Here is a 288,358-nt window from a genome sequence, read left to right on the forward strand (position 1 = left end):
CACTGTATCTAATGCCTTAATGAAACATCAATTTTAAACCTCAAATGAAAAAGACACATTCACAGCAAGACAGACAGAACCCAATAATCTTTCAGATAACCATGCAAATGAGCTACAATGGTCTGCCACAAATTTCCTGTTTGTCCATGGGATTATTCCTGTGCCAGAGGATCCTTATAGCTAAGCCTACAACTGATGAAATCACTTTGCGATGGAAATTACCTCCTAAATCACACTCAGGAACACACCTGGATAACCTGGGATAGACTCTACATTTTAGAATGCAGTCAAGAGTTAAGTTTCCTGTGTCTGGCCTTGCAGTCTTTGCCATTCTTATTTGCTTTTGCAATGTCATCTTACATTTGATATCAGAGAGCCAGGACTGCAATCCTTATGTACTGACAGGCAGCCCAGTATCACATACCACAAGAGTAAAGCATTCACAGCCCCTGCCCTGCCAGGAGTTAGATCTTTTAACATGGCGGTCTCCAGCTTTTCCATACCCTTATTTTGGCCCTTCTGGTGGCACACCGTGGGTGCTGTCAGGTACGCACCCTGGCCGGGTGCAGACCAGCAGCATCCCTCCTGGCATGGAAGCAAAAAGGGAGGCGGGACCCCTGGTTGACAGACATGGCCCTCAGCCAACCAAATGCCTCAGTCAAGAGAAATTTCTAGAACGCTGACCGTGTATGACCACAGTTCAAATCCAAGTGGGCTATAAAATGGGGTCTCACTGGAGGCCTCCTTTGAGCAGGTCTACTCACAGCAGCAGGTTTGTGACTGGAAGCCCTCCCCTTAGGACTGGGACACCGTCCAAGGGAACTTCCCAGCATTGAGTGCTGTCACCTCTCCCTTGGTGAGAGAATACTTCTGGATATCCTTGAGTGAGCCCTTGCCCCCGTGAGTGAGTGATTGTATCCTCTGGGTGCCCCTGAGTGAGAGGTTTCCCCTCCAGTGAATGATGTGTGCACACTTGGGAGTCATCATTCTTATGTCCCTCTGTGTTGCTGTGTAGTAATAACTTCCCCAACAGTACACTGAACCTATAGTTTGTTGAATGTTATCAGAGCATTGTTTTTGTTACCCCCTTCATCTCATTGGTTTCAGCTGTTTGGATCTGGTTACAAATTAAAGTTTGTTCAAGTTTATTATCTGTGTGAAGCTGCTTTGGTATACCTCCATAACAATGGGTAAGTAGCTTGAGCTCAAACTAAATTCAGGGTGATTGTGAAACAATATGAATGCAAGAAATTGCATAAGAGCTATTTCAGGTTAAATGCTTGCTTGTAATCAGTTGTTCCAAACGAGATCATGCTAATCTTTCTCACTTATTGCATGATTTTTAGTCTCATAAAACTTCAAAACCATCAGAAGTGTATCACAGAGTGCTTCATCCTAATCTGTATTAGTCTTGTGCTCCACATATATGGTGAGGGTATTAGGAACAAATCTATTACCAAATTTTGGTATCAATCTGGTTTGAGTGACCTATGAAAAGTGAACAGATGAAGATTACATTGTACAAAAGGGAGCTGGGCAGTAATTGTGTTGCTACAGACTTCAGAATATTCCCACTATATATTGCAATAAACTAAAGCACTCAAAGATTTTCTTGACCAAGGAAAAAGGGAAGAGGAAAGAAAAAGATCAAAACTACATCTGTACTTACTATTAGGATGTTCACTTGGGCTGTAGAGAACCTGCACTGTGGTTTTCAGTCTGCTAGATTGAAAACAGCAACTTTGAAGACAGTTTTTGTTTCATAGGAACTACAATGGCTGTGGGTAGGGAAATCCTTTGTTTTGCTCAGAATCAGTCTCTTGGCTAATCACAAATTATCTTCAGGACAAGAAAAGGGTTCTTTGCAAAGAAATGTTGTATTCTAGTAGAAATTGTCAGGTTTTGTAAACTTACTTTTCTTAATGAAAAAAATATATAATCAGAAAATTCCTACTCACAGGAAAAAACATCTTTCTTCATTCTTTTGTTTCAGTTGCAAGCTTTTTCACTATAATTAAATGATTAGTTTCACGAGATAAAGCTCTTCTAGAAACTAGTATACTATTTGCATTTCTATTAATTATTCTGATTGCATGTTATCTTGAAAACACAGTTCTTAAATTACAGCATTTACTTTTTTTTTCTACAGTTTATTTTGAAGAGATAAGATTTTCTCTGTACAGATAAGTATGGAATTTTTAGTAATTCAAATGTTTGGTTATTAAATTAAATTCAATCTAGAATTCAGCATTTTCTCATTTCTCTGAAATCTATTTGCTCTATCCTTACATATTTATCTTAAGGCTCATCCTGACAAAAGAGGTTTCTGCAACTTTTTCTTTAAGTACATGTGAAACAAAAGTTCTACAAATGTAACCTGTATTTTAAGGTTTGCTTTTTTCTGACCATGAATTAAAAATTCAGAATTCTCAGAATCAAACACAAGTAATCAAGGTGGCAAGGTATGATACATCTTACTTATGTTACCACTCACATCAAGTTGGAATAGCAACAGATGTAAAAACATGGACTAGTGAGCATATACATCTCCGAACATTATGAGTTGTTAACTTTGCAAGAATCAATTGCACCAAAGGTATTGACTGGAACTTTAATGAGAGTAACTATCATGGGTTTGGGTGGTCCAGACTCAGTGATGTTCACTGTATCCCTCTGCTGTAGAGGATGTCCTGTCCCTGCAAAGTGAGGACAGAGCATGTGCTCACCCCTTAGCATTGAATTTAAACCCACATTTACCTGCAGGTGTAGTTAAAGGTCCAGAATTTGGCTTGAAATGTATGAAACATTGTTGAATTTTACTGACCCTGTTAAGACAGCAGTCGCTTACATAATGAGCAATAATAAAGAATATAGGGACTTTTTGTTTTTATTTTATGTATTTGTCTGTGCTCATGAAAGGCAAAGCTAAATTTTTAAAACCTTCATGTTATTCTATGAACAGTAGTGTATTTCACAAAGCAATATTTACATCAAACTCTGAGCAGGGAACAAAAGCCTTAGAACCACTGTTGCAGCTCTCTAGAAGTGTAGTATCAGAGAAAACAACAGGTGGTTACCCTGCTCAGAAGAATGCAAGACACATCACCATCAATAAGAGAACTCAAGAATGTAATGGAAAATGAAGAAAATTGAATAGGGTTGTTACCTCTCTGCATTGGAATAACTGCAGAAATGCAAGGAGGACACCGTCACATAATCCCTTTGTTCAGATAAGGATATTGTCCCTGCTGGGCTATTTCTTGATGTTTTCTTCATTTTGTTTAGTAGGTTAGAGATTGGATGTCTTATGTCAGTCACTGTAAAGCAAGTTTTAGAGAATAAATCAAGAGCTTTACTTGAGCTGTCTGAATCTGGTGACTTTCCTTATTCTAAACTCTTCTAAACCTATAGATTAATATTACTCCAAGTTTTCCTCTTTGTCCCATTGAAATGTAGCACGTTTTAAACACTCAAGAAGTCATCATTTTCTGGCCTTCTGAGGATATAAGATCTCATTGCTAGGACAGTGAAATAAGACTTATCAACCTGGATGGTATGTAAACTGATGTCTTTCTTCGACACCCTGTTGCTCATACGATGATATTTACAGAAATGTATTTGTTTTGCAGAGAAAGGCTTCGAGAAACTAGCATACAAATAGTATACACTATTTGCTCCCTGTGTTTTAAACACTAGAAAACTATTGAGTAAATATTATGGCAGTGCAGATGCTTCTATTACTGTTAAAAAACCTTTTTCCCTGGCTTTGTATTTTGTTACATTTCAAAGGGGAAGTAGGAGAGCCTGTGCAGCAGTACCATGTCAATGGTGTCTCATAATACACAAGTGTTTACTTCATTGGGTCATAATAGGGAAAAACTCTAAAAGTCTCTTTTCTAAGTAAAACCAAGTCAGGTGAGGTAATCCATTTTTGTAACTAAAAATCCACCTTCCCTTTCAATTCCATACATTTTTTTTAAAAAAACTGATATTGATACAATATTTTCCATAAAGTTCAGCAAAATGGAAAATTGAGGCACATAGGAGGAGAGCAAATTCTGGCAAAGTAAATTGAAAGTTCTTGGAATCATCATTTACTATTTCCTGGGGAAAATAAAGAAACTGTTTTTTTCTAAGTTTAACAACACTATGAAAAGCTCTAAAAGGTTATGAAGAAAATTACTTACGCAGATTGAAATATTAGTGAGATAAGACTGCCTAGATATAATAGCAGAGATAATGTTATTCAGGTAAATTTCTGCATTTATTCTTTCAGAATGTAAGCAAAACTTCACATTTTCAAACTATGTTTGTTGATATATGAAGAATGCTATATTCTCTTTCTAGACTTTTTTATTTAACCATTCAGATATTTGCAAGTTACTCTAACAAAAACTTAATTTTATTTGGTTGATTTTCAGGAATTGTTGTCTTTTTTGAAAATATTCAGTTATTTGTTAAATAATATATGTGGCAGAATTTTCTATCCACTATTCTAATGAAGATTAGAGGGAAATAGAGCTCCTGTGATTAAATTTGCTTGAAAGAGTATAATATATTGTAAATCAGCAGCAATAGTGGTCTATTACAATTAAAAGACAATAATTAAATGACCACTTTATGACAAAAGATTTAATAAACCATGAAAAGTAATAATCTAATTATAAAGTATAAACGGAAAAAAAAAAGACTACAGCTGTGTATGCCAAAGGTTTCGCATTATTCGGAAGCCAATATATAAAAGTAACTATGAAAATGGACTTTCATGCCAAGTCATACATAAATTTCAAGGGATCTGCTATCATGTAGTATCATAATTTGTATTAATTCCTATTGTCAAATATAAATATAATGTCAATAATCAGTTAAGTCTTATGTTAATATTTGAACTCAATCCCTGTGCTGTAAAACACTCTTTATAAAAAAAACAACCCCAAATCACAATCAAATTAGTTTTGGCTAACTTAAAAATAATAAGAAGAGCAGATAAGACACTAATGGCTGTAAATTGGTGTAATTTGTCTGCAAGATGTGAGATCACACTATCACACATTTGAAGATGTGGCCTTTGCACATTTTTCTTTAGGAACTCTGTGTGATATACCGATTTACTATAAATAGCACATAGCTTTTGGGTTTTCTGCTTGGCAGAAACTATCTAGAATTCCAGAACTAAGTCAGAGAAAGCTCTTTGTGCGAAACAAAAAAGGAGTAAGCCAATAACAAAGATAAAGCCTTCACACCGAAAAAGGACCTTTCTGTACATGCAGATGCAATTAATTGCTAGTTCTGTTATAGCCAGCATGGCTGACAAAGTTTTCTCTTCATAAAGATAAGACATCCCAAAAGAGTAAAACTTCTGAATCTGTGATAATCAGGTACTGATGAGAGAGAGCTGGAGGGCAGTGGGGAGTTCACAGGGATGAGAGAAATTGTCCTCACTCTTCTTCTGTGTGGGAGTATGCACTCTACTAGTGTCCTCACCAATTTTAGTCCTTTCAGATCATTTCCTTTCTGTAGAGCAAAAAAATACTATCTGGATTTGAAAAAGTCTTGAATCTTTTTGATTAGGTATAGTCATAGGCTCTTAAAAGGAAAGATTCATAATTGCTGAATTTACTTGATCATGCTGTTTAACATAGTCTGGATATAAAGGACAACTTCCATACTGTATTTAAGCACAGGGCTATTCAACATCAGAAAATAAACTATGTTTGTATTTTATTTACCAGTATTTATAAATTATCTACAAAGATAATTGCTCTTCTTTGCAATAATACTAAGTTAATTGTGTAATAAAATAGCTTAGTGTCAAATTTCTCAATTCAATGTACAATAATAAATAGGATAGCTATTAATCAATGTAAATAAACTGGGCCTAAATTACCCTCTTTCTAAATCCATTTTTTTCCCTTTAGATTTAAATAATGTCCTTTTTCTTTACAATACATTCTAACTTCTTCATGTTCACTGGAATAATTTTTTCCTTTATTGTCAGTTTAAGTGAGATCTTAGTCCTCTACAGATCTTTTTGAGTCTCCAGGTGAACATTGTAACTGCCAAAAGTTCTTTCTGAGGTTTTAGTAGCAGCAATAATATCAGTAGCAAATCAAAGATAGTCCAAGAAATTCTTCTCAATCATCTATTCTCCCTTAAAGATTTTGGACAAAAGGTGAAATAGTGGTTGGAACAGTGTCTTCTGGTCTAATATATCACTTTAACTTGCTATTTTAACTTCTCTTGTCAAGTTTAAAAGTTGTTAGGCTAGTCAGATTCAGCTGAATTCAGTTTTGTTTCATTTAGCTTTATCTTAGGTCTTTCATATGAAGAATCTCAAAGTGCTTTAGAGTTGAAGATAAGAAATGGGAATGAAGTGTTGTAATAAATTTCTCAAATAGAAGGACAAAAGATTTTTGAAGATTGACGAGTCTGAAGAAGGGGTGGTAGTAATTGGGCACCGCAGGAAACAAGGAAATGACAGAGATTTGAGAAAATCTTTCAGAAGCTGTGTGTGTGAATCTATGTGCTAATACCTGTGCATTTTCCACTTGGAAAAACACAACTCCCACCTATACTAAAAATTCCTAATTAACCCTTCATATAGGTACTGAAAATTAAGTAACACAAAACACTGGGTAAGAAAATTGCATTAATGTGACCATACATGCACTTATTCAATGTAATGCACATTTTTGGATTTTTTTTTTTTTTTAATAGAGTTCAGAAGATAATGCAGGAGGAGCAAGACTAAGTAGCAATCAAAATTCTGTCTTTTACAGAATTAACTTCCACAATTCACTGTCCTATTTGTATTTCACTAGTGCAACAATATTGTGAAAATCTGTACATAGAAATACTGTCAATAATGAAACTCAGTAAGGAAAAAAAAAGAAAAAACAAGAACAATTCAACAGATGTAGCAGCAGAATTACATTTTTTTTAAACGTCCAAAGGTAAATACTAAAAACAACATAAGAAAACAAAAAAACATCCACCAGAAAAAAAATCTGTGTAAGTAAAGAAATGCACTTTGGAAATTGATAGGATTGTGAATGTAAAAAAATAAAAAGAGATAAGATTCTGAAATCGTATGTACAGAGTCAAAGTTTAGTCTCCGTATTCTGAGAAAGATCAAAAAATCAGAGAGAAGAGATTTTAAATGTCTATAATGGATATTGCGATCAGTACAGATGGTTTTGCAAAGGATATGAATGTGCACTGCTACATTCACGACACATTACAGTGTCTAAATCATAATTAATTCTCCATGTGCAATACATATTGGAGAAATCACTTCAGAACCTTGTTATATATGCTTAAAACCTTAAAGTATGAAGTAATTAATACTTCATTTCTTATAGTTCAGTATCCGGGAATAAGCCAAAGCTGAGTAAGAGCCCCAGGATTTGGCTATTTATTTTTCAAAAAGTAACTCTTTGGAAAAGCAATTCTGAATCAAAGTTCGAGCTCTATGATTCTCTAAGACTTCATTGATACACGAGTTCAATTATTAACTTGAATTTTACCACTGGACTTCTAATTGTTTCTAAATTCTGGATTTAGTTTTGGATATTAGTTGAAAACCTGTTCAGATTTTTTTATTTTTCCCCTTAAAAACAAGAAGAAATAAAAGATCCAGCAAGAAGAGGTAATTCAGAATAATACCTGGTTTGTACATGGAATGAGCATGTTCATACCTTCAGGACATTGTTGTCTTACTTTTATACATCCTTTACCATATGTAACTCAACTGGTGCCTGAGTTTACTAGTTACTTACCGTAACTTTGAAATGTGAGTTTCTGTTAAACAGAAATAAACCTCAAATCTCAGCCAATGAAAATACATGATCTTTCAGCCAGCACTGGATTATGTGCTTTTTCTGAGAGGAAAGAATGTTATTCGTACGAGATGAAAGAAATGGAACTCTATGAAGAATGTTTTATTATTTGAAGACCTACTGCAAACAGTTATTCCTGGGAATTGTTTTTATTCCTCTATCTATTCTTGTTGCTTTATTTAATGAAATGCATCTTAACTAAATGTGTTTCAAATAGCTCTATCACTTCTTCCCATTTGGAAATATGAGTAATAAACACAGTAATCATAACTGCTTGTTCTGGAAGGTCCTGTATCCTCATTATTGTGAGAGACACTAAGTAACATAAATATGAAATATAATGCAGATAGTTGAGAGTTAGCACAAAAGATAAAATGTAGGCAAATGCCCTAGAAAATACATTAAATGGAAACCAAAGTTAACTAATCTGCACATCAATCCTTAGATACATTACGAACTAGATAGAAGATCAGCTGGTAGAAAATTGCCAGTAAAATTACTGATATAAAATTTCAATGCCAAATGGCTGAGTCTAAAGTTAAGTTTATCATTTAAACTTCAGGAATAATCTTTCTGAGAAATTATGCACTAAAGCAATTGCTGTTGCCAGAAGGTGTCTGTATTATTTCTAGGATCCTCAAGATAAAAGTTCCATTCATAAATTATTGTTTGAACAATTCTTGAATGAATGTACTTTGAAGTGGATTGATTTGTCACAAAGAAAACATGTGTAATTAACAAGTTACTACCACTTAAGGAACATGACTTAGCACTACTTCAAAGCAGAGCCATCCCTCAAATACACAGAAGGGTATTTTTACATTATAGATTCCATTATGTGTGTAATAGAATCAAAAGATCAGGAAATGAAAGAATCAAAACAGCTGTGATTCCAAGTGCTCCTTGGATTTACAAGTGACATTATTTTAAAATTAAGCTGTAACTTTCTATGAAAGAACAATTGAGCCAAAAGGTATAGTGGAACAAAGGTCTTGATAAGAAAGTGTGTCAAAATCCTCTAGAATAGCCAAGTGGTTCTAACTGTTAAAAGAAAAGGAACTAAGAAATCATTTTGCTTGAAGTAAGATGTAAGTGAATGTGGTGACAAGCCTTTACCTTTAATGCATGACTAAAAATGATCTTTTATAATTGTCTTCTAACCTTACAATAACTGTGGCTCAAGTAAAATAGGAGAAACATTACATAAAGGATTTTCTTTCATCTTCCTTCCTGTTTTCACAGATCAGTAAATCTTTATTTTTCCTTTTCAATACCTTTTAATCACCTCCACAATCTTTCATCTCGGTAATTCCTCTAACTCCCACTTCTCATTCATTTCACACATGTAGACTCCTCCTCCACCCCTTACACACATACCTACTTCTCTTTCTTACCTTGTTATTACCTAATACCATTCAATATTTTCAGTATTTGTCCCAGAAGCAACTCAACAAAAGTGACTGTAGTAAATCATATGTCACAGGATGTGGCAGGAGAGCCTCTCTTTTCTTGGAAAAAACAGAATACAAAGAAAAAAAAGGAGAAAAGTGGTCTTGTACAATTTAGGTTAACCTTTTTAGATTTTTTTTAAGCCAGGAATTCTACAGTATAATTTGTTTTATGTCATTTTTAAACAAATTTAATACTATTTTGCTAAAACTACCTCAAATGCGTTTTCATAATATAGCTGTGTCTCTTCAGTGAGATAAGCCAGGAATTTACCAAAAAAAAACTTGCTAAAAAGGGGTGATGAAAGTTAGTAAACTTAAATAGTAATTTGAAATGAATTTTCATTGTATTCACATTAATGAGTATTTTGGAAAAATAGTATTAGACCAGTAGAACAAAACAATTGCTGCTGAGGCCTCAACTTTTACACTACACATGATCTGAGAGTTTTATTTTAGACAAGGTTCAGTCTGGCCGTCAGGACCTCAGGTCTCCACCAGTCTGTGGTTCCAAGTGCACTAAATCCACATTACTGTTTTGAAACACAAGATGATTTAGACACATCTTGCAAGTATTACCACCACCACTTCCCCCCAAAATGGTGGTAGGTGGAAGAGGGTGTTTTCCCTTTCCTCCCATTTAAATATTTACAGAAAAATTAAATATTTGTGCTTGGAAACCAAACACAATGTGCAAATGTTTGTCTCATGACCTCCGCTATGGTACTATTAACCCAGGCAGTGACATCATGACGGAAAGCATATGATAATGCCCGAAAAAACACTTGCAGAAAACTTCTCATGGCCATAATTTGTTGCAGGTTAACATTTGTTGTAGATACACAGTATGCATGAAGTAAATGTGATCAGATACATCTGTAAAAAATGGCAGTCTGTTCATAAGTAGTCCAAGAGTAGAAGACTGTCACTAGTTGTTTATCATAGTTGTCTTTTAGAAACACTTTGACAATATGTTAGTGTGGTTAGGACAAAAGGAGCTAAAATTAGCAAAACACTTTCAGAACTCTACTATCTTCCACGAGTGTCAAGGATACCATGTACCCTGCAGACCTGAGTAAAGGATTTGTACATACCTATGAAGAGCAACACTCTTCAGCTTCCTGGCTTTATGTAAAATAAGAAGAGAATAAGTAAACAGAAAGTATTTGCATATTATGAAAATGCCATAATGGTGTGCTTCCCAAAAGATTCTAGAGGCCTATTTTGGACAAGTCTTTACAGGAAACATGAAAAATTGTTAGTTGCCCAGAGATTTGGATTTGAATGCTTGCAATTCCGGTTGCTGTTATAAATATATACAGAAATGGGGACATTCAAATTTTCTCCTGTTATTTGTTCCAACTTCTGTTGCTTAAATGGACTGTTCATGAAGAGAAAATTAATATATTAATGTAAAAATGAAGACATTTTATCCCAGTATACTTTCAAATCTATCTTAAAAGATCTTACCCCCCTGCATTTTCACCTTATATAAATCAGATTAGTCTACTGACTTCAGCACAAATACAGTTTACAGGAGCTGTCTTCTTGTACCTCAAGAAGATTCAAACATACTAGAAAGATCAGAAATTAGAGCTGTAAATGCTCAAGTGATTTTTTTTTCTTTTTTTTTCTTTTTTTTCTCATCTGAGATGATAAAGTGAAGACTCCAGTAACTGACTGTACTGAAAGAGCAAGTTCATATTTTCTGTAAGAAAACATATAACATTTGTTAGTGAATTAAAAAAAAAACCCAAACCCTCCTAGCATTTTTTCTTTCTGGCTTCCGTGAAAAATTCTATTTTTAAGCCCTGAAATCTCTGAATGTGTTCATAAGATATTTTTTTCAGATGCAATGAAAGAATATAAAGGTCATATATTATGTATGAATTATTATAGCTTTATTATTCCACTATAGCTTCCACAAACAAGGTTTTTAATTTGTAAAGATGTTATTAGCACTCCCTCTTCAGTATCTCATCATTTAAAAGCAAAATTGACTTAATGGCCTGAATGAAAGATGCTGTTTCCAACTAGGGAGGAGGGAGTCATTGAAAAGTGGGCTGGTGATATTTAGGCTTTTCTGAAATAATGGCATTCAGCAAACAATGTTACAGTTTAAATCCAGTATGAAATAAAAGAAGCAGATGGATGTAATAATTCAGGTCAACATGCATATAGAAGCTGTATGGCATCTTGGCAAGTGTGCACTTTGATACCATTTCAACTATTCTGGCTGTCTGTACAAGCTGAACAAATCATAAACTCAAGGCCCATCTCCAGTAGTGAACCATATCCATGGCCACAAAAATCCCTATCTGTAGTCAACTACACCTCCAACTATCAGGAAAAACATTGAAACACATCTAAGACATTCGCTGAAAAGCAAAACTAGACTTGCTACATTATTACTGAAGAAATAGTGTGGAATTTTAATAAACAAGAAAATGGTTAATAGTATGAATATGCAGAAAACCCATTAAATTATTTCCTGCTGTCCTGTCCCCCAAAGACAATCTTTTGGTTAATGCCTGTCACCGCAAAACATTTCTGCAAATATTGTAACCCAGAATTAGAATTACAACTTACTGCCACTTATTGGGCAAGGCTGCTTGGGAAGAGAGTATCTGAATTTCTAATTTCAAGAGGTACCAATTTCAGCTGGTTAAACCATTTTCAAGATGTTTACAGAGCACTCAGAACCATATTGCAAACCTCATGGAAAAAGACCTGCCTGGATGTTGTTTTCACGGACCAAAATCTTGATGAGGACACACAAATATTTGCAGATAGCTGCTCTCTTCTAAAAGTCTCACTCACATTCAAAGCTTACCACATGAGATGATGCTGAAATTAATAAATGTAAAAATTACTTCAAAGTATAGGTTTTAACACTACAACAGGACCATTGTCTGCCTCCTCCCAACTTTAAATGTAATACATCCCTCCAGGATGACTAGAAAATCATCTCCTGGGCAAAACAGAATTTACTGGTGTTTCTACACTACTGGTATGGAACCCCAGGATGTTTTTCCACAGCACTTAAGTCTTGTTTAAATCAGTGCTGCCAGAATTCTGTCTTTCTCTGGCTGTGTATTCTTTCTTCTTCCTGCATGCCAGCAGTCATGATTGATGAACTGTGAGGTGGAGAAATTCAGAAGCTAAATTTCTTGGCAAGTTTAACACTCATCTGATACAATGCAGATACAACACAAAGGAAAGGACTGCTTGCCCCGAGCCAAGGATATATGGTGGAACTTCAGTAACACTAACTTACAGTCTTGCAGAACTGCACACTTACTGCACAGTCTTACTCTTTATAAGCTGAAAATCACACGTATACAGTCAGCTAGAGAATAAGGTACAAAACACCATATGTAGCTCCTTACAACTGCTGGCCATAGAGGGAATCAAGCAATTTGGGATGACAGAGTGTTTAAGGTGAATTTACAGATTTAGATTTCACAGATCTCAACAAACCTGTGATGTACCAGCAACATATGTGATACTTCTGAAAACATCTAAGGTGGCGACTGGACATGATGTGAGAAGTGTTCACCTGTCTTGGATTAAGTTCAAAAGGTAATATGACACAACAGTGCAGGAAAAAGATGAGGGTGTGATGAAATGGATTCCTGGTTTAGAAAAATGATTTTGACTCTGTATTTAACTACAGACCTCTAAATCAGCTGACTACGGCAAAGAGCCACATGTTCCAGTTTTTGGCTATCACTCCTTTCTGGTATGATTTTTGATTGTTACAACAAAATTTAGGGAACTGCCAAGCTAGGCAGAGCACAGTCTATTTTAATATCCTCCTAAACACTGGCGGCAGATGGAGGGGGAAAAAAGCCCAACATCATATATTATTAAACACCACACATCAGGAGCTTGAGAGAACCAGATCCTTAAGGTGGATCTGCCCCGCATTTCCTTGAAATAAATATGCCCACTACCCTGAATTCCAGTCTCTGAAGGCAGGTTTTATTAGAACACAGTAAGTCAGAATAAAATAATTCTTGAAATAATGACACCTTGTGGTCAGCTGTGTATAACTGACTTTGGGAGAGTCAATCTGCCCTGTTGTCAAGGGGCAGCTCCTTTCCTTTACTATCTAGTGGCTTTGAGAGCTGAATGAACACCACAGGGTCCCTTTGCTGGTCCCTGGAGATGTCAGTCCCTCACCTTGGGAGCTTGGTTGTGTATTTACCCCCTTCCTGCTGGCAGTAGTCCTGCAGTCACCTCCCTTGTAGCATCCTCTCCCAGTTTGCCTTGTAAAATGTCTAGAAAGAAGTGCATGTTCTGTTTCTCTGAAGTTAAATGCTGCCTCCACCTTCCTTCTCACTAGAACAGATGATCCATAGCACAACAGCCAGGGTATCCTGCATAGCATCATCTTCTCTTCTCTCTCCTCCCTGAGTCCTTTGTGCATGTGCTGCACCTGCTCAAGAAATGATGTACAAACTGATTGAACACTTATAGTCTACATCACAAACTGTGTATGCAAAAGGCCTATTACTCATGTCAGGCAGTAGTGAGACTTGAAAAAATTAACAGAAATTTTGTTGGGTTTTTTGTCACTGGGGTTTTTCTTATTTTCTTCTTTTTTTTTTTTTTTTTTAGTAAAAGAATCATCTGGAAAGAAATCAAGCAGATTAAATTATGGGCTAATGATATAAACAAAGTTCCATTAAATAACAAAATAAAAAAGAAAACACAAATTACTTTAAAGCAAATCTATCAGTCTTTCACTGCAAGGTGTCACTTGAATCTGTGGTATTTTACCACCATATTTGATTCTCTACTTATGTTTACATTTATTGTTCCCAGGAGACAGCGGTTTCCCTATTCTAAGAAAAACAGTAACTAAATCAATATTCTTGTAACATATCAAATGTAAAATGTAATAATCTTTAAGGGGAAGGGAAGGATTTGAAAAAGAATAGGGGTTAAAATGGATTCTGCCCTTCTGCTCAAGTTTTGTCCTCCAGCCAAACGTCCATTTTTTAACACCTAGTTAAAAGCTTCCAACTGCTGCTTCTGCCTGGACCACCTGTTCCCATAATGCACACAAATCAGCAGGTTTGGGCACTGCATTAAGTAGTTCATAAAAATACTAGTTCAGCATCAGGCATTTAGGGTGAGCAGTCTAAACAAACATGAGCTGAGTGCTATTTCATTTCCACAAACAAATAAATGGTTATAACTAGGAAGGAAAGAAGGGAAAATACTGAATAAATCTGATTGTTGATCAAATTGGTGGAAGTGAAGGAGAAGGGACTTGGAAAAAATGCTTAAAGTGTATGCATAGCATGAATGTTGCAGGGAGGGAGAAAGAGACAGTGAGGAGGAAGGGATGTAGACCATAATTTGTTTAGTTAAAGGAGTGTGAATGATGCTGAATAAAGAGAAGTAAGAGGCAACTAGTCTATTGGTAGATAAGAATAGGAAGAGCAGGTGATAAATCATCTCATACAAAGAGGCAAATGAGTGGTGTATGAAAGAACAGAGTCAAGGGGGAAGGAGAAGGGGAAGTGATAGATGGCTAGCAGATTGAATAGGCAGGTTGGTTAGATAAATAATTCTTGAGTGCCAGTTTTAAAAGCTCTCTGAATTACAAATTTTAAATCAACCTTCACATCTGGCCTCTGATGAAATGTTGTTATTCATAGGTATATATATTCACATCTGGCAGAAAATCTCCTGAAAGACAGTTACAACCCTCTTAGATTTAGCTCATAAGAAACTTTTCTAGCTGCAAAGCTGGAGCTTTCTGGTCTGTTTTCTTTAACTTCCTCTCATTGCTCCAGACATCAGTCTACCAGCTCACATCATCTCAGCCAGAGAGACAGTATTGTCATTCCAGGACATGAGGAGAAAGAGGAGCTCCTCCTCTTTCTGGAAGGAAGAGTTTTTCATTCACTCCAGTTACAGCAGCAGGCTCAGACCTCTATCACTTGACTTTTTCATGGAGAAAATATTTTATTCTGCATTTTGGCACTACAGTGTTCTTTGACATTCAGTCCACAGGGGCATTATGCCACATATAATAACACCATAAAAAGAGTGAAATGCCAGCCTTTTAAATAAACAATACCATATCTCAAAAATTTCACGCACTAAATCTGAAAAGATTTTTTTACGTACAGTCACAACTTCAAACTGAATGTATAACCTTACCAGGTCTGTGTTCACTGCATATTTACTGGTAAAAGAAGAGGCCTTGCTTGGATAGAGGTAGCTTTCTCTGAAAATAACATGATACTTCACTAAAGAGGTATGCTAGTTTGGGAACTTGAAGAGGGGTTGAGAGATGGGTTAAAAAGGCAGCTTTGTATGAAATAGTTTGGGGGGTAGAAACAAATGAATGATGGAAAAGAATTAGGCTTTTCATGATCCATGTTGGACCTGATGTGGCTGGTACAGATCCAGAGCCAATAAAATCCAACTATTCCCTTGCTCATTCACTCCTGTGCCTCAGCTTGGAGAGTTACAATTACGGGTAAAAGGTAGGTCCATAATAGCTGGATATGCACAGAGCTGGCTCAGATCCACGATGATCAAGAGTTTCATAATATATTTAATGTTTTTTTCATGCACTTTAAAAGCTTTTGTAGCTGAAATGTTTCATTATCCATGGTGACCTATAATGCTTAAGACAAGTGAGAGTTAAGAAAAAAATCTTTTAAGACAGTTTTTAAAAAATAATTTTATCCTAGTCAAAGCAGAAATCTATTTTCAAAAAAGATGTAAGGGAAATAACACAACATGAACCTAAATAAGTATTACAGTAATATACCTCCTACTTCAAATACACACCTTCCTTCGGGATTCTGCTCATGTAAATACCATCACATTTCTTTCTTTAGATTTCACCATGCATGTGAAGTGGATACAAAGAGACATTTCTAAATTTAAGAGAAATTATTGAAAGAAATTTAGATTTTCTTAGTACCTAAAATTCAACTGAAGAATGAGTCCTCTGTTTCTTTGTCATGCAAGATTGACCTCTTCATAACAGTGCTTTTGCAGTGTCTTGCCACTTAACAAACATCAGTACATAGAAGCAGCTAGAAATTATTCATATTTTCTGTTAATATACTAAATTACGCTGCTTGTTAAGGTGTTGAACTTGTTCTTTTCTGTTTCCTTCTAGGAATAAGGATTAAGGAGTTTAGTCTTCAGAGAGCTACATTTATCATGTTATTGTCATTTCTTGATGGAAATAGAACTATAATATTGTCTTATTTGACTGAGTCCTAGGTGACACGTGGTCATTTTGTTTGCCCCATCATAGAGCGGTTAGGACTTCTGCCCCTGTACTTCCCTTGGCTCACATCCCTCCACTGATACTGAACATGTGCATATTGCCTTCACTTTTTGACATCATCAAGCTGGCAACTGTCTCATCCAATTTGCTGGAGCAAACCAAGGTGCTGGCATGGATTTCTTGAATGGTAAATATCATCACTGAGTGTGTAACAGCTGAGAATGTTGCCTCTAGCATCTGCCCACATGCTGCAGGACTATCTGGCACATCCACAATCTGTCTGCTAGCAGGAAAAAGAAAAAAAAAAAAAAACAAAACACAAAAACAAAACAACCTACAACACACACAAAACCCCAAGTATTCAGCTCTAACTGAAGTTAACTCTTTCATTAACAAAGGCAAAAATATCACCTTATCTGCTTCAAAAAGTAAGGTTAACAATTAGACAATCCCAGTGCTACCCACACTCTGCTCCTCCAAAGCTGCAAACATGATACCGTTAAAGAAGAAGAAATTCTGTCAAATTTCATGTGGTTACTGTTGCTTGGGAAACCACTTCCTTAGTAACTGCAATGCATTCTCAGCACGTCTCAATATCAATTTCTCTCTGGCTCTGAGACACACAAACCTGCAGTATGGTGTGAAGACAGAAAAAGAAAAAAAAAAAACAAAACAACAAAAAAAAAACCACTAACAAGAAAACCAACCTGAAGGAAAAAGGAGAGCCTGAGCAAAAGATCTGTTGTTGCTGTAGTTTCAAATATGTCTAAATGAAAAATAACATAATTGAAAATGTATCTGGAAGTTGTTTTTAACATTGTATGGAGGAGAAATTGTTGATATATGTCAATAACTGTGCCTCGGAATCATGAGCATGAGGTCAGAGGTAGGTGCTTGTGTGTGTCTGGAGTACTGGCACTGAGCCTAGTACAGAAAGTTGGTTGTCACTGGTATTTTCTGTTCTCTGTTCCAGTTCATCAGGGCATTTGTTGCTGAAACCACACTATGCTTTAGAATTCAGCTTCAGAAAATAGTTTTTAAAAATAACTCATTAATATTTTTAAAATAATTTCTAAAGAAAATCATTATAAAAATAAGAGATTATAAACCATAGACTCCTGTCACAGACTGCTCCTGAAGGGTTCAGGGAAGCTGTGACACCAGGAGGTTACTGCTGCTATATCAGTGACAGTTTCCTCATTGCTTAAAGCACAATCATCTTTCTTTTCAGAAATATTTGAGCTATTTGCATAGAATGCAAAACTTGGTTTATCCATGATTTCATACCAAACCCCTTGCCTTTTGTTTACTTGGATCTCCAGTTTCTCTCTGACAACAGGGCCATGCATGTAGTTCAGCATAGTTGTTCATGGACAACATAAAAGAAATCGAACTTTTATATCAAACAAATGGAAGGAGCACTCCAGTGAGCATTACCTTTTCTTTATTTTTTTTTTCTTTTTTTGAAGTTTTGCTTTTTCTGGGCCTTCTATCAGAATCACAAATGTGTCATTCCAGCTGCCCAAATTAACTAATAGGGAGAGAGAGAGAAAAGGAAGCTCTGAGTATTACTGCCACATTATGTGTCCTGTACACTATTCTTACAAGGCAAAGCAGACTCAGCTGCCTGTACAGTATATAAATGTGTGTGCAAAGGAGATTTCTTTTTACACAGATAGAAATGATTAGGATGGCAAAGAGGCAGCAGGAGCTCGCTCCTGCTTCCATTTGTATTAACTTAGGACCGAGAGCTGCCTCTAAGCAAGTATGGAAAAATAAGTAAAGATACTATAGAAATAATTTAAATTACTCCTGTTCTCACTGTAATGAACTATTCTTTCTATATGTGTCTGTATAAATATATGGATGCATAGCTCTACATAGACACACACATACTCCTGCCTTTTCAAGGACAGTTGTAAGTCTTTTTGTTACTTTTTTACAGACAAAATAATTAACTGGTTGAAGTTATTTTGTTCTCATAGGAGAAGCATCATCCAAAACCATTAATAGTGTCATTTTAACACCTTTAGTTCAAGCATGCCTTCCACCCACACTCCAAATGGTGGAGGATATATGTAAAACACATCCCTCCCAGGACTTCGTTAACTTATTGAGTTAATGGAAACATTGGTGCTAAATTGCAATAATACAGTCATCTCTTTCCTGGTGCTGTTTCCTGGATTAAATACAGGGACAAATTAAGAAATTTGAAAATGGAAGACTAGACTTTAAAGTTTGATCTCTGGGAATACAGCAGCTTGTATGATACCTGCAGTATAATATATGGTTAGGAGGAGAGGGCAGGAGGATTACTCATATTCTGATTACTAGAAAAGAGATGATGGAGGGATGTAATAGAGCTGTGTAACAGTAATGGAAAGGATAGTACCTCTTTTTGTGATGACTACCTGGGTCAGAACTAGCTTCTCATTAAGTATAGTGTCTTAATATAGAAAAATAAGCAAGAATGTCCGCAAGAGTTGAGCTGATAGTCTATTATGCTACTATTCCTAGGTAGTTGAAACACTTCTTCAGCATATGTTTATGATACTTTGAGAATGAAATGACAGTGGGAAATGCAAAGTCTTCCCCATTGTCGAGATAGCACTTAAAACATTCTAGCAGTACTCTTTTCTCTCCCTGTGAAGTTTAATTACTCTATCCCAAATCACCAAGGAGCCATTAGGATGAACATTGTTCAAATACTGATGCCATGACAACTCTAGCCTTGAATGTGAAGTTGTAGGTCTTCTGGTGTATAACAATTGTTACCAAATTACTCTCTGATGAAAAGCAGCAAGTTACACATATGTTAAAAAACAAAACAAAACAAAACAAAACCAAAACCACATAGGGAATGGGGATAACAAAGGTTTCCTGATTTATTTAATTTTTAAATGAAGTTTGCAAGGATTAAGTTAAATATTCCAGAAATTCACATGTTACAGAGTCTTCATCTCTCTCCTTTCATCACTACCTTAATTTGCATTTAAATACTGCAGTCAGACTCCTTCCTTGGGCTGGATAAAATAAAAATGTTTAAGTATATCAACTTATTTTGTATTAATTGATCGTTGTGATTTAACCTATACATTTGCATCTTGTAGAATAATTATATATTCTTGAGTAATACAATAATGAATGATTATATCAATTAATATATGACATGGGCTTTCCTAAGCATTTAAAACTTACTTCTGTGTCTAGAGATTATTGAATATTTCACCACTGAAGTAATGATCAAATAAAATTAAGGCTAATATTAAATACATGTGAAAATAAGCATCCAGTGCCATTGGAATTTAGACTTGCACCTTGCATGTGGCCTTTTTCAGTAAGCACAATGTAAAACAATAAAATCCAAGCAGTCATTAGTATTTCACATCATCAATTCTGAAAACTACAAAATCAGGGTTCTAGGTTTTGCTGAACCATTGTCCCACGGGGTCTTTGTGTGAGAGCCACTATTAGAGCCTACTTCATGGGTTATGAAACGAGGTGACAACAGATACACATGCATGTAATAATCATGCCTTATACTGTTGGTACTGAAGTGATTGCATGTATCAGCTTGCAGTGATTTGAAAATTTATGTTTAGAGAAGTATTTTATCATATCTTCCGTATGGAGTTCCTAATGTCTTTCATTCTGGTATTTAAATCAAAATGAAAAATTTATGTCCCCCAGACTACAAAAATTCATAGAAGATAAACCAAATTAAGATTGTGCCTTTGAGGTCTCTATACACTGACATTTAACTTTGTCTCCAAACATCAGCTAAATGAGAAACTGCCAGTTTCATTTGGACTACATTCTGATTTTCTCACAGCACACTGAGTAACATCTTACTTCAAGAGAAGCCCATCTAGTCAGGGTGGGATGACTTAGTAGAAGTGTTTTAGACAATGAAAAATTTGGAAAAAACAGAAGCTTGATTTAAAAAAAATCACTTACGCATTTTCTCAGAGGATCAGATTCTCTCTCTGACACTGCTTTTAAATAGATAAATATTGCTGCTTCTTGCATATTGCTGTCTTGATTCAAGCAAATCCACCTTGCTTTTTAAAAGTCAGTGTTTGCATATTTAATTTCTCAGAGGATTCAGTTATGTCTACAGTCCATGGAATTGAATTGAGATCATTATTCTTGCCTTCCAAACATCATTTGCACGCACATCAGATTTCCTGTGATTTTTTTAAAATATGTTTGCCATAAATCTGAGGGAGGAGTTCTTTTAACATGGCATGAATAATAAATTACCATTTATCTTTTAACATGCTGCAAATTGAGGTATTAATTTATGTTACCTCAGTGTGCAAGAGACACTGAATTTCTTTGAGATGAGGTACACTGTGATCAAATGCATTTCCTACATGGTTTCATTACAGACTTTTCTCTTTCCATGGAAATGTTCAGTGTCTGTCTGTGAAGTGATCCAAAGCATCCAGAGAAAGCTATATTGATATTCAACACTAGAATACACTGGTAAATTTTCAGAAGAAATGTTTTTAATAGATGAAGATCCTCTGAAGAATTTTTGCACAGAGGCATATAATTAAGAACAATTATTCAGAACAAAACTATGCTGGAATAGTGGGGACTTCTAGTCGGAGCAAAGATTTACACAGAACAGGGACAAATATTCATCTCTCTCATACCTTTGGTTGAAGTTATAATTGCTCGGATGTTGGTGTTCTGTGCCACTTCCCATACTTTAAATATTCACCAAACTAAGGAAGGGTGATTTGGAACATTGCCCATGACGTTAATGAATCAGGAAGAACATCTCGAACCTTGGGCTCCCAGCAGCTATTCCATTGTTGCGCTCTCTGGTGTTTTCACAAACTTAATTTGCACAGTCTTAATTTGTTTCAGTGCAGAATAAAGAACAAATGTCAAACCCCTGCAATGTTAACAGAGCTTCCATTTGTCAAGCAGCCTTCCTACCATTTCTAAAGACTTTCCCTATGGCCCAGAGGAGTCATATTCTCATAGACAAAACCCAAATACAGTCCCATGGAGAACAGGTTCCCTCCAAACTAGGATAAACAAGCAAGTAATTTGTCTAAACACTAGTTAAACCTTTCCCTATGGCCACAGGGAGCTCAAGTAAAATCAGCTCCAGGCAAGGAATGATTTACAGAGGAGCACATTGGACCATTTGGGCCAAACCAAGACCCTGTATTTCCAAACAGCCTTCTAAACTCCAGCCAAGGAGCCACAGGTGGCACCTTTAAGGCATTAAGAAAGGTAAAAGACAAAGTCCAGAGAAAACCACTGGGTAGTGGGAGCAACTATTACAGTGGTAAAACAGGGATCTCCCAAGGAAACGTCCACAGAGTTTTAATAAGACTTTCATTATCTTATATCTGACCTCATCTCTTTTGACACTTACCCCTCACCACTATACCACAGCTGCTTCTCTCAAGTCTTTAAAGTAAAATGAATTTTTGTATTGTTCCTACTCTGATGCCCCTTGATTTCCTTTGCTTTTCTTCCCACTTAAGGTGTATGTTTTATCTCCTTCATTGGTAAGTTTAAGGCTGGGAAAGTGTAGTTGCTATCATTCTGCCCCTTCCCTTGTTTTTTCATCCATTTCTCTATATATTATAAGACCCATGACTACTAGTAAGTAAATGTAACTATTTTTTTTCCTGTTGCTAACTGAAATGCAACTGAACTGGTGGCACTTATAGAAGGAAGGTTTTCAAAAATTAGTAATAATAAATTAGCTGAAAACATTGCAAACAAAATGGTTTCTTCCTTGATGAGTGAAAATTGTCACCCCAATTGGCATAGCACACCCTGGACTGAGCCATTTCTGTCTTCTCTTTCTTAATTACCAGTATATTCACATGACGATAGTATCAAAGATCAGTCCATATCTGTGTCAACACAATTTCATATGAATGGTTCCTCAGACCATCACATGTTATTAAATCACTTTCTAAAGCAAATACTTTAAAGCTAACAATTGAGGCTGCTGCTAAATATTATGACTACCATCAGGTTATTTGCTTTTTGTTTTCAGCTTCCTGAATAATAACCTGATTAGAGAGCATTCCTGTAACTGAAAGTGTTTATAATACTTCTGTTAAGACTTCTAACACAACCAAATACTGAATGTACAGCAGAGAGTCAGTGATCATTCATCTCATGTTTTAAAACTTCAGTGGGATCATTAGCCAGGTTAGGTAAAGAGAGAAAGGGAGATATAATAGAGATCTATAAAATTATGAGTGCTATGGAACCTCTTAACATCAACATTCATTGTTTGTTTTAATAAAATTACTAGGATCCAAATTCTAACCAAAAAGAGAAACATCTTCACAAAAAAACAAACTATGGAGGTTATTGTTAATGCATGGCATAGATTCAGAAGTTTATATTGATTCAAAAAGTACATACAATAATTTATGGAAAGATAATCTATTAGGTATATTAAGCATAGGCTACCATCTCTGATTAAATGAATTCTTGAGCTACAACACACTAGAATCTAGCAAATACCACTCTATAATTGCCCCCTGACACCTGCTCATAGCAGCTACCAGAGGTAGAATACTGCATTAGATTGCCTTACGTATGCCAGGCCTACAGCGCATCCAAAATGGAAAGCTCTAGCAGGTAACTTGGACCAATAATTTAAGACTCTACGTGGATTTAAACACCATCAGGGTCTAATAGTATCTGTAATGAAATGGTTCTTTCAAGTCCTGTGATGAATGTTTGAGCAGGCTTTTTATAACGTAGGAGATCACAATAGCATGGAGAACACAGAAACCTTCATCTAGTCCTAGTCCTAGAGGTAGTTAAATACTTGTATGTCCCTCTTTCAAATTTCTCATAGGCCTATAGCCATATAGCTAATGTTCTGGCCACGATGATTCTACCAAACTGAAGCCGCTTGCAAGCACCAAAGCTGGACTGGTGTATCCCACAAGAAAGCACCCTTCCACTGAGATGGCTTTTGTTAACATCATGCTCGCACAGGACAGTGATGCTGTTGATGGCACAGCGCCGCTTCCAGATAGCCTCCAAACACACTTGGTGAAACAGCTGACAAATTTGATTGATCTACTTGAGCTCAGAGTCAGGTCTCTGCAGCTGCTGCCAGCTCTAGCTCTAGCACCATGATGGCTCCTGCAGGGGCCATCTCCCTGTGCCCTGGGATGCCTCTACTTCTGACCCAATAAGGTTATATTCAGTTAAGTTACTCTGTTCCTTGGGGTTCTAAAGCCTCACCCATAGAGTCCACCTCATAGGATCCCAGAAGAGGTGATCCCACAGCAAATTAAGACCTCAGATTCTATCAGTGCTTTTTAGGATTGAAATACAGATATAAGCCAGTAACTCCTGGCTTTATCTCCTTCTCTCTGTTCTTTACACCACCTACACCCAAGCTTCATTATCTAACTTTACCTTATGAGTAGCTATGGTGATCAGATAGCACAATTCTGTGTTGTTTCTTGGGTAACATTAGTTATCAACACATTTATTGACACATGCATAAAAGCCCTAAGCAAGCCAGGTAAAACAAATGAGACAACAGGCTGATACTGTACAAATAAATCTTTTTCTTCCATCATAAAATCATGGGGCTTAGTATGAAAATTGGGAGAAACACAGTCTTTCCTTTACTATTTTTAAATTGTGACAACTGTGTGATATTATATTGGTGGACAAGAGACCTGAGAGGTATCTAAGACAGCAGCTATTAAGATGCGAAACAGCAGCTGCCTGACAAAACAAGTAAAATTGATTCTTGCATGTAGCTTCTGCCAAAACAATGGCAAATCTCGTGGCAATGTGTTGCTTGTATGGAAAAGGTTACTTTGAATTTTAAAACCTAAAAACCCTAGAAAAAGTACAGTGCTTAAGGAATGAATCACACTTTTTCAGATACGTAGGCTCTGGTTTCATGTAATGGAACTAAATGCTTGAGCTCAGAATTTTTCCTTAAATGTGGCTTATTCCTTCAAATAATATGAATTGTCCTAGATACTTCATTTTCTTAACATTGAGATTACATTAATTTTAGATTTGCACAAAAATGAGTAAAGAAATAGTCAGGTCTAAAATGAAAGTTTTCCCTTTTAATTATTCCTCTAATTACACCACAGTAATGTGACACTGTAAATATAGAACATACCCATAATTTTGGGAAGTACTTGAATTAACTTAATGGTGTTGCTCGTATTGCACTCAAAGTAATCTCAGTTGCACTGAATTTTCTATACCATTATCAATGAAATGAAAAAGAGAAATGAGGCAAAAGCAACAGTTTGAAACAACAGTGTATGAACATATTGCCTTTTTTTTTTTTTTTAAAGATGACTTTTTGACCATTGTGTATTATTTAAACATAGCCATCATATGTCAAGAGAGACTTTTCCCTGTGGGTGCTGGTTATAGTCTTGATAATACTGCCCAATGAACAGCTGGCCTTGCTGCTGCAAGGACACACTACAGTCACTGCTTGTCCCCAAGGTCTCCCAGGCCCTCTTCTGCAAAGCTGATACTTTCTAATAGTAGAAAACTACTACTCCCTGCAAAAGAATCCTGCTAAACCCAAGTTTCATATTATCTCCTTTTACAGTACTGATATTTATGATGGTTGAAAATAGCCCTTTTTAGCATTCTTATGTATTATTTTAAGTACCTCCTATGTGATCATCAGATCTAGCCAAGAAATGCTTGTGTTTCTGAGTCTGACAAGGATCTTCATTAAATTGTTAAACTATTTTCCTACCCAGGATTAGTCCAAACAAGGAAGCAAAGTGGTACTACATTTGCAGTTGTCTTCACAGATCAATAATTACAATCTACATTAACCTTTTTCCATTCAAAAGCTAATGTATGAAGCTCTGGTTCTTAATTAAAATAAAATTATATCTACATTTTTTTAATTATTTATGAATCTTCAGGTTGCCCATGAGCTTTCCTGATGTCCAACTGGTCAAGAGATGAATCTTAACTTCCAGACTTCATGCAGCCTGCAAGGAATGATTCAAATTTTAAAGCCTCATAATTTTTTGCCCCAGACTCTTGACATTTTCACTAACTTAATTTGAGATGGTGATATTTATATTGTACATTATTTTCTTAAGGACTCCAAAGGAAGAAGGGGTAGGAGGAGAGACAGCTTGAAATTTACTTTTGCAAAGACCATCACTGTAACATAATTCCAGTTCAACATTCAGCTAAATATAACACATGGTGCCAAGACATCTGGAGGAAGAGGACATACTTTCATCACCCATCTCTGCCTGTCCAAGTGTGGAAATTGAGCTTAGGGTCCAGAATAGTCCATTATCACTGTATATCACTTCAGTTCCATAGTTTTCAGGACCAACGGATGCCATGCCATTTTCTCAGGACAAAAATTAGAATAGAATGGAATGGGATGGAATGGGATGGAATGGAATGGAATGGAATGGAATGGAATGGAATGGAATGGAATGGAATGGAATAGAATAGAATAGAATAGAATAGAATAGAATAGAATAGAATAGAATAGAATAGAATAGAATAGAATAGAATAGAATAGAATAGAATAGAATAGAATAGAATAGAATAGAGAATAGAATAGTTTCAGTTGGAGGGGACCTACAACGATCATCTAGTCCAACTACCTAGATTGTCTGGAATCACTTAGAGCCAAGGAGATGTTTCTTGCCTGAGAGGATCATAACTGCTGGTGATGATTTTTTACCATCTTAAAATGATTTAGAAAAAAACCAAAACAGAAATATTTTCCACTTTTACTTGCCTCTCTTCTGCCCTGTGTTCACTTGTAAATGTCTACACAGTGGAATATATTATCAGTTATTTAACCATGCCAGGAAGCCGTATCAATTAGTAGTATAATAGTCTGGCCATATATTTTTCTTATTATACACTAAAGCTTTATGGCAGAATTCCTGAGAATGTACTTCTTGTATATAATGGTTTATAGCATATAGTAGCCTGAAATCCTTTTAAGCCCAAGTCTGCTCTCTTTCTCCCCTCTAAGAAAGTGAAACTTTAACACATAATCAGAGAGTTATGCTTTATTTTTAAAATTTTGTTAAAAATGGGCTGGAATTTGAAGGATTCTTATTCTCACCAAAAAAAAAATAAAAAAGGAAAAAAAATAACAGAAGAAAGCTTTTAAAACTGTCTCATGGGGCCATTTTGGAACTATATAAGTAAACTACCATTACCTATATGTCAGGGTAATTTATGATTTTCTGTTTTTAATCTCTACTTGCCATACAAACTGTTTAAGAGCAGAAGAAACCATGAGCTCCAGAAGCCAATCTGCCACTGTTGTCTGTTTATGTAGTCTGATAGAATTTACATGGGCTGGCAGACAAAATTGCCCTTTGCATACTTTGTCTCTAAGGGAATTTGGAAGCATGTCCAAGTTTTATAAAGTAATGATAAACACACTATATACCAAGCACAAATAACAGATTTTCCAAGGGCCTTTTTTGAGCAAGTTTAAATTGTGGACAAACAGGAAAATAATGGATGATACTTAAAAGAAAAGAAAACCAAGCCATTTATACGTCAAAGTTAAAGTGGGTCACTGCAATGTAAAGCACATTTTTAGTGGATATAAATTTAGCAGCTCTCTGCAACATTATACGTGACAGCAGTCTTGTGATATTTCAAGTACAGAACATGTCCCTGGAGACACCATGTAATTTATGATGGACTAACCATAATAAACTGTAGCAGTCAGAAAAGGAGCTGCTTCCTATGAAATAAAGCATGTTGGTCTATTTGTCTTATAGGAAAATCCTTGTGAAGATCTAACTTATCTGAGATCAGATAGAAACAATGGGGAGGTTGGTCTGTTGGTAAAAAAAAAAAAAAAGCCAAAATGGAAGCTCTCCTTCTCTGTCTTTCAGAGAGCAAGAAATTAAAAGAAAGAAAACAAATACAGAGGATCACAGTACACTTCAGTTGACTAATAACTAGCAACCCTTTCTTCTGAGTGCACAGCAAATGCCTTACTGTTTTTTGTGCTAGCAATGCTTTATCATAATCAGTGCAGTAACAAAATCCAGTGATACCTGCAGGGCCATAGACACTGCCTTCATCAGCTTTGCTGAAAATTAATTAGGCACCAGCTGTCTACAAAGGCACTCTTTATTTTTGACATATCTGTTACTTCATTATTTCAAACAGTCCTTGCAGGTAGACTGTGGGTGTCTGTTTGCTCTTTTCATAGCTACCGAGGACTGATACCTAACAACGTCCAGAGAAATATGAGAAATGATAATCAGATTAAAGGTGCTCATTTCCAAAACACAGGTGTATTTAGCATGTCCACTCAGTGCAGGGATCTATGCACTCTACAGTTAATGAAAAAAATTGCTATTTAAGGGCCAGAAACTTAATTTCTAGACCTCAACTTCTTAGTGGCCTTTGATGATCTGAGAAACTATAAAAGACATTATTAGCTTGGACCTAGAAGAGAAGAGAAAGTTTCATTTAACATTGTCCCATTCTGTCACTTGGTCCTTCAAAATAACAGTAGAAAAGTACTCCAATTACATCATGTTTTTCAATTATCAACTAATGATATAATTAAGGCACAGGTATCATAATACTGTCAATGTGTTACTTCACATCTAATTTAACAATAGTTGAGCAGTAAAGGGCCACAGTAAATCTTGGAAGACTGTTCTGTTGCAAATTGTTAGTAGTTACCAGTGACCCAGGCAGTGCCCTATCCTCAACGTGTGATTGATTACAGGGAGTTTGCTGTCTTCACTGCCACATAACACCCAACCATCTGGGGACAGCAGAGGGGCACTTCTCTCTCCAAGGAGAGATGAAGGGGGTTGCCACATGTGATGCAAACTTGAGGCAAATCCCTATCTGACAGCAGGTTTATTGTCTATCTGACAAATATATTTAGAAATTTCAAAGCATCTTTCTAAATTTACAATATGCAAAAGCTACAGTAATCTTAGTTTAATTCCTCAAAGCAAAGTGACCTGAGTGCAACAAACATAGGGCAAAGCAATCGATTGTTTCAAAGACATGCATATTCATGGGTCCTACCTGTTGTATGTAGCAAGCAGAGTTGCAGAGGCCAAGTCTGCAGAGACATCACCACGCAGGAACCTATCAGGTCTCATAGCTATACCTTCAGCATATCTCACGTATCAATGTTAAGCTTTTAAATTAAATATCAGCTAAATCAATTATAAATTGTATACAATGAATCAGACACTTTAAAAGTACCATCATCAAAGCATGAAAACTTAGAAAGTCTAAAAATATGTCAAATCACTGCTAGAGTTTTCTTGTCCTTTCCTAGTGTCCTGATTCTCCATCATGCCAAATCTAAGTGTTTCAGAGGTAAGCTGACTGTTGATCTGATGTGTTTAGATTTTACTTTTCCAGACATCTTGATGGAAAAAAAAATTAAACAAATTTTTAACTCAGCCCACAACATTTGACATGAAAAATGAAAAATATTTTAGTTGAAAGGAAGAATGAAATCTCCCAGAAAAGAAAACTATTTCCACTAGGATATAAAAATAGCATTGAAAAATAAAAAGTGTTAAATAATGTACTAACATGTAAACATCCCTTTCACACTGTGGAAAATACAATTTAGCTTTATGAATATTTTCTTTAAATAAATATTTAATACAAATTTAAATCCAAATATATTGCAAGACTTTACAACAGTATAAATACCCACATAAAACAAATACCAGGTTTTAATGAGTAAATACCCATGATAGATATATTATTCCATACATAATTTTGATAGAACTAGACTCATACAATAGTAAAAAGAATACTGTATTTTGTTCATGCAGTCACAACTGAGCAGTCCAACTATCTATATAGTTGGACTATATAGGGATATAAAGTACCCAAGAGAAAATGATTTTGTGTCTTCAATAAGCAAAGAAGTATCTGGAATGGTCAAATTCAGACATTTTGTTAATGAAGCAAAATCAAAACTCATCTATTACTTTATGCATTATGAATTACTGACAAAGACATGCTTACCACGTGCTTTTAACCTAGAAAAGTACTGGCACACAACTCTCACTGTGTTTTAGAGCTGGATCTCAGACACAGAAACTAGTACAAATGGTGCAGAAACCTGGACCATTCTTCTTCAGCAATGTGACTTTTTACATTTTCCAATGCCCATATCACTCTATTCAAGTAGAAATAAATAATTAACTTTAATTCTGGCAAAAATGAGCAAAGCCAACTGTGTTCCCAGTACTGTACAGATTTTGCATACAGTGAAGTTTCCAGTTCAGCAATATTCATGAGTCCTTGAAAAATCTAAGCAAAATATTTGTATTTACAGCCCAATGGATTTGTCTTGTTATCTCAGTTATTAATGGAAAAAGACCTTCCCTATCCTCCCTACCTCCACTGTTTTAACCACTCAAACATTTTTCAGGGTGTGCACAGTAAATGGAAATGCTTGTTTTCCTACAAGGTGTTTAACACCTTGTGAAATCCTTTGAGTCTGAGCCTGCTTGTCAGAGTAAAGGGAGCATTATGTGGTATTTATTTTGAAGCATTGTGAGATGTACAATACACACCTAGGGAAGAAGTATAGACTTATGCTGGACACCTTTTCCTTTCATCAAGACCAGAATATATTACCTCATATGGCTTTCCTGTAAGCAATCAGAAACAGGAAAACCAAGTGATGTATGGCTAGGCTGCAGTTAAAAGACTGAGAAACATGTTATGCCAGAAAAGCAGCTTGTATGTACTTCAAAATCTTACAGCATCAGTGAGAAAACATCCTTTACTTTTCATCTGTCTGCTCTTTCCATTTTTTTGTTTCTTCTTTTTGTAAATTTTTGTTTGGATCTCATATAAAAGCTTCTTTTTTTCTTTCTCTCATCCTTAATTAGTTTGAATGTCAAACCTGTTCAGTAATTACATCACTTGGGGTAGTAATGAAGGCAAATAAATAATGCTTAACCTTTCTTAGAGAGATTTGGAGACCCTTCCAAAACCAATTACAGCTTGTATGATTCACTGGAATTAGCCAAGATCTTCACGCTAAATTTCTAGACTTCTGTGAGAAAACATTGAAATTAATGGGGGCAGGGGGAAGAAGACAGTTGTCCTTGCTATAGTCCTAAACCCTTCTAATTTTAAAGTATGTTATGAGTGGGTGAAAAGCAAATAAAATAAATTAGGCAATGCAGATTACACTTTGGTGCTGCTTGCTTAGGAGGTTGTGAATGTGTTAGCTAGATTTTCCCATGCTGGGGTTCTTTTTCTTTTTTATCTTTTTTTTTTTTTCCCCAGTGATTTTTTTTTCCTGTCTGTTTGGCACATATTTCTACTTCAGATAACATCTGAATGGTAACTAACAACAAGAAGAATAAAAAAGCCTCAATCTTTCATAACATAAAATACTGTAGAACAGCAAAACCAATCAAATTTCTCTGCATATCTTGCAGATAAATCTAGCTGTCCTGACATGTAGGTATAATATCCACATTCCTTCTCCTGTCAAGGTCCACTCACCTGAAGAAACAATTTCTTTGCATGACATGGAAGGGGAAATACCATCCTCAATAACAGAACTGCACTGATCCTTCCATGAACAGATTAACTTTCGTGCTATGGGTTTACCACTGCACATCTTGCCCTTTTTGCTACTGTCAAAGAGCATATGACAGGACTTCGTTCTCTGTAACCTTCATGACATTGTACTCCTGCGCCTGCCTGTGATCCCTCTTTGCAGTTCCTTCATAAACATCAACGCCACAAAATGTCAGCAAAAAGTTGAAGATTAAAGACTGACATGATCAATCAGTCTCTTCAGAAAAGATCCTTGGAAACATCGAACAAAGAGATCTCAAAGGCCACAGACCAGATTTATGTGGGCGTAGAAAGCATCAGTCTTTAGACATATCAACCAAGCTTAGAAATGTATGTGCGACTATACATACCCATAGATATACACATGTATCTACTCAAGTACCATTTGAAAAAAATTTGAAAAAAACCCAAAACTGAAAATGTGCACAGTTTACCTTATTTAGTTTTTAAAGCATTTGTAAGGGAACCTAAGTAAGTGAATTCAAGACCCAGAACTTCAGGAAGATTTCGTTTCCTTGGCTATATTCTTTCTAAAAGAGAGAAAGTTTAAAAAAGTGGTCTCAGCTGGAAGCATGCCCTTAGCCATTAGAGTGCCAAAATGAATGCAGTATGTCAGCTGTGACAATCTGTCAGAAAAATACTTTTGTTCCAAGAATAAGATATATTCAAAAATTTTGCCTTGAAAATAAAACAAAAAATGAAAAACCCACCCACACACAAACACCTGCCTGGGCCAGTGTCTCAGTCAAGGCAAGCACATCTGCATTTACATAAACAATTTACCCCACCTGAATACCCAACCCCTGTTTCTGTACATAACCATCTTTTTTTTTTTTCCAATTTATTGCTTGCCTAGACTCATACAAACATCATAATAAATCAGTCTCTCCAAATATTCTTCAAGAATAACAAGCATTATGAATTAATAATGTCATGCTGGTCATAAATTTTGATAACTAAAGAATTTGCATTAGTGAACATACTTGCTATGTAGTTGTTAATGTTACATTTATTTAATATGCAAAGTTACAATGTGTTAGAAGCCAGTTTCCATTATTTGGTTCTTTCACAGCTGTTCCAATACTTGACAGATGTGTAATTTCATTGTTTAAAATCTTGATTTTTCCTTTTATAATTTGAGAACTGTGATGCTAGATAATTTCTGACATGTTTTGTTAATTTTGGATTATCCCGATATATTCAACAGTACAATTTATCAATAAGAAACTGATATTAATATTTTTAATTTGCAGTCAAGTAAATTGACTAAAGGAGAGGCCATGTTACACAAGTCATGAAGTGTTAAAGCTCAGAATAGAATAAAGGGAATAAATTATTCAAATACTCTGCAGCACTAGTCTTATTTTTGTGCCAGTGGATTTGATATAACACCTATTAGGATGTGATAACATTAAATGAATTTATAGATACAGACAGGTGAAAAAGTAGATAGACAATTTGCTCTATTTTCTTTTGGAGATGATACTCACGAAGAAGTATAAATATTTTTAGGCCCAAAATCACAACCAGTCTTAAATTAAAATACTTGGTTTTCTGGCTTGTAATAATCTCTGAAAATAAGGGCCAACAGTGTATCACATACTTGTAACAGAGCAATTGTGTTGACATTTTAGTCTTTTTTCAGAACTTGGATCTGCTGTTCAGGAGCTTCAGAGGAAGATGTGATATATTTTAAACAGGGAAGAGATTAAGTCATGCTTGAGTTTTCCTTAAGAGTCTGGAATATTTTACTCATGTTCTATGTCTCCTGATACAGAGCCAGCATCCTGCAACCAGCAGCTGCTCACCTCAGTAACAGCCGAAAGACTCACGGGTCTTCCCATCTTCAATCTCTGCTCTTTCTCTGCAGACCTGGTGCTCTTTATCCTCAGAAAAGCAAGACAGAACAGATCAGTCATTAAAGCTGTGCTGTTGTGGGGCTGGGAACAGAGAGTAGCCAGGTGGATAACTTCAAAAGGAATTACCAACTGCTGTCTGCATTTCCAGACTAAAATGAGGATTTGGCAGTTTTAGCCTTTGGCAGCCTTTTGCCTGATGGCCATTTGTTCTCTTTTCTGGTGCTCCATCTGCTCCTGCTGGTTGGGATCAATCAGAAGAATCAAGTTGTGGCAAAAACTTCGGGTATGTACAGCTAAAGCTACTAATAAATAGCCTGACATCTGCCCCATGTAGTGACACTTGAGGTTTAGAATCACAACTATGAATTGCATTTTATTAGAGCTGGGCTGGCATAGAACAAGAAAAACTAATAGACTTGAACTGTTCCCTCATCAGAGCAAACAAACAAGTCCAATTCTGAAGTCCATTTAGTGCTCTAGGTCTACTAGGGCAGAAAGAAGCAAGAATAGAACTGCATTAGTGGACATTTTACATCTTGGGAGCACAAGAGACCCAGCTCTGGCCCCTGCTACTGCCAATACAGTTTTGTACAAAACAGTCAGCAGATGGAGTACAGCAATACAGATGCCACTCGTGACAGTGCTTGACTGCATCCTCTTCCTGATCTGTTAATCTTGAATTGTTTTTTATGCAACAGAACCACTCCAACAGGAAAATCTGCTAAATCCACCATCCTGAAGGGTCAATAATTTGGTCAGCCAGAATCTCTCCTGTTAGATGCTAAGCAGTAAGAGGGAGGAATGGAACTTGAGTTTTCCGTATCTTAAATCCATGTAGACAGACTTAAGACTGTTTAGACCTTTTTCTGTAAAAGCAAATACCATCCTGCTGCAAACAGCTGCTACCATATTTCTATAAGGAGGACACCAGCAACTTACCATCAGTAACAGATTCACAAGAGTTGACTCCGAACTTATGAGAGGTTCAGCTGTTCTCCTCCTCTCAGCATTTCTTACTGACTAGCACTAAACATCCCACTGTACATTGCTTACGTTCCCAAGACACTCAACTCCCCCTGGCTGCTGCACAGGCAAATTAACACCATGTTACGGACACCCCTTCACATATTAAGTGTACACTTCAGGGGCCTCAAGGTCCAACTTGTGGTGTCCTTTTCTGATCCAAATTCATATCCACTTCAGATGAGAACTGCGATCTTCTGTAGCTCTGAAAGAAGAACCTGCCCAACATAACACAACTACATATACATATTTTAGGTTTTCTTTATTTGTATTTTTTTAGTTCAAGAATTACACACTAGCCAACATTATTATATATTTACATGCTGAAACTGGCTGCAATAATTTTAAATTCAAGAAAATATCTCTTATGTGCTACTCATTTACAATCATCATTTTACTACCTCATATATCCCAGAGGTTAGCAGTCCTTTTGAGAAAGACATGAAGATTTGATGCAATGATATCCACTAGTATTTTGCATTTTCTAGCCATTGGAAAATGTGCATTATGTGCATATAAGAAAGGCTACAAGGTCATTAGTAAGGCTGATGATTACTACATTATGAAGTAAATAGTACTAATTAAAAAAGATAAATCAGAGCTGTGCAAAGACAGTACTAACAGAACCATTTAAACACCCATGCAAATAAAAACGTGATAAAAGTCAAATCATAGTCAGCTTGTTAGAATTAATCATGTTTCAAATGTTCTTTTTGTCTTCAACTGAAAGTAACAGGACAGACCATGAACAATACAGCCTGGTGAGTATCTGTCAAATGACAGTAACAGTGAAAACATACAAAATGTTATCAAATTGGAATAGATGACCTCATGTCTGAAAAACATTAAAAAAATACAACCCTTCGTATGAAAGTAGAGGTGAGATTTTTCATCATTTAAGTTTCATTTTTTGTCAAAGCACTTACAAATAAAATAGTTTTATACTTATGAAATGTTAGTGTTGCATATTCTTGTAGAGATGATCTATTTCAATTTTATATTAATGGATATTTAAATTATTATTATTTTTACAAAGTAGAACAGGGCATTAGTTTTGACCAACATTCCATTTGCTTCTTAAAAATTTAGACAAAGTTCCTAGTGCATTTTACTAAGCTTTACCTTTGGTGTTAAGCAGTGACTTACTAGACTTCTCTTTTAAACAATTTCTGGGGTGAAGATTCTTTGGCTTTGGGGGACTATGCTATCCAACGACAGTCAAACATCTTTTTTTTTAAAAAAAAAAGAAAAATATAAGTCTACTATTAGATTCCATAAGAGATACAGATTTCAGAAACAGACAGACGCAATATGCAGGCTTTCTGTAATGAAATCACCAACAGTCAAATTCTCACTTACCCTGGATTCCTTCACCTCTCCACTCACTGGAGCAACATAAAGGTGCCTTATTGTAAGTGAAAACCAGGCCCTATTTGTTTATGTTAATCTGAGTACCAAGTGCCAAACTACTGTCTTCTATTGGCTGAACATTTTAACCATACAGAAGAATCGATTGTGCTAGCAGTTACGTTGCCACAATGGCTATTTTACACTACAGTACGTTCTGTACTTTTTTTATATCTGGAATCCAAATCTGTTTATGCAAAAGGGTGTTTAAATTACTCTGCTAGAACACTGCAATTATTGTACTTAGTAAAAAAAAGTCACTAAACAATTACTGTATCTATCAACTGCTCATTTACAGCTTATTTAATTATTTACATAATTTTAGGACACATTAACCTAAACCAGAAGTAGAATTACCTTTTTGCCTTACCATAAAGTACAAATTAGGAGTTAAAAATGTTTAAGAAATCTGATAATATTTACACACGTTCAGCTTAAGTTATGGTTGCTCACATTGTATGTTCTATGTACACATAGCAAAATGTTATGATCACTACTGATATAATATTGTACCCTGGCCAACCCACCCTAGATTATTTTCTAGAAATAGTTAATATTTTTGCCTTTTTTTTCTTGGTTCCCTAAGGAATTCATTGGTTTTGAAAACTTACTAGTGGACAATGCTGTTATAAAAAGAGAGAGAAGAAATAGGCAAGCAATGTGAGGACTATTCTAATTTCAGATGCTAGGAGGTACAGTACTATCATCATGTCGAATGGTGCAATGCTCCATACGAATTATAAGCATTGATCTGCTGATACAGAAATGCCCAGTTACCCTGTATAGTAAGTTGTTTTTTTTAATTACATTAATCTTTTTTTTTCCTCAAAAATATATTCATACACTGGTTGATGGTAGAAACAAAACTATTATTAGCTTATTCCTTTAACACGCCAACATATGAATGTGTGTGCGTATATATACTCAGTATGTGTATATATACACACATATGTCCATATAGACACTTAGGTATATGTCCATATGCACATATAGTTGGATAATGTTTAATGTCCATTCACTTATGTTTAGTATCGTGTTTTAGTATAGAATTGGAACACAGTCTAATAATTATAGTGAAAAATAATTGAGCTTTAATTTTAATGCTTATTCGTCTGAAATAAATAGGATTTTTTTTCCCCAGGTGTAAAACCACCACTCATTTCCTCTATGCATTGTGCTTTTGTATCTTACAGATTTTTTGTCCTTTATATTAGAACGTAAAAACTGTCTGAAGAACTCTGCCACATGCTGTTACCTAAGACTGTGTTTTCCTTCCCTGGGAATGAGAAAAGAAATGGTCACAATGTCATTGCTTGAGTCTTTCTTCCCAGTCATTAAACTGCAATAGGATAGAAATGTAACATTCCTTATGCAAACACAGAAATATGTTGCATGAATTTTCAGTTCTGAAAATGTGTCATACTTACTAGCAGTCATGTACAGTATATATTTACAGATTGATCTCAAAGTTTTCATTAAAACTGTGCCATGTTATAGTCATAATTTGCCAATGAATTTCACGAAGATAAAAACACCTTAATTGCTGGCTATTATGTCTAATAGAATAATAAAACGTGCAACTATAATTATATTACAAGGTTTATCTAAATTATTAACTCTGATGTTTTGCTTATTGAAACCAACAACAATTAACAGAGTTCAAAAGATTAAGAATATTAATTTTCAGTCAATTGTAAAGTAAAAGCAAATTTATTCTAGTTTACCTGGAGGGTAGCACACATAGCAAACCCCATCTCTTGTGTATGTTGGCAAATTTTCTCACTTTCACTCTTAGTATCTCAGAAGAGGAGTAAGCGCTCACCTTGAGCTCAAGTTATACTTTTCCCTTGACAGTGCCTTGCCAGTCTTTCTCACCCCCATCTTTTTATATCACAGTGTTAAGCCTTAGTACAAAATGATAGAATCCTTCTCTTTCACTAATTTTATACATCTCATTAATAGCCAGAAGGACATAGTAAAAGCGAAAGTGCTCCTTTCCCCCAGATAATGTATCTTTCCTAGTGACACCTGAGCAGAAACCATTTTCTTTCACTCTCTGAATAGCGACATCAGAGAGTATTATGGCTTGTACTGTAACTTCAGATAAATTAATGTGAGGTTCTAGGATTCAATCTCTGTGGTTTTCATAATAGCTGATGCAGTAAGCCAATGCAGAGAGCCAATATATTCTCTGTAAGGTTTTATATTTGATGTGTATCAACCACAAATAGGCTGTGAGCTCCCTCTATTCACAATATGCTTCTGTGGAATAAAAAAGGAGTTGGCAGCTATTTGTGAAATGAAAGAAAAGCTTGTACAGAAGAATACTATAAGACTGTTTTTATTTGTGATAATTAATACCATTTTTAAAGAACAGACTTTGAAGAGAAATACTGAAATGTGAAGTGGATCCCTTTCTTAGAATTGGGAAAAATTTCCAACATGATTCATACCTATCAGTTGAAATTTCAAATGCCTCTACAAAGCTTATTGTGTTATGCATGAAATGCAGTCAGAAATTAAGTTTGTGAATGAAAAGCAACATTTTGACTTGGAAAGTTAATCGCACGATGAAAGCCTGTCTCTACATATTGCAGAGTCTGAACCTGGAGGCACTACATGAATGTACACAAAATTCCCTTGAAAACAACAGGCAGTGTGTATGCCTGGCAAATCCCATTTCAGGCTCAAAACTATTCTTTCCCATTTGAAGCAGAAATAAACATATGATATGCTCTAAACAAAGTCAGAAAATTGGCCTATTAGTTCCCAGAACTGTTTTCCTCCTATCACTGTTATTCACTGTCAAATGGGGCAAAAAAAGCCACAGAAACTTGTAAGAAAATTGCTCCTTTAAAGCAAGAATAGAAAATTCAAAGAAAATATTTTATGAAAAAAAATATTCATAAGAACTATCCTGAAGTATTGGCAAAGGAACGCTTAAATGGGGGAAAAAGTATCTGACTGAAAAAAATTCTTTTAGCATTTGGAAGATAATTGAATTCTAGCTTCTTTCAGAAATTTGTACACAGATGAGAGGTAGCATAGTTACAACAGATGTGGCTTTTGCTTCATGAAATATTTTGTGTCAAACAATATTGGGGATCTAATTTAGTAAAAGCCATTGGGAATTTTTGCTTTTTATACAGCTCTTACGATTAATTTTTTTTTTATTACAGAAAAAGGTTTCACAATGGACTAAATGGCAAACTCTACTTTGCCTATAAAAGTCTACCTTTTGTTTATTCTATTTTGCTTATAAGAGTAAAGCTCTATGCAATGAAAAAAATCCCTTTTATTTCAAGAAGTTTCATAAAGCAAAACTGAAATTTGCTAGTTTCTCAAGGAAAATTACCCTAAAGCATGAAACATTCAAGAATGTAATTAAAATCTTAAAGTGATGGCTACCAAAAAGCTTCCTGTTAAAACAGCATGTTAAGGAAAACAAAAAGTGAAATGGCATTGCCTAATCCAGACTGAGGAAAATACCCCCTCAGTATGTTTTGTACTGAAAGACATATGCTCAGATCTTTACTGAGGTTGAAAGACGTACGATATCTTTAATCAGACTGGATGTAAGGTATTAAGCATAACAACAGTAGCAAGCATAACACTGGAAAGATTGCAAACTTGGAAGAAATCACACAGTTCCACAGGAGTATTTCAGACTTAGGTATGTACTATAACTGACAACACTAATTTGCACAGTATATTTATTTATTTGTGTGTGTACATACACACACACACACACACACACACACACACACACACACACACACACACACACACACACACTTTGACGTATATGTAGCCTTCCCTTTCCTTGGCTCTGTATTTTATAATTGCTCACTAGCTCTCCCTACCCTAAAAAGGCAGGGCACGATTAGTTTCCTCCAGCCACCTAGAGAATTACTATCTGGCCAACCAATTTTGGCACTTTGGACAGATGATTTCCTTTCCCCAACACAAAACAGCAGCCTATCTACCCATTCAGACTTAATGCATTTTTATACCATTGCTACATTCCTCTGCTGACCACCACTACAGTCATTGTGACTGTGAGCATATGTTCTCTGTTTAAAATCCAAACAAAACTAGTGCTTTTTGCTTCAGCTTCTGTGCAAACACCCAACTCTAATATTCTCAAGTCAAAGGTTTAGTTCTTTAAAAAATAACAGGAAATACCTGAACATGGTTGGGAAACCTCTGACCATCATCATCTTGGAAAGATGGTAGGCACTACTTGTTTTCAAGTTCACACATTTAAAAGGTAAAGTGTATACGTTTCATGAGCATGATAACAACTTAGTATACTCTCTTAAATGTAGATACATGTCTTGGATTTGCAGTTTCCCTGGGAATGGTATGTACTGCTGCTGAAACTAGAACTTTTTTCTCAAATGCCGCTCTATAATTTATATCACTAAACTCAAATGGCCATCAAAAGGAAAAAAAAAAAAAAAAAAAGAAAAAAACAGGAAGAAAAAAGAGAGAGTGAGGGACAACGAGACAGAAGTGATTGTCAAAATCCAATTTGCCTTCACACGCAAAATGCACTTATATTTTGATAAGGGGATATGTCCATACTGCAACTTAACGTATTTATGATTTAGCAGATACAATCAAAACATTATAAAAACAGACCATAGAGTGGGCCAGCAACTAAGGTGTTTTAAAATAAATTTTTGTCCTGAATAGAATTTTTCTAAGTCCCACTTTTGGCTGTACAACCAGTTTGAAGAGAAATGCAGTTCTTTCTTCCTGTGTGGCTTTGTTTCTTAGTTCACATAGTAAAGCCAATAGACAATATTGAAGAAGGAAAAAACAACAGGGAAGAATATGCGCGACCATCGATCTATGGCATTCACATCAGTCAAGTCAGGAATGGTAATTTTCAGTTGAGATGCACGTCTCCGTAGCCTACTTTTCTTCTGTGCCACATGTCGCTCCAGGGCATTGCGACCAAAGCTGTGTCTGGGTAAGCCAGCTTTCCGGTACTGGATGCTTGAAGTGTCATACGCCAGCATAGTGCCTCTAGGGTCCCCAAGCCCCATCACAGCCTCAGAGGCAGCCATCTCATTTTTAATTTCAAGTGTGCTCAACAAAATATTTTCATGTGGATCCATCTGTAAAAAATAAGAAAGCAGATTTAACAGGAGAGAAAGGAAGCCCAATCAGTTGCAAACTGAAGCCATGCTGACAAGGGCTAGATCTAACATTAATAATTCATTGGATGTCAGCTTGTCTGAAAGACTTTAAGCATAGCCGTGACTATATTTATTGTCATTTATTTGTGAACTCTAGCAATAAGGCCGGTATAGTATAATGGAATAAATGATATTTCCTTCGACCCTGTGTTCAGTGAGTAGAAGCAATACCTGGAAATGGAGCACATGCTCATCTCCTGAAAGTAGGATTCTGCCACTGGGAAGGATATCCGGGGCAAACATTTAACTTCTCAGGGGCTTTGGAGGGAAATCAAATGGAAAAGGGTCTGATTTGATTTGGTTTTAATTCTTTCAAGTGCAAGCTTTGGCTTTGACCAAAACCAGGTATTCACAAGGTCTCTGCCTCTACAAAATGAGGCCCAGAGTACTGCACAAGAGAACAGAAATTTTCAGTCCCTATAATCCAAACAGGACTGCTGGTTACTGAGAGAAAGGCACCGACATAGTCTAACTATATACCTATATGAAAGCTCCATTCCACAGTGCTAATGAATTTCATAAATACAGTGCATGCTGTGGAAACCTGAATGCTGGAATAGCGGAGATCTGCAGTTTCAAGCAAGGAAAATCATAGAGTGTAATCACATCAAATGTACATTGAACAGTTGTTTCAATGGGTAGTTTCAGCTACCTTTTTTTTTTTTTTTTTAAGGCAGTTCAGTGAAAAAAATATTAATTCAGTGTTGTAAAGAAACCTCTTCGAAACAATCAAGAGGATTTCAGAGATGAGGAACTAAATTCTACTCTTAGGCAATCTGAAGTAAATCTGAGGTACGGTAGAAGAACTTCAAAATAATCCATTTATAGAAAACAAATATAAGGTTATTTAGGAAGCTCTAATTCTCCTCAGCCTTCCCTCTAAGTATACACTTTGAATTGTGTGATTACAGAGTATAATTAAATAAAAATACTTTAAAAGCAGTAATGGCTAATGAGCAGCTAATTAAGTACACTGACTTCATGAAGGTAGTGCAGATATACTACAGGCCAAATAAAAGATGAAACTGTCCCAGACCTCCTTTAAGAACAACTCATCCACATTATTCATTTATCATGTACAAAATATATACTATGATTATTATTGAAAGTGCACAAACTAGGACTATTGTGGATTTCTCAACAAAAATATGGCATTAGTCTATTCTGTAATATTTAGAAGACAATAGTCAGCAGCAGGTACCCACCCAGTCAGATGCCCTACCCAATATAGCACTGTATTTACCACTATTAAAAAACCCCTGTGCAAATTTCACATGGCATGGTGAGAGAACTGGGTTGAAAACAGTTGCTTTCTAGGAGCATCCACTGCACAGTATTATGAACTGGGAAGTCAGATACTCAAAAAAGTACTTCGGACCTACTGAAACACTGCCATTTGAGTGATTACATCTGTTCAAGTGATGCATAGAAACTGGCATTACTGAGATGCCAGATTTCCCTCCCTCTTTTTTTTTTTTTTTTTTTTCCCCAGTCTATGTGAGTTTGCACCCCTCTAGTTTAATTATATTTTAGATTTTAGTTTTAGATTAAATATAATGACTCAAGGTGAAGTAGCCAAAATCATCTATTTTTGCTTGCTTTCCATCAAATTAATGAGAAATCTATAAATTTTTTAGGGTATTAGGGAAATCAATCTTTTTTGAGAAGCACTGGAAAAATGGGAAGTTGAGCTGGAAGACAAAAAAAATTCCTTTAACAATTCTGCAGCATGATACTGAGCATGGAGAGGAAACACTGCGTTCTAGTCAGGAAGGTAATCAAATCAGTTCTCGTCTGCACTAGACAAAACTAAGGCAAGAAGAGTATTCTGCTGTTGTAATACAAACAAAAGCAAACATATGTAAAAGCTTTCAAATAGATCTATGAAGCTTCTTAAGAGAGCTTTCAAACATTTCCTTACAGTGAGTGCAGTTATTTAGAAAATTATTATGTGATTTTGGGGTTTTATGTAAGACAAAACTGGATGTAATTTTTGTTATAAGATCTCAGACAAATAAGATGACTTTCAGTATCCTGAAAATAAAAGTAATTGTAGACACTTGGCATTCATTGATCCCAAGAATGTCTGAAAACAGGGAAACTATCTTACAAGAGGGGTGCAAAGCCATTTGGAAAATACATTTTCCATAGTTTCACATAGCCTAAGAAAATAATAGAAATTTTAGTTCCAATGACATCAGGGGAAAGTTTGACATAACATCCACTAATGCAATGGTTTTACCCCTTAACACAGAGCTTGGGTTATTTTCACCTCAGTGTTGTTCATTCTAATATACTATCTTTGGGAAGATTTTAGCGCCAACAAATTTGTTCACATCTTAAATCTTCTTAGGATGAATCTACTTTAAGCATCTTATCCTTTTGATCTGCAATGATATTAGAAATTTGAGTGCTCTTTACATACTCATATACTTTATATGGAACACAAATGCAAAAGAAATGTTATTTTAGTCTACTAGAGTTAGATACAGACATGTTTTAGCAACATGATATCACTCCTTCAGCTAACTTTTTGCTTAGATTCTTTTGTCACTTCAGTTGTCATTTCAGTAGATTTCTTAACACAGCAAACTGCTGCAGATATCTGGTAATCTTGGCAGTAGTAAGATTAGTGACGCTGGGCAGAAAAAACATTTAGCAATATTTTAAACTACCTTCTAGGGCAAAGTGTCCTCTTCTGCACATATCACACTGCTATCAGAGTTGGAGCACAGCATTTTTCAATATTCCAAGAATTTTTCAGAAGAAATAATGCAAAATACAGTGAAAATTAGTGATGGGCGAACCTTCAAGTGTTAGAATACCCAGGCAAGCACCACAAAGTTCAGGTGCTTCTCAAGCACTAATTTGACCCTCCTGCACATGGAACAGTGGATTGACCATAACAAGAACTGTATTTTTCATGGTATTTTGAATTCCCAATTTGAAGAACTCCCAAAATTCCAATCCAGAAGTACAAATCAATGTGAAAATAGAAGAAACAAACAAATAACAACAAAACCAAAACAAAACAGAAAGAAATTAACCTAGCTTTTCAACCTTTGACAAAAGGTTCCTTGCCAGATTAGCGAGAGCTGGGAGTGTTATTTTCACCAAGTAGGTTCGCCCAACTCTAAATAGAACATGCTTTTGTAACTAAGTGAAGCCTGAGATAGAATGATCATGAATTACATCTATTGCACACAGCACTGCCCATTCAAAAGGATCCCAAAGCGCTTTACAGGCATTAGAAAGAAGAACCACTTCACTTCCCAGTGAAGCGTTATCACCTCTGAGGTGAAATGTGGTGACTGACAGTGCAGAACAATACACTACATTTTAGTCAAGGAAATGGAGAATGCTGTAGCCAATTGAAACTATGGGGTGGGTGAGTGGTGGTGGGGAATGTTAGGTAAAGAGAACAGTTACATAAATTGACATTTGGCCAGATGTTTGGGGTTGAGATGACCACGCTATAAAAAAGTGCCATGGGATCTTTAATGACCATAAGTGGTCAGAACCTGAATTTTAAGTCTCTGAGGATAAAAACATTAGAAAACAATGAAAGATACCTTTGTTGAATACATTTCTGGACAATGATATGTGCCAATTATTCTTCTGTCCTGTAAGTTAATAAAATCAACACCAGTTTCCTTAGAGATAAGGCAGCTATTATCTTTCATTTAAAATTAAAGCACTCTAGGGTAATAATAGGACAACTAGGTAAAAGATATAGGGACCTCTAAGCCAACAGTTAGTGAAAGTATATTCTGGCTTCAGAGGTGCTATTACTGCCTTGCTCTGCTCCTCAAGGTAACATAACGTTGTGATGTAAATGTATTTTTTCCAGCTGGTCACTTGACCAAGGAAGATATGATGATATGAAAACAATTGTTAAAATTATTCTGGGGGAAAAGTAAGCATACAAGTGGTTTCAAAAGGAGGTGGAAGAAGGTTAAAAAGATCTCTTGGTGCTGAAGGATTGTTCAACCATAGAACTAGACTCTTTATGGTGAACAGGAGAGTTCAAACTTAATGGAGAAATTCCCAGGGACAAGAAAGGAAGGGAGAATGAAGATGAAGAAAAAGCAGCAGCATGTACTATGGAAATAAAAGGTGAAAGCAGAAGTGTAGGAGAAATGACTAGAGCTCAGCAATCATGCAAGAGGTTGTTTTTTTTTTTATAAATCAATCTTAAAGGTGGATGACAAAATATATGATGCAAATGATATTCACTTATAGGTCCAGGTCAACTGGAAGAAAAGCTGACCCTGGAGCCTTGAAAGAGGCCATGACCTTTTTGATGGCCTCAAACAAAGGGAATACAGAGGAAAGTGTAGAAATGTTACCATTATATATTCTTCCTGCTACCTAGAAACTCCAAAATGATGGCTTTCTTGAGGAACTCCTCTTATAGTAATACATTAGCAATTGTAAAATGCAGAGAAATTACAACTCCCACACACATACATACATACACACATATGTACATTAGAAATCCTCCAAAGATGACCAGATCTCTGAAACTAACATTGAGTAAACCAGCAGTTTGGTGATTATGCTCTGCTGTTATGCCAAACACACCTTTACAGTAGGAGGGAAATTTACATTGATGAATTGAAAAAGATATAATATTGACAGTTTTTCTTCCTCATATACTGTTCATTTTCACCTCTAACCTTCAATTACAGGCAGGTATTGATGGCTCGTTTTATGACAGAATAGCTCAGGATAAAATAGAGAGTAGGGTTGGAATTTCTGATGGAAAAACCTTGTTAAAACAAACCAGTTGTAAATTCAAAAGAAATATCCTTTTGTTCAGTAGGGCTGCAATTAACCAAAATAAAATGTAGTGAGCTAAACCATGACAGGAGAAGTATCCAGTCTATTACAAAGGTTAACACCTCAGATTAGGTCTCAGCATTTATAGGTCCATTGAACTGACATTCTTAAGAACTTAAGACAGAAATAAAGATCCCTTTTGCAGTGAAGACCAACATGACATGCCTAGACATATAATTTAATTTGCTAAAGATCTTAGTACTATCTGTAGCATTGTTTCCCACCTCTTAGCAGCTGAGCTTTGCTTAGAAAACCAGTAACATCCCATTCCTGACTAGTCACAGTAGCTCTGGCAAGATTAGGTGAAAGTACAAAGTGCACTTTACAAGTAATAGGGATATTCCACCTCATCAACAAGGTCTGACTTATTGATTATGAACCACCGATCTCTGGGGATTGCATTGACTACACAAGGTAATGAGTGGAAGGTAGGTAGTCCTGTATAAGCTGCTGCTAGGTTCACTCTGGAAAAAAAAAAAAAGAAATAATGATTTGCAAATGGCACCTGTCTTAAGTTATACAGACGTTTTTGACATGATAAGCAAGTCTGCTGCGATAAAGCTATATGAACTCAAAGCACAAATGACTAATATTTCAAAACATCCATATGTGAAACAATCTCCTTAAGAATGTAAAAAACATCATGTTTTCATTGTCTGTACAAAATTGAATTTATTGCCAGCATTGCAATAACTGTTTATGAAACCATGTTTACATGAATTAGCTCAGACTGCATTATACACCTAAGATTTGGGTGAGGCTATAAAGCATGCAGTTGAAGGACAGTAAAATTAGGTTGACTTATAATTTCAGGATACTTTGTTTGGTTTCAGGTCAGAAAATACAGAGAAACTCTGCAAATTAAATCAGGATTTTCTTTAGGTTCTTGAGATTTTTAAAGCCTAAAAATCTAAGCAAAAAACCAAGACATCTGTAAGAATTAAAAAAGGAGAAAGTGAGAGAAAATGAAAGATCTGGACACAAAGCTTTAACACGGCTCCAACTACTTGTAATTTGATTTCTAAGCATCCAGTTTTACCCTCTGATATATGTGTTTTCTTGATCATTATCATTAGTAACACATCAATAACTTAGTTGTTAAGTATCACAGGATTTTTGATAAATGGTTGAAAACATGTTTTCTTTCAGCATCCATTATTTACACACAAGATTCCATACTTAAGGCATTGCAGAGTAAGTGCCCATATAAAATGAAAGAGGCTAAAGTATCTTTGGCTTCATGACATTTGAATAAAAATGAAATATGAATAAAAAAACTGCTGCTCAGAATCCAATGATCTAAACCAAAAGCCAGCAAGTGAAAAAGACAAAATCAGGAGTGCTGTTTGAATTATGGCACAGAATTGGAAAAAATAAGGAAATGGCCTACTGGTGTCCTGTCTTCAGCTTGAACCTTGCACCAACACCTCCTAAAATATCACAAAAACATTCTTGGGCTCTTTAGACTAAAGGGGGATAAATCGCCTTAGCTAACCAAGAAATTAAAATACAGAGGATGCTATGATTCTGTAGAAAAATATTTTCTTCCATTTCAATTTTGGCCAATATAATTCTGTCCAATGCAATATCTAGTAAGGTGGAAGGAATAAATTATGTAAGGCCTTGATATTGTGCATGTAATTTCCATTCTAGTGCAGCAAATATAGCTGACCATAAGTAGTAAATAGGTATCTGATTCAGGAAATGAGCTTGTAACTTTACTTAAGCACATACATTAATGGGATGTAAATAAATATTAAGGTTAGTCAAGTTTTCAAGTGATTTCTTGTAAATGAGACTTTTGCTTTCAGTCCAAAACCACAAATAATGCATATACACATAAGGAGGAAACGATTTTCTTTTTTTTTTTAACCTGAAAGAACATATCACAATGCTGGAGCTAAATATTGGTTAAGGAGAATTGAGAAGTCTTCAAATCTAAATAAGCTTCATATTGATGATATTTAAAGGTAGGTGCCCTTCCTTCTAGAAATTTCAGATACAGATGTCTTTTTCCTCCAGAATATTGGAAAAATCATCACTCAGTTCAAAACAATTCTTTGTAAGTCATTCTATCTTAAAAATTAAACCCTTCCATGAAAGAAGAAACTTCTTCTGTGTTGAAGATAAGCATCAAAAACTTTTCTAGCATAAAAGTTGAAAAATTTAAAAATTAATCTATCTGAACTTCCCGAAAGCACTTATTTTTACAAGGCACATTTTGTAAACACTAAAAGAACAACAACAATAAAAAAATCTATCTTTGACTGAAAACAAACATTAAAAAAGCAATGTAAGTAGAACTACCATTTTAAAAATTTCAGTTACAATTTTCAATGGCAATTTTTTACTACTGAGACATGTAGGAGGAAGCAAAGGCAGGTGATTTGGAATAGAAATCTTCCGAGGTACCAGTTAACAACATCTCTAAATTCTACTGTTTTGCCAAGAAATGAGGTGTTAGGCAGCCCAGATTCTTACTGGTACTGCTTTGATGAAGTATTTGTTATTTTTTTTTTTTAGATATTCTCCCATTTACATTTATACAGGTAATTCTATTGGAAATAATATAAATAAATAACACCTCAGCAGGAACCTACATCCTAAAAGGTGCTCTCTTCCATCTGTAGTAAATAAGACCAAAAATTTCTTCAAACTTCCATTATGCCCATAAGCTCAGTCTCCTGCTATGTTGCCTTACAAAATATATATTAACAGCTATACCTATCATCAAAAATCTACTACGGAAACACAGTAAAAAATTGCTTATGTAAGAAAGCTTTATGAAAGATGAAAAATTCATGGAACATTTGATTATCATTGCAAGAGGCAAAATTTCCAAGGTTTGATTTAGATATAGTTATGGTTTTGATATATGAACTAGACAGTAAAAATAAGGCTGATAAAGTTTCTCCTCTAGAACAGATCTCTCTAAAATACATAGATGTTCTTTTTCTTGTTTGAAGCCAAATAAAATGTGCAAAGAAGTATACAGCATATACTTGTCACAAGAGTGGGTGGGCTGTATGGCAGTCTACCAAACGTTTAATCTATCTGACCATGATATACTCACTTGTCATCAGATTTAGGCTCGTGATTTGGGGGAAGACCAACAACATAAATCTTGGGACCAGCCCAAAGATTAACATGGCCAGAAGCAGCACAAGTTCCAAGGAAAAACTCTAGGAGTAGTGACAAAGGTCAAATGAAACACTGGAGAGAAACTGTAATTAATTCAAAAAAAAAAAAAAAAAGAAAATTCTTGAGACTGTTTTATGTAAAATCACTTGCAAGTTTTCACTATGAAGAAAATAAAGATGAATTCCTAACTTCTGACAACAAATTTCTAAATTAAAAATATCTAGAAATGCACTTCTTAGGAACATGTTCAGTGCTGATTTAGAAGCCTGAAAGACTGCCAGTTCCATGGCTATACATATTGCAAGGCTCAGAAGACTAGTCCTGACAACATTAAAATTAAAAGTATTCTGCTTTAAAATAATAAAAAAATATTAATTTGTTGACTGAATTAGAACATCCCTGCATGATTTATTTGTACACTGATAGTCTGCTGTTTTGGGGAAAGTCTAACATTTTGTCACTCATTTCTGAATGAGTGACAAGGATGAGAAAACTTTGCTGCCAAGGCCTGGTTAGTCATTTCAGATTTGTTTCAAACTAAATTTCTGTGTATGCAAAATATATAACAATATCATGTATCATTGCAAATTTTGTATTATACTTACACTGGTTTTGTGTATACATTAATTCTAGAGAAAATAAAAACTGTGTTATAGTTTCTTCCTGACATTTTGGTGGCCTGTGCTTGTAAATTTAAACCAAATCTCAGCTTGATTAGTTCAAGTTATTATAGTTCTATAGCAACAGATATACACAAGCACACATATAGAATATAAATATATGGATAGTAGGAAAATTTTAGAACACACAAAATGAAGGAAAGAAGACTGGGGTTTGTTGGCAACAGTGTCCAGTTTGTTCTTGACACATATAATTTCATAGATATGATTAAAAAAATAGTTTACTAACATGCAAATATGGTAGGTGTTTATGTAAAACATGAATATGTTCAATGTTACAGAAGTTTCATAAGATGCGTTTCAGCAAGGGTGATCTACTCATAATTGAAAAAATTCTTAATGAGTTATTGAGACCAATTACAGGCTTATTTTTAAATTGCAAATTATTATATATTGTATATGCCTCATAATGTAGAAAACAAAAATAAAAGCTGAAGAATCAACCCCCACATCCGCTAGCCCTCTTCAAACAATACCTACATGAAATCGGCTTTTGGATCTTCTCCTCTGGCTATATTATTACATACTTTAATAAATAAAAGACTTTCCACACAACTACTGAAATTTATGTAAAGACACATTTCCTACCCAAAACTGCTGTAGCTTCAAAGTATAAAACCTCAGAATTCCATCGAGAAAAATGTAAGCTAAAATTCTCAATTTCTGAATTTAAAATGAATTTCTGAATTACAAGTTAACTGCATGAACTTTTGAATACCCAAAAGAAAACACAGACAGAAAGTGGCCCAAACGAAATATTACATGAAAATAATCATGTTGATTTAGGCTATGTGACTTTTATTGTTGCATCCTTCAGATCATCCCAAAAGCATTACATTTCTGACCAAAATATTACCAGAAAGTTGAGTTCGTTTTGAGGACATGAGCAATGACAGGTATACAGGGCTTTTTGTACATAGCTTTAAGATGTATTCAGTTTAGGGAAAAGGCTCAAGTTTTTTGGGTGGGGAAGAAAACTAAATTCAAGTCTCTCACACTTCTAAAAAGAGGAATGGAGACATAAGAATAAACAAGATTTAGACTTCTATGTTTTAATGTAACATTACATCATTAAAGAAGGATTCTTAAAACTAGTATCTAAGGAATAAAAAGTATATATTCATATATATAGACATGAATGTCTGTATATATATATATATATACACACACACACACATATATTGAAATTTAGGCATAATCCTACTGACCTCCTAGCCTTTTCCTTAAGTTCTGTAGAAACTAACTCCTAGTGTCTATATTTCTCCATATGCAAAATTCTGGGAAAGCAGCTAGTATCCAAAAGAATGAGTAACTAAGTGTATTTACTGATAAAACATAGGTCTTCATAGCCCAGCATGACTGCTTCATTAAATTTAACATACATATATATGCAATACAAACCCTAACACCTTTTTTTAAAAAAATAATATATATATAAAAGAAAACATACAATTTGTACACATCTAAATGAATCCCCAGTTCATATGATATATCAGTAATATTTTGTTATGAATACTGATAGATTATTCCTAGGTTGTTTGGTCTATTCTGCTCATTACTCTTGCTCTATCTTTATCTTCATGCTAGACAAGCAGTATCTATGGCATACTGCAGAGTGACTGCACCATGTCTCTCCTGGGAATTAGAATGTTTCCACTGTTGGGAAGAAGAAAAAAAAAAAAAAAAAACTGAGGAAAAAAAGTGTTTTATAAATATTAGGAAAAAGCCTTTAGAATGTGTTCTAACACAGCAATTTTGATGGTTTTAAATAGTGTTGAAAGTATTAACTTGCTTCAATCTACGTATTCTTACAGCCTAAAGAGCAAACAACAAAGGCAAAGCACCAAAATTAATAGTTATCAATACACTAAAGATGGGCAAAAATTATAAAAGGGGGATTTGAAATATACATCCTCCTTCTTACCAGTTTGGGATACTATCATTCTGATATGAATTTTGAATCGTCTAATATAGATTTCCTCTAAATTAGATATAACAATGTACTGCTATCTGTAAAAAAAGAAACCAAACATGATCATTTTAGACACTATAAATAAAGCCAGGGGGTTAATAAACAGTCATCTCTACATTATAATAATAATTTTACCACTTAGTGCCAAGCCCAGTGTACACAATCCAGTGATCTCAAGACTCATGAGCACAACTGGGTTACATCCCCTAGCACACAACACTTAGAGTTACAACTTATTTTTTAGATAGAAATTGGCTGACTCATGGCCATTCAATTAAACCTTGCTAAACTCTTTAGAGCTGATCTGCTTTGGGAAATCAATTCACCAAATTCACTAACCAGACACACCTTCTGGACTGTAGCTACATATATTTCTTCTACCTCACTGTACAGCATTTGTCTTTTTGGTGCCATATTCCCCTACAATTTGAAATAATGATATAAAGTTCATTAACGGATTCTTTTTTACAACCAAAAGTGTATTTAATTCAGGGTCACAGGCGGATGGCAGGTTTGTAGATGTACTACAAAAGCAAAAGGGATAATGTTCTTAAAATAAATTGAATGTACATGCACTGGTCTTATATTAATTAAACATGGCATTCAAAGGAGTGCGGCTGTGGAAAGAAATCTCATGCAGTTGACTTGACCTTTATTCAGATGTCATCTGGAATACTATTGCAGATCATGGAAATAAATCACTTTCTGACGGCTTCTGCAAAGTGCTGTGGGCTAAAGCTGGAACTTCCTCAAATTTCACTCCTATCAAATCTCTGGTTTCAATAAAACACGAAGAGGCTGGCTGGGCAGTCTGTGAATTGCTGATTGTTACATATGCAAGTTGTTCCTTGATAATGCATTAATGTAAATTTAGGAGAAAGGCTGAGCTTTTATAATCCATGCCTACTTTTATTACATGTCCTTCACTAAACTTCTGTGTAAGAAATACCTTCTGACCCTAGATCAAGAGTCATTCTTTGTGCAGTTTTACCTGTACTGCAGACAAAAGGAAAGCTCTCCTTGGAGGGGAAAGGATTTTATTCATCAGGAAAGATGAATGCTTTCACTGAAATTTGAATAGTGGCAGCATTAGCTCCAGTGATATAGAGCAGAGAGGATTTGAGGTTTTAGAAATTTTAAGAGCTTCATGTTGCCTTAGTGTTTTAATGTCCTGTTCAGTTTATTAACTGAGTCTGTGCATATAGCCATTTTAAAACTCCTCTTTCTTCCAAAAGCTTTTACATCTTGTGTAAACTTGTTTTACATGCTTATTCATGTTTTATACTAGAAGTACCTCTACTGCATAAGGTATAAGGTGCAGTTCTATGTAATAAATATGACTGGTTTTAGGTACCTTTGCAATAATTCTTCCTCACTAGAAGTACATTATATGATTTCTTCAGATGGAAACAAACAAATATTGCTGTGACCTGAAAAGGCCAGAGGCAAGCCAGCAGTAAATCAGAGGGGAAATAAAGGCAATAGCCAAGCCTAAGCTAATGAGCATTGCTTTGGAGCAAGGTATATTGTCTCAGGCCTGCAGCCCTGTTAATGCATCTTTACACCATAGTCTGAAAATCGAGGAGAACGACCTTGTCTGCAGTGCACTGAAAGCTATCACAAGTTGGCCTGCAAAGGGTCACATGTATATATCAATGGATTCACATTGGCTCAGGTTAACACAGCCCTTCATCTGATTCCACCCCTCTTTTTTAAAAGAGACATCTATAGATACGAGAGTGAAAAAAAAGCACAGGCTCTTCCACTTATTTACTAGTAAAGTGGTGAAAAGAATTTGGAATCTGTCATGGGAAATGGCAGATAGCAAAGCAATAACTGAGCTGACTCTGTGTCATTTCCAACTGTGTTACTGTGATGGATGGTATTGATGGCACAATGAAACACAAAGCATTTAGTCTTCATGTTCAAACAGCACACAAAGTAAGCCAGTGAATCTGAAAATGGGCACCTAGAGGAGGAGGACACTGTAGGAGCCCTATTTCCTTGCTAGACTATACAATGGCCAGAAACTGTCCATCCTCAGCCTGCCCAGTTCCACGGGTGAAATAATTAGGTGCAATCATTTGTGAAACAGGTAGCTGCATGGTCTTGTTTGTCTTAAAACTCTGATAATGCATTGGAGTCCTCTGAAATTTAAAGATCTGAAGAGAGCTATTCAACTTTTCTAGTTAAACTTGGTCAGACTCTTTTCCTTGGTCAAAAAGTTGTAGAGGAAAAACTCAGCAGCTGAGACAACTTGAAGGGGAAGAAAGTTACCATGGTAAGTGCAGCTGAGGACAGGTTAAGCTTCTCTCTGTTCCTTGCCACATCTTCCTCTTTGGCAACTGTGTGCTAATTTGGATATAACAACAGTGGGTCAGGAGGACAATGAATTGCAAAGATACCTATATTTGTTTAAACTTACTTAGCTCGCTAAACCCTACATTCATTCTTCAAGAGAACACTTCTATTGTGATTCAAATCTATTCATATAATGTTCAATCTTATTATCATATTAAAGTTGCATGTTCTCTACTTGGTATCCAAACTTCTGATAGAAAAACATCATTAGTCTGACAATTTAACTTGTTTGTGACTTGGCACTGTGTAACAGCAATGCGCTGTAACTTTCAGGCATGATGACCAAATATCTTATGTAAAACAAAGACTACTGGGTAAAGAACTACTCATTGTTTTAAAAATATACTCAGTATATTTTAAAAAAGTATTTGTGTTCAGAAAAAAAACCCTTATCTAAACATGTAGAGGTTAGCAATGTCAGTTCACATTTACTGAAAAAAACCTCAAAACTGAATAAATCTGTATAAATAGTTTTATGAAGTGTTGTGTAATATGTTGACATTTTAACCCTATTTTCCAGAGGGAAATTACTTTATTAATGCTCACAGTAAAAACATGATTGCAAAACTGGAGGTAGTTTTATGTATGTGACTTATGTTATCATGTGCTGCATGTATATAGTCTGTAGACTTACAGCATCTCTGTGCTTTAAGCTAAGTTGGAAACATCTAGGCTTCAGTTATTACTGAAACTGTATATATTCTAAACCCACATTCACTGATGTATTTACATCATGTACAACATAATGCCACTTTTGTGAAGTGGCAAATCAAATTACTTTGAAAGAATATAACAAATTTTATATAAGAAATGTTAATTTGCAATAATAAATTGTTCTAAACCTAGATGATCTAACTATAAAGAAAAAGCTTTAAATAACTTAGAAATAATTTCAACACTACCTGAATAACATTAAGATTAGAAATGGAAGGCAAGATGTACCATTGGTATCTGGGTTGACAAAATGCAAGTATCACATCCTGTCTCTCACTAATATCCCAGTAAGGAAACCACAGTGATGTCTAAGAAAAGACTGACAAGGTGCTCCATCAAGGGATGGATCTATAGCCATTCTTCTAACAAGAGCCTTGATGTAGGAACTGATATCAGTACTCACAGCGAGTATCATCTCTGCTGCCTGACACACTTCCAGTCTCTGTTGCTTTGGAAGAGGATCGCATACAGCTGCTTTTCCATTACAGTCACCCCTTGTCAAATGTACAGATGGCAAGATGTAAGAAGCACTTCTTTACAGAGGAAGAAGAATCAGCCTTTCATTCAGCCCCGTACATTTACCATGGTCTTTACAGTGACAGTTCTGGTTTCCATTCAATTACCACATATCTGTAATGGAGATTTCTGATCTATCCAGAATAACAAATACACAGATATCACTGATATTGAAAAACATTTTCACCTTACACCTCCAAATAAGTCAATTAATGTATGTAGTAGTCTGAACCAAATGAGTTAGACAAGCAGCTGTGGAAAAAACAGCAATAGAATCCAAGATGTAACAAGCAGCATAAACAGCAGGTTGACTGGGAATTTAATAACACAGGAAAACATACTGAAAATACTGAGCCTGGGAGGTGATCAGACTGCAAATCCTGAACAATACAAAGACTAGAAGAGGCATCAGACACATCACAGTGGTCAGCATCAGCAAGCCCATCTAAGCCACAGTTCCAAAATGGAAATATCCAAGGTAAAATTATCAGATCCAACAGTGAAAGAGAAAATTTAAAAATTAATCAAAAATACTCTAACTACTGGATTCTGGAGGAAACCTGTGGAGGATAAATCAGTACTGAGAGAGCACCAAGAAGCATATTATGTGAACTGCAATAACAGAAATTAAGTATATTAAAATGGTTGGGGTCTACATCTGAAATTATTTGCAGTTGTACCAGACTCTACAGAGATCCTGGTTAGGCTAATCCTCTCCTTGAAGACAAACCTAGTCTCCATAAAGGAGAAAACTTGAAGGGTTATATCCCAGTAGCTTCTTTCCCTGCCCGTGCCCCCTTTCTATCACAAAAAAATTACAATTAGAAGAAAAGAAGCCTCATAGAAACTTCTAAACCAAATAATTCAAGAACATTTCTATGTAATTACAGAATCAACAGATGAAAGTTAGGGGTTTCAGTGAAGTCTCTGACATATTATCTTAAAGCTGAAGAGATTAAATGTCCCAGATATATGTCCAATTACCCATAGGAGGACAGTCAGCTGAACAACATTGTGAAGACAGAGGTTAGAATTTGGCCCTATTTTTTAACATATCTGTTAATCGTCTGGAAAAAGCACAGAAAATATATTACTGCCTTGAGCCTAAAGAAAAGACAGCATGAAATGTGCCTACAAAGGATCGGAAGGATGTTGATGTTTGTCGACATTCTTATTTAAAATAGAGAAGTCCACTGAATAAAATTGCATAACAACGGATTAGTGTATATATACACCACACTTTATGACACATATTAGGTCTTCAAGCAGAAAGGCAAGACTCCCAGTTTACCTATCCTTATATATACACTTGCAGTACTATGCCATTCAGAACAAAGGAGATTCAGAAACTTGAGACTATAAAGACAATAAAGGTATTTTAAGAAATAATGTAAGACGACAGTCTTGAAAAGCGAGGTGAGAAAATGATGTGAATGCTATTTCTATTAAATGAAAGCTGTCTAGAGGAAGAAGCCCAGTGATTTACCTGTAAGCAACAATATGACTCTTTACAGAGAGAAGAATTAGCCCTGACAAAGGCAAAAGATGACAAATTAGACTAGAGGAACTGCTGAATGCAGCTTAAGAAGCTTCAAGAGTGGAACGATCATACACACAGCCATTTTAACCTGAAGTCACTGCAAAGAAAATTAAGCATATCCAATATTGTTTAACAAGTCTGTGATAACGTATCTGCTCTTAATTGAGTTTGAATCTTCCTCGAGTTTTATGTCTGTTAAATTTCTCCATTATTTTATCACTCAGGTTTCACAATTCAAGAAGCAAATCAATACATAGGCCTAACCACTTCCCTCCCTTTCCCTTACCCCAAACAGATCCAACAATCTTTGAAAATGAGCGAGTATATGAAGTTACAATCTTCTGTGATGATTCAGACTAGATACAAGTAAAAATCTTTTACGATGAGCGTGGTGAAGCACTGGATCGGGTTGCCCAGAGAGGTGGTAGATTCCACATCCATGGAAACATTTAAGGTCAGATTGGACCGGGCTCTGAGCAACCTGACCTAGTTGAAGATGTCCGTGTTGACTGCAGGGGTGCTTGACTAGATTACCTTTAAATGCCTCTTACAACCTTATGATTCTAAAAAAACAAACAAAACCCACCATTTTAGACATATGACATAAATACACTATGAAATTTGAAGAAAGATTTGGCCACAGTTTCATCTGGAATAGCTCTGCAGCCAGCCTGATGGTGTTCACTCAAATGACAGAAACAGGACATACTCCTCCTGTGTCACCAAATCTCCAAGGGATTACAATGGATTCAGCAAATACCAGTGTCATGGAAAAACAGCTTCTGTTGTGCTTTTGTATTGTTTTGTAGGCTCTCTAGTATCTTCTGAGTAACACTGAGCAAAAATAGAGAGACTATCAATGTCTGTGCCTGCCCTTGAATCTCTCCATACCAGATAATTCAACACCATAAAAGGAGTATGTATTAACTTCTATTTTGATTTTGCAAGATGTGGATGGAAGGACTAAGCAGCACTTCTCTTATCATCACCTTTTGCTGTTTGAAAAGTTGTAAGAGGCTGTTAGAAAAAAATGGTGTTGAAATCTAAAGAAATCTATTACAGAATTTCTGATCTATACTGTATAAAGAAAGATGCTGCAGTAGAATCAGCAGTTTCAATAACTGTTTATACACCTTTTTTACAATGTCTATATGAATGCAATAACACAACTGTATAGAAGTTTTCATCCTTGTGTTTTGAGGTTTATGGCATTAATTTTTTCTCACATAGTATCTGATTCTAATAAATTCATAATATTCCATGTAGTGATACAAAAGGAATCTAGTAATATCACAAAATAACACTCATACTTCATAAAATGTTGGATCCCAATTAGAGATGGAGTGTTTATTGGGTCCCATTTCTAAAATATTTGGATTTTTATGGAAACCTGCATCTGAACCAAATTCAGTAGTTCAGGCCCGTTTCTGGTTCTTGTACATGAAAATAATTATATAATATTTGGTCCTCTTTCACAGATAAAATAGTCAGGTCCATTAAGTACGAATCTGTTTTTTCGCTGCTGGTTAAAGAGCAAGAACAGCTGCCAGCTCTCTTCCTCCTCCTCAGAGCAGCCTATGCACAGTAGGACAGCGTTATCTAATCACTATTCTTTTCTGACCCTCCTCCTCTTTGATTCTCTATCTATTGCTTAAGGGACTGCAAAGCTGATTATCAGATCAGAGTGTATCTGGATACAAGAGCAGAGCTGCCATATACTATGAACCATGCTGGCCTGGCAGATTAAGCAAAATGCAGTATAAAAAATGTAAATAATGTGAAGTTATTCCCAGTATACTTTCTGTCAATCCTGTAGGCTGGTGAATTTCTGCAACAATTACTGGAATTAATTTACTCTGTTTACTGGTTTGGAATAGCACACTAGGTAGTGCTTTCCAATTTTAGTTCATGATTAGTAATTTGCCACTAGGCTTTGGCTATTCTGTTATATGGCTGAAAGATCTATTGTATGAATAAGTATCTAGAAAATATCACAAGTGAAACAGTATACAAAAATACACCTCAACTAGTGGTGACACTCTGACACCTACGGACCTTAAATTTCCATTGATGTTAGAGGAGATTTCCAGTAAATGCAGAGCTATTCTCATAAAATTACCTACAAGGTTTCTTAGTTAATAGCTTTGATTGTTTAAAGGGAAGCTAATTTCTAAAAAATAAACTTCATAAATTAAATAAAAGCTTGAAGCTTTTTTTACATTGCTGAAAAATCACCAATAGAAAGAAAAGGATTTTTACAGTGTCTTCATAAACTTTACAATGGTAAAAGATGATCTATGGTACTATAACATCAAAATTAATCTCATTATTATTCATTACCTTCATTCATTAAAACATGTTTCTCTCAAATTAAAAAGAAAAAAATAAATTAATGAACAGGTGAGATCTGAGCCATGACAATATAATCCTCCATTTTAAGAGACTATAAACTATAACCTATAAAACTAACTGCGTTATGCTATCAACATGTGATGGATTTTTGTTGTTTCAGCAAAAACGGAACAAACTGTTCTCCTGCCTGCAGACACACTAGGGTAATGTAGAAGTTCTGAACATACATGAGAAATTCCATCACTAGAGCTGTAAGAAACTTATGTTTCAACTTCACAAATAATCACTAAATATTTGTCTGATTTAGATTTTTTTTTTAATTCTGATTTTGATTTTTTCCCCTTGAAGTATCATGCTGAATTACAAATTCAAACAGCTTCCCATGCTAAAAAAAAAAAAAAAAAAAAAAAGAGATAATTTAACTTTTTTAACTTTCTAATTTTGCATGTGTGTTAAAGTTTATACATTTCACACTGAGTATATTTTAGCATTCAACCCAGATTTGCCACTGTGTGAAACATCCAAAATGGTCAAAGTAAAAAATGACAAGTGCTTTATGATAAGTGCTCCATTTTCATTAAGCGTAATGGATACTTTTTCCAAAAGTGTGTATCTTGGCAAATGTATTTTCTGCCTCAATTCTCCATCCACAGGGGACCATTTTTAGAATCCAAATTAAGTGCACAGCAAGTTGATGCTTTAATTCTGAGCAGTTTCTTATTTAGTCAACAGTATCCCGTGCCTTTGTATGTTGAAAATATGCAAACTTTTCAAGCTTTAAACACTTCTGTAGCAAATATTTCTTATCCAGGTCATCTGAAATATTTACAAAAGTACGTTAAGTTTAGGTTTAATTTCCAATGTTCCATACAGCTCTTACTAGAATATCAGGTATAGCCATCATTTTGGATTTGTTCCTTTGGAAACAGATTAGACATTTAACTCTACATCCTGACTGAGGACATATCTCACAGTAAAGCTTCACTGAGTGCATGCTTTAGAAAAAAGTCATTCGGTTTTCCAGGCTAGAGGGCAGCATTTATTGCTGAGGTGGCTAAATACACTGCTCTGCAGAGCTAAACCAAATTCGTCATAATCCCACTCCACTCATTTTCTACAAGAAATTACATTTTAAAGTTCTGTCTGGCAGAAGTTAAAGTCTGCCTTCCTGAGGCAATGCTAAAAATATATCGCCATTTCAATTTACCTTATTGACATCCATTCGCAACTTCTCATTGTTGGCACTGGCAGCTTTTTCTGCCGCCTTCTTTTGACGCTGAGGTCCTCTGCCAAAGAAGATGTAGTTGACCAATGCATACTCCAGCAGAGCCATGAAAACGAAGACAAAACATCCCATAAGGTACATGTCAATGGCTTTCACATATGGAATTTTGGGAAGAGTTTCTCGAAGATGAGTGTTAATTGTTGTCATTGTGAGCACAGTTGTGATTCCTGGAAAAAAGAATTGACAAGTCTATTGGCTGAATTATTTTTACTTTTCTAGCATAATAGCTCATAATATTCAAATGCTTGAGCTGAAGAAATCTAGATTTTTTTTTTTTACTGGTGGAAAAAACCCCACCCCCAACCTCTGTCCATATTCCTTAACTTTGTCTTTAATTTTTTGTACAGAAAATAAAATTACACCTGTAATAAGCTGCATTCAATTAAACAGTAGTTAAGTTCCATGAGAATGTTTTTAACCAGCTAAACTGTAACTTTCTCTAACAAGTCTCACTTAGAAATTACCAGCCTAGAGTCATTGCTATCTTGCTTTCCTCCATAATTTTCAGGATGTCTGCAGTCTTGAATTCTTATGGGAAAATGCTGCAGAGAAAGTCCCGGTAAAACTCACAACTGTATTCTATCAAGTTAGAGTTTCAAATTTTCAATTGTAACTTTTATGTTGATTTATTTATTTTATCTATATGAGAGCTATACTGGCAGGAATTGGTCTGATTTATACAAAATTTGGCATACTCATCATATATATTTTTGTAACATGCTTGGATCCTCTGACGAGGGGCACAGTACAAATAAACACACATGAGAATAGTGATGAGATATAAAAGTACTCTAGAGATGAATTATGGAAATGGCTTTGCTTTCAGAATGTAAGGTAACGGTAAGGAAAAAGCCCTCAACTTAAGGAAAAGTTAGCTATACAACCCTAGTAAAACTTCATTTAATTCATACCTGAAAGGAAAAGCAATTTATAATCCATAACATAATACTGAATGTATATTCTGGACTGCCATGGGCAAAAGCAAACTAAATGCATTCTCTTTAGAGAAAAAAAAAAAAAGGCAGTAAAACAACAGCGGAAAATGTTGAGACAATTAGGCTAATTCTGGTTACAATGATTATACAGTTATCTAATTCAGACATGAAATCACTTCAATTTTTATTTAAATTGTGATTATTTAAATGCTGATTCAAATAATACTAAGTTTAACAAGCCAGACATAAAAAGATCTAACAGATTTATTTTTCAAATCATGCACTATCCACTATGCCAGAGGCAAGAAAAAGCATTCAGCTAATGCACACTACATGAGATATGTAAAAATGCCTACCTAAAGCAACTCTTGCAGCTGAAGCATCATAATTAATCCAGAAGGAAACCCAGGACAGGATAGTGATCAGAATAGAAGGCATGTAGGTCTGCAGAATGAAGTAACCAATGTTTCTCTTAAGTTTAAAGCTGAGAGACAGCCTTGGGTAGGCACCTAAAAGAGAATATTTGGTATGGCCATAATTTGCTTGTATAAAGTCTGAAAAAAATTTTCTGTCATTTTGGTTTTATTGTTTCATGTAACACAGAGAACACACAGAGTTGAAAGATCCAGGATAATCAGGCGCAGAATTTCTAGCAGGAGTTAGAATTAAATAATATTTTATTCTAAGGGTACCAAGATGCTCTAGGCACGTATGCGCTGGTAATTATAATATTCAACAAACAAGAGCCAAAATACATTTCAGAGCATCAAAGCACAGAAATGCTTCTTCCTTGACAAGCTGCGATATGCCTATTTCAGTATAACCCGTATTCTAACCTTCTCTCCAAGCAATGCAACACTTGCCTTCTGTCACTGGACAGCAGAAATATTTTGGTGTATGATACACTTGTTGAAATAGGGGCCCATTTCTGCTTGAAGAATTTGTGATGCACAATCCTTCTATACTCTCTCCAAAGATGATTTGTATCCATATCTAGAAAGTGAGTTTTGAATATTTTTTTTTTTTTAACACACCTAGAAGCTTTCTTAAGGAGGTAGAGAACACCACATAGTAATAGCCCAAACCAACTCTTGTCTCTCTTGAATTGTTTAATATGTCATTGAAATGTTCTAGTTCTTTCTTGCTTTGTTATTTTATGAAATCCAGTCTTATTTTCTACTTGTCACAAAACATCTTTTCAGCCTTCAGAAAGTCATATGCTTGCTAGCACAGGCTAAACTACAAATCCTGTGGAACAAGGATTTTAAAGGTTTTACAGTGGAGACAAATAATTAGTCTAATACATCCACAGCTTGGTACAAGGAACATCTAGAAATAGCAAGAGGAAGACTCCTAAATTTCCTACAGGCTGGGTTACTTCTTGTTGAGTTTAGGGTACTGAGCTGTGTAAATAGCTTAATCAGTTTTCACAGGAAAACAAAACATACAGCTTATTTGGATGAATTTTAACATCTACTACTGTATGCTCTTTCTATGTTAGTAAGTGATGCCTTACACACTATGAGGACTGCAATAAAAATTGTTCCTTTCAAAATTTACATTTGCTGTTCTAATTTATTCCTGTTCCTAAAATTTTTGTTCAGATCCTGAACTGCATGTTGAGAACTAGCCCATTTCTAAAAGTTTTCCCAGTGAACACCCCTTTTAGCTTCCCCTTCACAAACCTGTAGAGAAAACAACATTCTTGGTGATAAGCTTGTAGTCTACAATGGAGAACTGTGGCAGTTCGATCTTTGTCACTCCTGTGACTGCATTATCACCCCCACGCCAGTAAAATTCAATGTCATCTGTTGTATAGCCGTCTATAAAAACAGGAGTAAACAGTTAAGATACACATCTCTTCTGACATCATGGAGAATAGCCCAGAGAATTAACTCAGAAAATTACTTCAAAAATATTCCTAAAACTAAGCCATTCATAACATAATAGATATAAACATACAGACACAGGTAATTCTAAATATAACTTAAAATGGCAATCCTAGGTGTATTTTATTCTTTGGGTTTGAAAAGCTATCTTATATCAATATATTAATAAAGAAAACCTTTAAAAACAGATTAAGACTACACACATCCCATACATAGGTAGAAACTGTACATTCAATTTAAGGTAACTTCTGATCCCAAGGCTGGATAAAACAGTGTGGGTTTGCTGTAACATCAGCACTGGCAACAAACATGACCAGGTCATCAATAGGTGCCTGGAAGAGATACTCTTCTGTCTTGTGCAACATGCTCAGCACAGGAAAGAGGACAAGAGTAAAATGGGCAAGAGAGAAGTTAAGCAAACATTATCTCATGGTATTTGCTCTGTATGCTATGTAGTTTATAATCTGACTGGACAAAAAGTACAAACTCTAGCTCAAAGCCATTTAGATTTTACTTGTAAAACCAGTATCATTCTTTTTCTGAAAATGGCTTGAATGCAGTAGAGACAGCCACGTTCAGTAAGGCCCTTGTAAGAAGCAGCTGTAGCAAATGCAACAGCCGTCACTCTGGATGGCCAAAAACCACCCACAAACCCCCAACCAACCAAAATAATCCCACCACCCACAAAAAAAATGCAGAAAAAAGCACATGATCATACAGTCACAAAGCATACGCATGAAATATAAATCTGGGTTTGCCAAATGGCATCTGAGCTAACTTGCATATTCCAGAGTTGGCATACAGAACTAATCAGCAGACATCAGAAATAAATCTACTACAAAACCAGGAGTTAAGACATTCATGAAGGTTTGTAGCCATAAAAGGTTTTTTGGTTTTGAAAATTGTAAATAAAAACAACTCAGAGATAGAATAATGAGTATGATCTTCCACGCATCATTAATTTTTAATAATACAGATTATAATCCAGGTGTACAGCAGTAGCAGAAGGCAAATGAGTTTGAAGATATGAACCCAATAATCTGTAAAAACACTGAAACAACCATAAAAATCAAAAATCTATCCAACATACAGCAAGTTATAAAGTATTTTGGCAGTTACAGTCTTATAGCCTATTGATAGGGAGTCCAGTTTTTTGTATATGTGACTCATTCTGTTTGTCAGGGGGCTAGCAGCAAATCTAAAGTAGCATGAGGGCAGAAAATGGAAAACTCATTTCAGGAATCTGAGTCATGTCATTCATACAGGACAGATTTTGAACAGCTCATCAACATCAAGAATTCAACATGGAACCCACTCTGCTTTCAAAGTTGTTGACACTGACAGCAAAACTGATGAGAGAATAATTTTTTAAATGTTTGTGAAATAAGTTCTCCCTTAATCGTTCCATCTACCCAAAAGTTCACTAGATGTAGCTGAGGACATCAACCAAACTAAAAAGAGGCTTGTAGCTTCTAAATAAGCTTCAACAGTTAATGGAGTAAAAGCTCTACAATGTGGAACATGATATGCTTTTGACACATCCAGAACTCCTTAAGAAACAGAGTTTAAATTCAAACAGCAAATGGCTTACATCAATGGTCACTGATTTGTTTCCCATAATACTTTCTCTCTTGTTTCACCAGGAGGAGAATCATCAAAGGAATAACTGAACATAATTTGGACTAATGACTTCCCATAATATTCAGCTTCCCTCCTCTGTTTGGACTGTGCCATCAAAAGAATCTCATAGATACCATAATCTTTGCATTTAATGTGCATTACTTGTTCAGAGTTTAAAACATGAGAGGTCTGAAAAAGAGCCAAGATTACTGCTGTCAGTAGAAGGTCTATCCTCTGTAATCAAACAAGCATTAACAGTGATTCCACAATCATACTGATGCGTCTTACACACGTTGAGATACAAATTATGCTCATATCTGCATTTTTCATCATCAGAACTCATCAGCTTTGAAGTTGTCTCATAAAGATCAACATGTGATTGACTGAAATTTGCTTTTTCCTTACTGCATTTTTGCATAGGAAAACCTTTAGCACCCCGCATAGAATTGTCTCAAACAAACTTTACAGCACAGAATTGTTGCATGTGGACCTAGAGATAAGAATAACTTTAGCACAATGATTTCCAACAGCTAAACAAGGCAACCTTAGTTCAGCCAAGACTTGTTAGAACTGATTTTGAATTGGTCTATATTATCAGTTAAATTATTTCAAAGGAGTCAAATTACAGACTTAACCAGAAGATGGAAATTGTTTTGTTCTCATGAAGAAATAATGTATTTTGCTACTTAATTATGATTTTCTGAGACTGCCTAATTATGGGAGACTCCCTTCCTATCTCATTTCTTCAATTAACTGTGTTTTATTTCCTCCACAGTATGAAGATATCAAAAGGTACACGATGGAAGAATACAATACTTTAAGAAATTCTTTCCTTTCAAAATGGTCTGAAATACTGAGGCACTTCTAAGTATTGAACATTTTAAGAAATGAGGAATACTTGTATTGAGCCACTAATTGAGATTACCATAGTTTCTGAACTAACAAACATGAGCTGTGAAACACAACTTGAAACCCTTTGACAATATATTGTAAACTTAAATTTAGCTTTTTTAGTTTATTTACTTCTTGCGGTAAAAGTTTACAGCAAGTTCTGGTTCTGACACTATTAATGTAACCCCTTGGTAACCCTTCCTCTTCCCTGGGCTGTGGGTGTGAATGTCTTATCCTGCCCAGCCCCATCCCCTGCTTCTCCCATGGATACCTGTAAAAGCTGTATTCCAGCAAATGGATTTTGTTTTTGCAAATTGTTACTTACCACCTGAATCCGCTAATAGTAAAAGCTGTTGTCATGTTCTCAAACACTGCAAGGAAAGAAGGCTCTCTGCCCTTTCTGTGATGTACATCTGACCATTACACCTATCAGTGTACCTTCTCCCAGTGGAGAAGCAGTTGTTTAACAGGAAGGGAAATTACTGTTAGCATTGGAGCACTGGCTGTTGACAAGTCATTTCTAGTCTCTGCAGGACACTAGATTTTAAGTACCTCCAGATCTGCTCCATTTGCTTTAAAAGGTACTTTTCCAGGAAGATCAGTGGTACATAGATGGAGGTCATTAATGATTGTGTTCATGGCAAGCCAGGCCCACTTCAATAAGGCATCTGAAGGGAACACGTCTGTTTCAGTATTTGTGTGAAGCACAAATCCTTCACTCAGTGCACTAAGTTCTTTGGTCATTTTTCTAAGTGTTACATGGTATGACAAATATGTGCAGATTCTCCAGACCTGAAATTCATCAGGTTGTCATGATATCCTCTACTTTTCTGATCACAAGCCTATCATCAGAAAAAAAGGCAGACAGCTTACTTATGTTTCGTTGTCTCTCACCACTTCATATTTGTCAAGTCTCACTCTAGGATTTCAGAGAGAATAATAAAATAAAATCTACAATAAAATGCAGAAAAATTAATAAATTGGCTGATCTTGAGTTGAATAAGCAAGTATATGTTATGAAAAATATAAAAGAACATCCTTAGAGAGCTTAGAAAGAAAAACATTACTTACCTTGTTGTGAGGGTTCACTCTTACTTTGTAATATTAATGAATTTTGCTGATATTCTATCTCAAATCTACCCTGCCCTCCAACAGCAAGTCTCAGATTATAATATGTTGCGGTTTGAGCCTGGTCAGCAGCCAACCACCACGAAGCCACTCTCTCCCCCTTCTCTTCCAGCAATAAGAAGGGACAGAGAGCCAGGCTTGGGGCTCAAGATAGGACTGGGATGGGGAAAAAAAATCCCCCTTTATGGGCATGAGCAAAAGGCAGACTCGTTAGGGGAAGAAAAAAAGAACATACATTTATTACAGACACTAACAACACATAACAGAGTAGGACAGTGAGAAGCATTGCCACATCTTGAGAACACCTTCCCCCCATCCCTCCCTTCTTCCCGGGCTCAGCTCTACTCCCGATATCTCTACCTCCTCCCCCAGTGGTGCAGGGGCAGGGAATGGGGGGTGCAGTCAGCGCTGCCAATTCCTTCATCTTCGGTGAGGGGAGTGTCCGGAACTTGTTCCTCCTGCTCCATCATGGTCCCCCTCTTACAGGAGACAGTCCTCCACAAACTTTCTCTGACATGAGTTCCTCCCTCAGGCTGCAGCGTTCCCCACATTGCTCCGTCGTGGGTGACTAACTTTCTCCAACTGGATTCCCTCCCACGGCTGCAGCCCTTCCCGAGCTGCTCCTGCGTGGGACTCCCCCGCATGCTGCAATCCTCCCAGCGCTGAATTACAGCAGCGGTGTTTCCTTTTTCCCACAAGACCCAGGCCTCCTTCGGGCACAGAACCTTGATCATCCTGGCAGAAGCCACAGGCCATAAATCAGTGTCTGCTCCACCGTAGATCTTCATGGGTGGTGGGGGAGCCCGCCCTGCCGTCTCACCACAGGATACAGGGGGGTGTCTGCTCCGGCACACCTCCCCCCTCCTTTCTTCCTCCGTTCCTCCACTGACCTTGGTGTTCACGCAGCTGCCGCAACTCTTCCTCACAAGTCCCACTGCCCGTCACCACGTCCCTTCTTAAATATGTTATCGCAGAGGCGCAGCTGGTTGACTCAGTTTCCAAACAGAAGTGGAGCTGATGTGGAGCTGGGGGAGCTTCAAGAAGCTTCTCACAGGGGGCCGCCCCGATAGCCCCCTCCCCTGCCACCAAAAAACTCCACCACTCACTCAACCCAAGACATAATACCATTTACTGAACTCGATGGGATTAATCATAGTAACTTATTTAACTTTGAGTAATTTAAATGTTAAACTTAATAACTAATAAATCAATCTTTTATTTTTCTTTCTGATGAAATAAATGCTAAAATAGGTTACAGCAAGAAAAAAACCCCACATTTTAATGTAAGAGAAAGTATGTTTATAAAAAGCCCAAATGGATATTTATTTTATTTTATTTTTTTAGAACATCTGTTAGTTCTGCCTAACTGCCTATAGACAGCTTGGCCTTGAACCATCTAATCATACCAGGGTTCATGGAGGAAGACTCCAGGATTTATGCTCCAGCAGACTGCCAAATGCTCCAGTGTTCCTCCTCAACCCGGACGATGTCATTACACTCCTCCCTGTATAATCACTGCCTTAATACAAAGCAAATATTGACAACTACTTCTTGAAGAGAGCTGAACTCCTTTGAAAATCTCACGCAAAAGTTCAAACCAAAGATTCGAAAATAGGCAGCTCTGGGGAGACTGTGCAGAACTCCCTGCTGCTTAAGATACTTATATGGGGAAATGCCAAGCTGAAATTTTGACAGTGAGTGACAAGACTTGTTAGTAGGTATCAGTAAGAAGAATTTCAGGAAGTCTCCTCAAGCTTTCACTGAAATACTTCCCTCTCTTTCCAAGAAGGATAAATTATCTCATTTGTTTCATAACATGGAGAAGGAAAGATAAGAATATTATAGTCATTGACATATGAATGCTACTGTGTACTGCTAAAATACCCAAAGATAATTGGATATAAGTCTAATATCTGCAAAACATCTGCCAGATGAGAGAATGGGCCTATTGACATCTCTAGGGGTTGTTTTGCAGATATTAAAGTCCAATTACCTGTGGTTATAATAAACTCTATCTGCAGGTATTTGGGACTCCGAACAACTGTACTTACAAGTTAAAATTATTTAAAGACCGACCAATTTAATATAGTAATAAGCAGTCTAAAGAGAATAATCTGTGTCTCTTGACAAGAAAAAGGCAAAATTAATGAATGTCAGCTCAATATTTCTAAATTTTCAGAATACATGTCACAATATAGAAATTAAAGCACACTAAAATCAAAAATGCTGCAAGTCATTTTCGCAGGAATATGAATTTAGCACAGAACATTATTTGATTTAGATTGTAAAAGAATTGTTGTTTTACTATATATTAAATTGTATGTAGCAATGCTACTAGCCTAGAGAAACTGATTGATTGCTTTTTCCTAAATCATTTATATATCATCAGCAGCATGATTTACTTCACATTCAGAAAGTTCAATTTCTCATTTCTGTCATGCATCACACATCGGCAGCCAAGCAAATCAATACATTGTCCTGGTAATATGGCACCAATTCTAAGAGAAGCAAAGCAGAGTCCCATTAACATGGACAGGGAGTTTATCATTGCCTGTACTTCAAGAAATGACAGATGATGAAGCAATGTAGAAGAAAAACAAAACACCAGTAGAACATGAAGGAAAAACCTCTTCATGCAGAAACTACAAAAACACATTTCTTTTCAGTCTACTTAAGAGAAGTCAAAATTCAGAAATGCTTTAAATACAAACAATCTAAATTGAAAGCTGTAGCATTACTGGATGAGCATGAGAGTATTTAGACACAAGACAGTTATCAGAAACACCACACAAAGGAAAAAAAGAAGCCAACTTTTCTAAAAAACTCAGGATTTATCAATAGGATTCACTGCCTCATAATGCTTTTTTTTTTGTTGTACACGGCAGCTGGGCTATGTTTTAGATTGATATATAGATACACATGCACATCTACAGTGCACACACTGTGTAGGAATTCAAATGGCCAATATTACTAATATTATGGTAACGTCTGGAGACTAGAGATAAGACATTTGTTGATTTGTGGAAAAAAAAAAATGACACAAACATGCAAAACAGTGAAAATGTAACTAAAACATAGAGAGAATTCTGAGGCTGTGCATTAACCTCCCTCTGCTCTGAACCATCAGCAAGTTTTCTGAGCAAGGCTGGACAATGCATGCAAACATTCAGCATCACTCCTGAGCTAAGGATAACTACTTCAGCATTAACAAGGAGACAAAAGGATCCTGTTGGGAACTGTCTTAATCCTAAACCCCATCTGTTCAAGCTTATCCAAAAAAGTGTCCCTCTAGTTACATCTTCTATCAGTGATTCTGGACATTGTCAGCATGGAAGTATGATGAAGCACAATTCGGCTACTTCAGCAATATTTCTGCTCAGTATATCTGGAGGCTTGGTGAAAGCTGGCAGTACATCTTTCTTATCACCTGAGGTATTTGTCTTTTGCTCACCAATAACACACATGAGAACTCAAGTTTACAGCAGGTTATGGACTTAAATACTATTCTAAAGCCACAATTTATAAGAAGAATAGCATATACATTGTGGAGAATAACATAGTTGGCTTATATATGTGGTATTTTTGAAAAAAAAAAAAAAAAAATCACAAAATTACTTTACAATATACAAAAAACTACGGACTCATAGATAGCCAATTAGTACCAAGCTGCTTAATCGCTCATATCTCTGCTGTTATCAACTGGATTTTCTTTGCCTAGCTACTCACAATATAGTAGCTTACCCAAATAAAATGGAGAGTCCTGATGGACGATATCTATACCAGGCTGAATGTTTTGATTAAGAATATACAAAATATATAGGCTGACAGACTTAAAACATATTAATTTATTTAAATGCAGGCCATAGGCTATCAGAGTAATTGAGAAACTTGAAACATACAGGTCCTGTACCATGAGATGAATGCTATACAGAAATATTAAATAAATGGTTAATCCTGTTTATATAACAGATCATGGAACACCTCTAGTAGCAATATCTAAGCATTCTATGTATTTTTAAACTTCAAACCACCATTTTCTCCTTTTCTGTCAATTTCTTCAGCAGTTTTGCATTTGCACAGAGCAAACATCAAAATTACTTATAAAAATCTTAAGTAACATGCAAAGCATATTTTGAAATTCTGAAATCTTTCAGAACACCCAAACTTGGTTCACTGCATCACTTCATTCTTCACCATCCACTTGGTAATTCAAAAACATAGCCAGAAAGAGTAAGTTAGAAGTGTCTCTTGAATTTGCAGAGATCTTCAAAGTTGATGAGAATACAAGTCACCACACACTGAAATCAATGGAGTGATACGAAGAGAAGGGAAGTCAGAGTTTGTGTACTGCTGAACACAGTTGGCATCAGAGAAGCTGGAAAAAGCATAACGTACTTGTTTCTCTCTCCTCTTTCTCACTCCCCCCAAATCCTGTCTTTCTGCATAAAACATTAAAATTCTTTTACATTTCACTTCAAAGACTTTTTCCCCTAAGGCTCTGAGGATTTGGATACAAAAGAGGATGTACAGTTTTCTGACTACAGTGAAACTCAACTGATTTTTAGATTAAATTGGTAACATTCTCAAAAACAATAATCAAGTTGTACAAATGGTTCCTTACTGGAGAGAGGGGGGTGGGGAGAAGAAAGAACGGAAGAAGGAAATGTGACTCCATAATTACTGTATTACAGTACAAATCTATTAAAAAAAGGTGTTTTGATAGACAAATGAAATTAGAAAATTGATTCCAGGGCTCCGAGTAGGCTTTTCATAGCGTTAGCAGAACAAAGTTTAATTTTCATGTAGGCACTTCAGGCTCATTCTTGCTTACGGTAAGCCTGGTGACTTATAGAATAGGTGTCCTGGCACAACCCATTAAATGTCATTCCTGCTTTTTTTCCCAATGTTTTCAATGAAAATCATCTGTACTCTAGGGTACTTTCTTCAAAACACTTTCATAAGTAAATTTCCACTGTTACAATACTTCAAGTAGATCAGAAACAGGCAGGGAGAATTGTGTCAGTGCAATAATACTCAAAAACCTTCTAGCTCCAAGAACTTGGCAATTTCTTGCAATCTTTCTGCTTCCATAAACTCAGTTACTCCCACCAGGATGAATGATCTAAGAAGTTATTTGATTCAACACTGTGATGATCCTGCAAGTCTAAGTGTTCCTCACATAACAGAGAGATGAGTATACGCAGCACAGTGGTGCCTCGTGATACAAAGCTAACGATGCCTAATTAGCCCAAAGCAAAAGGCACATCATCAGAACCATGTTCTTTCTGAGACTCCAGCAACAACTGGGCACCACACCATAGAGTGCCAGCCTCTGCAGCGCTATACACTGGTACTTTCTGTGTAACTTGGACTACAGATCCTTCCCAGATCTGTGGGAATTCAATCATATGCATGTGCTTGGTGTTTCCTGCAGACCAAGTGCTACGTTTATGTATCAAGCATATGCCAGAACACAATCTGGACCACTTTTATTTATTTAAATATCTGAAGTTCAGGGATTTCCACCACTATTAAAATTACATGTCTGATTTCTGTAGACAAACAAGTAATGTTATAGATAACCATGCACATTTTATACAGTACCTAGGAACATCCTATCCTGTAGTTCTGCCACAGTTTATATTATCTAACCCACTTACTTCATTTAGTAGAGGACCTCTTCTGAGGATAAGGTTGACTATGATATGTCAGTTTTGCACATTGATTAAGTCTGGATCATCTTTGAAGGGGATATTAGTGTAGCATGGGTGACAAAGAAAACATTATGTGAAGAAAACATGGGTGGCGACTGTTGCCAATATAAAGACAGTGTTAAACATACTTATTTCCTACACTAATAGTAAAATTATAAATAAAAATGTCCCACAATCTATAAATTTCAAAAAGCAGATTAGTATAAATTTCAATTCTGCAGTAAAGTTTATTAATTCTCTATTAAACATATCACATAAAAAAGGAGTCCCTGAACACACAAGTAACTATATTAAACAAATCTGTGTTATATGCAAGACTTTTTAATTTATTTGGGGGGGGGTGAGGTGCAGTGGGGTGGGGAGGGAATATTAGTTTAATTTGTAATTAAAAGTAGACTATGGTGGAATACTGGGAAGATGAGTATTAAGAAGCCCAAGATAATGGTCTATTTTCTTGAAGCTCAATTTGATTATCAGCTACGCAGAAGAACCAAGAAATTTACTTTCTCTTCTCATAAGAGTAGATCTTCAAAGATGCAGTAGGAAATTGTAATATATAAGCGTAAGGATGGTATCAATCACTGCTGAGAAAAGCAACATTTAGGCAGAAATAACAAATTGCTATTTAAATGTGAACTGCAGCTGATGTAAATATGATCAAAATGAATACATCAGTTCTGAAGTGATCTATTTCAATACCATTAAATCACAAAATGAACAGAACTCAAGTAAAAATAACCATTTTGAAAAGACGTGCAATCAGGTATAAGCAGGGAATGGGCTTTTTTTCAGAGCAATCTACAAGGTGAAAATAGAAAGTATTTACTGTGTTCCAAGACTTAAGAAAATGTTACTGCTTCATTCATAACTATTTTCTTCCACACTTAAGTCAATGAAATCAAGTCAAATAAAATGAAAATCTTCAATACCATGCTTTGGCATCAAAAATTTTTTTACAGAAAAATTACATGTCTTTCACCCAGCTCAAGAGATTTAACCTTAATAAGAAACTAAGCACATCTCCCAGGAAGCTGAACTGTTATATACACACCGAAGGACGAACTCAGAATGCCAATAGACTACTCAAGTCTACTTGAACCTTCTACCATACTCGAAGACCTCCAGTATAAAAAGGACGATAATTGAGTGCACATATTTAATATACAGGGCTAAAATTTTTCACTTGAACAAAATTCAGTAAATGAATCATGCATCTCAAATATTAATTGAATCATCATATAAAATCCATAAACAGGTGGACAAGAGCTCTGTTTGACTGTGATACTTCCAGTGGATTTGTGCAGTGTTCTGTTAACTTATTTCCTAAGAGATGGTATAGTTAAACATGCATAATATATTAGAAAAAAAAAAATCAACCTTATAGATCTTTTAAAAGACCTACAGTACATTTTTTTGCATAAGCAGCCCATAATAATTGGATAATCTGATTGAGCATAATGAGGACAACATCACCTATGAGAAGCCAGTCAGACCTGTTTTGAATGAGTGGAAGGAAGACACAAATATGTGATGGAGTAAATACCATCATTCTAGTCCTACACTATTATCCTGGCCGCCTTGTTTTGTTGACAGTACATTTCCTCAACCAAAGCAATTTTGAAGACCTGCCAATATCTTGAAACTAATCAGCCTCTTCCAGCCTCTGCTTAGTCTTCACTTGGCAAGTTTCTTGTGCCATGCTTGGGTGTATCTGAATAAATTAATTTCACGGTATCTAACTTGCAGATTTGAGGAAATACCTATATTAATAAGGACATACTTGCAAAATAGCTAAAAATTGAGCAGATTTTACACAGATAGTATCATCAACCAAAAAATCAAATATGAAATCTCATGTGTTTTTAAATGAGGCATGTGTATAAGAAATGATTCAATTGGAAAGTACTGTTATCTTTTTAATAATATTAAAGATCCAACTTGGGTGCAGAGGGAATATTTTTTTATACTTTGGTGCAAATAAATACTAAATTTCTCAGTGGTATTCCAAAAAGATAATTTTGAAGATGGATGGAAATGCCCTAAACCCCAATTTTTTGCATAAAATTGAAGATTGTTTCTGATGTTTGAAAACAATTATTAGCAACTGTCTTCTACTCTTGAGTAGGCCATTTTTCCAGGAACAGAACTTTTATAGTAAAACATACATCCACACTGAGAGGGTATAAATGAATAAGTGGGTATAATTTTCTCCTCCACTCTTTATTAAAGACAAAGATCTTGTGTGGAAAACAAATACTTATATTTGCACCCTACCACTGATTTCATCATTGTGACCTGTACTCATCCTCATGTTTTGAGCTGATCCCTACACTTTTACCTCATTTGGCTACATTAACCTGAAATATATGCAGGGGAAAACAGGTGTCCAAAACAATTATAAATGGTCTGGAAATGATGAAGGGGCTCAGACATAGAATATTGTCTTCTATCAGGTAAATAAATCTCCCAGTTGTCTCACTTAAGATTTCACTGAAAGACTATATATGTTGTACTTTTGCCCTTTTATGTGGATTTAAGAGTTGGTCTTTTTGAAACTGGAAATAAAAGTGAGGGGTATATCCAAACAAATGAAATCAGTAAAGTATCATCTATATAACCTCAGTTTTTAATACCTGACAACATTTGGTCTTACGTATCGAAGTTCCTCACAACCCACTATGAGCCTACATTTTGAATGCTGATGTGCATTAAAAAAAAAAGAAGAAAAATGAACATCTGACAACCTTAACATTATTTATAAAACTGCATTAATACTCCACTCTGCTTAATTATTCCATAGCTGTATTAAAAATCCAAGGCCAGAAGGAGAAAATTGTAATTTGTAGAAGAAAATGCTGCAGTCTGGTGCCTGTGACATTTGTTCCATTTAGAAAAATATTTATTCATTAAGATACGTTAGCTTGCAATGCAGTGTGAGGCAATGTTCTGGAATATTATTCTGTCTTTACCTGCAGTATTCAGGACATCATAGTATCTAAACCACTTATACTTTTAAGTAAGGATCTGGTTATGAAAGAACATTATGAAGGAACATTGCTCTCATTGACTGTCCAAAAACAATATGCTAAAAACTGATACTGCTAAGAGCTAGACATCATTAGAACATTAAAACAAACAAACAAACAAACAAACAATTCTTTACCCATGTAGAATTAAGGTTGCTTTTGGACACTTAGCAGGAATTCATTTTCTTTTCATAATGAGCAAGCTATAATGAATCCTCTTTCTAAAGTCACCTATATATAAGTTGTAAACTTTTTCTTAATACAGATTCCTATCTGGGTAAGTCCTGTCTTCTAACATCTTTTTCAAGGATAATGACATGTACCTTTGTTGTGGAAAACTAGTTATACAGTACCATGTGAGTGAAGTTTATAGGAATTTTGATTATAAACCCTGATATTATTAGAACTACATCAATATTTCCTAAAAATTGCAACAGACCTGTAACATTCCTAAACATCCTTCACACAGGCTGGTTGGTATCAGAAACCACATTGCTGCCTTCTCAAAATATTTCAGTAGGACCTGTGTGTCTCAAGACACAGAAGACTTTTCTGTAGCAAATTTCTTTGTGACACCTATATCAGAAAAGGCAGCACAGGTTTGTTGGCCGTATCCCAACTACTTGCCTAAGATGCTGAAAGAGGTGAGAATAAATTATTCTGACACACAACCCCCTCCAGGTTGTAGAAATGCTATACAAAGAAAAGTTATTTGGCAGGTCAAAAGATGTTAATGGTTGTGGACAGATATGCACAAGGTGGCAGGAAGTGGAAGGGTTTTAACAGGAGGTGGGACTAGGCCAAGGAAGGAGAAGGAAATCTACTTTAGCTGTCTGCATTTAGTTGGCACAGAAGACTGTAACCCTGAAGAGCCCCAAAGACACTGTTAAGCACCTGTGAAATCCTTGGCAGAAGCAACCTCCTTTCACATTCTTCTCACTAGAAGAGTTCACTTACTCTAGTCCAGCTTAACATTTTGGCTTTTATGTACCAGAAAGTCATGTTAAATCCTGCTCTAAAAGTAATACCCTGTTTTACTCAGTATCCTGTATTTGCCTCTGGTTTGCATTGACATTCCCATCATACTAAGACAACTGCATCACCCCATTTCACATTTCAGAAGTTTTTAAGTTAACAAAATTGTCTATAACTTTTCTAACGTTCGCTTTTCTTCTGAGTAGCAACTCCAGGCACTGCTCAAGGCTATGTCTATTTCTTGAAGTAGATGTGACTGAGACAAGATAATGCCAACCCTTAAAGGAACTTTTCCCTGCAAATAGATTTTAATACACACTGTTGATTTTACTCTGTTTTTCTCTAGCTCTAGTATAGTAACTGTGTCAATATGCAAATATGTATTACATAAGGTTGCCTCTTGGGCTGGAAAAGCAGGATATCTGCATGCAAATGTTAATTACAAAGAATCCAGTACAATATTTTAACATACATTAAAGGGTATCAGCCTCAAATACAAAAGTTAAAGCACTACAACTTTATGCTGAGAACCCCATGTGGACTGCACGTCTCTCATGCCTTTGAAATAAATACCCTTCTTCAAAAAAACTAAGAGAAAAACACATGAATAATACAATAATGTATAATACACAATGCAGTAATGGAAAATGCTATTATTAGTACTTCATAATCACTATATTTTTCTGACACAACTGCACAGCTTTATTCTTGAAGGAATTATGACTCAAATTCTGTTCCAAACTACTAAAAAAAAAAAAAAACAAGCAATTTGACAATATTTTCACATGAGCTTGGAACAGAATTTGAGTACTAATACCCTTTTATGTGTGTACTTGTGTAAAATGGCTAAAAATGGTGAAATGTGGTGTACAGTGGTGAAATGGCTAAAAAAGATACTTTATCACCTTCACTGTACCAAGCACTCGTATATAAACACAGACCGAGTATGATTCTTGCTTTGTAAAGTACTAAGAGTCATTGAAACAAAAAATGTTGCCAAGTCAAAGGGGAAGAAATAGGACACTTTTTCTTCAAGGAAACCAAAAAACATTCAGGTCTGCAAACTCGTCACAATGCAGCGTTGCTTAAAAATTGTCAATAAAGATAGATACAAAAACAAAACTAAAAGGGCTGAAATGAAATACCTCTTAGTGGAGGACCACACAGGCTAGACTCTTCATTTTGATGGAACTGCCTGGCCATTAACAAGAGTAAACGCTATCCTAATAAGTACCATAAACATAAATGCATGTGAACATAAAGGAAAGGGTCATCCCTAACCCCAGAGAAAACAAAGTACCCATATTCCTGTGGTCACAAACACAATAAATACCAGAATCCAAGGAGCAGGGTGGTGACAAGTAGCTTTTGGAGAGGATGCACCACTGGGCTTTAAGCTACATGCTCAAACTCCGCACCGCCTCGTGCATGCCCCAAATTCTCCCTGCAGCCTTACTGTACTTATAGCTGGAGATCACTGATAAAAAAACTTCCCATGTCAGAACAACAAGTATAAAATAGATCAATATCTGTAGAACACTTACTAGGACAAGTGAGGGAAAAGGGCCTAATAATATTAAATGCTAAGTGGACAGTAATTTAACCATAACTTTCCTTCCAAGTTTTTTTTATTCGTTTGTTTCGATTTTGGATGAAATCATATATATAAGGCAGTCTGCAAACTTAATTAGAATAAATAAAATAAAAATCTATGTTGCACTGATGAAACTGTTGTCCTCTTCACTAACTTAGATGTATTCATGACCCTGTTCACTATAATTATTTGACGCATCATTAAATAAGGAAAACAGGACTATATTGTTAACGTTTTCTGTAGGATCACCAGAGCACTTGGCATAAGGTTGAGTTGAAGATACAGAATTAACATAATACCAACATTTAAAGAACCTAATGGCAAACTAGCAACCAATACATTTAAAAACAGCAGAATACAGAAAAAAAAGTCTCCATTTCTTTTTTCCCCTAAAACATACATAAAAATATGCTGTATTTCTTTTTAAATATCCAGATTTTGAAATGTTTAACCACTCTAAATAGCACAGTATAAATACATGGTCTAATGCATAAAACTATGTATACAAACATGTACCTAGCTACAGACATTCTCTACATGACTTGAATATGAAGTATATCATGAATGATCACATATAAATAATAATGGATATCAGGAAAAAAGAAAAATATGAAATTACCAAATCATAATATTTGTTGTACATGATAATGGCAAAAATTCTGAGGACTTATATCTGAACTGCATATCAGGAATTATATCTTCTTTGAAAAATAATCTTCACTGACTTTGTTGAGAAGAATCTTTTAAGTGTGTGATGTTTTACCATAAGTAGACATATCAGAAGTTGCACCTGTATCTTCCGTGTTCTGCAGAGTTATCATATGCCAGTATTTCAGAGTCATTGGTAACTCAGAAACTGCATTAAGAACTTTTTTTTTTTGTAGGTAAAGTTAGCAATGCAGTGGCAGGTGCTCAAATGGTGTTGATTATCAATAGAGTCACAAGGGTTTACACCTGTTGAATATCTGCCAACAAATGCTTTTCAGCCCAGAAAGGCCATTGGAAGGAATATCAGGCTAACACTGTGTACTTGTTTTCAGTTGTTTTCACCATCATGGCAACACTAGACAGGATTAGAAACTCAATCATAAAGAAAATGGCATTATCAAAGGAAAAATAATTCCAGTTTAAGACAACTAAAAGTATTTTAGCATTCAAATTACAGGAAGGCAAAAATCAAATCAAATTTGGCAAAGAAAAAAAAAAAAAGTATTGCAACAAAGAAAGGCCCTTCTTAAAAATGAAAATGAATTCAAAGCATATCAGGAAAAACCCAAGGGAAACAATTTTGCTTTCAAGCTGTCTGCCTTAACTTCAACTTTGGTAGACTATAAAGTGTTTACGGCTCTATTATTACCTAAATTCAGTTCAAGTATAGATTTAAAGTATGAGCAAATTAATCCTTAGTGTATTACGAAGTGGTAACTTGTGAATGGTCTAAAGCATTGAGAAAAACAATTTTTGGTAGCATACATCCAAAATATGTCTGCCTCATGAGATCAATGTTTCAGCTTAGTTAATGTTACAGCCTGCCTTTATACTATACTCTCTCTTTAAAACTGTTCTTCAGCATGGATGAAGTTGGGGTTTTTTTGTTTTGTTTTGTTTTGTTTTCCTGAAGAAGGGAACACTTTACTGTTTTACCTGTATATTCTCTTGAAACAATTCTCTAACACAGTTTTAGCCAAATAAAACCACTGGAGAAGACTAGGGGGAACCAAGAATGAGTTTTGTCTGATGAAGACTTCATGGATTGTATCTACCAGCATTAATAAATTTTAAATCACTTCTCAAATTATAAGACACTGTATTAAAGGATAAGGAGTATGTCACCTACCAATTAAATGCAACCATTTAATAGCAGAAAGCAGCCTTACACAACAATTTATGGCATACAGTAAGGAATACAAAATCCAATTAAAATTTCAGGGGGAATTTAGCAGGGCAGAATTTAATTAGCAAAGATACAATTTTGCCAAGAGACTGTGGCTAACACCTGCTCTGAAGTGTAAAGTGACAAGGAATATGTAGTAACAAACGTTTGGGTAATAACCGATGTTACATTTGCTAGACAGCTCCTCTAGTCCCATTTAGATCCTTGTTTCCCTTAGACTGAGAGAAGCACGGCTTTCTCAGTTAGCAGCGCTTGCTACGGAATCTCTGACTCATTCTAAAATCCTAACCCAACCCAAGCAATACTGTCAGAACACTGAAATACACTTACTGTCATATTTCTGCACAGAGTTTAAATCCCACTTATTAGCACCTTTTACCTACTCCCTGTGGATAGCTACAATGCACCCTGTAAACTGTTGTGAGTGGCCACAGGGATATGAAGGCTGTGCCTACACCACATGGCAAGTGGGCAAGGTGGTGGTGTGAACCATCCTGAGGGCTTGTTCCCTTTGGCAGAAAGCAAGGTCAAACAGGCAGGAAGGATGATCAGTGAATGCAACTGACTTTCTCATTGGGATACAACTGACATGCCCCATCTGAGAGGACAGTCAAGAGCATCTTCTCAGCAACATATGCAGAACCAAGAAAACTCAGTTCCATCATATTTCTAAAGTTGGCTTGATCTGAGATTTTCTTAAATCCCACTATTTATCTTTTGCATATCCAAAGCAACAATGAGAACACCGATTTACTTAAAGGCATTGGAACACCTGCTGAAATACAGATCGTTATTTTTGTTAAGTGTTCCCAACAGTAGAAATCTTAGCAATGAACTGAAACAAATAATTAACTTTATCATCACCATTTTCTGTTATATTCTTTGGGTATTTTTTACTTGCTTACAAGAAAGTTGGTATTTGCTTTGATATGTATGCAAAAGACCCATGGAAGCATACCATTCACAATTCTAGAAGTGATATCTTGCAAAGTCTAATAAGATCATTTTCTACATCTGGTAAGATGTCACAGTTACCAATGTTGTGAATTAAAATCCAAATTCAATTCTACTATCTTAAATGATTGTAGTTAATGTTTTTTCGCTAGATTCACTGACAACTTCATTAGCATTAACAGCAAGTCAGTGGACTACCTCACTGATGAAAAGATAAAGTCACTGATTAAGCCAATCATTATATCCATCAGCATTATACTTATGAGTTAAAATCCTATCCTATTAATGATGAAAGGAAAGGAATAGATATCAGAAACCCAGCATTAATGAATCCTACTGTTAGTAAATCCACATGTAGCTGCAGTACAGGACAAATAAAGCACCAAGATTAAAGCTTTGAGCTTTGATAATTACATCAATAATGAGAGAGAAAATAATTTTGAAAACCTCACTTTGAAATTCTGGCAATGTCTCTCTAAATGGAAACACAAGGAGTGTTTCAAAAATGTTCACCTTTGCCTCAAGGCTGTCCTTTGAACAAGGGAAATATGGAACACTATTAGTTTAATTCTCATTTAGCATTTTTAATTCAATATTGAAAATATAACTTTTCCTCATAAAATTAACATGTATGCTCTGTATTTCTTAGAATTATTTTTGAGAGGAAAATAAAATCTTGTGATTTGGGAAATTGTGAATTAAGTTTATATATTTTACTGATTCTCCAAATCAACTGCTACAACTTAAGGCTTTAGTATAAAAAAATATGTACTGAAAGATGAAAAAAAAATTGAAAAATTATGTGCCCAGTTCAGATGTGTATGGTTGAAAATGACTGCCAGATTACTGAACTCTCTTTTTTAGAAAAGTGGAAAGGGACAAATATCTGGTACTAGCTAACCTGCTGTTTTAACTAAAATATTCTCACTGAATACAATAGTGCTGCTGAAATAGAAGGCGAAGATCATGCTGTGTATCATGAGGAAGAGGAGAAGTAATTAATCCTTCAACTGAAATGTGTAGAGTCTCATAAGTTAATTAAGACAGTGAAAATTCAGTGAACATCTGTAGAAAAAAGTTTCATAATTATTCAATGCACTGAGAAAACTAGAGGCACTTTATATTCTTCTAGCAAACAAAAGAATACTGAAGATGTCAAACTATCTGGCTTCGCCTTATATAAATGTATGCAAAAGGCATTATGATCTGACATTTTAATGAGAAAAGGTGGATACAGTGTCAAAGCAGAGTAGGAATAACTACGGACAAGCCTGTCTATGGCAAATCTTTGCCCTGCTGTCTACAATAAGACACCAATAATAATTTTCTTAACTGCTTTTCCTGATGGCATAAGGAGGGAGAAATAATGCAATAGGTTCTTGCAGAAGGGAGAAAGTACATGAACAACCAGGCAATAGAGAAGAATGTTTAGAGTACCATACCCAGTTTGGTTGGAATACAAGTGATCACTGGTATAGATGATCTTGAGTGAAAACAAGAATGTTTTGCAAGTCCATCTCACAAAATCACCAAAACAATAGAAATTAGTATATTTTCTGTAATGCATTTATTAAATACATACACCTTTACACCTTTAACAAATCCAATTTATTTTTGTAAAGATTTTTTCTTTTGTAAAGTTGTTTTTACACCAGCAAGCAAGTGTCCAGGGCATGATGTGTGCTGTGTGAATGCTACTTGTTTCTGCACTGTGGATTTTCTTCCCAACCCACTTCTCACCTACAGCATTTGGTTTCCCTAGCTCAGCCTGCTGTCAGCAGGTGACATTAATTATCCACTGTAAAGTGGCTGTGAACTGTTGATTAAAGAAATTACTCAATTCCTGTGTATGCACCTAGCATCAATTATAACCTGCATCTATAAGATCAGGTATTTCAATTATTCTCACAACAGCACTGCTTTTAAATCTCTGCAATATGTAGGAATCAACATTTTGAAGAGACTAAAATGTGACTTAAGATACCTTAAAGGGAGTTTCAGTTCTAAAAGGTTAATTGCTAAGGAACTTCTGAAAAACAGGTGCTGTCTGAGACTGTCTCAAAAACTCTGCGGCACATCATCTGTGAAGCATAGTCCTTAGGACAATGCTTCCATGCTGAAATCTTTGCTCTTTACATCAATCACAGCAGGAGTATGTTTTCCACCTAAAATATACAAGCAATGAAGGAAGAATGAGTGAAGCACTGCCAGGTTTTGAGTAAAGACAAGAATTTAGTGCTGGCAGTTCTTATTCTGAAAAGCTCCTCTCTAGACTTTTTTTCCATTTGTCTATTGCAGTTGCAATCTTGAGTCCAAGTCTGCCCCAAATCTGTCTGACAAAAGACAGAATGAACAAAGAATTACAGCATGGGCTTGAATCTCCACTTTCCATTATTGCCTTGTCTCCCACAACAGACAATATAAGTCTATGTTATGCTGATCACTATTGCTATCCTTCTCACTGTGCTCCCACTCTGTAGCCACTTGGGTCACATAATATAATGATATTCATATAGTGATATTGATATAATGAACTACAGGAATACATTAAAGAATTTGTAATAACTGAGAAATCAACAGTCCCCCACACTCACAGCTCTCCCCATTCCATCCTAATGATGTTCTTGAAAAAAACCCGCAAACTCAATTAAAAGAAGAGTATTCTTTTAATTCTAACTGTTTCTTTTCTGTCTAGAAATAACCACCACTAAGCTGGATCAGCTGTTACTGAAGATTGGAGGAGTCCTACGCCATTAGTATTTAGATGGCTTTCATCAATATGCAGTGCTGAGAAGTCACTCTAACACATTATTTTTTCACACAGTATTGTTCCTTCTTTCTCCTAATAACTAATTTCCTTAAGAAAAGGTTTATAACCGAGATGGGGCAAAGTGGCTATAAGAAAATTGAAAAATGTGCAAGGAATATGCTTGCACACCTTACTTTGGCTTTATCCATCACACACTTATGAAAACTACCAGATTTAAGCAATTTAAAAATGCATTGATTAATGGTGCAACAGTACTCTATTCCTTCTGGCTTTACTCTTGTGGCTCTGAACATCTGTGGCTTTCACACAGTGAAGAAGCCAGCTATATCAAATTTAGCCTACTGAAATACCATATTTAAGTAAATATGCTCCCCACGTTCCACAGCAATTTTAGATGTTACTCAGAAAAGATGTAGGTAGTAGCATAATCTCATCTTTTAATTCTGTAACCCAGTATCAAACAGAAAACCACACACAGTATCTTTAGTCCTGAAATGTTCTGACCTCTACCCTTTGCTGTCAGGGTTTACACTACAGTAGAAGGAAAAAAACCCCAACAACACAAAAACCCCAACACCCAAACAAAAAACCAAAGCCCCAACAAACAGCTCTCAAACCCATCGTACAAGCCAGATGAAAGCCCTGGCTGGTTGCAAAGATGACAGAATAATTGCAGCATCTGAACAAGCACAACCTTGTTGCTCAAATTTTGCTGAAAACTCTGACCTGAGGGTTCCTCACTGAAATATTCCAGATCCTCATGTCTCCTTGAGCTCTGTTGCTATTAATAACATGTATAGCAGGGCTTATTCTGGTCTCTGTTTGGGTGGGGGGGTTGTGGCTTTTTTTGAAGTTCTACAAAGGAACATTTGTTTCCTGTGATAAACATTTATTCTCATACTTGATACTCTGCAGTTTTAACAGGAAAGACATAAGATTCTATGTCCTTGTTGAAGATTGGTTGTGACACAAAAGCATCTTTTTCTCCCCACTGCACTCACATTCATATGCACAGATGCCCTCAATGTTCAAAGCATTTAGTTTCAGTCAGTGTCAACTTCCTCTACAGTGAAAAAATAAAATGCATCACTTGAACCATTTCAGATAGGAGGCTGGCTTCAGTGTTTCTGAGAATCATACTTTCTTAACAAGCTAAATTCAAAGTATTTCTCTGTTTTGTAAGAGACAGAAAAAAAAAAAAAAAAGTTGTGTACAGTCAAAGAGAAAGGGGACTAAATCAGGAATTCATGCATATGTTACATAAATACAATCGGGTGAAGCGCATTTAAGCCCCTGGATTTCAAGAAACCTGCTCTATTTTTCAAAACTTGTTGATATTGAAAATCTCTTGATTACCTGAAATAATTTACTTTCATTGAAAAGACACAGATAAATAATACCAAATTCTTTTTTAATGTTATTATGTGAATACTGATAGGATATAAAAAATATTTTTTAAGTAAATGTATCAAAAATATAATATAACCTGTTAACTGTGTTCAAGCAGGACAGATGGCATACAGCTACTAATCTTCAGGGAGAGACAAATCAGATCAGTGTACTCTTATATACTGCCTAATGCTATCAGTTTCTGCTTGGAATACACAAGAAAGGTAATAAACAATCACTAGATAATTAATGTGTAACAGACTATAGTATTATCTTATTACGTGGTTTGCACTAATGGGGCCAATCTGTATACAGTGTGCTTTCTCTTGGGGAATCATTAGATGTCTGAATCATAAAACATTATGTGGAAGAAGAGAAAAAGACTTACAAAACCAGATTTATATAAAGAGGTAATTAGATGTAAAGGGCATAATGCTGATAACAATTATTGCTGATAACCTGAAAATACAATTCACTTCAGTAGTTAATCCACAGTACTACCATTTTCTACCAGAAGCTACATTATATTTCACTTCTACCTCTCTTACTATGAGCAGCTTCTTCCTAACACTCTATGCTACTAACAACCAAATCATTCTAGATTACAACAGCTTCAACTCTTACACAGTGGGCTCGTTAGACAGAGAAACATTAGTATAGTAGAAAAAGAAACTATCGAACAGAGAGATGTTACCAGAAGTCACAGAAGTGACCAAATTAGTAGTAAATGTACAATCAGAAATCTGTTTCCCAGTCTGGTGCTATCCCACACCAGATGCTCACCCTTACTGAGACACAACTTTCATAAATGAGTTTTCTTTGAGAGGTACAAGATTTTGTCAACCTTGTAACAAAAATTAGAGACATGATCCACAAAAAGAATTCCATCTTCTCTTATACTTTACCGTGGCACACATTAAATGGAAACTCATCAGGTACTGTCTTCAGGGGCTGGTGCCACTGTGTACCACTTTGAAGTGGGTTACATATCTGAGATATTTGACATTTCCAGCTTCTTTTCCTTGTAACAATTGCATTCACCTATCAGTTAGCATTTAGTCACCAATTTGGTCTATGAGGTATGAATTTTGCCAAAACAATACCAATCGTGCCAGTATGGCACAATGTCACCAGGTTGGCTTTTAATCCATGAACCACATAGGAGTGAGCTGCAAAGGCTCTTCTCAACACATGAGAAACAGTGTTCAGTGATGGGCTGTGTTTAGATAGCCTCGAAAATAAAAAACTACTAAGGGGAAATTGCACACAGTGTTAAACACTAAACCTTACTTCCAATCTTATCGTATTAGCTCCTCTAGCCCAGATCAGCCATCATTCTAAAGATAACTTTGGAATTAAGAAATTTTCTCTGAGAGAATCTAGAGATATAAATACTTATAAATGGGATTTTTTCCTGCAGCACAAGAAGATAACTGAAGTAGTACAGTCCTTCAAATCATGATTATACCTAACACAAAACCATTCTCATTTTGAATAAACTACCATGATAAAAGTCTCTTAGGATTCAAATGTATTTACATAAAGACATGTACTCACGGTCAAGACCCATGGTAATTGTCCAGAATATACAGTTGCTGTTTGGATATGAAACGCACATTCCATAGACACAGAAAATGAAGATTTGAGGAAATTCCCAGTTTCATGAACAGAAGAAACAAGACAGAATATACCTTAAATGATGATACTGCAAAAGTACAAAATTGACATACTGATAATTATCTGGGGATATCATCAGTGCAATTTAGGCTAGAGATTTAGCATCCCTAACTTCAGATTCTTAATCTTGAGACTAGACAACCACACTCCATCTGCAGAAACTGGAAAGAATGAACAACTGCCAGAAGATTATTCATCTGCTCTTAAGACAGGTGTGATGACCTGATTTCTGGGAGATATACAGCTTTCCCCTGGCAATACAGGAAGACCCAACTGTTTATTTAGCAAGATGCCTGATTTTTAGATCATTATCCTCAGGTGAGCTAAATGCTAACTCATCAGACAAATGCTACTCTGAAGTTGTTTTGTTATCTCTGTCAACATCTAGAAGAGTTCTGTGGAACCACAAAGCAAAATCACACTTTCCTGAACTGAAGGATGTAATTTCTTTTAATACTGGTCTCCTACTATAGGGGAGAAAATTGTCAAAAAATATTATGCAGTCACAGACAAACCAGTTATGAAACAATGTATTCAATTTTCCAGTGAAACCATGCCATTTTTATATCTGCTATAAACTGTGGACACTAATGGTCTCAAGAGATGTAAAGCATCACAGAAATACGGGGTACACTGCTGGCACATACATGAACAACCTTAAAAAGACTAAAAAAGACTAATACCCTCAAACATGTCTCTTCTCCAAAGTATATGAAAACTATAACATGGAGGATCTTAAATGCAACAGTAGATCCCTTTTGTTGAACTTCATTACCTTAATTCACTGTACTGTATACTTGCATTATGATACAGTCCACAGTAAGGCAATCATGTGGCATTTTTCCCATGCAACTCTCCCTACCACACAAAACAAGCCAACAGTGGCTTCTAAACATTGTTATCTCAGGTACATAAAACAATTCAAGAACTATAGGTAATTGTGTACATGGATATCTTCTGTTGCAATATTGTCCTTTCATATCACAGAATCTACAAAACTGGGCATTGATTTCTCTGCCACGATGTTTAGGTTAAAATTTGGAAAAAAAAAAAAAAAAAAAAAAAAAAGGAGGAGAAAAGTAAGAATACATGGAAGAAGTGTAATATTCAGGTGCATACATCTTCCAGGGTATCCAGAAAATCACTCAGAACAAACATGATTTGAATACATATGCAGTAGTAACTTTCATCCTTATTTAAATGAACTATTTTTCTATAGCAATGTATCAGATAGGCTTTCCTCATATTTAAAATAATTCTGAAATGCAAAACCTAACTATTAAAAGGAAGCTGGAATATGTCCTTTTAGACAGCTGTAAGATTGGCCAGAATCAAGAGTGCTTGACCTTTTGTGAAGAGCTGAAGCCTTCTAACTCTCGCCCAAACAGCATAAGGCTGATGACAACTTTCCCTCTTGGGCATTCCCCAGGTGCTGGAGAGCACAGTTCAGTGAAATGGCCGTCACACTTCCCCAGGGAGCACCTAGGTGGCTGGGACATGCCATCCCTCTGCCATGCTTGATACCTAGTCACCCCAGAGACACCCCGGGAAATGCCTCCTCGCTGTCACATGCAAATGCTCCCTTGCTGTGGCAGCAACCACAGCAAAGATCCTCCATCAATATTTAGCACAAGTTTACCTTTTGAGAAAAAAAATCCAGTGAAGAGATTTTTGCTCTCCTGTCCCAGTGTTTGATAAATCAGTGTAAGTATAGCCATTGACATAAAGTATACTAGAAAGTATTTTAACTGCATTACATGTAGAATTTTAACATCATCAGGTACACTTTTATGCGGCATTAGTGATACATTACAGCTTGTCACATCACAGACGACATTCATCAAAAAAATAGCTGAATTAAAAAAAAACTTCTTTAACACAGAAAGACATTTACACTTAGGACAACTATGAATACTAGAAGCTCACTGTGACCCAAACATTTTTTCCAAGTAATAGCATTTCTATAAAAACAAGCAGCACAGTAATCAAACCTCTAGTTTATAAATTGCAACACATCGAAGCAATTTAAGATTCTCCTTCAGCATTATAGGCAGCTTTTTAAGTTCCAGTTCCACTGGAAAAGACATTCACTTGATTGATTCTATATGAAATCCTTTCCTTCAGAGATTCCTTTGAATTAAGTTTTGTCTCTCACTTCAGGAAGGTAATTCGATGGCTTTATATTGTATTTCTATCATGTCTCTTTGCTGGGCTACACATGTTAATGCCTAGAGCAGCAATCCATGATAACAGAAGACAACAGCAACGCAGATTTCTATACAGCAGGCTGCCAGTCTTCAGCGTACTCCAAACTAGATGCATCATTTCTCTTTTCATAAATGTATATAGAAGAAAAAGAAAGTTTTGGTTCCAGCACTAAGATTGGTTTTGAACAAAACTTGTTCTTTGCATTGTTCTAAAAAGACTGGAACTTTCATTATCCTAATAAATTAACAAGAAAATATATCTCTGTTTCAATCTTGTTACATAAGCATCTCACCAATAAAGATATATCATTAGATTATATTTTAAGCTCCCATATGTCACTAGAACTCATGCTGAAACCACCTTACAATGCAATCTTTATGACAGATTTCTGTGGATTAACCAGTTTTCAGTTTTCTCTGACATTTCGTTAAAACTTTAATACTCTAAGCACCATCGTTTGACATGCTTTCTGCCACTACTTTTGCCAAGTATGAGCATACATTACAAAACAGTAAATGCTGCTCTTTGATTGACATCTTTTAGCAAGAAAAATATTTTTCACTGAAACTCCATATTATTTTAAAAGTACTAAGCTGAATAGTACTTTATTTTATACATGTGTGACTTTGCTTCCAGATATTTTGCTACTTTTATCACAATCTGTTTAGATAAAACATGCTACTAATATAAACTCATTGATTGTTTAAATATTCCATCACTACCTTTCCTTATCATAACAGAAACGTGCTAAGGTGAATTGTGGGAAAGACAACTCCTTATAACTAAGGAGCCAGACAGAGTACAACACATAGCAGAGAGAAATAAAATTACAATGTTTGAAGACAGAAAATGGACAGCCTCTTTCCACTTTCTGGGCATAGACCATAGATCACACATTACATCAGTGCACTGGCAGGAGAGATCCCTGGCATATGCGTGTTTGAAGAAATAGTAGTTATTCTGCCTTCTTGCTGAAGGTTGAAATTTTTTCTTGAAAACTGTTATGTTAAAAAAGATGACTCCCAGATTTGAAACAGTGGATAATGAGAAACCACACTGCATGAAAAATCCAAAACTAGATTTCTGTTTCGTTCCTACATGTTCACCCGAAAAATCCTGGTAGTTTTTGCTGCAACATGGCAACTTTAAATGATGCAGCATGGCATCCCCTCCCCTGATGAGTCCGTTCTGTAAAGAGAAGTGGAACCACAACACCACCATTTCTTCTTCACACTAGTCTCCTTTGGGATATTAGGACCAGCTCTAACTAATACCTGATTCCCAAAAGACTGATGCCTATTAAGAAACTGAAAGAAAAAAACCTGATTTCCAGAGCAAAACAATGGAAGAAAAACAGGGTTAACAGACATATATTAGGTCCTAAACAGCAACCCAGAACACTGCCAACTGCATAAACTCCCAAAAGCCAGGAATACTGACAAGCTGAAATTGCTCAAAACCCAGAAATGTCACTGTTAGTTCCAGAGGACATTAAACACCAGCCTTCCAACAAGTCCACATTCCTGAATTATATCATCACATGTTTTAATGGGCTTTTTCTTTCACTGTTATAAGCAAAAGAAACAATGAATAAAACACACAGTACTGAAGCCAGGTCATGTCTGCAGGTAATAATTTCTCCTTCAGAAAAAACAAAACAAAACAAAACAAACAAACAAAAAAAAAACAACAAACCCAAAACAAACACAATCAAAACCACTATCATCCATTCCCTTTTAGGCTATTTTTGTAGCACAGAAATTACACACACAAGGTAACTGAGACATGATACCTATTTCCCAGGGCTATTTTAGGGGAAGACCCAACACAAATTTACAAAGTCAGAGGCTGTAAAGCTCAACCTGTTCTGCAGCTGCAAATACTCAGATATGTCTCTTTATGCATACTTAAATACCACCTAATATGTACAGCAATATACTTGTTATTTACTGATCCTTGTATGCATCTCAAGAAGAAGTGTACGGCATGACATGCAGAAAGAATCGATGACCACCTACTAGAAAATAAATCAAAACAACCTTTACTCTCTTGAGATCTGAAAAGGAAGAGGAGAGAAAGAGGAGAGGAGAGGGAGGGCAATGTTATAGGTTATACTCAGAGATACTTATTATAGCTCTGCTTCAGACTGGTAGGAGGGAAGTGCAAATATAGTCCTTGAGTAGGACATGTCAACTTCTTAAAATGTTTGTCAAACCTTACTTTTAGTTTTTAATCAACTGTTTATACAATGATAATTTCATGCTGGTGTATCTACATGCTATTCATGCAAAAACTATTTGTCTGCCAAGTTAGGGGCAACTGTATACCCACAATTCCTGTCAGACACGGTTTTTTTGCTTGTCTTGAAAGTCCTCCTGTGGGTGGGCTACAGTGGGTGAAAGAACCACAGTCTCTCCCTGTATCTCATTACGGTCATCTTTATACTTTCCCATCCCTACCATCTTCACTTTGAATGTTCACTGTTGCAATTTAAGATCATTACTCCTTGTACTAGCCGACATCATAGAGAACAGATTATCCTCTTCCTCTTTGCAGTACATTTTGTACATTAGAAGAGTCATCCATCTCTTCCCTAGATTCCTCTTTACCAGACCAACCCGCTTCAATCTTTCTTTTAAGTCATGTTTTTCAGGTTTTGGATTAACTTCATTGCTATCCCTTAGATATTCTCTAATTGACACAAATCTTCATTGAGGTGCAGACCTTGGAATGACATAGCCTGACCACCAAGTACCTGCCACTATGGAACAGAAAAGAAAGATTAGTTATTTTACAAATAGCAAAATAGGAGTTCCAGTTATAGACCCTGATATCAGCCTTACCACTGTCACAACACAATGATAAGGCATCAGTGTCACATTGCAATTCATGATATCTGCCCAGGGTTGTTTTTTTTGTTTGTTTGTTTTGATTTCCATACCCCTTCCCCGGACTGCCATCTACCTAGTTATTTCCAAGTTCTGAGGTGCCATTCTTAGGTGTCAAATATGGAATTTCATTTTTTCAGACCACTTCTCTGGCTAGATGAGAACCTTTAAAACCTAACTACTCAAATATTCAGGCAGGTTTCATAATTTTCAGATCATTGAATGAAAACACTGAAGATGGACTTGATTCAAAACGGTTTCCTTCCAGTAAACTCAATAATCATGTTTTCCCTGTCATTTTCCAAATGTGTTTTTCTCTGTGTTTTCCCACCTTGTTTATAAAAATGTAATTCAAGACAATGTCAGTAACCTTATTAATGTGAAAATATAGGACATCTACAGCCTCCAGCAAACTACTCTGCTGTTCAGAAATGGTCCAGGCACCACCACATGGGATCCACGCATGAAAAGGAGTTTAGGTTCAAAATGAAAAACAGTCACACAAATAGGAACTATTTGCACTAGGGATGGGAGGAAAGATATATACAGCTGACCGGCTTTGCAGACTAAAGTTTTAAAAATAATAATTGGGCAAATAATTCTGTTGTTCATTTAAAATCACTAGCATTTCCAACTCTTACTGTGACTGCCTAGGGATGATTTTTCTCTGAGACTGGGACTCTAATGGTGCCATTGTGCTGGCAGCAGCCTCAAGGTCTCCTCAGTTGGCAGCAGAGGGTGCAAGGTCTCTCTGTGCTGCCAGCTTTGCAAATACTCTGGTGCATGTTTTATTAAAGAAGGTTTGGAATAAGGAGAGCAATCCCTTGATGTTTCCAACACAGGAACTCAGAAAACAAATAATCATAGGTTCAGCATGAAACAGTCAGTAGCGAGATAGATTACAGTCCACATAATGTGGCAGGGTAGCCACATGGACTGCATTAACATTTGCACCAGTGCCACTGAGCAGAACATACCGTTAAAGGTAGTCAGGAAAAACCTAGAAATATATTTTCTGAGTGGGGCATGAGTTACTAATCCAGTTAACAGATGCCTAGGGAGAAGCACATATATGCATTTACTCCTAACAAAGGAAAAAGGTGACAGAAAACAAGGTAGAAAAAAACAAGGACAATCAAAAATTCAGACAGCCCAGAATTCCTTTTATGACCAACTTGCCAATTGTCTGTAAGTAGACATCCTTTTTGGAAAACATCCAAGAAAAAGTTTCAGGTTTGGTCAAATGTATGGACATATTTCACATGACATTTAATGTGTCTAGAGTTATGACACAGATCACAAGGAATTTAATCACTCAGCATGTTTAGAGCTAACATGGGACCGTGTGAGTAGTGAACCTGTTTTACAACAGACGGATAACAGTTGCTAAGTTGGTGCTAAGCTACCATCCTGACATTGCGGGGTTTGTTACTAAATTGTTAGGCTGTGAGTTCACAACAACATGGATTTTGTAGAGCTTTGAAAAAAAAAAAAAAAAAAACCAAAAACAGATGCTTTAAGAATGGGTAGAAATTTACAGATACGTGCAAGACTTTTTATTGCTCAAGAGGCCTGTGATAACCCCAGCCTTCTTTTATATAAGAAAAAACAGTGGTCAGGACAGCAGATCCCTCTCATTTATAGACTGAAGATTAATAAGCAAGAACAGATATTCTTGGAAAATCTGAGGTTCTAAGGTTGGTACTTTGGAAATATTTTTAACCAAAGAGATGGAAGAATTAAGACTGACCTTGTAAAAAATAGAGAATGAAAACTGATTTTAAAAAGTAAACTTGGGACCAGGAGAAAAAAACATCTACAGTGGAGTGGAAACTCATGTAGGCCACTGAAGCAGGGAAATTCCATAATCTGCAGTAAGATCCTAAAAAGCACCTTCTGTGTGTGAAAAGGACTGCAATGAGCATAAAGTATATGACAAAAACCAATGGATTGAAATTCCTCCTTGTTACAAACAAATTATGATAGAGTGATGCTGACACAGGGCTTTCCTCTTGTTCACATAACCTGCTTCATGACTCTTTTCTTCCCCAGATATTCCAAAGGGGAAACATAAAACTTTTATTTTTAATTCAGGTTGAAAAAAATACATTAAAACCCACTTTTAAAAATATTTTATATATAAATTACTTTCTTATATTTGATTCTAAAAAGCTAAAAATTCATATAATCAACATCAAGCATACATAACATTTGAATTGGCTGGGCTAGTCTTCAGGAAGATGCCAGCTTTTCTTCACACTCCACACAGAGAATACTGTGTAAGACATCAACTCCAATAGGCCACCTGTTCTTTCTTCAAATACCCTCAAAGTTACAGGACTTTTTTTTCCCATTCTTTACTATCATCAATTTTCAGAGAAGTCATATAAAGCATACAGATAGGTAAAAAATGAATGAGGAATGAACAATAACCCTGTCCTACAGATGAAATATTCAACCATTAGCAAGATTTATGGAAGCACAATCATGCTTTCATAAGCCAGCATATCCATCCTTGAAAAACAGAACTTTCTGTGTTACCTATCTGATCATACACGTCCCACGGCCTTTTTGCAGTAGCTTGAATAACTTAAAATACAACAGCATGTAACTGAGCTGCAGACACTCAGTAAATAACATCCAGTAATTTCCTCATCAAAAACAAAGTTACATATAAAGAGAAGTTAAATTATATTTAAGTGTGTTTAAATTGTTACACTTATTCTGAAAAAAAGGCAAATTAGTTTTAAAAATTAGCATTTATTGTTGTGCTTCTTCCCCTAATTGTCATGCTGTATCGTCAAACGTGGCTATGTTGATTGATTTAGAAATGTTAGTCAAGAAGTATTTCATGCTGCGTACATTGAAGCGCTGATGCCAAAGTTCAGAGACTACTCAGATAAGTCATAGGAGGCAGGTTCCCCTTGAGGACAATACAAAGCACTAAAACCTGCCTTGTCCAGATGGCAATTCAGAGCAGACTAACCTCACAACTTTGATATCTAACATTAGCCATCAAAAAGACACTGCACAAGTTCATCCCTGAAGAGTAAAAATCTCATTTAGCCACTTTATCATACCAATGACAGCAGAATGCTTCTCCAGGTAAAACTCAATACACTGATGACACTTTGCCATTCTCATACAATAATTTGTAATACAAATGCATTTAGTAAAGACTCTAGGTATCACCACACATCAACAATAACAGGTATTATGAGACATCAGCAACATTCTGCTCAAAAGTGGTACACACACTTTCAGATCATTTGTTTCAGTTGCAAATGATATCTTCAGATGAGAACATCTTATATGAATGTCTTTAAATGGTGACAGCTTTTTGTCAACATATATTTGGTCAGATTTTAATGAAAGTTAAGGACTCTGCATCTCTCTGCCATGAATTCCTCTGTCGATATTGACCAGCAAACTACACTGGCATCAGCCAGAATTTTTAATTTCCTCATAAACTGCAGGATGCGCTGTAGAAAATAATATGGAATTACTGTTAGATACTCCTTTTTGCAGACAGCTGCAATGCAGTGGACAGATACTAAGATAACCAAAGGGCTGAAAATAGCCCAGGTTAAAGTACACAGAGCTCCACATCAGCTCATCTGCCCTTCTTTGAGTCTTTAAGAACAGATGCACACTATCTGCTAATTATCTTCCTCTGTACAACTGATTCTGATATTTTGCTCAGATATTTTTACTGCCTACTTTGATATTTTTATCATGATTGGAAAAACAATTTAGATAAGGAAAGATCTAACTAAAAGGCTTGCCTACTCATCACCCTCATAATTATTTAAGGCTTACATTTATCCTTCCCTTGGAAGCAGTCTGTAATCTATTCTGAATAACTCACCAGGGATGATAGCGCTCATGCTGATATCTGAGTTTACTTCTTCAAAGGTCAGACACTCATGGAATAGCCAATATTCATAAGCAAATTAGGAAATTTGGAAATATCTTTGTCAGAACAGAATGATAGGCTCTTACTAATTTTTGGCTGCTCAAGTAGTCTTGTGTTAACTCATGAACATGTGGAATCAACAAGGCTGTATTTTCAGTCCCAGCTGGAGTCTCCCTAGTGAGCTTTGTTCTACCTTCTGGCTAAAATACCTTCCACAATCATCCAAATCCCTGAGCAGAAGGATTAAAAAAAAAAAAAAAAAAAAAAAAAAAAAAAAAAAGAAACAAAAACAAACTCAAAACCACACAAAACAAGCAACTGCTCTAGGTTGTCTAGATCACTGTATTTAAGGAAAACATGCTGCATTCAAAATCATGGTATTTCCCCAGTAAGAGCAAGTGATATCACAAAATTACATTGCTTCTAGATAATCTGAGAAACTTCTCATCTCCAGAGAAGCCATGTTAGCATCACAGTACTAATTCAAGATAATGCTTTTCTACACCAAGAAGAAATAAAATTTACAGAAGTGGTTACAGGAGTTTGACTCAGGGGGAGGTGCTGGCTTATGCTTAAGCAGGAAAGACAAGTGAACCAGCCCTTTCAAGGAAGTTCTTTTTCCAACAGCAGATTTCATACCCAGAAAAGAAGTGCAGCATTCTTTATAAAGCAGAGACAGAACATCTGATTAGAATATAGCATTGTTTTGTTGGATAGTATCTTATAGGTAAAGCAATATAGGAGAGCACTTCTTTATTAGCTAAGTAAGTTTTTACCGTATCTAACTGCCTACTTTTCAACATCATCTTCATACTCATTCTATCTGTAAACCAGTGAGTTTATGCACTGAAGAGTGAGCAAATGTAAGACTATGGTTGAAACTATTGGACCACTAACAGCACAGAAAGCTAAACAGTAGGCATTTCCTTTAAAGATGTCAGATTGCCACATGAAGGCTACTGAAACTAGTACTATGTCTCAAAAAGAAGAAACATCATGATAAATTCCAGCACATCTCTCCTTGTCAAGAGTAACATTTACTACTGTAGTCGTCAAATTCTACCTGAATGCAAGACTAAAATCACTTCATGCTAAAGGTAGTTAACCAGATACTAACTCTGCCCTATGTTCACAACCAGATTTCAGACAAGTACTACACTGGAGTTACTTAAGAGAAATACAGCTATCTAACCCCTGATGAGATTCTTGAGTACTGCTGTACAATGAGAGTAGTTACATGTTCCTAATCTCATAATCATATTCTCAAATATTCTCAAATCAACTGAGAATATTCAGATGAAATTATTGTTTTTAACCATGCCAAAGTCCATGAAAATAACATATACCCAGTATCATGTGCCCAGCTCTTTTCTGGTTTGTCTCAAGAGAGTATCTCTCTAGACATTTAATACTGGGCTGACTTGGTTTACATTAAGCTTACTGATCGAGAGAGAGATTACAGCTGATTTCTTTTGCTTCCAAGACAAAATGCCAAATGAGTTCTATGTTTCAAAAACTGTGTCTGATACATACCTTGTTTCAGTACTCCACCTTGGAAACCAGTAATTCTCAGAACCATGCATGCTGTCCCCCACAACAGTATTTCACCTTGAGAATTAGTCTATGACTCAATCTTGGTTTTACAGCTGTAAAAAAAGACTAATGCTGCTGTTCCCATATGTGCTTCTGTAGGGAGTGTTCAAAGTTAAATAACTATTCCTATTCATCTGTGCTGATGAAACCACAACATATTTCAGGACTCTACGCAGTCAATTCTTCCTCTAAACATAAGTGCTATGACAATGATTCAAGAGATTAATACTGAGTATCTACAGGTTTTTTTGTACAATAACACAGGTACAGTCACTAGTCTTTTTTATTAAGTTGTTAAAATATTTAGATGAAGCTAAAAATCTTGATTTCATTGTTATCTATAGACTTTATTTAGCAAGACCTCTCTCTGTATCATAAAACAGAGTTTAAACCAGAACCAGTATTGGAGCATTTTTAACAAAAATGCTTCAAGGAATACTTTTTATGCATCGGTTGGACTTTTCAGAGAATTTGAGTAGCTCTCTAATCTTGCTCTCACTGAAATAAATTGGTGATCTATCATTTATTTATCATATCAGAATATCTGAAAGTACTTCTGAACACTGCATCTCTGAAAATCTCCTATCTTCTTCTGTTGGATGAATTTTTTTCTTTGCCTTACTGTTGAATGCCACAGACATCAACTTTTTCAAGTATTTATCTGATGTCTCCTGAAAAGCTAGAATCCTAAATAAAATTCTTAGTTTTTAAAACTTTGAACTCATCTGTTAAAATTATTTTCCTCCCACTGCAAAAGCTCAGCCAACCAACCCTGACCACATTCTTGGCCTATAGGTATACCAACCTCGAGTGAATATGTTCTGAATAGTCTAAATAAAATTGGAAGTCCTAATATTTGTAAGAATTGTCTAGGTCTACAAGGAGAATATTTTTCAAAGTCTGAGATGGAGCTTTGTCTCACCAAGGGATCAAGTGTCATAAAACTTGTTTGACTAATTTGTTATATAGAAACAACAGAAACAATCCTCAAGTGTCAAGAGTCCAATTCTTTTGTTGCCTTCTATGTCCACAATAAATTGCTGAGAAGCCCTACTAATGGTCTTTTAGAAGTCGTAGAGATCACGTGGAAAATATTTTAAAATTACAAGCCTGTCATTTGAGTTTGCAACACTACTGTGAGAAGTTGGTGTACATGATCTGTGTGAAACTCTACCTCAAGGATATATTATATCAGAACCATGATGAAAATGGCGGACTAAAAACATGAAAGATTGCTTATGGACACTTTAAAAACAGAACAAGTGAAAAATGGAATGGCAGCAAAGATTGGCTGACTTCCACAAGTCATAAGACAGTCAAAAGATACTTTTCAAAAATGGCTGTAACAGAGGCACCCTGGCTCCAATTTTGAACACTGATTCAGTATTCCAAGAAGCCCAAAGCTCAAGTTTTAATTAGGCTAGAAAGCTCCCTGTAAATCAAGTAATTTTAAGATCTACCTTAAAGTATGAGAACATGTAAAGAACCTGTTTGTATATGGCCATCAAAACTATGAAAATCATCTTTAAATTACAGTTACATCAATGTATTTACAATTTGATATCTGGTAAAATTATGGCCATACCATTTGTAATGGGCATAAAAACCTTATTCATCAAATATATTTTTTTAAATTCCTTAAAATCAAAAGCAAGTTGGCATCCAGCCACAGAATAAAGTGTCCCTGAGTACAGTTTCAAGGCAAAGTAAGAGCTAGTACATAGGTAAATATTTGCAAATAGAAGCCCACTGTTCAGTTACAAAAAGATATATCTTCAAAAAAAAGGTGACTGTCTGTACATGCATCACTCAGTAGCACAACTTGACAGAAATGTGCACAAAACAAACGCCACTTACATTTGTATCACTTTTAAGATCTCCCGTCCAAAATAAAGATGTTTTTAATATATATAACATTTTATATAACAATTCTTTATACTTAATTTGTTATATCTTTTGTATGTAAAAATAAAAAAATCAACTTCCAGGGATTCTAATCTTGCAGTCATCTTTTCTCAGCACACTTTAAAAGTTTCCCATGTTTTACTATGTTCATAATTCCTTATACTCATAATGAAACACACAGATACAACAGTTAAAAACAGTTTTATTTCCTTAAGAAAGCTAACATATTTAGCAAAGACCTTGTAATTTTATAATGGAAGTTTCCCACACCCATACAATCAATTCCACAATATCAGCAGTACATGAAGAGTCACTGTAGAAGAAAAAGAGAAGCCCATGCTATACATAGCACATTATAGGATGGAATGCAAATTTTAGACACAGTAAGGTATAGGTTTTTCTTCCTTCATAGTAAAATGTAAACCCCACTTTTTTAATCCCATCTTCCCATAAATGAATAAAAATAGAGATAAACAAAAGCTAGTTCTTGGTCAGCAAGAGAACAAACTTTGATAGAAACTTAGGTAGGTTTTGCAGGAGGGAAGTATTATACATTTAACTAGTAAGATTGTGGATCTTTGTGGACTTGCAGAATGTTGTTCTTGAAACCTGAAGGGAAAAAAATACTTTAGTTAGTACATGTATACAGCACCACCACACCAAGTAAGATACAGCAACATCAACTACTTACAGTATAAATGCATTGCACTTTCAGCACTTTGATGCTCATCCACTCCCCTGAAAACTCGTTAGCTGTATGTGAAGAATTAGAAGTTCCTTGGCATGGATACCATCCCTAGGACAATAATTCTGACAGGAGTCACTAATGTTACTGTTTATATTACTCATTTTGGGTCTGAAAAGAAAAGGAGATAAAGAGGAATAGGTAAAAGGAAAAAGAAGGCTCTACTGTGGTGTTCTTTGCCCCTTTCCAAAATTTCCCCCAAACAATGATAGAACACGTCAGGTAATAGGTTACAAAGGTCCAGACGAAAAACCCCAAAGGAATAAAAGCAAAATTCACAAGCAAAAACTTAACTTACCAGCATTTCAGAATCACTCGGTGTCTGTGTAACATTTTGGTACAGATCAGTCTTCCAGAATTAAGCTGTTGAGGAGACTTGACCATTCCAGGCTGTAGTCAGGAGAAAGGAATTCCCATTTTCTTTCATGTGCACAGATGAGCTCCCACACAATAAGATGCAAGTGCTTGCTCTGCTTTTATGAAACTCTCATAGTAGCCCACAACAGGTCTTTGCCTTGAACAAAACTGTGTCTGCTACTGAACACATGTTCACTTCTAATATATGTTGACTATCAATTAACTGTTTCAGAAAACAAAAAAGTGGTAATTTTACCAGGAAATTGTTGTATGAGGTCATGCAAAAAAACATCAGATACTTGGATAGTTCTTTCACATATCAACAAAGTACCTGGATATTCAGCACAGTACTTGATTCCATACATGATAATTGTAAACTACTACTGTTACAAGTTGTTATTTCCAATATTGCACAGTCTTGTCTAGAGCATGGTACCTGTACACATAATGTCAAAGTGGAAAAGTTCTCAGACATATGGCTGAATACTGACATCCACCAGGTTTTTTTTCTGTTATGTTATCTGTTGTTCTGTAAGATTATTGCTTGGGATGAGGTAACATCTCAAGTTCTGGCTACAGTAACACCTCAATCACACAATGAGAAAAGCTTGTATAATAGCAAATGTAAGTAGTGGATTGCTCCGCAGCTAAAGAGTAGAAATATGACATACCACAGGCTCCAAAGCTGTATTCTAAGGGAATGCATTTCTAATATATTCCTGTAAAGCTGACTATTCATATCTGTACTCCATACACAATAAAGACAACTTATGTTACTGAGCCATACATCATAATGAAAATTCTTAGATCATTATCCATGGGAAAAGAATCCTTCTTTTGAGGTTTTAAACCTTAAAAAGAGATTGAGAATAACAAGGTATACAGAGACACATCAATCTATATGGCAGGAATAGTATTAGTGTAACTCGATCAAGAGATATGGATCAGATTACATCACACCAGAAGGAAAACTATGTAGTTTAACTCATTAACTCAAAGATGTTGTTGTCATATTACAGGGCTACTTGTACAATATATTAATTTATTCAGAGCAGTCTCATGATATTGTCATTCAGTTATATGACTCAGAACTATAGGTTGCAGAGCACTTACATTCTACTTAAGATGAGTAACAGTAAATACCTATTTCTGAGGCAGATGCAGCATGCCACAACAGGATAAAACAGATACACAACACAGCCCCTTTCCACAACTGCAGTGAAACTTCTTCCCTGTTAGGAAGGTCAGGCACTGGAAGAGGTTGCTTAGAGAGGTTTTGCACTCTCCATCTTCAAAGGTTTTCAAGACCAGACTAGACAAAGCCCTGAGGGACTTGGTCTGACCCCAGAGCTGACCATGTTTTGAGCAGGTTAGACTAGAGACCTCCTGAGGTCCCTTCCATCCTGATTTATTCCTGAAGTAAGCCTTGAAATATAAGTACATATTATTAAATACTTAATGACTTTGCTTTCCCCACATAAAAAGCAATATTGAAAACAATATACCAAAATTATTATATAAGAAAAAAAATTAGCTAAAAACCCCCAACCCTTTTATAAATACAACATAAATGATTGAGACTATGATCTTCATGATTTCTCTCAGCTACTTAGATATCTCTTCCTTTATAAATGTTCTTTCATAAAATATATTCTTGAGGATACTTATGAGTAACAACAATTTGCTTTTAACTTTGACTTGGAACAAACGCACATCATGAGAAAGTTTATCTAAGAGAATTTTTCATACATAAAAGATACAGCTCTTGAATTTCCATCCAAATAATTTTGTAGACTGTGTCAAATGCATATTGAATACTATGAGTGGCATATGTATCAGGAATACTTCTAAAACTAGAAAAATTTCCTTACGTAGTACTCCTTTCATGAATTGCACACCAGTGCAATGCTTTTACAAATTTGCAATCACATTTTCTCATATCAATTATAATAGCGTTAGACTGATAGAAGATGACAACTAATTCCCTAGCATTGCCAAAAGTTGGATAATACTATGACTGATTTCTTTTTAAATGAACTATTACTACTGTAAGCAATACTAACTCTGAACTAAATATATAGATTTAAGATGTAGGAAAATGGGACTGCATCTAGTTACACAAAGTAGCTTATATTTTCTAGACACAGGTGGAATTTGAACAGCCTGAGCCACCAGTACCAAATAACATGAGCAACTGAACAAAACTGACTATGTTTCACAAATCTCTCTTCATTAGAAAGGTGCAATATATTGATCAAAAGAATGAAAAGGTTGTTATGTTTAACTTTGCTAATGATTCTGCTAGCTCAGTTTCTTCTGTTACTCCACCAAAGGAAAATAGTGATTCTCAGGCTTGTCTACTTGAAAAGTCAACCCTTCTTCCACCCAAATCCAATGTCATAATCAAAACAAAAGATCACCTTACTCACTTTGGCTTCTATTTGTTGAAATTAAAACAATTATTTTCTTGTTCTGTGACCAAAAATGAAATATTTTGCAGTTGAGCATCAATAAGAAAAGTAAAGGAAATTAAGAGTTTGGGAAAAAACAAAGCAAAAATACTCCTTCCCGCCTCCCACCCCTCCACCCCCCACCCCCCCGAAAAAAAAAAAAAAAAAAAAAAAAAAAAAAATCAACAAACCAAACCATAAAACAACTCTGCTGGAGAATACAAGTATTTCTTCTCTTTAATATGAATCAATGAGAAGGGTTAAGCTCACATTTGACAGATGGAGCTCCAATTTCTTTTCTAGAAACAGGCCAAATAGAATAGTATCAATGGAAAGTGACCCAATACAGAGCACACTACAAGTCTAGATGTTTTGCACATTCACCTAAATAAAATAAATAAATTCCTTCTATAAAAGTGCAGGATCTGATTTGATGAATGAACGACAATTACAGTTACCAAAGAAAAATATACTTCTCATTGCTGAAACATCCTGATGAGTAAAAGAATATCTGAAGCCACATATGATATTGCTTTAAATTCCAAAAGCTAAGGTATCCAGACAGTTGTTTGTCTCAGCCATTAAAATTAAGTATAAATAGTTAATAAACTATTTCTTTGAGATAAAAGGCTCAACATTGTGAAACTATATCCTTTGGGGAGAACCATCAGACAAAGGTGTTTTGGCCATTAGCTACATCTTCATGAGTTTCTCAACTGACTACTCTTTGTTTCTTTGTCTCCAAAAGATACCAGGAACTGAATATAATTTGATCAATGGGTAAAAGGTGAATCAAGGTACTGTATTTTGATTTCTCACACTGAAAATGAATTGATACTTATCTCCTGTAAAACAGTGAGAGAGATGCTGCAAAAAAACAACCAAACAAACAAACAACAAAACCACAAAACTCTCTTAGGAAATAAAATTACTGTAGAAACATATTTCAATTCTTTTCACAGGCATCTGATCACTGCGGGATAATCACAGTCTCCATTGCCTTCTAAAGCATAAGATCTGAGGTCAAGTGATTCCAGCATCTGATAATCATTACAATTTCATAAAAACTGTACTATATTGAAGAAATTATTTAATTTTGAAAAAGATAATTGACTAATTAAGTAAAATAACATCATGGAAGAATAGCCATTATTGGCTTTCAGCACCAATTCCATCACTTACAATGATGTAAAAAAAATATTTTTAAAAGAAGAACCTAACTTTTAAAAGTTTTTGTTTTGTTTTAAATCCCTCCTCTCATTTTGACTTACCTTCAAAACACAATTTGGGACCTAACATTTTGGCACAGTAATTTCACAGTAATTTTGTTTTCCTGGAGAGAATAAGGAAGGATCGTCTTATCTCCTCAAAGGAAAACCAATTTTAACTATTTCTCCTTTGAAATCCATAGTGTATCGGAATTTCAAAGTGAAGGAACATTTCTCTAAATCTGTGAATGAAGTAAAATGACAGCTTATATGGGAATGAGGAATGAAACCACCAAGGACTATTTATTTGTTTATACAAAATTTTCCACATTCAAAGTCTCCTGGTATGAACAGGAAGTTAGATAAATCGCAGTAGATTTGACAAATGTTGGATTAAGTGCATTATTTACAAATAGAACTTTGTTATTTAGGTCTTTTTACTAAGTCCTGAATAAACCTTCATTTAGCACTAAACTCTACAATCCAAGTAAGCCACATATTACAGGGAAGCAAAACATTGTATGTCAATAATGGTTTTGCTGATTAAAAAGAGAAAGGGGGAGCGAAAGAAGTAGTCTCACATCCCACTACAAAGTCAGATATGTTAGCTGTTATGAACCCAACGCAAATAAACCTCACAAGAATCCATAAAAGCTGTTAAATAACATACAGTTGTCACAATGATACAAAAAAATATGACAAATTTATGTGTCATTAGGCTAAACTCAAGAAGTACTGCCACCTTAACCCAGTAATCAGAAAATTGCTGGTATTGCCACTTCAAAGCAGTGGCTACTGATTACCAGGAACAATAGCCTCAAATGAAATACAACCTCTTGTTGGCAGGAAGACAAAGCATGCCAGCACTGAGTGTATTTTTAATGCCCCTTTGGGAATTCTGACTATTTTCAACTGTGAATCTACAGTTAATAATGATAGGGTCCAACACTTAGAATCACCAGGCAGCAAGTGAGAAATCATAGGTGAGCAAGCTATTGCTCAACTAAAAGCAATGGCTTTTGTGCCTAAACCAAAATAGGAGAACTTGGCAGAAAAATGAATATTACTGATAGACTCAACATACACCAGAGATTCTGCCTGAATTGCCAACTGACTGAATCAAGGCTTTAAGCCATTTTAAGTACAGCAAACTTCTAATAAAACTATATGTACTCCAAGGAAAATATTAAAAATGAACTAATTTCAGTTACACACTACATAGGCTTAAGGTATGTAACAGTGTCACAGATGTCCTTTTCAATAGCACTTATAAAAACTTCTTGTTGAAGAAGTCATCGGTTACAAGGTGTTTGAAAAGAATACTAGACCTACAGAAAAACATTTGCCTGAAGTATGATTAGTTATACAGAGATCCTTTCACTCAGTTCTGTTAAAAAAAAAAAAAAAAAAAGTGAATACTTACTTTGTAAAATGCATACCTTCTGGAAACCGGACTGTAAAGTGCCAACCCATCAGCCTTCCACACTTCCACAAAATTTATTGCATGTAAGATTATCAGAGTATTTGTTAGAAATATATTTTTTTCTTTCAGAGGGCATCCTCCTACAGCATCAGAGATGCCTTCATGGACATTAGTTCTTCCTAAAACCTTTAGCAAAAGAATCTGGTGCTTTGTGAATATGGACTTTTTGAACTGTGCTCTTTTTGTTTCCAATAATCCCTTGATAAAAGGCAGGGTTATGTGCAATAAGGACAAATATACTCTAGCTCAGACTGGATATAAAAAGCAAAATCTTTTAGGAGTTTTAAAACTACGTGCATTTTGTATTTTGTCTCTGTATCTTTATGATTCTACATAGTTTCCATATTGAACTGTGGAATGATTAAAAAAATTAGTTTCAAGCTATAAATTCTCCTGTGAAGAGCTCCATTGTCTCGTGCTGATAAGCAGAAATTGGATATTAGTATTTTGGATTCCCTTTTACATTTAACTCCAGGTTACTTCAAAGTATTAAGAAGCTGTTACAGAACTTCTCTATAATTCTTTGCTCATTTGCAAACAGTACATTATTTTGTTTGTGTTACGAGGATTTCCAAGATGCAGACTGATGCAAAGATGCACTGAGATATAAAGAAAATACGAAATATACATTACTCTATGCATAGGCAAGAAGGATGTATCTTGGATGTTACTTGAGTTCCAGTCTGAAAACCTGACCGAAGTCCCCAGCTGGTGTGGGGGGTGTATATTATCAAAACCTTATAAATACCAGTTCACTTACACACAACTGACCCTGATCATATGCACTGATGTTTAGCCTAAATTTCCTTCCCCTCTTCAGGCTAGCCAGAAGATTCATCTACTGTTGGAATTTTTTTAGCTCTTACTGAATCATCCTATCTACACACTGAAGAGAAGTCAAGGATTTCCTGTTCATTGCCAGTGTGCATTATGCCACTCAAATTATACCTCTTCTCTTCTTGACATACTTGAGACAAAATTACTAGAGGACAAATAAAGAACAAAGTTCCAGTCTCAAGGAAGCCTCACTATTAGCTGATCTTGCCAAAATGGACGGAGTGTGGGTACAGAGGTGGAATTCATCACTGTTTGCTAACCCATCTATGTCTCTTCCCTCCCCAATGTGCTGTACAGGTTGAACTGTCATAGAATCTGAATTAAGACAGCTGAAGGCATAGATGATGAACAAGGAGGAAAAAGGGGCACTTTGATAAGGCCAGCTTCTGCTAATAAAGGAATATCCTCCCTGTACAAGGGCCACTGTGCAAAACAGACTTAGCTGAAAGGATAAAGGGGAGATGACACATGCTAAACTTGATAAATGGAAAAAGAAAAAAAAAATAAGTGAGCCACTGTTAAGATTCTAACCTTCAGTGGCCTATAAGCCATGTATTTAGCTTTCCACTTACTGTGTAATTGCTGGAAGTGACACATCCTCCTTTGCTGAACATCCCACTCCCTGGGGATTGGCAGTCTCTTGCTGGCATCAAGCACATTCGCCTCTAATCCAGAAAAACCTTGCCTGGTCGGCTCCTGGAGTTCTACCATTTGTCCCGTGTGACCTGATTATAGCTTTGATCGATGGCCAGAGCAGCCATCTGCAAAGTACTCAAGGCTTCAGCAAAAGGCATCTTTGATTTCTTTTCAGTACCTTAAATGTACTTGTAAAGTCACCTTGAGCACACAAAGATGACTTCTGTTTCTCTTGTTGATGAGCTTTCAGATGATCTGATTAGAAAGTGTTTGATACTGGACTGCACTGCCACTGGGAGGAATGATATTGTTTTGCTTCTGTTCTTTCTGACTTTTTCTAGATTCTGTTATTGAATGGAAGTTTTTAACTTAATGTGCTTCTGTGGCCTTTTTGTCATGAAACAGAAAAAGTATCTAATGATTTCTGATCCAAACACCCCAGGCTGTTATATAAATGAAATGTCCTGAAAACAATTATTTCTCATTCATCAGCAAAGCAGTTCTTCCCATCTGTGCATGTTGTTCTGACACTGCTCTTTTTCCCTGGTCAGTACATCTGAGTGGAAAGCTCCCTGTTTGCTAAGGCTTCAGACAGCAGGGATAAAGCAGTATTTTGAATTCCACATCTTTAATACACTGTGGGAAATATTTCTGAGAATATGTTTTTAAGGAGAAATTCAGTGTGTTCTTGTTTGTTCTACAGCAACAAAAGAAATGGAAAAAAAAAACAAAACCAACCAACCACTCTCATATGGCAGGCAGTTTCTGAATTACACCTCAATCAAACATAAATATGCCAAACACATTATGAAACCAGATAAGAAGGAACTGAAGGAAGTTTTTGTCTTTATGTGGCACTACGTAACTGAAATGGACAAAAGTCCAAATGTACGAGATGAATCTTAAACAATTACATTTTAAAATATTCAAAAGAATCACAATAATTTCTGTTATGCTAGAGGATGTGCAATGTGATATTTTATTTGTTTATATGAATATGAAATATTCTACAAATTCCCTTGTACTTTTTGCCTTTGATCCCCCACTAGTCTTACAGCTGATTAGCCAAAGCATTCCTTTCAACAGTTACAACTCCAGTGACACAGGAAAGAGCAAAGAAACAAAATTATTACAGAGCATCATCAGAAACTCAGCAATGCATACTGCAGTAGCAGGGAGCAGAAAGGAGTGGTATTTTACTGAGTCAAGCCAATATTCAACTAAAAAGGAAAAAGTTCTCTGTTGCCTGTAAGTCATGAAACTAAAAAAATGAATACACAGGAAAACTGATTTCCTTCTGATATTATAATCCTGTGGTTCAGTGTGTTGGGAAATAAAAGAGAGAAGTAGAATAGCTCAGATAAGACTTCCTTGGAAAAGGCCTACAAGTTTAGAAGCATCACAGTAAAACCAAACACACAATACATTTCTGCCGTTAAAGGATGAGCAAAGCAAAAATTTATCAGAAAGCTGTAACTAGCTATACAAGAAAATACAGGATTTTGGTTCTCAACACTGATATTCTTTGAACTGATGGTGAATAGTATTCTCTTACACTTTTAGCATCTAATTTCACTAATACTACCTTAAGCTGAAATAGGGAAAGTGCTGTCTCTTGTATCTTAACAGATGACACCAACTCCCCCATTTCATTTTTGATATTTTACATACAGCCCTTTTCCATCAAAATTTCTAATTTGCAAATTTATCTAGATTTATGCAAATCTAGATTAACAAAAAATTTATAATTCAGTAAACACAATGACACATCAAAAAAGTAACCCAAGCAGCTAAGAAGCCAATCAGCTCTGGCATCAATAACAGGATGAGAGGGGGAAAGGAAGAAGTGGAAAAAGAATGGAAGGACATTAGAGACATTAACATGTATGGAAGTGGGATAATAATTTATTATGACTTAACTCAAAAGATCTGGCTAGATAATAACTCCTTTTCAAAAGCAACTATATCTAACCTAAAGAAAGTATATCTAACCTGGACTTTATAAAAACATTTGATATAGGGCTATCTAAGAACAGACAATTTGTAAAGATGTATAAAAGGTGTGTAGGAAATTGTATTGCACTGAAAGAATAGATCATGCTCAGTACAGAGAATAATTATAAGGAAAGCTCTTCCTTCTTGGCGTTAATATTCTTTAGTATTTGTGTGTTAATGAAATTTCTAATGAAACAAAATCTGCAGACACTGTTAAGACAAAGGATGATCAGAATAAGTATAGCAAAAACTGGATAACCTTGAGGACTGTATCAATATTAAGAACACTGATTTGTGTGAACAGTGTTACGAAATGCCAAGTCATGTGTTCTTAGTACTATGCAAAAAAAATTCTACCAAAATCTAGAACCCACTGCTGGAAAATGAGTGATGAAGGGAAAGACCTTCCTGCATTGTTCCAGGAAAGACTATCATCTGTTAAAGTCATGCAGTTGTAAATAAAGTCAAAGGTGGCTCTTGGAAAAAGGGCAGATAATAGAAGTTTCATCTGGGATACCATTTACAGTAATAGTTACTCCTAGTGAAGAACTAGCATTAGCTAGTTCTGTATTTCTCTTAACATACTCTTGTAAGAGAAACCTAAAAGAGACTGGCATATTTGGTTTCATGTAATGAAGACTATGAGTAACGATGACTACTGTCTTTAAATGTATTATGAAGGTCCCAGCAGGGCTGGGGAAGACTTTGAACTTTAAAGAAAGAAGTTGTTGACACAAGCAGTGGGTATAATTCAATGCTTTCACAGCCACGAAAACACTTCTGGTAGAATTTAGAGAATTTCTAACCATCACAAGAGAACAGTGGTAAAACAGACATCCAACAGGATCAGTAGGGCAAGAAATCAAGCTACTTTTTGCATGCAGCTTAAACAGTTTAAAGAAGTGATTATGACTTGAGTAACTGTATTGAATGACTTAAAGTCACTTTCTAACTTATTCACTCTACCTATCTACCTACCAGCATTTTCGTCTCAAGGGATTCATAAAGGTTTTTACCTGAGCAGAACAACATATATAAAGAGCAATAATTTTCTAAAGCAGCATGAAAACGTCTCAAAGCACAATTCAAGTATTACTTCTATCCACATTCTTTAATGGCCTTTGCTACTTCAATGAAAGACAGGCTAGCTACATACAGTATCCTAGTTTAAATGAATTTTACTGTTGTGATGCTATAACAGAGCTAACAGATCCACAAAGGAGCTCTCCTATATGTATCCTAACCGCTATGGCAAATGAAACTCCTACCCCTTCTATGATACAATGAGTACTGTTCATACAAAGCAGAACAATTTTGAGAGCTCAATACCCTGTTTTCCAGGATTGGTTCTTGAAAGATAACTGGCCTGGCTTCCAATTTCTACTCTAAATCAGATGAAATGGAATTTTCAACCTAAATGTCCCACATTCTAAGTCTGAACAAGAACAAGTGCTCTCACTGAAAATCAGGGACATAGCTTAATTTTCAGTTTTGCATAAGGACTGACCTGGGAGGTATTTCCTGGGAATATTTCCCAGAGCAGGTTCTGCAAGCATGACAGCCAGGGGATATCTAGTTTGTGAATTCCAAGAAGATTCAGGCATCTCAGTAATGCAGAGAGATGGCAAGACATTGTTGACTGTTTAAACAACGTTGTAAATAGAGAGAAAGGAGGTCCTCCGACGCTCCAGCTTTCCACCTTACACACACAATTGGACAAAAGAAAAAATCTAGTTCCTTGCAACAAAAACAATTATAAGACACTGGCATTGCAAACCACGTTCTCAGTGAAAATCTCTATAAACCCCAATATATTTATGCCAGTAGTTTTGTTGCACATTAAAAACAGACTACTGTACTGGTAAAAGGATGAAGATATGAAATTTTCAATCAGATACCAACAAGAGAAATTCTATAGTGAACTGCAAAAAAAAGCCACAAACCCAACTAACATTTTATCCGTTACCAAAAGGGCAAAGTCTGTCATCACATTTGCTGTTTGTGTATTTCAGCATACAGAAGAGGTAAAGTTTAATGATAAAGACTCATTTTGCTTATTTTATGTGTGGAAATTATTTCAGACAGCAGTGTCACAAGCTTAATTCAGGAAAGGAACTTGGCATATTTTTAAATTACACTAAAATGAATGAAACTTGGACACCAATTTAAAGCATATTCATAAATGCTTTCTAGAATAGGAGAAAGAAGCTCAGCTGTAGCAAGTTCTTCCCAGACTGCAGCAGAAGCTACTGTCATTTTGTACTTCAGTGCACACAGAAATCCCACATAATTTTTATAATACAGAAGTTACTTCAAAAATACACGTACTTTTGTGTACTTTATCTTAAAATATGGTATTATTTTCCATTTTGCTTGCCACATTCAACTTAATAATACACCCCAGCTATATTATCTATGGTTCTGAAAAAAAAAAATGCATCTTGAAAGGGCTGAGATGATCTTAATTAAAGTGTCAAATAATGCATGTATACAATATTGCCTTTACAAAACTGATCATGAATTGTTTTTTTTTCTGATGCACTTAGATTCCCTAAAGATTTTTCAGTGGAAAGTGATTTGAAATTTTATTTCACAACACAAGTTTTAGCTACATAGAAAGTTTGATAGAGACACCAGCTATTAAATTCAGTATATATAACAGACTGTGTTGCATGCATTTAATTACAGCACAGGGGCTAGAAAAAGTCCCACAAAACACCTATTTCAAGGACAATTTTAACCTCTTGACATCATTGATAAAGGGAAACAAGCTGTCACATAGTTCAGCAGTAAAGGAGGATAAAGGACTGATAATAATCCCCGTGTTCCTCCCATGAACTCCAACAAAGCATATAAATGAGACTTTTAAAGCTGTAAATTGTCCATCAAAACAGAATAACTTTTGCTAATCCTTGTGCCACAAACTACCAATCCATCTGGAAAGCTATTTTTTTTTGCATGTGTTTACAAGGATCTAAATGTCATCAGATAGAAAGACAAGTAAATTAGTAGCATGCGAAAAAAGAATGAGAAAAAAAGACAAAAAAAGACAGAAATAAAAATTCTGAAGCAGTTAACCATAGAAAAAGTACGATTTGCAGAAGTACTTACAGCTCTCAATCTCCAGTGTGCAGTTCTGCTCATCCAGCGGATATCTCCGTAAGTCCATCATACAAGCAGCTGTTGTTGTAATTCTGGGAAGGAAACAGAAGAGTTTGTTGATATGTCTTTTTCCAATCTTTCCTTGATCAGACGTAGTTGAAAGAAGAAAATGTATCTCTACATAACTGATACTCTACCCTAATTTTAATGAAATACCATGTCTGCTGCTTAACTAATGCTGTTCTAAGAAGTTTATGCCAGTCTGGTGAGCAAGCAGAGTGCTTCCCCTTTACATACCATTATCATAGTACTGTAAGCTTTAACAATCATCAACCCATTTATCCTGACAACATGAAGCATGAATTAGGGTAGCAGTATTCCTTTCATTTTACAGTGGAGGACTTCAAGCCGAAAAGGAAAGGCTGCAAGAAAGGTGGAAGAGGAAATCTAAAGAGGAACAGAGAAAGACGCGTACTTCATATCCTGGTTTAATACCCTAATCCTTCATGAAACTTCATTCTTCTTTATTCTGTTCAATAGTGTTTTACAAATGAAATATTAGTTTATCTTCACATTAGAAAGCAAACATTTTCAGGACCATTTTCACAAAATATTTATACCATATTTGTTCCTCCGGATTTCACCAAAACTACATTAATATTTGTCAAACGTGCCTAACAGTTGTTGGGAGAACTGTCTGTACCATCAGTAAATCTTTTTCTGATAAATGTCATGGAGGAATATGACACTGGGCTGAATATGAACCAAAGTGCAATTCTCAGCAGCATTTTATTAACTGTGTTCCCATCAAGTCCTCTTAAAGTGTAGGCAAAAACAAATTCTTAATTTATTCCACACACATCCCCCCTCCTCTAGAGCATGCTATATAATCTGTGGTAATTCAAAAATATTACAATTTGGAATCTGCCAACAGTCAAAATAGTAGGTCCTGCACATACTCCACATAAGGCATGGATTTAGTGCATAAACTGAGATGTTTCTAGCCTTTCTTCTCTCCCCCTTTACCTGATAAGACCCCTTCTCCTACAGCTGCTACAGCCTGGTGATTTATACAGACACCTCAGAGAAGCAAGGATTTTCTCCTGTGTGTTAAGTACAGCTGACTGGCCAACTGCACCTGCAGAATCTGCTTCCACACCAGTAGAAAAATGAAAGCATTGCACAGCAGCCAATTGTACAAGCTTTCTTTGAGCTGAAGGTTGATCAACTCATTTAGCTCAAATCATAAAATCCAAGATGATGAGGGTGTGCCTCCAAAATGGGACGCAATTGGACAGACAGAGTGCCTACAGCACATGCAGACACTACATGACCCAACAGCATCAGCAGCCACATCTTTCCAGGGTATTTGTGAGAGACTGGGTCACCAACAGTTTCCTTCTCAAAATCCTGTCCCCCTGCATGACAGCTACTGGCCTTTCATAGTAAATACTTAGACTGTTCAGTAACTGTTTAAAAAACTTCTTTTGCATTCTTGTACAATCTGACTACAAGGCAGAGAACCCTTTAATGTGATGGACTTCATTCTTTCTCCTTAAGCACCTAGTAAGAGTTCATTAGGAGCAGGAAACTACAATTGCCTGAGAGGCTCAAAAATCATTCCAAATTGACTCCAGCAACCCTCTCCCACAAGGCACTTAAGAAGCACTGAAGCCACACAATATTTTCATTAGTATCCTTACTGTCCAGAAGAAAAGTCCCTGTAAATATCTTCAAAGAAAATAGAACAAAAGTAGAGGCAAATTATTGCCATAAACACTTTTTAAGTCCTACCTCTTTCTTGTCAATCTAGACAAGATCCCTTAATTTTACATTTTGACCATTCATATATATTGGGCTCTCAGAGAAAAAGAACACTTTTTGTCACTAAGTTCTTTCTTTGATCACTACATGGGTACTAACAGAACTGATTTTGAAAATATAATATTTTCAATCAGTGTGGGTCACTGCAGATGCTTCAAAACAAAGCTTCCTGGAGTGGACAAAAACAGGTGAAAAGAATCCTTTGGCTCCCCCTTCCAGCTTTTAACAAAACCAGACTGCTGAGGAATGTATGTTTGTTGATAGCAAGTGCAAATGGAGCAAGCAGCAGTATATACTGTTAAAAAAACTCTTTGCAGTTCATACTTGATTCCTTATTTTAAAATTTGGAGGAAAAATCAAAGAAATTGCTCTGTTCCAGTATCAATGTAAGATCAATTATTTTGGGGAAAATTTCAAAAAAGATGGAGTAAGACCAGAAAAAAATTACAGCTCATGTTTTCTGCTGGGTTATGTTTTTTGGTGGGGAGGTTTGTTTGTTTTCTTTTGTTTAATACCCTCAGTTTTTTCCATATCTATGTGTATATTATAGTAAAGAACTTTAGAATAATATCAGTAGTTCACAGAGGAAGAGGCAGAAGCAGAGATTTACAGCCAAGGTTTATGTGCACAAAAGAATTGTGGTAAATACCAACGTAGTTGACTATTAAGTTTTCTAATACCTTTCTCTGCACTAAACACATTCTTCCTACCAGAGTACCAGACCAGGGACTTCAGCACAAAGACAAAAGCACACCTGTGCCATCCTCAGCAAAGTGTCTGTTCATACTGATGGTGGAACTGAGCACTCACAATTCTGATATATCTGCAGTAGGATCTGGGTGCAACTAATACCACAGAAGAGGACAAAGGCTGCAGCCAGTGAGGAGAAAAGCTCTGTGGGGAACACTATCAAATCATTAAATGATACACTGCCTTACCTCATCGGAAAGTAAAGAAAAAAAAAAAAAAAGTGGCACAGTAATGAAAATGATCAGTAGAGCAGAGTTTCAATCAAGGCTAAACAGCAGTTTTGAATAACATATTTAATTCAACTCACTTGTTCATTTTTATCTATAATGCAAATCCATTGAAATAAAGAAGTCTGTCCTTGCCTCTCTATGCACCTCCCTCATATCTTTACCCTCACATTTACCATAAAGTAGAAAAAGTTCTATTTGATCTTCAGAATTATTTAAAGAACAAAACTAGCTTTTGATAATTCTTAGTGGTTTGCAATTTCTGGTGAAAAGCTAAACCAAATTTCCAATGCAAGAGCATGCAAGAGTTACCACCTTAGAATACTTTTAAAGTCGAGACCTATACCTTTTCAGACAGAGGAAGAAACAGTCGTTCATTGTAGTAGTTAGGAATACTTGAAACAGGCATAAAGTCTCTTCCCCAGAACAGAGCTATATCAATTTTCATAAAAGGATTAAAAATATTTTTATACAGGCTGAACTAGTGCAGAAAATATAACATTGTATTTTGCATAATGTAACCTTGAGAACACACAATGAAAAAGTGAAAGCTTTTAAAAAACAACACTGTGACTCAACGTATTACAGTCATTAGGGATGATAACAGAATAACAGTGCTCTCAGAGAAACACTGCATGAAATGAAACACATTACAGAACTCTCTCATACACTAATCTTTTCATCTGCTGTTAAAGAAAGAGAAACCTTGTGATATTTAATTTATGATTCCTAACAATGCAAACCAATATTCAGCTTCTTCTTTTATAATCTCTAATTTGAATGTAGACTGATTATGGAACACAGAAAAAACGCAACCTGAAGCACTAAACTGACTTAATAAAGTATTATGAAGTAGACCTAAAGAAAACTTAATGTGTCAAAAAAAGCATTACTACATTGTAAAGAAACCTGCACCACAATTAACTTGCAGGGAAAGTAAAGTTTGCTGTCAATAAATCAAAATAAATCTGATAATCTGAGAAATCTGAAAATCTATGTGAGTATCTATGATTCAAATAAGGATTGAACACTGGCACTGCTCCTTTCACAAGCCAAAGTTGAAGGCCATAAACAACTTTTTTATAACCCTTCCAATTCTTCAAGTGATGCAGAAAATAATACTATCCCAGCAGTGCTAATAGTTCTTATTTTTCAGTGCTATATAGGGGACAGTTTTTCAAAATTCCATAGATTTTGCTCTTCTGACAAGTGGGATTTCATATTCAAAATAGCAACTTAAACAATTCTGACATCACCAGCAAAGAAAAAAGAGCACTGAAAGACAGGAGAGCAATGATAATGATACATGGAGATGGACAGAATACAATTCCCTCTCAGAGCTGCAGTGGCTCTGCAAAGCTATGAGGAATAAGCAGCAACAGAAACTTATCTCTGCCCTGAAAGGAAGCAGCCCTGACCTTTAATTACAGGATTATAGACACAACAGAAATGATGAGCAAGAAGGTGACAATTTCAGATAGGTCCTCTGAGTAGAGTGGTAGTATAAGAACTATATAACACTCTCTTAATTCTAGCACTGACAGATCATGATACTATTAAGTCAAAGACAGAGCTGAAGCCCAGGAAAATGAAAAGGCTAATTCTTTCTTTACATGTATGCACATACATCCTGTCAAAGGCAATGGGAGATTCTGCTTCAGATTTGTGTATCTGAAGGCAGACTATGACTCCCTATTAACAATATCAGAAGCAATCCAAAGAGCCGGCAAGGAAACCATGCTCTCTAACAGCCTGCATCTCTTTGTCATGGACTTCATAAGAATCTTCTGCATACACTGACTGGGAGTCACAAACTCTCTGAATTAGTTACTGAAACCATGTACTGCAGCTAAACCCACTGTTCACTTCTGCTTCTTGGAAACAGTCCTGCTGTGTGACAGTTGGAAACATCAGTGGCAGCAGCAGCCAGCAGAAACAATTTCAAATACGTGGAAATCTTGGAACAAAACTGTAATGTGATAAATGTCTCTCCTGAACAATAATATTGGATTTAGACATATGTGTCAAGGTTGTTAGACATACTAACAGATCTACTTTTAAATTAAAATAGATTTATGGCTAATTATAGAGTTCACAGAATTCTTCCTTCACGTAAAAGATAAGCTTCCCTTCTACAATCACAGGTTAAGAATTGGCTTTACCAAACGATAAATAGTGACACTTCTACAAGTCCATCATTAAATCTATACATTCATCTACTGATTGCTATAATCTTTCAACTATAAACTGCATATGGAGTTTCTCAGTGTAGTTTTGTAGGAAAAAGTTTGCAATTGTTTTATTGATGTTGATGTCTCAGTTTGAGATGAAATGATATGCTCAGGCTACCCAGAACCTGTAATCTGTCTCTTCTAAAAACATTTCTCAACATTTAATGAGTATTCCAACCTAGCTCATTTTTCTTACTCTGAGATTCACTACCTAATGACATGTAGATATCTTTCCCTTGTTTCTGTTGTGTGCAATTCTTGAATAGTTAGGTACTCTCTGAAAACACGAAGTATATTTGTTAAAGCTAGAAGACACAACCATAAAACAAGCTAGGGATAAGAAGGATATGATGCTAAAGCATTTTCAAAATGTAATACAAAATATAAAAAAAAATTGTGTAGCTGATAAAACACAAGGAGTCAGAACACATACAGAATCCTCAACCTCATTAATTTTGTTGTTTATATTGCTGGTAGAAGAAGCATACAAGATTTTTAAGAGCAAAGTAAAATATATATGCCTCTAGATCTTTCTTGGGAAGAAGCCCTGCATTACTGAAGAATACTCTGTTGTGCAATCTGTGTACCAGCTGGAAAGAGTCATGGAAAACTGGAGGATTTAGCTGTTATTTCATGGTAAAGGAATCCTAACTCAGAAGAATCGAATTTTGCTGCAGATTTCCATGCAATGATGCCCAATTTTCTGCCATATCTTTCTGCATGTAGCACTTTAAACTGTTCTTTAAATTAGATAGCACTGCCTACTATTCTGTCACTGAGTCCAAACTTCTGACACATCGTGTTCATAATTTAAATCCCTGCAAAAAGCACACATCACTGCAGTTAAATCTTCCAGTGCAATAACCTCAGCTTTAGAGTGAAGTAATTCCAGCCCTTCTCTGAAGTAATATCTGCTTTTCCAGAAGATAGCACCCATACAGCACAATGCAGCAGCTATGGCAGAAGAGCTCAGAGGAGCACTTCATAATTTTAATATTTTAATCACTGGGAAATGTATCCTTCTCTTTCAGCATTCACTTCACTTGTCCCTTCAAAAGGAATCAAAATAAATAAAAGGGAGAATGCAAAAACACTCCAGGATTTACAGAACAATGAAACAATATAAGCACTACAGCTGAGCGACTCAGTATGCAACAACCAACTTTGGAATAAAGAGCTAGTATACCTCCTCCACTTATACAGAGTTCATACTCCTTCTGCTTGCTTTATGACCACCACTGGAAAACAGAATTTTACTTTCAAAAATTTTTCAAAATGTGCTCCTTACTCTGGTTGTGAAAATTGTACATCTATTTCACTCAGATAATGTCCGCATTCAAATAAAAAGTACGTTGTTTCAGCTTCTTTCTCTTAAATATTTATATTGCTACCACCCAAGGCATGTTGCATGTTCTAGTAATTCAACTTTATGTACATGACAGTATAAGAAGCTTAAAATTTATTGCATTCTCTTTAAAAATAGCTCATTTACAGTTCTGATATTATATTTAATACAGACTGTCTTAAAACTATGGAAGAGAGCTAGAATTTTCTAAGAAGGCACAAGGATATGGTGGCTTTTTAATCAATTCTCAGTGCTTAAAATAACTGGTGCTTAGTTCTAGTGAGTACGTTGGACTGTAAATATACTATACATTAACAATTTTTATTCCAGGATGATAAAGATACAATGTTTAATTAAAAAATTGAAGAGCTAGGGAAAAAAGGGAATGTATTCTCTGCAAAATATGCACTGCTTCAACACACAAATTGTGCAGATAATACTACCACTAAAAACATAGAAATAAGGATGTACGGATTACCATAGGTAAAACTGTATGAACTTTGCTCGCAGGCTACCTTTGTATGCCTTAAGAGAGTAACAAGTACAGTAGCATTACCATCCTATAGTGCAACACTTGCCTTTGGAAGAACACTGTCTTCTTTCCCTCAGGAGCCTGTGTCTGAATGCTAAATCATGTGGGTCTTAGAAATCAGTGTGTAGCCCCCTCCTCCTCACCTCTGAAGTGTCTGCAGTAGTCAACTTCCACCAATTGCTGGACCTAGCTCCTCATAGAAACCACCTGCAAGGCAGATGGTGGTGGTGTTTACACAACCTGCAGCTCCTGCACCATCCTCTCAGTGAAGAACTTGTGCTCTGGATGCCGAGCTCACACAGAAGCTGCATTCACTTCTTCGCTACTTTCTTAATCTATACTTTCTGTGACAGTCACTCCTGCAAAATGCTTTATTCTCACAAAATGCCACTGCAAATATTACCAATTATTTGTCTATTCAAGGAGACATGTGAGTGGAAGGTTTTTTCACATCTCTGAAGAAAGGAAGTTCTACCCAAATTAAAAATTAATGTATAAGTCAAAACAATCTTCAGTAGAAAAAGGGACATTTTGTTTTATGATTGTAGCTTATTTAGTAATTCTTACAGAAGAAGGAAGATAAGAGCCCAAAGCTCCCAAGCCTCTGGCTTTTATAAGTCAGAATAAGAAGGCTTATTTTCCACAGGGAAATATCAGTAGAAATAATGAAGTTAAGTGGATTCTTCATAAGCAGAATTACTCTCAGATGCAAAAAGGTGGAAGAAAGTCGGTAAAAACCCTCTAGTGCAGACCTGAAATTATTCTTTCAAGAATCTTTACAACAAAGCACTAACCCATGAAATTCTAACCCTCACAAAAACTGACACAAAAGTAAAATGAACTCTCCCTGTCCAAGAGCAGAAGTCACACTGTAAAAGCAATCAAACAGGGAAACAGTTAACAGTCAGAATGAAGGCAAACTGCAAAGCATAGTAGAATAATAAACACAGGTTATTACTTATTAATTCAATTATGTTTAGAAATCCTCATCCACACAGACTGGAATGCAAGGATAACTGCACTGCCTGTGTGACTGCAGGATTTCAATTAGACCATTTACTTTCTATGCTTTCCCCCCCCCCCCCTAAACAATCTACAATATACCTTTCTAATTCTAGCAAAAAAATCTCATAAACATATAATTTCTTTCCTCTTCACTCTGCTCTAATAGAACTTAATCACTGATAGGAAGGAAGCATTTAATCACTTTCTATTTTTTTTCTTCTACTTTTTGTCTATAGACAACCTGGTGTTCCCCAAAGTGCATCAGAAACTTTTCCAGTAGCATGTCAAAGTGACTGGTACAACCAACCACAGGTGATTTGCTTACCATGAAAGAGAACGGGTAAGTGAAAAAATCCTCCTCTGAGCAGATCTGCAACCACAGAATTGTGTGCTAACACTGATGCCTTTGAGCAATCCCTATTGTCTAGGCTATTTCTAGTGCCCCCTTTCCGTAAACATTCCAGACAGCATTACCCTAGGCTGCCTCTACCTATGACCAAGTCTTAAAACAAATTTAGATATTTTTTTTCTTCTGTTCTGCTTTTACTGACGACAAAGAGGATATTCTCCCATTCATTTCTACCTGAATAGGTCTAAAAAACAAACTGCCATTCACCAGATACACAAATTCAGAAAACAGAGCACATTGAGCAATCCCCCCAAATAAGAGCCACAGATCTCCTGTGTCACAAGGGAGCTCATCCTGACCAATTTGACCCACTACAGCACAGTTACCTCACCTACTGCAGCCGTAATGTGCTCTGCATGCCTTGAAGTACTCTTGCAAACTGGATCCCCTTACCTCTGTTAACAGATACCACTTTCATTCGCTACCTGAGAGAGGTCAGCCACTATCAAACAGCTGTACAAAAATCAAAAGAAAATTTTTATTTCTGATAAAAGCTGAAAGTACAGGCAGTGGATAAGCACATTAGAAAGGCCTTCATGGTGACGTAGTTAATATCTCTACTGTCTCCACCTTCCCTCTTCCCTCATGACTCTTCTAAGTTTAACATAATGCAACAAGCAAAAAAGAGAATGAGAAACTGCCCCTTTTTGTACTATTATTGAACAAGCTGATCAAATCTACTGTAATAATTCAGTAAAAAAAAGCAAATATCCTTGTAATTGACTATTGTCATAAGATCAGCATGCCTTGCTCTGCAAATAAACATTTCAGCTTCTCTCTGGTATTTAGGGAACAGTAAGAGATACATATCCAAATACATAATTCCACCCTACTGACATCCTTTCAAATATCACTCTAATATCAACTGTCAATAAAGGGAGAACACAAGTAAATAACACAGATGATCTTAAAGCTCTAAAGCATCTGAAGTACTGCCCTCAGAATTTAGGTCTACTATGCTAACATATTAACACTACCATTGGCTAGATAAACACATTGACACTAATGTATCATTTCACTTTTAATTTTACTGAGTGACCATTATTTATAGTTAGTAGGTGGTAATGCTTCATCCCTCTGTGGCAATAAAGTAGGGGGTGAAGTCCATGCGACAGATTGTGAAGTCTATGACAGGTTTTGCAGGGCTCAGGAATACATATATCACTGCTAATGGTAAAACAGAAAATAAAGGAGTATTATATTTCAGTGAGGTTGAGACTGTCCATACGGCCATTAATCTTCTATCTACAATGTCAATGCATGCAATACTAATTGCAAGCATGTTTGAGTATCCTTACCTGATCAGCATCTCCAGGGGCTCTGGACATGGTTTTAAAAAGAAATAAACAAGGAAAATTACATCTGTAATGAGAATCCTGCTTCCCTCCTCTCTCCCGCACCTCATTTTTGATTGTAGGGTTCATGATTTGATATTTTCAAAAACACATCTTTCAGGACTAAAACTCAACCCAAAGAGAAAGGAAAATGGAAACCCTATTTTTAAGTACGCCTTGGAAGTACCTGCCTTGGTATACACAGTGGGTCTCAAAGTATATGAAAGCATGATATAAAAAGAAGGAAATAAAAATATGTTTGAAATACTTAGAGCAATTCAATCAAGTTCACAACTGAGCAGCCATATAAAAAACCAGTACTGATTTCATTTTGTGCTCATATACTTCATGAATGAGAAGCAACAGAAATACATTAATGCACACACGTACATAACAACGTAAATAATATATGCTCCCTAATAGTCCTTCCTTGATACATCCTGTTTCTGATTTGTAGGGCTTCTCCCTGCAGTTTTATTTTCATTTTTTTTTACAGCCAAACACTGTTTTCAATCCCTGCCAAACAAACTAACAAGAATTGGGTTTCAGTGATTGAGAAGTACTACATATCACCTAGTTTGTTATCCTTGATTTTATACAAATCTTTATCATCCATAATTCATGAACTCCACTGCTGCATCACCTAAGTCAATTTACAGTTTTAACGCAGAAAACAAAAGCTGACCAACATGTTAAAGCCACGAGACCCCAAATAATGCCTAACACTGATCTACACAGTTTCATTCCCAATAATCTTATTTTTTACCATCATTTTTATCTAATTTCTTTACACTATTTGATTTACTAATTCCTGTAACTCATATGTTAACAACAAATCTATTATCTCAAGTTCTTTTAGGTTTTTATAGCAAAAAGTTAACATCATATGACTGGAAAAAAGTAATAAACATAAAAATACACTGAATTTTTTTTTCTTTGGGTTTGGGGGTTTTTTTTTTTTTTTTTTGACAGCTCTGATGTCAGCACATCTGACATACAAACTGCATACACACAGCATACAAATATATCATTGGCCAGTTTCCAAAACTGTGTTAATTCATGCTCTTAAGAGTGTAGGCACATCAGTACTCAGGGTCTATTTCAAGATATTGGAGTGGTACAACTGACATAATACATAATGACCTGGAACATCTTGTAGAATTAAAAAGGGCACTGTGAAATTACAGGTAAGTCCTTGGGGGAAGGATTTAACAGTTCTTTCTGCAGCAATTTTCATGTCCATAGACTAGTTATTACTAAACAGTATCAAGTTTATCATTGAGGAGTGAGAAATTTTCCCCTAGAACAAGGAGAAATTTAAAGGGTTGAAAACACTCAAATAAATTAGATACTAAAAATAAGGGAAAAAAAGCCCAAACAACATATCTATAATAAAATTTAGTTTTGATACTGATGTTAATCATGCACCATATAGCAAGTATTTCATACTAGTCTACTTGCACAAGTCTGCAAGACCTGTGGATCCAAGCATCTAAGTGCATTACAGGCATCAGTTACTGAAACCTCACAAAACTGCAGAGGGATAGGCTAAAGGCATTTTTAAGGCAGAACGAATTATTTCAGTGGCATAACCTCAATTAGGATTCAACAGTCAAATTCTCTGGTCCAATGTGGCTAGTAAAATACTACTTCCTACTACTTCTCTTGCTTTTAGTTTTCTGTAAGAACCACTCCTCCTCATGTGCTCGCCGTGATCCACAGAAAGAGGCTGGTGCCGCACTGGTAAGTGGGTGGGAGGCAGTATCATCAAAGGAGGACAAGCAACAATACTGCTGATTGGATTTGAATTGCCTGGTTCTGTTTCAGCGATGTTTTAATTCCAGAAGAACATCACATTGTTTATTCTGTAGAATAGACTGCTACTTAATATTTTTAAGAATATCTATTACTTATCAATAAATGTTTTAGTGCTCATATTTACGCTTCCAAGTTACCCAAGCAGATGTGCATGTATGCCAAACAGGACATCAAATCCTGTACTAAGATGCGTATCTGACAAAGTGGGTGTGCAAATATGAAAAACATGTATTATGCTAGTACACATTTTTTCCATTCCAGAACAATATTTTGAAATTATTGAGGAGAAATTACTCATTTAAAATTACTATCAGAATTCTTAAAATTGGCTACAATTTATTCCAGTTTTTGCTAATCATGATTTGTATTGAAGTACTGTCTATAAAGTGTAGACGAAAGAGACACATATTACGTAAAGCACCCCATATGTGCACACTAAGAACTAACCCCTAGGGATATAAAGCTACAGAATCTCACTGTTCACCTGAGCTCTGTACATCCAGAGTGTCAGGGAGGCTTCACTCCAATTAACAGCCAGATTTGGGGCTGTTTAAGTTGTCTTTAATAAATCACCTGTTTGCACTGCAGCTACATACCCCATCTGAGCAACTATACCCATGTGAACAGTATATAATTGAGCACAAAGAATAAAGATTTGGCAGATATTTTTAGGCCTAATTCACAGCATACAGGTTTCAAACAACAGATTGCTATTAACATCAACTGACTTTAGGTAAGGCTCCTGCAGAAGCGGGGGGGGGGGGACACCAACAAAAAAAAAAACACACATACCAATGATTTTATATATAAAATGCTATAATGGCGAGTTGGGAAAGGAAGAGGATCCCTCTTATTCATATGAATGCTTTAGGATAGGTCTGTCTCAGACAAAATATGAACAGGTTTTTTCTGCACAATTTATTCTTTAGCATTTATATTTTTCCTACTCAGGCTAATCTGGAAGTAGACGTCTGTGGAGAAAACCCGTTTTGCAGCTACTTCCGATCATACTCCCTCTTTTCTTTTCCCTGACAGAAAGGTCTACTGACATGATACCTAAGCCAGTAGAATTTTTTTTTTCTTTGACAATGAAAAAAATTACCTAAAACCGCCTCCTATCACATTCCAGATGTCATGCCTGGCTTCAGTGCTCTTCTAATCTATTGTGTTAGGCTTATACTGTCAATCCTCCATTTCATTTCTGGTCCATTTTAGACACCAAATACACTTACTACTTCAAATATATTATTAAAGTAGCAGCAATATTATTTTAAAAATGGGAAGCCATATGCTACTTTAACATTTCCAAATCAGTATCTAGATTTCAGACAAATTCAGCGTTAGTTAAGGGTTTACTGGATGCATGAGAGAAGCATATAAGAAGCGTTTTTTCTTTAACAATGTGTCAAACCTAATGATTAATGACCAATTAACAGACATCAAAGCAAACTCCAGCTATCCTGCTGAAATCCACACCCCTACATCTCCTCCTGTGCCAAAGTTAGGATGTTCAGTTACAACCTTTCTTTCCAAACCTTCATAACTTTGTTCCAAAGAGTAACAGGAAAAACACCCCAAAAACTTCTGACATCCTAGCAACATCATACTGGCAAGAACTGAAAGCTTTATAAGCTATATCTGAACAACAGAAATATAAATAGAAATGCTGTATAGAGGCTGCTTTTGGATATTCAGCTGGTCCTTTCTTGTTTCTGAAATAATATCTTTGAAATTTCCCAGTAACCAGATCTCAGGGGCTAGAACATTAATCCACGAACTGCAAAAAAAAAAAAAAAGTTTCTTCCCAATTACCGTATTTTTCTGCAGAATAAGTTTTTAATAAAATTTGTATTAAGACAAGCTTCAGTAATCTTACCAAGGTACTCCCTTTACCATTTTAATGCTAATCAGATTCATCAATTTATAAAAATGTCAAAGTTATTTGCAATTATTAGATTTGGGAGATACTTGACTCTGACCTGCCAAACAGCCGAAGATGATCCTGCACACAGCGTCATTATCAGACAGCACATGACCAGAGTCTCAAAGAGAATCAGAAGAGTTCAACTGATTCTAATCAGAGTTTAATCAGGTCTCTGCTTTTCATATACTTATGCAGACAGTGGGTATCACTTTTTACATCTTCTATATCTAGAATTACATTTTCACACTTCATGCTGTAGTGAAAGTTGAATAAATACATCAGCTATATATGAAAAATTTCTTTGTATTGTGTACTTTTATAATTTAATTTAGAAAACATGTCCCCCATTGCTTTTCATGTTACCTTCGCTATACCTGAGACCTTTTTTCTCCAAGAAAAAAATTATAAATAGTTCACATTTGAGGTGGATGAAAAGTCATCTGAAAAAATTCAGTCCTACCCTGAATACAGAAAATATACATTTGATGAGAAAATAAATGCTTATCTGAGATTTGTCAGACCTGTCCTGGAGTCATTCATTCCCTGTATTCAGGGATTTTTTTCAAGTTATCATTTTGCTGTAGAAAATACGTATTTCTTCTCTTCTTTTTTTTTTTTTTTCTTTTTTTTTAAACAATCTCTACAATTACTCCCATGCTTTACTTAAAAGTCTTTTATGCATAAACAATAAGACAACACATGGTGAAACTCAGAAAAAATAAATTCAGAGCATCAGGAAGGCATTTACTTAATTAAATGCACAGGTACTTTGAGGTGACAGAAAACACTGGCATAAAGCCACAAGGTGAAAACGTCACTGGCATAGCATTGAGCACAGAGCCATCCCAGAGGCACAGCGGTGAGTTTGATGGCTGCCGCGTCCTCTTTTACACATCCTTACCCACTCCCGAGCCTCAGCATGGGAGAAGTGGCCATCCAGCCACAGCCCTTTGGCAAAACGTGGAAGACTTCTCACAAAATTAGCATGTTCAATTGGCTTTAGAGGAGGGAATTTCCTGCAGAAAATGAAATATTTCCAAGGATTCACATTTATAAAGCAGGAATTTCAAAACTCAAGAGTTTGAGCTTGTTCCCCTATGTCAAACCTGTCGTTTACCAGAGGAATCTTCACTGTGATGAGCACTAAGCCTCTTTTTTAAATGTTGTTTTTTGTATTATGAATGTCCGTGTGTCAACACAATATACCAAATGATGGTAAGAGGATATGATAGTTTCCATTGTCTATTAATTGATTAAAAGGCAAGAACACCTTCTAATTTTCTTAATGTAAAAGGATAGTAAGAGTTTGCACCACTCCCTCCATAGTACTTATGGGAAAGATGTTCAAAGAGCTTTTTAAAAATAACAGCTCAACAGAAAATTCCTAGCAGGGATGTGGACTTTAAGTCAGCACTCTCTTCAATATGGAGACAGTAGGAAAGAATGCTGTATAATGAAACAGCTACACTTTTATGGGCAAGCATGTTTCTCAAGTGAGAAATATGAAAAGGTACCTGGAAATTATCTCTGCCATGTCTTGAATGGATAAGATAGTCCCGTATAAGCCAGTCCCAGCATTCTTCTCATTTCACAATATTCATTTCACAATACATATTCCCAATTAGTTAAATGCTGCACAAGGAGAAATATCCATCTGTTTGTTTTTTGTTTGGTTTGGTTGGTTATTTTTAACTGTCACAACATTTCAGTCTTTCACAAACAAACTTATTTTTAGATATTTCAAGCATTGACCAGAATTCATCACTACTGTCATGCATTACATATGTTCATTTAACCTAAAGCTAGAGCTAGTGACTCTGCAAAATTTCTCATATAAGTGGTAAATCTCTTTTCTAACCCTAGACCAGAAATTTAGCAAATCATGTCAGCAGTTTAATAACCTTCTTTTTAAGGTTAAATGTTTTTCCCCTGATGTTCCTCCAAGCTGACAAATGAGAAGACTATCATATGCACGTCAGTAGTGCACTAAGGAAGCAGGCCTTCAGAAGTTAGATGGAGTCTGCTTATAATGCAATCCACATTTCATAGAGATACAGACACTGAGGTGATAACCAGCTTGCTCAGAACTGTTGTACTTTTCAGCATTTTCAACAGTCAACATTCTCAAATTTGTGATGCTGAAAGCATGAAAGTATGTTTGTGGTGCAGTGCATCTGCCTCAACTTTTCATTTACTCAAAGTCATTTTCTAGTCAACTAGCTCAATCATGACTGCAGTGCCTTAACAATGTTTTAATAACCTCTCTTCTTGGAATAGCAGAGCGCCTACTAAATTCAGAATACCAGTACCTCACTCAGAGGGCAAACTGTGCATTATGCAAAGCCTTTGCATCTTCTGTGTTACGTAACAGAAACCATATACAGGGTGCAAACCTACAACTCTGTATGTAGGAAAACCAAGCTCTTTTTAGGTCCTTTCTGCTCCTTTTTAGGTCACCTCTCCATTCACATTTCTGACTGTCTATATCTCAGGAACCTTGACACTTGTCAAACATAGCCCTCAAAGCCACTCTTCTCTCTCAGCATCACCCCTCTGTGATTGAAAGGCTTGTTCCCTCTTTGCCCCCTCCCCTTGCAAGCAGCTTCAAGTACAGAGGCATTAATCCCTGTGTTGATATAAACAATATGTATACTTGATAAGGAGACACCAGATGTAGAACTCTCATGGACAGAAAAAGAACTGTTCTCTCATTTTGCAAAAATATTTTTTAAAGATCAATCCTGAACTTCCTTCAATTGTACCTGCAACACAGGATCCTTCCCAAACAAATGAAGAGCAAAATAAAGCATGAAGACCAAACACAATTGACCCAGTATTTGCAAATAGTGATCAGAAACCCAGAAGTGATACTTAAAATTAAACAAGTCTTTAAATTATGAGTAAAATATATATATAATCAGTGACTTTTGTGAAGAATAAACCCAGAAGATGTTTGAACACAGAAATGGCAATATGATTCTGTGAAAGAATCAATAGTACACAATCTGGTGAGTAGGATGGCCACAACAGACAGATGACATCAAAGAAGGAATGAAATTTTAAGGAATTTCTTAATTATAACTAAATTATTATTTTTCCTATTGTTTCTTGCAAACCATAAGAATGTGTAAGTGTATGAGTAAGAAAGAAAAGAAAAACAATTAAAAAAAAAAAAAAAGCAGTAGAAGTATTTACTTGCCATCTGTCACATACAAATCACACTTGAATTCTAGCAATTTGAAAAAATGCTTGCAGTGAAACTTAAATACCTGTAAATCTTGGCCTAAATTTTGGCTAGATTACAGATTGAAAAGTCTGTGAATCTTTTCAACACATAAGGAGTGACTTATAGTTACCCACATAAAACAGGCATTGAAAGTTTCACATGTTGTCAGTAAGAATGAAGACGAAAATTCAGTGCTTCTGGCTGTGATTTGCTTGAAGGTTTCAGGCAAAGCTTGGCACAGGTGTGCTTAAAAAAAAGAAAGCACATCCAATTCTGCCTCTTAGCAACAAGATATAATCTTGGTATTTGGTTTAAAAAGCAGGTGATGAATCACAAGCCCTCATAAATAAGGAGATGGCAATACACCCTCTTTGCATGGTGTAAATGTCATGAGAGGAGGAGATGGAAAGCGAACTATCACATAGCTAAGCCACTACCATCTGCACAATTAATATATGTTCTAAGCAACGAGGGAGTAGGAGGGAAAAGCATCATCACTTATGACTATGTAGTCATTAGCCAAGATCCTAATCTTCATTAGATGAAAGAATTAAAACTCACCATCTACTGAAGCTGTCACAGTGGCTCCAAAATAATACTCTAAAAATGGTCCCACTGGAGTTGGACAAATATGATGCATTTTGAAGGAGTAGTTAGTAAGCAGAAGCATGACATTAAGATAAGCTGACAGTCTAGTGCTATTAGTCTAAGGCAACCCTCCTCCCCAATTCAAGAAAGTTTTACAATAATGAGGAAAAGCAAATAAAGCACATTGCAAATTTTAGAGGCAAATGATGACTCAGCAGATAAACAAGGTCTGTAATTGAATGAAAAACTGACCACAAAACCACAACTGGCTTTCCAAAAGATTTAGAGATTATACAGACTTTACATTAGGAAATAGTTGAACAGAAAGCCTGGATGAGCACACAGTGATGAGGCAGAATAGTAGAGTTAAGCAAAGCCAGAAAGGGAGAGGATAATGCATTTTCAAAGCAAACACAAGGAAGCAGGAGAACTTTGCAAGTGCCAAGAATATATTTGATAAATTACAAAGGCGGGGGGGAGGGTGCAAACCTCTCACACTGTCAGACACAGATCTCAACTTATCTATACAGTTTATTTTCATTACTACTCAATATTGAATAGAATACAAAAGTAATGCTCAAACGGGGAAGGGGAGGGGGAGTGTCTTTGCTAACATTGACCCTTTTTGCCAACATTGAGAGGCACGTGTTTATCTAAATGGAAACGCTCCCACGTTCCTGGCTACAAAATGGCTTCACTAAAACTTTTTTAGTAGATAAATCCTCTGATGCAGAGCTGACACTCTGTTCTCTTAACTGATATCACACTTACAGAATGAAGGACAAAAGATTATTTGTTATACTAGGCCTGAACTACCAATGTCTTTTAAAAAGCACTCTGAACATCATATTTTCCAGGGCTGATATGAACTGCTGAACAACAAATAACCGCAAGGAATAAAACTTTTCAGTTGCTCATCCCTGTCAAAACTAATGAACACAAATGAACCCTCATTTTCTGCTCATTTCTCTCAACTGAAATGTAATTTTTAAAGTCTGAAAGTATGAGGATACCTTATTCTATGAATACTTCTCTTTTTCTGACTTGGGCACAATATTAAGCTTGCCACATTCCCACCCCATTTTGCCGGGGTTGGAAAATCAGGAATAGAGTAGTGATATTCTGAGGTATTTGCTCAGGCCCAGCGAACTCTAGATTTATCAGCTTGGCCATCAGTAACATACCTAGCATAAGACAAAATGCAATATACAGATCCATTACTTAGCAAAGCAAAACTAAAAGCTGGCTTTGCTACTTATTGAACTGACAAATACAATTTGATAAAAAAAAAATAAATCTATGTGAGAAAAACTGCTCTATCAATGCTTTTTTTCTTTCATAAAGTTAAGTCATAATTATCTTTCCCTTCTTCAAGCTATATTTCAGGCACTGCATCAAATAGGCATGTATTTCCTAATTGCTTCATATTGATCTAGTATCTATACCTTCCTCTGAACAAACTACTAATAAAATACTGTAATAGCTATAATGAACAGCAGAGGTAACACTTAATATTTACTTTCATTCTTGACATTAAAGAAATACTACTCTCCGTGCCCTTTTTCCTGTGTTCAGTTCTATGGGGTAGTATTCCCAGTGCTTAAACTCAGTGCCTTTATTCAGTCTTGCCATTATTTCTATGACCAGGACACAACATATTTTCCTAGAAAACCCACAGAACACAGATCAGATTGTACTGAAATTAAAGCTGCATGAAAATAAAGTTAAAAGATGAAGCAGACAAGACGTGATCAGATAGACAACTGGAATGGGAGTCTATTTCCTTCAATACATGAAAAATACCTTCAATACTTGTGGAAACAAAATGCTAACACAGAGAAAAAAATAAATACCGTAACACCACAGTATGAGATTCTAAGATATCCCTACACATAATTTTTCAGATGGTCTTGGAAATAATTAATGTCAAGTGTTCAAGATAACAAAAAAAAGAGTGCCATGATACGTAAATGCATTGTAAGTGTTGGGTCTGTACGGTTAAATCAGAGGACCAGAAACGAAATGATGACAGGGAGCCTGATTTAAACAGCAAACTGCAGTTGCTGTTGATTTACCAAAGCAGGACCCCACGTGCAGCATCAGTGGGTACCTACAGAACCACCCATGCAGGGGAAAGGTTTCTTCCTAAGCCCTGTGTATGAAGATCTTTATACTCTCAAACAATGGAATTTTCATCTCTTCCAGAAGTGTTACTTGTACTTATGCCCCCTCAGATTTTTCAGGTTTTTTTTTTTTGTTTTCTTTTGGGTTTTTTTGGTTTTGTTTTTTTTTAAGCTATCTAAATATTTTTAAAATATCATAATTCTGAATCCTGTAGGACAGGTATCTAGAAAAGACTTCAGGACCAGGTTAAGTTTTATGTATTCGTATTACTAAAGACATATATAACTGCAAACTAAGATCACTTTCCTGGACACCATCATCCAACATTTCATCAGTATCCTTCACTACTAGTGACAAGTAAATTATTTCCCTGAAATTATTCTGTGTCTTCTCTATGACATAAAAATATCTTGCATCAACAGCTGAACACAGAAGGCTATGAAAAAGTAATTAAGCTTGACTATACCTTCAGTATCTCTTCCGTCAAAAGGAAATAACTACTCTGGTTGGTTGGAGGGGAGGGGTTGTTGTTTAACACACAGCATTCCCCTGACATAATTCTTTTTCAGATAAATATTTCAGCTTTTGAATGTATTTTCTTAAAGGCATACCAAAGTTACATGAAAATGACTGAATGAATGCTTATCTTTCTTATGGCTATTCTATCACACCTTTAAATATCCAACAGTGACAAAAGTCCTGTCCTCTGTCATACATGTCATTTCTCCAGCAACACAATGAAACAATATTGAAAAGCATTTCAGGATAACTATAATGTAGTATTTGTACATTAGAATTATATGTGCTTTGGAGACCTTGTTGTAGAAACATCCCACAGACTAGTGGTTAAAGATGCACAGTGCTTTATTCCCACTTGTTAGATGAGAATAAAATGTAGTCTGGAATGTAATTATAAAATAAGATGCTAATGTGTATAATTAAAAATAAAAGGAGAGCAGGATGAATATTCAGTATGCGCCTCCTTGCCTTTGTCTTGTTTCCAATCTTGTGCACTGATTGTCATCTCTGCTTTTTACATACAGAACAAACGGAACAGATATGAGCCATCTTCTAGAGAGAGAATGATAACACAGATGACGATAGCTCACTGAAAGGATAAAGCTTATCAGCCAGGTCCAAAAATAATTTACCTCCTCAGCTGACCACAAGCAATCATTCTGTAGTCATGCATACTGTAGGGCTTCCAATACTTAAAGGGGGCTACAGGAAAGATTGGGAGGGACTCTTGATCGGGGGTGTAGGGATAGGATGAGCGGTAATAGTTTTAAACTGAAAGAGGGTAGATTGAGATTAGATATAAGGAAGAAATTCTTCCCTGTGAGGGCGGTGAGGTGCTGGCCCAGGGTTCCCAGAGAAGCTGTGGCTGCCCCCTCCCTGGAAGGGTTCAAGGCCAGGTTGGACGGGGCTGGGAGCCCCCTGGGCTGGGGGAAGGGGGCCCTGCCCGGGCTGGATGGGCTTTAAGGTCCCTTCCAACCCAAACCATGCTATGAATCTGAGTGCAGGGGATTTCTAAACTCTTTCCAATTAGTTTTCACTGCCTGAAATCTGTAATATTTTGGTAAAAATATCTATGAAGTAGATTGTGAAAAGCCTTATGATCTTGATAAATTAACATTTTGTTGCGCTCCCACATAAGCAGAAGCATACAGAATTTTGTTGAAGGGTTTCTTCCTATGCAGTATCAACTATATTGCCTTGTTCAAGCACATGGCTATTATTCTAAAACACACATCTTAGATTTAAAAAAAAGAACTACACAAACAATTACTGTTAACTAATTTTTACTAGCATTTCCACCAGTAACAACTGCCATAAAAATTGGCATGACAAAAAGTCACAAATAGGATATGATAAAAAAGGGGACAGAATTTGTGGATGGCAATATTGTAATAAAGAACTTTTTTCTTCTAGCTCCAACATTTCTGATGTTTACCCAGAGATCTCAAAATGGGGATAAAGTTCAGGATTGACAGAAATAACACACGAAAATGAATTAGAAAAGTTATGATCCAGGAGAGGGAAGCCTACAAAATAAATGCTAGAACACTTGTTCCTAACCATACTGCACCAGTTTCAGTTAACGCTAACGCAACAGAGATCTAGAAGTGTTTCCCCAATAGCTACTCATCCCTCAAGTTTGTTTTTTTTTTTTCATTCTGATACTGAAAAGAATGCACCATAATGTTTTTCAACATACACTGGATAATTTTTCTATAAGCATTTGTCAGCAATCCTGGCTAACCAAGTAGGTCCCAGTTGACTGGATGTTAGCAAATATGATACCCACCTACAAGAAAGGCTGGAAGGAGGATCCAGGGAACTACAGGCCAGGGAAGGTTATGGACCAGATCCTCTCGAGTGCCATCATGCATCATGTACAGGACAATTGGGTGACTAGGCCCAGCCAGCATGGGTTTATGAAAGGCAGGTCCTGCTTGACTAACCTGATCTCCTTCTATGACAAGGTGACCCACTTAGTGGTTGAGGGAAAGGCTGTTGATGTTGCCTACCTAGACTTTAGTAAAGCTTTTGACACAGTTTCCTACAGCATTCTCTTGGAGAAACTGGCTGCTCATAGCTTGGATGGGTGTACTCTTTGCTGGGTAAAAAACTGGCTGGATGGCCAGGTCCAAAGAGTGGTGGCAAATGGAGTTCAATCCAGTTGGAGGCCAGTCACAAGTGGTGTTCCCCAGGGCTCAGTACTGGGGCCAGTTCTGTTTAAGGTCTTTATCAATGATCTGGACAAGGGGGTGAGTACACCCCCAGTAAGTTTGCAGATGACACCGAGTTGGGCAGTAGTGTTGATCTGCTTCAGGGTAAGAAGGCTCTGTAGATGGGTCAGGACAGGCTGGATTGATGGACCCAGGCCAATTGTATGAGAGTTCAACAACGCTGAGTGCCAGGTCCCACACGCGGGTCACAACAACCCCATGCAATGCTACAGGCTTGGGGAAGAGGGGCTGGAAAGCTACCTGAAAGAAAAGGGCCTGGGGGTGTTGGTCAACAGCCAGCTGAATATGAGCCAGCAGTGTGCCCAGGTGGTTAAGGAGGCCAATGGCATCCTGGCTTCTATCAGAAATAGTGTGGCCAACAGGACTAGGGAAGTGATTGTCCCCCTGTCCTCGGCATTGGTGAGGCCCCACCTCAAATACTGTGTTCAGTTTTGGGCCCCCCACGACAAGACAGACATTGAGGTGCTGGAATGTGTCCAAAGAAAGGCAAGGAAGGTGGTAAAGGCTCCAGAGCAAAAGTCTTATGAAGAGCAGCTGAGGGAACCAGGGTTGTTTAGATTGGAGAAAAGGAAGCTCAGGGGAGACCTTATAACTCTCTACAACTACCTGAAAGGAGGTTGTAGAAAGGTGGGTGTCAGTCTTTCCTCCCATGTAACAAGTGATAGGACAAGAGAAAATGGCCTCAAGTTGTGCCAGGAAAGGTTTAGATTGGTTATTAGGAAAAAATTCTTCACCGAAAGGGTTATCAAGTATTGGAACAGGCTGCCCAAGAAAGCAGTTGAGTCACCATCCCTGGAGGTATTTAGAAGACTTGTAGATGTCACACTTAAGGACGTGGTTTAGGGCTGGATTTGGCAATGCTAAGTTAATGGTTGGACTCAATAATCTTAAACATCTTTTCCAACCTAAACGATTCTATGATTCTATTTTCACAGCATTTGTGAATTGACATTCACTGTCAGCAATAGCCATTATAGAACAGAAACTGTAACCTGTTGAAAGATGTCATATGCATACAATAGTTTGCATTTATTGCAAGTTTTTTCAAAAAGATTGTTCTCAAGAATGACATATTCTACCACATGAAGATGGAGAAAACATAATGATTTCTCAATTCAGAAGCTCAGGAGTATAATGCACTCTGGCAAGACTTCACCATCAAATACTGAACGTGGATTTACAGTTCATATGTGAGAATAATTTAGGGACCTGAACATTTGTTCTTTTGTGGCAATTGCCCAGAAATGAGCGTGCCCACAGACTACATGCCATGGGGATCTATATGATATCAATTACAGCCCCTTGAAGTATCTTCTGCTATGGAAACAGCAATTTCTGAAGGACCAGACTCCAGGTCACATTACTGAGGTAATCACTAAGGTCCTTTTTGTTCTGACAGTAGGAACATGTCTGCATGTAGTTCTTTCCTTGTGACTTGATCTCACAGTCTCCTCCTGGCCCTGAGACATTTCTCCCATCTGCTCCTACAGATGGCACATCCAAGTGAATTTAAAAGAATGGATTTCCAAACTTTTTCTGTTCTCTCTCTCTCCTCAAATTACATGGTTCTAGACTAAGAATAGCAGGGAGTGTTCTCAGGATGTCTATTCAAAAAAGAAAAAGGGGGGGGGGAAGGAGGGCGGGGGAAGTATTGCTTTCTTACACAAGTGATTTAGTGGAAAAAAAAAAAAAAATTATTCACTGAATAGCTAATGCAAATGCCTGCATTATAGCCTAAAGATCAGTGATAAGCATGGCTTAAAAGTGCTTTTCTGCAGATGTTTACACACATCCCTGGAGCCTGTAGAACTTATCTGGAAGTACAAAAATCCGTGAAAATTCTTGCAACTTACCCTAGTTTTTCTCCTTCTAAACAGGACTGAAAATTGTTCCAAGAAAAGGTCTCCTAAGCTGCTTTGCACATTGTGGGCCATAAGAAATTTTTTTCAGAAGAAAAAAGAAATAGAAAATAGACACAGGAGATATGGGAAAACTACTAAAAAAAAATATACTTAGATTTTAGGAGTTCAGGCAATTCTTATTTCTCAGAAACCATTTTACCATTTTGTAAAGCTCAATAACAAAATATAATGAAACACTGGGTGAACAAATCAGCTATTCTTTTCATGGAAAGTGCATTCAAAAATAAAGGAAAACTTTTTGAAAAAAATTGCTAAAACTAGATATTTAACTGGAATGAAAAATAAGCCTTAGTCCTTGCACCTACAGATAAAACACTTGGTAGGGATAAAAAAATGCTCCTTTCATGTAAGAAATAGTATTCAAGAATGTCTTACAGTAATGTTCATAAATGTGTAAAAGATAAACTTCATCTGTACAATCACAAGAACAACTAGAAAGTGACTATTTGTGACCCACAGAAACAGGGGAAATAAAAGGGGTATTATTAGTTCTAAACACACAGTGTGATAACATTTGTTTTTCTTACACATGCAATGCCTTAAAATTTCACTCATAAAGCTCTGTGACCCTGCCCCTACACATGACATCCAGCTGAGATCTTACCAATTTTACACAAAAAATATATGCATCTAGAACCTTATATACATGCACTGTATTTATATATCAAATATATATATATCATGTATTTAAGCATATGTGTGTAATACACACATTTAACATCCGTCTCATTAGCTGAGTCTTGATGAGAACATTCTTAAATTTTATGTGTGTCCTTCCTATATGAAAATTTGCATTGTCAGGATCACCAACTACCAGCTAAAATGATACAATAAAAGATATTAGAGAGGGGAAATAAGATAGATTGATCTAATTCTAAATTATGTTAATATTTAAATTTCAATTCAAGATTAAATGTTTGATGACCTCTTTTTGTGTTTGGAATATGCAATAGCCTTGAAACAACTTAAACTATTACATGGTTCTATAGCTGATGGAGATTTCTTCCTAATATAGAGCAAATGCCACAGTCTGTCTGCTAGGCAATAAAACTCAGAATTTTTTTTCACTTCATTGCAACATAATAATCTTGGATAATAGGGCTTTTAAAGGAGAAGATTCCTGTGACTTAAAGCTTTTTCCTTATTAAGCTTAATTGAATTCATTATTCACATACTAATGATTTAACAGCCATTTCATATAAAATAAAAGCAAAAGACCCTCTTGAATACTTATCCCATACTTAAGATCTAATAAAACAACTGAAGTAGAAAGATATCTTTGGGTTTTTTCAGGTATAGGGGAGGTATTTCAAACCCAACTACCCTCCCTCCTGCTGTGGATGGAGGTGTTCTGAAATGATACCATTCCAAATCCTACAGCAAAATGCATCTTTAATCTATGACTCCCTAATTGAAAAAGATACTTATGACACTCAGTGATCTCCTCTTTATTCCAAAAATTTCATCTTTCCTAAAATTTGCTCATTTTGTGAATGGGTTGCTATATAGAAAGAGTGGAACAATGCGATTCTAAGGCGAATGAAACAGATTTGTATCTATAAAACAGCTATCCCCAAGGTGCATATGAAGGCTGGCATTTTATAATTCTTCATAATAATGCTTGGCATTTATGTAGTGTTTTATGGGATCAAAGCACTTTACAACCTAATTAATTAATCTTCATAACACCCCTGTGAGAAGGTAGGTTTTAGTATTTCAACTTAATAAATGGAATAACAGAGGCAGAGGAGCTGTATCATTTGTTTCACATCACAAAGAGTCCAGCTCTTCAGTTTATATATCATAAGAAATAGCAATAGTAGTATTTCTGTGCTGAATTCCTTGGGACCTTCAATGGAACTATTTGCATGAGTAAGGAAAACAGAATCTGATACCTTGTCTAGTTAAAACAACAATTAATTAATTTAAGCACCCTGCTGGGATTCAAGTTCCTTTCCTTATCCTGGATCTATATTCACTGTGCAAGTCAAGAGCTGGTATCTGACTTGCCCCACCCTAGGATTTCCAAATAATGAGCTTGGGGTGGTAATGCTTCCTTATTAATGCAGATGTTGCATTGTACTCAAAATTCTACATAATTGTGCAATATTCTTCACAGTAATGTAAAGTTTTTCAAGTCTTCACAAGAGCTACATAACTTAAATTGGAGACATTTTGCTACATTTGCATTTATTCCTGCCTGTTTTCGAAAAGTTCCTGCTTTGAACACTTGCACGAAAGATTTAAGGGTTCTTATAAGTGTGCATGTATACTCTAACAGCATTGACAATTCGGACACACAAACCCAATTCACCTCATTTCTCATGCAAAACTAAGAAACTGCATGTCAGTCTGGGAATTAACTTTGGCAAGTGCTGGCAACTGAAAGTTCAGTAATTGCACTTATGAGCATGAGCACTAGCATTAAAAAAAACTACCCACTTAACATAATGGAAACATTTGTTAACAGTACTGAAATTCTCATGTTCAAACAAGTCTTACTCAAACAAATTAATTTTCAGTTACTCTTTGCAATGCTTGTACATACCCTTTTTTGTCCTATCAAGAAAATGAATATTACATGTTTACATGAGATAAAAAGAAGGACAAAATATGACATCCAAAATTAAGAAAACTCATATGTTTAACCAGGGCAAGAGAGCTATTGCACAATTTAATTTCTTATTTTAAGCCAAACTTATGAAACTTTACATTCAAGAAACATTTTCAATCTGAAGTTCTGTATCAGTGCATGACATATTGTCTCTCCACTGGGCCAAAATCACTAGGACAAAGACAGTAAAAGGGCCTAAAGTCTAAGATGGTTAACATATTTTTAAAATTGGCATTTAACATGCACGTTTTTGGCCCTCAAATTCATATTACGCTTTTAACTGTTGATCTGATGTCCCTGGCATGACACTTTCAACACCCTCATGAAGATATGCACCATGTTCATAAGTTTTGTTTTGTTTTTTTTTTTTTACATATGGCAACACTACTTTGAGATACTATTGAAAGAGGAAGCTGATGCTCAAGCTGATATACTATAGTGATAGAATAGCAACTCAGTTTAGGGCTCTTTATGTCACTACAGAGTATCTCATTATAATGCTTATTGCCTTTTCTCCTCTGAGGCTAGACAAGATCCCAGTTTGAGTGGAGGGCTACCCAGCCAAGAGAGGCATCAATGTGATGGAACCAGAAACACCTGCCTCCTGGACAGTTACCATAATCAGAAACACAATGTCAAAAATAACATCATCTCCCCCAGAACAGATGCCCACGTCATTTTTATCCCTTCTGAAATCCCAAGATTGAGAAAGGTGAAAACACTCTATTTTTGAGAAAATTTTTGCTTAGCATGAAAGGGCATTAAAAAGTCTTTAAACAACTTCTGTCCACCATCTGGAAATATATTTTTGTAGCAAAAAGGTAGGACAGATCTGTCTGTCTCTTTCTTGCAGAGGAAGTTTGGTAATTACAAGGATATTTGAAATCTTGTGTGCAGTACAAAGACATAATTTTAATTCCGGTTAGTACAACAAACAACGTTATGGTCCTGAAACTGAAAAATGGAAATTTACCTCCAAATTATTCTTAGGATTTTAATAAAAAAATAAGCCTTGTTGGGGGAGGAGGGAGAGGGGAAGTAGGAAAATAAAGATCAGATGATTTACTGAAGGATGTCTGATGTGAACAATTCACCTCTCAAACAGCATGCTCTAAGAACTAAAGGCATTTAGAAAAGCAATTGCTTTTGAAACCATCCAACAGATTTTGTAGATAACAAGATGTATATGAGAAGTTAAATTGCTGAACAAGTATATTAATACAACAAAAATGCCCCAGGCCATTTTAATATCACAAAGTGTGGGAGAATCTATTTCACTTGCAACAGTGAAAATTCCCAAGCAGATGAAACTGCGTGAGCAGACACCAGAAGGCACAGCTGAAACAACACAAAATCCAATCATCCAGGAATATTTTGAATTCACATGACTCAATGCTGGTAACAAGAAATAAAGAGAGGAGAAAGCAAGACCATCATACACATAATTCTCTCATTTACGGAATATTACTAGGTTATATCAGTCAAATAGGAATTATTGCTGGTTGGGTTGGAAACATGGTTACCAATGTACTAAATAAATTTTGACAATTGAAACTATTGGGCTTTCAAATTGGACAAGTCTTTAATTTCCAGCAAAATTATTCTGTTCTACTTATTTTTTTCTTTTGGCTAAAAGCAATAGAAATGTCACCACCTCACAGGATTTGGCCCCTATGAGAAGTTCTGCGTATATTCTATTTTTCAGTGAAAGACACCCACAAGCTTCAATTATAAAAAAAGCATAAAACAGGCCTATTGGAGAGATACACAACTATACGATACTCTTCATCATGTAATTATCAGTCCTCAACAACTAACCCACTGTTGCAGAGTTCACTCATGAGGACTGTTAGGAGAAGTGTATGCAAGAGTAAATACCTCTAAAACCAGCCTGTTAATGGTACAAAACCACAAGAAACAACTTTGTCTTCAGTCACTTCTTCAACTGTATTTAATGCTAGTATTTTAAATTTAATTTCCTCCTTATCCTGACACACAACACTCAAATGCTCTCTTCTAGCAAAAATGTGAGGAAGCTATACAAAAAGTAGAAATTCCAAAGTGGCAAACAGGAGGGTCTTGCTCATTACACTTCTGAAATCTTACATTCCAATCCTGGAAAAAACCTCAGAAAACTTCCAGTGCTTCCACAGGCTGCAAAAATCAGAGAAGTGATTCCTCCCCAGAGTTGCACAGAATAAACCAGAAGACAGCTAAATTTTCTGCTTGTATTTTAAAACAGATTTGATGTCAAAAGTCAGGGGAAATTTTTATATGCATATTTTTATATATGACAATAAATTTAAGAAACAGCAAATCTTACCTACCGTAGCAACTATTTCTGCTATGTGTATAAACCAGATATTTTAACATACAGAAATTTAGTTATAGTCGTATCTTTTCCTGAGTTCTGGCTGCATATCTTAGTCAAGCTTTGCTCAACCTACTGTAAACTAAATGTTATCCTAGATTTGAATCTTGGTCCTCTTAAGCTTACTTTTCTATATACATTGTCAAAACACTAATATCCCATTGCAAGTCATCTTAACTACTAACACATAGTAATTTTCCCTGTAATGAGTCTTCATTTAAGACTATATGTTGCAATTTTCTACCACTTCAGTGATTTGAGCCTATAATCTATTGAATGCACTGGTCTTGGCAGCAAAGAAGAATTTTCTTGCCAAATGGAATACAAAAATAATATGAAGTAAACCATTTTTTTAAATTGAAAAAAAAGAAAGTTCAATTATATTTGTAAATACCATACTGCAACTGGAATGTGAAAGAAATCATTTTCCCAGAACATAAATAGCTGGGAGATATCCCTCAAATAAAAATCCTTCTAAACCTAAAGCAACCAGTATGTCATGTTCTCTGTAAAAAATTGGTCACAATTCAGTTATCCCCTTCACTGACACCGTGTTGCAGTGAATAGGACAGGCTATGAGGACATCATAACTACCATATAGATGTCTACATTCATTATTAGCTATTTCTCTTTCTCTCTCCCTCCTTCCAGTGACAGCACAAGTCAGGTGCTTAAAAAACTGCCTCCTTGTTCTTCCTGAAATGTATCTTCACAACGTTACATCTAATCAGATCTAATATGCATACTGTGTGGGGGTTCTGTTAGGAAAAACAAAAAGAACAATGTTAAGCGATCACCTCTTGCTATATCCAAAATAGAGATTAAACTATAGGGACATAAAAGAATGGGATGGTTACATTTACACATTACCATTTCAGTAATAAGATCACTTGTAGTTCAATGAATTCGGTTACAGCAATCAAGGTAAATGAAATCAAATTCACAGAAACATATGTATATATGTATTTGTGTGTGTATACACTTATACATACACGTTTATATATAGATGGATGGGGAGGCAAAAGTCAAAATTTAAGATGGATATTTAGGGGAATCTCAGTTTAGCAGAATGTATCTCAAAGTAGGAATATGTCACTGCAAGTATACATAAATTAATACAGCAATAATAGTAGTGATTTCCAGAACAGTAATTGTGTACAGGGTTTTGTTGAATTACATGTAGAAATTAGTATTAAGTAGGCATTTTTAAATTATGTGGAAATTAATACTAAGCAGGCATTAAATATATAACTACTGTGGACACTTTAAATCAGATTAACTTTGAAATAATTTTAAATGAAATAGATAGCCAAAGCTATAAAACTGAAACCTTAACATTAGACTCATATCATTGACTGTCACACAGTCCAATGAAGGCAAAAGCAGAATATGTCCAATCACATAATTCTGTTGTATTACCAGCATGTGTATTTGCCCCATCCACCCCAGTGTTCAAAAGACATTTTAGCCAGAAAGCCTTTCTGAGACCCACTCAGTTGACTCTAAGGAAGAGAAGGAAGGATTGTCTACATTCCATCACAAAAGTTTGTCCACGGATCATTAATAATTAGGATATATAAGAAGGGGTTTTTGAGGGTAATTATCCAACTATGACAGACCTACATTGATAATCAGGTTAGTCTTGGCAAGTCTCTCTACTGTTCTCCTTAGAAAAAGGCTACATCCTGAGAAGGATAGACAGATAGACATCTTACAAACTGGAAAAGAAAATATAAAGCTAGAAATTTACATACTTCTTTTCAAAATCATAATAATACACTACACATTCTTACCCAGTGTAACATTTTCATTTATATGTATTACAAAAATACACATACATAGATGCAGTCAAGATTTCTCTAAAGTACACTTACTCATTCAAATAACTGAGACTAAAGAAAAATTCTTCATCCAAATCCATTACCTATTGTGCCTTTAAGTGTTTTTTTTTTCTTTTTAACCTGAATATGTCACAAAAGCTAGAAAAAAAACCCTTAACCAGAATTTTCTTTTTTTCACTTAAAGAATAAATAGGGTTATGTTTCCTCCAACACTCAGGACAGAGTGTGTGTGAATTTATACAAGAGGGGGAAAGCTATATGTTGACCTATCTACTGTATCCTCTCCGAAGTGCATCTTTCTAAATGCAACAAATAACCTTAAGGGCCATTCTCCCACAGGTTTTAGTATAGCATAAGGTACAATAAACGAAAAGAAAGATTTTTATTATTAAACTAGCATTGCTAGGTCCCCATTTCCATGCAGCTAAGAATAACAATTGTTTTATTACTAATAATAGTTGATAACTTTAATCTGACAGTCCTACCAGACCTAGAGGCTACTTGGTCACTTTTGCACTAGAAAACAAGTTGGACTTTATTAATATCCTATGGTCAAAAGCTGGACCTTTTCTTTGTTTCTGTTCAAAAGCTGCATAGTCTCTATACCAGAACACACTGCCTCACCGAGAAACAAGGTGTCCTTCCCCTCTTTGCTGTTCAGGTACGTAGTTGAAGTAGGACCCATGACAATTGCAGCCCCTAATCTTTTGTGATGGGTAGGGAGAGTAGAAGGTGACAGTCATCTTGCCAGTGCCTGTAGTGTACAGTTCATTTCAGCACAACAAAGGAAAGAAGGAAGAATTCACATCCATCATTCATCTTGTATCAGCTCACAGGACAAAGAGAACACTTGAAACATACCAATCAGAGTCTTAAAATGGATGTAAGAATTGATAATCACAAATATGAGATTGCTAGGTGTACTAGAATACTAGAAAATTATTTCCTGATCTGAACTTCTTGACGTAAAAGAAAATTATTCTGAACACCTTTCCTTTGGGTGGTACACAAGTTCTACAATAGAAACAACACACAGAATTATTCTAAAACCATTCTGGATGCCGTATTGTGATGGCAAGTACTAAAAAAAATAATTCTGGGAAATAAAGGATCAAAGCATTAATAATGTTTCATCTAATTACATTAAACAGCTATAAGTAAAAAAATACAGAATATCTCACTTTATCACATCATAACAGATTAAAATACTCATTTGCTATATATGCTCAATGAAAAGGAAAAATGTTTTCATCTAAGATAATGAAGCAGTGCCAAAACCAATTCAGCTAAAAAAAAAAAAAAAACCACAAAACTTCATTCTTGTAGTGGTCCAGAATATTTTATGCAAAGTACTTTCAGACAAAGTTATTTTATGTAAGTATATAAAAAACGTACACCGTCTTAAAAAGTGTGAAAATCAGAATTTTTAAAACTAAAAAAAGTAAACCTAAGCTTTTAGTTGCTAATTTACTTTAAATCATCAATACCTTGTTTCTTTTGGGAAGCAAACAAAAACTCAAAACCTTAGAAAAAGTGTTTTTCATTCATGGCTTTACAGTTTCCAAATAAAATCTTTCTTTTACTTGATTCTTCCATAGAAAAAAATTTTGTGAGTTCTATTTCCTGTTTACCAACATTTTCAAAAATAGAAATTATTAAGGATTGTTAAGCAGTCAGTAGCAACAAAAATTCAGAATTATTGAAAACATTAAACCTGATACTTATTTCATAATTTATTCTGAGAAATAAACATGATGATTTCAGAGTCTTAAGTTGCAGACTATACCAAGATCTTTGTTATGCTCTTATTGCTCTCACTCCATTAATGCAAATGTGTGTTAGGTAGTTGTTTTATATTTCACTTCACTGTAAATAAAAAGTTTCACCATTTTAAGGAACCAAATATCTGTTGTTTCATTGAACAGTAACAAAAACTCCAGACTCACTCCCAGCCATAATGCCAAAGACTGAATTGCTCTCACACAGAAAACACAATTGGACACAATACAAATTGGTAAATATAATAACAAGCACAAAAGAGCAGAATCTGTAAATCAAATGAATTCCGTTTAGTTATATATGGCAAAATGTCTCTCTCCAGTTCATAAGAGAATATCTGGTCTGTGTTACATATCTAAAAATGAAATACATTGTTTCAGTTTCTGCCAAAAAAATAAAAAAGGGGTATTAATTTTGCATGTTTTAACAAAGTGGGTTTATGTTTCATGGAAATTGCCATGCTGCTGCTCTTAAATTCACTTTCCTACTGTGGTCATACTTCAAGGCATATTTTTGCTGTGTATCGGATGTAGCTAGTTAATTTTATTTCTTTTAGTAGCAATCAGCCCTTTACTTTCTAAGTAGAAAAATAATCCCTTGACCATAAGAGGCAGTGCTATTTCTTAAACATAGAGGAAGCTAAGGAGCCAGAAAAAGACCAGATCTTTTCCACCAAGTAGAAGATGTTCTGGGTTCTACAATGAAGAATGCAATCAACATCCTGCACATTAGGGAAGTGCCTCAATACCATGAAGTACCTGTTAAGTGAACATTTTCACACCTGTCACTCCCCTTCTCTGGACATGAGACACCATCTGGCACAGACTGCAGAAGTCTAAGGATCACCCAGCCAGGAAGCATCTAAAGCCTGACTCCAGCATAGAGGAGTGAGCACTGGTCTAGTCTCTCTCCATCTCAAGGAGAATGGTTTCTACCTTAGAGCGAGAAGCTGCCTGTCCTGGGAAAGGCAGTTCCTGGCACAAGTGACTGGCTGAACTTTATCACCCTGGAAATTTTCAGGTTTGGGTGCGAAAATTAAATGACAAAAAAATTAAATCTGATGTCCTAGAACAGTTTAGGACTTAGTTTAGATGTTTGAGTTCCAATTTAAGTAGCCATGTTCTAAACAAAAGCCTCTGAAGAGAAATATATTAACATATATCAAGATTAGTTATATTTGCTCAGTTGTCTCACTCTAAGTAATTCAGGGTAAAGATTCCCAGAAACACCTGCGTGTTCAAGTACAAAAACAAAACAAAAAGCATCCATGTCAGTGACTTGTAATAGATGATCTTAATTACATATGAACAAACATGGACCATGAAGTTCAAGTGACAGAACTAAATATATGACTGTACCGTTATCCTTTACAGCTGGCTACAAAATAACCACATTAAAAGTGTATGTTTCTTGACATGACACTTATAGGCAGACAATAGAAAAATCTCACTGAAAATGGAAAAAAAACACTAATAAGAGTTTTAAGAATTAGCTTCCCCAAAATAATTATCATATATTATTTTCAATGTGAAAGCATGATATATTCTAGATTTAAGTTCTGCAGCATTTTCCTATTTTTTAACATAGTCAATGCTTTCTTTCTATCTTGTTACCTACTCACACCATATCAAATCAGTCATCTTTTGCAGGAATATATTTAAATCACTTTCTTGGTAATTACTTTTTCTATAAACACTACTAAACACACATTTTCCCCCCAGTTCTTAGAACTTCTCAAAGGTGAAGTTCTTCTAATCATTTCTCCAGTCACCACTCTCTGTACAGTCATAAATAACAACATCAGGTTGAAAAACATTTCAAGTCATATCTCATTTTAGTGAAAATCAGAAAACTGATTCATCTGGGTAGCATAGAAACTAATCTAATATTCAACCAAAAAAATTGCTAAAATATATCTTTTAGTTAAACTATCAATTCAGCTGTCATACAGTTTCCCTTTTTCCCCTCTAATCCTCATTTTGTATTTCTTATTCCAATTCCTTTGAGGAAGCAGTTTTAAAACTGGCTTTTAATCCAGAATGAGTATTGAAAATAATATTTACAGTCTTATCTGTTCTTAAAACAAGTGTCCGAACTGTAATAAAAATGACAACTTATCTTCAAAATTTATATTATTTTTTTTTTAAATCTTTATTCATTCTTAGAATACGAAAGTTAAAATTGTTTCTGGAATATCATCAGTTATATAGAATACAGCAATTTAAAAAAATAGCATCAAAAAAGGCAAAAAAATGGGTTTTAATTTGAAGCCATGATTAAAAGACTAAAAATAAAACAAGAGTTAGAAAACATTCATACTGACCTGAGTCCATAAAGGACTGTCCCATCTGGATGCAAACGGATCATTCTGTTCTTCACAGTGACACCATGTACAAATGACTTCTTGTCATTCAGAAAATATGTATCGGGAACCCACAGCTGATCAGCTACTCTGTTGTCCAGAGTAAGGTTTAGAGGTATTACATTATACGACAGCCTCTTATCCCGCCACGCTTGTTGAAAGTACATTGTCAAGGTATAGTCCTGTGATTATAAAAACAAAAAAAATTTACATTGAAAAAGACAGCATACATACACACACACACAAAAAAAAAATAATGCAAATACACGTTTATTCATTGCAACTGTTCTTGAAGGCAAATATTTCTGTTCAGAGTTTCCACAAGTAGATTTATTTATTTTTATAGTACTGAACATCCTGTATATACTTAATAACAGAAATGAGAATATAGAAAAGATAAGATATTTACATTTTATGAAAGACTTGGGAGTTCTCATTTCAATATTTAAAAATAAAATAAAAACAAATTTGTAGATGCTTAACAGTCTACAACTTCTGGAGCACTTTACAAGCCTGGGAGCTCTAGGAAACAAGAACATTCACAGATCTGAATTTCATCTCATGGTCTCCACTGTGTTCAAGAGAGCTCTGGATCAGGCCTTGCATCTCTGAAGTTGCAGTTACGATCCAAACACTTCTCTAAATTAAAATCTCTTCAAAGTCTGTTAACTTTCCCCTGGGCACTGAAATCAATGGGAAGTCTCAGAGGTTTCTATGCTACAGTCTTAGACTTCTACTTAATTTAACAGATGAAGTAACTCTGGTTACTTCAACGGAACAATTCAGAGAGCACAATTAAGCATCTGGGCAAGTATTTGCAATATTATGAGATTTGCTTTATCTTGATGCAGTCCACTAATATCCAGTATTTTGGAGATGTTTTGATCTTCTGGTCTTTTAGAGAAAAAAATAGTTACAAAAATTGTATTTTTGTAAGACCTGCTATACAGAGGCAGAATATTCATTATATGCTAGCCTATACTAAAACAACTCCATAAATAATACACAAAGGAGCTGTATATCTGAACATGGATCAATGGGTCAACGGCTGTAAAACAATACTGAAGATATACCAAAAAGAAGAATATTTAAAACCAGTATTTTGTTTTGCTTGTTCCACAGAAGTCATAATCAGTCCTCAGGCTATTGTGATTTAAAATTTGTATTTAACACAGACTTCATTCAATAGTGAGAACTGTTAGCTTAAAAAAAGATTGTTTTCAACAGACAGTCAACAAAAGTGTCTCCAGTTACGTGGATTCAAGCCAGTGTCAATGGCAAATTGGAAAGAAAATCAAAATCAGATATAACTTCTATTACTAATGTCTGAGTATCCAGAAATCTATTTTTCCTTTCTTTATTAATGAAACTTATTATGTATAAGTTAGGCTGGTGTAACTTTTCACTTTAGGTCCACCTTAAATCACGCATTAGGGAGGGCCTGTGAGAAGTGTGGTTATTCCAGGAGAGTTCTCTCTGCAATGACAAACTAATTGACCCTATCTCCTCTGCAGGACAGTGTGCGCTCCGATGAATCAGTATAAACTGTTTTTTTTTTTTTACGGAGATGTGTATATCCATGGTGGAAACAGTCTTATTTTTAAAGCATCTTTCCCAAGAAGAGCCCACATACATGAGCTTCGAAATGCCTCTTCGGTTTTCACTGAAGCACGGAAAAAATACATGCTTCTGTTGCAAATAGTTACGGCATGGCACTTCTTCCTTGTCAAAACAAAATCAGAATTGTTGTGCTGTCCTTTCAATCTTCTTTCTATTTGTGATGGTTAAAGGTTAACCATCTTCACTTGCTATGCCTTCAGCCCTACATGGCAGTTGCTGATGGAAGCATGTACACCCAGCCCATACACAGAATACAGCTCAGCTTTGGGACGGGGTCATAAACATTAACAAAACTGCGCAATTACAAGTAGGTAAACAACAAATAAGTTTCTCCAATTATTTTACTACCACATATACTTACCTGGTAACTATTCTAATTTAATCAGTTTTAATGATCTGGAGTCTCTTCTCCTCCCCACCCCCCCCAGGAACAGGATGAGAGTCTACTGTCAAGAACATTTCACCTACATCTGAAGAATTTTACTGTTGTGCTTCATCACTGTTCTGCAGTATTTGATTCATAACCAGATACCAGAAAATGTTCCGTAATATATTGCCAGTAAGAAAATGCATTAGTCTTCATTATACTAATATATCACAACATACAGTAGATAAACTGTAGCAATTGCTCCCCTATTATCCTTGGAATGTTGCATTTTATTCCTGTTCTAAGGAATAATCTACATGTGTTAATATATAGCATATATATAGAACATTTTTCCCTCTTTACACCTCAGTAGAAAAGGAAAAGGAGGAAGAAAATGCAACACGTATGGTTCAGTGCATAAAAAGGAATTACATAAAACTGTAAATTTGGAGTACTGGCGTAGCTGAAAGAAAAGCCAAGTCACCTGGCTGAAGTTCAGAATCAAACACACTGTGTTCCAGAAAAAGAGCTGGTGTTTCAACTAAAAATTATTTGTCATCTGTTGGCCCTGGTTTTCAGATGTGGCTGGAGTTTCTGATGGTCAAAACAGGATACCTTAAGTAATTATTTGTAAGACCCTCACAACTTTTAAATTAGGTGGGGTTTTTATAAATTATTATTAAAAATCAATGTGTTCCAAACTACGTATTTCAAAGTATAAGTGATTAGCTAGAAAAAAGAAAAGGAAAACCTGCCACATAAACTGCAATTCATTCCTTAAAAAGGAGAGAAACAGCTTTTTTCAAACTCCCAAATAAACAGTAATTCAGAAAGATGATGTGCAGGTGCTAAGTGTCCCAAAAGCATCCCAAGACACCTTATACTTTGAGATTAAGAACATGCTCATCTAGCAGAAACACTACAAGAAAAAAGTCTGTTATGTTTAAAGTAAATATGGGAATTCCCCTCTATTCTAAGGAGAAATATCAAAGCAAACATGCAAATATCTTGCTGCTTTAGGAAGACAGGCACACAAAAGTAGAGGAATAGAAGTGGATACTAAAGGATGATTTTAATTTGTTAAGGCCTTCTCATCCTATTAAATTCACAGGATGGGATTGTTCGAAGCTTAGTAAGTATGAAACATGAGTGACTTCATTTAAGAAGTCTAGCACAAGGCACTAATTACAATGAGTTGAAAGAAATATGAAACCAAACCTCATGATGTCTGTATATACCATCACACAGACATATAAACTACAAAGGTACAGACTGTTTACAATAAAGGCAGAGACACATTGTACAATAAATAGGTTCTTCAGTTACCCTGAGCACAAGAAGCTTGAAATACTGTACAAAATTTTATTAGTATGGACAAAGTTACAAGAAAAAACTAGAATATAAATAGGTAAATACTGTATTTTCTGTAAACACACAAATATTATAATTTGAATAGTTTTCATTATTATTCCATTGTTCACATAGACTGATATTTAATAAACTTTTTTTTTCTGTCCTGACACAGAAATTTAGACAACAGAAAATGGATAGTTACTCCTATTCTATCCTGATCAAAGACAATATGTTTCCTCTTTTCCTCACCAGTTTCAGCTTCCCAGTTTTATTCCATTTCACACAGTGAGCAAAAGAACAGCAGATATGAGAAAAAGTTAATCTTAATGCAAATTTTCTCAGATGAATAAAAAAGTAACAAACAGTTTTATTAGTATTAGGATATTTATGAGTAACTTTTATCCTGAATATTATCTTTGTGAGGTGGTTGCTGCAAACACATCTAGCTGTGGGAAATGTATATATGCTGGGAGATTTAAACTTAAATTTAGATAAATAGAATTGTTACAGACAGCCAAGTTGTCAGTTAATGACTGTTAACTTCAAAGATCCAAGGGAAGACATTGCACAGGAAAGCATCAACTCTGACAACTGGCACTCTTATTTATATTCTCTCATTTCATTAATACTCTCAATTAAAGTTTTCTTAAGTACAAAAAGAAATGCCACTTTGGGCCTGTAGTTAGCTTAAAAAAAAATAGAACACAGGTCTTCACTGAACTGTGAAATGTATATTGTTGGTTCTCTTTTTATATTGGCAAAAGGATCAAGGCAAAAAAAATAAATCAATTTCATAAATGTTCACAGTGACAGTGGGAGTCTAATGCAAAAGACTGTACCAAACAAATATTTTTAAAGCATGAGGATAAGGTCCAACATGAGAAAAACAACATATAAAATGTAGCTTTTTCTTCTACATTACACAGAAGAGGACTGATTCACAGTACAAGTTAAAAATGTATACCAACACTTGTGTCAATAGGGATATAACACAGCTACTGAAACACTCTGGAAGTCATAAAATCAGGACACTTCAAAGGAGAAAACAAACTTGTAAAAGGAACATTCTGTGTATTATAAATATAATACGTAGCATGGAGTTGAAGTTGTTTGTCTCTACTCATCAGTAACGATTGGAGAATTCATTTGCAGTTTGGTTTAAGTCCACTTCTCAGCACTTTCCTGGTTATTCCTAACTTGTAAAAATATGACATTTCAAAGTAAAGCATTTTTAAAGTTAAATAATTTCCTTCTGAAAATGCTTGTAGCTGAAGATTTTTCCTGAATGCTATATTTATTTACCATGTACCATGTTAAAAGTTGTCTGTTGATGACATATTTAAAAGTGATAAAGTTACTAGAAGTATACAATCTACACTGCAAAATATATTTTAATATATCAAAAGCTATTATATACTTAAGAAGAACGGAGCAAATGTTAATTCCACTCCCTCCTCATACTCAAATGAAGTTTTCACTGATGTGCGCAGTTTCTACAGTGGGAAGCACACAATGTGTCACTACTTGAGTGGTATAGAAAGCAATCCAAAACAAAGCACTTGAAGCTAAAGGAGCTTCAGTGGATTTATTTCAAAAGCAATGTCTTTCCCTGAGTGCTGACTGACAATCCTTTCAATCCTCATTTTGTCTAAAACCAACCATTACAACATGTTTGATTCATAATTATCTCTCTCACACTCACATCAAGAAAATTAACATAAAGAGACTGCTCTGTTAACATTGAAGACACCACAAAGTAACTTACATGAAAGTAGAATGAACTGTTGAGAGAATGGGTGATACCAAAGGAGTGTCAAAATAAATTATTTTTCACATTCTGTAAATCTTTACTTCAAAAAAATTACAATGACATCAAGAACCTTACACAGTTCAAGTTGAAGTCTCTTGATCTACTGAGTCCCGCCTTCCAGGCGGAAACACTCACTTCAAATCCACGAAACACTCCAAGTTAACTGTGTCTCCTAAAATTAGCAGGTGTTTTTTCTTGATGGGAATTGTATGATCTAAAGTCTAAGATCATTCCAAAAAGGAAAAGATCCCAACAAGCAAGCTTAACATTTATTCTGCAGCACCTATCCCAGAACTATTCAGCAGCAATTCTCATTTATCAGCTGAACAAATAAGCAGAGATGGGCTATTTATTTCCTACAACAGTTCTTTGGAAAACATGGTATTATTGAATCAAGCAAGAGACTTGTGCATGAAAGCCAAACTGTCAGCAGAGCTTGACTTCTCGACACAAAACTACTTACTACTGATTATATGAAATCTGTAGTAAGAGACTGCTTACCATTTCAGCAACAAGATCATAAATTTGTGTCTCCTTAGGGCTACTGACAGCAGCCAATATTTATATTGTTTCTACACAGTGATTTATATATTACACTGTGATGCAGTGTCATTATATTTCATGCACTGAAATGAAATAAAGAAGATCTGACTGTTATGTTTCCTGTAACATCAATTGATTTTAATTTCTGACAAGTCACCCAGACTGAACCATGATACTGCACTTTTACTGAGCCAGCAATCTTCATGTCATTCCAATCAAAAAGCATCTGCTGTATGTCTTGTAGCTCTCTGAATTGCTGTCTCTTGATAATAAGAGGAAGATTTATTTAAGTGAACTTGAACTGAAAACTGTAATCTAACTGCTACTTGCTTAAGAGAGTCACGTATCTTGATATCTTCAGATTTTTCTCTTTTGAAAGGACCTAGCCCTCTTTATACAGCATTGCAAGATTCTCAGATGAACAACACAAATGCAAAGACGAGTAAATGCAAACTATAGTCACTTTCTATAAAGTTATGGAAACAGTATTTTTCTGCCTCAGACAAAAATATGTGCTTTTATTATTTAGTCATGTCTGAAGTAGAATAAAAGATTTTAAGTCACAAGAAATAACGAAAATTTTATTTACATTTCAATTTAAAATTTTTATTTACCTATGTATCACAAGCCATTTCACAGAGAAGGGAGAGTACTTCTGAGTTCACAGATCATTTCCTATGCAATTGTACAGTCCTACAAATCTTCAGAAAGGTAAATACATACAACAGAAGTCATATTTATACTGCTTTTATTACTAGATTTCTCTTACTGTAGCCTATTATCAGTAATGCAAAAGAGTAAAAAATATTATTGAAAATACAACAACAAAAAAATAACTTCTTAAATAGAGTGAAAATAAACCAGTGATTAAGCAGAACTGGAGATCCAATTCAGAAGTTTGATGAGAGCAGATGATGACCTAAGCCATTGTTTTGTAGAAGAGACTCAAAAGCAAAAAAAAAAAAAAAAAAAAACAAAAAAACAAAAACCCAGAAACAGCTACCAAAAACTACTGACACTTGTAATGAAAAAAAAAAAAAGTTTACAGGTTAAGAATATAGTAATTGGTAGTGAGATAAAATCTGGCTGAAGCATGAGAACTCAGGTTGTGCTTAGGTACAGAACTAAACAGGCGTAACATCTGGATAAGTGTTCTTTTTCCTGATGTTTTACACTTTCCCAAGTTGCTAACATATAAATACAGCCTTAAGAATACCTTTAGAAACTGAAAATATTGCTAAGGTAATGCTGCTCCATATCATTGTAATTAGCTTCTGAACAACTTACAATATTAATAATAAAATTAGTAGGTGTTCATTTAAAGCATAATACTTATTTTTAAGATTGGTATTTTCCAATATTTTCCAATGAGACTATTGAAATTAATAAACATCCCCAGAATTAACTTTTTTTTTTTTTTTTTAATATAGCCTTTAATAATACTTCCTTCAATCAAGGAGATGTCACTCCATCAAGGCAAGGAGACTCCAATGGCAAAACTGCCATTAATATGCCTATTGTTATGCTAGCTAGCTCCACCTGCATTTTCCCATTTAAAAGGATGCGTAACATTCCCTACATTCCCAACTGCAGGCTTTGGTCCAATAGAAACTGAGACTTAATGAGAGCAAACCAGTTTGAGATGCACTCAGCATTTTCTACTAGAAAAGGTTGTTTATTTACAACCTGCAGAGTTTGCCAAAAGATGAGGCTGACGGAGAATTTGGTTGCCCATTATGAAACCTGTTAAACTCTCGTGAAGTTTCAGTTCTTCCCTTTAACATACAGCCTGCTGACACTTTAAGGAGTCCTGTATCTCCTCACTTAACCGTACACATCAGTGTTAATTTTCTCTGAACTAGTAACAATTATCAGCAATTCAAAATATTTTAGCCTCAAGAAATAAAATTTGAAGTGCTTTAAGCAGAGCATTCTCAGTACTAGGTCTAAACTTCCAAATGTTACTATACCAGTAATCCCTAGAGTCCAAACTAAACCACAAGCAAATTCCCAATTTATCTCACTAAGCAGCCACTTCTGCTGATTCAGTCTTGCAAACAAATGGTAGCATGTTTATGTTTTAGGATGATACAGTAAACCTCTGAGCTGTTTTGAGCAATGAAGTAAAGGGAACACTCTAAATGCTTACAAAACTCCTGAAAACAGCAATAGCAACTTCCCCATTGTTACATTATCAGTGATGACAGAATACTCTCTTCAGAAATACTAAAACACACCACAAAGTTATGTCAATGAAAAAGTGTAAATTTATTTTTAATATTAAGAGAAATAGTTGACAAAAAATTGATTATCTGAGCTTCAGACAGAATGTGTATGCTTTAGTGCTGTTGAGAAATGCAGTATACTAATAAAAATGTGCCTTCTGTAATTCCATTTAATTGGGCTGCCTGACGATACAATTCTTTAAAAAGAAAAACACTTTATGAATATTTTATTGGTTCATTTTTAAAGGCAAAAGAGGTTACTTTCCTATACTTACTTTGTTTTACTAAGCATATTAATTTGCTAGTATTTCCTTTCAGGTAAGAAGCTATCTGTCTTTTTAGTTAGCAATGGAGAAGTTTCTGCAAGGCAACACCCTCAACAGACACACTAAAGAAAGTATATATATACATATTCTTCATTTTTCTAAATATGCTCAAGTCATTTTTCTCTTCTGCTGTGCTGGTATTACTGCTACCTTCTGTTTGTCAAATCTATGTCATATTCCCTCTATATCACAGAATACCAAAACAATTCAGGTGGCTTTCAGATAAACTTTCTGGCCTGCAAGATTTTTCTCCTATGAACTCTTTCAAAGGTGAGAACTCTATTAATTTTTACTTTGCTTGTGATGTAATATCTGTGAGATCAAGATAAATAAACCTTATTAACATATGTGAAAATGCCCTTTTGATTGAGGGCCAAAGACAACATCTCAGATATATTTACACTGAGGCTAACAGTACTTTAAAAAAGATTAAGCATGAATATTAATCAATACTAAGGCAATATTTTCAGTAGTCTCAGCATTATGCAAGTACTAAACATCACCTCCATTTTAAAGACTGAGATGCTCAGGCTAAAGTATTCAGTCAGACAGATTTTAGGAGGCATCTGCGTGAAATTACTAATCAAGCTGGGCAATCATGTAATTTTTTTCAAAATTTAACTTGAACTGTAGCTAGTCAACAGTCGAGGGACTTGGAAAAGTCGACAAAAACCACTTATTCTAGATGTTGCTCTAAACAAAGAGTCTGATAATATAATACAGATAACTCAATTCATTAAATGATTGCATTCTTCAGTGCTTCTTAACAATGAAAACTCACATTTTCTGTTCTAACTTGGAATATCCTTTAGCAAGATACAGATTCAGCTATTATACAGTTTTGTCAAAGCAGTTACAATTATATTTCTAACACTTCTAAAACTAAATCATCAAGGACCTATTTAATAATAAATTGAAATTTTAAAGCAAATTTTAAGATCAGCTTACAAAGCAATGTTTACACTCATTAAATAACAATCTCACAGAGAATAGACATACGAGAAAGACAGTAAGTGACAGCAGGAAAACAAGTTTGAAGAAAAGTTTTATAAAACAACCCCCACACATTTCCTGTAAAATTTAGAATTCATCTCAGAATTATAATAAAACAGGGTGAATACATTTCCTTTAATAACTTTATTTCAGTTATACAGTACATTAGAGTAATTGATCTCATCAGCTTATTATAGTCTCCAAGAGCTGCTGATATTTCACAGAAATTTACAGGAGAAAAACAGACAGGTGTGTGCATGACATACCCTGATTTTATTTTTGCTCTATTTTTCTTTTAAATGAACTCAGAGACACGGGGAGAAGGACTCTATGTATGCATTTTCTCACATACTACTAATCATGCTAGATTTATATGCTGTTTTTCTTGGTACTTGTGTGGATTTTTGTCCTTCAAATAAAAAAAGAAAGGCTAGGTGGAAACCCCGAATACCTCGCTTGCTTTTATCCAATGCACCCACTTTGGAAGCACAAATGGAATGCAACTGCAATCTGTCAGTTCTTTTTAATACTATTCTCCACTCACATACAAAGCACCAGCAGCAGCTCACTTCTGTTAAACACTATCACCACAGACCCTGCAACACTTCGTCTTTCTGGCCTGCTGATTCCAAGAAGTTCTCCAAAACAGTTCATTAATTTATTAGAAACCAACTGATGCCTTAGAAGAAGCAATGTACTCTGGAGAGTACAAATCTCCCACAGACACATTCCTATAAGCATTTATATATCATGGTCCAATACACCAGAGGCTACACGCTGCACTTCAGACTAATGTGTTTCTTCCCTGTTTACATATAAATCTTGTGGAAACAGATCAAACACCTTGATTTATCTCCCTTCCTTGGCCAATAATCTCTTGAATCCTGTAACCTTATATACAGATTTCATAGCATTTGAACAGTGAAGAGTATGAAGATGAAAAAAAGAAATAGCATCACATCACATAGGCCTTTTCCTATATTTTAAATGCTCTCCTCCCCATAACCCAAGATGTGACAGGCTGCTTCTCTCAAAAATGTCAGACACTGCAGAGAACTGCCAGCACTGAAGTAAAAGGACAATTTTAAATAAGTACATATAATTTCTTTCATAGTGATGACAAGCCTGTGGAAACTGATAGAAAGTCCAATTTGTGTGACAGCCCAGTACTCCAGCAAAGAGAACACACTTCATAGAGACACTTCCAAGAGAATAAGTGATGTACTGAGAAGAAAAAGAAATGAATATTATTATATCCTAGGGAGAAAAATCTGAGAAAAAAATCAGGTGGAAAAATATTGCATCTTTAACAGTCACTGCACCTGCATTAATTATACTTTAAATTGTTCATGGTTCAGCAAAGCCAAAGTCTATTGGAATATCTCACAGGGAAGAATTTCCATTCTGAGTGTCTCTATAGCAAAGGTCTATTTTCCTTGACAGATACAGAAAACTTTACAGCAAAGAACAGCTACAATGCCCACGACAACAAAATACACCTAGTTTTCCACATTGATCTGCATATTTTATCTACACACAAAAATAATCAAAAATCTCTGTCTTGACTCCACTGAGATTGTCTTGAAAATAACGACCATCTCCTGGCAGCTTGTCCAGTCCTGATGAATTTCTAATGATGGATATCTGAATTAATTTTGTACCATTAACATAAAATATTTTTTTTAATGTTTTAGTCTTAACAGGTTCAAAAAAGACATTAGATGAAGTGTTTTGTTTTTAAGGCATCACAATAAATGCAGGGCTCTAGAAGGTGCTAGAGAACCGAAATCTCAAGTAGCTCATATATATTTCTAGCCATGACCTCATGTGCTTTATACAGTATTTCTGCTTGAGTACACTACATGATAGTCAGCAAGCAGAACACATCAATTTGAAATCTACTAGTTAGTATCTAGTTAATTCATGCATGAAATGTATTTATACATCAGTTCACTGGCTTGATTTATGACACATCTATTCTTTTAAAATAACAGCATTGTTTCTCCCTCCAGAGTCACAAAAATGCTTTACAATATATTCTCATATTGATACACACTAGTTAAAATTCAGGATTTTTTTTTTTAAGAAACTCTTCTTTGAGATGCATCCTCAACCATGTCCAAATGATATAGAAGTTCACCAAATTTTTCCCTTTAAGAATAATTTTGTCCAAGTTGAGAAAATGAAATCTTAAATAATGCACTCATCAAAATTGGTATTTCACCCAAGTGTCAGTGATCTCATTCTCTTCCCCGTTTTCCTCCCTGCCTTTAAGCAAGCAAGAAAGTAAGCACAAACCCCTCAACATTACTTACACCCTACAAATTTGGTCCTACGTGGCTTTCTTATCAACGCATTATACTTTAATTCTGTTCATCATCTTTTCCAAAAAGTCACAGTGAAAATGAGAAAACACTCAGATTCATATTTCTAAGGAAACTCAACAGAACCAGAACTTGATGCCAGCATCACTGAAAAGGAGCCCTGCATTCCATTACAGACAGGGCGTTTTAAAATAATAATAATATTAATAATAACAATAATAACGACAATATTAATAATAATATGTAATAATTGTAATTATATGTATCATATATATTATATATAATTATATATAATTATTATATTATGATTATAGTTATATATTGTTATTATTATTCCCAGCTGGTCCATAACCAACAGCTAAGCAGCTTGATACTTTCTTTGCTATGAAATAATTACCAAAAAAAGAAAAAAGTAAATTCATGAGCAGTACCCTATGAGCACTACCATTATTATTGAGGAGATACTAGTAATACAATTACTTGAGAGAGAAGTGCCATACCTTAGGTTATTTAAATCTAAGGTACAAATTTAGCTGAAATCTGGATTGGCAAATTAGATTTGCATATGGGAATTCTACCCCCAGTTACCTCTCTTGTTTATAGTGATTTCAAGGGAGAATCACTGTGTCTAAAATCTTTATAATAAATAGCATCTACAGTATATTAGTTAAAGGTTGTAAATCTTAAGAAAACACATTATGCTAGTGAAAAGTACTGGTGTTATCTCCTCATAATATTCCTTCTTTCCAAATGTCTATAAATCAATTGAAGTACTGATAGAGGATAGATAGATATGTCGCACATAAGCACAATGACTAAAAATCATTAGCATGGACTAAATAACATTTGAGTTAAAATCTAAAATATATTATGGGAATATATCAAATGTTTTCAAACTTCAATTTAGAGCCATAAACATGCAGAGAATTTTGAAAATTCTATTCACTATATCTTGCTATTATAAATGGACATTTATATTGTCTCATGGCATTACTATCAGAGTACTTAAGTCAATCCTAGTACATTAAAAAGTCTTCCAAACAAACAATTCATTTCAAACAGCATTTCAGAACCACCAATTCCATACTCTTCTTTTAAATGTTTTTATGGATTTACTCAAAGTGGTTTATTTATTGTCACTTATCACTTGCATACAAATTGAAGTTTTGATTTATAAATCTAATATAAGTTCTTTGTTTGTTTTTTGCTTTGTTACTTGATATAATGTTTCTTTACTACCTGTACCAAAGCTCAGCACCCCTTTACTACAGTATATTATGGATTCTTTAACTATATTGTAATTGCACTGATATCTCTAATGAAAACACTGCACCTGATAGCCCAGCCACAAAGACTTGTATTCTAATTTATGGTCTTATATACAAAACTGTTGCAAAATTTTGAGGGCTTTTTTCAGAGGGGTTAGAGGGAGAAGAGGAGGGAATGGAGGCAAGAATGTTTGATCTTCCAAGATCCCTTCCAACCTGGGCTGTTCTACAAACATTTTGAGACAAGTACACCCTAAATTAATTGCTCGATTTCTTGTATAAGCCAACTTGTTATTAATGTCACCAAATATAATGTCACCAAATATTACAATTACATACTCCTCTTCAATTATCTCCTCAGCTCTGCAGTGTTCAAAAAAGTCAAGCTAGACCTCAACTGGCCTACAGCATTACATGATTATCTATAGCAGTTCATAATTAACAAATTATAGTTACGCTGCATGTGCTCTCAAACACACTTATTTAGGAAATCACTGAAATATGAATCCTAGTATCTGCTTCTTTGAGCTATTCAGGAAGAACAATTTACAACTGAAGATGCTCTCAGAACCTCTGAGAATTACAGACTGTTCAGATGAAATAGGAGAAAAAAAATCTAAAATTATATAGAGCAAAGTTTGCACAAACAGGAGGCAAATACATACTCAATACTTCATGAAAGCACCTTTCCCGAGGAAAGTGTTAAGTGCTTAAAACTAAGCATATCCTTCAGTGCTTTCCAAAGATGCTTTGAGCACTTAACAAAATCAATACTGAGAAGGGTCTTAAAAAAAACAAAGTAAATTCACAGGCAAAAATAGTTCAGTTCTGAGTTTTCATGAAGGCCCAGAGATTTAATGCACAAAGCTTCACATAGGTCTGGTAATCCTGCAGCCAGTTAAATCATGGCCAAACTTCAGCATAGGGATTTGGAAAAAATTTGACTGCTGTGGACTGTTAATACAGACAGTCACACTTCCGAGCTTCCCTGAACTGGTGACACATGCAAGCCATTTATAAATGGATTCGATTGGATTCTGAGATTTTATTGAGATCCTTATTTCTCTAGATCTGGGTGCAAGGAAAGCCTCTATGTACCCTATTCAATTTCTAGCAACTTTATTTCACTTGCATTTTATTTATGTTGCTGAGTAAAAAGAATTAACTATTAAACAGTTAAATAAACAGTAAATTTCTTTTTTACTCCCTAGTGTAAGTTTATTCTCAATATTTATGAGTGTGATTCCTTCAATATCAAATGAACACAATGGCGTTAAAAAAAAAAAAAAAAAACAACAAAAACCCAAAACAAACAAAAAAAAGCAAGCAAACAAAAAACACACCACAAAACACTGTCATAAACTTCTCAATGTATTTTTATCTTAACAAGAAAAAATTTATCCCTGCATTCTGTTATATTAAGATGCATAATTGTAAATAACTCTTTGGATGACTTAATCAGAAACTGATAACTCTATACCATAGACCTCAACTTCCATGATCACATCACACTGGTTTAGTTACATGTCACCCTCCTCTTCTTCCCCAATGAATTTAAAACAAAACAGAAGTACTGAATTAGTATATTTCTTAAGGAAACCATGATGCTTTAGTACTACAATATATGTATTTTTCACTTCATATATGGAACATGGTAATACATCAACTGCCAACTCAATGAGTTAGATCTAATCTGTTACTAGGTCTTAGAAGGTGCCCTATGTATTCTGATTATCTATCAGCAGTAATTTTAAAATCAGGACATGAGTCCTCCTCCCTCATCATTCAGAAACTACCCCCCCCCCCCCGCATGACAATGGGAATCTGAGCTCCCATTGAAAAATTTCTTCCCCCCTGCCTCCCCAATATGTCAGTCAGATGTCTCAAATTAAGCAAAAGAACCTTAAATCAACCACCATTAAGTAAGGTGCTGCTAAACTCTAAATACCTTCTTAACCCCTTTCAGGTGTCGTAATACTGATTTTGTGAGCAAACTTCCACTCCCATCAGCATCAGATTCTTTTTTTTTTGGGGGGGGGGGGGGGGGGGCGGAAGTGGGGAGAACAATTTGTGTTTTATTTAACTCCTGTATTCAAGAACAGTGCATTCTCCCAGAAACTTTATAGATAAGGAAACCTCAGTCTATTCATTACTTCATGCTTATTTGTAGCACAATAGCAACTTTTTACATTCATCTTAGTTCAGTATAATTAGCCATTCTGCTTCGAACAGAACAGACAATGAAAAGAAGAGGTAAAATCAGGCTAAAGAGGATTCAGATTCCAGCCATTGGATAATTTACACAATACCCATACATATTATCTATTATTAACACTAAAACTCACACTTTTAAAAAATTGAATGTTGAAATCTAATATTCCTGGCGGCCAGCCATGCACAGAAAAGAGACAGGCTAATGCTAAAGAAAACAAATTTTTATTCATTTACCTTCTGTGTGAAATGAAGTGTGTAGTGAATTATTTAGAAGAGGAAAATTGTAATTGCATGTGTAATAAAGCTGAAAATTAAGGAGAACCAGATGGAAGACTAAAAGTTCTTTTTTGTAAGTGATAAGAGGATGATTCATAAGTATTTGACATTAGTTAAAATTACTTATGGAACAAATGTTTATGGAAAAATGTTCTTCTTAGGACAATGTGCCATCACACAACCAGCAAAGAATTGTCTGAATTGAGACCCCTAATTAAAAAGAGAAAAGGAAATAAACTAAGAATGAAGAAAAAGGGCAAAACTTGCTTACTTCTGAACTTCAGTGACTTGTGTCATAGCTTCCTGCCTCAAGAATTCAGGGCACTAATCAGAAATGTCAAAGATAACAATAATTCTATTAATTTGTAGTTTTAATGGTATTTTATACTGTCACAAAATGGTAATGCTATTCCTAAAGTCAGCTCAACAGAATGTTGGAAAGGGTAAGTGGGGTTAAGTACATGAGACTGCTGGCGAAGTTACCTCACTTTGTTGTAAGCAATCCTGAGAAAAGGCCTTTTTTAAGTCTCTATCTACTTCCAGAGAAAAACTGAAATGAAAACAAATTGTCTTACCCGCATTTGCATTGTTTCACATGACTTGAAATATATTAACTGAACATTTTCATACATAGCTAAATATTTAACTTATCAGGAATAATTTAAAATACACAGATTAACTTATTTTCATTCTTTTCCTAATGTTATGTCATGAAAAATGCAGCTACTTTACAGATGATCCTTCAGTGTTTTTTATTCATAATAAATAAGCCAGCACGATCATTATGCAGCCAAGGGTTCTCTTTGCACTAACACTGACACACATTATTTCCATGCAGTGGAGAAGCCAGCCTTGCTATTGTAGGAGCGGATGGTACAGAACAAGACCAGCAGTTTGCTGTGGTCTTTCAGCAGCAGATAGGTATCTTTCCATTCTACTGTCAGCAGCATTCATGCGTTAACCCAGATCTTCTGACACAGCAGACAACTTGAATTCCAGGTATCATTTAACTTTTGCTAGAATTGTGTGCATACAAATGCACATATATACACTATGTTAATATCCAGGTAAAATTCTAATTATGCTTGGAGCTAATAATGCAGTAAAGCACATCTTAATTCTTCTACAAAACTTTTGGTTTAAAATATACAGCTAAGTATTACTGTCTCTTCATATCACATCCTCTTCTAGGTCACATTCTGAATCACTCATAGCCATATATTACTATTCATAGGTATTTCTTAAATATGTTAATCACATCACATATGGAAGAGTTTGCTGAAAATTTGAATAAATTAGTCCCTAACCCTCTACTAACTGTTAGTAAGTATTTAAAAAGATCTGTAAAGGTAGTCTGCATCTTGATCTTCCTCTTCTACACTGGCCATTTAAATTGATTACTGCTAAAACTATAGGACCAATTTGCTCTTCAGTATTGTTTGAAGACAGAATAGAAATAACAAAATGATAATGTCTGCCACCATTTTGCTTCAAAATAACCAATCACTCAAGTTGTACTTTGGGTTAAAAACTACAAGGAAGAATCCCAAGAACAATTTTAAATTTTGTAATTCTTCAAAATTTTTACAAATTTTTTGAAGTACTTTAGTAGTTCCCTCTGTTTTATTATTGAAATTTCATGACATGACGTGAAGCTGAATTAACCTGCCCAAGTGATAACTGTGGCCTTATTTTGCTCAAAGAACTTTCTCATTTATTTTCAAATTGAAGAAAATACACTGGCATTGCAACATTACTTCCTTCCTGTTAGAATACACTGTTAGGTGAGACAGGTTATACGAAGGATTGGACTTCAGTACCTCTAGGCCCTACCATTAAGTAGAACTGTGGCAAATGACATTCAAAAATGTACATTTAGAAATGGTAATAGAAGAGAATTATCTTGCTTCTTCAAAAACTAGCAACTTTTTGCATCCTGTTACACCAAATAGTGTTAAATGTAGAAAAATATGCCTACTTAAATCCCCCAGTACTGGCAATATATTCACTGATACATAAAAACTGAACACTGAAAGAACTGATAGCTTCACACCTATGAAAAATGACTGACAAAAAGAGATCATGTATTTTTTACTTTTGATTTTTTCTTAGCTATTTATTCCTCCATCTTCATGCAATGTTTTGAAACATTGCTGTGATTTCCTTCATGTCCACCTGTCAACCTGAGCACGGTAGACCTGTTCTTTGTGGTTTATTCAGCCTTTCAGTTTATATTCTCAAACTATATAAATGTACCATTCCTTCTTCCCATAAAGGTAGCTAGTGTTCATTCCATAGCTCCTGACAATGTTTTGAGAATTAATTTCATCTGACATTTCAAAGAAAAAGGCATGTTGACATTAATTCCTTTGGATTTCTCCAATTCATTATCTGTCTTCCAGACAGGGTTATAGATTACAGGATTATTCTTAGTTTAAGTATTTATAAAGTATCCATCTGTTTACTTGTTAATATGGCCATCAGAGACCCAGCATTGCTAGTTTTACCACAGATATTTTAAGATCTTTTACAGAAATGTACAAACCTGATACAAGTTTACAAGATTCTGCAGCCAAACAGGCAGAGGGTCTATCTGAGCAAAGGAGCTTTGATTTAGGTCGTCTTCCACATCTCTGCACACCTCACCTAGTCCAATATGCTAATTACAGCAGTTAGGTTGACCTCTCAGCTGCTTAAGAATTTTTCCAAGCTTTTACTCTGCCTCTATGTTGCATGCAATCATCTTATGAATATAGGACCTAGCCTCTGGGAAAACTTCTAATGGTAACAACCCTACAGAAAGTCCTGAAAAGTTCCCCCCGCTTTTATGTTTATGGTCTGTATTGGTGTACAATACTACTTCAGTCTTTTTTGTTTAATGCAAGCAATGGGCATTTCATATCAAAGATAACAAAAGCATAGCCTACATACCATAATGTACCACAAGTAGACTCAAGGGCTCAGTAACTTGAAAATAATACAATATGAAGTGCACAACTTCTTACACAGGGTCAGAAAGGCTTTTTAAATGTGTAAACGAAACCTCTAGATATACATGTCTAACAGCAAATTACTTTTCTATAGAAGAATCCTGGTTTTATTAATTTCTGGTTTTGCAAGACTGCCTTTTCTATCTATTGTTCTAGATCAAGAATAATGTTATTATGCATTAAAAGTATTTAAGTGGAATACATATGTCAAATCAAAGTTGCTCAAATTTTCTTGTGACAAAGCAACTGTAACAAATAGCTTTTAATATCTAGGGAAATCAAACCATGACTCAGTTTATTTTTCTGCCTAGAAGGGGTCAAGGATATTAAGCAATTACTCCACACACACTGGTGCTTGGATGTTTTTACATATTCATTTTAATTAGTTATTCACATTATGATTTTTATTTGGTCTTGCAGCAATCCATTTGCCTATATAATTTCTTGTTCTTTTTTCTTTCTTCCCATAAAATGGGATTTCAATGACTACATCTTACTCCAACTGAATCATAGAGTCCAAAGTGGTTTGGGTTGAAAGGGACCTTAAAGATCATCTAGTTCCAGCTGCCCTGTCATGGTCAGGGACACCTTCCACTAAACCAGGCTGCTCAAAGCCCCATGCAACTGAACAAGTTATCCAAACCCAGATTACAATATCACTATATATGGATATGTAAATTCAGTATGAGAGAATTGAGAAAATGTCCAGACTACAGCATAGAATGTTGCTAGATTCCAGACTTCCTAATTTGAAGCAACCTAACTGCAAGTTTCAAAGTTTCAGTTAAAACATCTTGGAAAAAGTTCACGTGTCTTATGAAAAAGAACCATACACCATACATAAAACTTAGTAAAAGACCACTTTGAAAGGAACAGATGCCACTGTTATACATGAACAACAAGCTTAAACATGGACATAACTAAGATTTCAGAAATCAGTTTGGTACCTCCCTTTGGCAGACTGCTTCAGCCTTTCACATATGAATTTTAGTAGCTGTATTGCAGACTTAATATCTGATGTTCTCCATGCCTATTCCTCTAAGATATCATTTTCTTATGCAAAGCAAATTTACCTGCAACTCACTAAAGATACCCCACATCTGGGCAAAATATGAAAGTAACAGGAAATTAACAATATTAGTTCCACAAAAGCAAACCAGGTATTTGCAAATTCAGGGAAGGAAAACGGCAATGAGACAAGTAAATGAATAAAGGAACACAAATTGGAGCTTTTGAGAATATAGATCATGCTACAGAGATCTCCAGATACAAATGCAATTTCTGCCACGGAACAGACTGAGCAATATATTCCCTGGCTTTTTCCACTCCCCTCCCCAAGTCTAGTAGGTGATTTTGCACAGATTGCTTTGACTTTGGTGAAAGATAGAGACAAATAGACAAAAAAAATTGCTGCAGAAATATCATGTAACATATGGAAGAATCCAGGACCTTGTGTAGTGAGGACTGACACTTCTGTCAAAAGCCTGGCTGTTACCAAGGCTGAAGTCCAAAAAAACAAAAAAGCACCAAAGAGGCCAACAAAACCAAACAACATCTCATAACCAGTCTTCCAAAAACGTAGAATGTTAGCTTGTGGGTTTTCTAATTAAAGTTTTAAGATTACTTTTTCCTGCCCTTAAAACATCAAAGAAGTATTGTCCTTCATTTTGTTCAAATCATAAGAAAATCTTAAATGTTTCCTATCAATAAAACACCTCAAGAACTGTCCCTGCTCAGAATCCTATCTCAATGAAGGGAAGATGCAGAAGATAAACAGAAATTAGGTGCATGAACTAACATAAACTTTATATTTTGTTTTCTGTGTAGAAGGAAACATTTATGCCTAGAGAATGTCCTCCTGTAATATTGTGTTATTTAAGAGATAATGTCAATGAAACAGTGCATTGTTAGAGGATAATGGTCTCCTGCTGCTATTAAATGCCAAGGCACAGATAACCCATTTTTTTGCAAAGCAAGGGATGTTAATCCTATGATAATATTCTACTACAAATGACATTTCTATTATACTGAATAGGATATATTGTTTCAATCATTTGATCTGATACCTGATACTGAGACAGAGCAACAGTTGCTCAAACATGCTGCTCTGAACTTGCATTTGAACTGACTCCCTACGGAACTCTGCAGTATTTGCAACCTTTAATCCAAGCATATAAACCTCAGCCAAATCTCAAACATTAGTTGTATATTTTTACGGCCATTTCATAGATAGAAACGAAGACTTGCCCGACCCTACAGTATAGCTTAGCAGAATGACCAGAAGCAGAATGGGAGAAATATTTACCTGAAAGAAGAAGTACACTCTTCTACTTGGGTTTGCAACTGTTCACTAGCACATAAAAACTTGGATGTGTTTTATATCAGCAGCGTGAAGGGTTGGCATCCCTTCAACCTTCAGAGTGAGGTATGCTGTGTGCCAAGAAAGAGGGCATGAGAGGGCACGTGGGCATCAGATGTCACATTTCTAAAGAAAGTAGACTACTCTTTTACTTTGATTCATTGTTCACGCACCACTCCTGAATAACGCTGTCCTCAAAGTGGTAATAACTCTAAGATTTGTTCAATGTCTCAGCATGGCTCAACTTTAAAACTACTTTAAAAACATTTATTTTCTGAATTTCTGCACTGAGATGAACAGCAATTCCTTGGAAAGGTCTTTCAATCCTCCTTCACCTGAGGAAAAGGAAGATGATTTGAGCAAGGTTTCACATGTCCATGGACTGGTTGTATCTTCAGACATGTTTTCCATTTCCTTTAAGTGGATGGAGAACTTGGGATGACCTGTGGGGCTGTCTAGTGTGCAAGAAGAGAGAACTATGATGGCAGAGCTTGTTGGTGAGTGCCTTGGTGCCCACCCATAGCTTTAAGGCCATACAACACCAGTGGATAGAGCTACTGTAGCCAAAGTGCTGGCTCAGCAACAACCATCTCAAAATGTATAAAGAAGAAAGGAAGTTGCCCTAAATGTTCAATAATGCTGTTGAAGAAAGAAGTGCTTACACAGTATTTGAAGGCATTGCAAAGACTCTTCATATTAAAATGGAAACCCATCAGGGAGTCCAGCCATATGGGCTAAGATCCTCAGCAACAGCAGTGGTAACTTGATTCTTGTTACAAAATGACTGCTAGTGAAAAAGATCTGCTCAGGGCTGTTGGCTGGTTCATGGCACACAAATGAGGAGGCAACAGCTTTTCTCCCGAGACACATTATGGCTTGCATGCTGGTGACGCAGCTGTGGCCAAGAGGCTTTTCAGAGTTTCCAGTATAAGGAGATGCAAGCTCAAAAACCTGAAACTTTCTGTGCATCAGTTCGTAGCCTGATATTTCAGTGCTGAATAAGCATCTCTGAATTTAAGAAAGTACTACCCACTGGCTGATTTCTTCCCTTCACAGCTGGTGAGCTGGATTCCTAATACAAACTTGACAGAGTGGATAAGCACCGCAATGCAACACAAACTCAACCATGATTAGTTTATGGAAAAACATAACTGAAAAGCAATTTACTAATTAAAGCAAGGATTCCCTTGTGGTCCAGCCAAATATAGTAAAAAATTAAACTTGCCTATAATGCAGATAGCAGGCACTTGAGATCAACAGACAACAAAAGATCCGTTTCACATTTTAACTACTAAAAATATCTTGAAATTTGGGAGCTTGGAACACATGCATATCCACAGCAAAACAGGCATACAGACAATCACTGAAAGGAGAAATGAGACTGTTCTAATTATAATCATGATCATTTCAGCAACTAATGGAAGAGCTCTACGGTAAAAACTTTATTAAAGTGATGGTTTTTATAAGCTTGCTTCCAAAGTTTTATTTTGCTTCATGTAATTGTCATCCAGCTACCTCTAAATATCTATTATAGATTTCATGTTTAAAATGAGATGTTACTATAGAGCTTACATGGTTCCTTTTAGAAACTTCAAACTTTATTGTATCTCACAGAACTCTATTTATTGCATTATTTTTTCTTTCAATCTGTATCTGAATTATGAGTAATTTCTCAGGGAGCTTTCACAATAAAAGCACTGAATCTGTCGCAAGTAAAGCCACCCACGTAAGTCAGTAATTCAGAGGTAACTTTTTGTCAACAGCACCCACCCAGTTCAGACCAGGAAACCACGTGCATGCAAAGCCAATGTGACATAAAAGCTTAAAGTGGTCCTCTCAAAGAAGCATATAGCCTTGACCTTTTTTACCTTCTTTCATTTGTAATCTGTGGGGGCAGGTTAGGCCCAAGACATTTTTACCATCCTCTTTCTTTATACAGTCTCCCTTCCTTGTTTGATGGTCTAGTGATTGTCCAGCGATTTGTGCACTAAACCTCAGTAAGTTACTCTGCCTTCTACAACCTTCTGTTATAATCAGGAACAAACCACTTAAGACATTCTGTAAATTAAGCTATATTTTCTTGCTGGGGGAAGTGTCTAAGTATATTATTAGAAGACCTGGACATGCCAAAATTTACTACAATTTCACCAGAAATCTAGATCCTTAAAATTATCTCAGCAGACACTAAAAAAACATTAATGCTCTGGAGATAGACTCAAATTGCATGTACTGCATGTTTGTGTTTATATATGTCTGAATAAAGGATTGTTATTTGTTTCCTTATACTCCCTGTGGTATATGGGAATGCAGGAGCTAAAGTAAACAGCACCAGACAGACTTAAAAATTGATCCTGCAGTTCATTCTACATTTTTCCTAAAGGGCCTTTCATCAGTAGCACCCAAAGAGTGAAAGCATAATTTACCTTATGTAAGGTAGAGTTAATTATCCCACATTAGAGCCCCAGTGGCCAATCTATAAAACAGCTGGTAACATCTTTTTTAATTGCAAAACCATTGGATACCTACCTTTTTTGTTTCCAGAATGCTATGTGCAGTTTTTCTTGGTAATTTTTGCCAGCCTCATAAAAAGCTGACCTGATTATCTTCAGATAAATACTGCATTACTAATGACAGAGCTTAATAGATGCTAAGGAGGTGCAAAATTATCTTTTCAGTTTTGTGAAATCTAAATGATCTTACAAAAAATTAGCAATTTCTACTTCTGCATTATATTTTGCATGATGCAAGCAAGAAATTTTATGAACCAGTTCATAAGTCATTAATAATATTTATTCATAATGGATTAGGGGTATCCTAGATAGCCCTAGCATCTTTTATCAGAAGCTTCAGATTAGGTTCTGAGAAAAACAGAAACATTCCAAAACAACCCCAAACAAGTCAACCCAGGCACACAAAGGTGCAACAGTCCTGTAATAAATGTAATAATTTTCTGAAGACATCACACTTGCAGTAAGAGAACTGCATATCTAGAAACAATCATGCCTGAATTAAAAAAAAAAGTGATAATTTCTGATTACAATAAAACCTTAGCCAAATGCAAGGCAAACCACACTCCTAAAAAATCCTGACCAGCAACTAACTAACACTGTTAATAATCATCACAGAACAAGATGACAAATAATAAAAAAAGTTACATTTTAAGGATATTTTCTCTTTTTGGTTCCTCAGTATTTAGCAGATCCATGTTCTATATAATCATGAGTAACACGTTCATCTTAAACCATAACCATTATTCAAATATTTGATTTGAAAACTTCTGACATACCTTGTACAGTGAACACTGAATAATAGGGATCTTTTTCCATTCTGCATTATAAGGTAGCAATCACCCCAAAACATCACTGTGCTTTTCGGAACCAGAAGAATTATATATTAAAAAAAATCTTAATGTGCAGACAACATATTTTATCACAATTTGATTTGCTGTCTAAAAATTTATGTTGCTTTAAGCAAGATAACAACAGTTTCCTTTAATTAAGAGGTACCATGATCCTACTGCAAACAAAAAACTTACTTGGTACAGTACAGAGGCATCCACTGCCTACACATAATGGTGTTAATTTTTTGAACCTATGTTCTGTGACCTGAGTATTTTTGACATTTGGATATTAATGGAATAAACCAGAAGGAATTAAACAAACAAAACAGCTATACTGTAGTTCAGTACAATAAAATTCTCTGTAAAAACAGGGGAGGAAGTGGGGAAAAAGAGGTATTTTTGTTTGTACCCCTTTGCCCTGATGATTCCACTGCTTTCTATTTCTTCTCTCACCATCACGTCATCCCAGTTGGCCATCACCAATTGATAAGGTTGTTACAGAACAAAGCACCCTGCTAGTGTTTTTACAGAGCCATTTCAGATGGTTCAGATCATAATCTATGAATAAACTGCACTTTTCCTTGCAGGCCTGTCTCTCTTTTTTTTAAAGAAAAAATTCATTGTACATATAACACCAAAACAGATAGAAACCTTTGCTGATATTGAATACATGAATACTACTGAGAGAGGAAAAGAAAATCCTTTTGTTTGGAGAGCTATCATAATGTTACTACTTGCATGACTGCAACTAAGACAGAGCTTACCAGAACTATTTTTTTAAATGTATTTCTTCTGATGAGAATAGAACTAGCTCGTTTTTCCAAAAATGGAACATAACACCTTTTTTTCATTTTTCTGTCTCGCACATTTTAAAAAGTCCAAAGCACTTATGATAAGAACAACTTAAAACATGTCATTGCTGCAGAAATGTTTAAGTGATATTACTGGCATATTACAGGAAGAAATCCCACAATATTAACAGTATATAATAGTCAAGAAAGGTGCAGGGGCAATGTCAGGTCTTTAATTCTAAAGCATGGTCATATATATTAATGAGGTATAATAAACTCCAAATGTATAAACTTGAGCATTGCCATATACCAAATAAAAATATAAAAGTCAGAGGACACTTAAAAGGAAATTGGTGACCATATTTATGTAGTCATAAATAGGGTCATTTAATCTTAAACTCAATGCCAATGAACTTACAAGTGTAAAACAGAAGGATAATGAACCAGAATAGACCCTTAAAACAGAGAAGTTGCAGTACCACCAATTCAGATGTCTTCCCTCTGCTAAAATTGCTCTCAAACCACAGATATTTCCTTTTTTTTTTTTTTTGATAATTTCTGATCACTCCCCCAAACTCTCATTATGATACAGATGTGTTTTTCAGAGTGCAAAAGACTGTTCAGATTCTTCCTGCTTCAGATCAGGTGTGAAATTAGTGTATAACATAGACATGATAATTTGGCCACTGAGAATCTATGCAGGTGAATAGAGAAGTGCTCTCTTGTGTCCCCAGTAATTCATAAAATTTGAGAATAATTTCTGTAACATCTTTAAAAGCTATCTTCAAAAGTCAATTATCTCTAGAGCAACACACAAACCTAATTTCTCAAGACAAGAGTACTTCCCAAGTATTTATAGAAAAATAGGGGTCAAAAATTTTTTTACCTATTAAAGTAATAGTCTTTCAGTTAATGTTTCCTTCTAATGGAAGCCCTGCAGAAAACAACATGCATTTGTTCTTTCCAAAACCAGATGCTAACACAGATACTGCCTTGAAGTTAAAGGACTCGATCACCTGATTTTTATCCCAGTTAACCTAACTGCAGATGAGCACTGAAATGAGTCAAAGTGCCCAGAATATGACTAATTTTAAAAACAAACAAAAACCCAAACCCAGACCTCAAACTCTTTCAAAATGGTGCCGAAGCAGCTCTTGAGGTCTGAACTTCTTTATCTTCACGTGGCTAATGTGTGTTGCTTTGACTTGACATTTGTCTTCCTCAATCTTTTTCCGCCCTATGATCAAGACCTCCCATAAGCCATCTCATGGCATTTTTTACATAAACTACTCTGCTTTAAAAACAAACAAAACTGAATGGAATAGAATAGATTTTCCCAGCCGTAATTATTTCTACCACAGAGATTTCTCATGGATGCAGGTAAAAGTCATTACAAGTTTCTCACCCTGTTGATTGTGTGAGGAAGGAAGGTGATGCAGAAAGAAGGGAAGTAAAATGAATGAGATAAAAAAAAAAAAAAAAAGCAGCATCCTTATTGCTACTAAGGCAAAAAATTGGTTTACTTGTATCTGAGGCTTTGGATTTGTAACTATTGGTATTCAATGCATCTTAATAACTCCAAAAGCATGTAAGAAGCATATTGATTCCCCTACAATTTGTAACCTAAAAGTTCCCCCAGACAAGCAGCAACTTAGTCCACCTGAATATCTGACGTGAGAAAAGAAAGATTATTACAGTGAGAAGAATGCAAATAGTTGCACAACAATGCATTCCTTTCTTAACAAATATGGAGAGACCAGAACTAACATTGCCAACCTATCCAACTTCGGGTAAAAAAAAAAAAAAAAAAAAACTTCCCCATATCCAAAACAAACCATTATCAAATATCACAGACATTAAGAAAGTGAAAGTAAATGGTAAATAAGCCTGCATACATCGCCCATCATAGATTTTACTGGGGTGACATCATTAAAGTGCCAAATCTTTTAACACAGATTTGACATAGTTGTGTTTTTCCTCTACTTCAGGAACTCTGGAAAAATTACTGTTCTCTTCCTCTGGAGTAATTCATCCCTTTACCAAATGTGTCCAAATATCTTTTTTTTTTTTTTCTTGTTCAAGTTATCTTCTTTTGTTTCGTATCTCCTGAAGTGCCTCTCTGTACAGACCCACTCATTTCTACATAGTCACAGGGAATCTTACAGCAAGGTGACTTTCATTCATTACCTCATGGCTTCTATTAATCTAGAGTCTCTTTGCATCCCTGTTGCTATTACTAATGATTGCATTTAAATGTTTCTGTGTAGATTTAAACACCTTAATATTACAGGTTAAATTGCGATATATAACAATAGCCCTGATAACAAATTTGCCTGTAATTAACCGCTTTATCCATACAGTTATACAATCACGCATTTTCCTGAAGACCAATTGCTTCAGATTCTTAGTCTGACAGTAATAGCTGCACAAATGTTATTGCCTGTGGTTAGTACCCAAAAGCTCTGGTAACAAATTAAAGCTCCAATAGATTTGGCACTGGCCAAACACATAATAAAAGAATGGTCTCTGCCTCCAAACAACTCAGTTGAAGATTACACTGTTTAACTGTTCAGAGTTGCCAAAAGCTGCATCTTCACACAGACTTTAATCTCAAGCAACAGAAATACTGCCCTTTTCCCTTACAGCTGGCTTTCTCCACTGAACAAAAGCATCAGTTCTGGCTGACTTCCCGTATGCCACCTGTTTGTCCCCTCTCTCATGTTGTGGTCCTCAGTTAAGTACCTATCAATCTTCTAAAACAGGTCCCAGTTCCTCAATCAAATTACTTCTTCAAACCAACTTCCTTGATGCCATTTTCTGCTTTTCAGCATTGGTCAAATAACTTTCTACTTAACTTAGTACACCTGAATTAAAATGTTAACTCACACAGAGGAATGCATGCAATTATGTGCTCCAGAATGCTGCAGAATGACTGTTTCCATCAGCAGAAAGTAGAGATATTTTATGTTTTAAAATCAACATTTTGTCTTTTTACTCAACATACAGTTTATGCAACAATGTTCAGAACATGGCAGGTAAACGAGAATAACATACTTAAGAAGAAACCCCAACCTTCAAGTTCTGTGTGCTTCTAACACAGATACCTACTCATCTGCTTCTAAGAATCTTGCAAGTTTTAAAACACACATGCTCATGAAATCACAAGTCTAATTTTCCATCAGAAAATCCTTACCAATATATGTAAGCAAAGGTGTGAGGAGACATGAATAAGAAACAGGGAAGATGTGGGAAAGCAAACAGAAGCACCTGCAAATAGGAGGAGGAAGTCCTCAGGTAACAGGCCCATACAGGAGGGTGGGGTAGCAAAGGCAGGTGAGTTGTAGAAGCAGTGTAAATCAGAAGCTTAAAGCAAAAAGCCAACTTTTTTTTTTTTTTTTTCCAGAAAAGTTGGCTAAGGGATAGCAAGAACAAATGGAAAATCAGAACCTTGCTTTAGAGTACACCCAAATAACACATTCTTCATACTCTACCAAACAATACTTCAATTCTTCCTATATACCTCCCACTTTATAAACAAAACATATCACCAGTGAGAAAAACATAGAACTTCCCAAATAGGGAAGAGCTCCACATTCAACACTTGAAAAAAAACCTCATCCCCAAAATATCCAAATCAAATGAAACACAAGGACAGAAAGGTAACACAGTTAACGCAGTCAGTAAGACCAACTATTAATACATACAGGAAACAGATTGCAAACTGAAAACTAAGATCTGTCTCCCTAATCTCATCACATCATGAATCAGTTATACATTGCTCACAGCAAGAAAATGATGTTACTATTTCTAGTTTATTTTGTTCAATTTCATTCACTACTTTAGCTCTTGGTTCACTTGACATACTGATTGTCATAAAAAGTAAAAGCAGAATTAAGAAACAAAGCACTTTTCTGACTACTAAACATCAGCTAAGTAACACTGACAATTGACATCAAAGATAATGGCTGCTGCTCTAAAATGAGTATTGCGTAGTTTTTGGACTCATCTGTTTTCGGTTTTATTCATTGGAAAATATTTCTGTTGAGATATTATGAAAACCAAGTGTGGAAATAAATACAAGACTTTCTGTCCTGAACACTATTTATGAAATGGAACCAGTCAATTCTGATGCTGAGAAGTGGGTTATGTTTGTTGGCTAGAGGAACTGTCCATTACTAAGAGTCTGCTGTTCTTATATGAGCCACTTCAATTATACAGTGGTGGTGTTTCATTTTTTTTTAATCCAAAAGGACTTAAATCCAAAAGACAATTACTGAGATACTGAAGCTTTTTTGAACCTCCCTCTTTCACATAATTAAGGTCCTTTTAAATTACAGTGATTTTTAATTGCATTGCAAACACTCATTTAAGTTGTATGCCCACAAATTGAGCTTTTCAGGTGAAGCATTTTAACATACTATATGATTCTGTCTTTCCTCTTTCCTCTCAATTTTCAGTTCAGTCCTGAGAGCTGGGACGTAATTCCTGAGAAGCCCAATTCCCAGTATCTCTACCACATGCCAAAAAGATGCCACATAGCTCTTGGTCCCTGACAAATCATGGGGCTTAAAGCACAGATTGACAAAAACAAGACAGTTCCCAGTGAGAATGAAAATATCATCAGGGGTACAAATCTGGAATTATCTGACAACCCTAAAGAGCCAAAATAAGTTTGGAGTGCAAGAACTTTTCTGGAGATTTTATTATATATGTTATATTGAGGTTTCCACAGTACAGAAGCCAAATAATATTCCCTTTGATTTGAACCTTGTGTGGACTATTAACAGAAATTGTCTGCTGTTTGTCATTACATCACTTGTCAGCTGCACATTACCCTAAACAACCAGCATGCAATTAGCTGGTTACTAATTTTAGCTTGTTCTATTAATTTCAGCTCTTTATGGTTTTTTCCTTATTTACTGTTACAAAAAAAAAAATTAAAAGTTTTTCAAAAGGCTTCTTTCTTTCTAATAATTCATGAATGATTAAGGAATGAGCTATCTTTTTTTTTGTTAGCTGGAGTACAGCTCCACTGCTGACATTTCCTGCATTGCTTTCTACATAGTAAAATATGTGTTCATATGGACATACACGGCTATGTAATCTTTTTTACATGCCAGTTAATGAAGATAATCAGTTGGCTAGAAAGTATTTGAAGAAATGTATTCCTTAGCTCAGTGAAAATGCTATGGATTATTAATATATGAAACAGGACTAAGGCCTACATGCTATACCTTGAAATCAGAATTTGATAAAAGCCTACTCGTGTAGTTAGGATTTTACGTAAAGTAAGGTACTTCTCAACGTGAGGACAGCTATAGCGCACAGTTCTAAGCAACATTTTGCAGGTCCGATTTTCTTATCTATGTCCCTGCACATATTTTTTCCCCATCAGAATGTGAATGACTGTAAAGATCTACTATGGTGTGCATATATGATTAAAGTGCCCTAAAACCCAAACTGGAATTACTTTAAAAGCACAGTTGCATTTTCTATTTGGGGGATAAGACTAAGGTAACAGCAATGCACTTTTCAGTAAACTTATACAAAAGCAGATAAGAGTCTACTACAGGCAACTACATTCATTTTACCCATATTCACTTCAATTTTTAAAAGTATATTAACTCTTAGCCTCCTAAAAGTAACTTGGCATTTACCTAAACTGTACAACTGTAAAATACTTCTACAAAAGACTGCTATGTTCATCAAATTACTTCTACATGTCCATTATTACTCAACTGAATTCCCTCATTCACTTAATTTCTTTTTTCATATAACCTAATGCACTTACACATATAATAAAGTACTCCAACAAAGACACATACATGTCTTCTAAACCACTCTGACTTGCTCTCTAATAGCATGAGAATAACTCCACACTGCAATGAAGAAAAAGTCGGTAAGTTACAGGGATAAAGGATTTAAGCAACTCATTCAGGTTTAAATAAAAACTCTCTTCTCTGGAGAAATGGCATTCAGACATCAACAGCACATTATCCTTTATTGCAAGTGTCTCTCAAGACGTGTTGCTACCATGTGACAGTTTGTTATGATCATACTTTCTGATGTACATTAATAACAAGATTAATAAAACTACCTTAGTCATAGGATAATGGCATATGGAAAGCTGCTGAAGCTATGTTCTCCCAGCAACTCGAAAGATAAATTAAATCACCAAACAGCAACAAAAAAGTATGACTAAGATAATCCTGCAGAAGTAAGGCTCAACCACTATCCTTAACTTGTACCATTTTTAAGCAGCAACTTAACCACCATTTGTTGACCTAAATACTTGGCTTGCACTCCAGATGTTCTCACATTCTTTGCTGCTGGATTTACTTTCTTACAGGTAGTATGAATGGGTACTCCATTAAAATTCTCAAAACACTGGATAGTCACAGGAATATGGAAGTGTTTTGTTTCACTGGTTTTGTTCATTAATAAAGGTTTGGGAAGTGTTAAGGAAAAAAAGTTTTAAAAAAGCGTTAAGAGGAATGGGTTAACAGTACCTGAAGAAACTGTTAATAATACTTAGTACATCATCCCTTCAGTGAACACAGGCTAGAGAACACACACAGTGGCCTCTAACCTAAGCACTACTGTCACTACTTTTTAGTTAACAAAACAAGTATTATGTTCTTGATTCCAACTGTGCTACCGACAGCCTAGAGGCAGGACAGAAGTTCATAATTAGACATTTGAAATTAACTAGACCACTCATTTAATTTGCCATTCAAACTACACAGGATTGACAGCAAGAATATGGCTAAAGGAAACTGGCATTCAGCTCCTATATTCAAGGGATATTTTTTTTACATAACTGAGAGGAACCCCACAACAGCGCTGAGATGCTCCAATACATGATGCACTAAAATCACACCTCACAGATTATTTTGTCAGCCCAGAGGATTGCATGTTATATCCTAGCCATATTTCCTTCTTCTCTAGGCCACACACTGATGTCCTTCTAAAGGAAAGTTTATAAAGGTGCAAGAGGAAAACCGATAGCATAAACAGTATCTATTTGATAAAAACACTATCAAACTTTATCTACATAGAATAGATAGAAATACATGCATTAAAAGTATCATAAATGGAAAAGGCAGCATTTACCTGGAGTTGGTACTCTATAATATTTTAGAATGGTTACTTCCAAATATACAAAAGTTATAGCTCACTTACCACTGTACGGATATCACAAGTGATGACATTTTAAAGGCTGTTACTGCAGAAGTTACTTCAAGTTTTTTTAAATAATAAACAAGTCAAAGTTTATGGATAAACACACATAGAGCTAAAGGTCTTATATACTGTCTGAAGCCTGTTAGAGCTGTCAATTTGACATCTGAATGAAAATCTTAAGTTTTAATCAAAAAAGGTGCATATACAGGCAGACTGCACAGCCTCCAGAGAAAGCTGCTAAGTGCCAACAGATGCCTAAAGGGGAACACGTTAACAGTCTGGAGCTTCCGTAAGTCAAAGTGCCTCTACTGTAGCATTAATTACTATAAAGAACATACAGGTTCATAAGGAAGTGTTTTCCATTGTTACAAATACTACAGTTACCTCCAGAAAAATAATTGTGTTTACAAAAGCAAAAAAAAAAAAAAAAAAAAAGAAATCTACAAGGAAAACGAAAAAAGCAAGAAAACAACAAAAGCAGCAACAAAGTTTTCTCCCAGTTGTTAACCATAAACCACATGAAGTTACCTGGTGCTACTGCCACACCTTAATTCAGAAAAGAAAGAGTATAGGTAAGATAGACCCAAAAATCAAGCAGAAAAACTACTACACAAATATAAAGGAATGCAAAGTAATAACACCCGTGCATGGAGGAGTGGGCAAAGAGATCATTCTGAGGATTTAGTGTGGCACTGTCAGGCAGATAGATTCCTGGGAGAACTGCAGCCCACAGTTTTGGTTTGCAATGTAATGACAGCATAACCTTTCCTAGTAGAAGAGGAATACTTAACAGTATGCCTATAAAAATCTTAGTGATGGTAATTCAAGGAATGCCATTTTTAAATGGTTGCCCTTCTGTGAATATCTTTGCAGGTCTGAACAATAAGAAAGGTTTGGTTATGATTTATCACTACAAGCAAATACACAAAGGCAACAAACAAAAGAAAGGACAGAGAAAACTATGAGTACAAAGAAAAACATTAGCAACTTTACAGAGAATATGAAATGCTGTTTATTTTATTTTGGCTGTGTCACTTTAAAAGACATATTTTCATATATAAGACTTGATTTTCATAAAGATAGTAATTATAAAAAACTGGTACTCCTGATATACTGGAACAATTGGCCTGAGTTCCACCTGTTCACTTTAAACCTTCTCCCCTTCTGCTACTCTGGTTCACCTTCAGAGAAATCATTACCCTTTTCCTATTAGACAATGCTTTAGGCTGAAAACAAAGGAAGTGAAAACCTCAGAGGAAGGTGAATAATTACTACTTTCTCAAAATCAGGTCTTAAAAAAATATTTTGAAACTGCCTCCACATTTGGGTGCCGATAAACAGAAAACAAGCACAATCACTAGTCTCATAAAACCTCTAATGCTGTAGCACATGAAGAACTCTGTCTTTGCTTAAAAGGGCATTTCCTTAAGAAGATTTATTTTCATTTTTGCCAAGTTATGCTCACTTATAAAATAAATGACTAATATGATATTTTATTTTCTCTAGACATATTAATGCAGATGGCTTCAGGAACTAGACTGCTGTTGAGTTATATTTAGAAAACGTAACGGAAAACAGCCAAACATAGCAATTCTTTTCTGTTGGTAAGGACTTAGTTGGAGACAGAAGCAATATGGCAATTGTTCTTACCTTCATGAATAAAGATCTATGTAAATTCCAGCTGTGATTTAGCAATCAATATTTTTAGAAGAAAAATATCTGGTATTGTTAGTTCTTGTAACTTAGGTGTTGAAGGAAGGGAAAATTTTATTAAGTCAGTAATAATGGTATGCAGCCACAGAATTGAAGTCTCATTTATAATGTAGCCACTTGTGTAAAATGCTGTGTCAGAGGTGTACAGAGGTGATACAGTGAACAGCACCATTGTTCTGTATCACTTAAAAGATAGGTAAGTAGCATCCTGGGAGCCCAGGCACAAGGGACAGTGGAACATCAGAGAAAAGTCTGCTCTCACATATGCCTACTACTGTACAGATGATTAACATAATCATGTTTCAAAAGTCTAACAAAGAAACTAATTCAGCTTTCCATAAAATAGGATTGGTAAGAGTTTGGTAGGATTGAGAGGCCTTGCTGAAAACCATCTCTCCAATATTTTTAAACTTTTCATCATATGTTAAGGTGATAAGCAATGATTGCCATCATATATTTTTATATTAAAAAAGAAAGGCAACAGACTACAGTTAATGTCCATTCATAGTTAAAGTAATTGCTTAGCTTCATTCTCTCTCCAATTCTTTCTTCTAAGTGGATGTAAGGGTAAAATGAAAAGAAACAAAAATCCACTGCCCTCTTCCACCTTAGCCAGCTGTAGAACATCAACCAGTATTTAGTATGCCAGATCTGAAATGGATGCATTTGAAATTGGGAAACAACAAATTACTCCAATATCAGTCTAACTCAAGAAAGAGTTCCAAGGTTTAACAGCACACTCAAGTTCATAAAGAATGACCTTTGAGGTTTGCAGATACAAGGAATTAATTAAAGCCTTAATTCTCTATCACACCATTGTTTTTTCCATCAGTTCATTGAAGTTTCAGGTTCTCTTAGTATCAGGAGTATAACAATGCAAGCACAGGCAGGAAAAAAAAGAAAATTATCTAACACGTCCCAACAAAACTGCCCATAAAATTTAGGAACTCAAGCCATTTTACTTTTGATAAGTCAGACCTCCACGTTTTAAGATACTTGAAATAAAATGTTTTTCTTGGACTCATTCTCAGTTGTGCTTGTTTCCTTTTAAATACAGAAATACAGTTCAGGTGGGATAAAACTTGGCTCTTCTAGTGGCACATGTTACTACAGTGGACAGATTGCAAGTTTGCACTAAGCTACTGCTGGTCCTCAAAACACTTTCCTCACCAGTGAGCTTCCTAAGCACAGCCTGACAGAAAATGCTGCATTTAGTGACAGCCACATAATTTTTCTCTTTATTTTTGTAGAAGCTTTTATACACATTTTAAAATTAATCTTTTGAGGAGTCTTTCAGGTAGCAGTGGACCTATAATGTTGGTTACCACTGTGACAAAAATTACAGTTCATCTCCTTCAAGCACAACATCTGCAAAAGATCTTCGTCCTTATTACGATGGAGTCATCACAAGGGCTACTAGTAGCTGCTATTGTAAAAAAACCTGCAACTGTAACACTACATACCACACAATTTGGAAGCTATTATTCTGCATGTGTGAAGAAACTCATGATAGTGTCAAGCAAAAATTAAAAGCTGAAGTCAACTTCTAAATAAATTGAATTCCATCTTAATTCAAATTCAAACATTCTTTTTGTCTAGATAATCACAGGGGGTTTAACTTCAACTATCTCAAGACTATCCTAGTTCAATCAAAATCCAAATCAGTTTCCCAATAGCCAACAAGAAAATGGAAGTATTTTGTTTGTCCAGAATAATAACAAATAGCTAATTTAAAACTAGACTGATTTTTGTTTAGAAACGTACAAGAGAGATGCGGTAGAGCAATTTTTCTACTGATAATATGTGATGGAGTTAATACAAATACTTTTTCTCTTATTGCTATTCATATATTGCCAATGATTTCCCTACACAAATGGAATAATTTTTTTTCCTTTAAGACATTTGTTATGTTGTGCCACCAAGATGAAGCTCTCAGCCCAAAACCAACACCTTTCTTCCATTTCCCTGGAAGGAACTGGTTCAAGCTTCACTGACCTCTCAAGAAGTAATTTTTTTACCTTGTAGTTCCAAGAGACTACACAGTGTAAGATCACTAATATTGAAAATTCTTAGTTTTGGTGCAGATGATAATTTGCGTGAATGCTTGCCTATACTGATGGCAGTAACGTATTTCTGGGTTTTTTTGTTTGTTTGGTTTGGTTGTTTTGTTTTGTTTTTTCCTAGGAACTTCGTGTATCAGGCCACCACAAAGGCAATAGATGACAAGGGTTGACTAAAACTTCCCATGCCAAGTAAATTACATTATAGCATTTCTTCATTTTCCCTGAGAAAGGTTGCTTTTCAGTCTTCCCACTTGGCCTCCAGTGTATCTGGCCACTGTTCAATTTAGCACACACAGTCATTTAAAGCACCAGTTACATCTAGTGTTACAAATTGCTGTCCTGTTCCATATTCTAGATGTAACACTTTGCAGCAAGGTAAACTTGCTAAAAATATCATATATTAAAAAGAGCCCATGAAATCTGATAACTATAATCAAAGTACTTAAACCCTTAATTCAGGAATTGTGGCTTTTAAATACATTAATTACTTTATTTCATATTTGCTACTCACGACTCAGCTTTGATCTGCTAAAATAACGTACAAGAGACATTCTTTCCCCTCTCAAGATTTTTATTTCCGCATTATAAACAAAATGCTTCTTTTGTTAGTATTTAAAAATGACATTAAGATGACACAGCAAAGTGGTGTGGGTGAGAATGTGTGGGAAGCTGATCAGAAGCACAAGTAACTTCTTGGATGTTCAGAGAACAGCTGATGCCTCAAGGGAATTTTGAGAAAAATATTCCGCATATAAACAGTTCTGCCTATATATCACATTTTATATTTCTTTCCCAAGGTTCTTTATCACTGAGAATATTTCCTGGCAAACAGATTTTCTTTCTTGATGGTTGTCTAATCTGCCACTTACAACTCAAAACAATCATGTTTATGACATTACTATTAGTTACAATGGAAAACTCCCCCACTTCCTAGCTATATTCAGTTTTGCAGATTGAAACCAGGATGATCAAAAGGACACGGTTCAGCAAAACACTTAAAAGCTTAAACTTCTAGCACAGGCTTATGTCTTAAAGGATATGTGCCCTCAGCAAACAAAGATGTGAGGACAGAACATACAGAACTTCTTTTTCTGTCTTGGGATTATTGCTGCAGTCAGTGTCATGATATAACAGCAGTGCCACCTAGACTAAGGCCGATGGTCATAAATTTAGACACCACAAATTCAACTTCACATTTTTTGTTTGTAAACATGCTCACACTTGCTGAACCACTGGTGCTCAATCATTTTACTGTACTAGGCAGAATAAACATAACAGACCCAGGGAACTAAATGCATGGAAAGTTACATGTGCAAACAACGGGAAGAAAGAAACAAGCACTGCAGAGTCAGGGCAAACTAACAGAAATCAGTGAACAACAAACAGTGAAAAGAAGAGGAAACAGTGGAGAAACAGATGAACTATGATGAGGAGAGGTTTGCACTTCAGCTGATGTTCAATACAAAGAAGTCCGTGAATGCATTTCAGCTTTCATACATGCATTATTTGTGTGCCTGTAATATCCAATATTGTTGTAGCTAAACAGCAAGTAAAAAAAATATGACAGGAAAATTCATGGAGGGCATAAAAGTCACAAGGGCTGAGTTTATCCCTGGAGGCTACCCCTCCCTAGATTTGTTCTATAATCAGTAAGAAAAAAGGGCTGTTTTCAAATTGCAGAATGGGCTCCCAGACATGCTACCTGCACTAATGTGGATCCAACATAGAGACTGGTAAGGGAGGAAGAAACAAATTATGTTACAGTTTACCAGCCTACAGTAAAAGGATACAGTAGCATCTGAAAACAGTCAAGGGGAGGGAAGCTTTCAAGTGGACTACTGCAGAAGGAAAAAAAAAAAAAAAAAAAAAAGGCCACAATTCTCAAGCAAGTGTCATGTTTCTTCAACCAAAACAGGGGCATACTTGAGAAGTAGGATATATCAATTATGATAAAATCTCAGATGTACCTTTTAAAGCCAAATTTAAATAAACCTATGGATATACAGTGGGCATTGCAAAGCAAATGAATGTTTCACATTCAACTGTACTTTTCATAGATTTGATATTACTGACAGTTGAAGAACAGATTGATGATTCTATTAAGGGTGCTTTAACATAAGATGAGAGTTGTAAGAAGCGGTATATTTAAAATGAAACTGGGTATTTTTCTCTTTAAAGACCCACAAGACCCACATCAACTAAGACTGTATTAAAATATAGAAATGCTGATTTACAAAATCCCATCCATAACCTACCTTCACCTATCTTTCTCAGTTCAGCTTTCACTTATTTCTTACTTAAATAAGGAAGGTGAGGGAAAAATCAAGTACATGTTCTGCTTATATAGCCCAAATAGCAGCAGTAACAGCATATGTTTTTTTCTGTTACAAAATGATATATTATACGTCCATCTTTACCACAGAAACTAGCCACATAACCATATACACTGTCATTCTCTTCTAGATCTTCAAAACGACACGAGTTCTAACAGCCTAAAATATATATGGATATATATACACAATACTTTATCTCTTTTCTATTTTGAGTTTGGAAGATGCACTGATACATTCAGAACAAACATAATTAAAATATTATTATTGTATCCATCCTGCATCAATTTCTTGCTGCTTCTACTATGGCTCTCTTTCACAGGCTTTAAAACTTCATTTTCTTAAGTATCGGTTGTCCCAAATTCATTGATCAAGGCGAGATGACCATGGGATTGAAGAGACCCTATTTTTCCATAGTGTCTGATTGCACCATGTTATTCATTTTCAGACTTAGCCCTGCATCCCAGAGCAAATGACAGGAACCATCATTTAATTTTACCTTCCATTACAGAAGGTTAAACTGTTCTGGTTCATTACTTGTCTTGATGACTATTCAGTCATTTGGAGTAAATTCTAAAAGGAACAGAAAATCTGAAACTGGACAATTGCTTCATTTCACTATCACCAATTTCCTAGTGTGGCAGTACACATGCCAGGGCTGAAAATTACAAAGCCAACACATTCTTCTCTTCCGTCTCTCTGCACTCAAGAGATGTGCCTGCTTAGTTCTTAACTCTTCTTCCATCTTTTCCTTTGTATAAATACACATTGTTCTTCCATTTGTTACCCTTTTCACAGATGTCATGCACAGAATAGTGCAATCTACTGTTCCTCATGCACCTTAGGATTCCCAATTAAGAATCCTCCTCAAAGGAAAGCTTGTCTTAACAATATTAGCAGTAAAAGAAAGATCCACAAATCTAATAACCATTGACTTTATTTGGAGAATGAGCACAGAGAAGGTCCTGATTATTACCAACTTCTGCAAAGTAGGTTCAGCTTTTGCCACAAAAGATAAATGTATCTTAAGATCTGCCCTGATACTAGGCTTACATCCTTCCCCCAGAAGACACCAGTCTGAAAAAGCAGATGGAAGGCTGCATTCAAAAAATCTCAATTAATCCTAACCCACTGGCCCAGTGCATAATAGCAAAAAAGTACTCTCTGCTAAGTCACTTCTGCTAACACTGATGAACAGCAACCCCAAGATTTACTTGTTCACAGCTTCTTAAAGGGTAGTCAGAGACTGTTTATGTCTGGTAGTTAAATAAATAAATAAAAGAAAAATCAGTCCTTGTACAGCAAATTCTGACAGAGCTCACTTGAACATGCCAGTTCAGCCCCTAAATCCTGCTTCTTCCACAGGAGGAAGGCAGAATGTCTTCACAGACAACAATCAGAATTTGCCTCCATGCTTCTTTCTGTATGAGCAGTATCTTGGAAATATCCAACAGGAGAAACAGGGAGAAACAAAGGAGTTCACCACCATGGGACAGAAGGGGCTGCTTGATGGAAATAACACAAATGTGGTACCTCAGCATTTTTTGTCCACTTTCCTTTTTTATTATGTTTCTGCAATGTATTGAATGAAGAAAAAAAAAAAGCCACAAAATACTAATTTCTGTTATGCTTTTAATAAAACATTTATAAATGACTCATCAAAATATTTCAGTGAGCCTTAAAAAAAGATCCTTGACCTTCCACAATACTCTTAGTAGTTTCAACCTTCCACCTGTTTTTTACATGCACTGGGATCTTTTGCCATGCTTCTTTGTCTGTGGAAGTCAATCATCCTTTACAGAACATTTTTCTTTTGTGTTTTAATGCTTTTTTCTATAGTATTGTGTTTCTTCAAAAACTAAACAAAGACAGACCAACTATCTCTCTTCCCGAGTCAATTTGAGTAATTTATTTCTCTCCCAAGAAGGACAAAAACATTTAAAAACTAACCTCAGCCTTGCATTTTAAAGGTCTCTTACACATACCTGAATCAATTTACACAATCACAAACCTTGAAAGTGTTTGTTAAAAATCTGTGTTTATTTGTGGCTTAAGTGGGTTCATCTAATTTACTTTCTTTCACAAGTCTGATAAATTGCCTGCTGTTAACTCACAACAATTATACCTCATTCTCTCTACAATCTTAAATTTTACCAGAGTTCACCTTGCAAATATTTGGTTATGACTTGACCTAGGATTCCATTCTGTTGGTAGAACTGATGTTGTGTTAGGTTTACCAAATACAAGTGATCCTAAATAAACTTCAAACATGAAGAGCTTCCAAAGCCATAGCATGTAGGCTGAATCATCTTCCATGGTTACTTTGGACACGCCCTCACTTTATCACTTACTGTATGTTCCTATATGCTATGGTTTAGTATCTAAATATATCAAAATGGAGGATCTCAAACATAAACAGTCATTGTTTATATAATACTTCAAGTTCTTTGGAACACTGTGCATGTATGTATTTGCAAATGAGGTGTCAAATTCCAGTATCTACCAAAAATGTCTCTGGATGATGAGTAACTCTATTCAATTCCACTCAAATTTCAACATAAGCCTTAAACACACGTTATTTTCTAATTTCCTGTTCTGAAATTAAAAGTTTCATAAATGTATTTCAAAACTCCATAAAGAATATATTCTCAATTGATTACTAAAGAATACATGAGTAACTCAAAAATCTAGAAATTGGTGGCCCTATTCAAATACTTATATATTACACTAAAACCTGAAGATCAGTAGCAACTCAGAGACAGTTTAAAGGAACATTCTCCTGAAACATAAGTAGATGAGATATAAGAAAATTCCAGAAACAAGACTGCCTTCAGCATACCACTGTGCAAGACACCACTTAGAGACTGTAATTAACTGCAACAGTAGCAAAGTAGCCCGTCCGTACTGAATAGCTGACAAGACCCAGTGTTATTCTTGGAAACCAAAGTGCCAGTTGCACAAACTAAGCCTCACCCTACAAACTGCCCCTATCCTTAAACTCATTGATTTGAAAAAAAAAAAAAAAAAAATATATATATATATATACATACACCCCTCCCCTCTCCCGACTATTAGTCTCTACACAGCCAGTGCTAGCCATAGGAAGTACCTTAGACAACTGCTTACACTGACACTATCATTAAAAAAACAAAACAAACCCCCAAAACACAAAACCAAACCAAAAACCCCCACAAGCCGCAATCAACAACAAAACAGCAAAAACTCCATGTCAGCATGTCTGCAAAAGCTATAATGACCAATCCCAAAAACTCCTGCAACAACTACTTATCAACATAAAACCCACACATTTCAAGTCAGGATGCCTCTTCCCCCCCAGAAAGACATACACAATATAAATATTCACTCCAACAAAAACAAAGCCAATTATACATTTTTGATCTCAGTGAATTCAACTCATGGGACTCTCCAACTAGGACCACTCATGTATAAGCCACTTTATTATTTCATAAAAATAAGGAGCCATGAAGTGATGTTTCCAAGTAACCACAGCACACGTATTTCAAAAACTTTCTGGGAAAAAGGATATTCTCACAGAGGATCATTAATAAAATCTCTGAGCATTTAACAAGGCAATCACCATATTCATGGTATCTGCCCAATAAGCACTAGACTCACTTGACTGTAGCACAGACATATGCTGGAAACAGATGTGCTAGAGGTCCCAAATACATATTGAAGCTAAGGCTGAAATTGTAAGGTATGGTTTACACATTAGTAAATGTCTAGATTTATGTGGTCTTCCCTAACGTACTGACCACAGTGTCTGGTAAAGGTACTAGAATGAAACAATACTCATCCCTCAGTAGTTTAAAAAATTAATAAAATGAAGAAAAAAAAAAATCAGTTAAACTCTAACCTGAAAGAAAAGGTAAAAACTGCTTTTAGGAGCAGAATTACTTTTTCTCCAATTTCAGGCCACAATATAGGCTCTCTATGGTAAAAAAGAAAAATTACTCCTAGTATAAATCTGGCAATATAATATGATCACACAAACACAACTAAACACCATTACCTTGATGATACAGCACACAAACTTAAAGACTTGAGTCCCTCTAGGTTCATGAATGCAAGAGATCTTTAAGCAGTACAAAATAATTTCTTGTTATGCATTACTATATGATCGTAAGTACCTCCATAACTAAATCAAAGAATTTAATAGATGTAAATACTGCCACTTAATTGCTGGAATTACTTTTGTTCTTACTGCTTTTATACCTCTCACATACCTGAATATCACAACTGTAAGAGATGTAAAACAAACTTTGTTTTCATAAAACAGCATAAAACTGCATGTTGCTGTATTATAGGACCAGACCTACTTCCATATGTGCTTATTCCTCTTAGGTCCCTTTGTTCAAGATTTTGCCTTTCTACCTTCTCAAATCAAGGTTTCCTCCATATCACCTGACTTCTAACCAGGGCCAAGGAAATAAAAACCAGTGATTAAAGAAATATGATCTTGCTATACAGTCTTATTTTACACAGAGAAGAATGTCTGTTGCATTTTTTTTAAGGCTATTGTTACTTAAACTCAACTATAGTTTTCCTTATCTTAAAGATATTAAATAAGTTAAGGAAAGGTTAAGGGATATATTTTTGTGGAAGAAAGATTGAAGGGAAAAAAAAAAAAAAATTAAGGTAAAAATCTGAGTCATACAAAAATAATTCAATTTGGCTATTCTGCTGATATGTTACAACACTGTTTCCTGATTTGCCCATCAGATATACAGAACTATTTTTCAATTTGTGGAAAACAGTCTGATTTCAAGCTTGAGTAAACAATCTGTCATTTATCATCTGAGCTATGAAACAGCATTAATTTATGTATTAACGATGCATTAATAGTATTAATCTATAAAAATCATCTTAATATTCAGTCCTCCATTAACTAATAAAATGCAGATATTGGCTTATTCTTATTTCATGACTAAGGCTACCCAAACAGTTCCTTTCCATTTAAGATATTCAAAATAAACAAACACAATCATTTGTTTAGAATGCTAACTGTAATGGAGTCATGTATTTATGATGTAGAACTCCTGCTGTGCATTTCTAACTCCTTTCTTTACTTCCAAGGTAGGATCAACTAGACTTATAACCTTTCCTACGAAATCATAATGGTTCTTCAAGATTAACATAAATCATCAATTTTAGCCCTCCAGTATTTGTACTACTAAAAGTTTTGGCTAATATTTGAATCTTGATGTTGTGTTTTCATCATGTTACTTCTCACATTACATCCTGCAGTTCTGAACAGTAATTTTCAAAGTGGCAGAGGTAGTCAGAGGTTCCACACCAGCCAAACGTCACGGTTCCATGTTTCTTTTGACAGCAAGTGCTCCTCAAGCACAGAACTCAGAAACAATTTTCAAAAAATCAAATAGCAATTTTACCACTGAGTTAAGCAGCCACAGGCATACAGGGATTCACTTCTAAGGTGATGATGTAACAATGGTGGTTGTGTGTCATTGAAAGGCACAGAAGAGTATGGGCTGAAAAGGCAAAAACCAACCAAACAAAGCAAACAAATAAAAAACCCACAACAAAAAAAAAAAAAAAAAAAAAAAAAAAAACCAAAAAACCAAACACACACACAAACAAAAAACCCACCCAAAGAGCTGTGGTATGTTATTAGACTGAACTGGAGAAAAATGAAAATGTTAATCTCTCCAGCTAAATAATATTTTGGTTCTTAACACCTACAAAGATAAAGAGGTTATATTATTTATCCATAGTGATATGCTATCCAGTTTAAAAAAAAAAAAAAAAAAAAAAAAAAAAAAAAAAAAAACAGAAAACAATGTGCTTTTTCCAGTACAGTTTGCTAATGAATACTGAAAGGAATAAATACAAACTATTTAAAATTACCCCCAAAAAAAAAACAAAAGAACAAAAGTTTTACCTGCCACCAGTACTACATACTCCATTTGAAAATGTTCTTTGGTATGAATTATTTAATGAGAAAACATGTATGCACATTCTTTGTTTTCAAAAAGTATAGCTCATGATAATTTAAGTTACATGAAATATTAAATACTTCCTTACAAAAACAATTATTTCTCTATAAAACTGATTAAACCAAAAACTTTCCACATACAAGAGCAGCAATTTTGATTGAAATTTCTCATTCTGAATCTGTAGTAAATAATTTCTGCCTTCATGCTTTAACAAAACTGTTATGTAGTCAGCATATTCTTGTGGCATAGATGTCTATCTCTAAAATGTCAAATGCCATAACAAAAGTTCTTCTATCATTGTGTTCGCAAAAAGTCACTTCAATTTAAAAGTTAATCAGAATTTAACTCTACACTTAAGGCCTTGCATTACCATCTACCTTACCCAAGATGATTTTATGATTCAGAACAAAAAGGTTAATTTTTATTCATTTAACTCAAAGTAAAAAGAATGCCAGAAAGACACTGATGTAAACTGATGTCTTCCATTTATCAACAAGCAGTTTGGCCCTGGTAGGAACAACATGGGCCTCACCAATGTGTTTGCTTATGGTACAGACTCAAGACTAAAAGTACAAGAAGTACACTCTTCCTATGATTGGGCTTTCTGGCTGTAAGCTGGAAGCAAGGTCTTAGGACCTTCTGGCCAATAAAAACTACGGAGTCCATCCATTCACTTCAAAAGAGCACCTATTGCACAGCAACAATTTTGGAGACTACTACCCTGGTCCTGTTCACACTTAACGTCTGAGACATTATAGGAGCCATCTTATATTGCATTTCAAGTCATTTAAGTACCCACAAATTTTCCATAAAAACAGGGCAGAAATAGCCTCAGTGGAAAAATCAGACTCAGATTTAAGCATTTTTCAAAACAAGTCTCATGTGGGACTTGAGCTCACAAAAGCATTCTGCAAAGCCTATGCACAGAGGCGGGTACTTTTAACTGCATTTTTGAATGCAGCCAGTTAACTAGCATTATTATGGATTTCTCTGTAAGTGGTCACTTGTGTCACATAATAGTAGATCAATGAAAACTGTATTCATTTCTAAGTATTTACACTAACAAGAATGATTACAGTTAAGAGTCTCCTGGCATTTCCATTACAAATCTATTTTTCAGGGACTTACACATCAGCTACAGTAATATATTTTTGACTGAAACTTGATATGAAAGTTCTCAGCTATGCTTAAATCAGTAAGCTCTCCTATACCTTTGAAAAGGCTTCTTTCAAAACTGAAAAAAATAATTTTGCAAGTCATTTTTCTATCTACTTAGGTTGTTAAGCACTTTATCCTGAGCAACCTCAGGTGGCATGTACTACAAGATATAAATATTACACCTCTAATTATATTAGGGAAATAAATCTTCAAAGTATCTTGCATTGCAAAATGTCAGTGAAAGAGCAACAGGACAGTATAACAGTTTGAGCCTTCACATAAATTTTAGGAAGATTTCAGACTGATTAAAAGGCTTCTTGAGTCATTTCTGGACATATATGATTAGTGAAATGATGCAATTAGTTTCAAAATTATACTTTTCATTTCTAAATATGATGTGCATTATTTGTTTAATCCCATTTCCTTCTTCCCTGTATGTTACCTAAAAGAATAAATCATTTCATAATAAGGAGTAAAAAAAAAAAAAGTTACATTCTTAAATTATTTATTTTAGAAATTCTGTCTACTGGACCTTCAAATTTTTTTTAATTAAATTCTATGACTTAGTCAGTGCACATCTTGTCAAACATGAATTTACACTGGTACTCTGACACCCCTGAGGGAGCCAACAGAGCCTATCGGGTCAACAGTCCTTGAAAGAGAAAAAAAATTTCCACAATGCTTTACAAATCCTTTGGATCTTTAGGGTCTATTAACTCAAAAATACACTTTACAAAAGAAACAAATACGGATTACACAATGGACCATAATGATTTCTGGACTATTGGTTAGTAACTGTTATGCAAATGACAACACATATTTACTCTTGCGGACCATAAGGCATTAACAGTATTTCACTACTTCCACTAAAGGGATGCAATAAAGTACATATACATTTTTTTACAAAATGCCTCTTTACAGGCCTATATGAGGAATAAGTAAGTTTGAGCACTAATTTTACCCAGCTGAACAGAAAGGATCTCTGTTCCAAGCATTAAAAAACAATTTAAACTTCCATTAAAAAAAATAATATTAATCTACAACAGAAATTTGGACCAGATTTTCAAAAGGTCTCTGCATCCATGGCAGTGAACAGTATTTCAAAAGGCTTCACTAACTTATTCTTAATTATAAGATACTGATACTTAATTATTACACATTTTAATAGGTAGCTCTCACTGAGGAAAAAATGCCTTCAGTTCTTTGAAAGAAATAGGAACTTCTGGCTACTTCACAGCCGTATACAATGGAAGAAGTTGAATGAGAAACACTTCTGAAAATCTAAATCACAAGAGTCACAGTTCTCAGACATCCCAAATATATGAAAATCCACAAACTTTTCTGGAAGACCTTCTTCTCATGTCATATGTATTTAGCATGACCTTTACCTAACTCCAAGATTTCTGTCCATTTTTCTCCAACAGTTCTATCTAGAAAAAAAAAAGACAAACATTGAGGGCATTTTGCACATTAGCGCCCTTCGCCCCATGTCAATCCAAAACAACTTTTCAAGAAAATTTTCTGTGATGACTCACCTCTGAAAAAGGTTACATTCACAACTTTCTGCCATTTTGACTATTCAGTTCCCCAGTTCCGGAATATCTGTACTGCACTTTTATTCAGGATGGGGTTGATCCAGGTCAGCAGGCATGTTGTTCCTATTTATGCCCATTCAGACAGGTTTACAATATTTATATCTCATTAAAAAGTAGATGAAGCTAGTATGCTTAAATCATGCCTAACATAATAGCAAGTCATGGCTACTGTAAATCAAAAGCATTTCCCACAACAAAGAAGAAGGTAAAGGATGTGTTGGCAGCCTTTCTGAGGTTAAATTCATGACATGACAGACCTCTAATTCCTGATCCTCTGCAACCTGAATGCTTCCACTCACAACCACCATAGGCTAATAAGCTATCTAGAATATAGGTTCACTGCACTTAGGCTACTATGCAGCAAAGAATTCAAAACTCATGAACACAGGAAGGCAACATTCAAGAGCAGCAATCAGGACACTCAACTGTGAAGGCAAATTCTAGTTTTAAAAATCCATTTGCACAGAGTTGTTTAGTTAATGGAAATGCCTATTCATTAAAAAAAATAAAAGAAAGAAGAAATGGTCCAAAGAGCAGGCACTGGAACAAGGACTTTCCGCTTCAAGCAGCTGGATTTTTTTTAATATGCATTCATTAGGGTAATTTAACATACTACCCCTGTCCAAGGCCAAACTTCCTGTAATTTTTTTCTTCTTCTTGCTCAAAATTTAGAGCTGAATTGTCTTTCAGCACAATTACAATGAACCAGTGGTTTGTCTATAAGAAAAATCAGTGGAAATACTCTCAATTGCCCTATCTACCACAACAGCACACACTTGAAATGTAAAATGCATCTCAGAAGGTTTGCTTTTTTTCCCAAGTAGTTAAATTCTTATTACTTGAAAACTAACAAATGAATTCCTCTGCCAGTATTTACAGAATAAAAATCACCGTGATTTAACCTTGATGGAGATATGCAAAAAACAGCTCAAGGTAAGACAGAAATAGCACAGTTCCCTTGTTATTTAAGTCTGGAAACATGGGAAGAGTTCACACGTCTAAATGCTTTATCTGGCCTGTGATAATCTATGTTAAATATGATCTACAAATTCTACATTCACTTCCATACATGACAACTTCCTGAATGTTAAATGTCTTTTTGTATTTAGAACATAAATTATAGTTTTGATTGGGAAGTAATTATACACTTATTTGCAAAACTCATACAGAAAGGACATATGCAGTAGATGTGATTCCAAGTCTGGGAGAATCTTTGCATTTATTAGCTCATTTGAAAATCCTTAGCCAGGCAATTTTCATGCAGAGATCTTCATAGGCAAAAGCGCACTGCTACTTCACAACCCAGCCTTCAGACAGGTAAAACTGTAATTGTAAATATGCCCACTATATCACTTATCCTATAAGCTCTTCCTATAAGCGTTTCCTGTAAGTACCAGCCATTATACAGCCACTGTACATCGCATTGCTGTCAAATGTGAGCAGGGCGGGAATCCCTGCAGAAGCATAGTAAAATTAATTACAATAAAACACAAAGGCTGCTTCTGGCCTATTTATCTTTTTGTGAGCCCCCAGTAAGACTACAATTTTAATGTAATTATGCACATTCGTTTATTTTTAAATTACAGGTTGCATCAACCCATAGTAGTCAATTTTTCAGTATTAATAACTCAAGAACTTTAGAAATACTCAAATGCCTTAACTCTAAAAGACAAACAAGATGCTATCTGCCATTACTTAAGAGGCATTTCAAAAATTACCCTCCTTTGAAATTAAGGGACTAAATTTTACTTATCTAATTCACACAAGCACTTGCAGAGACCTACAGCATTAACCATTAAAAACCTACAAGTAATCTGGATTACTGCTAGAAAAATAAAAGAATTATTACTATATGAGATTGTACTTCAACATGGTTGAATACTAAAGGCTCTACTATAAACCTTGCAGAAGCCTGCACAGGGTATGAGGATAAAAAAGGGAGGGAGGAATAATAAGGATTTAGTCATGGTGCACTGACAGACTTTAGAGTCACTAAGAAGCACAAATACGACCATTGGAACAGCTTAAAATTGTAACAAGTTTGTAGAGCACAACATAAAAATCTTTCATTCTAATACATGGCTCATCTATAAAGATTTTATGTGATTTTCAATAGAGAAGTTATGAAATAAAGCAGCCTACAGTAGGAGCTAACAAAGTACACTTTATGTTCATTTCCATGCTTTAGCACCAAGACACTGCCCATAAAACATACTAAAGATAAATACATCTTATCTTCTATTGCAGGAGCCAAATTACTTAAATATTTATATGTCAAGCCTTTCTAAAAACAAGACAGCAATAACTCTTAATTCAGTTATACAAATCACCCCCAAGGCAATTGCTTTAAATTACCGAGAACTGTGCCCTGGTCTGTATGATCAAGTGATCACTTTGAAAAACAATGAAACATGACTTTTTACTGATTAAAGTTTTGCAACATTGCGGCACCCCAAAAGTGCAATCCAATTAACAAACCATTTACAAAAGTGCAATCCAATTAACAAACCAGCATTGTCGTGCTCCAAGATATAATATCGATAATATACATATTATTTCTTCTGAACTGGCTTATAAATGTATTTACAAACTCACTACATTCCTGCATGTATGTTCCAGAAGAATCATTTCATACTGTGGCTACATGTATTCTAGCAAAACCAACGTGAACACTTCAACCCACATGTAGGGTACCAGTAGGAATACTTTGCTGCCAAATAACAAATATTTTACTTGAACATGGGAGCTCTTATTTATTTTTTACATACCCTAAAGTTAAGAAAGAAAAACACCTGAATTAGAGACATGTAGTAACAAGAAATAGAAGTCCATACTAATGTAATCCACTCCAGTTCAAAAATATAGATCTTGTGATGTTCTCACAAACAGTAACTGAAAGAACAGGTGAAACAGGGCTTTCACTAAAAAAAAAGTTCTCACTAAGATATGTATCACCTGCTCTGCATTCACAGGAGTCTGTAGACACTTCAGTATGAGTCAGTAGTGTACAAGCACAATAATTTGGCAAGAGCCAAAAATCCAACTGTCTGCTGAGAAATCCAATTTTGTGTGAAGCATATACATCTATGACACAGGGGAAATAACAAACCCAGTAGTCTCTAGCAGCAGGAAGTATTTAGGATTAGGGAATCAACACCTTCACAATACTTCTAATATTTAATTTTCAATGCATTTTCAGTCCTGTCCTCCCCTTATTCTCTCTATGGCTCAGGTACAACTAGAATGGATTGACAAAATAAGATACTGCTGACAGGAACCATTTTCCTTACCTCTTTCTGTACCAGAATATAGGACACTATTTTATAGGACACTTTTTCCTGGTTTATGATTTTTCTTTCTCTTAAATTCTCTTTGCTAGGACTTTTCCCCTGAGTTTTCTGGTTTGGAACAGCTCCACCCTATTTCTTCACCACTTAACCCCCCTTTCTTTTTATATCACAAGCCATCTCTTCCCTTTTCACACATAAAGGTAATTGCTGCTACTGGAGAGGTAGTCACACAATTCTTGTTGTTTTCATAATCTGAACCTGTGTCTCTTGAGCTTTGTTAATGTCCCCTACAAGAAAACATGAGAGATTTTAAGAAAACCAGTAGTGGGTCTAGAGCAACTGAAGATCAGAGATCTATCAGCAAATCACAGCTGTGCCTGTATTTTTTTTTTTAACTGAGAATATTCTGATCTATGAGTGTAATTAATTTATGTATCATAGAAGTGAAATATAAATAATATAATATAAAAAAGCTTATTTTTCTTTTTAGAGCTTTGAAGTTATTAGGTTGTGTTGTGTAAAACTTGGCATTCACTAACAAATAAACCTTTCCCTGATAGATTATAACAGCTCCTTTGTTTCCGCCGATCCCACTTGATGGGAGTATTATGCACCCAATCAACCCAACCCTAATGGCCCCGACTAAGACAAACCAATCCATTGTATCTATTTAACTCTATGTACTCCACATGCCAAAATCTGTACAAGGATAAGCAAGCAAACACGTTAAATTAAATAAACTGTTCAGATTCCTCTTTGTATCCCCCCCATGACCCACAGCATGAATAGTTGTATTTAATTAAATATACAACCCATTACCTCAAAAAGTGTGTATTTCCTCAGTAAAAAAAATATATCCATAGAACATTTCTCTTTTCAAGACATCCTGTACTAGAATCCCAGAATAGCCACAGACCAAGGAAGGAAAAAAAAAAAAATGTTGACCTATTTAATAAGGAAATAAGCCAAGACATTGAAAACCACCACATGACTGACATTATCCATTAAAATCCTCATATCTTATTTTATCCAGACAGATCAAATACACAACAAGTTATGCAGAATCTTCAGTGGTGTCTAGGAAAGAAAATTTATTTCTGTACTTCTTAATGAACCTGTACCAATTTTTTAAAACAGTTTACAAGGGAACTGTTGAGAGGGAAGTGGAGATTAGAATGGAAAACAGTCCTAAGACTGTTAAACACAGCAACAAATTGCTGCATTGTTAATGGGCCTACTCCAATAATTAACTAAGGAGACAAAAATGTGGAAATGTGACACCCCAACTAGCACTGGATATTAAAAAAAAAAAAAAAAAAAAAAAAAAGGAAAAAAGACTGTTAAACTCTCTGGAGCTATTATTTTCACAATGAGTGGTTAGTACTAATGAAAAGGAAGCTAAAAAGAAAATAAATACAGTAAAAACACCTGGAAATTTCCTTGAGACGGCTGCATTAGACTCACTGCAATAAAGCTCATCTTACGAAAGATCAAATTCATTAGCCCAGGAAAAAACATTTGAGTAGCTTTCACGACTGCACATGTTTGTTTTCCATTATTACCTGAATAAGAGAAACCTTAAGAAATCTACAGTGTAACTAGCGTAAAGCATACACTCAACAATACTGCATGGCCTGGTCCAGAGAGGTGAGTACAATTAGCCATAATCATAATTGTACTGCATAAAATGACCACGTGATATGTATTTTTGCTTCACAAAATACAAAAAAATTTAGTCCAAATAGTCATGACACTTGTCAACCACCACATATACCTGAAGCTCTCACTTCTTCCCTGTGCATTCCCCAGAGCTGGGAAGAATTATGTTCACACATGCCAGTACTCAAAAACCAATTTTGAAAACTAAGATATGTGTCAGTTCAAGTTTCTGACTACAAAAGGCTAAATAGCTTACAGTTTCGATTCTGTTGCATGCAAGAAATATTTTATTTGGAAGGTAGCTGTTAAGTTTGTTAAGATGTGAAGTATTTATCGCCTTTAACAATTCAAAGTTAACAATAATATACTTAAACATTCTTTTACACATTTACTTTCTACAACAGGACCTGTAAATTCTCTTGTTCAACCAAGTAAAAACTCTATGATTTACTTGATGACACTGGAAACAAACCTGCCTGCAGCATGGCACAGATGTGTATGGTAGATGGAATGTATGAAGACCGGAAGGGAAACATAACGACAATAATTTTAAAGTAAGTTAATCTTGGAATTAACAGAAATTATCTCAGGCTAAATAACGATGATTATTTAACATTCCTCCCAGGGCAAAATTTTGATCCCGTTAATATTAATACATGACCCCAGGCAACGATTTGCCTTTATCTGAAGTCAGCGGTGTTTGCCATGACTACTGGCAAAGCAACACCAGCCCATGGCTCAGAAAATTAGGTCCATAAATCCACAAGATTCTTTCTGTGCATCATTATCTCAGAAGGTTTTGCATCAGCTAGCATTCAATGGTATTCCTCCTGGTTTCTACCCCAAATTCTGGTGATTTTGCAATGAACAAGTCAAGGCCTTGTATACTAAGTATTTTGTTGTCTGCTTGCATGTGTCTCTTATTTCAGGCCTATCAAGTTATATTAGTACTTGTTATGCTGTACAGATCATTGTGAAATGAACTGTTACATGTTACATTTTGCAGTTAAACAGATTAAGAAAATAATCTTGGTTTGGAATCTGTTCTGGAACTCTAAGTGGAAAAAAAAAATATGTAAAAGGAATGCCTGGTTTGAAGAAATAGGTGGCTGCTTAGAATAAAATAAACCCAGATCTTAAATCCTTTAGGCAAAAGTGTGGGACAAACTTGCCTATGTATTTTCCCCCTTTTCCCCCCAGAGCTCTGCAGACAATCTGAAAAGACTTTTCTCAGAAAGGTCAAACATTTCATTATAGAAACACAATAAACTGACTACAGAGTACTGAAAATAATACTCAGTTTTGTAGTTACTCTGTGTCAGATCGTAGTACCCTGATAGGCTATCACCTTTAACTGAAGACCAAATTTCTAGAAATCATTGAAAGAAACAAAGAAAAGAAGGTTCACAAGAATCTTCACAACCTTTTCACATGAAAACATCTGGCACTGTCTTCCAGTTTTGAAGAGATGCGAGGATATAACTGTTGCCTAGTAGATGGCAGTTCCATCAAGAAGACCCTCACCATTCCCACACTGCTCATGGCTGCCTAAGAAATAACTATGTGCATGCCTCTCCTACCCATAGTTCTTGTAATGAAAAGCAAGTAGTTTAAATACAATGCAATTTTCTTCCTTTGCACTTAAAGCTTCTGAAGGTACAATACTAAATTACAAGTTTAGAGAAACAAAGTCTGGAAGCCCATTTTAGCCACTTACAAATATTTCACAAGTAATGTTGCTCAAGGCAAAACTATTCAGTTTTCCTGGTATCTTGAAAAAGAGCAGTATCAAGCTCTCTGTCACCATGACCTCCCAGTCTCACAGTACAACCACCAGTAATGTCATCCCCAAATTAGGCCAAGGTCTACATTTTACATTAGGAAAAAACTCCCATACATCACACAACGTATCCAGTTAGAGAACAAATGTTTGCGAAGTCATTCAGTGCAACACCTCTGAGAACCCAAACATGCCACTGAGGAATTAAACTAAATATTTTAGTAGAATGACATTGACACAACTGGTAACATTCAAAATATTTTCAAATGCATCATTACAGTTACAGCAGTATCCCCAAAATCACATTTATATTTAGAAAGATGTTTCCTTACAACTTCTTGAGGAATAATGGAAAGCTTGCTTCAAACATTAAACTTCTACCACCAGTAACAACTGTTTCACAAAACCACATTTATTTTGTATCAGTTGCTGCTACCATGCTTCAGTGTCTTTATTTTGTCCCTGTATAAAACCTTAATAGCATTGGGCCAAATTCCGTGTCCTTAAACAAGTAAAATTTAAGTTAAAAACTTCATAACTTGACTCTAAACATTTACAAATAAGGACAGTAAGTGTTGGAAAAGTTTAGTCTAAACCAAGAACAGCTTATTCTGCAGTATGAAACTGAGACTTCTCCAATTTTCTCCACACTTCATTAGTCTCCCAAGTAATGAAAGCACAATATAGAAAGTGTTATTAGCTATGAACAAGTTCATCATTGGAGCACACTCACTTCAAACTATTTAGGTAAGAGAGACAAAATGTCTTGAAAAATTAAACTTATAAAAATCATTGACTAAGTCATAATCATCCGAAAGACTGTTGGGCTACAAAATAATAAGGTAAGCTTTGGATACACACAGAAGTAGGAACAGCAATTTTTTATTTTTTTTTTTAATCCGAAGTGCATTGCTAGCACAAACCGGCAAATTATCTTTTCTAATATCACAACGAAAAATTAATCCAAGAGCAGTGTAACACCAGGCTAGCCTTCGAAGCCCGCCCGAGGAGGCGGAGCCGCGGAGGAGCGCGCTGCAGGCCGGGTGCGCGGGCGCGGCCCCTCCGCGCGGCGCCCCGCGGAGCGGCAGCGCGGCCAGGCGGCGGCGGGGGTGCCGTGCGGGCGCGCGGCCGGCAGGGGGCGCCGTTGCTCGCGGCAAGGCGCGTGGCGCCGCGGGAGCGCGGCCGCGGGCAGCTGCCGCCTCGGGCCCCGCCGCCGGCCCGGCGCTCCCGCCCCAGCGCTGCGGGGGGGTAAACCCGACACCCCCACCCCTCCACCCACCCCCCCGTTCTCCCGCCCCCCTGCCCCCAGGCGACCCTCTCGGAGGCGGCGTGCTCCGCCTCGGCGGCGCTGCGGGCCAGGAGGCCGCGCCGGGTCCCCCCGCACGCCCGCGGGCACCGCTCCACCGTAGCGGGGGCGGGGAAGCGACAGCCACCCCCTCAGAGAGCAACCAGCCCCCAGCCCTAAATACTCACCATATTGACTTCTGAGACCATATCTATACTGGCAATGTCTATGTTCATGCCAACAGCCACTGGGGGACCTGCAAACCAACAAGACGGTCCGCAATGTGATCTCCGAGAACTTAACTCGTTCTTACCAGAGTTAGCAGGACTAAGACCGCGTAGAACCGAAACGACGTTTCAACAGAACCGGGAAGTCAGGAGGAAAGCAAAAAGTCTTCCCCCCACCCTCCCCACCCCCCTTCCTCCCGCCCCCCCCAGAAGCAAGCAGAAGCGGGCTCCCGCGGGGAACCCGCCTTTGCGCCGGCCTCACCCCGTGCGCCCCCCGCCAGCTGTAGCGGTGTTTTATGTAACACGCACACGCGTGTTAACAGCGCGGCTCTCCGCGCTCCGCCGACGGCCGCGCACCCGCGGGGCCCGGGGCGGGTGAGGGCTCGGGGCCAGCCCGGGGCTGAGGGGCTCCAGCGCCGGGCTCCGCCGCCGCTCCCCGGCCCGCCACCCTCAGCCCGAGCTCCGGCGGCAGGGGCAGCCCGGGGGACGGCGGCCAGGGAGACCCGGGGAGGGGCAAGGGGACACCCACACCGCTCACGTCCGAAATAAACAAAGTAGTTGGAAATAGCAAGACGCAGGGGGTTAAATTACATTTTTGTATCTGTTAACAGCACATCTGGTACTCAAAAATAGTAACTGTGATCACAGGCACATTAGGCTGAGAGGAGCAAACGTTGGGTAAACTTGAGACATTTGCATCTCCATAAAAACAGTTAAACAAGGGTTTAATTACAGGTTAATAAAGTGTCAGCACACATACAAAATGAGGGACCGATTACAAATACGCAAGAGATTTAACTGATCGCATTAAGAACATCCTGTGCTAAGAAAATTGAGTAACAATGGACTTAACTTTGTATCAGCTTGAGAAAATGGCAACACACACACACACAACCCAAAGCAACAGCACCATCAACACGTTTAAAAACCACACATACCAAAGGTACGCAGCCCGGCTCTGTAATCTCTCTTACTCAAAAGCAGTCAAATTACCTCCAAAATCTGGCCTCAAGCGAATGTCATAGCCCTTCAGCAGTCTATCCACGGTCTCTTTTACCAGTGACATATTACTAGGGTCATTGACACTAAAGAAAAAAAAATAATAATACTATATTATTTCTTATTTCTCAGACCCAAGCTGTACATTCCTATCAGCAGCAGCATGCAGTGCAATTCAAAGTAAGGCAAAAGAGATACCTTCCTCACTTACCTCTGTGCACACACCGCGGCTATTATTAAAGGGAATGACCAAATCCCAAAGTAACCCTTTTTCCGGACTCTCAGCATCCCTTTAGGTTTTGATATAATTTAGGGTTTCAGTGAAGAGAAGAAGAGATCCAACTTATTCTGGCCAGTGCAGTAATTCTAATGTGAAGCGCATGCGCACGGCGTACCACAACATCAAAAGGAGCAGTGGTTGCTGCTGGAGATGGAGCAAATTTCCTTGCCAAAAAAAAAAAAAAAAAAAAAAAAAAAAATTAAAGGGGAAGAAGGAAATGCATTATTTTCTTTAAAAAAAGTCATCCACAGGAGGATCGAGTATATATTTGTTGTGGTTTTTGTTAGCATATAATATAAATCACAGCAAGGAGAGAAGTTTCAGGAGTTGCAGGATACAGTGGCTTTGCAACCCAGTTTAAAGGGGGGAGGGGGCGGGGGCTGGATGGACTCGGATTAGACAGAGGGGGAACAGGTTAAAAAGGGGAATGCACAGTGCAAGTAGGGTGCCAGAGGCAGGTGGGGGGGGAAGGAGGCAGCTTAACTTTTTGGTCCCTGGAAAGCACCGCCTGAAGCGAGGCGAGCTGCGGGCAAAGGAGCCGGCGCTTGCAACGGGGGCGGGCAGTGCGGGAGGAGGGGAGATGGGCGCCTACAGTATTTCTCACGGAGAAAAAAAAAGAAAAAAAAAAAAAAGGGGGGGGGGTGTGTGTGGAAATGATGACGAATAGTTTCTTGTAAGAGAGGCTTAGGCTGTTTCCTTCCTTACTGTGCTGCCAGGAGCCGTTCCAGGGGCAGAAGCACTGGGGACCGAGGGGGTAGCCGGCTCCCACGGGCATTTGCCAGCTCCGGGGGGGCGGGAGCGGAGCCCCCCCGGCCAGGCCCGCCGGCGCATTTTCCATATATCGAGCGATGTTTAACCCAGGGATGCAAGCTCTTCAGGTAGATCTAAGCCTGGCCACGGGGCTGGGGGACGAGGGGGTGGAAGGGGAAGAAAAACACCACCCTGAAAGGCAGTCAAGCTTTTAGTGACCATCCAGACCCAGTGCAGGTTCATAAACCCACTTACCTTAGTGGGTAAAACACCCAAGCTCTTCAAACGCAGCGTGTGATCCAATTAATGCCTCGGAGGAAACCAGAGACGAGCAGAAAGCTGAATTGGAGATGCTTTGAGTGACATTTAAATCCTGAGCAGGAAAAAAAAAAGAGATAGAAAGGAGAGAGAAAAGGAAAACGAACCTCTTAAAAAAACAACAAACACCGGAGTTAAATTATTCCTCGCAAATCTGCTTTGTGTTCGTAGCTCCTTTTACACCTCCTCCTCCTCACGCACATACCCGCTCAGCCCCGCGGATCTGTGCTGCTTCACCGGGCGGATCTGGGCGGGCACACGTCCTCGGCCGGCCCGGGCTGCGCGGAGAAGGGACTGGGAACACTCGGAGCGCCAATTAACAAAAGAAATATTTAACTCGCTGCAGGAGGGTGGAGTGGGAAAAAAAAAAAAAAAAAAAAAAAAAAAAAAACAACCCAACACACAGCCCCCCCCAAAAAAAAAAAAACCCACACACCAACAGGGGTTGGGGGGAGGGACAAGGGTGAGGGTGTTGCACAGAGAGCGAGGCAGGCTGGCGAGCACAGGTCGGTCCCGCACGCAGAGGGCTGAGGCGCTCCGGAGCTCCCTGCCCTGCCCGCGCTACCGCCCGCCCTTCGCCGGGAGCGGAGGCAGCCGCCTCTGGGGGCCGGGGGGTGCCCGGCCCCGAGCCCACCCGCAGACGCACCCTGGCCCGGGAGCAGGGGCAGCCCGAGGGTGCGGGACCGGGGGTGGATGCCCGGGGAGGAGAGGTGGCGGCGGCGGCCCGGGCAGGGCGAGGGAGGAAGGCTGAGGCAGGGGCGAACAGGGAGGCGGGAGCATAAAGTCTCACCTGGGGGAGCGGCAGGGCGGAGAGGGGGGGCGCTGCCCCCGAGAGGCGGTGGGGCTGCTAAAAAAAATACACGGCAAACCCGTAAAACGGCCGGCAGCCCCAAAAAGCTGGCAGCCATTTAACAGAGACCAGCAGCTAGCTTGGCTGGAGCGCTAAAGAGCGGGGAAGCCCCGCGGCGAGCCCCGCAGCACCCACCTGCGGCTGAAGCGGGGCCCGGGGCCCCCCCGCTCCCCCCCCCGCAGCTCACGGGCGGTATTGCCATCCTGCCCCCTCTTCCCGCCGGCCCTGGCTTAAAACATCACAGTGGCGCTTTGAGATCAAGTAAGTGGCTGCTGTTTTTCTGCTTCCAGGAAAAAAAAAAAAAAAAAACCAAAAAAAACAAACAAACCAAAACACCACCACACAAAAAAACCCACACAACTCCTTAGGGAGCTGGGGGGAATTCATCAAGACATGTATTCACCACCTTCTCCCATTTGTAACACCTGGAATTACACAGAGGGAGAAAATACACTTTTCCAAATGAAACAAGATTTTGTGTTTGATAAAGATAAAATGCCTCATTTCAAAGAAAAGAAAAAAAAAAAAAAAAAAAAAAGAAAAGAACCCAAACAACTATGTTAAAGAGCGTTAAAGCATTTGTTAAAATTACAGCACGCACGCCCGCCCTCCCCCCCCATTTTTCAGCTTTCTGTTCCATGGCTGATCTTACAGAGCCACTCTCCCTGTTCACCAGTGGAGGTTTCTGTTCTCACACAGCTAGTCTGCTTCACTGCCAAACCTCTTGAAATACAGCCCTGAAAGGAAGATGGTGGATACTCGGTGCAGTGAATCATTTTACTTTAGATGCATAATAGGCACTTTTCTTATGCACTCCTATGATAAGCACAGGAGGTCTCAAGGTAAAACACTTCAATTCTGCACTGTAAAACTCACCTGCAAGCGCTAACTTGGGACTACATCTGACACTTCTGATTTCTGAGCTGTTCCTGAGTCTCTGCTATTAATTACCTTTACACTACAGAAATGTTTTATTCACCATGTTCAAATATGAACCAGATATCAACAAGAACCTGAGGCTGAAAGCTAGTAATATTTAGTGCTAGACTGACAGGAATTTTTGATTTACATATCACCATAAAATCAGGGACAGAAAAGTACTGTATTTCCATGGGAATGTTAGACTAGTACACCCAAAGAATTCAAGCTGTGCCAATATATCTAGCATTCGTTCTCTGAGCTGGTATATGCACTAATAATCAGGGAATACCTGTTCTGGGCCCTTTCGTAGTGAAACCTGCTCTTAGGCTGGCTATTCCAGCATAAAGGAATGGAACACATCTCAAACAAAGTCAATATATGTAGATACCATGGTGCATTATGCAAAGAAAATTAGTGTATATCCTTAGTTTTTGGGAGTGAAAAGGCTCTGTTGAGCCATGCTTGGGATGATTTGCATAACTCATTTTTACCAGCTGTAAATGCACCACTGTTTAAATGGGTCTATACCAGTAACACCTCCTTACCACTATTCCAGGCCCTGTGTGCCCACACAAGTCTCTGTGATAGGGGTATCATCATTATATATCAACATGGAGTACAAAATCATACAATAATTTCCCTTTTGCAAATGGTTTCATGCTATGCACTTTTGACAGTACCACTTTTTGTCTGACCTTCAAAATTTCTCAGTACCTCCAAAATCTCCCATGTATTTTAAACAACCTGTCAAAAAAATTATTCTCTTTTTCTCACTTGTGTCTGTGTGTTTGATTGAAAAGGAGAGGAAATAACTGATGTGAACACCAGTATTAGCAAGATGCAGAACTGTTCATGTAACATGTTTAAGGATTGCTATCTAAGATTTTGGGTGTCTTACAATGGAGAAACAACCTGGTTCCCAGCTGGATATGATAATTCTAGCTCTAAAAATATCTCAATTAGATTACAAGTACTGTAATCTTGTAGAGAGGCCAGCAAAGATGGTTGTATTTTAAATGCCAATTGCAGATTATTTTAATTCTTAGCTTTCAAGTTTGAGGAGTGAACAAAAATACCCCCAAAAAATTGAAACTCTCTAATGGCCCACAATCCTTGCTGACCAGTGTGTGACACTATGCAAGAAATGGGCTCTAAGCAACATCATACTTTGCACGTCCTGTCAACCCTTGACTACAGCAGTATATTCCTGTCACCCCAAGCAATATCGTAGGCCATGTACTGAGAACTGCTCTAAAGTGGTTTTCAAATGGGTTGCTGTAAACGTATAGATTACAAAGAATAAACTTTCAGATGGAATAAGAATTTCAAGATAGGTTCTCAAGTGATCCAATCACTCAATCACTCGAGTCAATAGAGACAGAAGATATGTTGATTTATGCTAGCCCAAGAACAGTAGACCTGTATCACAAGTAATGTGAATAACAAGGGCAAAATCCCATTTAAAAAAAAAAATTATTTTCACTGCACCTCAACAAGATGGAATGAATGCAGTTCTATGAAAGTGATGCTTCCTGAGTTTTTGAGCATTTGGATAAGATGCAGTAGGATCAGAAACACTCAGAGGAGAGTTGTTTCCATGTGTCAGATAGGATTTTATTCTCTAATTTGCAGAAGAATCTTAGTAATAACTTATGTTATTGTAAGATTTCCATTTCTAACTCATGTAACGCTATAAATTAATGTAAAACCCCCCAAAAGGTAGCCAACCCTTGTAGAAATTTCCTGAACAAAGTTTCAGTATACTTTACTTCGGTTTCACTTGTCATTTTAGGTCTTCAGATAGAGTATGTCAGTCTATGCACCATCCACCATCCCATTAGCAATCAGCCTGTCAGCATAAATATCCCTGTTACATTACATACACAGAAAAAATTACTCATGCAGGTGTACCTGGATGCTGCTTTTCATGGGCAATGGAATTCACTTTTGCATGGTGACAATCTTCTAGGTTTTACATGTTCATATTAGCTTCAACTACTGCATATCTAAAAGAATCCAAAGTAGTAAATCTATCAACAAAAGCAATAGTGTATGACTTGCCAATTATACAGCTCTTGGCCCTTAAAAATGTGAAATTATCAGTATTGTACAGAAACTAAGCCTGGTAAGTTGCTTAGGAAACAAGTATCACTTGATACAGCATGAGTTTCACTTAATTGCAAGAGAAGAGCAAATTGGAGGGGCAAGTAATGGTCTCTTATTGGTTTACAACCCTATGTAGGACTCCATTTTTCCCGAGTTCCTATTTGTTCATTCTGTGAGTCACTGCATGGCATCTCCACAGGGTTAACGACACTATAGATAATAATTTAACCCAGATCATGACCTAGGCTGTACTTTATGAGCCAAAGACCTGCTATATCTTTTAACAAAAATCTTTTGTGTAGCTTGCGATCATCAGATCTCAGATGTATATGGAGTAAAGTTTTTTAAAGTGAAATTGAATTACAGATTTAAAAAAAAAAACGTAAGTAAAAGGTTGTGAGAGACATCCACAAGTACTCTGATTGCAGGCAATTGTTGGCAGCTCTAGGGAAACTGGAGTGAAATACAAAATGTCTGGCACCTAGAATTATGATGAAATGAAATCTACAGTCCTCTTATCAAATCATGAAAGCACCACAAAAATCCCTATTTCCTTCAAAATGGTGGAATAAATTAGTTTAATAGCTATATAGACAGAAATTTTTTAATTCCTCAATTTTAGCTACATTAGCACTTAGCCAGGAAATATCTACAGTATATGCATCCTTTGATAGGAAGGCAGGGCAGGGCACAGGGAGAGATCACATAGGGTAAGGATAGTAAAACACTTAAAATACAGCACAGACATACACCAAGATTATGTCACTCTGTGTCTAAATCTCCTCCATGCTGTTTGTGTAAGATTCAGCCCTCAAAGCAGATTGCAAAAGCCTGTTATTAAATTAATGGAGTGGCATTTGTCTTCATCAATTGATTGCAGGATTTGGTCTTCCTTTCTAAGCTCTCTTGGTCAGAAAGTTGGTTTCCTGAATTTTTTTATATTGGGTAATACATTCCAGAATACTGCTATAAACAACACCTGAGGGTTCTAAAACTGTTAGCTTGGAAGATTTGGATGAAAAATAAAAATTCTTTTTTAAAAGCCATTTAGCTTCAAATATCCGTCTTGGGTGTGGTGTAACTATATGTAAATTTTAAGACTAAAATAGAAAACTACATAGTTTTAGCTGGAGTTTTTCTTAGTTGGAAGGACCTCACTACTTCAGCAAACACTCCTGCTCGTTATTACTACCACCTTGACCAGGTGAGGGAACAACAGTGGGGAAAAAAGAAGTAGGAACCAAGACAGGAAAATTAAGTAAGTAAATTAACAGGGCACATGAACAAGTAGTGAAGGGGGAGAGAAGGAAGAACAATGAGGCAAGTGTTATGGCATGGCACAATGAATAAAGAAGAGAGGAGAGCCATTTATTTAACAGGTACTCAAACAAAATATTACTGCTTATTTGAACTATCATGTAAAAAGTGAAACAGTCCTACCTTGGAAATCAAACACAGTTCCTACATCAATTCTTTGGTTTCTAGACAAAGAGAGATTACTGAAAAATAATTCCTGAGACTCCTGACCTCTGTCACACCAACCATCAAATATGTTTTGATCCAGATAAAGTATTTTGAGACTTAAAATCTATTTTTCCTGTAAATAAGGAAGCTTCACAGGATAATTTTCATCTACTTTGCCATTTGTAGTTGTAAAGTATATTTTGCACATGAAGAATATCTTAATAAAAGTAAACAAAACCCAAAGAAACCAACTGTGACTAGCGTACAACAGCCAAGGCATAATCAGTAGATTCTATTTTAATAATGAAAAGTATTGAACACATTTATTGAAAAAAGATACCAGTATTATAAATGCACTCTAATTCAGAAAAGCTCCTAATATATTCTGGTAAACAATCATCCAGGTTAAATTCTTAGTAATAGGAAGAGTTCAAGAAGAAGTGCTATCAATGGATATAAGCAATACTCTAACTGCTCTGCAAGCAGACTTTTTTCCAGGAAGAACTAGGAAAATGCAAGTTTGTATATTAATGTAAAACAGATTACAGCTGTTATTTTACTGGTGTGCTAGAAAAGGAGATTACTCTGCTTTCTGCAAACGTAAAGCACTATTACTCCAAGCCTTCTTGGATAAAACACAGCGGTCCTCATTGTCTTTCACCTTCTTCCATGCCCACCCCAAATGTGATTGTGTCAATATTCCTATTCTTTCCTTGCTATCCTAAAACCTCAACTAAGTCTAGAGTAACTAGTAAGCATAACTATTTGTAAGCATAACTATTTGTAAGCATATATATATGTTTTGTTACACATTTTGCTCCTGACAGGTGCTTTATAACTTTGTGCACACTGGCCAAAAGTTTCATGGAATCAATACTTGCTTTACATGTAATCTGCCTCTATTTACAGATGCTAAAAGGTAGAAATTTCAGACAGATGTTTCTGTTCAGCAGCAATTACTAAGCCTGAACAGAATAATTTTGCTGACTTGAGAGTGTTTTTACAGAGCTGCATTATCTTCTACTGAAAAGGTATTATTACTTAAATGGCATACCATGGAAATGGACTAGAGGCCAATCAAGACAGCAAGGCAACTTGTCCAGCAAATGCAAAACGTTGTTTCTACTTATAACAGAGAGCACGTGAAGCAGCTTACATTTTATGAGTACGTATGCATCAAAGCACATCTAAAGCAGTGCAAAATAGATAAGATCAGGTGAGTAAATGAACCACAAAAGTGGAATTTGAGAACAGAAACTAAAATTAACTTCGTATGAAGTACACAGGTATTGCAAATCAGTCCTAGAGGAAATTTTAATTATCTTGGGAAAACAATTCAGAATGCCAGGACAGGAAAAAAAAGTCAAACCACACAAAAAAACCCTAAACACCCTACCCAAACCAACAAAACTAACCGTGGAATAATCCCTCCCAGGAAGCTTTTTACAGAACAAGACTTAACAATACTGCCAGTATTTAACATTTTGCATCCAAGGATCTCTCTAAAATACCTCAATGCTTCTGTGGATTGTTATCTTTCATTCTCTCCTCCCACCCCATTTTGTGCTCATAGTTGGCAAATTACAAAGGGCTACAATTTGGAAGAGAGCTCATTCATGCAAATAAGGAAGTTTCTACAATACTATCATACCAATTTCACAGATGAGATAGGTGAAGCACACGTTGCCTAAGCATCCAAGCCAATTCCTTCTGAACTTAATGGCAAAATCCACATTCAGCTCAGGAACATCAACATCAAGGCCCATCTTACACAGCACTAAATGGTAGAAAACTGGAAGAGTGCCCAAGAGTCATAATTATTCAATAAGTTCTTACCCATATGGTCTGTACCACATTTCCAGGGAAATTAAAAATAAATACTTGGTAATTTTTATCTAATGAAATACTAGACGGAAATGAAAACATCTTCAGGTTCTTATATTTTTTGAAGCTTGAGCTTTCAAAATAGAGGATGTGTCTTATTGTAGAGAGATCAAAATCTGATACAGGTATGCTCAGTCCTCAGGCAGTGGCAGGGGGACCTCAGAGAGGGTCTGAAGGGATTGTGAATTACCACTCTGAATTTAATTTGGGTGACCTCCTCCCTAATGTCTAGAAACTTACAATATCTATCCCCCATATGCCAACATAAGGTCACTTTAATAACTAATATTATTAATCACTCTTCCAGACATAGACAGTTCAGTGAAGTCTCAAACAGGGCAATAAAACTTTCTCCAGAGCTGCTTTGAAAAATTGTGAATTAACCAGTCAGACCAAGAGTCTGTCATTGGAAACAGAACAGCAGCTCTGGGTAGCAATACTAATCATGGTATTAACTTTGTAAATTTATTCTCACAGGTGAAAAAAAGCGGCTGAGTAATACCCATATTTGATATTGTTACACATCAGACTTGAAGTACTGCTCTGAATTTTAGGTCTTAAAATGGCAATTTTGGACATCTCATGCCAATGTAAATCAGGAGTAATTTTATAACCTTTACCTTATTACAAAAAAACAAACAAACAAACAAACAAAAAAACCAAACAAAAAAACAAACAAACAAAAAAAAAACCCACAGAAATAGAGTTTAGAGTAGGACCTTATGCATTTTTTTTTATTTATTTGTTTACCTTAACTTTGGTTACACCCAGCTGTTTAGCTCACTACGAAAAATGAAGCATGCTTTATATAACTTCCGTAAAAAAGCTTGATAATCCTAACTCTATCCATTAATAACTTGTATGTTCATCATACCTCAGAGCTCAAGCTCAAAGAGAGCTGGACCTGTCTTTCAAATGTCTTTTAATTTCTCCAGTTGCACTCTATAAATACAGACCATTAGTGTCACCATAAAGCAACAAGGGTCATTTGCACATATCAAGAAAATAAGAGTTAAACACTTTATTCTCCAGTTCCTTGAAGTTTAAGCCCTGTTTATTTTTTTTCTGTTTTGAGTTTGACCAGCTTCTTCCAGCATTAGATCCTATTATGTTTTAAATTGAGTAAACGGTACAGTTGAGACTGTCACTACTTCTTGTTGAGACTATGCATAAAAGTTCTTATATTTTTCAGGGCAAGGTTGATGGATGTTGCTGTCATTCATTTGCAATTTTTTTTCTGAACCCGTCAGTTTTCTGACAATTCTGTATGAGTCCATATCCCCACAGGGGAACATGCGATATGCACAGGAGATTTGTCCATTGCTGCCACATATAATTCTGCATAAATGACCTCTTTTCTTAGGGTTATTACAATATGGAAGATTATTATGATTGTATTTTATACTGCTTCTACAATCAAAATATTTTCATCATTCCTTCACTTCAGACTTTGTTTTGAGGAAAAAAACTACCACCTTCCATTTCCTTCTTCTATTTCATCACCTTTGAACATTCTCATAATAAATTTATTTGCAACAATGAGTTTATCTCTTCCAAGGAATGCAAGCACTCCAGTGTTATTGTTTTGAATATCCTCATTAGTAACCCTGTCTTTAAGAAGAGGATTTTAAAATTACTGCAGCCTACACCAGAGCAGAAAAATGGTGAATAACAAATCCTTTTGAAATAAAAGCATTAGTACAATAAATAAGTAACAAAATTTGCAAACATGAGAAGACTTAAAGTAAGTTTCACAGTGTTTGGGAGAAGGTTTGCACTTATGAAACATGACAAGATAAATATTTTCAGCCAATGACAAAAGACACAAATACATAAACATGTCTGTGAATAAAAATCAGTATGTATAAACATTCGGGAATATGTACTGTGTTTACATCGTACATGCACAGCTGGACATTCATATACCATGTATCCTGAAAAGAAAAATACAAATTGCAAGTCAAAGGTTGTTTATTAATGTTGTCTGTGGCTCTCTGCATTACTCTGAAGATAATGACTCTGTTGATAACTATATACATCCAATCCAGCTCTACAGTACTCTGAAGTTCACACCAATTTATATTGTCTTTTCACATTGCATTGAGTATGTGATTCAGTATCAATGTGACATGAGAAGCGAATCATGTCTGTTCTCCCCACCCCAACAATGCTATTTATTTTTTCCTACTCTAGATAGGCACTAGACTGGTACATGAAACTTCTGGTTCTGTGCACCTTGAGGATAGCTCTTATTCTAAGATCGTCTTTCTTGGGCCAATGTAGAGAGATTTCTGAGTAAACAATATTGTATATATGTCATATGTCAGAATCTAGATAGGTCCACACTACAGCATTATCCAGATTGTAGAATACTGTTACAGTTGAGAGTGCTGGTCTTCAGAGGGATTAAGACAACTTGTAACGAAGTCTGTAAAGACAATTATTGTACCAAATATAAATGAATTGGATGTCACATCACAACATAAATTGGAAAGACAATTTTGAAGGTAATAAGCAATTGCATTGTGAAACATCTCATTCTGAAGCATACAAGAGCATAGGCTATTCTTGGCTTTGCCTTAAGTAACTTTCTGAAATAATTCTTGTAAATAAGTATGATCGAACTGTTAAAGAAAAAACATAATATAATTGCATTTGTTGTGTTTTGTGAGATCAAACTAAACGGTAGTTTGCAAAATTGAAATTCAGGAACCAGGTTCTTTTTAAACAAGCAGACCACAGCAGTTTGAAAGACAATGAAGTAAAAAAGCCAGAAAACTAAAATCCATAGGAAGCATCCTGGAAACAATCCTGTTAGACTGTCAACGGAGAGATCTGGAAACCCTTATATACCAAAACAACAAAAATGAAGTAAACAGGGCAGGTACTGAAGTGGTTAAATACACAGTTTGGAGGCCTTCAAGCCACTCTTTCTGAACTGAAGTAAAATTACAGCAGCAGGTAAGATTCTAAACAATGGTTGGCTAGGAGGTTACAATTCCAATATGATTGCCAAAACCAGGAACAAAATACAATAAAACCCCCAAACTTCGGATGCTTAGAAGAATGCATGGGGGATTCCAGTACTCCCAGAGGTCTTCAAGTGAGACAATCTTTTTTATTTCATTCTTTAGACATAGTGAATACAATATACCTGCATACAGAAGAGAAGTAGAAAGAAGCTTTTAAGGCATTCCCAAAGATACAGATATCAAAAGGTATAAGAGGAGTGGATAAAGGAGGAATCAAATTGTTAAGAATTACATAACTTCAAAGTGTTTTGAAAGAACTGATGAATGCTGTAATAAGCACTATCAGACAATCTATGAAACTCAGAGTTAATACCTTCATGATATATATACACAAGACTAAATGTTCAAAGAACTATATTTCTCTAACTTCTCAGAGTTCTTTGAGAAAACTGGTAGATAATACCTGTAGAACTCCTCAAAGAGTAAGAATGTTCTTTCAGGTTAAGTCTGAACTGAGACACATATGGTCTCATAGGTATGCTAAAATTATAGTAAAATTTTATACCAATATTAGTAAGATAAAAAGAAAATAATATATGTTACCACTTCAAAGTATGTCCATCAGTTAGCTGAAGCATTTGTGACAGGCTGAGTCCTTCTCAAAAATAAGCAGCTAGTCAAAAGTAGAAAGGGAAATTCCAATTGCCCTCTTTGCTGCTATGAATTCCAGACTGCAATTCATGTACCAGCATAGGGTAAAACTTCCAAATTAGTTGCATCATGTGGTTTCAAACCTTCAGATTTTGTTGTTGACCATTAAAGTGCAGAGACTACTCTTACAAATTAGGAATAGAATACATTATGATAAAACCATTGGTTTGTGTCATTCATGTCTAGATGCAGTATACAGAGCACTCATGCTGTTTTTAGTTCCTGCTAGCTTTTGAGTCAGTCCACGGCTTACTCTTCCTCATGATGTATAATTCAGGACAGATTTCCATTGACAACAGAGAAACTGTTTACAGCTGGCTACAAAAAGGTCTGTTACACCTATCCCACTGAAGCCCTGTTTTGATCCTTCAAGAAAGACTGAAGTAGTCCATTGACTCTGAATTTGTACCTTTCAAAACACGTGTCTACACTACTGTATCTTTGGAGGGGCTTCCTGTCAAACTATATTTAGCCCAGGTATCGGGAGCTCAACTATAGCAGCATGGAACTCAGCATGCACTAATTATTCAGGCTTCTCAGAAAGCACTTGCTGGCCACACTGAGCTCTGTGATGCTGCAGCTTACTGCTGGTATTTGAAATACATGCCAGCCTAAAGGTTAGATTAGTCTTGTAACTGCAGTATAGGAGACGCTGTGAAAAGATACGTTTTGCCTTTGATCGCAGGTGTCAATGTGCTTGAAAACATCGGGCAGTTGAGGATGAAGACAGGTTATACACATTTACTGTGTTATGTCATATCTTAATTATATCATCTTTATATATGCATACAGAGAGAACATATACCTATATTGTGTTTAATAATTGTATACGCTTCTGGCTTTTTCTTTGCTTTGCTTTAGCTGAAAGTTGTATGTTATGCACATAGCAATTGAATCATGAATAATAAAGACATGTTATTTAATTCTCTTAGTGGAGACCAGCAATTATTATATACTGACTGTTTGAGGGTGTTATTTTTGTAAACAATAAAGAAATGAAATGAGCATAGAATTCATCATGAGGAAATGGTCTCTTATTCAATTAATACACATTCAGGAGAGCCCCATATGCATGTGCTCTAGTCAGTGAAGTACTGCAGAAAAATAGGAAGAGATCTCCCAGGGTGCAGCACACCCTGCTTTCTCTACCATATGCCTTCTAAATATGCTCCTCTGTGTCACTATACTCACAAGACAACTTGCTAATTCTTGGCAAATTGATTCTGATACATCAAAAACATTTAATTCCCAAGGAATAGGCTTCTCTTATTAAAAAAACAAACAAAGCCAACCTAACACAAAAAAAAAAAAAAAACAAACAAACAAACCAAAACCCAAAGAAAATCACCCTTACAGAAGTGACCTGTGAATTCTGGCAACAGATACATACTTTCAAAATTGTGGTGGTGTCCTTTACATTCTGGAGTAATTCCATCTGATGACCCATTCCTTTCCAAGGTATGGCCTCAACAAGGTTCTGAAAACCAAAGCTTAAAAACCTCAAGAGATAGTCTGTAATGCATGAAACATATTTGTAGTATTTATTTGGATGAGGTACTACAGCCAAGAGTTATAACTTTAAAGAGAGCGTGATATAGATTCAGGGAAACTATAAACTCTGAGGTTAGCCTAAATCTGGATTTAAAAAAAAGAAGTAGTGAATTTTCAAGAAAACTGCATTATTTTGTCCTTTTTTATTTATATAAGGCTAGAGGAAGCCTAAACAATTCAAATAATTAATAAGCTGCTGGTAACTCACAGATTTTAAATAATATACCAAAATTGACATTTAGAGTGTAAGTCTTCAACACTGGTCTATAAAGTTGTGCAACAAATTGCATAGGAAGCTTTGTTCCTAAACAGAGACTTTTAAATGCCCTCCAAATATCCACAGAGTAAGGAACTATTAATTAAGAGGAGATGGGGAGGTAGTGGATAGGGGAAGAAGAAACAAGTTACTTATATAAAATTCAGAAGTATTTTAACACTTTTTCAAGGGGGTGTGTGTTATAAAAAAAGAATAAAGATGAACTGAGGTGAAGTAAGGTTGGATAAAGGTAAAAGTAGCAATAAATAAGCATCTACAGGTGCTAAGTGAAATTAGAAATTCAAGAGTTGAAATATTAGCAATTACTATCAGAAACTCTTCGATAACTGAAGAGGTATCAGTTGATTGGAAACCAGTGATTTGTTTCATTACTTAGAACAGCTTTCTTTGAAATAGATACACACCTGCAAATTCTGCGTATCTTTACTGTGGGCTTTAGAAACACAAAGTTCAGTTTGTGTGTTGTCCATTTACTTGCTAAACTTCAAATGACTAGGAATGTTTTTCCTAATAACTCCGAGAACCTGATTTTCTAACTACACAGCCCATGGACCTCCTACGAACTGCCTGGATTTGGGGAAAACAAAATGTTTTAGTCATTAGTTCTGCTTTGCCCAGCCAGGAATCCCAGAATACTTAGTTCTGTTTTATCTGAACTTTTGCAGTTAGTGACATCCTAATTGCTAACTGTTCTGAAAAGTGTGTTTAAAATCAGTTTTATGAACTAGCCAGTTTCATAGAGTCCAGTGGGAAGAAATAATAAAAGCGGGAAAAAAAAAACGTGTGTGTAAGTGTTCCGTATTATTCAAGAAACAGACCTGGAAATAGACACATTTACATGACTGTATATTATGTAATATAATAAATATTTTTTACAATATGAAACAATTCATTTTTAGCACAGAACCTGTTCACAAATGGCTATTTCAAAATATGAGCAGAAAAGTCCATCTGCAAATAAGATAGATAAATTGGGGAACTAGTGAATATTCACTGAGTAGATACAATTTAGTTTCGCTGCACTCAACAGAATCCATCAAAACCAATCACATATAATGTAAAAAAGATGGGATCTCTGTTAAGAAGATTTTAGTGTTTAGAAGGCTCAGTATAAATCTTTTTGCAAAGTAAATCAAAAGCTAAGACATCGCATATTATGATAAAGAGACTCTAAGGAAAATTTCAGCTAAAACTTGACAGTGATTCCTGCCATAATACCACGCCTTAGAAATCCATCATGTCCATTTTAAGAAATTCAACCATGTTATAAATCACAGATAAATGGAGCTGTCACTGTATAGTCATAACACCTCTCATAATATGCAACACATTTAATTTATTTTTACTTACGTTCTAAACAAACAAGGTTTTAGTTGTTCTAAAATAAAGTGTAATAACAAAATATGCACTGACCACTGATAGCATCAACAATAATGTGTTGCTAAGGAGTGGTTTTTTTGTTTGTTTATTTTGTTGTTTTTTGTTTGTTTGTTTTTTCCTATCTTTGAGGAATAGCTTTCTGTTCATCAGGAAAATGCACAACTGGACATTTGAATCTGAGGCTTTTATTGTACCTATACAGATAAATCTGCTGAATATTACACTCCTCTCAGTAAGTCTCTACCTATACTCAGGACCTGAAGATACATCATATTGTGGTTTTGCCACATATATTCACTGATCTGCTGAGATCACATCTGTATGTTACCAACACTGTGTTTAAACTTACTGTCTTTGACATCAGTGGGTCCCTGGCCTTAAGAAAAGTCCCTGCTTCAATATTCAAAATTACCTAAGTAACAAATTTCTCATTCAAATGTTTTAAGAAAGTTATCACCTTAAACAATAGAAAATAAGAGACTTCCCATTACACTGTTCAAAGAGTTTAAAGACATTTTTAAATGAAGACATGCATAAAGACATTTAAGATTAAAAAATGCTGTATTACATGCAAGATATTTGCACACTCAAAATTGCATTCCAGTTATTCCATGATAACACCAACCCTTTGCATCTAAATTTTTTCTTCCTCAAAATTTTTCACAATTTTATCTGTGCAGATCTCTTTCTGGCTATTCACATTTAAAGATCCTTTTGAGACCATTTTGAAAACGCAGCCACTAATGAGAAGGATGATTAAGAGACCTAGTAGTTTGCTATTAGCATATGGAAAAGTGAAGCAGTTTCCATCTGCATACCTATTTTTATCTCTCTGTTTCTTCTCCTGATCTTAAAGTAGAACTATAATATTAGGTAATCTGCCTTGTTAGGGCATTGGAAATGCAATCTGAAGTGGAAAGTCTCTTATGATTGCTGAGTGAGACAGCCCAGAGAAGTAGTGGCTCATCTGCCCATTATTAACTTTGTGCTATCGTCTATCATATAATGAGTGTTACAGTTGTGTTAACTGACACCTTTGAATTTAAATGAGTATTATTTTTTAGTCAGATTTTTTGAGGATATTTCAACAGTTCAGTACATCAGACAATCTCCAGCATCCAAGGTTAAATATGCTAACAGTTTCTTATTAAGCACAAGACAAAAAAAAGACTTCCATTGGAAGTCTACACTTAATTTTATTTTTGTGTGTGTGTGACAAAGACTATCCAATACTTAAGAGAATGAACAGATTCAAGAGTAGTGGTAATCTGAAATTCCACATAGTGTTAATGTTGGGTTCAACTTAGAAAAGACTTTAACTAGTCTTCAACACAGTAGCAGAATTATAACCATTTCCACATTAAAACAATAGGCATACCATAAAACCCAAACTTAGTCAAATTCTGAAGCACTTCCTCTGAATTTTTTGCTGGGGTCAACTGAAGGCAATGAGTCAGTGTGTCAAATCTAGACAACCAAGTTAGATTTTCGAAAAAACCTATATTAGCCAGACCAGATAGGAGATTTGGCAGGCAAACAAAAAAGCATTTGGCAAGAAATTTTATTAAACTTAGAGTGGACAAGGAATTAAAAATTCAATAACCGGTCATTGCCTGCCCTTGCTTTTGTATTGCCTCCTTCCTAAAAGGGCAGAAAGAGACCAAGGTGTGATACAGTATCTGCAGATGGGATCTTTCAGTGAGCTCCAGGAATATGCATCAATGGACTGAAAGAGGCTTCTGAATTTCCTCACTGTGCTGCTTGACCATGCCTGAGTCAGACAGAGATGTCTTCAAGCCACACCTCAGCACCCAGCGTCACACCAGTTTCAGTCAGAATAGTCATAAGAACTTAGAGAAGTTTGAGTTGCGTAGCCTTCCTACTTCCTACAAAACAATGCCTGCTCATTAAGTTATGAGTTTCAAATTCAAGTACCTAATGATATTTCTTAAGCACAAGGAGTTCTATGAATTTTAAGCCCCTGTAGATTATTATTAGTCTGAGTACAACCCTGGAAAGAAAAGGGGAGGAAAGCAGAGGTATTCTTTGTCCATTCTATTAGAAAATTTCTGCATTTCTTTTAATAGATTTTAATAATATATTGAAGAAGTATTTACACAATTTGAATCAAATATTCTTCTGAACATCATCAATGTAACAATCAATTGTGTGTTTTTTCAAAGAAATAAAAAGCTACCAAACAGTAACAAACAAGAAAGAACCACACACAACAGCCTGACCAATATTGCTTGCCTGGAAGCATGAATAACAGTAATTAGACAAAACAGTAGCAAACAAAGCTACTTCAAGAAAGTCTAGAGGGCTGACTTTTTCCTGAAGTGAAACTATAATACTCTGTCCAGAACAACGTATATAGTACAGACACAATAAACTGAAAGCAGGCTTCAGAGTGGCTTACTCATCAGAAAGGTAAGAAATAAGTGGCAAGCAGCTACTGAACCATTTCAATATCTGAAATATATTTTAGTTAGTATGATGCAGTAGATTAACTTGCCTAATTGCAGATAAAAGGGAGATAAAATGATGCTTCATCTCAGAATCCCCGGAGACAAGGAATAGTATTTCCAGTTTGATTCACCTATTTCCTATTGAGAAAATACTGTTATATGAAGCCAGTCGCCATATATTTGCATTTTATCCATGTCAATCATCAGATTTGGTCTACAAGAAGCAACCCTGCCCTCTCTCACATAAATCCAGTCAGGCAAAGATTTTGTTTCATTGAATTCAGCCTGTAAGCAGTCTAAACACAATCAAAACATTGATAAACATTCATTGGTTTGTGGGTGGTTTTTTTGTTTTTTTTTTTGTTTTTTTTTTTTTGTTTGTTTGTTTGGGTTTTTTGTTCTTGTTTTGTAACCACCACCAGCTGTTACAGCTGCTCTGTATCTACCCATTCATCATAGTTATATTTCCTAGGATGCAAATATGAACTGATGCAAGTATGATCAGGCTGAGAATTTTACAGCTGACTTAATGGGGAGATGACAACTCAAGTCAGGCATAACCTGCCAGCTAGCAATATTCCTAAATCAGCTAATTTTTGCAAACTGTTGAGATGTTACAGGAGACAATTTCTCAGTCTAACTCTATAATCAAAACACCATCTATTAAGTATTGTTGCGTCCTCACTGCTTCACACACAGCCATAGCGACTTGTTGCTGCAAGCAGCAACTAATATCCTATGGAATCACTTGGCAAAGCAGCATGCTGTTTGAGATCTGCATGGCACTGCAGTGTTTTACCTGGGGTATGTGTGTTTCAGCACCTCACAAATCTCTAGTGCTTAACCTTCACAAGTAAATCTTTAAGGTATGAATAAGATACTGAAACAAAGGAAAGGTATTTTTAACTATGTTTAGGCGTATAACTGTTTTTAAAAAGCTTCCGGATGTCCAAATCCTATTGATATCAAAATGAGTTAGGAGCCTAAACATCTTTACAAACTGGCCCCAAGTGAGCTGCCGCAGAATCTAGATCAGGCAGTTCAACAAGGGTATGCCCCATCCTATCTGCAACAGGGGCACAGGTAGTGGCACCACAAAATCTTAGAGAACAGGAACAACGTTTTATGGAGAAAAGCTGAAGCAAGAGAGCAAGAACCAGTGGAAAAGGCAAGTCCAGAGACTGTCCAGCGGACAGGAAACACAATGAATGGAACAAGCGAACCAGGCAGCAGCAGTTCCCGCCAGAATGCAGTAGGCTAAGATTTCTTGTCCAACTAATGACACAACGAGGGTGCTAATCTGTGTCAGAATCTGACTTTAAACATTTAAGTATCCATCAGAGAAAGCACTAAGGAACATTCCAGATTCTTGAGACACCATTAGGGAATTCTCCACAAGCATCAGGACTTAATCAAATTAGAAGCAGAGAAAAAAAAGGTTATAACGGTAATATTGCAAGTCAAGTGAAGTATTCATTCAGTTTGCTAAATGGCAGATTGGGGGGCGGGAATAAGGGGCAACTACAAACAATACTTTTATAGTTCTTCCTATTAAAGGAAACCATTTGTTCTCTGGTTGGTATGAAGCTAATGATATTAATTTCTATAATATTGAATAAGGTTTCCATGAGAAGGAATGGATCAGACTGAATCTTTATATATAAGAGGCTAACTTTTTGAATAGGGGACTAGAAAATCATCAATAAAGTATTATGTAACATAACAGTATCAGATACTAAGGTATCAAATATAAATAAAGAGCAAGAGAAATAATGTTTCATTTGTTTATACGTCCATGATGAAGACTGGGTAACAAGAAAGATAAATTGAAAATTCTCACTTATGAGAAACAGATACATATATAAATGATTATTGATGCTGGTGGTTACAGGAATTGAAATCACTGATTATAATCCATTTAAATTAGTAAGCAGATGGAAATTCATCACTTGTTTCAGAGGTCCAAGAACCCCAAAATCATAGTTATAAATGCATATTTCATGCTCTAACAAGCCCAGGAAGGCTCATCCCTGGATCAGCCAACAGAACAAGAACTATTTCTTCAACACAGATCTGGAACGTATATGATCTCACCAATGTGTTAGAACTTTATTATGAAAGACTGGCCAACAATCTCATGCAGCCAGAGTAATAAAATGTTATTAAGTTTTACAAAACACAGAAAACACTGCAACTGGTGCTATTCTGGAATTTGGTGGACCTTTAGAGTCTAATCATCTTGACCAATTTCTTCAACATGAACAAACAGGCAGTACTCACCAACTTCAGTGCTTAAAAAGGGTCTCTCCCACAAAATAAGAAATCCGTTGTCTTGCAAGGAAAGCTTCGAAAAGTTAGAAGCATTTGATCTTTCAATCTTAAAACCAGAATATTAAAAGTCCCAAATTTATGATAGTACTAGGAGACAACTTCATTTCAGTGATCAGGTGAAGGTGGAAGTTGGATTTAAAAAGCAAAGGAGATAGTAATATAAATGTAAAATTATGAAGCATGTAAAATTGATAAAATAAAATAGAGATAGTGTCTTTGGCCCAGAAAAATCTTAAGATATTTAAACATATTCTTATTTTCACCTTTGATTTTAGGATTAGTGGTACAGAAACCCTTTAATAAGTTCCGTTCTTCATGCTTCAACAAGCAATATACCCATCTCAATCCATTCTGGCTCAATTTGAATTTAGGATCTTCTACCAGACAGTTGGACTGCTAAGATTAAGTCAATTCTGTCATTTTTAATTTGGAATAAATTTTGGAGGGTTTTCTTTCCTCCTAGGTACAATCAACCCTAACTTTCTGTTTTAAATAATTTAGCGTAATTTTGTGAAAAGGATAAACCCCATATAAAGAAGAAAAAAATAGATGTAGTATATGTAAAACACCAAATCATATCATTTATAGCACAATAATTAGAGATACAATAAAAAAATCTTACAAAAACTGCAATGCTTTATATGAAAAAAACAAACAACCAACAAACCAAAACCCAGCAGAAGTTGACGCAGAGGAAGGTAACAAAATTATTTATTGACCATTAATTATTAGCAAGGATGTGAAGAAGCTTGCCAAGGATAAACATTATAAAAATCAGAAAACCTAAAAGAAAAAAACCCCAAACCCACAAACAAACAGAAAACCCTGAAGAGTACTAAAGGAGAGGAGCTGAGGGAATCTCTTGTCTGCTAGTGTTAATTTTCTAATAAATCATGTAAAACTGGAGAAACTCCAGAAGATTAGGAGAGCCAATGTTGTGCCTGTACTAAAAATGCCAAGAGAGATGAATCAGGTAACCACAGGCCAGATGCCGAACTTCAGTTCTTGGCAAAATAACAGAAAGCTGCTGCAACAGTCTGACAAATTAAAGTATAGAAAAATACTTAATTCCCAGTTACATTATTTTAGAGACAATTGGCTGGACAAAAAGCTTGATTTTATTATTTCAAAAGATTACAAATTGTGTTGATGAAGGTAATTGCCTACATGTAGTAAACTTAATTTTTGTGGGGCATCAAAAAAGATTGCAATTCAGTATTGTACTCCATCCATGCAGAAAAAGGTAGCTGATTGCTCTGGAGGGTTAGCCCTTGAATTTCTGGGGTTTCCTGCTTTAAAAGAATGAGTGATATAGCTACAGTGGACCTGAGAGATTGGAGCAGCCCTGCAGACTGCTGTGTCTGGCTGTCTATGCTTAACATCTGACTGTCCAACTGGTGAGCAAACTTGTACGAAGTAAGACAGGAGTTTGCCTCACATTCCTTTTCCACAAAGTAATAATTAAAACATTTGCATAGAAAATTATTTGATCAGAATATTTCTAGTTCAAAGCTCTTCTCAGAGTATTTTTGACCAACTTGAAACTGGAAGGAAGAGGAGAATTCTGTGGGCACCACTGAAAACTCTGAAAGGGGACTTCTGCACCCAACTTCAATATATGCATTACAAAAAAAGTTTAAATATTTTTTCCCTATCCTGTCCAGGATGAAATGGACTTACAGGGTAGCCAAATTAAGTGTCTGTCTAGCTGCTTGTCTTTAAATAGACTGAGAGGTAGCTTCCTGAAGTATTTAAGTATTCACTCACAATGACAGGGGCACTAAGTACAAAAGAGTTCTTTAACATGACAAGGAGTAATGGAAACCGATAGCTAAATGCTACAGCCAGATAAACACTACCTGGAAATAAGAGAGTGTGGAGAAGGTTCATAGCATAGGATAATTAAGGCTAGAAGAGACATCAGTGGTCATTTAGCCCAATCTCCTGATAAAAGCAGCGTCAGTTCTGATGTCAGAGAGGATCACTCAGGGTTTTATATCATGCAGGTCTTGAAAACTTACACAGGTGAAAACTGCAAAACCTCTTTGAGCCACCTGTTCCATTGTTACTAATTACTGTCAGGGTGGAGTACAGAGGTGAAGACATACTTTAGTTATACATTATTTTCTGAAATGAAAAATTGTCTACAATTCTGAAAAAAGTATTGGAGTAATTCAAGAATGAAAATGAAATGCTACTCCTAAGAAAATAGCAGCTGAAAATTGAAGACAGTAAGTGTATCTCTAAATGGTACAGTAATTTTACTTTACACTCATTCTTTCCTCCTAATGTAAACATATAAGCATCCTAGAGTTATATGGGACATTAGCTCTTTCTAGTGTGATATAAACTGTTCGCTAGGATCAGATATTTGACTTCTTTGACAGACAGTGATAGTCAAGTAACATTAGATACTGAAGGCAACACTGAAGTATAGGGGAACTGTATTATCATCCACGATTTTCTAAATAATTTCTTGAGACAATGTTTTTTCCTTTACACCATACAATTTACCTTTTCAAAAGTAACTGAGACAATTTGACATAAGGAGGGCCTTAGTCACCAGTGAATTTTTGGTTGAAAACAAAAAATGCGTTCCTATACTGTTGAAAAAAATGTAAGCAAAGCACAATCAAGGATATTGAATGCATCACACCATAGTCTATCACTATTGATGAAGTCAGCAACATGAGCAGGACAGGCTATTCAATAATTTTGACATAAATTCCTAAGACATAATAAAGGGGAAGAATATAAGCAGCTCAAATGATGTGAATGGCTCCTATTCCTCTGATGACAGAAAGTACAAAATTATATTTTGTAGCACTAAGTAGTTTCTTACAAAGATCTGTCCTGCCTTCGGTATGGGGGTTTGGAGATTGTTTGGGGTCTTTTTTTGTTTAGGGTTTGTGTGTTTGTGGGTTTTTTTTTTTTTGTTTGGTTGGTTGTTTTTTTCCTCTTCCCTGTTAGTGACAGAAGCATGTCAGATAGCAGATATTGCCAGAAAAAAAGAGAACTCAAGGAATAGCTCTAAACCTGAAATGAAGATTTTAAAGTGTCTGTGGGAAGAAAAAAAAGAAAACCTGAAAAACACTATAACTTCAAAAGAGTTGAAATTTTCTATCCATTACTCATTCCAGTCAAACTTTCAGGGCATTGCAGACATACCACTTCATGTGTCTTACTTCAAAATTAAAGAATCTTAATTTGTGAATCATTTAGTGCTATATACTTTGTGCAACCTATGAGATGTCTGCCACTTGAAACTGCCCATGACTTCAATAATCAATTGACGAATGCAGCCAATCAAATTTCACCCTACGATAGTTTCCAAGGTAACCAACAAAGACACTGACATGGACTGCATGCAGTGGAAAAAAAAAATGCACAAAAAAATGCTGCCGCATTTCCACTTTTTTCAATAATTTGGATTGTGTATTATAAAATGCTACCAAAAAATAAATCAGTATTGACAAAACCAGTAGCAAAAAACAAAGCAGCATTAAAAAACAGTGATGAAACACTTCTATCTTGAGTGACTCTGAAGGGTTACAGAGCCTTCTTGAAGCTCTGCTTCTCATCAACTAGAGTATGGACCCCTCCCTTTACTGGTAAACCACAGAAAACAAAAGCAGCAGCTCATTATCACAATTAGGACACCTCCTCTGTTTCATCCATGTAAATATTAAATTGATATTTGTTTGTCAGTGATTCATGCAGAAGCCTTTGTCATGGTGCAGTATAAGACACTGATTTTTACATAGATTTATGCTAGAACTTTAAGGTCAGCCTCCCTTCCCACCCCCCTCCCCCCCCCAAAAAAAAGATCAATAGTACTTCAGTGTAAAGGAGGAGTTGTCAAATTACTCATTAGAAAAGCTCTCCCCTCTTTTCTCATTCCGTCCTGTCATTCAAAGCAGAATATGCAGGGAAAAACTGTTGGGGTTTTTTGTATTGTTTTTGTTTGGCTGATTTTTACTCTTTCTTCATGCTGACACCAGAATTTCAGGTCCTAGTTTCTTTTGATTAAAATATCTCAGAAAATAGTGATCTTGGCAAAATGAATCTGAGAGCCAAACTGAACTTCTATTACTTAAAGACAAAATTGGGATATAACAATACACAGGTTCCGTGACAATAGCACCAAGCATTGTGCATATATATACTGTGACCTTTCTCAGTGGTTCTTATTAAGAAAAAAGTGCTTATATCCAATAAGGGGTTCTGATACAGGAAGGTTTTCTTGAGGAGCATCTTGACACAACTTCTTTAATTTTGAAGCTTTCCTGATCAGAGATCGTCAGTCATGTTTCTTAGTATAAAGCCACACAGTGGATAGACCTTAACTTCCCCAGAATCCAGTATGATCCCGAGGCTTGTTTTTTCTTGTCAATTCATCAAAAACTGAATCTTTGATCTCCAGAAAAGAGGAATACTTTCCGCATAAGGAAAAAGCTGCTTTGTCTACAAAGCTGCCTTCTACAAAAAACCCAACCAACCAAAAAAACCCCAAAACCAAACAACAAAAAAAAAGCAAATCAGAAGACTCCAAACCACTACACACAAAACACACGTTAAGTACAGTCCAGTCACTGCAACTATTTCTCTCTGCTCTGTGATTATCATATCTTACAGGGCAATTCTTCAGTTGTTATAAAGGAATATTTCTTGTTCATGAAGACAACTCCTTCATGAAAGCATTTAATTATCTTTTATGTTATGAAGTGCTGAATGACACAAACTGTTTGGTGATGCCTGTGAAACTGACTCTTCAAGCTCACAGATTATTCTGAGTGGTTTGAAATGTACTACAGACTCAAATGATTTTTCATTATTTTAGTCAAATTGGTTAGGTTATTAAATTTAACAACTGTGCAGTAGTTGTTAAATGTTTTTAAATGCAATAATACTTTCCAATTATTGAAAAATGTGACACTAGCACTCTAAGATAACCAAATATATAAGCATTAGAGTAGATCAGAACTTGGTAATCAAGTTCTAATTTTAATTACATGTACTTCGTATTTAATCTTGCTGTAAGATAAAATGGTTTCAGAACATAACCCTAATTCATTTATATTCTACAAGCCTTGTGAAAAATAGGCACAGTGGAATCAACTTCCTACATTATTTAATAAACAGCTCTGTAAATAAAACGAAGGCCAAATTTTGAAAGCAAGGTACAGGCAATGAGACTGCAATAACCTTTGTTTGCACATGCAGACAGGATAACTACATGCTTAACCATCTGTCTGCAGAAATACCATCTTTTATTCTTTGACTTAGAAAATACAGTTTTGAAATTGTACCCTGAAACTTCATATAATGCAATAAAAAGTAAGATTTATTTTTATAGTTCTCATACTATATAGTAGTAAACAATAACAACATTTCTTGGAAATATGAAGATGCAATTCTTCTAGCTTGCCCATTTGCTTTACATTTTCCCATCTATTCAGAGTGCATGGGGGGAAGAGTGTGTTTATTAAGAATTTCTATGAGAACAGATTGACCCAAATGTCTGTTACCAAAATAGATTATATTAGCTAGAATGGAGTGTGTTGCTTCCATGCAATCAGAAACAGCCTTATGAAAATGTCAACTCTTATATATACATTCTGATGCAGGATAAGTCAAAATCTTTTTCAAGTCTGTAAAATAAATACAGTAGAAATACTGTGCTTTGTACTATGAGCACAGAAAATAACTCCTCTAGAAATACTATTCTTGCAATCAGTTTCTTTCAACGCTGAGTTTTATTTATCACTCTTGGTAGACTACTAAAATAAACCAACCAGTTTCAGACAGTCCTGTCAAGTCATTAATCATTAAGATTAGCAGATAGACAGTTGCTATGTTCAATAGCGTCCCCTGACAGACCAGTCTAGAGTTTCTTGTGTCTGGTCAAATCTCCACTGAGCATAGGAGTACAACAGCTCATTCTTGCGGGTTTAGGGTAATATATAGTTGTCCCGTATATTGCAAAGGATAGGACAAGTCTTTTGCTCTGAAAACCACTGCAGTACTCGCATTTCATCTTGCACATCAGAAGAAACCCCTAGGTACCAAAGACACCAAACCATTTAAGCCTAAAGAGGCATGAAACCTGAAATGTGTTGCAATCTGCTCTAACAAAGATAGTGCAATCTTGATGTATTCCACTTCAACTTTTTTCTTAACCATTTGTCATTTAGGTTTTCACTTAAATGTATCTCTATAAGGGCACATAGGGGAGAGGAAGGCCTGTTTTAGTCTCAATAAGTTACAGCTATCTTACTTTTATCCACAGACTTCTAATAATTAGGTAACACAAGAGCAGCAAAGCTATAAGATCTGGGTTAGATAAAAAGTTACTGTGGAGTTGAGCGTCATCTTATTAATAATGTTCTCCAGAATGTTTCATAATGCTGCAGAATCATTTGGCAAACCAGTAAAAGGTCATTCAATTCGTGTTAGAAAAGCAGCAGAAAAAGAAACAAAACTAAAAAGAGAATTTTTGGAGGGCATAAGCATCCAATAGCAGCTTACAGAGTTAATAAGGTCACTCGCTATCTCTGTATATCATCTGTAAGCTATTTCTTTCGTTATAGTCTCCTCCACATTTTTGTTTTCAATTGGTAAACCATTTACAACTACTTTTTTATGGGATTGATCAATGTATTGTTATTCCCTGCTAATACCATCTTTTTGCAAGTCTCAACTATTTAATTACTTTTTAATGGTGTATACATTTGTATGCAAAAACCATTCTACCAGCTCACTTATGAACTAGTAAGTGCTGCTTTTTTATATGTTCACTCTTTACACCTTTCAGTTCATTTCAGATATTTCCTTCACTTCCTGAATAGATTACCCCAAAACCTACTGGAAAGCATGCAAGTATCTACCGGGCATACTCACTTCCTTATAAATTGCTGTACTACTTTTTCATTAATTACCTTGCAAAAAAGCATTTCCTCACTAAAATGCAAGTATCAACAAGCCATAGATAATGTCGCAACAATGTTCTGTGTTTTATGTGAAATTATATCTTCTGACACTCTTAATGATTAATAAGAGAAAAACTGTCTAGCCTGAGAACTCAATATTAAAGTAAGAATATGCTTTTGTAGGCTGTAAACTTCTGTTTTTTGTATTATTTGATACATTACAAGAACAGGTGCTTAAAAAAAAAAATAATAGTATTCTTCTGAGACCACATTAGCACACTCATTAATCCTATCCTTCAGTCACATCTACCTTTTTTAGAGTGAAGATTTATATTTATTATGAAGCCATGTGTATTTTGCACAGATTTAACTTATTATATGATGCATTTGGAACCCTCTTCCATGCATTCAGTCAAATAGTATCAAGAAAAAAAAATGGTAATACCAATTAAGACTAGAAGATAAAAACACTGTCCATTCTCCCCTTCTGTGCTCTGGCATGGAATAATAACAGACAGTTGTATATGAAGATGTATTTCCCATTGTGTTGGTTATATGACTCATCTGTTAAATAAACCCATCAAAGGATTTGGACACTTGCTTTAGAATTGAAACATCAGCAGTGGGGGCTTTACTAATCTCTAGTCCATACTATTATGTAAGCTTAAAAAGAGAAAAGCTTAGTATAAATACTTTAAAAAACAAAACAAACAACACCACCAAGCACTATGTCTCCTATTCCATAGGAGTTTGTTACTTAGAAAATGAACAAAACTCTCTTCCTACAAAAAAAAACAGATTTACTTTGATTTATGATTTGTTAACTTTATAAAATATTAAAATCTGTATTGAGCTAGGAATGTTTAATAGTTTAATCTCTGAATAAGAGGAAAAAGAAAGGAGGAAAAAGAAAGCTGAGGAAAGTACTGCGGTTGTAGTTACATTTCTTACAATGTTAACTATGTTAGTGAAAAGTAATACATACAGATGTTTAACAGGTCACATTGACTAAACATTACTAACAATTTCAGTATCCCCATTGAACAACTGTTGCCGAGGTTGAAATTCTTATTATGAGGACTAGCCTTAAAAATGTGATTCTCTTCCAGTAGTAGAAAACAGGCGTCTGCCCATACTTTTAACATATTTCAGCTATACAACTGCCTTTGGGCCAGATATTTAAAGTGCCTAAAGATGTAGAAGATGCATATGGGATTTACAGAAGTGACTAAGTGAATTTCAGTGGGAAGTAGATACTGCTGTTTAAGTTGCCTTTAAATAATTCTGTTAAACATATGACTGTATCGTCAAAGCACCTAAATAGATCTTCCCTTAGTAAAGCCATCTCTTGGTCTTTGGCATTGCTGGACAGTATGCCCTGTTGTTATAGATCTTTTAGTTTTGTCTAGTAATCACACCAGCTTTGAGATGTTAAGAAGCAGATCATTTGGAAACATTATTTGAAGTAACTAAAAGCTACAGCGTCTTGCAACCTGCAAATCATATTCCATTAATGTCTCAAATTCAAAACCAGAATGTTTTCAAATTTTGAATATATAGCCTGCATTGTACAAAATGAAGTCTTCATTTAGTTTCACTACTTCCAAAACAAAATATATTTTACAATTATTTGATTACATTTATTTCATCATCTCTTTCCCATGATCATGTCACACCAAATGATGCTGGCAGGGGGAATGGAAGAGGTGAGACTATCATAACACATATCTGAGAGGGTAATTCACTTCTGGATTTCTTAATTCAGATTCAATTTACAGTCTAATAAGTTGTTTTCTTATTATTGGACTTGTTTTCTTGAGAGAAAAAATATATTAAGGCATCTTTCTCATCAGGCTCTGCCCTGGGAGCTCTGACTTGCTGATGGGACATGCAAGGAGAATGGCTTCTGCATTCCTCCCTCCCTGCTACAAGAACTAGATACCAATCACTCACCTCTTTACTTCCCACTTCAAAGCCTCCTTCAGATCAGAAAATGATACGGTAAAATGGGAAACATGTAAGGGCATGTGCTCCTATCAGACAGATTTGATGCAACAGCAGGGACTTTATTTTCCCCATTAACAGTACCCTCTGCACGACTCCGCTGTGGCCAATTACATGGGGATTTTCTGTCTCCAGCTACTGAAAACTTGTGAGAGCTTGAGATGTAAAGCTAGGACAAATGCTGTTAAAACATCATCAGCCTGTACATGGTCACTCAGCATCAACACTTTATACTAAAATGGGTAAAAAAGAATCAAGTGTGTTACCCAAAGGAAGGACAACTTGCAGGATAGTTAAAATAGACACTTAGCAATGAGTTGTGTTTAACAAGCTTAATAATTTTCAAAGTCACCTGCCCATCAAGTTTTGATAAAAGGGATTGAATTTGCTATAGGGAGTTGGAGTTAAGAGTGAAAGGCAGCACAAAACTGTTCACAACTCAGGTGTATTTTTTTTTTTTAATCTTTTAAAAAAGATGGTTTGTTTTATAAAATCAGATTCTAAAAAGCACACCCTTCAGGTACCCTAGTTTTCTTCTCAGAGAAAGGGGAGAATCAATTTCTAATGCTCTCTAAAACTCCAGAAGAAAGTGTTAACCATTCAAAGGTAGGTTCTGGTCCTACACGTTCATCTGAAAAGACTAGCTTTTTCTGCTCATCTTTCTCAACCACAGATACTTCTGGCAGCAACAAATAGAATTTCTGCTTCCAAGTAAGTTGCCAGCCATCATCTGAGAAAAGAATGACTATATAGATCTAAGGAAATGTTTACAGGCTTTGCATGCTGCCTAAATTAAGTAATTCCAATGAAAAAAATACTGCCAGGAAGTGGTGATTCTATTACAGCTTATAAAATCAAATCTGATTAAGTTTTGCTGTCATAGGTGAATCTCTGCTGTCAAGCTTTCCCCCGATCAGGAAAAATCTATCTGCTGTAAAAATGCAAGTAATGAGAATGCTTCAAATATAAGATGTTAAAACAACAACCCATTATGCACCAGAGAACTGGACAAGTCTCCACATATTCACATTCCATGACCCTATCTACTGATGTAGATAAACAGTCCTGTTATTTGCCTCAAATACTCTTGTGATAACACAATTGCAGCAAGAATTTCGTAAATCTCTGCATAACACTCATCTTGAGCCCATTAATGAGCTTCATTAGTAATGTGGCACCTTTAGCAACTTACTAATGTGCTCTGTTCTCCTCATGCCAGGGAGAAAAGTAATAATTGGAATTGGAAATTTTCAAGCTACCACAGACTGGGGAAGGGAAGGACGACAATGCATCAACAATCCAGTTGATTGATACAAGAATTGGAATTGTACTTCTGGAACCCTGAAACTTCACTATTTTTTTTTTTTATATTCAGTCATATATATAATGGCAGGATAACTATGTGCACAAAGCATCTGTAGCTTAGCATTTTTGTATTACTAAAGTAAGAAAATGAACCAGTAGGGGAAGCATTACCTCATTTTTTCTAAGCAAAAAATTTAGAGGTTTTGTAATTATCAGGAGAATCAAACCGGAATCTTGAACAAAACCCTTCTAACATGATAGAGCTGGGAATTCCAATTTTATTACTTTAAGGATAATCTTCCATTGAGTTATGATTTATGGAACTTATCCCATGTTAGCAGATGTATAGCAATTTTAATTGGGGTAAAAAAAAATCTCAAAGAAAAAATATTTTCTTCTCTTAGGCCAAAGTATTTGGTGGCACTTAATGTGAATAAACAGCTGGCATCGAAGAGATGGGTGATATTTAATTTTGATTTCCACATCCAAATACCCTTAAACATTTAGAAACATGTATTAATTAAAATATTTTTGAAACCTGAAGGCACTCAAAATGTTGCTATTAGTCTTGAAGACACAACAATGTTCTAGATTTCAGAGTGAAAGACTCCTGTGTTGAGGACAGTATGTCTTAGATATATAAATATTTTAATCAGTTTTAGTTCTTTTAATGTAGTAGCATTATGTGTGCAATTTGGAGGTCAATTCCATGAGTTGTCAAAAACTGGGTATTTATCACATTGATAAATAAGTCTATGTATAATATTTACTTAAATTCCCACTTCACTAGGCTATAACTCAAGGGCTTAAGCTCAACAACGGCATTTTGTTTTGTCTGGGGAAAAAAACAGGCGGCTTTGAGCTTGTTTGCAGTAAAAGGAAGTGGGAATTTTGGGAATTTACTTCCATATGATATATTAAGGGTTGATCCATATTCTCTAAAAGGAAACATTTCAACGGGCTTCAAATAAGGCCATAAACTACTGAACTCTCTAATAACCTTATTTCCTGGAAAATTACTTGCATTACTATGCTAATAATTTTGCAGATCAGTTCGTCTGCTACACTCTGTTGGAGATGAGAACATTGAAAAAGGATGAATTTTTCTATGAGTCTAAATGATTAATATTTTTCCAGTAATTAATTTTTTGTGATGCATTATGGAAATACTTATTTTATTTGGAGACTAAACTGTTAGTCTGAAAACACATGGCATTAAAAAAAAAATAATTATTTTCCACTACATATCTAGATTGCTTCTTCTCTCACTTCTCCTTTCTCCCTCCCTCCACTTAAGAATTTAGGATTAAACTGTCTATATAAATGTAAACAACATGGATTTACCTTACCACCTTCTGCATCAATTCTAAAGGTGAGAATAAGGTCACATATCAGATCCTACATAATTCCTTATTTATTAAGCAGAATTATAGTCTCTTCTTTGGATTTTCGTTTGTCAATTACCCTTTCTAAAATACAAAATCCAAAACCTCAAAAAACTTTCTTAAAATCTTTTCCCATCTTCCTGCTTTCTCTTGAATAAGTCATATTAAAGAGTTCATTACTTGATAAATATTTCACAATAGTTTATAAGTTTGCTTATAATCACAGAAAAGCTGTATGCAGATTTTAAAAATGTTACCTTTCACCCCTTGTTAGAAAAATTCAGGAGTACTGACCTTGTGTACACCACCCTCTTCAAGAGGTATGTTTCAACATCTTCACGTTACGACTGAGTTTCTGAAGACACTGAGTTAAGCTAGAACATTTTTTCTGAAACTGACGGGATGTTCTCTACAAAAAGCCAGACCATTTTAGCTTTCAATTTGGACATTTCAAAGCAGAAGATAATTTTGGTAATTTTGATGTTTATACTATTGAGTTCCAAATGAAAAGCAATGCTAGCATCCAATCCTTGCTATCTTACCCTAATGAGTACTCTCACAGGTGGCACAGTTATTGTTTTAGGTATGAGGAAAAGAGAGACTTTTTAGGAAAATTGCTTATATTGCAAAGGCTCCTGAATTATAAGCATTCTCACATAATGGAGGTGTTCTTTAAATAAGGAAAAGTTAATCTGAATTTTCAAGTCTCCTTTTGTCCCATTAACACAGTTTTAAAAGTTAAAATCTTTATTTCCCACAAGAGTAAAATTTTAGTACCTAAACTCTATTTTCTGACAGCTTACAGATTTATCACTTGCAAGAAGAGACCCTAAGCCTGAAATACTGAAGCTGAGAAAAATCAGTTAACTTGAATACATAAAAATATGTTCACCTGTATTGAACATAAATGTATGTGTGCTGAAAGAAATAATTGTCTTCACAGAGACCGAAATATGCAAGATGTAGCTGTAGACAACTATTATGTCATACATTTTTATTTTAGTCTTATGCACTAAAAGAAGGTTGCATGTGGACTATCAGATCTATTCCACAATATCTGATTTTTTTTTTCCACAGTCATTGCTGGAATTATTCAAGAAATGTAGGTATTTTATGCCCTAATCATAATCTGAATAACTGGAAAAATTAGGGGAAACCAAACCAAACACACACCACCACCCCAGTTCTTTTCATAGAGCTGTAGTGAGAAAGGCAAGATAGTTCCTAAGAGGACACCAGAGATGCCAAGTTAAATCATTATCATATCATATCTCTAGTGCAGATCAGCTAATGATGTTACTGAACTGCATTTAAACTCCATGTTTAATGTTTCATTAAATTGGATGATTTATTTGTGCTATGATCCTGGAAAAATTTTAAAGAACCATTTCTTATTGGAAAAAATTAGAGACGGTAATAAGATTTGGAAGTAGACAGATCAGAAAAGCTTACTGAAAACATTTTTGTTAGATTATTTAAATGTTGCTAGCAAGGTAATCACAAAATTGGGATTCTGCTTGCTGAATGACACTACAGAATTTTAGGAATTACACAAACACAGCTTCAGATTTAGATGGGGCAAGTTCTGCAGAGAGGGAGAAAGTTGCCCATGTGTAGTATACACTGAATAGCTCCTAGAAATGGAAAATATGCAACAGATTTGTATTCAAATTCTGTTTTGAGACTTCTACATAAAGTCAGGTATCTACTAAAAATAAAATTACTTTCCTCGGTGTATACAACTCAGCTATGTACATAGATGCTGGTGTTGACTGACCCAGTCAGAAGCAAAAGCTGTCAACAGTTTCAAGTACAACTTGAAACATAACATGCACAAATGACACTCTGCAAAACCAAAAATCAATCTACAAAAAGTACCTCCAAGAACAGGAGTAGTATACAGGCATTATTTTTTCCTAAATTGATGATTTGCACAGGGTTAAAAGGATTATCGTAAATTTTGTAAATAATATATAAATTATATAACAGACATAATAACTAAACTTCAAAACACAGCTCATGTTTTGCATTAGAGTAGTATGAATGGTCCATTATTAAGGAACAAAAAACACAGTTCTAGAAAAGCTGTCGTACTTTAATCATATATTTCTTAGCTGTTGAATACCAGTTATTAAGTATTGTGCCAAGAATAGTTGCTTTTTCAATACTGATTGGCCATTCTAATCTTTTGTTGTCTTCTATGTTTGCATGAGTGAGAATCTGTAACATCGTGTAGAAAGAAATCATCCGTCAGATATTAGATCATTGTCCTTTCAAAGGGAAACCTCATTTTAAGCTCTGGCTCAGTCAATAGATATGCAATTCTTGAATTTAAAAGGCATGGATATCCTTTCCTTACGAAAAGATCTTCCATACTTCAGAGAGAAAAATCTACACACTTCATAGCATTTCCATATGTAGCTATATTTTTGTGTATGGCTAGGGCCGGCTGAGGTAAGTTGTAATATTTGGTACCAGTTCTTGAAATACAATAGATTTCTAAACTCCATTTCGATGCATGTGGAATTTTCTGCCCTTGAAACCAAGGTTTTATTGCTGAGTATGTCGAGAAACAAATATACGTTAAGACAATCTGCATTTCAGTTGGTTATATAACATCCATCTTACTCGACTGTTAAAATAAAAATAAAAATAAAATGCAAAATTCAGCACAAGGCAATTAGAGAACAATATAATTTTCTTCACATCATAACTATCTTTATATTATTGTTACTGACTTCAGATCAAAATTAACAAATTTTTATATCATAAATGCACATCAAAACTTCAGTTTGATTATAGTTCAGACAGAAGAAAACACATGAATAGTAGTCTGATCGTTTTTTCTTGAAATAGGTAGTAAAACTTTCCAACTCTATTCCAGTTTAAAAAAACAAAGTCAGGATCAGGCCTCCTAATTAGCAGAAGTTACTCACATAACCCTGTTCAGATAAAAGTGAAAATAAACTGGCAAACTCATGGAAGCATTGAGTCAGATGACTGGTTGGATTCACATGCAGCTGAAAGAAATCTGTATACGTAGTTTTTGCTCAGATAAAAATATTTTAGTAAAATATGGCACAGAGTAAAGGCTGGGCATAAAGATATTGTTCTTGAATAGTACTCTATGCTTAGTCAAATTTGGCTTCTGGTGTACCACAAAAAAGTAAATTTCAAGAGCAGCAGCTGCCTTGCTAGGAATTTCTAGTGCTTCCCGAACATGTGATCAGCAACAATCATGCAGAATAGTCATGTAAATCTCAATTGGTCTAATGAGTTCAAGGTTTCAAACCCTACTTTCTTTACTTACAAAAAGGGATTTCAGCACATTGTGGATAAAGAAATGAGATAACATAACCAAAATTTCCACAGCTGTGGAAATATACAATGGCCATAAAAGGTAAAATAACTTTGATAAGGGTATGGAAAATACACATTTTAAGGCAATTTTAAAGCACCAATGCCTCTACTTTTAGAGGATTTACCAGTCGAATTTCACAAGATTTGCTGCTGTGGTCATAACTGAACTATTAATAACTGAACTATTAAACTTCACAGACTGCTATTGAAATAAATTAAATATGTCTGTAAGTCACTTAATAAGTGAATATTACTACTAATACAATTCATAAGTGCTATGAGCCAAAACCAAATTAATAAAAATCAATGATGCCTCAATACTCATGATCAATATATTTAATTTCTACTGCTACTCTCCAAAACCTTGCGCCTATGAATTATAGGGCTGAGGAAACTGAAAATAGTATTACTAACAATATTCTTCAGACAAAGAAAAATCAGATTTTCATGCATATTATCTTAATTGGTTATTGCAGTCATTTAATATTATGTATAACAAAAATTTAGCTGAGTGCTAAAGTAATCTTGAAGTCTAGGTAACCACATATGTCATTGCAGGCAGTTGTGCAATATAGCCTCCTCCCAGTAGATGGAGATAGGAAAGCAAATGAAATTGATGTGTAGCAAACAACTTCTGTTCAAGTTCTGTTGGGCTTTCATAGTTTTGTTAGTTATCTCCATTTATCAAAGCTGTTGCAAGATCTAGCTAGATGAGTGTTTTCTTTTATTAGTGTTGTTTCTAAGAATACTTCCTCTCCCTCAGGTTCTCAGAGCACATTCAATAGGAATACTCTTGCAATTGCACTGTGATAGAGCACTGTGGGCTCAGGAAGGCTCATTGCTATTCTGTCATTATTATAGCCCATTCCCCTCCTTTCCAATTTTTATCTACAATTTCACATTCTCTGTTATACTCTGTGACACAGATTATTATTACTTCCTCTTACCACAAACTGTTAAATGCTGATTATGTAGTTGCATTGCTTTCAGGCATTTCAGATAACTTGTGCAGACCGGCAACACCAGTATGTGCAAGGTAGATCAGAGGGGGTGGGGAAGAAGGTTAAGTTTCAAACACAGTAAGAGTTTCACTGATGACAGAACTAATCTGTGGTGCAGTACAGGAAAACTGAACCTAAATCACACCTTTCCTCCCACTTCTAGATAGATTTTATGTTACAGACTGAGAAGATTTGGATTTTTCTTTACATTCTGGTCAACAGTAATAATGCACTAATATAAAACATGAAGAAACTAGATACAAACTGCAAGAAAGGAAATTCCAGCTAGATAAATAGCAATGAAAACTCACAAGAAAATGGGTCAAACATTGGAACAGACTACCCAGAAAGGCTGTGAAACTCCATCTTTGGAAACACTCAAAACTGAGGTGGATTTGAACTTAAGCACATTGATTTGACTTTGTTGCTGGATCCAATCTTCAAGGAGGGGGCTAGAACAGACCATCTCCAGAGGTCCCTTCCAACTTACTTTATGATTTTATGAAAGTATATTAATACTTTTCTTATCTCAGATATACCAAAAGGTATAAATATCATGATATTAACAAAAGGAAAAAGACTTTATATTTTTAAAATTTTTTTAGGACGTAATAGGAAATAATCAGAAGAAAGAGGACCAAAGTCTTAAGATACTTTACTTAGGAAGAAATGATAGTAAAACTAATAATTTTGTCTGTTGATAAAATGCTACTTGTCAGAAATAATAATGGCAATTGGTAGGCTTCAGTTCCTGAAACTGACAGACATTCAACAGTACTCCCACAGAAAAGAATTTTTTGACTGGAGTTTAGCTGTTAAATCTATCCTTGATTTAAATACATTATTGAGGAAAGCTGGCAATTCCCATGAGGCATTTGATTAATAATTTTCAAAGCTTCCATAGATAAATGTTACCCCATCAATAAAGGCTGTTATGCAGTAGCACCACAAGATCCAATTGTAGTAGACACTGTAGAAACTAAGATTATCAACAGACCTCTCCAAGCTAAATAATCTAAATCAGGAAGGCAAACACATGAGAAAGGAAGGATGAGGAAGGCTGTATCATCATTACCCTTGACCAGGAAAAGGCAAAGGTTTGTTTGCAATGGATTTTGACATCTGAATTTATGATGGACAACAAAATCTAGAAACACGGACATTCTCTGCAAAACTTACACTTTCTTGCAGCCTTTCAAGAGGGCTTTCCTGATCTGTGAATAATGGGAGCCCAGATAAGACAGGGCAAGTGCCCACTCTCTCCAGAGCTGCTGTTGGAAGGACAAAAGCCCAAAGGCTTAAATCATGCTCCTCTATTTAGCAGACAGTGTGACTGCTGAGGACCTGGGTCAGAAAAGCTTCAGAAGCCAACAGATGTTTCTCATATGAAGAAGCCTGAAATTCTCCACAGCTGAGACAGTTTAAGAGTTTCTTCAGAGTATTTATTCTGACAAACAGATTTCGATACATAATTCTATTATCATCAGAATTTTCCCATCTGGCTATTACTATAATTTGTCCTTCATCGCAAGTGTGGACTTTCATAGAAAGTTGTACACAGAAACAATTTTAATTAGACCTGGGCCTTTATGAGATAATCTCATTTTCTTATTAGCTCTAGTCTTCTCATGAGGCAATATTTATATATGCCAGTTCTCTCTCATGTATTAGTATTCTTGCATTTATACTAATTTAAACATATGTGCTTGTAGGTTCACACTCAAAAATATTTTAATAGTACACACGAGTAAGGACACTACTGATACCTTCAGATTTCAGGGTAGCTAAAATAAGCCAGGAGTAGCTGAGACTTCAAAGAGACACAACATTTGGCTAGCATATAAAGCTGGACAGAATTCACTGGACAGCATGAAAGCTGGCAAAAGTCAACAGTCAGGTAATATAAAATTATTGTTGTAGTATTTTTCAAACACTCTTTTTAAAGCAAAGGCTTCCTGGGAAAAAGGTTAGAGTTTGTTTACAGAGAATTTTATTCACTTAAACTCTGGGTAACAATGACGCAAAAATAAGCACAGTAATACACTGTACAGATAGTGAAATTGCCTTCTCTGTTAACAATTAATTTGGCAGAAGTTGTTCTTTACTCAGTCTCGCTCCCATACATTTCATATAGCAAACACAATATTACAGTCTTATTAGTTCAGAAATTACACGCAACAGTTTTCATCCACTGATCATCAGTTTCATCCATTGATCTCAAGGCATTTCCTTCTCCCCATCATATACTCAAGCACTCAGACTTTACAAAGTTGAATTTCTGTTAGGACCTTAAGGCCACTATGACCCAACATACTGGTTAAACTCAGAGGAATAGCATCTGTATCTTAGTAGCTACAACTGCATAAAGAAGTCATGTTTAAGTTTCAATTAGAAATACTGATACTGTCAGAAAGAAAGGGCTGACATATCTAAATGGAATTATGTGCTTACAAAATGGTACAAGCATTAAGCAAGACTTTTCAAAATGCTATGAATGCTTTTGTGCTAAATGGAGAAAGGGTAGTTATAAAAATTGGGAAAAACAAATGAAAAGGATACATTACAGCAAAAGAAAAAAATTAGTATATTCACAGAAGCCTGCATGCAGAAAGGAGGACACTGATCCAGAAATAGTTATACTGGGAAATAGGATAAAGAGGATAAAAATAGCTGCCATTAAACTGTTATTTTTTCTCCAGTTGTCCTATAACATAATGGTTTTTTGTCCACTATCTAAACTATTTTGTCTCTCATATATTACATGTATTAATACATATATGAAAAGATGGAGGAGCTGATTAGATTACATATTTCTGTGGACATATATAAATATATTACTTACTGTATACAAAAAGTAATAAACACAAAGTTGCCAAATTAGCAGAGGAAATGGAAACCTTTTAGGTGAACCAAATATATACTTTCAGGCAGATTTAGTTTTAAGTTGATGGGTTATTTCACTATTACCAAGTTTGAACGAGGCTAGAAAAAGTGAAGTTACCAATGGTGAGGTGGAAGGAGATAAATGGACTGTGAACAGACACACATCATCCCATGAAACTGTAGGTTTGACAGCAAGCATTCTAATAAATCTGCTAAACTACAGCCTCCCTTGATTGGAAAATACAAATACAATGTCCATCCATGTTTATGCTACAACTACCCCATATACAAATTAACACTGTGCAGCCTGTGGATAAAAGCACATAGGGTTTTTTTTATTGTTGTTACAAGTAGACACACCCATTATATTGTCTTACTGTTTTAACATAATGCAACTGCTGATTTAGACTTTCTTTCTCCAAGGTTCAACGTAAAGTAGCAACCCAACTCTTTCAGTCACTGTGTACCTGAGGTCTACAGCTTTTCTGCACAGAAGAATTCACTGTCATCTCTTCATGTTGTTCAGCCAGACCAAGAATTCTGTATTACATCTCTCCCTCCATAAGTTTATATATAATAGCCAATGTTCAGGATTACATTTCATAATCCTTGTCCATGTTTCTTTATTTGTAAGAGCCTTGATGATTATAATAGAAGATGAGAGAGCTTACCAAGCAGTAAGAACTCATCTGGAATATCACCTATACATGAAGAACTATCAAATATTAATTTCAATCCAGCTTTTGACACTGTGTTTATTTATGTATCTTTATTTCAAGACTGAAAGGAACAATTTTTCATTAAGATAGAAGTGTTAGCAACTTGAGAAGCCTCTGAGTATTATATCTATTAGAATATATTTCATTCTTTCACCATATATCATGTCAAAGAACATCTGGCAAGTATCTGAAGCAAACAATTTATCTATTTTCTTTCTCTCTCTCTATGTCTTCCATTTCAGCCCCTGCCAGATCCCCTTTCTAGTAAAGGCTATAAATATCTAGAAAGCACTTACTCTAATTAGTGTTTCTATATTTTATAACCAGTGACAAATCACTGATTCCAAGATGCTCATCTGAGAAACATCATTTTATCCACTGTAAAAATAGTAGTAAAGAATAGTATATACAGTACCATAAATCTTTGAAGATAGAAAAAAATCTGCAATAAATTACAATTTTGAATGCTGTTGTAGAAGAGGGGCAGATGATTCAAAACTCTTAAGAATTGTGAGACTGTTAAATAGCAAATGACTCAAATATTACTAGATTATATGGCTTTTCTATGAAATACATCATAAATTATTTTAGATTAAATATTTAGCAAATACATTAGCAAGCTAATAATATTTTTGATTCACATAGTTTTCCATATAAATAATTCTGCATGAAAGTTTTGAACTAAACTTTCGTCTTTAAATTACCTTCTTATTCAGGATTTCATTGGAAGAGACTACTTATATTTGCTGAAAGTAATTTACGTGTTTGGTTTGTTTTGTTCCTTCCCTCCCCCCACTTACCCCCTCACACTATTGTTTCATTGTTTTTTTAAAACATTTACATGTAAATAATGCTTCCTTTTTATGCTAGAAGAGGGTGCAAGAATAGACAGAAATTTGTGTCCTAAAACTGTACTATATTAGGCTTCATTTGAAGCCTTCAAATACGTATCTCAATTGACTGAAGTAGCTAGCTCCTGTTTACAGTAAGGCATTTAGGGACAATCATTACAGAAGTATACAGCAAAGTAACTAAAAGTTTTATGTTCTCTAAGAGACCTAACAACATTTGTTAGAAAAGAAATAAATGCAGCACCTTGGACCTATATATATAGTGATTTAACTGCAAAATAATAAAGGGTATATATATTTTTGCAGACTGAGCAATTAATACTTTAGTACACTCCTTTGTTCATCTTAAATGTTTGCAAACAGGTAAGCAAAATACCTGAATATAAAATACCTCAGAAGGAGATTCACTAAGACACGCTACATTTTTCAAGAGGTTTGGAAAACTAATCTTTCATAGTACTGTAACTTTGATGATGCTGCAATATAAGACTGATGTAAAATAACAAGTACATTTCAATGTTATTATGATTAATATGCAGGTTAGGTGAATACAAAGGTTGAGGGAGAGAAGAAGCTGGTAGCTCCACAAGTAAAATCTGTGATAACTGTCATTCGCATTTTTCTTATTATGTCAGGAAAGTTGAGAATAAAATATTTTTTTATTCTTTTTACTAATACAGGGCACTAAGCATACATCCTACCAGTTTCCATAATGCAACCATATAATCTTTCCTAGTAACTTCAAACAACTTTTGAGAATGAACCTGATTAAGGAACACTTACTCACCTTATTTCTATCTAAGCAGTTAACAAGACGGAAAGAATCACATGTCAGAAGGGGTGTTTCATGCAAGCATACAATAATCTCTAACATGGGATGTAGAAGACATTTCAATATCGTGAAACAAAAGAAAAGGAGAAACCTTTAAGGATTACCAAATAATCCACAAGTAATAATTTGCAAAATTTTACTTCTCTCCCGCTCCCCGCTTTTTTTTCCCCTCCGGTGAAGGGGTGGGGAAGAAGGAGGGGAAAGACTGACAGTTGTAATTACATTAAAATTAGTTGCAACACTGAAAGGGACAAATAAAAATTCTCATTTCATATATTTATCTGAATAGATTTCTTATAGTGTTCTAGAGTATGCAATATTTTAAAAGATGGTTTAACTTGTGACTGTCAAACCACTTACATGAGGTACTTGCTTTCTGTGTGAGTATGCAGCTAGTAGAGCATTCTTAAATGTACAAAGATGCAAGTACATGCCTTTGCACACATTTAAATTATGTATTTCAATTATATAACTGTTTCTAAGAGAATATATAAAACAGAGACAAATATAGATTAATTAATTTTACTAAAGTGCTTAGGTAAGTGTCTACAGGGAAGTGACATAAATCCAATTGTTTATCACAATCAAGCAGCATGAGCTACAGGGGATAATACTGGTTATCAATGCATTCCAGAGTTACTCCAGAGTGAAAAATTAATATGTTTAATATAATAAAATATATAAAAGACATTCTGGATCTAACATGTATCCATTTTATTCCGAACTACTCTAATAAATGAACGCTTCTACATTAGTTTGGTAGCTAACATACAACTTAAAAAAAAACTATAAACTGTAGGATTCTAAGAAAAAAATATCAATTTTCTAGACACAGAAGAAGTCATCCAGGCAACATAGTGGTTGAGGGGACTCTGAGTAAGAGGCAAACAAGCTCTCTCTCCCCCCATTGTTGTATTTCACTCTAGTGTAAAAGCAAACAAACCTCCTCAAAGATTAAATAAGACATTAACTATTTCACCTTCCTTCAAGCCTAAATTGAGTTGAAGGTTTTTAATCATACTTTTGGAAGAAAAATCAAGTGTAGAAATAACCATATCTGAGAACTAAGTTTATAAGAAAATCACCTTTATCCAAAAATAATGTGAAAATAAATTAAATTAAATTTAATCCTAAATCCCTATAATAAAATAAACCTCATTCGGTCATAAGTGGTAGAGACTTATTAAATACATATCTGAAAAGTGGGTTGGTTCCTTTAGGTTAATTTCTAAGCACATACTTCTAAGGAAACATGATCAAGGAGAGAATATTAACCAGCATATTACAATCTCTTGAATCACTTGTCTAACTTTTGCATTTTAGGTAGTCTTGAAAATTTTTAACCAGGAAGCTTTATCTTTATGTCAAAGACAACGATATTGAATGTGACTATGCTCTATCAGTAAATCCTTGACAGTCTACTACCTACATGACTGATTAGAAACCCATTTATCTACTACCATACAACTAATAAAAGGCCAGCACAAATTTACTGGGCCGTTTTCACTGTGCATTCAGGTTTAGCATTCTCTCTATACTATATAGAAAAGGACTGACCTCCAAAAAAAGCAGAAATCTTGAGAATCTGTGTTCACTGAGTCATGAAACACGAAGAACGATGTCTGGGTCAAAAGCATCCCTCTCTTATCAAATAATTCCTGTTCACTGTAAGGAAAGAATCACCCCCATCATTACTGTTATATAATCACAGGGATTACTATTAGTTAGCACTGTTGAATTCACTAAACTTCACACCAATTCAGGTGTGGTGAATCTGCAGTTGTCAGGGCCTCCTACCCCAGGTGCTGCTGCTGGAGAAGGGTTACCGTCTCACCTGCAGTGTGCACCTGTGCTGGAAACACACCTGAACAATCATAGCACCAACGTGTGCTGGGCTGACAGTCACATCCAGAGAACTTGCTTATTCTGATTAGGACTGGGACACTTGCCAATGCAGTCAAGATGGCAAAGTTTATGCTACATTCAGAAAAACAGAGAATATACAGTAGAATCTGTTTCTCCCCTACTATAATCATCTGTCCTGAGACAAAGGATATTATCTTCATCATAAATTAACATGAAGCCTCATCCCTATTTCCAATTCATAATGGATGATTAACACCAAGTACAGATAACTTACCCTAGTGAATCAAATTTTTGCTTACCATGTAGTATCTGTGAGGTACTAAACATCCTCTTTTAAAACAGGTCTGTCTTTCAAACACACACCACTGAAACAGCTTAAGAAAAATGGGAACCTGTCTATATTGATGAGATCATCTGGAGAACCAGAAAGGTTTCAAAAAGTAAAGCATTCCTTCCCTTATTCACTTACAGAATGATCACTCAGCCACCAGCTCTACTGTTGGTGATAGTGCTTTAAAAAAGGTGACTGAAACATGTAGAAGTGCAGGATTACACAGACTGCTCAACAGTTTTGCTCTTGCTCCCTTATTCCTTTCCCTCTGCAGCAGAGAATAGGAAACAGTTACTTCCATGAACTAAGAGCCCTCTTGTCAGCCAGTATTAAAAGGCATTTGGTATGACAGATGGCAAAAAAGCTAACAAAAGAAAAGGTCTTCCAAGTACTGAGGCAAGGGAGAGTTACACAGTTTACCCCTATGTGGTTCCTACCATGCCTGTTTTGCAGTGTTGCACCTCTCTACAGCAGGGAAGGAGCCTATGGGCTTTGGTTTGGGTTACTTGTAGATGGCATGTGTATGAGGCAACTAGAGAGAGCCATTGGCTTCCGTAGCTACGCATTTCCAAAAAAAGCTTTAATCATTATTATGACTGATAGAAATCACTAAGAAAAACAAGAAACCACACAATACTTGTATTGATTTAAACACTACACAGCCAGTTCCATCTGTGCTTTGAAATGTCATTTATATACCTGCATGGTAGATGGAACAAATACTAACAACTGAACAGCAGTCTGTCCCATATCCTTCAAAAATGTTTAATGAAAATGTGTTTAATTTGCTAGCCAGTCGATCTGCCAAAAGGAAGCTTCCTTCCTTTACTGAAGTTCTCCTGCTAGATTGCATATTGAATAACGTCTAAGAATCAACCTGAGATTTGGAACAATATGTTATGGTTTCTGTCAGTTTGGACCTTTGTTTTTCCTGGACATAAAAGCAAACCCAAGTTCAATGTCCTATGCATACAGGCTCACATATTTAAGCATTTAATATGTAAAAGTAAGAATGTATGTTTGTATATTTGTTTGCGGATGCGTAACTCAAATTTGTAGGTATCAATTAGAAAATAGTTTTTCACTGTGGCTGAACTTTGTACAGGACAAGAATGACTAAGACAAAGGCACCTTTATCATAGTGTGCTCCCTCAGTTCTGAGAGCTGCTCTGTCTTGTGCCAGCTCCCCATGTCGCAAGGTACCAATAATGCAATCTGTGCACAGATGAGTCATTCACACTCAGTATTATCAGGGGCAGGGTGGGGTGAGCAGCATAGGTAGAAATACGTGAATACACTCTCCCTGAAGATTTTTGAAGGCAGAGGAAATATATTGTAAGGGTAAACAGAGTAAACACTGTCCTTTGATAGGAAGACAACAATGAAGGAACAGCAGTCTGGCATGCAACTCATTTAGACAGAATTGTACAAGGATAAAACTATTTTACCTATATCTCATCTGTATATCATCCACAAAATGAATTTCTTCACTGGGAAATAAATAGAGATAGTTTAAAAACAAAACCAAAAACAAATATAAAACAAAACAACAACAAAAAAATGAAATCCAATTTTTTTCCACAAAGCAAGGGCACCTTTAAAAGAAAGTTTCTCTATGTCTCTTCAATTAATTTAGTAATCACATACACATCATAGAAGATTATTTCTTCTCATTTAGTGTATAGATTCTGAGGATAAAGAAATGGAGATGGTGATGACACATCTCTGTCAGGGGCTGAACTGTTAGCACATATCAGATTAATTGCAAATACCAGAGACTTAATTTCAGTCTTGTAGCCTTTGTGCCAAATTTGTCATATTTTAACTTGCTAGTTGCCACAGAAACTTCAGTCAGAATATCTATTTTAATTTCAAAATTCCTTAGTTTCAAGAAGAAAACAAATACATTTCTCATGGAGTTTTTAGCAGTTGCAAAACTCATTTAATTTTCAGCAGTAGTATTCCCAAATGAATCAGAAATATCATCTTTCATCACAGTGCTAATGACATCCTACAAGGTGATAAAATTAGCAGCTGGAAAGTGTAATCTTGTCACCACACTTCTCAATTTGCCATTCACTTCTTCCAAGCTGTTGTCCAGTTCATGCCACTTTCTCAACAAATTTCCAAATTGTTTGTTTGCTTAAATGCCCAAAGCATATGTTGCTGACAAGCCTTTTATAAGATAAACTTTTTCATTATTCTCATGAGAGCTTCGTCTCCCAAAAAAATTTTGTCTCCATGACCGCTATTCCTTTATAAAGATTTCTCAGATCACTTATAAAATTATGATTTCTAAATAATTTCCTCAGTGATGTTTCTTCTCAAGCTGGCTTGATAACCACAGTCTCATTAAAATCTGCTGCTGGTTTGATCTTCTCTAATAAAGGAATCTGTGTGTTTGACAGTGTGAGCATTTCTCTTCGTAATTAGAAAAAAAATACAAGAGTACACAACTTCTTGGTTCAAAGAATTTAAAAACTGCTGAGAAAGGGAATATATCTGTTTTGCTCTCAAAAATTCCAAATCCACAAAAAGAAAACATTAGCTGAAAGGTCAAGATTAGATTAAAATATCTATCCAAAGCCTACTTCAGCTTATGCAACCATCTAGCTCTGTGACAGACAGTAAAGTCTCTTCTCCTGCTTTTACCAAGCAAAGATTGTTTTTAGCATTTTAGAGGGCAGGCTGGAATATTTTGAATGGCTTTGAGATTTTTTTTGCCTGTCTGACTCTTCTCTGCAAATTCCTTACAAAGAATATTTTCATGTCATTTTCCTGCAGGGAAATCTCAGACTGAAATTATATGACTCATTCAAACACTGCAGTCCCCTTACCCAAGTTATCTGCCTTGCTATCAGAGATCCATGCTGCCATGCAAGAATTGCTAGGCTTGACTCAGAAGTGAGATAATAATACACAACTTAGGGAGTCCAGTGTGTTCAAGCTGATGCACATGTATGCTTTCCTCTAGCTTCTTCAATGCACACATTACACTAATCTGGATTTACTTTAAATTCTCATTGATTCACTGCACTTGGACTCACATTCAGCTCCCAACTTGCAACTTGCATTCCTTTATTTACAGCATTCATTAATTAATTTCAACAGTAGTATAACAACAGAGCAAGACCCAGTGCTGTGTAGCAGTATGGAAACTAGTTCAGGGACTGAAAAGGGAATAGCTGTGTAGGACAGAATTTACACGAAGTAAATGCTCGTTTACTGTGTTACTCCCGTAAAGTATCTTTTTCAGCAGGGCAAGCTGGCATTGGGAGGTGTGAGCTGCACTCCTCACAGTAGCAACACTAAGTCTGGGTAATGGAACATGCTGCTGCTAGACCTCACTTAGCTTTTGGCTGGGATTCAACACAGCTGTCCTGTTTCAGGACAAGTGTCATGATCTCTATTTTTATTTTGAAGGCAAATACTGAATTGTTTATCTGTCCAAATCATCCTTTTAGCTTTCCTTAAGTGAAAAGGTTAAACAGAGCACAGTGAACTCCTAAAACATTTAAATGCATAGTTTCTGTTCTCTGTTTTATTTGTTTTCTCCACAAAACACTTATTCTTCAGTCTAAGTAAGTTACGTAGCAGGCTTCCATGGATGGCCATATATCTAAACCCAAATTTCTTAAACACTGCACTTACCTAGATGTTTTATCTATGTAAGACCATCACTGATGTCCCAGGACAGCTGCTGCGCTGTATGTCCAACCTGGTCCAAAAAGTAAATGTATTAGTCTCCCCCAATTTCCACGGAAAAAAAAACCCAAATATTCCAGTTCTCTGACTCAACTCCGAGTCTGCTCTTAGCAAACGAGGCAGACTGTCTCTTTACACAACAGGAGTCTAATTTGGAACAGGGTGCTATTGAACAAAAGACAGTTAGTTGTAAATTATGTGATTAGCAGAAAATGTGTTCTTGTCTAATTCACAACAAAACAAAGTGAAGTAAAGGAAATAAGGAGTGGCTGGTAGCCCAGTGTAGCACTTGGCTTTTAATGCCCAGCAGAGGTGTGTTAAAAGAAGCTGCTAAAATAAACCCGTTAAAAAAAGACAAATTGGATGTGTGTAATTAAGCTAGGGGATGCTGATTGGACAAGATATGCTTTATTTGAAAAAGTTTTCTCCTCTTGCACATTTTGCGAATGAAATCAGACTACTCTTGCTAATATTTTGACAAGACTTCTTTTTCCTTCCATTCAAAAACAAAAACGACATTATTCCAAGAAGAGATGTTAGATGGGGCATAGAACATAGATCTCAACAGTGAATAAAGTGATCCAATGGAGCCAGAAAAAGAAGACTTTAAAATGTGTTTCCATATTTAATACTAACAGGAGCATATTTGCAAAAATGGGTATTAGTATTGTTTATATGCTAAATGTAGTTTTAATGTTCTGAGAAGAGCGATGCACACAAAAGCCTCAACCATGTCAGTAAGATCAAACATATTTGAAAAATGGGGTAAAATTTCAAACTAGTAGGTTTTAAATTAGGACCAGATAGAAGACCATAACCCTCAGAAGGTTCTGATTTGCCGATTTTTCCCTTTTCTACCTAGTAGTTCATACAAGCCTTTGATTTTTCACAGATGCAGTTCTATTGTCTGTGAATAAATTCAGGCAGATAAATGCTTCTGAGTATCAACAAAAACACTGAGCTATACTCACTCATGATGAAGTCACAGAGATCACATTTTAGGTGTATTCACAGAGCACCAAAGGCTCTCAGGAATTTGGGTTCACAACTGTTCAAAGGCAGAGGCAACCTCTGGCTGCGTGCAACCAACCCACCAGTGTGGATTATATGACACTACTGCCCACAACAACATGGACAGGGACTCAGTGACAGAGGGTAGCCTGTATTTTTAAATGCATTCTTATATACTTTTGGTTTCTTGAGCACAGAACCCCAGTGTTGGACTTCATCTAGTTTTATTGATGAATACATTCACAGTTCTCTTAGTTTCATGCAAAAACTTACTTTCCACTGCTTGATAATTGAATATATTTCCTTAGAAGCTGGTAATGCAAATGTGGTTTATGCAACAAAATTTTGTGAAAATAATTAATTTGCTTTGGTCTAGTTATTTGTTCCTATGTACTACCATGAGGAAAGAAAATGGACCCAATTGCTTTGTTTACAGTGCCACTAAATGACATAGGTGCTACATCATTCACTGGCTTTATAAGAAGTAATAAGGTCACAGAAAAAGTTGGAGCAGCCTGAACTTATTTTCCTTTAGGGCTGACTACATTAACACACCAAAAGAGGGGACAGTAATGATCAATTCAGTGCTTCTCAGGACAAAATTAGTAAGACGTACAATCCTGGTGGTTTAAAGGAGCTCAAATTCTAACAACAGTTCTAGTAATGCTCTGGTTTAAAGTCCAAGTGAAATCCGTGTATGTAACCCTCCAAAACAGATTATTAACAACAAAAAAAAAAAAACAAAAAAACAAAAAAAAACAAAACCAAAGAATTTTAAAAATCCAAAAACATGAACCAGAACCAACTTTTACTGTTCAATGCTCATATATTAAGATGTTTAGATATTCAAGCCCTCTGTACAGTTAGGAAGGACTGCTCATGGGGAAATCTATTGAGAAAGGTCAAAAAACTAAGTAAATTGGAAACTGTAGGGTCTTGGGGGTTGGTTTTCTTTTTCTCTTTTTTTTTTTTTTTTCCCCCCGAAGTTCTAATGATGCAGAAACTGCATAATAATCTCCCTGTGAACCATAAACACAATAAAAGCTGAGACCATTTCTAACATAATCTCTATCAGCAAGATGCCAGTGCTTTTCCAGATTTGCTAACGGGTCCCTGCTAATTCCATGCCAAAACTAGGCGTGGATTTCTTCCTTTTAATCTCCCCTAATGCCTTATTCGATTATTGTCAGTGCTCTCCGACCGCACACCGGCCCTTCAAACCCTAATTCCCCCTCTGGGGCGTCCAGATGAGGCTCAACGGCGGTGGCGAATGCAAAGGGGCCAGGCGGCCACAGGCACCCTCCACCGCCGCTGCCCGGGCAGAGGGCGGCCGAGGGGAAAGCGGTGAGCCAGCCGCGCTCTCCGGTCGCCTCAGCCGGCGGAGGCCCTGGCCGAGCGGAGACGGAGGGATGAGCGCCGACGACGGCTCCAGGTGACGGCTCTGAGGGCACCCGAGCGTCCTCGCACACTCCCGAGGCATGGCTCTGCTCATCGCCTGGGTATGCGTCGCTGTGAGGTGAGTGCGCTGCCCCCGCTTCCCGCCCCAGCCCCACCGGCCCCCCGAGGCGCCCTCATGCCCCGCCGCAGCCCGGAGGAGCGGGTACGGGACGCCGGGCCCGCTGCCCGCCTCCGCTCGCCCCTAGGGCCGGGGCCTCGCCAGGCGGGCGTTTGGCGGGAGCGCTGAGGCGAGGGGACGGGGGCGCGAGCCCGGCGCGAGGGCTGACGGCGGGGCCGGCCTCTCCCCGCAGCGCAGCGAAGGCGCTGGGCAGCCGGGGCGGCGGGGCGGACGTCTACTCGGAAAACATCACTCGGATCCTCGACAAGCTGTTGGACGGGTACGACAACAGGATCCGACCGGGATTTGGAGGTAGAGAGGAAACTCCCGTCCCCTCGGGGAGACTGAGAGCGCGCGCGGCAGTTCTACCGCTGCCGGCGGAGGGGGTCGCCCGGGCGGGCGCGGGGAGGAGGGTCCCGTCCCGGGGCCGAGGGTCCCGTCCCGGGGCCGGCAGGAGGGAGGCGGCGAAGCCCAAGAGGCGGGCGGCGAAGGAGGAAAGTTTCCCGTGCCCCGCCAGCCCCCGGCCCGCCGACTCCGGCCGGGCCGCCCCGCTGCTGCGCTCGTACCGCGGCCCCGAGGGGCTCCGCCGCGGGGGTCCGCGCCCCGCCGGCCCCTGCCCCGCTCCCAGCTCGTCTCCGTGTCCCGCAGGCGCCGTGACAGAAGTCAAAACGGACATCTACGTGACCAGCTTCGGGCCGGTGTCCGACGTGGAGATGGTGAGGGCCCCGCTTGCTGCCTCTGCTCTCCATTCCCCGGATTCATTACGGTGACATCTGAGTTGACCGTCATTAAAGCAGATTACGAGTCTTAATCTTTTTGACAATCTCTGGGGCCCAGCAGAGCAGTTTGACTGCAGCTGCATATATCCCGGGCAGCGCCAGCCAAGGCAGCCCATGGCTCAGGCCCGCTAGCCTTGGGTGACGGCACAGGTGGGCACAGGTGCCTCCTTAGCCTTGGTAAGAAGATTTTAAGCATCTGTGGCCCAACGCAGGTTTGCAGGAGGGTTGCAGGTAGGAGACAACCTAATGAGCAGCTGCAGGGGAATGGTGGTGCCATTTCTGAGACAGCTGCCCATTGTCATGCTGGGTGCCCCCAAATTCAGATAGCTGTGGACTTGGGTGAACTGTCAGTTACAGCAGCAGCCCCAGGAAAATGCTGTCGGAGTGAGGATGGCATTGCTGTTCTCATTCTGGAAACTGAGTGCTATTGTTGCCCTTGCATACTTCCTCCAACGCCTGCACACCTGAGCCTGCAGTCCAGTTTGCAGGCAAGGAACTCTGGGACCCAAGATACAACCAAAGGTTTTTCCACCTCTCTTGATCACTCAGTCTAAGAGAAGGCGTAACCATGCCTTCTTACAAAATTTGCCTCTGGCCAAGGTTTAGCCCCATTTCCTAAGCAACTTCTGTAGAGAGCTGCTTTCTTAAAACTTGTGAGAATATTACTAAGAATCCTTAAGAAAAATAACTTAGATTATTATTAAATTGACATCAGAATCCTACTGCGATGTGACTCACATCAGTCCTTTCATTGTGACTATTCAAAGTAAGCTGCAGAAGAGGCACTGAGTATGTCTTTTTGTTCCTGTCGATTAAACATTGATAGTTTGGTTTTGCACTTTGAAAGGATACTAGATTAGACGTTTGTATGTCCTTAGACCTCAGTCACTTTGAATTAAATTATTATCTCTGAAAGGACAATGTTTTTTTTTTTTCTTACTCATATAGAATTATCTGTTCACTGATTAATTTGTAACTATTATTTAAATACTAAAATAGGATATGTTTTCATAGACTACTTTTTTTTTTAGTAACTACTTGATGGTAATAGGATTAAGTGTTTAAGCAGTAAATGAAATGTCATTGACGTGTGTTAGGTTCTTTCATGGAGTTACTGTATATACAGCAACTTGGGACTGCTGGCCCCCACACATAAGTCAACCATCTATTTATTTTCCATAGGAATACACAATGGATGTCTTCTTTCGGCAGACATGGACTGATGAGAGGTTGAAGTTTAGTGGGCCAACTGAAATTTTGAGATTGAACAATTTAATGGTCAGTAGAATTTGGACACCAGACACATTTTTTAGAAATGGAAAAAAATCAATTGCTCATAACATGACAACTCCTAACAAACTTTTCAGAATTATGCAGAATGGAACTATTCTTTATACAATGAGGTGAGAGCCTATTCTTCTGCTTTTCATTGACCTTTAGTTTTGATTGTTTCAGCAGTGTTTCTGCATACCATTTTTTTTCATTGTCATCTACTATAATGTATTCTAGACTAACCATTAATGCTGATTGCCCAATGCGGTTGGTGAACTTCCCTATGGATGGACATGCTTGTCCATTGAAGTTTGGAAGCTGTAAGTTTTTCCATATCTTTAAATTTTTTATGTTAATACATTTGGTCTACATGTATGTGAGAAGATGAGAAGTGAGATCCTAGGACACTACTTAATGACATAGCTGAAATTTTTTATTACATTTTTTATACTAGAATCTTACTTTCTGCACTGAGACTCAGACCATTTATAAGGACATGGATTTATTCACTGAAGGGTGACTGTTGAAGCATATTTTATTGTTTATTATTCTTACACATCTAGTAGTCAAAGTGGGTCCTTCAACAAGTTACAAAAGCTGTGGTTCATTTACTATATTGCTTCTATTTCTGCAATTATTTAGTGGATGTGTGGTAATCAATTTTGAAAATAGTTGATCTGTGGTAATCAACGTATGTGTTTTATAGCAAATTAAGAAACAAAAGCTAGTGCCTATCAGGCCCCATCTCAACCATTCTCTTATTCTTGATTTTTTTGCATTTTGTCATTAATGAGGTTAGGTACTTGCTGGAGCAAGATGCATGTTTCTATGGGTATCTGAGCCACCAAACAGATCATGCTACTTAATTTTTCAATTGCTTATAAATTTCATAATTAATAATAGTTGTTTTTCCTTCTGTAACTCAGATGCTTATCCAAAAAATGAAATAATTTACACATGGAAAAAAGGACCCCTGCATTCAGTAGAAGTACCACAGGAATCTTCCAGTCTCCTCCAGTATGACCTTATAGGACAAACTGTATCTAGTGAAACAGTTAAATCTAACACAGGTAAGATGTAGCCATGTGGGAACTACTGACATTATAAAACACATCTTGAAAATAAATTACAGTTTTTTTCATATAGAACCAAATCAGTTTAATTATCTTTTGCCATTTTAAAAGCTAAAATCCTTGGAAAGAATCTAACCATTGTCTTAAAAGATAGCTTTTCAATACAGTCCCTTTAAGCATACAGTTTTTCATGCAATTCTTAAGAATTCCCTCTGTCTCCCTGCTTCAGTAAAAACAATACGTAATATTATTCTCCTCTGTTTCCATGAGGTCACTTTACCATTCTTAATCAGCTTATTTTTATTATGCACTAGGAGGCCTGTAAGTGCTTTCCTCAGAACATATTATGCTGGGTTTAAGCCAATAATGCTTATTCATATGTTGCCAAAATAATGCTGACATACTTGTCTCTTAACAGGTGAATATGTAATCATGACTGTTTATTTCCACTTGCAAAGGAAGATGGGCTACTTCATGATACAAATATACACTCCATGCATTATGACAGTCATTCTTTCTCAGGTGTCTTTCTGGATTAACAAGGAGTCTGTTCCAGCCAGAACAGTTTTTGGTATGCTGCATTAAGGTCTTTAAACAGCTCAGCATCGCATATAGCATTCATTCATTACTTTCATTGCTTGTTTGTTTTAGGCGAATATTCCCTTCAGCTACTCTATTTCTATCTTCAAAGGAAAATAGGCTACTGTGTCATTCAGACATACATTCCATGCATCATGACTGTAGTCCTGTCTCAAGTTGTGTTTTGGTTCAACAAAGAATCTGTTCCAGCAAGAACCGTGGCTGGTATTCATGTTTTGTTCTTTTATCATTCACTTCATTCACTGTTGAATCCATTGTATCAAACTGCTACTGTAATCCAGTGGGGATTGGAAAAGACAGCTAATAGGTTTCAATGAAAAAAAGTAAATACTAAAATTAAACCAAATAATATTCAGTCTGCCCGTGAGGGTCAAAATTCTTTACTGTGAATGTTTGGTTAGCCAGATTTGTTTGTGATGTTTTTCTTCTCCTTGATATTTTTTTGTATGCAGGAAGTGACAGTTTCAGAGCAAATGTCAACCACTTGATTTTTTAAAGAGGAATTTTTGTATTGATTTATTGTCTTGTGAAACCAATCTGAGTTAAATGTTTAAAAAAAAAAATCACATGGGATGGAATTAATCTCATCTGACATAAGGTACCACCTCATCTAGAACTCATTCTGAAGTGCTCTCTTCCCCTTGTCTACAAAGATATCTAAACAACTGGCAAGGACTTTAGATGGACAAAATTAGGTGAGATGAGTCTTAGGACAGATTGGAGCTGTAATGTGAAAGGTGTGTCCATATTCCACTGCAGGGCCCCTTTTTCTTTCCAGTGGTTTGAATTAATGCTCCCAAAGCTGGGTTTTGTCTCCTTAATTTTTAGTGTGTGCTCTGCTATTAAATTTGACACCATGCCTCTACACTTCAATAGTGGTAAGCTCTGAAACTTCACTCATTAAGGAGTAAACTTTCACTGACTGAATAGTTTCTAGCAAAACATTCATAAAAATACTAAGCAAAAATAATAAAACTTGTCAAAAACTTCATGAATCCACTGCCCATCCATACACATTTTACAACCCTGTCTTCCCTTAACAAAGTATTTCTATACAGAAAATTCCTTTTGTGAGACTTGTCTTCAGTAAAAAAGGCAGCTATATGTTCCCTAAGCATAAATGATGCAAGTCGCATAATTCAAAATGAGTCTGCAGTTGTAGTTAGAAGGCTACAGAATTTATATAAATTGATCTCAGTCAGTTGGTGTTTCCTACCTGCATGGTGTGGTATTCATATAAGCATTGCAAACTTTTAGGAATGCTAAGTGAACACAACTTCCTCATGTGCCTCTGAAGGAAGAACAACACTGGGATTTGGGATGCAGTCTGGCATCATTAAGCACTTAAAAGTATTATTATCTGACAATTGGGATTTTTTTAAGTGCTTTAAAAATGAAAATTTCAGGCAATAGATTTTCAAGGATATTTATTGCAATTGAAGCATAAAATGGATACATGAGGTTTGTACACCAAATACGATGCTACCAGATTTGGCTTTATATTGAATCTCTGGACTCTACAGCTGTATCCTCTACATTTTGAATAAAACATACTTGCTACCTAGTGGGCAGTCAATTTTATATGCTTGAACTAATGTGGAAATAAGTCTTTAGCTGATTCAGTAATAATTACATAAACACCCCAAACCCTGGAATAACAACACTTAGATGTCGTACTGAAGAATAAATACAGAATTAGAAACAAAATATTTTACGAAAATAGTAAAGTAGACATCCTTCTCAGGATTGTGGAAAATGAGTCATGTTGGCATTTTAAAGAATGTTTCAATCCCTATTCCATTCTTCTTTCTCCCAGGCACAGTCTGAATTTATAGTCCTTACTAATTCAAAATCCCATGGATTCTGAATACCTTCATCTCAGAAAAAGAGGTCGAATTCCTTATAACGTAAAAGACTTTCAGGCCCCAGTAAAAAACAAAAGGCTTAAAATGGAGAAGTAAGTCTTCTTTCTGCATCATACTGCAAATACTTGAATTATAAATTTTCAGTTTTACTTCCAAGTGCCCAAATTGTGAGTTTGAGAGAAGATAAATTAATAGTAGAAGGATAACAGTGGTGTGCTCAAACCGATTTCTCCAGACAAATTCATCTAGCAACTCTACAGATGCCAGTTATAATTTGTAATTAATATTGCAATAAATACTCTGAAAATTCTGCAAAGATAAATTAATGGTCATAAGTACCTACTTTTTGCAGACCTGCAATTGAATAATGGGAGACAGAAATACTTGAAGAGGCATTCTTGCGTTCTTTATAATCATGTCATTGGAAAGAACAGCAGATTGCTAGTATAAAATTCCTTATTTTATGTGGAGTTATGTACGTAGCTATGCATATACATGTGTGTATATATATATGAAGTTTTATGAAGCATGGCATTATCAGAAATTACTTAGAATAAGAAACATGATTATTGGAGGCCTAATTTTAAGTATGCTCTGAATCCATATAGCAGTGGCTATTATTTCACATTTTTATGTGCCTTTATCTAATCTGTTTTATTCCTGGCAAAAAGTTCATCTGTTATTTTGCAGAAAGATAGTAGTCAGCTTCTACCTTCCCAGCAGATCACCCTGGGAATTTTAAACGAATATCTAGTCATTAAACTTTTTATTATGAAGTCTCAGATAGGGAAAGATGTTTTTTGTTGTTTCATTTTTAATAAGAAAATACAATATATTTCAGTATTTACATTATGTAGAAGATTCTTCAAAACTTCCCAAGAAGTATTCAAAGTGGATAGGTAAGGGTAAACAATAATCAGTTACACAGTTTACCAACTGTAATCTGTTATGCAGTTTGATAAAGTAGTTTTCCACAGTGCAGAGTATTTCATCAATATTCACTCCACATTGAGAGAAGTCTTATCTGTATCTGTAATAGAATAAGAGTCCTCTTCCTAAGTTTAAATTCCTGCTGCAGTAAGTTTTTATTCAGACACAGAATATATCATTTTTATTACTAACCAGCACATGGACAGATTCTAATCTAATACACATCATATTGAAAAGTTCATTCTGGACCTTTGAAATTGAAATATATCTCAGCATACTTGTATTCGTATTATAAAATGAATCTGGCAGATTTGGGAGAAGTAGAGATCCTACATATTTTTATACCATCTCTTATTTGCATTTAATTAAAACATGTTAAGTAATGACATTGAGACGTAGTTAACCTCAGACAGCTGGCAAGCTACATCATGTGAAAGAGTTGCAAAAAAACCTCTGAAAATAATCAAGTCACCCTGTCTTGATGCTGCAGTGTGCAATGACACTGCATCCTTTCCACTGAGCATCATTCATACCATATTGATTCATCATCACAACATGACATTTTAACTTCTTTTACTTTCCCACCTACCCTTTCCCAAATGCAGAAGAGAACAGAAGAGGGTATTTTCCACCTTACTGTCTTTAAATACCTGCGGTTTTCACATTCAAGCAGGCATAATTATAAGTAAACATGAGTCACGGAGGCTTATATGTTAATGAATGAATTTGTTCTTGCACTTTCTGCTTGTATCAGGCAGCAGTGGGAAGTAAGTACATTTCCCACATTATTAATGCTCTACACTCCAAACCAGAAAGAATAAATTAATGAATTCACATGAAAAACACTATCGTGCTCATGAGCTACATGACCAGATTTGTTCTGTGAAAAAAGATATGCAGCTCTAGAGAAGTTGCTTTTCTGTCCTTCCATCTTTGTAACTGTAGGCATTTTCAAATTCAGGTACTGTTAGTGAATTTTAAAGAATGTATGCAGTGATTAAAGACAACATCACAGAGGACCAGACTCCTATTACTTGAAATATTTGGATCATAGCCTACCACTGATTTTAATTCAGAACTTGACTGATTCAGTGAGGGTTCTGTAAGCCATGATCTGTCTTGTGCAACAAGAAGAGAGAGAATCACCGTAGAGAAATGGGAGTATGTTAACATAGATTTCTGACAAACAATCCACTTACTAACCCCCAGAGTAAAGTGCATTTCATAGTTTGAGCCTGAATTTTGTTACACCCATGCTTATCACAATTCTAAGAACCTGCACCATGTAGTATGTAGTTATCTTAATGTTCAGTCTGCTCAGAGTATTAAGGTAGTTTGTTCAGAGCTTTTAGATGCTGAAGCCAGTATACATGAATTATTTAAGAATACAAAATACTCAGCAGTCTTGTTGGTTAGCTGGTACGTAGGAAGACATCTAAAACCAAAAAGGACCTGTTGTTTTGTTTTTTTTTTTTTTAATATATATGAATTTAAGAGAAGCAGGTTTGAAGCAAAAGTCTAATTCCCCATTTTCTTTCTTTTATTTTCAAGGAATCACTACAGTTCTAACTATGACCACTTTAAGCATCAGTGCACGCCATTCTTTGCCCAAGGTGTCCTATGCTACTGCCATGGATTGGTTCATAGCTGTATGCTTTGCCTTTGTCTTCTCTGCACTTATTGAGTTTGCAGCTGTCAACTACTTTACCAATCTTCAGACTCAGAGAGCAATGAGGAAGGCAGCCAGGGCAGCAGCACTGGCAGCAGCACTATCAGCAGCAACTGTACCGGCAGAGGACGAGATTGTCTCGGTAATTGCTTGCTTTTCTGATAATAAGGATCATATAGGAAGAAGCATTTGAAGTAGAGAATGCAAAACAATATTGAAGTGATCTTAACCTGAAACAGAGTTTGTAACCAGATCAGGTCTATTTATCAAAGACATTGTTATGATTTCAGAAAATGAAAAGACTTCATTTATGCACACTGTTTATTTAAATTGAGATATGATTTATTAGAGGGATGTTTATTTGGTAAGATATTTAAGGAAAGCCATTGGACTGTTACCCATAATACTTCTCTTGAGCAATGCTGTAGGCAGTGTGGTAAGGCAGCTGTGGTTCTCTCAGTAAGTCTGCAGAATTTGTAGGACACTGTGCAATAGAATGAACATGTGCATTGGCCAGATGATTATGGGATCACTGTAGTACATTGGTACATAACATAAGTGGGTCATCTGGAAGAGGAGGAATTAGCTTTTACATAAACTTGGCAACTGTTACCTTCATAAAAATCTGTGTTGGTGGAAGCTTGGGGAAAAAACATAAATGTAAAGATTAAGGATAGATTTTACTAGATGCGAAAGACAGAAAGGCTTTCTAGTGTCAAAAAAAGTATGTCAGAGTTGCTTGTAAATATTATTCCTTACATCTCAGGCTAAGTAATGAATGCTGTCTCACAACATATGTTAGTATATTTATCACTATAGCTCTCCTGTTTTCAAAATCAGTTTTACTACCACCAGATTTTCCATTTTGAGAGGAATAACAGAATTTGAATGACCTTCTGCAAAACCTTAGTCTGTAGTTGAATTAGGAAGTCTATCTAAGAGCTACTGAATATCAGGGCAACACCTTATTCATCATATAGTAGTTTACCACATTTGCTTATAAACAGCAGTTATAACATTTAGGTACATTCAAACCATTGAATTCATAATTGATAAATTCCGTATAATAGTGAAGCGAAAGCTCCACAGCATCTTGCTACTGGTTGTCATTGGAACTAATCAGCAAATCTTCACTTCAACTGGGAAGCATTGTGCTTCTAAGCCATATTGTATTTTGCTTACACCTTTATTAATATTGAAAAAAACCTGAAGACATAAATTATAGTAAAATAAAGAAATGCATTTTGTTTTCACTAAATATATAAATGCAAAAAGAAGCAAATCTTTATACATTTTAACTCAGAACAACAGGTTTTTTTGTTTGCTTTTTAAACCACAGTTATATAAAGAAAATACAAAAGAAAGTCCAAAAAATTTAAAAAGGAGTTTGGAATCAAATGTTTGCAGAATCTTGCACTGATTTTGAAGTGACAGCAGAAAGACTGATTTAGTTTTGGCAATATTTGCAGTGTTCATACCTACATTTATTTTAACTAGTAAACTTTTATAATTATATTTAAACCTTACAAAAAACAATGAGAGGAAAAGATTATGCATCTGCCAATATTTAGGACATACTTCTCCCCTCCCCAATACCATGATATTTCAGAAGTACTCTGGACTGAATGAGCAGAACATTGCAACAGTAAAATAGTGTAAAATAAGAAAATACTCTAAAGACTGAAAGAACTTTAAAACATACTAAAGCTTAATTTTTATACTTTTGTTAACTTGCGAGCAAGATATCAGAAGAAAAGCTAAAGAGATCACTTGGCTTTACGTAGCATGAAGAAAATATCTATAGCTGCTACATAATGAAGAGGAACAACAGCTCTGATCTTTCCTATACGCAATTCCTTATTCAAGTTTGAGTTAATCACAGGGAGGTTTCAAAGAAGGGGGAAAAAAAAAAAAGCAGCTACTTCTTTTAATTGGAGTCCCTGCTGAGTGATACAAAACCAATTTGGCCTACTCTGCACGTGCTACTGCTGGTGAATTCACAGCAGATGCTACAAAGCCACTGCTGCCACCCCCTCCCTTCCCCAATCTCTAGAAGACAACTGTTCCAAAAAATAACCCTCTGCATATGCCCAGATATACTGGAATGTACTCCTGATGATTGTGGCTCTTCCAGTACTTGTGGGTGAGATTTACATGGTCTGTGTATCATTGCAGACCAAGCTAAGCACAAACTAAAAAATTGCTGTTGAACAAATTAATAAAAGGAACAGAAATTAAAAGACTTTAAGTTTCTTATCAAGGGCTTCAGCCACAGAGCCAAGCTGAAGACACACCTTCCTCATTTTGTAATTATTTACTTGCTAGCTTTTCCAAGTAAAAACAAGCAAAAATAAGCATTTAGGAATACGATAGACATCTAGGAAGCACACTGCAACCATTTCCCCAAGAAAATTATTTACAACTAGCTAACAACATACATATTTAGAAGAGTAGTAAAGCCTATAACATCAAGGTCCCAAGGTAAACTCAGTCTCTAAAACAGCCCACAGTGTCCACAAAATGCTGTAGTCCTGATCTTGCTCAAAACTCATATTCTCCAAGACAGTAATTATCTAGTCCTGTAAGTCCACCACTTTTTTATCACAGGACCAGTTCTCCATGAGAATGCACCTCTGCAGTGATAGAAAAACCATAATCAGTGAGATAATAAAAATGAAGTGTACTTACAATTGAAGTAAAGATGATGTAGTCAAAATGGCTTCTAGAAGAATTAACTATTGGATTTAAAAGGTCCCATTCCAGAAAGGCATGCTGAGAAAAGTGAGTATTTATAAGATAACAGGGTTTAGGAAGCCTTTTTTTTTTTTTTTTTTCTTTTTTTGTGTGGTGAAGGGAAGGGGGAAAGAACTTTTGTATGTCGTCACATAGATGGATGTACTGAAATCAGTAATACAATTTCAGCCGAAACAGATCTGAACTAGCTAATTTGAATGCTAACAGTGTAGTTAGCACAGGCTGATAGCATGAGTATATGACCATCTCCTCAGGATTATCATCCTCTACTGAACTTTGTGCTTATATATCTACATTAGTGGTCTTAGAGCAGTTATGTTTAAATGAGGCACACAGCATAATACTTAGTTTCTTCAGTAATGTAGATTTAGGAGCTGTTTCTGAGTTCCCGATTTCCCCTTTGATGCCCCATACCTCCCAACTTGTTCCATTTGTTTGCCTCTAAATTTGTTCATTACTTTTCCTTCCAGATTCTTCGTTTTTTTTGGTTGCTACAACACCCAGTTTGTATTCTTTACTGCTTGTGTATTTTATTTTACCTCTCCTGCTCTTCTTTTGGCATTTTTGCCCCATTTACCCCACCTCTCTTCTTAAAATGTTTTCTAATTCACTAGGAAAAAAAATCTATTAGAATCCATGTTTTATACATTAAAATGTTTTTTTAACTGTCTACTTGATCTGATTTTAAAAAATAATTAAAATCTTCCCATGTTCTCGTACCCTTGGTTTTGGTACCTTGTCTTTACTAATCTGTGATTATTTTTTTTTTTTAATTTCTTTTTGCTCTTTTTGATAGGATAGTCAAGTTTTTTTGTCCACTTGTAATACTAGTATTTTTATTTGTGATTTTTAAATGCATGAAAGTTGTCAGTGTTTTACCTATGAAAGAGCAGGTATAGGATGAAAAATAGTGAACAGTGTGTCAAAGATTCATACTGTCTTCTATATTTATAGAAGTCAGATGATATTTTTACATTGAGAAAATTTCTGAAGATTGTTCAGATTTACTTAGTTTTGGGGAACCCATTTGTAAAACATAAAAGTGACAAAGTGAGATGTACTTACCTGTAAATTTTTAATGGCTATACAACTGCCAATGGAACTGTGCTGCCAGTAGCAACATTAGGAGTAACAACATAGACTATATGTTTTTAATAATCTATTATCTTAAATTGCCTGAAGAGTGGCTAAAGAATGTTGTGGTGGGAATAACTTTAGACTGTCTGAACTAGTACTTTCTGTATGACATGAGACCCATTCTCCTTCTTTGCATAAGAGAAGCCCAGGGAGACAGTTTTGGTATAAATGACAATTCGAAGGAGTTATAAAACAGATGGTTAGAAGCTTTTGCTGCTTGAATGAGGGCCTAAACTCATCAGGATAAACTTATTTACAGAATACATTCAGTGTTTTTATAAAATTTCAAATTAACTATGTTTCCTGAAAAAAAATTATCAAAAATCTTCAAAATACTATGAGAAAGCCTCCTTCCCCTCCAGTCTAGTTAATTTTATTTAAAATCTTGCTTTATTCAAATGAAGAAAACTTTTTCTCATGAGTTTTTATATTGTAGCCAAAAAACCTGTACACTCAGAAAAGAAAGATGGCAGAAGACCAAATTCTGCTTTACTGTACTAATGAAAGGAGGAGAAATGCTGCTTAAGTCACTGGACTACAGTGGTTGAGTAAGAGAGACAATGGTCTGACTGTGTGCTCAGTTAACTGATGACAGCCCAGCATGCCTGTTCTAGTTCCAGGAAAGCCATTCTATTTACCTCACTTAACTGAGAGCAGAATTTGGCTTGCTCTCTTTGTCAGCTGCAGGCAATCCCTGTGTGAAATACAAAACTATGGGTGTTCCACTCCAAAATACGATGGCAACAAGCTGAGTAGTCATCTGGACCCTGACAGAAACCTGGTTTTATTCATAAGGTCACCAAGCTTGTTCTAGCATGTCAACACCAAACGTTATATATATACATACATACATATAAAAAACATTAAGGCAGAAAAAAAAACCCAAACCCCAGTACAAATCCATTTCAAATGTGTATTTTCTATATCAGTCATACTGTTTCATAATTAAGACTGCCTTTATCCAGGAATATGCCAGTACTGGAAGTTGCAGGGGAAGGGGAATTGGTGATACTGTGTGGAGCACAGCATTTGATGTAATGCTTTGTAAGACGGTCAGGGAGTACACGCCATGGATAATAAGACACCCTTTACATGTGAGAGACTACATGTGAAAGACAAAAGATTGTTACAGGGTGGTAGCTTGATTACAGTTATGTTCTAAAAGACCTGTTGTTTTAACAGAAAACAGCACAGAGCAATGAAATATTTCTGGGAGAGCTTCCTTCTCCCTACAAGTAGCCTCATCCCTGTGTTTCAAAATAACATGGCTTGGGCAGAAAAGGATTCTCATTCTCTGTAACAACTCTGCCCAACTGCAGAGCAGCCGTATGTCACTTCGGTATAGAGGCTTTAGTTTTCTAAAATTATGTTGGAATATATTGAGTATGTTTAACAGGTATCCTAGTGTAACTGAAAGGGTATTCTATTTGGATTACTGACAACCCTTTATGAGATCATCCTAGAAACAGCCACATGCATTGAAATCTTGACTGAGAACATGGCACTTCCAATTGAATTAGGGAGATCTTCCTGCTCCACTAGTGCAGATTATCAAATAGACTATTAAAAGCAAGCAACAATGAAATATATTGACTTTTTGTCACCAAAAGCAAGGAAAGTAGGTGCTGATTATTTGGGTCTGCCTGAGTTAAATATTTGTCTGATTGACAAAGCCAATGCAGCTCAGTAAGGAAAGTTTAGAAGTAGCTGATATCATACACCAAAATAGAAGGATTCAAGATGAATTGGATTTAGACAATTTTTAGTTAAACATTGAAGTTTAATCCCAGTACTTTTTTTTTTTTTTTGCAGGGGGGCAGTGAGAACAAAATAAAGTAAGTTAAATTATAGAAAAAAAAAAAAAACAAACAGGCCTCTCTAGTGCTGTTTGTGTAATTCCCAACTTTAGACACCCAAATTCTCATTTAGACACCCAAAGAAATAGTTTCTATATGCTGCAGAAATTTAGCAAAGTAAATGTAGTCAGGGATTGTTCTGGATTGACACATAAATTTAAGAGCTGAACGTGACTTTGAACATTTTAATCTGTTAAACATATATTTTGACAGAGGCTGTGTGCTATATGATTTTTCTGATACGCTACCTATAAATGTTAGGAAGAGACTACCACATTCACATTGAAATGAGAATGACTAGGGTTCCAGTCTCTGCTCCTTACTGCTTACCTGTTTTATATGACAGCAATTTTACTACAATGGACATGGTATATTTTTCGAAGTTATGCTTTGTGGATCTAATGGATCTTTAGATTTTCCATGCAAAGTAAAACAGCTTTGAAGTAATAAGGTAACAGCCTCTCCCCATAACTGCCTTCACCTGATGGTTAGGCTATGTTTTGAAAGAGGTGAATTTCAATCCCTGGAGGTTAAGAAAGAATTTGAACATAGCTTTCCCATGCTTCCAAGTGAGTAATTTAACCTAAGTGATTTACCTTTCTACTAGGGTAAAGCACGAAGAAAATAAATTTGCATGTTATTCCTCATAATATTTATAGGAAAGGAAACTTAGAATTCCTGAAGAAATGCCTAAAGCTAGGACTACTTATGACTTCTAAACTATATTCAGCTTTTAATTATGCAGAACACTGTTTATAGATGTTTGCAATACACATTTTTTGAATGAGATCCCACAGATGAGATGTGCAAAGACATGTCTAAATTATAGGTTTTAATGAAACTCTGGCATGAGATGGATACTTAAACTGTACAGGACTGTAAAGATTGAAGTACGTAGTGCAAAAGGAAATTTACAGAATATGAACTTACCTGCTGCAAGGTGCTGTATATGGATTGTTCAGTAGCTAAACAGAGTTTTTACAGATCACACTGTTGAATGTAGAGGCTGAACAATACTTAGCTCCCCCTTTGGGAGCTATGTCACTAGTGTGTGATTTTCTGTGTACAATGTGAATGGTTGATATTACTCAAACTGTATCTACTAATGAGATGGGAGGGGAAAAAGAATGTTACATATTTAATTTAGTATTCTGCCTTGTACAGATACTGAGTTTTGTGGGTTTTTTCCTCAGTGTGTTTGGTTTTTTGTTTGTTTGTTTGTTTGTTTTTTTTCCTGGGTGGGGTTTTTCTGTGTGTTTTGCGATGTCAGCAAAGTTCAGTATCCTTAATCCAATAAATTACAAAGAAGAGGAGGAATAACACATTTTTTTTTGTATAAACTTTTAGATTTTATTCTCACAAACCTCTTTTTACTGCATTGCCTGCAGGAAAAAGAGATATAAGTGTGTAAAAGAGAGATAAGTAAAGACATACAGATATTTGCTTAAAGTTAGCCAGTATCTGAGTGCATACATAAGATGCTTATGTTACTGCTAGGTCATAAACTAAACTGATAGTGAGAATATGTATTTGCAGTACAAAGGAACAGAGAACAGTAGAGAATTTTACAAATATGAATTACGGAAATCTCTTGAGGAAAAGAAACCTAAGAACAAAGCACATTCATAAATCACAGTTAGCATCCATATAAAAATCAGAAAAAGCAGACAAAGAATTCCATTTACTCCAAAGTTATATATGCTGTATTTTTTTTAAATCTGGAAGCCAAGAAATTTGCTGAGAGCCTTCTGAGATATTTTGAGCATAAGCAAATTCTAGTGATATTGGTGAGAGTTGTGAGAGAGCAGAACCTTTATACAAGGTTCTCATCTTTAGATGAGACTGCTTTGTGAGCTATCTAGGGGATCAGCTAGCTGAGCTGCAAAAGCTTAACAGAAGACAGATTATACCTGAGTAGCCCATATACATACCAGTCTTTGTCTAGTCCAGTTTTATGGTATCTCACATTAAACAGTGATTTTGCAATCTGTTCTATGTCACTGGGTAGTCATACACAATGACAAGTTTAATTGCCAGATGGGTCTAACATTCCACATGAGTACAAGAGTACTCCTCTAAATCAGGAGTCAGTAACTTAATGAAATACCTTATTTCATTATGATCCAGTGTGCCATGCCTCAGGCTTGTTGTTGCTCTTCCTACTTGTAAAATAGTCCTTACTATTTGAGTGACTGGAGGTATGAACTGTGCAAAATAAGCTATTCATTCCTGTTTCCTCTCTGTGTTTTGCTAAAGTGTCATGATGTCATTGTAGGTAATCTTTATCAAAAGTTAAATCTAAATATAGAAGACAAATTTCTGTAGCTGCTGTTCAGAACTCAACCGTAATAAGGAACAATATGGTTTTCTCTCACCACTCCCTCCTCTTGGTTTAGCAGTGAATTTCAATGAAAAATATAAGTTGTGGTTCTGGGGCAGCAAGTCTTGACTACAGTCAGCTACCACACTGAGAAACATCTTTATTACACATCTGAAATAAATTTGGACTTAGAATTCCATATCCTGGGTAGTGGTATACAAGAAAATATCCTCAGACCCTGGCTTGCTGGAGGGGTACATGAGAGTGTTAAAGATAGTGTAAAGAACTACTCAGGGACTTTCTTAATGACTTATATCAACTCTAAACCATTTTCTCAGCAGGTGAAGAGCATGACAAAAAACTGTGGCTTTACTGAGACAGTAAAATGCACTGGTCCTTCCTGAATATTGGAATGGGCTATTTTAGGCAATGAGAAGTTATTAATATCACTCCACTGATAGAAATGGACTCAAACTGTCCCCAAAGTGGGAGCATAATCCAGTTAGTGCACTCCCCAAGCTCTGAGGATACATACTGACTCCAGATCTTCCTGTCCTCATCTTGAGGTGAAATCACATTGAGGTAATCCTCCTCCTATAGCAATCTTCCTTCTATAGGAATGACTTTTAATAAGTATTATAAATAAAGTAACAACCAGCATTACACTTTTCCAAGTGCCTATTCAGATGATCACAATGATTTTACTACCTCTACATTCTAAATACGTTCAGTACTGAACATCATCCACAGACCATATGCTACATCTGTTCTGCCTACTATTAACTCCATCACTTCAGTACAATATCTCCTGATTCATGCTTGACTGTTCCAGAGCCACCTGATAACAGAATATTGCAAATTAAAAGGGCTAAGATTCACCTTAGCACTTACATTTTTAGGAACCACTTATTCTCCACAAAAGGTCAAACTATCTTGTAGTAAAGTGAAAAACAATCTACCTTATGACTTCTGCAGTTCAGTTCAAAGGAGGGCATACAAGTAGAATGGAATAGCAGCTTGAATGAAAGCAGTAACCCAGGCTCTGTCAGTCAGTCTGTTTATAGACTGGGATTATTATTACGATTAGCACAAGTGGACATGGATAATCCTCTTTCTGTTTCTGTGACACATCTGTAGATCATCCTCCATTTAAATCTGTCTGTTGCTTGCTGTGTTACTGGAAAATACATAAACAAACATCTGTGTTCCAGATAGGCACAGTCCCAGAATATGAATGCCATTTAATATCCATTCAAAACATGACACTAATCATTTAATGTGTAGATGACAAAGTGGAAGAAGGAGGAATATGGCAAGTTGTAAATGTTGATGAGTTGTAGGGGAAGAAAAAGGGCAATAGGTAAAGGAGATACATACAGAAAAAACACTTCTTTTCATTTTTATTTTTTTTTTTCAAATCAGATGATCTCTCTACCTTTCACTTAGACTAGAATCAGCTGTGAGCAATCCATCTCTCCCTAATTTCAGATGGAAACCAGTCCCTTCATCCATGAGCAGAACTTGGCATCATGGCATCATGTTGTAGCAATGTCACTTGTTCTGATACTCTGGCAGTAACACTGACTTCTGGAAGGATTATTCATTTTATAACTCTATTAAAGTCATACATGAGCTACCAGGTGTGTTAGGCTAGTATTTTATCTAGAAATTGTGTCCCAAGTACAAATACAGGCAATGTATTTTGGAAAATGCTGCTTTTCCTTTTAATGGCCTACTCATTTACCTGATTGACTAAAATCTGTTTCCATGCATAGAAATCCTTCAAGATAAATCCCAAAAATGCTGACAGTAGGCTACATTTAAGTGAATGATTGTCACTAAATCACTTCCAAACAATGACTTTGCATATGTATCAAAGGTTTTAATTGCCATTAAAACAATTCATAGAATCATAGCATGGTTTGGGTTGGAAGGGACCTTAAAGCCCATCCAGTCCCACCCCCCTGCCCCAGGCAGGGCCCCCTTCCCCCAGCCCAGGGTGCTCCCAGCCCCGTCCAACCTGGCCTTGAACCCTTCCAGGGAGGGGGCAGCCACAGCTGCTCTGGGCACCCTGGGCCAGTGTCTCACCACCCGCGCACACGGAAGAATTTCTTCCTTAGATCTTATCTAACCCTTCATCCCATCCCCACACCCCCTGACCCAGAGTCCCTCCCCACCTTTCCTGTCCCCCCTTTAAGCCCTGGGAGGCCGCTCTAAGGTCTCCCTGGAGCCTTCTCTTTTCCAGGCTGAACCCCCCCAACTCTCTCAGCCTGGTCTCAAGTTTTTGAAAATTTCTTCCTGTTTGATACTGCTGTGAAAGTGGGTAAAGAAAAGAAAGAGCAGGCTTAGAGCCTGTGGTAAATTCTATTCCTAAGGCATTTCTGCAAGGGAGAAATCTATTCAACCCTTGTGAAAGTAAAAAAAATGTCAACTTGGCCACAAATAAAACAGGTGTACATAATGAATATATATGTCAGCCTAGCAACTATGATGTAAACTGTGAATGTTCCTGAGGTCTGGCTAAATTTTTAAGAGTTTTCATAGAGCTCTGTGAAGAGTAATTGGACCTAGATATGAATATTTCACAAAATATAGGAATAATTTGCTTTCATTTTACTGTAAATGAAAATTGAAATAGTCCCATTGCAGTTAGGATGAGTATTTGTCTCCAGTAGTATGCTTGAAACTGCTGTGGGAATCATGAGAAATATATGAAAATAAAATCTCACCCTAGAAAAAACTACAGGACAATTTAGTATGCACGTGTACAGCACCTGTAAAGTTAGTCCATTTCCTTTTGTGCAGCAGTCTCCTCGTTCATCAGCAGCTAGTTTGGGGACTAATAACAGCATGACAGCTTGACTCTGTTCAATGTGTGTTTACCAGAACTCATTAATGGGCTCACACAGTGTAGACTGCACTTGAGTCAGCTCATATATCCTATTTTGTTTAAACATGATTTGTATCTACATAAACTTCAGTCATACCAATATATTGCAATTTAGATACACCATTACCTTCTTTTCTTTTTAGCCCCATCTTTTCTTCCTCTTTCTCTTTTCTAGCTTCCTTTTATTACCATGTTTAAAAATATGGAAAGCTTATATTCTCTTATGTTTTTACAGCAAAGCTTTAGGCCACAAGTGTTCTACTGTATATTTGCATTATTTTTGTGATTTCCTTAGGTTGCTCTATAGCAGAGAAGCAGCAATAAAATCAGGAAGTTGAGTAGAAAGGTGGAGAAGCCTAATGATCACAAAACCTAAGACTCTGTATCCAAAAATCACAATTTTTTTTTTTTATTATTCTTTTTCCTTTTTCTTCCACAGCATTCTGACTCCAACTGTAACCTGAAGAAGCGAGTAAACAGCATAACATCTCAGGCAGATCAGTCTTCAGAAGTCAGCATAATATCAAATAGTGCATCCCAGTGTCAACCACCATCTGTTCCTCCACCAGCCCCACAACCACCACCACCACCTATTGGAGGCACAAGTAAAATAGACCAGTACTCTAGGATCCTCTTTCCACTGGCATTTGCAGGATTCAACCTGGTATACTGGGTTGTTTATCTTTCAAAAGACACTATGGAAGTGAGTAGTAGAATTTCTGAATACTTGCTTAGAATATATAATATGTTTACTTGACCAATATTATTTTAATTGTTCATTTACTCCTGCAACTCAAGTTAACCAGTCCTTTCTGAGGAAAGTTACTGATAATAGATTTCTCTAAAAAATCAGCTGTGGCTTCCAGTAGTAGCTGCACTCAGTACAATGCAGAAAGGCTATTTGAAGATGAGAAATGTAAACATTTATCTCCATGCCATGTTGCACTGAGCAGAACACCTTGTGTAAGACAACGTATGACACCATTCTCAGCAAACAAACTAATCTTAAATCATCCATTTCTTAATCTTCCTATCTGCCGTAAGGAATGGTAGAATTATCTGTTGAAGCAATGCAGTGAAGGAGATAAGAACTTTAATATCTCCTAAGGTTTGCTCAGTGAGGTAATAACAGTCTCCCCCAAAAAATTTGTTATTCATTCTAAACATTTATCCATAGTGTGAAGAATTGACAACTGCAGTGTACAGTTTGTGAATCAGGAGTTCCTGTTTTTATACATTTTAACACTGTTTTTTCCTGTTTCTTCATACAGCTGAACTGTTTTATGCAGATAAAGCTGCTAAATTCTTTGCTTCAGTTTGTTTGAATCAGGAAGAGAGTGATCATGTCTTTAGATATCCGTGAGGTCCAGAAGAGATGTGTGTCCTGTAATCTGAGCATGTCTAGAATAATCAGTCAGTGACTAGTCATTAAACTTTAAGTCTTTAATTCTCTAATTTTTCCATTTTGGCTAAATACAGCTAATGCTGTCCCATTTCCTTGGTAAAAAATACATTAATTTGCCTCATTGCCATAGAGTTTTTGAATCTCACTGTAGATTGCAGTCAATATGATTGGTACATTTAGCTTTATTTAGGACAGCTAGAGAGATGATGATGGTATTTAGATAGTACTGAATGCAGAAAGTCTCTACATCAATAAAAACAGAGGCTGGCAATCTGGTATGAGTGGTGAGCAGATTGTACCTTTATTTCCTAGATTAGAGGTAAAGCAGGCCAAGGGAAATCTCATGGACAGCCAAGAGATGTTGCAGTGCAAAGTAACAAGACAGTGCTGATCAGCTGATTGGTGGCATCTTGCCTCTGCTTGAAGCAGAGGCTACTAGCCTCTAATTTTGCTGATTTTTCCTGCTAGTATGATGTGGAAAATGCTGTCTCTCAAAGGTGGAGTGTGCTGCCAAGTAGCTTATAGAAAATCAGGAGAGCAGGAAGATAGGAGGCACTATCTCTTACAAATGTTCCTGCAGATGTCTCTTTCAAGAGGTCACAGCTGCTAACTCCTGGCCACTCAAAATCTGCCCAGTGCTAAATTTAGCATTTGTGCCAGAGTTACTGATCCTGCTATTAAAATATTGACTATGTGTGCAAATTACTTATCTCAGTCAGAGAAGGAAAGTATTAAAAAAGCTCATGTATAAATATTACAGCTTCTGTTTAGAGGCCAGTTCCTCAGCTTGGGTAGCTTGCCAGAACTCCAGTGATTTCACTGAACCATTCACATTTTGGACCTAGTAATATTTGGAACATAGTTGCTGTTTCCCTTGGTAGTGATGAAATATTTACACCAAACCTTGTATATTAATAGTTGTATTAGGACTAGGCTTTTAAAATACTTCTGAAGTCTAGAACATCGTTCTGACTATACGTGTTTTTAAAATGCCACTTCTGGAAGCTCACAAACGTGCTCACAAACTCAGAAATTTTGCTCTGTAGTAGCCTTATAAAATGACAGAAATCTAGCAGCAAGAGTCAGAAAACAGAACAGTACTGACAGCTGGAGTGTTCTGAACTAGGAAGAGTGTAAACAGTTATGTAAAATGTTGATCAAGCTCATCTTCGTAAATTACATTTTCCTGTTTGAGTACTCAGTTGTAACTAATAACAACTGTGATAGACATTGCTAGGTTTCTAATTCAATATGTTTTATCACTTCACCAGTTGTTACTTTCAAGGAAAACCAGGATTGTTTTTGCTTTATAAATGTATTAAAAATATGTAAGCCTTTCCATTTGAGCAAAGGAGATACAGAAGTTAGGTGAGCAAAGCACAGCATACTTCAAGGCCAGTTCAACTCACTTACAGGCTCACACACCTGTAAGATTAACTATTGGTACAGTATTATTCAGTTAAGACATTTAATTTAGAAAGCGCCTTCTGTGCAGTATTTCAGGTATATTAGCTTTTCTTTTTTGAGTTACTTCTTTGAGTTAATTTGGCTTTTGTTTAAAAAACAAAATGGAAAAAAAAAATAATCAGTTCCTTGAAATAACCAGATTTCCTGTGCAGAAGTTTGTGCAGTGCAGGACTTGTAGGATTTTGATTAGTGTAGTTTGGAGTGCAGAACATAATTCACCAAGGCTGTCATTGTGAAAACTCCTAAACCGGACAGCTACCTACTCTTTGGATGGAGCATATAGAATAAATCAAGAAGCATTTCATAAATCTGTTTGTAAAAGCAGGCTATTAACACTGGAATCAAAGGTAATTTTAAATTCATATTACTATCTTGTAGCCAGACTCTTCCTTTGACCTTGGAGGAAGTACAAGAATCGTTTTTTACTTCATGTTCTGGATTCAGAGCATCAACTAGAATAAGCAGTCTTGTTAATGCAATGACAGAGTTGCATGAAATGAAGAGCTCTCTCCTAAGCTGTTTGGTAGTATTTCTGTGCATTACTAAGCAGTTTTCTTATGGCTTAAGTAATAGACCATATGTTACAGAAATGAAGTCATTTGTGTGTATTATATCTGATAATATTTATAAGAACCTTGGGGCTTGAGTACTTTTGAAAGTGCTCCTTGGAGTACTTTTTTCTTCCCTCTTCATTTAATCATTTTCTTTTTGCAAGACTTCAGGTTAATCACCCTTTCTCTTACTATACATGTAAACTCAGAGTATGTTAATTACACAGAATTTTTAGGACTTGGAAATCTGTATAATGAAGAAGGTGTTTCTAATAAAATGTATGCCTTTAAATATTTTAATATTATTTTTTCACGGCAGCCAGGATTGGGCAGATAGCAAAAGTATGTTAGACTGAACTCTGTATTTGTACTTCCATATATACTGAATAAAGTCCAGCTCTGCAAACCAGGAAATGCAGTAGCAAAGTTCCAGTGTAAAATTAATCTTTTGTTACATTTTAAAGCAAAATAGCTGCATTCTCTGAGTGAAAAAATTAAAAAAATTTACCAAGTTGAAGTTAAGTGCTTCAACTGAATGTTTGTTATATGTGGATGGGGATAGAGTTATCCTCTGGACTTAATATTTAAATAAATTGTTCTATTCTTCATTGGAATAAGTGGGAAAACATTGTTATTCGGTAGAAGTCATCCACCATACAGCCTGACACATAAAAAACATTTTGGTGTAAACTGTTTTGCATTGTAGAGTAGCAACAGCATCGCAGGACAACAGTTATATTGGTAAAAGCATAGAAAGGAAGCTAAGAGTTCTATGCCTGCATTTTGCTAGACAGCATGTTGTTAGAACCTAATATAACCAAAGGACAACATAATGGTAGAAAAAAAGTGGTACTTGAAAATATGTATATGGAGGAATCCCCAACTGGGATAACAGATGCCAGTTTTTAGACCACAGAAAATGCTGATACATGTATGATAAGCCCCACTTTCTCTCAAAAGATTTTATAACTGTAATGCTGACAGATGCTTAACTAAAGCAATATCACTGTGCCATTTGTAATATGAAAAAAATAAAGCATTAAAGTTACCCTAAGAGGACTTACTCCCTCACTAAGTGAGTCTGTAATTAATTTAGATGGAAGATTTGAAGATGTGACATCCCCATGATTTATGCATGCAAAATGGAACAGACATGATGCATGTTATTCTGTAGATTACAGTAATATTGGCCATCCACAATGAACTTTATACAGTGACAAACAATACACATTTATCTAGTTTAAAAAAAGAGTTCTTGAAAGGAGAACAAGCCTATCTGACAAATGAGAAAAAGTTGTTCTAGCTTTTTATTTTGTCATGAAACATTTTTTGGCTTTGTTTTTGGCTTTAAATCTTTGTAAGTCCTTTAGCTGAATACTGATTTATGACAGTGACCTTGGTAGTTCAATTGCGTGCTTAATTTATTTTAAAATTTGCTTGATTTAGAATGCAGAGTGCCCTTTTAATGAGAAGAATACAAGTACTTAGTCTACCTTTGCTGTATCATTCACAATGCATATGCTGTTACCACATCTTCTTACACATCTTGTTTCTAAAGTAACCTGTCTTAATTTTTATATGTAACATTGTATTACAGTTTTTAATGTAATGAAACATGGAACGATGTTGTAAATCAAACTAAAGAATGATATAATGTTAGCGTTTTGATGATAAACTGCAGAAAAACAAGCTGAGGCCAGCTTTTATGTTTGGGAGCCGAGAAAGGTACAAAGTCACTGAATGTGCTAAATGTGCTGAGTTCTGGATATTATTTGGACACATAGAACGTAGTATGATAGCAGCAAAAGAGTTACATAGCAGGTTGAAGGAGAAGGTGAGGTGCTAATGATGTCAAGTAGGAAGAAACAAAAACAGAGAAAGGAGGAACTGGAAAAGTATTTAGCTTCAGTATGTTAATATCCATAAAACTTGCAGTGCGTATTGTTGTTACATCATGTATCAGTTTAAACACTGGAAAAAATAAAGTTCAGGAGAAAACAGTCATTGCCGTACATACTTACAGCTGAGCTTTGATGATCCAGGTAATGAACGTCAAATTCTAAGAGGGTTCTCCCTTGTAATGCAGTTCTATTTTAAGTCTGCTGAGACAGAAATCAGGTGGTTTAGTTGATTAACTTCATTGTTAACAGTCCATAGCTTAATTTTCTGTCTAAACTTTTTTTCCAGCTTTTTGAACCTACTGCAGTGCATCTTCGAAATGACCATCAGTCCAACTGAAGAACAGCTCAAGGTTTCAATGAAATCACTGAAGGTCATGTAGGGTTGAAGAGACTTCAAATGATTTTTCTATCCACGGGTGCTCTCAGTTTTAAAACAGGGAGTATTTATATTGGACATCACCTGGAAACAAACTCTGGACAAATCAAAAAGATAGAAACTGCACCAGGGTTCTGACAATACTTTCTTAAGATTTCTTACAATGATTCTACTATAGAAGTTCTTGTTAAATTATTTTGTTCAATTGTCAAAGAAGATAATGTGCATTTGTTCTAATTCTCTTATAACCAATTGAATGTTTACATTGATATAAAACGTCAATAACAGGGTTATTTTTTAAAAATACAAAAAGGATTGCTAAAATAAGCCTGATTCTGAACTGGTATAACTTGGCATGCTTTCACTGAAAGGTTAGGAGCTGCACTGATTTGCAACACTTGAAATTGACCCAAACCAACGTTAAGAAATCCTGTGAAAGGGAGTTGCAATCCTGTCATGTTTTCGTAACCCTTTCATAGAAAAGATGAGTGATGAATTCTGATTTCTTTAATTTCGTTTTCATCTCTTTGAGATACCATTTATAAAGAACAAGGTAAAGAAAAAAGGAAGTAGAAACTACTGTTTATGTACTTTAGCTGGTTAGTTACGATAGCGTAACTATTTTTGTTGAGCATGACCATGGAAGTACAACCAGACTAATAACAAGCAATTTCTCAGCAGAATCTAGAATTGCAGGACTTAGATGTCAGGGAGTTTTCAAGGTCTAAAAATTAATAGAAAGATGAAGCTACCCATCAAGTTAAATGCAAACCTCCAGCTCTAAGGGACTTCCTGGAAGCAAGTCTTGATAGCTGGTGAGGGAACAAGCTGCATTTTGTCAGCTGATTTGAGTGAACTGCACGTACCAAATTCCCAAGAACTTTTTTCCAGAGGCAAAGTACTGTCAGAATATTCTGAGGTTAAAGGCAATAATATTTTGATTTATTTGTCACTCTCAACAGTCACAGGATTTCTTCCTCATATTTCATAGTAATCTATTATTTTATTATATATACATTCTTCATCTCTGTAATTCTTCTTAAGAACGTAATTAGGAAAGATATACCTGATCAAACCCAAGCCAGGTATATGCAGAGTTGCAGGGGTTGCAGGGGTAATGGACACTGGTGGGAGTCAAAAGCACACAACAAAGTTTTACATGCAGCCAAATGAAAACTAAGGACTCCTATCTTGAAATTACATTAGTTTGAAATTATTTACATTAAATGAAATTATTTTTAACACTAACATGAAATGCTATGTTGATTCAGGAAATTCAGGGTCTTTTGCTTTGTCTAAAGAAACAGTCACAGTGAGAAAATATTTAGGGGCTGACTAATTGACTCCAGTAAGTTGTCAGCTGCTTTACTGGCACTATAACAGTTTTAACTGTCTGATGACCTAGCTTCAGTTGTTTTCCTCCTCCTATTTCAAGAGTATATTGCTTTTACTAGTGTGGTTGCTGGACTGAACGTGTGAGATCACTTTTTGTACTCCCTGTTCTTTAACTCTGAAGAGCTCAGATGGAGACAATTTAAGTAGATTCAAGTCAATAATAACTATTGTTTGCACAGAAATGTCATGTTTGCCGTTTGCTTTTCCTGACTGGCTGCAGGCTGGCACACTTGGATGTATTGTAAGTACAATGAATTCTTTCTTCATTTTGTTTTGAAACTAAAATTGTGACAATTTTTCCTGTTTTCAGCCTTTATATACTATTTTTTTTTAAAGTCAAAATATGGACACTGGGCAAGTATTTTATAATTTGTAAATACATCTTACTTAGCAAAAAGCAAATTGTGCTGTAGGGATATAAAGGTTATTTTTCAGTATAACTATACTCATTCTTGCTTCACTGACTGATTTTCTATTTTGAGTACATTAGTATCTATAGAATTTTCAGAGTACTTTAAAATTGGTTTATACACAAAATGAAAATGTTTAAAAGCTATGGAAAAACAAGTAACACTGAATAAGCTAAACTTTGTATCTGATCTTTGTTTAAAAGAAATCTAAATATTAATTTTATAGCAGATGCAGAGTTACTAAATGGTCAGTATTTCCTTAGAGTGTAGTATTTCAGTGTATAAAATAGTGGTAACTTCCTGATTAGAAAGCTATATCAAGCACCTTAACAATGTACTAGCAGCTCTTTATATTTAACAGCATATTTTAACATGACCATGAAGCCTGCTTATCTTTTTTTAGAGAAGTTTTTCATAAGGAAAAGAGAGAAGTGTTGGTTCTCCACATCTGTTTGAATGGTAGGAAGGGAATATGTATTTTGTCCTATTACCTGCTTTGTACAGACACGGATGTAATCAGTAATAATGTTAATAATATCAAGTTATACCTTAGAATAAATATAATTACTTACAATTAATATAAGGTCTTAACAGTCCTGGGTATGGTCAAACAGTAACCAAACAAGCAATACAGTAAAAAGAACAGATAAATAGAAAAGGTTTCTTTATATATATATTTATGTATGCATAGATACATATGAATCTCTTTAAAACATATAAATAATATATATTTCTGTATTTAATACAAATTTAAGGGAAATTAGGGGATATGGGTTTCTTCTAGTACTTCTGAATATATTGCAATAGGAAGAGCAGGAACTAAAGTTGCTGTAGGATGCAAATTTGTATGTTCAAAACAGGACACTGCCGGGTAGAAGATGGGCAGTTACCTTGAGCTATCACACTCTGGTAATACATTATTCAACACTGACCTAACTTCTGTATATCCTGGTAGAAAGGGTGCTCTGGTTTTAGCCCACAAGCCCCTCAAAGGGACAGAGCGTAGCTTAAATTCATCTTTAGTGTGTTCTGCTTGATCAGAAGTGTAAGAAATAGAACTAAGAACACAATTGCAGAATTATGTCATTGTACAGTAGAAACCTCAGTTACATATTAGTCTTTAAATTACTTATTAGTCTTCAACATTATTAAACTAGGTTTTTCTACCCCCCTACATTATTTTTCATAATTTCAAAATCAAATAAAAATCAAGCAGTTTTAAGATACAGAAACTATGCAGTAGCACACTAGATCAGCCCTGAGATCATCCACTACTGTGTTCAAAGGATAGTCCTCACCAGAAGTTAAAACAAGAGTTGGATAAACCCGGGAAGTGTGAAGATCAAAGTCCTCAACACACTTCCGATATAGTATACTGTCCAGTGTTTTGATGTTTTGTTACATCCCGTCATGTTACTAACTCAAGGCCTTTCTCTTATATATATGCAAACAAAATTCAGAGGTGACTTTGTCATTGCATAGTTCATTACATTCTTCTTTGTCTTCCAGTTCATGACACGAGCAGCATTCCTCATCTGCCTTCTTTATAGAAGTCATTCTTGCAGGATTTTCCTCTAATAAGTAAGCAATCAAAGCCTTTGAACTCTCCATGGAAATGCTGTCCATCACCTGGCTTTACGGAGAAAGCTGTGAAGAAAGAAGTCCTATCCACAAATACAATGGGTAGAGACTTGGGGAGTAAACTATACTGTTCTGCATCACTACTTCAACAAAATCATCACTCAGCCATGGCTGGAGTGGTGCTTGCGTACAAAGAATAAAGATCCACAGTTCATTTCCAGACAGCAGTTTGATGCAAGTGATAGTAGTTGAGTGCCAGCAAAGTATATTGGAAGCACAAGTTGGTGAAAAAGCATGGGCGGGACTCGGCGATGCTTTCTGAGATGCAAGTCTTAAAACAGAAAGTTTGACCAAGAGAAACTAGGGAATCCAAAGAAACCAAAAGCATCCACACAATTGTAAAGTAGGAAACATAATTCCACGCATCTTAAGAGTTCTTTTCAAAACAAAACAAAACAAAACAAGCTATTCTTAATACTGTCCAAAACCAAAATATATGTGATCTTTCAAACAGAGATGAGGAAAAAACCCTAACTCATGTATTTAATGTGGTTATATAAAAGTAAGACAACAAATCATTGCAGAACTTCATAAAACATGTAACGTGCATTTTTGCTAAATCACTTTGCAATACATTTGGGTTGTTATCAAAGGGGTCATTAGTTCATGAAAACATGATGTGACCTCGATTATGACCAGACTCTTTTCTACTCCATAAATAAGAGTAATACCTAATAGTTTTAAGGTACTGAATTATTTACATTCCTTAAGGAGCAAATAAGCCTTCTCTAAGCTATATATAGTTACATATTCAAGCACTACTGCAAAGGTTTTTCTCCCCACCTCACACCTGCTTTGTTTATAATAAGATTTTCATAGAACAGATAGAAATATTTTGTAATTTAAAACTAAATAAAACTAACAAAACTTTTTACTGGAATGCTTATATCTTCTACTCCTGTACATTAAAAAAGCTTCATTACTGTAACAATGTCTACTTTACCTTGGTTAAAGTTAGGAAATATCAACTGTTAGAAGCTGACTTCTAAGGTCTGTAAACATAGTGTGATGATTTAAACTTAATGGAGACATGGTGTTCCCAATGGAAATGTGGGGAGTAGTTATGAAATTTAGAAGTGGGTTCTACACCAAAGAAGTCACAGGTTCTATCTGCATGTGAAACAAATCGTAGTAAAAGACAAATATTAAAGCTCAATCTGTCTGCTTTCATCCTCTTTGTGTCTACCAAGTGATCCGACTCAACTATAAGTCAGTGCATAACATTTGCAATCTCATCAGGAAATTATATTAAAGAATAGTTGGCTCCATAGATGAGTCTGTGGTAAAGACTGGGTTGTGATGATGAGACAGACTGGAAATAATCAGCAATAGATTAGTTCTTTATCCAAAGATTTGACTTTCACTGGATTGAACTTACTTTAAAAGGCAGAAATATCTTTGTATGAACAAAAAGATGGGTTTGTGTCGATAAATGTAATCAATGTGCATTCTCACGTTTAAGTTATGGTCCTTACAGGCTAAAACTTGGTATACTTCTGCCGATCCCATTGTGTCCTTCCCATTTTAGATGAGTAAAAGCTGCTGTTTTCTTTCTGATCCAGCCTCCACATAAAAACCAACATTAATTGCTTAGTATGAGATATCTGCTTACAAATCAAATTATTTAAAAGTAAAAAAGTTTTCTTTTTAAGCTTCATCAGTTTTAAATTTTACCCAAGTACACTTTATTTTGACACACTCTTCAACCTTCTCACTTGCTTTTCTTACAGATTTTTGTGAGCCAAATAAATCTACTTGGACATGGCCCTTTTAGAACAAAGCAGTAAACTATCTGAATAACTAAAGTTTATAAGGTGTTACTGAGTTATGCCAGATCAGCTACACAGCCCTGAAGGAGTAGCTGAATAAATATTAATAAAGAGTAGTTTTACTATTATGAATACATACATGGAAAACCCAAAGTGCAGCCCCTGAATTACCTATAGATCTATTGAATTGATTCCTGCACTACATGCTGCCAAGAACAGGGTTTCTCTCTTGTTGAGTAATTTAATTCAATATTATTACAACAGTAAAGATTAACAAAAAAAAAAAAAAAAAAAAGCATTAAATCTCTCAATGTGAGCAAAAGCTTGTGAGCAGAGTGGTATGTGATTGGTGTATGGTGTTTTCCACGATTGAAAGAGATTCCACGAATGGCATCCAGGGCTCAAAACATGGACTGAGGGCAAGAAATTACCTTATCTTCATACCTGTAAAATGCAGACCTGACATGGAGAATCAGTACATTTAATGTTACCTTTGGATTTTTCAGAGTTTTATTTCATTTAGCTACATTTATAGGCAGGTTTTGTTTTAAGGAATAAATTGATGAATCAGTCACAGGCAGAGTAAGATTGAATATGGTCTCTGGAAATAGTTCAAACAAAACACTTCACAGTGCAGAAACCATAGAAATCCTGTTTTCATATTATTACTTCCAGTTTAAGAAATAAAGTACATCACCTGTTTAATTTTGGATTTGAAATTATTTGGACGTTTATACTTCATCTGTCTCACCCCTGAAAAGTCCTTTTCTGGCTAGGTGGACAGAGCCTTTGCTGACAGAAGTCAGTGTACAGGTCTGACAGCTGGAGTCAGATTTCATGATTTTAATAGGAACTAAAAGTTTTTTCTGGTGAATTTTTAAGTCAATGTGATGAATCAGTACATTTCACCCTTACTACTTTAAGGGCATTATTCTGATGTTGCTTCAAACAGAATAGAAGTGGAGTAATTCTACTGAAGCAGAATTGAATAAGACCAAAGTGAAAGGATATAACTGAGGCTAACTGGTGCCATATTTAAGAAGCTGTTTTAAATACCAGGTTTTAAGCCTATGTGATAGCTCCTCTGTAACAGCAGTATATTACTTACATTTAATATGGACCTATTACAAAAAATTGCATAAATCCATTTACCATTGATTGAGATGTCTTTAAAAGACCAGCAAGTAGAGTGTCTACAACTTTGAGTCATTACATAAATTAAGGCAAATGTATCGTTAAATGCTATACTTAGAAATGCCTATTATAGTACTTTTTTTGAAGAATGGAAACAAAAAGCAAACCATCCTTTATGTGCCCTGTGAAGGCAACATGAGGAGATTATAACAGTGAATAAGGGACAAAACCCTCAGGGGGGCAGGAACTTAGATGCCAGAAAGACCACAGATGTCTTTACAAGAAGCTCTATGTACGGTGTACTTTGTACGTCTATTCTGCAGGCTTAAAAAAATTCTGTATCAGAAAACCATTTTCTGTGTTTGAGATCTCTTCATTAACAGCTCTTTACAGAGCAGTCACAGGAGTATTATTGTATGTTTGAAATAAAACCACTGGGTAAATGTGCTCTATTCAGGACCAATAAGCATCAAACAAAGCTAAGTGAATTTTAAACTCTAATTCCAGCTGTACTAGAAGTTAAGATCCACATGAATCCAACACCCTACCTTTATTTTAAGAATGGAAGTTAATTTATTCATCACTCACAGGGTACCATTTCATTGGGGGCTGACTAAGTTTTCATGACTTACAAGTGAGCACCTTAATGTTCTGAAATCACCAGGAGAGTATTAATGTCAGTGATGTGCAAACTAACGCTTTTTATGTCTACAAGTTTCTTTTAAAGGTGCAGCAATCTCAAATCATCTCCCATGACACCCTCACAAAGAAAAAACAATTCCTGAAGACACTAAATTGAAAAAAGTAATTGGAATCTGCTCTGATTTTAGTACTAAAAGGAGAAGGCAAAACTGGATTTTGTTACTTACATATTTCTGCAAGGGAGAGTTTGGTCATTAAGATTATACAAATAAATGTCATTTGTAATGGTTTCTGGGAAAGCATGCTGACAATAACAGAAAAATTAAGACCCACATTCACCATCTGAGCCATATTCCTTACTGGCCACACTACTCACATTGCCTTAAAGACTGGAGAGATGGTAAAAGTTTTGGCATGATTACAGAGAAAATATGGATCAAAGAGCAATTTTTTTTATGAAGTTGAAGGACAGTGGGCCTTCTAGTTCATTCAGATCACTGGAACAGCAAAAATGGAATAACACTTGGACTTGAGTGCAATCTGAACACTTGCTGTTAAATGTACTTTAGCTGACATCTCATGGTTCGTGAAAGCCAAAATGGCACATGAAAATTAGCATCAACAAAATAGGTAAGCAGACATCATTCAAGTCAGAACAACTCCGCTTTACACTGTTTTCAGGGGAAAAAAAAAGTTTCGCTCAAGAGACTAAAAAATTTCATCAGAAATTGTCAGGGAACGGTTCTCCTCTGTCAGTTCTCATATTTTTCTGCATACATTTCTAGATAGTTAAATAAAAACTCGATAGGTTAGGTCAATATATGGCCACCAGTAGTGATACCCCTGATGTATCGTCCTCACTTAAGCTATTATTAATACCAATACTTTCCTTAGATGGAACACGGGTTCTTCTGTCTTGGAGAAATTCTGAGTAAGATTTTTACTTCTGTGAAGTGCAGCATGTCCCATGCCAAGGCTCAGTTTGCATCTGTATGAAGGGACTGCACAAAGGCTGCTGGACGGATTCTCCAGTAGGAGAAAAAAAAGGGCTGTGGATCTGTCGTGGTTTAGGCCTGATTGGCAGCCAACCACAATGCAGCAGCTCTCTCTCCCTTCCCCTCCAGCAATGAGAAGGGACAGAGAGCCAGGCTTGGGGTTTGAGATAGGACTGGGATGGGGAAAAATTTCCCCTTTATGATCATGAGCAAGAGGCAGACTCATTAGGGGAAGGAAAAAAAACATACATTTATTACAGACACTAACAACCCATAACAGAGTAGGACAGTGAGAAGCATTGCCACATCTTGAGAACACCTTCCCCCCACCCCTCCCTTCTTCCCAGGCTCAGTTCTGCTCCCGATATCTCTACCTCCTCCCCCAGGGGCGCAGGGGCAGGGAATGGGGGGTGCAGTCAGCGCTGCCAATTCCTTCATCTTCGGTGAGGGGAGTGTCCGGAACTTGTTCTCCCTGCTCCATCGTGGTCCCCTTCTCACAGGAGACAGTACTCCACAAACTTTCTCCAACTTGAATTCCTCCCATGGGCCGCAGCGTTCCCCACACTGCTCCATCATGGGTCACTAACTTCCTCCAACTGGATTCCCTCCCACGGCTGCAGCCCTTCCCGAGCTGCTCTGGCGTGGGACTCCCCCGCATGCTGCAATCCTCCCAGCACTGAATTACAGCAGCGGGGCTACCTTTTCCCAGGAGACCCCGGCCTTCTTCGGGTACCGAACCTTGATCAGGCGAGCAGGAGCAACAGGCCATAAATCAGTGTCTGCTCCACTGTAGATCTTCATGGGTGGCAGGGGGGGGCCGCCCTGCCGTCTCACCACAGGATACAGGGGGGTCTCTGCTCCAGCACACCCCCCCCCCCTCCTTTCTTCCTCCCTTCCTCCACTGACTTTGGTGTTCATGCAGCTGCAGCAACTCCTCCTCACAAGTCCCACTGCCCGTCACCACGTCCCTTCTTAAATACGTTATCGCAGAGGCGCAGCCGATTGGCTCAATTTCCCAAACAGAAGTGGAGCTGACGTGGATCTGGGGGAGCTTCGAGAAGCTTCTCACAGGGGGCCGCCCCGATAGCCCCCTCCCCTGCCACCAAAAAACTCCACCACTCACTCAACCCAGGACAGGATCAGACTCAGCAAAAGTGGTTCTTGCACTGGGAGGCTTAAATGTAGAACTAGACAGAAAAATGATCCTGCCTTCCCTCCCTGCGAGATTTTGATCATCATAGATCAAAACAGAGCATTAGTATAAGTTATTTTCTGATTATATTAAAATCAAAACATTAGTTTTTCAAATCATCTTTTTTCTTCATTTTAATCCTTCTGGCTAAAATGTTTTAGGTTTAGGTCTAAAATGTATCCCCCATCCCAACCACACCTTCCCCTCTAAAGAAGGTGGATGATTTTCCACTGAAAAAGAAACAAAACAAACATTCTCTAGTGTTGTTTGTTGAAGAGACCAATTTTCCATCAAAAAAGAGTTTCAACAGAAATTAATCAGAAATTAGTTGTCTATAATGTATCCCAGATGGAAGAGAGTGTGGAAAGTAAAAGAAGTGACATTCAAGGAAGTTACTTCTTTCCTAATGATTGTACAAAGATCAGTTCACAGTGGAATTGGTGATAAAATGCAGGACACACATCCAGAATTTTATTGTGAAGAACTTCACAGGGCAGGAACTCCTTTATTTTGAGAGGATACATTTTCACTCTCATTTGTGAGAATGCAACAGTTCCTGCTGTAAATTTGAAGATGTCACAAAGAAAACTGTCATCACTCTCAACATTCAATACAGTCCCCACATACCAGATTTGGTGCACCAACTGCAATGCAAAAATGCACATGGCCTCCAAAAGAAGAAAGCACATGTAGAGGACCATGGCAGGCATCCCAGATACTGCCCAAGATACAGATGCAAAATACAATCAAGAGTGTCAAGAGAATTTCAGAGAGGGCACAGACCGAGTGAACAGAATACCATGAACATGTCAGCACTGTAATCTGGTCGGTCCAAGGATAAAAGGAGGCAGCGCAGATATTCATGCACAACAGCAAGGAATTATGACCTAATTTCAGAGAATGGTTATAAGCCTGACTTATACAGCCAGAGATCTTCTCTTCCTGACACTCCCTGGAAGGGAGTGAATGCTACATTATTGGTGGTGAGCTGCTGCTAGCTGGAGAAGAGGGGTTTGCATCTGTGACTCTCTCACAACTGTGAAATCAAGCAGCCTCAACTATTTCAGTCATCAAATTATCTTGCTGAGTCTGCCAAAACGTTTATTCCTGTCTTAGAAGGTGTTCAGGAATGTCCCAGTCATGTAAAACCAACTGATTCACAGATTCTTAGGTTGCTGAAGATCACAGTAGTTTTTTTTTGTTGTTGTTGGTTTTTTTTTTTTTTTTTTTTTTTTTTTTTTTTTTTTCTGGTTCATTCCAATAAAATGTGTAAGAAGAATAGCAAACTTCACTTGCAACTCATTGAGTTCTATGGGACACATATTGCTGTGGCTTTTATAACAAGACTGTGGCCATCACCTGCTGTCATCCACTCAAGTCTATGGCAGTCAGTCTCAATATTTCTTTCTCATTTCTATGAAGTGTGGTTCCCACAGTCTTATTCTCATTATTTCAAA

The 288,358-nt window shown here is 36.0% G+C and overlaps 2 protein-coding genes across 7 annotated transcripts; one reads left to right on the forward strand and one right to left on the reverse strand.

Annotated features, from left to right (window-relative positions):
- Nucleotides 1–34,720: 34,720 nt before the first annotated feature.
- Nucleotides 34,721–205,132, reverse strand: GABRB2 (gamma-aminobutyric acid type A receptor subunit beta2). 4 transcript variants are annotated; one of them, XM_042790260.1, is made up of 12 exons: nt 205,017–205,132; nt 204,164–204,281; nt 203,090–203,322; nt 202,873–202,964; nt 201,841–201,908; nt 146,782–147,002; nt 111,851–111,933; nt 62,683–62,820; nt 61,354–61,506; nt 59,985–60,229; nt 44,232–44,282; nt 34,721–40,578 (listed from the first exon to the last, which is right to left on the reverse strand). In XM_042790260.1, exons 3-12 carry the CDS (start codon nt 203,164–203,166, stop codon nt 40,231–40,233), a joined length of 1,476 nt encoding a protein of 491 aa, XP_042646194.1. In that variant the 5' UTR covers nt 203,167–203,322; nt 204,164–204,281; nt 205,017–205,132; the 3' UTR covers nt 34,721–40,230. The 4 variants fall into 4 exon arrangements, with proteins under 4 accessions (XP_042646194.1, XP_032861613.2, XP_032861584.2 ...); XM_033005722.2 differs by lacking the exon at nt 205,017–205,132 and adding an exon at nt 204,663–204,836; XM_033005693.2 differs by lacking the exon at nt 205,017–205,132 and adding an exon at nt 204,432–204,537.
- A 47,325-nt stretch (nt 205,133–252,457) lies between these two features.
- On the forward strand, nt 252,458–282,040 carry GABRA6 (gamma-aminobutyric acid type A receptor subunit alpha6). 3 transcript variants are annotated; one of them, XM_042790138.1, is made up of 11 exons: nt 252,458–252,839; nt 253,072–253,190; nt 253,527–253,594; nt 254,840–255,060; nt 255,167–255,249; nt 255,856–255,999; nt 256,421–256,573; nt 256,654–256,806; nt 260,949–261,208; nt 272,463–272,726; nt 277,634–282,040. In XM_042790138.1, exons 1-11 carry the CDS (start codon nt 252,802–252,804, stop codon nt 277,682–277,684), a joined length of 1,554 nt encoding a protein of 517 aa, XP_042646072.1. In that variant the 5' UTR covers nt 252,458–252,801; the 3' UTR covers nt 277,685–282,040. The 3 variants fall into 3 exon arrangements, with proteins under 3 accessions (XP_042646072.1, XP_042646073.1, XP_042646074.1); XM_042790139.1 differs by lacking the exon at nt 256,654–256,806; XM_042790140.1 differs by lacking the exon at nt 256,421–256,573.
- Nucleotides 282,041–288,358: the final 6,318 nt, after the last annotated feature.

This window comes from Tyto alba, unplaced genomic scaffold (genome assembly GCF_018691265.1).
Source record: "Tyto alba isolate M040663 unplaced genomic scaffold, T.alba_DEE_v4.0 Super-Scaffold_17, whole genome shotgun sequence".
NCBI classification, from domain to species: Eukaryota; Metazoa; Chordata; class Aves; order Strigiformes; family Tytonidae; genus Tyto; species Tyto alba.

Bases quoted from the DNA above. Each gene is read 5' to 3' on its own strand.
- GABRB2 (XM_042790260.1), bottom strand. From the start codon at position 203,166: ATGCTGAGAGTCCGGAAAAAGGGTTACTTTGGGATTTGGTCATTCCCT. The intron at 62,821-111,850 runs GTAAGTACTTCT...CTGTTTTTATAG, and splicing joins CACACTGGAGATTGAGAGCT to ACGGCTATACAACAGATGAC. The intron at 61,507-62,682 runs GTTTGTGAAGGG...ATTCTCTTTTAG, and splicing joins GAATGTTGTTTTCTCTACAG to GTGCCTACCCAAGGCTGTCT.
- GABRA6 (XM_042790138.1), top strand. From the start codon at position 252,802: ATGGCTCTGCTCATCGCCTGGGTATGCGTCGCTGTGAG. The intron at 255,061-255,166 runs GTGAGAGCCTAT...AATGTATTCTAG, and splicing joins ACTATTCTTTATACAATGAG to ACTAACCATTAATGCTGATT. The intron at 256,574-256,653 runs GTATGCTGCATT...TGTTTGTTTTAG, and splicing joins TCCAGCCAGAACAGTTTTTG to GCGAATATTCCCTTCAGCTA.